This window comes from Argiope bruennichi, chromosome X1 (assembly GCF_947563725.1).
Source record: "Argiope bruennichi chromosome X1, qqArgBrue1.1, whole genome shotgun sequence".
NCBI lineage: Eukaryota > Metazoa > Arthropoda > Arachnida > Araneae > Araneidae > Argiope > Argiope bruennichi.
The window spans coordinates 40,075,837-40,364,194 of NC_079162.1; the positions used below are offsets into that span (position 1 = coordinate 40,075,837).

At 28.5% G+C, this 288,358-nt stretch overlaps 2 protein-coding genes across 5 annotated transcripts; one reads left to right on the forward strand and one right to left on the reverse strand.

The window, feature by feature from the left end:
* The first annotated feature begins 1,813 nt into the window (after window positions 1-1,813).
* LOC129958761 (islet cell autoantigen 1-like) lies at window positions 1,814-33,315 on the forward strand. Of its 2 annotated transcripts, none has more exons than XM_056071433.1 (11): window positions 1,814-2,004; window positions 11,454-11,639; window positions 18,988-19,060; window positions 19,258-19,381; window positions 21,550-21,748; window positions 24,118-24,342; window positions 25,794-25,894; window positions 26,243-26,529; window positions 28,640-28,912; window positions 29,437-29,516; window positions 30,849-33,315. In XM_056071433.1, exons 2-11 carry the CDS (start codon window positions 11,496-11,498, stop codon window positions 30,951-30,953), a joined length of 1,611 nt encoding a protein of 536 aa, XP_055927408.1. In that variant the 5' UTR covers window positions 1,814-2,004; window positions 11,454-11,495; the 3' UTR covers window positions 30,954-33,315. The 2 variants fall into 2 exon arrangements, with proteins under 2 accessions (XP_055927408.1, XP_055927407.1); XM_056071432.1 differs by having other exon boundaries at window positions 1,814-2,093; window positions 30,849-33,314.
* Window positions 33,316-33,697: 382 nt separating this feature from the next.
* LOC129958708 (sortilin-related receptor-like) lies at window positions 33,698-159,879 on the reverse strand. 3 transcript variants are annotated; one of them, XM_056071357.1, is made up of 14 exons: window positions 159,714-159,879; window positions 122,637-122,779; window positions 80,239-80,299; window positions 74,618-74,696; window positions 71,290-71,442; window positions 44,946-45,077; window positions 41,927-42,076; window positions 41,142-41,300; window positions 39,273-39,413; window positions 37,629-37,745; window positions 36,184-36,297; window positions 35,335-35,460; window positions 34,464-34,586; window positions 33,698-33,908 (listed from the first exon to the last, which is right to left on the reverse strand). In XM_056071357.1, the coding sequence occupies exons 3-14, from the start codon at window positions 80,281-80,283 to the stop codon at window positions 33,892-33,894; spliced, it is 1,356 nt and encodes a 451-aa protein (XP_055927332.1). In that variant the 5' UTR covers window positions 80,284-80,299; window positions 122,637-122,779; window positions 159,714-159,879; the 3' UTR covers window positions 33,698-33,891. The 3 variants fall into 3 exon arrangements, with proteins under 3 accessions (XP_055927332.1, XP_055927331.1, XP_055927333.1); XM_056071356.1 differs by lacking the exon at window positions 122,637-122,779; XM_056071358.1 differs by lacking the exons at window positions 122,637-122,779; window positions 159,714-159,879 and adding an exon at window positions 90,925-91,048.
* Between the last annotated feature and the right edge of the window lie 128,479 nt (window positions 159,880-288,358).

Consider the following 288,358-nt stretch of genomic DNA (forward strand, 5'->3'; position numbering starts at 1 on the left):
GATAGCAAAGTGAAAATTCACATATCTTTTACACCTGCAATAGTCTTTATGAGTTCCACCAGAACAAACTTAGTACAACTCATTATCATCTTTGTAATTTTCAAAGCCTAGGTTCTTGCAGCAATTAAACCATAAACCACTGTGGCAATATTTATGCTTTTCAAGATTCTAAAATATAGAACAGCTATTTGCCCCACTATTTTCACAAGCTTTTGCATCGCGGTTACTTGGTTTCGTCTATATCGTGGATTCGTTTTTGAATTAAATTCCACTTTTGAAAAATTGATAATAATTTTTTAAAAATAGTTTTTGATTTTCTCCATCTTTGAATCAGAGACATGGTTTATGACTGTCAGTTTGGGCTTTTTTTAATGATACAGTCAGAGCGCATTTAAAAAATAATACCAACCAATTCAAACAGTTTGTTTTTGTCAATTTATATTGAACTCAGTTTGAATTGGTTGGGTTCAGCAAATTTGCACACCAATTTTTGAATGTCCACTAAATAGGATTGCTTAAGTGAGTATTTAGTGAATTCATGTTTTCAGGAAATCGAGAAAACCGATTTTCCTTCTAAAGTGATTTTCCAAAAGAATAAAATGTTGAAATTTGTCTCGTGTAAGGCGGATTCAGGAGTTCCTAGTTCCCTGAGTTTTCGAACTCCCTCTAAAATAGCTTCAATAGCTGCTTTTAGTTTAGCCTAATTCCAAGATTGCTTATATTAGTACTTAGTGTATAATTTCGAGGCATATATAAAATAAACTAGATACTCATTTAGTAAAGGATTTTGGTACTGGGTAATCCTACGCACTTATTTCGATATAGGACAGTACTGCACACCAATTGTCATACTGCGCGGAATTACTTCACCTCATTCATCAAGTGCTGTTTCTATTAAATTTCGCTAAATTAGCTCACAAAATAGCATCCTGGATTGAAAAATTCTGGGTCTTGAAATCTTTGCAGATGGAAGCTGCTTTTATTTCTTAGAAGAAAACAAGTTTTATCTAGCCCGAAATTATAGGGAAAATGCCGATTGCTTTCAATTCCCGAGAATTCTCTAATTAAAACTAGAAATCATAAGCCAAGGAAGCTTATTCTAACACACATTCCTTTCATCATATAGGAAGGTGGTAAAAGAGCATTTCCAACGTTTTTTTTACAACCGAAAACAGCTGGGAGTGGAATTGCTATTCTCTCCCCTATGCTATGCAACAACTCCATCACAGAAGTTTTTATTTTAATTTTTCATTTCTGTAGTTTGAGTTACAGAAATGAAAGCACCTAACGGATATTCAGAGCACTCGCAATCTACCAAAGACTCTAAACACCCACTAGCATCTTTAAATAGAAATTTGAAGATCTTCGTTGAGGAAGCATTTTCCCAGTAGTTACAGTGCTAATGTGTATGTGTTTTGAAGAATACTTGTCATTCGTTGTTCGATATAGTCAGTATTATACATCATGAATAGTAGTAAAATAATTTCTTATCGTATCTACACGGGTTCAACAATATAAAAATATGCTTTTATGATGAACAAAGAGAAATAAAATTATTAGGCATAATGACTATTCCACTTGTTGAGTTATGGTCGCACGATAACTGAACAATACTTGATGGATACTGAACAATACTTATTTTCGAGATAAATAAAATTATATATTAAGTAAAATAAAGTATTCTCGCCTTTCACAGGTTTCCAAATTAAGGTTGTAAATTTCAATGGCTGTTTTATTCTCTAAGTTGTATTTTGATGACTGGTTTCTAAACTTAAGTTTTACTGATTTCTTTACTTCCGGTTTACTAGCAGAAGTACTGTTTATTATTTGTGTGTGTTCTGCGTTGTATTGATAATGCCGATGACATGTAATTAAAAGTTTTAGTATTAACTGAAAATGTAAACTGGAACTCCTGTTTAAAATCGTTATAAATTCGCAAAGAGGTCTCTGTCGGGTATATTACTATTAAATTAGACACATACATCTTCATGCATATGAAATTGAGTGAGTGATATATAATTCTGAAAGTTCTGTTATCGTAAACACCTTTTAAAAATAAAAAGGTGCTTAGAAGAACACGCTGAAAATAAAAAGTATGTTTTTTGTTCCCTTTTAAAGGATTGCATAAAATAAAATTTAACCGATTAAGACAAGATTGTTGAAATTTTGTTATCTCATTAATCCATCTACTGCAAGTAGTAAGATTTATGTTTTGGGGATATCTTGGGGTGTATTATAAATAATATAATGATTGCAGAATTTTAAATCTGTTGGATGTGTTCTTTAATGAGCGGCGTGTTAAAGTATAATTTATGATATTTAGTAACTTTTAATTTGATTCATGTTTATACCGCTTGTATTTGAAATTAATCTATGTGCAGCCTTTTTCATCTCTGCTTAATAATTTGAGATGTTACCTCTTGTTGTGTTTAATAAAGACTTATCCAGCATTTTCATAGTTTTAATGTTAATATAGTATTTAATTATATAATGATATTTAACATGATATTTTAGATTTTATACATGTATTCATGTGTTTAATATGCTTTACTATATATTGTTTTAAATAGCTTTTCAGCAACTTCTGCATTTAAAATACATTTGAATGCTGGCAAGGTGCCATGATTATAGTTATTATTTTTGTAATAAAATTATATAATTTTCAGAATTTATTAAATGGCAGTTTTGAATATTGACTTGATCATTGATGGAAAGGACAAAACATAAAAAAATGAGTCATGATTTTTTTGGAAAACAATTTTATATGTATGATAAACGACCTATGATTCTGGCATGGCAAGAAGTTCATAACAAAATTTATAATAACAAGGCTGTCATCCTTCTCTTCTGGAGCCTTACATGAATGAAAATGAAATGATGAAACCCTTAGAGCAATTTATATAGAGAAAATGATGAAACTTAATAGTAATTAGTTTTAATGATTTAAATTGTTAATGATAAAAGTATTTTGAACTCTATATAAATGTATTTGAAATAAAATATGTAACTTGACATATTGGAAGTTCTTATAGAAGTAATTTAGAATGACTAATATATCATTTTCATTATTGGTATACAAATAAATTAAAACTGAATATATGAGGGTCAGTCAAAGTTTTGTCCTCTTCTTGTATACTTACACACTTATTATGCAAGTTCTTATTACTACTGCAATAAGAACTAAAAAAAAAAAAAAATTGTAAGTGCGTTTAACTGTAAGAATTATATACTTTGGCAGTAATGTTTTATAAAAATACAGTTAAACGAAAATTCTTTTATTTAACTATGAAATAAAAGAAGTACTAAATAAGAATTGGAGGATTTTGTGCAGTTGAGCTGTGGTACACTGAATTTGTAATGACTAATTCTAATTATTTGCTTTAATTTAAGAAGTAGAATAAATTTTTCTGACCATATTTATGTATTTTTCTAAATATCAGGTCCATAAGGAAGAATTATTCAATGATGTTCTCACAATAAGTATGTTGAGCCTTTTTTTTTTTTTTTTTTAACAATTAAAAGTTTTATTTAGTCGGTTGATTTTTGCATTGATTTGATTTGAAGAAAGTATACAATTTTTACCCTAATTCAAAGTAATGTGGAATCTACTACTTTTCAAGGTCACTGTTATGAAACATATTTTTGTGCAGGAGATTTGACCTGCTATGCTATATGTATTCCTCAATTTTTTTTTTTTTTTTGTTAGAAGGCATATGTGCATTAAGAGTTTTGATCAAGGGCAATGGTAAAGTTGAATAACAATTCTCTGCAGTTATTTTCCTTCTACTGAAATTATTAAGTGCATTTTTGTCTATGGCATGGCTGAAAATTTTAAATATCTTATGAAATATTTGAAAATAATATGAATTGGGTTGTGAAACATTGAATTCAGAGACTAGCTAACTAAAAGAAGTTGTTGACCACCAAAGCTGGCTTTTGACACTGGTGCAGGAACCTGTTATTGTTAAAGGGTCCAAGCCAGAGTGCTACAAAAAATGTGTTTAACTATTCAAATTTAAATCAAGTGTTTTAATTCTGAACCACTACTAATTAACTATTTATTAAGTAATCTCAACATCAACATTGCATTTGTTTTACTTAATTTGAAGTCTGAAATAAAAATTATAATTTTTTTTATCATATATTTCTGAATTGTTTTCATTAATTAAATGCATCTATATTTTGTATTTCTTGATCATGAATAAATGAATTTTTAAAACCCTTGATTCACTGAAAAACTAAACTCTTATACAATGTATCTAATTAAAAAGAGCAATTAAAATTTTCCCGCTTTCTAAAAATATTCCAAATTTAAATTACCTTTATTTACATTTTTAGCACAAATCTTCATGGTATTTTTTGATATTTCAATGCCATTCATTGTCAGGAAAGTATTGTAATAACATAAAGCACTTTATTAAGATATATAATAAATTTTGTAAACAAATTTATTGGAATTATTATTTAAAAAATTAACAATATTACTGTATTGAAATTTTAAACTTTTATATATATATATATATATATATATATATATATATATATATATATATATATATATATATATATATATATATATATATATATATGTTTTATGTATTAAAACTGTAAAAGGTTAAGAATTAATCTAATTTTAGTGAATTTTTATTTTTCTTAATTCATATTTTTGGATAAACCAAATTTTATTGTAACTCTATCAGCTTTGAATAAGTTAGTGTAACTTGACTTATTTGAATTTCTCATATTATATTATAAAATTGTTTAATTATTTTAGATTGCATTTGCTACATTAATTATTTACTTATCAGAAAATGATTTGTTTGAATAGACTTTGTACTTTTAAGTGATTTATGATAACCCCTACTATTTTATTGACTGAATCTGTCTCTTGCAATCATTTGGCAAATAGTTTTACCTTCCCATATTATATCCTACATGTATTATTTGTTTTTATTTGGTAGTACAACAATATAAACCCTATGAATTTGTGGAACGTAATGATTAATTTAATAATAGAAGGTTTTTCAAGCATTTTTATGATTAAAAGTGATTTTCAGAGATTCTTAGTTTAAGTTATTGTGATAGTAATTAGTAGTAATAATAATTAGTGAATTTAATTGATTATGTCTTCCCTATGCTACTCAGAATTTAAATTAATGCTAATTTAGATTGAAAGTCTAAATATTGAATTAAAAAGTTTATTAAGAGGTAGGGAGAGTTGGGAGGTGCAGGATAGATTTCACAAAAACATGTTTAGACTTACCAAGTTTATAAAAATTTAACAGCATGTTCTTTAATTTATTTTTTAAAAAAATGCAAGAACAGCAAAATACATCAATTAGCTTTTATTTGCATAGTTAAAAATTGTAACATTTTTGTTCCACACCTTTCTTATTTGAGGGAGGTATGGAACTCATATAAGGGGGGGGATGGAACAAGATTTGAGAAAATTAAAAGTAATAAATATTGTATTTTGATATCCTTTTCATTCAGTGATTTATGGTTTTGGATATGCCAAATAAAAGTTGATTTTGAAATCTTCTTTTGAATCCTTCTTCTCTTGATATCTTCTTCTTTGGGGCTGCCATATCTTGAAAACTTTTATTTTCTTGTACAGTCATTTCCAATGATTGCAGTATGTTATTATTTAATATATTTTTTCTATTTGGAAGCTTTTTCTTCTATATTCATGAAATTTTTATATAAAAAAATATAACATTAGTAATTCATTTTTATTTACAGAGACAAAAGCTTTAATAAAGTACTTTCATAATTTAACTTTATTCTTTTCATTACTTAATATTTGTTATATTGCTTATTACTTTATTATATTTACAATGGAATTTCCCTTAACTGAAATTAAGTGGTAAACATGATTTTAGGTAGAAAAACATTTTTTTTTTTAATGTGAAATGATGTAGAAGGATCTACAGTATGTATTCAAACTTTATATGATACAGTTATCAACAAAAATAAAGAATAACAAAACATATTTAGAGACACTAGTGCTCTTAAGTAAATTTTTGAAAAAGAATGAAATTTTGTTTTATACTTTTGTTTTGGTTAAGCACCTTTTTATTGTTGTATATTATTGCTTTATGTTATATTAATAAATTTAAAATCATTTACTATTGCATTGTAACAACTAATTTTATTAAACAACATTAAGAAAAATTTAAAACTTTAATTGTCAGCATATTTAACTATTTAGAAAACATATTGAAATGTAATCAAGCATGTTCCATTTCTCCCTCTGCAGAATGTTCTTTTAAAATGCATATTACATAAAGCATGTTACATTGTTGAACTTAATTTGTCTATTAATTTATAAATACTATATCTTTGAGTTTATTATATATTTAAAATATTCTTATTTTATGAATAATAAGATTGAACAGGCAATCATTGATCAAATAAGAATTTATATTTACTTATAGGAATCAGGTTTTATGTTTTAAACAAAAATAACATTACAGATGGTGTAACAATTGCAATCAAGCAAGAGCTTAAAGCTGCTCTATCTAACAGAGAAACTAGAAATAGATCATAATCTTTTATTTAGACATAAATGCAGCTGTCCCATTTCTCCCAACTTTCCCCATCTTTTACAATTTAACAACTTTTTTAGTTCTTTGTATAAATTAGTCTGTTATATTCAGTACAGCTTCTAAAATTGGCCAGCATAACTTTTGCCATAGTTTTGAGGCTTGTAATATCATTTCTTGGGGATTTCATCTCTTTTGCAATAGCTTTTTAAAATCTTTTTGAAATAGAAATTGATTTTTTAAATAGATACATCAGTTTTATTTCTAAAGAATAATTTAATATTTAATACTAATCATTATTTCTTGATTAAGATATTTTCTTTTAAAACAAAATTTGAATATTGTTAAGTTTCTGTTTTTGACAAACAAAGGTATGGTTATTTATTTCTAGCATTGAATTTAATTTAAAATACCTCTGGCTGAAACTCATAAAATATTTAATATGGTTTTTTTTTTGCTTTATAAAATATTACATTAAATTTAAAAATAGATTTCCATTTATCTAATTTAGCATACACTGAGTAGACCTTGTAAAATGTACGTATTAATCCTGTAATATATATTTAATATTGCATGATAGTGCAGAATCTAAATGGGAAAATTATATCCATGTGACTACATTCTTTAAAAATCATGTTTAAGAAATATTAAAAATATTTTTGTGTTACAAATATTCTTAATAATTTGAAACAGCTGTACAAAACAATGGCATTTATGTAGGAGTATCTATTTCTACCTTAATCATTATAGGTGGACGAATAAACTTTATTCAAATTCAGTTTTAGCAATTTGGTTTGTGGCTAATTATGATAGTTATAATTAAATTAAATTTGAGAATGCTTTAATATGCTCAGAAAAAAATTTGTTGTCACTCAAATTATAACAGCTGATAGAAAGCCTAAGTACCATTTATAAGATCACTTTTAGAAGGGACATCAGGGTGGCCCGCTGCCCTGGAATCGTCAGGAATATCGGGAAAAACCAGGGAAAAGTAAAGGAATCCCAGGAGAAGTCAGGAAAATTTATTCTAAAACTGGAAATTTTTCATAAATCGCTAATTCTTATCGAAGATGATTATTCGCTGGTATTTTTCCTTAAGTTGAAGGAAACATCGTTAGCAGCTAATAAAAATCGATCATTTACTGACAGACAAAAATCAGTCATCCACGTTTCTGCGCATGTGCCATGCTGGGGAAGATTTATTTTTAAATTTTAGAGGGATCGAAATTTCGGGTATATACCATCGTCAGTGTTGTATTTGAGAAGTTCTTGCAATTCTGAAGAACAACTCGCGTGCATCTAGATTATAATGGATTCTGATTCAAATTCTGTTATCTGTTTTGTATCTATTAACCAATTTATTATTTGTCTTAATTTTGTTTTCTGTACATTTATCTAAAAAAATGTATTGCCTTACCCCTTTTCTTGCGATATTTTTTGTATTTCAGTGGTAATTTTGAAATATTATAATTCGTTAATTCATCGATTTTAGATCGAGTCACAGTTGAGGCTAGGTTTAGCATTAGCCATAACAGTTTAATCTCAGTAAAATTGGTTAACATTTGGAGCTACAATGGAAAAAAAATATTAGCTATCATATCTAATTGTATATATATGTATATATTCCCCGGAACTTTATGTTTGCTTTTTTTTTTTGGCGGAAAAAAAATAATTAGTGAAAATGTTTTTGTTTTCTATGCGAAAAGGAGCTTAACTAAAAACCAACCCTTATTATTGTTATGATTTAAAATTTTGAAAGGTCTCTTTTATTTCACAGGAAATACGTATATATATTTCCTATGTAAACACAGAATTTTTGAGCAGTTTCGTCTAGGAAGAGAGAGAGAAGACACTTTGAATTTTTAAACTTCGCTCTATTCCATCCCAGGAGGCATAATTTATGTACAAGTAGCGCTGATGAACTTACGTCCGTTCACAAGCGATACAAGAGAGAAAAGAGCTGACGATATATTTATCCCCATGATTATATACTGTGAGATTCTGATGAGGGATTTCTTTACACGTGTCGATTTTGGTAAGGGGATTAAAGAATGTGTTTAGATCAACAAATTTTTGTCCCTTCACTCGGAGTGTGGGAACTTGTCGATTTTAGCAATTTTACAGAGCTTCTGTTGCATTAATTAAATAAAAAAGTTGGGATTAGATCAGGAAATAAGAGAACATTTTAGAATCTGCTAATTTACTATGGGCTAAATTAAGATAAAAATTAATAAATTAATTAGGATTTAATTTAGATTTAGAGATATCATAGAGAGAGAGAGAGAGAGAGAAACTATCTCCCCCTCCCCCCGCTTTACTTCCTCGAACGTCAATCGATCGTACCACAAGTTACGGAATTATGAATTTTGAATATTAATATCCAGAACTATGTTAAACTGGTTGTAAAATATTGACCCATCATTATAATTCCGAAGCAATTTATCGGAATTAAATAATTATTTTATAATAATGGATTTTTTCCATTTCTCAGAGATCTTTTTGTTGAATTATGAATATTGCTAATCTTTTCTTGTTTTTTTTTTTTTACTTATTTTTAAACATTAAGAATACGAATCTGTTACTAAACTCTTCATACGAACGGATGTTTTGGTCAACATGGAATGGACGCTATTGCTAAGATTTTCTTTTAGTATTTTTTTTATTTTGTGTTTGTTTGAAATTCTCCATATATTTGACGAAATACTCTATAATTTTAAAATGAAAATGAGGACAAGAAATTAATTTGTTTGATACATTATAAGTACACATTTCTTTTGTGATTTTCTCAAAAATTAAAAAAAAAAATATTAGCATTATATTATATTTTTAAGTATTTTATTTATTATAAAGCATTATATTTTTTGATGTATATATGAAACCGATTGCCACAAAAATATACAAAATTCATTCATGCTATCTTTAAAAAAAAATTGTGCCTCTAAAACATTTTTCTTTTTATGCAATAAAAAAAGTTGTTGATAAGAATCAATACTCATGTTATGTCCTTTTTCTGTATGTTACGGGTTAAGCATTCAGACAGTATGCAGGTAATTATTATACTATAGTTGGTGGGCTAACAATTAATACAGTTTTGATATTATTGAATAATTTTTCTTATTTTGATGCAATTATTTCATTTTGTGTTTATAAATAAATTCGTTTTCCAGTTAGTAGAATTATTGCTGAATTCAAATTTGTGTGTTCATAAACAATATGGATAGGAGAGAACATACTGGTTGATTAAGAGTTGATCTAGATGGGCATGCACCTTCTAGTGTTGTTTAATATATTTGTAAAAAAAAAAAAAAAAAGCAAGTGTTTTTATAATAGCTTATTTGAAATTCAATAATTAAAAATGTTTTTTTCTCTTGAGCATTAAATTTTATTTTACATTGATTTTATTTAAAAGAGTAGAGCAATTTTTTACGTACAGTTAAAGAGCATAATGGACAACAAATAATAATAAAAAAAAAAGCAATGTCATTTTGAGAACATTAAATGTGTTGGAAAAAAAGTCAGGAAAATTTCTAAAAAAAACCTGGAAAAGTCAGGGAAATTCAAACAGAGGAAATGATGGTTTATTAATGAAAGTGAACATGCTTCACTCTCATTAATAAACTGTGTTCTTAAATTGCTAAATTACTTCAAAACTTCCATCAAATTCCATATAAGTCATGACTTGCAATTTTAAATTTTGTTTTTGTGATCAAATGTTGTGTCTCTGCATTTATATGCATAAAAAGAGAATTGACATGCATGTTTTAAATTGTATCCAAGTAGTCTTTAAAATGAAGTTTAGTTTTTTTTATTATCCTTTTAAATGGTTTTTTAAAAAGTCAAATAGTTGTAATTTGTTTGTTTGCATAATTTATAAAAATGAAGCTTTATATTTTATGTGTTGAGATCTGTTATCTTAAATGTTAAGGTGCTGCAAAACAGAAAGTATAATCAAAGTTAGCTCTAAGTGAGTGAATGTTTGGTGCAAATAATTAATGATTCAAATTTATTATTTATCATTCATTTATTTCCCCCCTGTTTATAAAAATGAAGTTGTTATGTAAGGAATATATCAATAACTTATAAATATGTTTTGCATTTCTTTTATATATTAAAAAATAGACATGGTTTTTACTGTATTTAAAAAATGTTGGATAATTTAGGATAATTTATATTTGTTTATTTTTACATTTTTAAATGCTTTTCAAGAGGGTTTTCAAGTTTCTGAGTAAACATAATTATGATTTGTATATAAAAGCAAAATCATTATTTCAATATTTTATTTGTCTGTACTGAAAAATACATGTTCCCTGGTTAAGAAAGTGTTTGATAAATTTTTCTTTTCTTTTTTTTTTTCTTTAATGTGATTTATGTTTGTAAAATAGGATTTTGTTAATTGATTTTTTAGTCACTTCATGTGAATTATATAGTTTTAAAACTTTATATACCTGTCTGTTCTCAATGACAATACTTTAAAATTTCTAAAATTTAGTTATCAGTTAATAGATTATCTAATTAAACCATGATTCCACATTAGAAGTTGATGCAATGAATTTTGGGAGAAAAAAATTGAATCCATAATCCTTATAATAATGAATTATAAACTAAAAAGTCAAAAATAATTATTTAAAAAAATTATAATTTTTAGTATTCTAATAAAAGCTATTTTAATCAATTTTATTGTTTATTCTGACCATTTGTATAACATTATATTATAATTCAATGGAATGTCTAGAAATGGTTAAGAATTAGCAGTGCATTTATAAAATATTTTGAATTAAATTCTATCTTAGTTTACATTCATATGTATAAAATGATAATTTTGATAAATTTGATAAATTTTTATAAAATGATAAATTTTGCCATTTCAATAAGATAATGACATGTTTCATTTATTTTTTTCCATTCTAGCTGTTTAAAAATATCTGTCGTTGTTAGTTATTTTATGAAAAAATGAATGACTTCAGAGAATCTTCTGCTCTTAATCGAATGCAAGAACGTTATTGGACAACAAAACAAGCTGTTTTCAAAAAATTGGGGAAAAAAGATGATGATTGCATAATAGCAAGTGATGCTGAATTAGATGCTAAACTAGAGGTAAATAAATTTTTTCAAGTTCAATTTAAGCAGTTCAGGTTGTGAAATTTTGCTATTTTCTATTGTGAAGTGAAATGAAAGAATTTATAAAGTTTTAATTGCTTTTACAGCTGAATTAGATTTTTATAAATTTGGACAAGCATGTTATATATTAGCCTTCAACATGTAGTGGCTAAAAGCATACATATTAACAAAAGGACACTTTTTTTTTATATTAATTGTACATTTGAATAGAAAATAAGATTTTATAAAGTTAGAATGGTTGAACATTTTGTAAGAAGTTGCCTACATATTGAAATATATATCAAGTTAAAATTTTCTTATGACAGTACTCAATTTTTCTGTAATATATAAACATAATATGGTAACATTAAATTGATTGCAATATTTTATTAAATACTGTGTTTATATAAGAGATATTTAACATTTTGATTTTTCAAAGAGATCTAGATTATCACAACATTGTTAGATATTTTTGATACTTGTATTGATAAGTGTAGATTTATCATTTAAGTGGATCTTTGAAAGTCACCGTCAGAATTGCCATTAGCTTCATATAATCAATTTATTATCTGCTGCTTGACAAAGTTTACTCTTCTCATAATTTCTTTAGTTCTGCAATTTGTAGTTAAAATGTGCTTTACATTTTTTCAAAAATACTTTGAATGTGAATCAGATTTATATTTTTAATGAGATTTTATTATAAATACAATCAACCAAATATTTTTCTTATTTTTTTACTTACTTTTATTGAAATTAGCTTATTTCATGTTTGTTAAGATGGAATTCTGTTATCAAGTTTTCCTTATATATACCGGATGTTTGCTTCTTAGGAAATTGAAGTTCCTAAGATTTTTTTTTTTTTTGATTGATCTATTGATTTTTCAGCATACCATTTTTAAAAACATTTCCTCTTTAAATATAAATTTGTTGCTAGTTCTGCTTTCAAATAATCATACCTTAAGTTTTTGTTTTTTACTCAATTTTATTATTCATTTAATGAATCTTACAGTTCATCACATTTCTAATATTTCAGATGAACTGAAATGAAAATTTTATGAATTTTTTTTCATTAAGAATTATATTTTTTAGAATGCTTATAATCAACATTTTTATCATTGTCTAATTTTGTAAATATAATTTCAGTAAACAGAATGAAAAATAAAGAATTTTCAGCTAGAAAATTACCATATATATTTATTACATTAATAACAAAAGTAATAAAGTGAATTGTTAATCAATCAAGTGATTAACAATTAGCAACAAGTTAAATGATTAACTCTTTAACATCCAAGCACTTTTCAAGTGGCACTCCCTTTAACATCCAGACTTTTTCAGCGTGTCTCTGAAAGACATGGACTCGTCCTAGCTGAGGGGCAGTTACCCCCCGCACTCTGAAGTAATAAAACTGTCGACGCTCTACCTTGAATAATTGCCTTGCGGTTTTCGGCAACGAGATTCATTTTCCATCAGCTTAAGAGTTTTATTCTAATGTATTTATATTTTTTAGTGTGAAGTGTTTCGCTCATCATCTTTGTGGGGTATTTTTTTTTACAAAAAATTTGAAATTTATTCTATAATTTAGAAAATAGGTTTCTTTTTTTGTAAGTTTTATGTTATTCTTACAAACTATTTAAATAAAAACTTGCTTTACTAGCAATTTCAAAAACATTTTTATGTTTCATTTAATTCTCAATAGGCTTTTACATTTTTTTTGTTGCCAAAATTAAATAATATGTCATATATTACCATGTAAATTTTTTTTACATAGTAATGTAAAACATACATTATATATATATCAATGCAATTAGTTCATTTTTTAACATAGTATAGATGTGAATGCTTTTCAGTGATTAACAAGATAATGTATTAAATCTTCATTTAATACCAAAATAAAAACATTCGTTGGATAAAAAAAATGTTATTGCTCTTTTTGAAAGATGTTTAGAAAATAATATGTTCTTTCAACATTCAGCTAAGATTTTTTTTATTGTCTTTAGCATTTTTTTTTTTCAGTATAAACGATTATCTTTATTGAATTTTTACATATAAAATATTATTTTGCATTTACGATAGTGATACTAAGAGAAAAGTTTTAGAACTTTAATTAAATTTTTAAAGAAGTTTTCACATTTTTTTTTCCCCAAAACCTTACGAATTCTTGCTTTTACATTAAATAATCGAAAAAGAATGTAGGGTAAATATAAATTCCAAAAATATCTTTATTTTGCCACTCATTTTTACTAATTTTTTAAAATATAACTATTAAAATTTTTTTCTAATCAAAGGAATATATTACGTCAAACCTTATATATCTCATCTATCGAATTGTTTCGATAGATGAGTTAACATATTTTTAAAACTTCATTTAATAATGAAATACAAACATTTATGAAATAAAATTCGGGGGAAAAATTACTCGGCGAAATATATTTCGAAAATACATTCCTTCAGTTTTCAGCCTGAACATTTTACTAAAACATTACATTCTTCATAAACTAAATATAAAGATTTAACACATTTAAAATTACATTAATCATAAATATTACTTTTTTAGTATGAACTGTCATGTTGAATTTTTCAAGCTGAATTTCTGATTTTAAAATGTTATGTGAAGTTTTCTATAGTATTGTTAAGACAAGATAAATTTTTAAACGAAAGCTTCATGTTAATTTTCCCCAAATTTACACACGAGGGAATCATTTGCAAATTTTTGATAATATGTACATTATATAACATTTTTTGACTCCTCATCTCTCTCTCTCTCTCGTTCATCTGACCGACGTTAGTTTCATCTCCTGCTTCTTTGCTTAGAATAAATGAGAGATAAGCTAAAGTATCATTTTTTGACCAACCATCATCAGATAGATCACTGTCACTTTCATCAGAATCAAGTAAAATTGCTTTAATTTCTTCTTCAGTGTGTTCACGATTTCTTTTACTCATAATGAAGAAATAATAAGCGTTTCAATAGAAAAATTACTCTGATAATCCAAACACCCGATTCACAGTACATAAAATAAAGAGTAGCAATTCACAACTGAAGAGAAATTTTCAGAATGGTATTCTAAAAAGGAACTCAGTATTTATATAACTCTTTGAAGAGGGCGATAAAAAATACTCTCAATCTTTTTTTTTTTTTTTTTTGTCTTTTAATTCTATTTTAAAAGCGGTAGTTTGTACACGGCCTCAGAATTTCCGACAGTCCTTTGATGAAAGAATAAGATGCCTGGAGTTTAAAACGACTTCCTTCCATAGTAACAACTGTCGCTACCCATTTTGTGAGAAAACTGCGATGTGAATAGGCCGCATTGACAATGCAATGGTTTGTCTTTATATCATTACAATAGTCTTACTACTGAAAAGGGCTTCTGATGCTTGTCCGAAAAATAAACAACGTGTCGGTATCCTTATATATCATTCATCGTTACCAGAGAGCTTCAGTGGAAAATTTCTTTTATAAATGGCCATAAAATCTTTCCAATTTTGAGCTAACAACACGTGAAAATAGAAACTAAAACCCTTTCAAAATACAAAATGTACGCCAACAACCTATTTACTGAATCCCTCCTCAACCCCTACCGCCCTAAGGCACAGGGGAAACTACTGTGAAAAAGTCGCGATTGTCGAAGATAACGAGGACCTCCTGGAGTGTTCAGTAGAGCAGCCTCTTTTAATACCCATCTCCCCTAAAACGGCTAGCAGCCGCCCCAAACCGCCCCACGTGGATATTATAGGGTAAATTCTCAAACCGCCCGAAACCGCCCCGCTGGAATCGAGAGGGTTAAAGAAGCATTATTCTTACTGGTATAAGATTGCATTCATTTCTATAGCTTGTTTAAATATTAGTTTTTGCTGGTTGCATAAATGAATTTTTTTCATATTTGTTGAGAATATTCATTATTTTTTAATATTAAAATATGTATCTTATAAATTTTCAAATTCGAAAGATATAATAGAAGTTGTCAAAAATTACTGTGATTGTACAAAGTTATCGAAGTTTGATAAATTTAATTTATGAAGGTAATATTCTCTTTTATCATATGCTTATATTTCAATTGTAATTATTTATTTTTAATGATATCTTATATAATTTCCTTTTCTTTGCTTGCTGGAATGAAAATATTAAAAAAGCAATTAATGGTAAACATAATTCATTATAAAATTTTTTAATTTCTATCGACATTTTTCAAAGTTTATACCCCCTGCTCCACCATGATAAAGTTGAAATAGTAAGAAATATTTTCCCAGTTAAAAAAAAGTTTTTTTTTTTTTTAAAAAATTAACTATTAAAAAGCTGCTTTAATTTTTTACTAATCGCATTTTTTTTTATAAATCATCAAAAATGTCAGAAATTATGGGATGAAGCAAGTTGTAACAAAACTTCGGGTTGGGTTAAGCTGTAACCTATTACAACTTGTAATCTATATTTTGATTTGTGTGTGATTCGTGTAGTTATACTTTATGCTTTAAATATTAACAAATGCCATCAAAATTAGATATATCCCTTTCACTTCAAAAGAGTTTAATAGAACCACAATTAATAAAAAAAATTCTAACTTACCCACCTGATAAAAAGAGTGATGGAAAACATATAATGATATAATTATTGAGAAATAAAAGCTAGAATAAAGAATAAGGGAAAAGTTTAAGAAATATCTGAATTTTCTCATTCAGATATAAAATATCTGAATGAGAAAATAAAAGGGAAAAAAGTGAAGATTTTGAACTGAAATACTGATTCTGATAAAGAAGAATGATTTTAAAAAAAATGAATGGAAAAACTAATAAAGAAAATTTTCAAAAAAAAAGGGGGGGGGGAAGACTTTTTTTAGTTTGTGAGTATGTGAATGGCAATTTTAACAATATATTATAATAAATTATAGTTACATCCATTATTAATTATAATGTAATCAATCAGATGATGATGACCCGTGATGAGCTGTTATTACTATTAAAGCTGCAAAAGAAAAACACTGTTTCCTTTCACTTTCTACATTAAAAAAGAAAAACAATATCCCACTGGAAATACATTCAACCTGATTTTATTCCATCTTGGGATTAAACTATTAAGTTGCCATCAGCAAAATGAGACAGCTAAAAACATTTTTTAAATAATTTTGCCAATCTAAAAATAAATAAATTCAAATGTTAATGCATTTTGAACAATTACCTCTACCCCTTTCCTTGTTGCATTGAAAGGGGGAGACGTTCAGCTCCATAGATTTAGTTTGTTCTTAATCCGCTTACTTGACGTTTCTTCGGAAAAATCGGGTTCCGAAAGAAGAACACTCCGCCGCCGAAACCACGACTTTACAAATAAGCCACCGAGCCCCACAATTCTGATGAAGAAGGATGAGTTCAATGATTAATTTGCAAAATGTGTGCGATAGAAAACACATATTTTGTAAACGAAGCATTGAACCCATTCTTCTTCAACGGAACTTTTATAATTTCCTTGTGTTAAATGTAATTCTGATGCAGACTGACCTTTATGTTGCTTGGTTAAATAATTTTCTCTTTATTTTACTGTATATCACTTGATACCATTTATTATTTTTATAGCAAGTAATAATAAATATCAAATATCTTATGTGCTTTGATTAATAAAATATTGCTATAAAGAGAAAATTTTAAATATTTTTTTTATCATTGCAACTTATGCCAAATCCTGAACTAGTTATAACAGCCAAAAGTTGGGCCACGGTGGCCTGGTGGTAAGGTCTCGGCTTCGGAACCGGAGGGTTTCAGGTTCGTGACCCGATTCCACCGAAGAACCGTCGTGTAAGGGGGTCTGTTGCACGTTAAATCCGTCATGACCAAACGTCCTCCCGCTGGTGTGGTGTGGTGTGGAGAAGGGGGGGTGCCAGCTCAGGTGTCATCCTCGTCATCTGACCGCGGTTCAAAATTACGAGGTCCGTCCCAAAACAGCCCTAGTGTTGCTTCAAATGGGACGCTAATATAACCAAATCAAAACCAAACAGCCAAAAGTTTTGAAAAAAAAATATTTCTGTTGCCGAGATCAACTAAATCGCAGGATATTTTTCTTAAGCGTATTACAAGGTTGCCACGCCACAGGAGAACCTGGAAAATCCTGAAAACACAGGGAATTTAAAAATCGTCTAAAAAAACCCGGAAAAATGTAGGAAAATTTGAAAAATTTCTTGAAAACTGAGAAAGTATAGGAGATTTCTTAGTTATTCTCCCCCCCCCCCATCTAAAGAAGGCCGGTGTCTAAAAATTGCAAGAATAAAAGGAATATATATATATATATATATCTAAATGGAATACAGAAAAAGACGACACATCAAATCCGAAAATATCAAATTTAATGTCCAAAAACAAACTGATTTCGAACTTTTTAGTTCAAGAACAATAATTTAAAGCTAAATTTTTATGGGTATTAAAATTTTTTGCGTCACGTTCGCTCTTTAAGGCATTCAGTGATATATCGGAAATATTTTCACTGAAAGGGAAATGTCTAAAAAAGGTATGTTAGGCCGTATCTTATTTGTTACGGATTAGGTGCATTAGCTCCATAAAACTGATAGCTGAAAAATTTGCGAAAGTTGATACCCAAATACTTGAATTGGCAAAAATAAATAAATAATAATAAAAAAAAATCTTGATTTGTAATATTTTTGTTAAGTATTCATTATATGATCTGTATTATGATAGCAAAAAGGTTTTGTGCTTTATTTCACCTGAGTCCTTAATTTTGTGTGACTTTCAATTAAAGAGCTTGAGAAGTAATATATCCCCTCCTTAATATATATATATTTTTTTTGCTAAATTCCGGATAATAAGAAAAAATAAAAAAAATTCCTTATGTAAATATAAACCTTCTTTTAATATGTTATTATTTCGAATAATATTAAATTGTTCTTTATAATCTTTCTTTCCTTCCTTTTTCCACTCCTTAAAATCGTATTCCTTTATAACTACCACGAGTTCTATTCACGCATTTCTTCTTGGGAACACTGAATATTTTTTCCAGATTTGAGTGGCAAGCCTGATATTAAGAATGAATAAGTAATTATAATCAAGGAATTGCAAATACATTTTAAAGTATAAACATTATTCCAATAATAGTTATAACTAGCCCCGGTCTTTCCTAACTGTTCAGTTTTTGCAATGCTGATAAATTATGTGATGTTTTGAATTGACATTTTCTACTATGTCAATTACTGTAATATTGTTATTAGTGATTTATATCTTCTATGCAACTTTACTTTCTAGAAAGTTATTAAGATACGTTATTATTATTGAGTAACATAAAGACATATGATGCTATTTTGGTGTAGAAATTCCACTCTGTTATGTTGAAATCTTCTTCGATTTTTTTTAGCTTTTCCAGACTATTGAGGAATCATTCTTGACTTTGATGAGAGTTTTAGAAAATTATCAGGACAAATTATGTGGTATGAATTCCTTTATTTTTTTCTTAGTATGCATGTTTAAATGAAATATGTAAATTTTGTAAGGAAGGGTAAATGATAGTATTTGAACATTTAAAAAGGGTGAAAAAGTTTGAGTTTTTAAATGCTCATTTGTATTGTTTTTTATCAAATTTGTTTAACAAAGTAAATTCTTTTACCCCCCCCCCCCTTTTGTTTAGGTTTAGCGCAAGAAGAAAATGCAATGGGCCGCTTTTTGAAAGAAAATGGCAGATATGATAAAACCCGTGCTGGCAAAGTTATGACTGGTGCTGGGAAAGCCCTAAGCTTCAGTGCACAACAAAAGTGAGATTTTTTAAAATCAAATAAGCTTGCTTTTTAAACTTTTATATGCCTTCTAATATTTTGAAAATTAGATTAAACTACATTTGCAGATTTTAAACTGTAAATTTATGGATTATAAGAAATGTCTATGATTTTTTTTTTTATAAAGCTAAGAACATTCTTTCCTTTTTTTTTACACAAATGTTCTTTAAAATTTAGTTAACATTTGAAATCTGCAAAAAACATTATTTTGCTACATTTTTTTTTTTTTTTGCAATGTTAGGGTATTCTTACCTTTATTTGGAAAGAAATCATGTTTAATAACATGATTTATGACATCTAAATATAATCTATACATTAAAATTTTGGTATATTGTTCATTGTTCTTTCAAACTTAAACTTCAAATGCAAATTCATGCACAGAATATATTTGTGTATTTGTGTATACATTTACAAGTCTCAAATTCAATCCAGTTATGCACATTCAGTTTTAATAATTAACTTTTGAGGATGTTTATCAAATTCTGTTATGAAAAATGTTTAATTTAATGATCTCTTTTGCATAATCTTTAATACTTCTGAAAACTCATATAAAAATTTGCTAAAGAAACTTTTGATATGAAAGACCTATAGAGATTAAATAAATACCACTTTCATTTATATTATGAAAGGTCTTATTATTGCAAAGATAACTCTTTTTAGCAGGAGTTATCAAAGGAGAAGGATGATCTGGAAAAATGAAACAAGGTCAATGATTAGCAAATCATGCTGGAGAAGAAATGTAAACAATATTTATATGAAGCAAGCAAATGACGTTGTGCATGGAGTCATCTTGAAGAAAATACACTCATGATGAAAAACCAGTTTATTTTAAATCTTAAAAACATAATTTCTTTTTTAATTAAAGCTGAAATAATTTTTAATATATTCAAGTCATGACTATTTGGAAGAAATGCAATGCACAAACTTCTCAGGTAAATTTTCAAAATAGAAAAAGGAAGCTTGCAATATTTTATCAACTCATGCAGAAGATTCCTCATTTCAAAAATGATTTTTACATAAATGTTCTTTAAAATTTAGTTAACATTTGAAATCAGCAAAAAACATTATTTTGCTGTATTATCTTTTTTAACGCGATATAAAACAGTTGCTTGAATGGAGTTTAAAATAGGTTTAAAGTTGCATTTATTAGACCCTGAAAGATCTGGGTAGAATCAAAATCCCATGCATCTCAGAAAGTTAAAATAGAAGCATTTTTGAGTTGAGTTGTTTTTGATAAGAATAATTAATTTATTTCATACTATATTATAAATTCATTTTCAATTCAATTTGTGCTTTGAAAATAAATTCTTCTCACCACTTAAATTGAGAATAAAAACATTTTAACACCTTTGAATTGTGCAGACTTTTAGGTTTTCCCACAACTCTCTGATTCTAATTATTGTAACTTTACATTTATAAACATTGATCTGCAGTATCTTGTGAAAATCGCAAGTCTTAAAAAGAAGGGACAAATCAACTGTCATATGCAAAAAGTCCACTTTCGAATACATAAAAGTATTGAACAGACTCCCATATTCTCTTTTTGTCTTTGATGTCATCATTTATAGTTCAGTTCCCAGTTATAATTAACCAGTATAATTTTAAAATCGTTGTTAAACTTCTGTATGACTTCTAAGATGTAATTGATTGAAAAATACTCATTATTTTTAATGTTTAATATAGCACACACACAGACATATATGTAAGTTCAAGTTCACAAAGTGATTGAAAATTACAATTTTTATCTATTAATGTAAGTGTTTATAAAATAGTAATGCAATTTTAAGGAAATTTCATTGTGAAACTAATATAATTTTAACTATATGAGTTGAAATTTTATAATATAATAATAATGTTAAGAATTCTTTAATGAAATTCCTTAAAATCGTTTGCATCATGATTATGAAATTGCAATTATTTATTCAGTCAAATATATAGATATAAAGTAATTGCTTTTTGATATTAGAAAACCTTTTGATTTAGTGTTAATAATAAATATCTAAAATGTATTATAAAATTATTAAAATATTTATATATTTTTCATAATTACTTGAATGGAAATGATTTGAATGTGTAAATTTAACTATCTTGCACTAGTTTTTCCTGCACTGATGGAAGATGTTTAATATCATAATAATATTTGTTAGATTATCTCTTCGGATACCTTTGGTTCGCCTTTACCATGAAGTTGAAACTTTCCAGTACCGAGCTATAGTAGATACTCTACAAACTGTAGAAAAGATGGAGAAAGCTCGTACTGCTTATCGTGGAGCTTTGATGTGGATGAAAGACGTATCCCAACAACTTGATCCTGATACATGTAAACAAATGGAAAAATTTAGAAAAGTAAATATAAATACCATTCTTTAAATCAATGGATGCCACTGCTACTAAATATTAATATCTTCCACTTTCATTTGCTGTGTTCCGTCTATTAAATGGCTCAACTGTGATGGTATTTTGATTTAATGGACTAAAATAGATTTGTTAATTATTATTGATTTAAAATATCGTAGAATCGTATCAAATACAATAATGTAAATCAGTTTAAAAATGACACAACAGTAGATATTTCATTAGTCATTATTGTTGTGAATTTTTTAAAACTGTATTTTATTTAAAGCAGAAAACAGCAGGCATATTAATAGAACTTTTAAGAAGTGTTCATATTAAGTCTTCCTTTCTTTAAAAAATTATAAAATAGCCTCTATTTTGTAACTTAGCTTATTGTTTTCATTTAACGAAGATTTGCATTTTATTTTTAGTTTTAAAGTAGTAGAGGGAATATTCGTTTCCATGAACTTAAAATTTAAAAATGGTTACCATTTTATTAAAGTTGGGACAATCCTTAAATAAATAGATTTTCAAATCAAATAACATCAAGAGCCTCTTTAAATTCAAATTTTATTAATGTAAAATTTGAAGTTGTGTAGGAATCAAGATTAATTATCAAAATCATTATATTTATAACTAGATCTTAGGCTGTGCGATATGCATCTATTTCCTGTCTTGTTAAATTTACATTATGATTAAAAAAATATTTCATTACTTATATGCAGGAATGGGTTTTTAAAAATTCAGTAGTATTCTTTTTGATCATTTTCCTTTTATTTGTATGTTTCTGGAATTATTTCTTTTATTATAATATTAAGTTCTTTTATTTCACTTTTATTTTGATGAATAGTAAAATTCTGTTTATAAAAATATGTAATCACCATGGCCTATTTTAAATTGTTGAAGTACTAGTATATGTATATACTAGCATAATTTATATATATACACACACACACATACTAGCTTTACTACCTATATGAATATATATATTATGTCAACATATTTTTTTAGCATTTGCAAAGCGGAAAGGAAAACATTTTAAAATTTTATAACTTTTATTTATTCCATCCCAGGAGGCATATTATGTACCAGAAGCGACGAGAAAACTGACGTCTGTTCACATCGCGATATGAGAGCAAAAGGGGCAGAAATTTTTCCCTTCGATTATTTTACTATGAGATTTTGATAAGGATTTTTTTTTATACGTGTCAATTTAGGATAGGGAAATTTAGGTATTTTTAAAATAATGTTCTAAGCATTAAGGATTTTTATCCCTTTACTCGGAGCGTGAAAAAATGCAAAAGTAAGCATTTTTATAGAGTGCGTGTTGAAAGTAATGATATAAAAAGTGGAATTGGATCAGGAAATAAGGGAACATTTTAGAATGAAATTAATATGGGTTAAATTAAGATAAATGTTTGGAAATTAAATTCGGATTTAAATTAGATTAAGAAATATCATTAAACACACGCACACCCATTCTTCAAACTTCTATTTATTTTATCACAAAGAGGCATGATTCATTAACGTGGAAGATAAATGAAATGCTTCTGTTTATATCGCAAAGCGGGTGAAGTTTTTCCCTTGGTGATTTTACTAAAAGATTCTTTTAGGAATTTCTTTGGCACATGTCGATTTAGGAAAAGGAAACTCAGGTATTTTTGAAGCTGTGTTGTAGAAGGTGGGATTTTTATCCCTTTGCTCACGATATGGAAAGCTAAAGTGTCATCAATTTCTTAGAGTGCCCTTTAGAATTGATTAAATTAAAAAGTGGGATTTGGATCAGGAAATAAGAGAAAATTTTAGAATAAGGTAACATGGGCTAATTTAAAAATTAAATTAGTCATATGAACAAAAATACGCAAGTCTCAAATTAAAATTCAGTTTTGTTCAAAGTAAGTAGTAAGCAAAATAAATAAATAAAAGGAACTGAATGAAAACGTATCTAAATGGACGATAGTTTAGCCTTAAAAAAACTCTAAAATTGCGTTGATTTTATTTGCTGTATAACTTGCATTATGTGGTTAAATAATTCAAAAGTGATAGCCTTGGGTCCCTGAAACGAATAGTACTATTCAACAGAATTACAATTTAAGCAAAACTTAAAAAAATTTCACATGCTAGTACTATTTTTATACGGATCTTTTGAATATAATTTTTAAAGACTTATAATTGAACTGTAATTCTTTGAACCAATGTGGGAAGTTCTCTTATTTTTAGATTTAGATAAATATATTTATTCCTGCTTTATTTTTATTGATATTGTTTTCTCACCAATTTCTCTTTTTTTTTTATAGCTGTTAATAATAGAAACAGTTTCTTTCTTCAAACTTTTATACAGTTCACTATGTGAATTTAAAATTTTGCATGCTTTTTTACAGGTTCAAAGCAATGTACGGAAAACCAAATCAAGATTTGATAAGCTAAAACTTGATACTTTACAGAAAGTTGATTTACTGTCATTTTCAAGGTGTAATTTATTTTCTCAAGCTCTAGCAACCTACCAAAATTCTCTGATGGCAATGTCGGAAAAGATGGCCAACACTATGATTTCTGTGGCTGAAACAACTAAAGGTTACCAACATTATGAATTTTCCTTATTAAAAGTAAGAGTAAACATTTTATATATGCATTAAATTGAAATATAAATTCTTTAAAAAAATGTGAGGCATATTACTGCATGAATGTTAATGCATCATGTGTCGTGAGATAGTACAGATAATATTGGGAATTGATTAAAGATGAGAAAAGAAGATGTTGGCTAGAGGCCCCAGGCTGGGAAAGGAGCTCAATTGTAAAAGAAAAGTTTTTGATTTTTGAAGATTGTATATGAATTGTGTATATAATGTTTGCAAATATATCATATAAATCAGTATTCTTATATAGTCATCAGCATTATATAAGGAATTTTTACTTCAAACAATCAGTACTAATGTGACATTTTAAAGATATCTTTAAAATTTTAGGATAAATGATCATGAGTTGGCTTATTTCATTCCTGGGGGGAAAAAATGCAAGAAATTGAAAAAAAATATATATAATATTAAACATATATTTTTAATGATCCTGTGTTTGTTTTATTCAATTTTGGAAAGGTTTTTTTTTCAGTGAAGCCTTACATGTAGATTTGAAAATTTTGCTTATGACAAAGCAAAAATAATATGCTTTGGAATATTATATTTTTTATATCATCTCTAGTTGTTGTTTTTAAATAAGATAATTGTGTCATATGTGGAAGAAAGATTTTAAAAATTAATGTAAATGTTGTTCTAATACATAATAAATATATCTAATTACAAATAATTTGTATTATTCATTTTTGAAGGAAAACTTTCCATAGTTCTAGCTATATTTTTCTGCTTTTAGGATTAAGAAATGTGTATAGAACTTTCAGAACCATGAACAGTACAGTCAAACCTCATTTAACGAGCAAAATAAAATGTATATATATTATTTAACGAGCGATGTTTCGTGAAACGAGTCATCAGGGGGCATTTTAACATTACAGGGAAAGTCCTGTATGTATGTCAGTTATTTGTGGGTTTATTGCTTGCTTTTTTTTTCCAAAATAAATGTCGAATGTGAAATATATGGTTATTTGTGTAAAAGGAAATATGTGATTCTTTGATAAGCCTTCATACTGTTATGTGAAGGAAAAATATTTTTAAAGCATATGTCTATACATACAAGCATATCCAAGTGCTGTCTACCGAAGAGCTTATAGGATTGCATTCTGTGGTACTGCAAGAAGTTGTGGAAGAGCTTTCATCAAGAGAAGAGAAGAAAACTGCTTGCAGGCTGCAAATTTATCACTTAGTGAGTGTTTATCAATATAAGATTCGAGAACAAATTATGCTCATTAAACGAAGGGTCTAAAGTAATTTGTGATTTGGTTAATCTAAGATCCAAAATTAGATTTGAATCGAATTTTCAGAAATGAGTAACAGTCGGATTTTTTTTTTTGAACAGTTGTGGTACCTAACGGTTACTGATAAATCAATTAAGAGATTTTTTCGTAGTGGAGATTCTTTTCTCTTATAATTTATTTTGGTTTTAGGAGCTTACTGAAACTAGCAAGAAACTGGCTGAGGAAACCTCTGATAAGAATGAGAATTTTGATGAAGAACAGTCTCTAGTTCCCAATGCAGATAAAGATGTGTAAGTGTATATGGTTTCTTTTAAAACAGAAAGTATTAAATTATTAATTATAATTCTTGGCGAGAAGTTTCAGAAAAAATGGAGTTTTTTAAAATAATGCCTTGCAAAATATGAATGAAAACTATTTAGAACAGTTGTAAAATGATTTTGTCTTTAAATAATAAGATATAAATAAAATGCTGCTTGAATTTAGAGTGATTCACAATTTATATAAATACAGATATTTTCTTTAGGTTAAGGTATCTTAGCATTTTTATTGTGAATTTTTAAAAATTTACTCTCTTTCTAAAGATCCATTTCTCTTTACCTTCATATTGATGTATTTCCTCTTCTTTTAATTTTTTCCAGTTTACTCTTTTTTGAATCAGAATATCATGATAATGACGACGAGAAAATTAAAACTACAAATGCTAATAAAATTAAGGACAGTTCCGGGACAGATCCTTCAAATGGCACTGCACATAAACGAAAACGTCAAACAAAGAAGCCCAACAAGAAAAATGAGGAATCAGTCGAATCTACTTTAATTAGTATAGACAATGAAGAAATGGTGAAAAAACTGGTTTTTGATGCACCCACTTCTAATGATAGCAATACACAGCCAACACAGCATTCTTATGTTGATAATTCTGAAAGTAAGTTTAAAATATTTTCTCTGCAATTTATAATATATTTGCGTGTTGATACGCTATTTATGTTATGTAAATTCCCATAATTTGCTGAATGTCATATGATTTTATTTTCTTAAATTTCTCCCTTTAATTTTCACTAGTTTTCTTGTGAAATAATTTCTGTTGACTTGCTAATCAATTCATATGTATGATAGTATGCAATTTATAAAGATTCATGAAGAATTAATACAAAATGCCATTAAAAGGTCGATTTAAATAACGACTAATTTTTTTTATTACATAAAATGTTTGAAATATTTTATCTATATTTTGTGAGTTCTTGCAAAACAAACTATACATCTAAAATGAGACTTGGAAATGTTAGTGAAAACAGCAAATCAAATATAAAAAATGCTGATTATTAATCTTGTTTATATTTATTTTACTTGTTTAAATTGGCGGAATGTGAAAATTTTAGAAAAGTGATAATTTAAAAGGCTAGGAAATCGATATATTATTAATTTTTATTTGTTAGTTACTATTTTTTAAAGAGTCTTACAGTGGAGCTTTCATTTCGAGCTCAATGTTTGCATTAATGATGGTTAATATTTTTTAAGAAACTCGATTTGGAAACTTATATAAAGCATTAATTATTTTCACTGTCTAATTTGTACTTTTTAAGGTTCACTATGTAATATTTTACAAGCAATAAAATGTGAATTTTGGCAATCTTCTCTGTTTCAATTGCAATTCAACAAAATGAAAAGTAAATGCTACAATTTTGCGAGCATTTTAACAACTGGTGAACGCTTCGCAAGTTTGGAGACTAGATCATACCGTAATCTTAATTCAAAGTAGTGATTGCAGTTGATGTAGAGTTAAAGGAAACTAAAACTATTCTTGTGAAATAGTTTTACTAACACTCTAGTTTTAAGTTAGGAAACTTAAATCTGGCATGTTTCCTTGTCAATAACTCATCTCAAATGAATTACTTTTTGACTGTGCAAAAAAATTGTTGGAAATATGTTAAACTTTCATTTATCATCATTACTAATCATGCATAATGCTGCTCACTTTGATTGGTCAACAGTTGTAATATTGACTTTGTAAAGAAGGGAAGAGAATCTTGAGTAATAAATCGCTTAATATATCTGAAGAGAATATAGGAATGCTAAGTAAGAAAATAAAATTCATTGCTCAGACTTGTATACTAACTTAAAAAATGGCATGTTCCTGTAATAAGGAATGTTTGGATATGCTAACGATTTTTGTTGTATGTAAAGTAATGCCGACCTATTTGTAGAAGAATGAACGTGTCATTTCTCGAATTTCCGACTTCTGTCTACATCATGTTTGCAGAGTGGTTTAACTTTTCCAAACTGCAGGATCCTTTACTCTACTGGTTTAGGTCGGGAGGATGTAATGTTTTGGTTTATTTGTATTTTAATCCTCCAGCTGCGTATCCCGCTTTTTCCGCGGGTTGGCAATCAGTCCATTTTATGTTCCATCCCGTGTTTTTCTCAGTTTAGAGTGTTTATTTTTACGATTAAAGATTTTTTTATAATATATTATTATCATGTAACATATAGTATCAGTTCACTTTCTTTGAAAAATATTTAAACTTATTTGCAAACTTCGCATCTCAATAGTGATTTTAAAGAATTATGCAGCCTGAGAGTTAATCATTTCTCAGTTTGGGTCAATGACTGTAATTGCTTCCCACAGTTCCATATTAGGCTGTATATCCATGTTTGAATAGACTCAATCGGTGTAGGTTATAAATAAATAAACTACAGGATTTTTATTTTCTTGGAAAGATGTTATATATGTGATGCAGAAATAGAGGTGGTTTTAATTTATTAGTAGTTTACTTACTTTCATATGTTTGAAAATTGTAACATTAATTAAAGTAATGATTACTAAAAGTTTTATGTTTAACATTAAACTGAGTTATTGTATTCGGAGAAATTTTAGTTTAATTTATTGGTAAAAATAATTTTTATTACATTATTTGATATCCGCTTTCCATTTTATTTCTGGGCATGTGAATTTAAATTTTTCAATCTGTTCAGAAATATCTGAAAATGTTTTAGGAACAGGAAATTTTCTTTCTTTTTTTGTTTATTTATTGTAGGCTCTTCTGATTTGTTAACTGGGAAACTGGATGATGATGCATACAAAAGTGACTTGGAGTTGTTGAATGAAATATTAGGTTCAAATTGTGATTCTTCAAATTCTAGTCTTTCTGATTCTCATTTCCAAAATGATCTCTCCTCGGGCTTACCAATGAATGAAGAAAGTGATCGAAATAACTTTTTTGCATCACTGCAAAATAATTCACAAACATCATATTTTCTTCCATCACAGTTACTAGACATGACTAAAGGATGTAATGCCTCTCAGATTGGTAAGATATTATTTCTATTAATTTAATTATATCCAGTGATATAAATGTTGCATAACTTATTTTTCAAGTAAAAATTTACCTTGTAATGTTTATAGTTTCTGTAATTTTTGATAATATTTTAAAGTGCTTTTACTATTTTATAATCTAAATAATTTATCTTTAAGGAGTATTATTAATGACATAAATTATCTATCCCCCCAAAAAGTTTGTAAGTTTCTTTTTATACTTCTTGAACCACTATAAATATTTCAGTCAGGCTTTGTTATAAAGCCTAAAATGAGAACTTTAATATAATGTTAAATACGGATTTTAGAACTTTGAGTACATTGAAGCACATATAAATTTTTTTTATTCTAATGCATTCTTATTTTAAGTACATTTTTAAATTAAAAAAAATTTTTGTTTTGTTTTGTTAAAAAGTATTTTTCTAGCATTAATCAACTTAGTTTTCAACTTTAGATGATTTCAAGTGCAAAATAATCTTTGTTATTCATGTGCAACAACGTTTTATCCCTTACTTTTAGATAATTTTGAATCGTCTTCAAGTTCGGTAACCAATTCCACCAAAGGTATTGAAAATAATTCTTCGGAGAGAAATAAGAAGGTAATTTATTTGATTATTATTATTTTTTTATTTTTATTTTAATGCATACTCTTATGCTTTAGTTGAAACTTTGGAATACATAAATTTTATAAGCATGAAATCAAGTATCTTATCATAGATTAATGGATGTGTAATTTATCCAATTTAATATATACTGTTTTTATGTTCATGTAAGAAGCAACTGTAATGAAGTTGATAAGAAAATAAACATGAATTTCATTACCGATTGAGCAACACATTTTTATATTATATGAAAGAGGAAATGGAAATAATTCTGAATTTTTTGCATATAATCGATATTATTAACTCTGCTTTGATTTATTTTCGTATTCACTATAATAAATCTTAGTTTGTTCATTTTTAAACTGAAAAATATTTCTGCAAAAATTACAAATTTTTTTAGTTCTCTTTTTGTTTCTCATCACATGTCAAAATTTACTATTAAGTGATGCATAATTATGGTAAGTTATTTATTCTCTTGTTTCGCATTTAGTGTATTCTTTAGTTTGGTAAACAGACTGCCCTATGCAATTGTGCCTCTTTGGTATATTGTATATGTTGATACATATACAATACAATTGACTTATTGTAATGTCCATTTGTTTTATTAAACTGTTGTCTAGAGAAGTGAAACCTTATTTCCCATTATTGCAAATGTAAATCTTGTACATTTTTCACTATGCTCTTGAATTTTGGTTTTTGAGTTTTTGGAATGATATAGTTATATTTTGTCATCTATTAAAATATTATATTTTTTATTTCTCCTTCCTATTTAGTAGAATATTGAACTAATAATGGCATCTTCAGCAATATATAAATATTAACCCTTATTCAAGACAAATTGTAGTTTTGCAGTTAATAGTTCTTTCTGCTATTTAGCATTATGACAAAACAATTTAACAATGTGCTTGCTTAAGCACCGTATTGTTTTCAGTCTCCAAAATGTTGATTTTGTTTAAAATGATGATTATGTGGTAACTATCTTCCAAATTCCAAATCTAAAATGAAAAATGTACATTAGAGCTCATTTCATCTTGTGTAAGTTTTTTTTCTTTTAAATTTAAATTTGAATTTTTTTTTACCAGCATGATTTGGTAAAGCTTTGATTTAAAATTATCTTTTTTTTTTTTTTTTTTTTTTTAAAGTTCTGCAAATAATTATTGTATTAATGTTAACTTTCTTTATTTTGGAAAATGCAAGCTTCTTTCCTTTAATAATTAAGAGTGAAAATCTGTATGAATTTATGTAATATATGAATAGGTTTAAATGAAATTAATATTGTTAATTGTATAATGGTAACTATACATTCTTTATCATTTTTGTTTTTACTAGGGAAAGCAAGACATGTCAAGCTGGTATAATTTATTTGCTGATTTAGATCCTTTGGCCAATCCAGATTTAATTGGTAAAAAACCAGTAGATGATATAAATTGTTAATTTAAATTTAGTTAACATTGTTCTATGTGTTATATGACAGAATATTCGCAATTATTTTTTTATGAAAGTGTAAATTTCTTGCTTTTGATGAAGGAAAAAAAAAAAAGAACTTTATTACTTAATTATGTACAGTGCAAATTGTAAATCTTATGTATACTATATTACATGGAGCAAGAATTTTTGTCAATGTTGTCTTTCTCTGTTTTTTGGCAGAGTAATTTATTCCAGTTTTTTTTTAATAGTTCTTAATATGATCTAGCTTTATTAGGTAAAAACCAGTGCATGATTTTTTTGTAAAACATACTGCTGTTACCTTATTAAAGTTTTTGTTCCTTTCTTTTTTTAAAAAACTAAATTTATGTATCTAAGTATCAAGTTTATTCCAGCATTACTATTTTCTACTTTTTATAAATACATTTTATGTCAAATTTTATTAATTAGACTTCATAAGTTTCTCAGAACTCTTGTATTGTAATAAAATCTGTAGAATACCTAATTCATAAAACAAATGTTTTATCCAATTTATAAGGTGTTCTTTGTCGAAACTTTTGCTGCAAAATGTAATAACGTTTACAAAAAAGTTTGGAAGATATATTGAAGAAATGTCTTTTTAAATGCATTTATTTATATGTTAGAGGTTGAAGGGGTGGCCTTTTCTGTGAATCTCGAAGCAATATCGAATATTTTAGATTTGCTTTGGATGGCTTTTTTAATGTTATTTTTTCATTTTAATAGGTTATTTCTTATTAATGAATTAAAATAGGTTTATGAATGCAGTAGAATCTAGTCAGATTTTAAATTAATGAATGTTCTAGTCATATTTGTAATAAACAGTGTTTATGAAAGGGTATTATTTTCTATTTTTATGAATTAATAATTTTTCACTAAAATATTTCTGATTAAGTCATTTTTTGAGTCATGCCAATATGAAATATCTTATTGTCACATTCCAATTCAGTAAAACAGTCTAGTCAATCTGAGTTGTTGTTGAATAATATTACTTTTATAAGATAATAAATTTACAGTTGTTGCCATGATTAATGTGATTTTCTGTGATGACTTAAGTTTTCCTTATTGTCAATATTACAGTATTTTTTGCATTTTATAATTTTTACATATTTGTTGCATTGGTTTTAATTTTCTATCGTGATTCAAATTAACCTTTGATCTACCTATATAATTAAGGATTATATATTATGATGTGAGAAGTAACTGATCTAATACTTTTATTTTTTTGCTCCATTTTAGTTGGCTGTTTAGTTCTAGCCAAAATGATTATTCTTATTTTATTTTTTTCTAAAAACGTACAGTAGAAAAGGATAGGATATTCCATTTTATGATTGTTGTGTACTTTATTGTTAAAAATTGTCTTTGATTATGGAATCGAAATAAGGTGATTACGAGTATATACGTCAAATTCAGAATAAATAAATTTACTTTTTATGGTAGTCGGGAAAAAAAGACAACATATTAGTTAAGAAAATTCATACCTTTAATTTGAAGAAATTAATTGAATAGAAAATGAATTTCAAGGAAGATTGAAAAGGAAGACATTTTTCTTTGTTATACAATATTTATTAATCAACCAAATAAATTTCTGCTTGTTTTGAGATGAGAAATTAATTTATGAAATTAGAATAATTATATTAAACAAGTTTTTGATAAGTAGTGAACATTGCAATTTCAAAAAAAAAGGAACAAAATTGTCTGTTTAATGTGATTATTGTAATGGTATTGCAATTTTATAATTGTTAGGATTTTTTCTTCCTATGATTGTATTCAATAACTGCACGGCGTTTGCGTTTTACAGTGACATATGTACTCATTTGACTCTGAATGCAAATATAAAATGCATTTATTTTTCAGCATAATGGTGATGGTACTTATTTTATGGTATTGGGTTTACAGTTTGGTATAGTTCGATCACTGTTATTTGGAATTATTTTTATTGTTGTGTATTTCAATTATTATTTTACATTTATTGGTTATTGTGCAACAGTTTATTCTTGTGTTTCATTTGTTTTAAATTTATCTTTATTTATCATAATCATAGCAGCTGTAAATGTCATTGATGACAAAAAAAATGAATTTGAAATCGATTTTTATTTTAATTGTAAACATTAGTGATTCAAGAATTTGTAGTACAAAATAATGTGGCATATGGAACTAAAATTCATTGGGATTATAACTTATACTAAAATTAGATGTGCATGTAAAAAAATTCTGTATAATTATTCACTGAAAAATTCGTCTGTTTAGCTTGATTCCGTTTTCTTGTTATTTCTTGCATAACAAATTTATAGTTTTTTTATTGCTGTTTCATTTTAGTCAACTTTAAATTCTATAAATGCTAATAAAAAAGTTTTTAATTGTACAATCAGTGTCGAAAATATCATTTTCATAATAAAGATATTTTTATTCTGCGTTTGACTTGAAAAAAAAATTCTGAAGCAACATCCATATTTGAGTGAAATATTTCTCTCTTTTTATTGTTAAAGTTTAAAACTTGATTATCTGTGTTTTTAGAGTTTAAATTGCGAAGAGCAGTAGAAATGGATATTCAGAATAGTTTAAGCTATTTTTTGAAGTTGATGTGTCTTTTTCAAAATAAAACTAGAAATTATAAGAGGCCCTAAATGAAATTTTTAATTTATTTTGAATGTTATAATATATATAAAAGATGGAAATATGTCCTGCGCAGTTTTGATATAAAATAATAATCAATCACCAGATTATGAATGTACTAATCTTTATTTGGCTATGTACAAGCTTCGTTGGATACCTTATACTTTAGTTATCCGTTTTTTTTTTCTATTATGACTTGACACCAACATAAACAAAATGATAAAATAAAAAACGTAAAAAATATATTCAAAATGAACATCACAAAATAAATTAAGGAGGAACATCGTCCAATGAAATTCTAAGGCAGTTGAAATTATGGCTTCTTGCAATCTGAAAAAAAATAGAAAAAGAAGTATGTTTTAAATTGAAGCATTTTCTAGCTAAATTAACCAGTATTTAATTCATTTTTAAAAGGCAATGTCTTCTTCATATTTTTGATAATTTATTTCTATTGAATAACATATAATGCTTTGAATACGATTTCATTAAAATAACTGCATTTACTAATATTACATATTATTATATAATACTAATTATTTAATAATCTTGAGAAAATTGAACTGAAAGTTTAAAAACTTCAATGATGTCCAGATTAGAGTTACACTTCCAGATACTTGAAACTCATTAAAATTTTTTCCTTTCATTTTGCACTAGAAACAAATATTCTTAAAATGTGTGCGTTTTTTATAATATTCTTCAAAGAAAATTGTTAGTTCTTGTTATATAATTGTTTTTGCTTTACAGACATTTTATGTTATGTTTTTTTAAATAATTCCACGAATATCTTTAAAGTAAAATCGCTAAAATTTTTACGCTTGTATAAATGTGTCGTTTATGCTTATTTCTGTTAATTTTGCAAATTTTGAAAATACATCAAACACTTACAGCAGACTTCGCAGTTTGTTTCGTCACTGTTATCTCCACAACCATCTAAACCACTGCAAAGTATAGCCGATGACCTGCATCGTTTGTTATCACACTGAAAACTGTCCCTAGGGCAATAATCACCTGCAAAGACATATATATTAAAAACAGGAATTACTTTTGACCAATCGTTAGATTATTTTCACTTAAATACTGAATTGATGAAACTGGAATGCAAGTTGTAGACGATGGATCTCACTAATGTATTTCAATCATTTTTTAAAAAATTTATTCTAACTTCCAGTATGATAATGTTCCATCCCCATTGCTTACAGATATCTTACATTGTAACACTTTTTAAACAACCAAATTTAGGTGCCATTAGAAATTATTTTATTGGAGGATTTAGAATTCTTCTTTGAGCTTTCATTCTCTTTCTTATTTCAACTTTTAATTAAATTACTACCAGTTGCTTTTATTCTTGTTGAAACTAACCTTTTAATTATATGTATATAATGATCAGCACACCAAGTGAATATACAATGCAACGAAGCTTCATGGTTCTCATTAGTGTTAATTAATGAGCGATTAAATATTCAGAAATATTACAGAATCTTCACAAAATATCTTAATTGAATAAGAAATGAGAAGAAGGAAGATAGACATAGTTTTGTAATATAAATATTTCAAAAGTAATGTGGAGAAACATTTTTTTTAAATATACAAAATTTGCTGTCATTGTATCAAAATGATATAAGATTTTACTTTTGGAGAAAAAACCTTAACTGTTGAGCAATACCTTTAGAAATGTTTGCTTGTTGCGGTTATTTTAGATAGAAGACGGATATAATATGGTATATATCGAAAAATATTGAGAAGGTATGAGATTTACCTCTTTCACAAACTTCGTCTAATTCGTCACTTCCATCTGCACAATCCTGCTCAGCATTGCAAAATGTGTATTGTGGAAGGCACTGGCCGTTCTTGCATCTAAATGCGTTTCTGTCACATGGAATACCTAAACGAACAAATTAATAAATTTAACTACACAAAATTGATTTATTGTTTAAGATGCTAGAGATTCTTAGAGTGGGTTTATTTACAAAATATGATATTTTGATTGCCATTTCATTAGGTAGAATATATTGTATAAATTCTAAATATGTTAAATTTTTATTATTATGTTTTTAAAATGAAGATTCTAAGTATTTATTTACGTTTAATTCACAGGAACGTTTTGTAATTTTAAAAGTATTTTTCTCAGTTTAATACTTTTACATATTATTGGCATAAAATTTATAAATCTTTAAATTCTGAACACTTGTTTTCATAACATCATTGAAAGGAATGGATAATGTTGAAATTTTACAACTGTTTTCTAAGAAGATATCAATGTGCAGTTATAGAATTGCACATAATTTTGAAGGAAGTTTAGAATTTTTTCCGTTATCCTAAAATATTTTCTACTGGTTTTAAAATTTAATTGTTAAAATTGCAACTTACAAAATGTAGATATTAATATTTTTTTATATTTTATGTGTGAAGTAAATTTAACTTTTTGTCATATTATTCAAAGTTTTATAACATTTAAAATGGAAAAGTACAGCTTTCTTTCTATTGAATTTGTAATGTTTTGGAAGGAATTTATAGAAACGAAAAACTTGAAGTTTATAAATACATTCGAAATTACTTTTCAACTACTTCCTTTATTCCTTAAAAGAAAATAAACGAATATAGTTACCTGTGTAGCATCTAGCTTCATCACTGCCATCTGGGCACTCCCACTGTCCATTGCACACAAGTGATTTAGATAAACATGTTCCATCGTCACATTGAAAAGCTTGTTTGGGGCAGTCTGTGAATTGAGAAAATTATTTTCGTGAGCATATTTTGTTCTTTCGTTCCTATGTCAAGTTGCTCTTATTTTTTAATTGGAGAACTAATTACATTTATTTATAATCGTGAACACAGATGCATCATCATAAAGCTTCTTTTAGACAGTTTGGAAATTGTTATTAATAAAATAGTAATCTTTGTTTTATTTAGTTGAATCCTGATATATATTATCAGTTATTTGAGAAGTTGTAGTTTCATTTTTGTCCGATAAAGGTAACAGTTATTCCTTTCTCTTTCAAAATGACACTAATTAAAGCAATGAGAAGTGGCAAAGGAATTAATATAATCGATAGTTTAAGACTATTGTGTAAGATATTTACGAAGTGCAAATATAAATTTGGCGATCTCGTAACTAGTAATTTATACCCATAGTTAATCAGTGAATGAATCTCACACACAAACTAATTACTTACAGATTTAATCAAATTGCATAATTTAAATGATAATTTGTCAAAACAGATCAGTACTAGACTTCCGATAATTTAAAATTATTTTTTGTATTCAATGTATTGAATGTCCACCTTTCAAAAGCATTGGATGTTAGGGAAAGCAGTCTAATAAAATTGTGATATTAATACAGTTATACATCGATTATATCGGTAAATACAGTTTAAAGAACATTTATCCTTACGTAACAGGAATTCGAAAATTTTCTACTCTTTAAAATAATTTTTAAGTTAATTAATATATTAAAAAATTCAACTGAGATCTTTATTCTGTGAAATAAACTTGTGTTTACATGGGAAATTGAGAAATTTCATAGTGATCTTTCTATAGACTTAACCGGCAAGCCTTGCAGAAACTATGGGGGTTTGGTACAGAATCTTGGTTTCAGGACCGGAAAGTCGAGGGTTAATGACCCAATCTCACTGCAGAATTGTCATGTATTTCGATCTGCTGCTTATTATATTTATTGTAGGTGATATGACCTGTTAGTGTGGAAATAATGCTGACTTGGGTGTTGTCAGACTACGTTCTTGAAGTACAAATCGGCCTTTCTGCTACTTCAAAATGTGATGTCATTATTAAACTTTATAATTCATTGCTAAACCTTTAACACGAGAAGCATATTATATCACTTGCTTGCTACACTTCTATATACTGCCATTTTCAGTTATTTTCAATTATTGAATAAATGGAAAACACTGAAGTACTCTCATAAATCTTAAATTGCGATTTATTCATCACAAGTTTGAGTTTTGTGAAAAGAGAGGAAAAGAAAAATTGAGTAAATTTGAAAGTTTTTTGCAATTGAAAAAAAAAAAAAAAAGTGCTGTACAAAATACTTACTGAAAGGTATACATTGATCTTCATCGCTGTTATCGGGGCAGTTTTTTTGATTGTCGCATACGAAGTACCAGGATATGCAGTAACCGCTTTGGCACTGAAAGGTATCTGGGTGACAACCTAGATGTATAGAAAATATCAAAATTTTGACTTAATATATTCTGTATTGTAAAATAACTTAGCAAATATTTATTGGCGATTTTCCCTATTTCAGAAAAGATTTGAAAAAAGAAAAGAATGTTGGAAGTTTTATCTTAATTTTGTATTTGATATTTCTATATTTAAAATCACGAATTTCCTGCTTAAGCTTTTTTTTATCCTTAATTTTCTTCCCAAGAGAGATAATCTCATTTTCAGTGCAGGAAAAGCTCGTTGGTTGAGTTTGAAATTTTATAATGCAGTATTGAACAACATTAATTGAATGACATGCTGCATGCTCATGTTATACAATTTTAAAAGTATTTTTCAATATTGCGGAATTGATCATAAGAAAATATGGATTTCTGTTGAATAAACTTAAGTGTTACTGTTTATTTGCGAATATGTGAAGTGCAACGACAGACTTCTGTGTAGGTTCCGGCCGCATAGGGAACGAGATGTCACGTATTGAAGACACAGGAAAATAATATAATTTTTCAGAACAGAATCGAAAATAATTGACCATCGCATATTCGAATATGTTTCATGCTAAAAGCATGTTAGGAAGTTAGCATCTAATTCGTTAATGCAGAAAATTAATGCAACTCCAAACACGACAGATGGTAACCATATACCATAAAAAATGTGAACATATTCTACAGATGTCTAATAACATGCCGAGCTTATTTAAACTGGTATGTGTAAGTTAAATTCTTGGAGTAAAATATGATGTTGAGGAATTCATAAAGAATGAGTTTATATGTTTCCCCGAAGCGAAAGTGTTAACCTGAAGTTTATGACTCGAATGATTTATTTTTCTGTAAGAGTTATGTTTTCAGTATATCTCTAAAGCTAGTCAGAATAGTTTAAAGAATCGCTTAAAATGTACTATGAGACAAAACAAGCCAAATTCGCTTTATGTAATGAGCAGAGGGTCAAAATAATTCTGTCTGTAGACTTAAATAAGGATATTTTTCTTTGCAGAGATGAAAGTTTCCAAGGTTTCATTACATTGTCATATAACAAACAAAACTATACATTTTATAAATCTATAAACTTCTAAAAAATTGCTTAGTTACTCAGTAAACGTGTATAACGGGTTAAAGTATATATTGCTTCTTTTAAAGTAATCGGAACTTCGACACGGAATATCTAAAACAACCATTACTTTGGCATTAGCTAAGACTAGAATATTGGCCTTTCGTTTATTTCTTTCATTGTTTTGAAGTAAGTAGTGAAAAAATTAAAAAAAAAATTTTGTTATTGGCCTTTTTCTACCATGGCACAGACTAATAAATGTGAAAATAATACTGTGTAAAGAAAGTCTGTACCTGATGTTCAAGTGTGGTAAATAAATAAAAGTATTTTTATTTTGCCTAATTATAAAATTATAAAAAAACGAGAAAAGTCTTCGCTGATTGTCCAGGGTCCTGAGTCTTTATACTGAAGCTTGTTAGGGCGAAGCATGCCAGAATGAGAAAACAAAGTTATCAAAAGATGATCAGTTACCTGTGTTACGGGCGCTGCAAGAATCATCCGGGGATATACAATCGCATGTTCCATTTCTGCAAATGCTGTATGGATCTCGAGCCTGGCAGTCATCCGAATGTTTACAGGGTTTACCGAGAGATGTTAACTGCAGAACAAAATCTGTATAAAGTAAAAAAAAAAAAAAAATGAGTAATCTAAAAACTATATTCGTATTTTAATGAAATGATTAATCTCTAAATGAGATTTTTTTTTTTTTTGCGGGATTCACATTGATTGAAAAAGAGGTTAATGTCCTGAAGTTAAAAGAGAGGAAAATGATACAAATAAATGCAAATTCACCGTGTCTATGAATAAAGAACGGTTCAAAATAAACTTCATACATTCTGAGTATGAAGATATAAAATAAGGAGCATATTAAATGTTGAAAATTAAGTTCTCTGCTTAAGTATGGATTACAGCAGATCCAAACTATTTCAAACAACATTAATTAGAAGATTTTGATAAGACTCGAAATCAAAATTTTCTAAAGACAAAAGCAAGATATTTGTTTATAGAAGCTGTAAAAACTTTATTACTTCTTGATAGCATGCTTCAATAATTTTTGAAACCTAATGAGTCATTCCTTTTTTTACTCAACCCGCTTCTTTCTTAATACTAATTTCTATTAGAAAATACTTTTTTTGTAAGGTGGAAATTTTTTATTTTCATCTTGGTAATTTTTAGAAATAAACATAGTTTTATTTTGAAAAAAGGATATCTTTGAGAAGAAGAGATTAATACTGTATGGTTTACTTTGTTATTCAAAACCATTTTGTATCATTTTATAAATTTTTTTTGTCTCCAACTTTTAGCCACGAAGTAATAAAAGTTGCTGATCGTAATCAATATCTAAGTCTGTTCTATGCAGGTCTTTTTCTTCATGAAGAAGCAGTTTTTAAGGTGTTTGATTATTTTAATGACTAGGGATCAAAGCAAGTATTAACTAAAATATATTAATTGATGGTCAGTTTCAAAGTGATTTCTTCGTATCTGAATGTGATTTCCCTTAACGACATTCTAAGGAATAAAATAAAAGCCATTTAGCGTTCAAATAATTACTTAGGTTATATATCATTCATTCATTTTAAAAATCTCAAACCTAGTTTTCTGCAAACCATCTAGTATGTGTAAGTTCATCCTTTTTATTTCCGGATATCCTCATTTTGATATAGAAGTGAAATTAAGAGCAAAGGAAAAAAAAAACAACCCATAATCAATTAAGTTAAATAATTCCGCTTCTTTTTTAGACTTATTGTAAATTATATGCCATCAGAAAACAAGTAGTTCTGATCTCACCTCTACCTTATTTGATATGATCGCAGTTAGTGCGTTCCTAAGCCATTGCGGTATGACCACTCGTTGCGAAGGTCGTTATGGTCAAGTAATTTTTGTATCGATGTAGAAAGGAAGCGCCAATTACAGAAGCCATGATCCTGACTTTAATCTCCTCTATAACCTCTAAAGTGTAATAATTTAAAATCTGGTCATGTGTCATTCATTTTCTTATCAATTTTCTGTTCCACAAGAGGTTAACTAGAGGTGGCTCCACTGGCAACTAAAGAAAACTAATAAAGCCAGCAAGTACAGTAGTAGATGTCATTCTTTCTTTCGATATCTGACTGAGTAAAACAATCAGCCTTAGTGTGACAAATGATATTCAAAGTAAGCTCATTTGCTTATAAATAAACAAACTTTGATTTATAGCACGCCATTTTGAAAGAATAAAAAGAATCGAACAGCTTGCTTCCGCATAAAAAGTTATCAAATACAGGTTGCAGTCTGTACGTCCAGACTGTTGTCTATAAAGTTAAACTCGCAAGTCGGTAATCTAAAAGACATGGTTTTTACCTTCTGGGTGTGGTTCTACTCTCTGACATCGTATTCCGTTCTTTGATACTTGATATCCTTCTCTGCATTCACAGTAAGCTTTTTTGCCAGCTCGAAGACAGAATGAATTTGGAGTTACTTGTTCACAGTCTTGGTGTTGTTTGCACTCGTTTCCTAAGTCTAAAAACAAAAAAGTATGCTTAGTCTTAAATTTAAAAGCTTGATGGAAGCTTCAAACATTTAATGAATCAATCAAAAGTAAAGAAAGCTATTCATCATGGCTTTATATGAAGCGATCGTTGGATTATATATCTTTTAAACACCCTACAATTCCCATATGTAGCGATACCTAGATTTTGCATTTTATTTGAGAATGCAAAATCACGATTCAAAATTCGCATTATTTATAAAATGGAAAAAAGTACTGACTGAAATCAAAACGGAAAAAGTGAATATTTTTTTCCATGAAGTGCATTAATTATCATCTAAATGACATGCTATTTTCCGTAACATTAAGAAATCTTTTTCTTTAATAATCTAAATAATCTTTTACTTTTTTTTTTATCACAAGCACAGCATAACCTGATCTACAATTCGTTTTCTTGAAATTTTTAGCCATATTTTTAGAAAAAGGCCTCTAGCTAGAGTTAAAAATTATCTTCACATAGGATAAAATGGATTTAAATATATGGATCAATAGCAATCTTTGGACATTCAAAAATCAGTATTAAAATGAAATAAACATATATAACTTAATTTTTTATTTGACTCACGAAACAAAAAAAGGCTATCACTTAAATACTTACGAGGTAAGCAAGCTCCATCTTCTGTAACTAAATATCCCAGAGGACATTTGCATTTTCCATAAATTCTAGGGATGATGTATTTACAGTAACTGTAACTACTAGCCATTTTACACTGTCGATCATTTAAGCAGTAATCTTCGACTTTAGCGGCTATAAAACAAATAAAATAAATAAATGAATCAGAAATACATTAAATTAATAATTCCTTCTTTGTGTATTTTTAAAATAATACATATACTATTATCTTAGCCAATTGGATAAACGCCAGGAAAAAAATAAGCTATAAAAGTTACCCAGTTTATAGTAGTCAGTCAAACATTTAAGTATACATAGTTACTAAATCCATATTATGCACTCAATTAGAATTTGTTTGTATAATATGTGTTTTAAGTATATTTTGTCGCTTAACCATTAGTTAAAGATGTAAAATTCAATATTAAAAATTTCCTTCTGAATAATTTCCGAATATACGGCTCTCAGACAGAGCTGAAATTTAAATCCTTGAATTGAATGACAAGCTCCTTGGTAACTTACTTGAGAATTTTCCTAGAGAACTTGATCAACATATGAATTTTCGAAGGGGGGGGGATAATTTTCTCCTTACGGCGATATAGATACTGTAGTTCCCCCCTCCTTATAGTTGAGAACTGTTGCTCCATTAACTGCTCTTCCTACAGAATTATCTGGTTTTGTTACGATTTCTTTGTATTTGAATCTCTCCGCATATTCAGTATATTTACTTCCCTTTCCTATTGTATTACCCATGCCTAATGACTATAGAATACTAAATAATGGAAAAAAATTATGGTCAGGCGAAAAAGACCACGCATCCTATGATCTAATCAAAGGAAAAAGTGAAAACTACCTTCTGTTTCTCAACTAAAATTTCCATTTTAAAAGATTAATTTAAGATTTCATCTACCCGAAATCTAAAAGTAAAATGGATATAACAATGCCACCATAATATATATCGAGGAGGTACGATTGAAGTTAGTATACAATTATCAGTACAGAACATCTTGTTATTCCATTTGACACTTCACATATGGGATTTGATGTGTATCAAATTGAACAATGTCTTAATGTAAAGATTTAATAATGAAGATTTTAATAATGAAGATTAGATTTAATAATGAACTCTCATTTATTAAATCTAAATTTATATTAAATTAATTCAATTGTTAGAGATATTAATACAGATTGCATGAAATAGATATATTTTGAATTTTGGTAATACAGTCAAACCTGTTTTTGTACGGTTTCTATCTACCGCACAAAAGAAATCACTAAAAAAATATTCCTAACTTTATAAATAACTATAACCAATAATTATTTACAACCTATTAAAGAAAATTTTTTTTTATGAGGTAAAGAGGGACCGCAGAAAAAAAAAAGTCTCACTTAGAAAATCAGTCGAAGATTTACGGGCTAATGAGAAAGTGCTTTCCAAATAAAATAAATAATTAAATTACTCATAGAGACATTTTTTTAAAAAATGTTAATTTCTCATTTTAAATGTGGAGAAATTTTTAAAATGCACATAATTCAAATGTCGTCTTAATCCAAAACGCGCATTTTCTTGTGATGAACTGACTCAAAATCACTCTCATCACTTGAAGATATTGGAGTTGATTTAGTTTTGGAATATATTACTTTATTTTATTTTGGAATATGTACATATTCATGTATACCCCATAATGTATACCATACACATTGTATTAGTGTACATATGTACACTGATAGAAAACATTACAACGGTGTTATATGCCAACACCAGTATATGAATTCCAACGGTGTTGAAATTCATATACTGCATAAAAAAATATAGCAAAATTAATCGCACAAAAATCGTATAAAAAGTACCGTACAAAAACAGGTTTGACTGTAAGCATTTATAAAAACGAAAGCAGGGAGATAACTTCAGAAGGAAAGTTTTTTTATACGATTCTTTTGCAACGAAGTCTAAATATGAAGTTTTTGATATCAGAAAAGTATTTTTAAGAAAACAGACTTTAAAATTTTAAAACAAAAAAAAAGTTTTTTGAAAGAATTTATTATTGACATTTATTAAATAAAGCGAATTTCTTAAACATTTTACGCTTGCAAAATCTTTTCAGGTACAAAATAAAAATATACATAAAAAAAAGAAATTTTTTAAAGGAAATATGCACAGGAGAAATTTTCATGGTCCCAAATACACAATGTAAATTAAAATTATTAAATAGTAAACGAAGAAAGATTTTATTTAATATATTTATTTCACAAACCTTGGAGAAATGTTTCAAATAAAGTTGATATTTCAGTAACTTTTTCTTATTAATTAAAAAAAAATCTGACAGATATATCAGACTTATGTTTTCTGTTTTTCGGATTGATTATCACAGTTTTAAATATCCCATGCAGAGAACGGTTTTTTAAAGCATGACAACGGGCCAAATGGGAGCGCATGCATGAACACTAGGAATCAAGAAATCGTTAACAGCGTGTACGATAATTATGTGAAAAAGATTTTTCAATATTATTATGTGAAAAAGTGTAAGAAAACTTTTTTTCATTTAGAAATATTTAATCTAAATTTTCCAAATAAATATACGTAGCTAAACATATTTTTATTTAATGATATATAATACTTCTGTGATATATATATATTTTTATATACCTACATATGTATACACTTGAGGTCGTTTTTAAAAAAGCATATATAAGTTTTTGGGTTTTTTTTTTCTAAAGAGATAAGGTCATGAATGAAATAAATTTACAATTCTCTAATAAAGAAGCTTACTTATGTTTACTCATTTTTTAATTTAAAAAATTTCAAACTGTAATGTATGGGAAAATGTACTGAATGCTCACTTCGAACTGAAGAATAAAGATCTGTTCATAGAAAATAGTCATGATATTTTACATCAATTATTTAATATTGGCACTAATTTTCTTTAAGCTTGATACATTGGAATTTTTACTTTGTAATTGATTTCTTGATTTTATCAATTTAGACAAGAGTTTCACATATACTTACGTGGTAGGCACTTATCCTTTCTTAAAGGCACAAAGTCTGGTTTACATTCACAGATACCATCAACACATATACTGTTCTTAACCTTCACTTGACACTGGCTATCCAGAATACATCCATAACCCAACAAGGATACTGACAAAAAAAAAAGCAAAGAAAGTCACATTTAGTTTTGTACTTAAAAAAACGCATCAACATACATAAATTAAAGAAAAATGCAAAATTATGAACATTATTAAATAAGTCTTTAGGAACATTTAATAATAATAAAAGTCATATTTAGTTTTATATAGATCATTAGCCGCTGAACCCATGATTGTGCTGCATTTATTCGTTGCACATGTAAACAAAACATATATAATTTCATATTATATAGTTTTCGAATTCTTATACCCAACTTCTTTAAATATTTTAGAACCATTAACCCTACTTAGAATAGTAATTAATTAATATTACAGATTTCGAATGACGGACACTCTTGACTCGCCCGTTTAGCGCATATTTTTTAGCTTAATATTTCAACCGAAAAAAGAGAATGGTTAATTGTCTAAATTAATTTTGAAAAATTGATTAAAATTTGAGAAACAGTCGTACAAAAATAAAATATATGTTACCAAAAAACTAATTTTTGAAATTTTAAGATGGTGTACTGTAAAAATAATTTTTGAGCAATAATATGTTCCAAAGTTATGGCGGAAAAACGTAAAATTATTCTATCCCTTTTTCCCCTATTTAGGAGATGTAATAATTTTTTTAATAGTGCAGTCTATGTTCCTATTAACAGAGAACATGTGCACCATTTTTCGTCCGATTCCGTTGAGGGGGTGTAAAATTGTATTAGTTTCAAGCAAAGAGACATTCAGTTTTATTAAACATAGATTCACTAAGAAATATGAACTGAACAAATTGATTCATTTAACTTTAATGAATTAGTAATTTTAGTTATGTTTAATTAGTTTTATCACTGCTATTTTGAGAAAAAAAAAATACCCATGGAAATCATGCTTAGTCTCATGAATTATATTTAGTAACTAACAAAAATGAATCGAACAAAAAATCTGCGTTACGAATGCAATTAGTCTGAGCAATTGCACCTTCAGAATATTCGCGCATAAATTTAGAATGCTAATATTTAATTAGTTTAGTTTATGTTTATTCCTCAATAGTTTTTTTTTGTTTTGTTTTTCATCTTCTTTATGCGAGCTTTTATCGCAACAGAACTTAACAGCATGCATCTGTTGTAAAAGATTTAAATATTTATTATTTAAGGTAATCAGAAAATATGTAAAAATAACGTTTAAATTCATGTAAAAATAAAAGTTTGACTGAGTAGATCGAAGGCGGTTCCAATCACCTAATAAATATGTTTAATTTTCATGTCTGTCAAGTGTGAAATGTATATATTTATAGTTCATTGAATTGTGGAAAACTGTTTAAGTCGGAATAGTTTCAGAAGTTTTTTTTTTATCGCATTTTATGAGTTCTGATATATACTTTTGGTAAAAGAACAAACTTAAAATATTACTTTTTTGATGAATTGGTTATGAATCGAGGATTTTTTGTAACTTATAAAATACACTTGAAAATTCACTAGAAAGTCTATATATATCTGAAGAAATGTAGTTAGATCTTATAAGCTTTGGAGGTCAAACAAAATATAAATGTGATTTATATGAATTTTCCAAATGAGCAATCAAGCGTTTGTTAATATCACTGAAATAAGAATTCCGGAATGATTTGAATACATTGCGGTTTTTTAATTCTAATTTTATCTCATGCTCAGGTGCATATGTAAGACATAGTTTTTTTTAAATATTTCTATGCTTATTTCAGTTTTCCATCTTCGTGTATAAATGGAAAAAAAAAAAATTAAAAATTTACCCAATCTCAAAAACTTTGTAGTTATTGATGATGGATACGTTTGAAATAGGAAAAATGCAACTAGAGCAGAATTTGAAATTTTAATTACATTCCAAAGTATATATAAAAAAAAAATCTTTTTCCAAGCTGTTAAACTAAGTTTTTAAAATTTGCCTTTTCTTTTGATAATTCAGCAATAACATTTTCATTATTCAAAAGATCAAATGCTAGATATCGCCCGAAACCAAGCAATTTTGAAATCAAAGACATTAAATTTTTTTTACAGATATTCTGCCTTCCGTTATGGTTGAGTATAGTTATGACAGTTAATCATCGCATGGCCATTAGTAATCTTTAAGGTAAAAAATATAAGCCTATTTAGAAAATAATATAGATAAGTGACAATTTTCATGATGTATTTATCATGAGTAAGAGTTATTAATTACTGTGTAAGAGTTATTTTCCCTCTATATGGCTTAATTTTGTATCACAAAGGTCGATAATTCACTTAATTTTACAATACATATCTCTGTTTTCTTTCAAAATCAGTTAGTGAGTATATAAGCAGAGCATGGTCGACAAGAGTAATCAAATGATTAAAAAAGAATTGGCACTAGAAGATATTTTATGGGAATAATGGGAAAAATTAGAATCATTGCAGACTTATCATTATTTGGGCGTGCTCTTAATCATCTGATTCCAATGTATGCTCAATTTTGTATGAGTTATTTCATATAGTTTCGTGGGAGCAATTAAAGATATTCAAATTATTGAAGATTTAAAACAGGTTGGATCAATCTTCCATGTTAGAAGTTGGAATATAACCGTATGGATTACAAAACAAACTTCAATCAGATAAGAACTTACTGAAAGAAGTATTGTATCGTGCATAATTAATATACAAAAAACAAGTGCGAAGTAACAAGAAATTTTTGTAAATGCTGTAGTTTTGGACGTTGATAGCAATTATATACACACAGTTTTATCATAGACGACCGAGACTGCAAACATTAATAGCTGACAATAGCGTTACGACGTTTTTTAAAAATATGCAAAATTTCTAGATGATTTTCGGGACGAAGTCAGTTTATGGATAATTAGATGCATTGCATATTAGGACTTTCAATTTTTGGGCCCCATTGTTTGGATTGTTCCTTTCTTTGTGGAATTAAGATTGTGTTTGTGCTTTTTACTGTCCAGTGGTGGTTTGTGCTTTTTACTGTCCAGTGGTGGTTTGTGCTTTTTACTGTCCAGTTTTACTGCAAAGGAAAAGAGAAGTATGCTATAGACGCCTCGATCAACAGTCTTAAAGAATGTTCCGAAGACAAAACAAGAGCTCATTAATATCACTATATAAAACAAAATATAATAAGGAAGGGGGCGGAGGGCAAAAATTAAATTACCCCTCGGACTCCATTTATTCTTGTTACGCCACTGAATTCTGAATTTCTCCAGAAAGATTTTGAGAGGAATACAGACTTATTATCTTTTCGTAAACAAAAATTTCTTAGAAAATAATTTAATAGAGAAACACTTAATATGAAAATCAATGTTGTTTTCCTCTGCAAATGATATCCCTGGGATCTCACTGGTTGAAAGCATGCTTTGAATCCTTCGATGATAACCTGCCTTTATTTGTATTTCTTCTTTTTATTGTTTATAATGACTAAGCGCTTAGTATTGTCATTTGCATTAAAAGGGGTTATGAATTAGCGTATCAAATTGATTTCCTGAAAAATGTCTAGTTTCCAACCTATATTTCTTTCCAGATTATAGAAAAATGCAAATTAATTTACGTAGAATTAGTCTGCAAAGCTAAATATATTTTATCCGCAATTCTAATGTTTTTTCCCACTCACAGAGGGCAGCTGTGATTAGACTGTGTGCTAATCTCTTAGACCACGCTTTGTCGTGATATCGCTATTGCTTGCCAGAAAAGATGAAAAACAGCGCTTTTAACAGCTGTACGATTATTCCCTTTAAATTTGTGCTTGTTCAGAGAGAGAGGCAGAAGTATTTATTTGTGATAGCGCAATTAAGTAATTTTGATAACTACAGAGTGAAGTTAATTATAAATATTTTTTTCCCTATAGATTTATCGCATCATAATCTCTAAATAATTTTGATCATTAGGATTTTTCATTAAATATTTCAATTCTCTAATATAGCTATTTATTTCAGGTCTCCTACACAATATCTCCGAGTATTAAAAAATCCTTACATATAATACCAATGAATGTATCATTTTCTCGTCCTATTAAAAATAATTTAAGTCTTAAATGTTCCTGCATTGACTATTCTGTTCCATTTAAATTCGCTATGAGTATTTTTATGATCCCTGCTCATAGTAACTCGAATTCGTCTGAAACTTTAAACAAATAAATTCAGTACAAAAGCCAAATTCCCACACTTCCAAAATGTTACTTCCTTATCTTCAACAAGAAAAACATTTTCTTTTTAAAAAAATATTTTTGTCATTAAATCTGCTATTCCTTTTCATCCAACCGAAAACTGTCGATACTTTGAGATCGTTTTAAAGATTTAAAAATAAAATATTTTGACTTTCTGATCATAGTTGTTAGTTCAATTTCCAGTTCTTATAAAATCAAATTTTATTTTAGATAATAGGTTTTTTTTTTTTTTTTTTGCTCTTAGTGGCGTAACGGGGCATAATATTTTTTCATCTCCAGTCGCTATTAATGGTTTAGTAAATACAGATGGAGGCCGGGTCATAGCAAAATTTTTTCGCCTTTTCATCATTTCAAAAAAATGATATAAATGCAATAAAGTTTCGTTCCGATGGCGTCCTTAAGACTGGCATTTGGAGCAACAATACTCCTTTTCCCCATTGTCGCTAGATCACTGTTTACACTTCATTGGGAAATTCGAGTATGAATACATAGTTCCTTGAACTATTACATTCATTGCATACTTCAGAAAGAAAAAGACCATTATTCATTGGGCTTTTTTTTTTTTTTAATGATCGGTAGAAACAGTTTCATAGAGACAACGAACTGGAATTTTGAAAAGGATCCTGACACTTAATTGGCATTATTCATACGCCCTCTTCCACAAACTATTCTCATTAATTCATAAATCGGTAGAACTGCGATCTGTCATATGATCTGACACTTTATGCGAATCACTTGAAACCACATATCATTCTACCATTAAACCTTTCTTGCATAATCAGCAATCGAAGAGAAACTATGATCTGCCGCAAGAATAACTTGAAGTGTCTGTCAAATCATAAGGCCGTTTTCTCCACTTGTCAAGCAAATAAAAGGTTAAAAGTTTGAAAAGTTATTGTGTTCTCTGAATAACATAACTAAAGACTTATGACCTTCACTTCTTGATAGGGCAAAAAAGAAGAATAAGGAATCATATATATATATATATATATATATATATATATATATATATATATATATATAATGAATAAGCAGACTTCATAGTTAATGGCAATTAGAATTTGTAATTTTTAAAATTGGTTAATGTCATTTTTTTATATTTTAGTAAATTGAATTACTAATGTAATACTAATTAGTCAAATATGAAATATTTAAATTATTCCACTGCTTTATTTGGAATGAACTTGAGCTTCGTTGTGAAACTAAAATCCCTTTTCTAAAACAAATTTTAAAAAAACCCATGGAGTTCATAAATGAATATTCCGACTAAGCAGAGCTATTAAAAGAAAATAAAACAAAGTATAACCTGTTATTCCCCGGAAAGTTCAAATAAGATTTGAAAATTTAAATTCAACTCAGTCATAAGTGTAATTACCTCCTAAAACACTAACGATATTAAGGAGATATGATAGCTCATTTCATACTTTTTTAGCATCTGTGCTGCGATGCTTTGAAAACCTACAGATACGCATGTCTTAAATTCGTCAATGTCAATTAATAGCGGCGGAAGAAACACCTTCTGTTTTATGTAGCCAGAAAAAAAAAATCGAATTTGGACATTCATGTATTTAAAATATTCTCACATATCTGCAGAAAACAATATGGGATGAATTATTGTACTGCTTTGACATCCTTCGTATTTCTGGACAGGCTCAGAAATACGCTCATTTATAACAGTGCTGAACAGCTTATAACAACTTATAACAGCTCAGAAAATAGGCTTAGCATTTATAACAGTGCTGAATTTTAACTTTCAACTGTTATTTTTGATTTTTAATGAACAACAAAGCTGTACTTCCCCCTCCCTCTTTTAACAAACCTCGAAAGTTGTGATATTCATTTATAAACAACCTGAATATGTCTTCATAAAAAAGAATTAAAAAACACTTATATGAAAAGTTTAAATTTTTATATGGGTTTTTTTATGAATTTAATGCTAAGCACAAAATATGCTGAACTGTTAGTAAAATTAATGACAATGATTTACACAGAGCAGAAAAATGTTTACATTTTCCCATTAATTGAGGGTTTTTTTTCTTTCTATTTTTTAAAAAGAAGATACACTAAAAAAAGAAGAAGGAAAAAAAAAAAAAAAAAAAGATACTCTATCTATTTTTATCCAAATACATTTATGCACAAAGTTGATTATTTTCGGGGAAATAATTTTGCATTTTTTTTTATGTGATCATTCCTTCCTATAAACTAACATTCGGGATCATTAGAAATATTGATATAAAATCTGTTCTAAGCTCACATTTTCAAAAAGGACTTCAAAACAGCATATCATTTTATGCTTATTACTATTGAAAAAATATTACAGAACTATTCATGCAGCATTAAGGAAAAATTCTCTGCTTATATAAGGTTGAAATCAAGAATGCTTTTCTTACTGAAGTACGAGAAAGATTAGAAAAAAAAAAATGAAAGATCAACGTTTTAAAATAAGCTGGGAAGTTACTATCTATCAAATAGCGCCATCTGTTGAAACATATGTGAGATAAAAGCCAACATTTCTTTAATTCTAGCTTGAATTTTTAAATTATTCCAAGAAAATAATTTCAAAAAAAGCATAAACATATGTTTGTTAAAAACTTAAATATTTTAATTTCTAAGCATTTTTGTATATTTTGTAACTTTATTTTAAATGAGTTTATCTAATGAATTACTATTAGTTTTAAAAATTTACTTCAACAATTAAAATTTCATACGTTATATAAATTGAGGTAATTTAGTTATAACATTGATAACATGATGCTTGGAATTTTCTTCTCTGTATATTAAACACTAATTCATACTCATTTTACTGAAAGAATTTATATTATTTACTATTTCATCCGTTGAAAAAGAAAACATTAAAAATTACAAAATAATTTTAAAATATACAATAGGAATTATGAAAAATTAAAAAAAAAATCCGATTTTAATTATAGGGCTTTTTGAAATTTCAATGTTAATCAGATAGTGTATATTTATTCTGATTTTACATCTCATTGAAAAAAAATAATAAAATTTTGATATTAAAACTTCTTCTGTATAAATAAACTCTATATGATGATGATTTGGAGATTAATAGCAAATTAAGTAAGTATTATTAGTAATTATTTTTTGTTTTTCAAACATAAATAGCAATTTGTATTCAGATAATAAAAAATGTTCTTTATTTAGTGTGCTGGGGTGGAAATATCATTCAAAAGAAATAACCTAAAAGACGTAATATTAAAATATTTTAGTAATATTTTTAAACTTTCAAAAAACCATTCATGAAATTTTTCTCATGAATGCCTCATCTGATAAAAGATTTTTAGTTTAAAAATTTCATCTTTTAGATTTTTTAACATTCTAATTATTTATTTCTTATATTCATAATAAAAAAAGGTTTAAACGAGAAACTTAATCCTTCAAGTAATAAAAATAATGAACCTGAAAATCGATAAATTTAGAATACGAAATAAAAAAAAAAATCTTAAAATCTATTGTAACATATCATTTCAAAAGAAAAGAAAAATATTAAAATCCATTTGTTATTTTGCAGATTTTTTTTCTTTATATACATAATATCACTATCTATTATTTTCATATAATCTTATCAGCAATCAGCAACCCATTTTTTAAAGTTAGAACATGGTTTCGTGAAATAAATTCAGACTCACTTAGTATTTTTTTTTTAGTTAGCCAACTGTTTAATATAACGTAATATTAAGTTGACGACGTTAACGTAAAATTGTATTACTAAAGTTTTGTAAAACTGCAGTTACTAAATTTTGTAAATATAGTATAATAGTTTAATTTCTATTTTTTTTCCGAGTGTATCATAAATCAAAGCAAAACTGCTTTTGAGATTCCTTTGTCGTGTAATTTAATTTGTTAACCGGGTAATTAACTTATATTCCATTCGATTTACATTGAAACATTTCGTCATAACCAGTTAACAGGTTAAAGGAGTATTAAAAGTATAATTGGATTATTATTTAAATCCTTGGCACATTACAACAGAAATGCCTCAAATTATATACATCTCCCTTCGAATACCTGATGAATGAAATTAAAACGATCAGATACCGCAGATTTTTTTATTCTTTCTCTCAGAATTGTCACGAATTCGAATTCGATGTGCTAACTGTTTTGTTTTTTGCGTAGAATCAAATAAGTCTCATTGAAAGATAATTATATTTTATTTAAAAATATAGTTTTAAAAAAATTATTTTCATGCTCTGATTATTATTTCATATTATGTGCTGAAATATTCAAATTTCATCAAAGGAAAAAAGATTTCTTGAATTAAATTTCATAATTCAAGTGCAGAATGAATATAATCAAATTGGATGAATAAATCCAAAGATAAAGTAACAAAACAAGTACATTGCTTAACTTTCTTTTTATTTATTTTATCTAGCTCTGCAATATGCCAAACGTTTTTGTCTTAAGTCTATAAAATTAAACACTCGAATCCTTTCAATGGTCTTTTTATTGGAAAAGCCACCGTAGGCGGATCATCATAAAGCAGGTCAGTATACAATTTTAAAAACATTTACTGTAGTTGAGCTCTTATTAAATATTTAATTATTTCTTGACAATGAAATATACTGTCACTAAAAAAATACTAAATTAGTAAATTTTTTTTCGAAATATATATTAGGGAAATAATTATCCCATTGTCAAATTCATATTGTATCTTCTTTCTCAAGAGTTGTTTGCAACTTTTCACATTTGAATTTACCACTGTTTAACAATGTCAAATCATTTAAATGTATTGTACTAGGGGAATTCGAAAAATAACTCCCATTTGCGTAGGTGCCAGAAATGTAATTTAATTTTTTTTCATATTGCGAAAGATATTCATATGTGCTTAATGAATACCTTTTGCACAAGTATTCATCAAGCACAGATGACTCTAATTAGAAGATAGTGTTGCAGTTAATCGTCTTCTATGCCAATTAAAAATAAACATGCACGAGGAATGAAATGCTTGTGTATGAGAAATCGGGAGCTGTGTTGCGGTACTAATTATGTATTGCTTACGCACTTCAGTGAATCATACAAAATAAACATCAAGATATGTTGAAGACCGAAGTCTTTTTTCACTTAATGTTTATACTTCATTAAGCTCATCTAAAAGATTTTGCAACAGTTCTATTGTAGTATTTTTGATAATTTTTTCAATAGCGTAGATTTAGCATCGAGTATTGCCATCCTTTCAGGTACATGAAACAGTGACTTTTGTTGAATTATTTCAATGATGACTACAAGCTCAGCGATGCTGTTGCCGTGTTTCTTTATTCCTTTAGCGGTAAATGTTTTAAAGAAACAATTTCAAACCTTGTAAAACGTTTGTTAAGTATTTCAGTTTGAATTGCGATAATGTCCAAGATTTATGATCTATAGTAGGTCTAAAATATATATTTAATAAAAGTTCTATATCTACGAGTGTCAGTTATTGATCACCACATTTTACTTACTTTCCATATTGATCTGGTATATTGATCATTTTCGCTTTTAAAATAATTCATTAGGATATTAAAATCTTTGTAATAGCAAAATTTATATCTTTTTTTCACGAACCGTTCCCAAAAATTCACGATTACGCTTCTAGTCGTTTAATCTTTATCGACATCAATAGGAGATTTCCATTTTTTTTATTATTTATTACAACCATTTCGGGAATTAACTTTTTTCTGGCTACCAATCGATGTATCAACTGCACTTGATTAATTATGGTATTAATTACATATAGCATAAGAAGAAAATTTATAATTATTATTTTATGGAACGGAACAGAAGCTTTTAACCAAATTCTTATATAAAAAGATGTCATATGGATGTCCAATAGCATGCTTGCAGCTTTCACTCCTTTGAATTAACCTGTTAAGAGAGTAATTAATTCATATTCAATTCGTTTTGCATTGAAATATTTCATCATACCTAATTAACAGGTTAATGTAAAATACACGCATCCATGTTCACAGAATTTTCATTTCTATTTGTAAGGAAGATAAAAGGTGGTATAAATGAATAAAAATCCTCGTTTCCTTGCATGAAATGTTCCATTTATTCCAGAACAAAAGATACTTCTTTGGAATTAATAGTAAAACGCTGATAGTTCTGTAGAGAAGGGTGGGCAAAGGAAGCCAAGCTTGACTCTCCGAAAGTCTGGAAGTGCTCCGTCTGTAAGCACACTCTCCTTTTCAAAGTTAAAAGTCGACGACAGTGGTTAGAATGGTAAAAAAAAAAAAATTCTTCTGTCCTAGCACCATTTATCTTTTATTTGTCACTGAACGCTAGAAAGTGGTAAAATATATATATACCACGAATATATTGTTGGGTATGAAGGTAGTCTGACTCTAATAAGAAATCTTGAAGGACTGCCAGAGAAGTCGTATAACAATACCAAGTTTTAAATCATTGGTATAGCTGTTTGCTTCAAATTTTTATATGCAATTAGTGGAAGTGAATGACAAGATCATGTTTTTTATTTGCATATGTGAAATGTCATGTTTATAAACAAATTTCCATGCAAGCACTTTAACTACAGTAATGTTTTTCGAAGGAAAAAATTACTATCGTTACGAGAATATCACGAGGCTTATTTATTTTGAATATTTTGCAGTATTTTCCCCCTGTTATCATTCTTATTTACTTCAAACTTAGATGTTGATGTTACTTTCAAAATAAATAGCTCTTGGAATTATTCTAAATTGTATTCAAACACCAGATTATTTACTACAGATATAAACCATGTATATAAACAAAATTCATAAACAGCAACAATAGGGGAAAAGTTCACATTTAACTTTTTCGAATGAAACTTGATTGTTTTATTTAAAATGACGTTCTTTTTCAGCGAAATATAATTGGATCATCTCTTTTTCCTAAACAATGAAAAGTTGTTTGAAATACTAAAGAACAAATAAATTTGATTCCTAATATATTTAAAAAGTAAAGTGGAGATAAAGATTTGATGGTTATTGATTGACTTCTATTTCGCTTATGGGTATTTCAACTATCAACATAGCCCTGATTTTTGAAATCCTTTGAATTCATATTTAGGAGCTTTAAGAATTTTTAGGTAAAAAGTTATACTTTAAACGAAAGTGGTAGATAGAATATATAACAATTCATCAATGAAGTGGAAAGATTAATATTGATTTTCTGAGCCTAGAAGATAATTGTAAACATTTTATTGCTGATGTGGCAAAGTTATTTCTTAATTTTCGAATTTCAATCGATAATTTTTAACTCTTCAATATTCAACTGAAATATTAACTTTTATTTGCAAAATTGATATAAAATTTTAAGGATATTAGTAATGAGGTAAAAGGATTAACATTTATTTTCAAAATTCAGGAGATAATTCTAAATTATTCGTTAATGAAAAGAAAATATCGGCTTTTACATTCGAAGTTTAAAAGACAATTTTAAAAATCTCGATATACTAAATATGAAAAGATTAGCATTTATTTTAAAAACTTAAGACATAATTTGAAAAGTTTTCATAATGTTAAATGAAAACTTACCCATCAGTTCTTTATATGAAAATCTGACAGAATTTGGAAAAAATTCAGTTTATAAAAGTGATATATTTATGCCAAGAAAATTTAGATTTTTCTTTGAAAACACCTAAGAAATGGCCCATCGTCATCATATAGATATTATATCAAAGAATTTCGGTTGAAATTATGGCATATCACACATAATTACTTCGGATTAAAAAATAAATTGTTTCAAATGATAAACTGAAAATAGCATCAAATAGTTGAAGAGGAATTGGACTTAAAAATGATCAGAGAATATTTGTTTTCAAATTATTTCACAGATCTTCAACTTTAGGCAAAACCAAAATTTTGGAAACATTGTGATTGCTAAGATTTATTTTCATGCGAATTTGAGAAGAAGATATAAATTAACTTTAAAGTGAATTTTATTATTCCAGATATTCAATTGAATGAAACTTTACAATATTAGTGGAAATAATTCTTTGGAAAAATATTTTCCGAGTTACTTCTTAGAAAATTAAGCGCACTTTCCCATAAAGAGTATTGAACTTTGTCGTTGAAATTTCAGACCTGAATTAATCTTAATTAAAAATAAATTCAAAGTTACAAATAATTTCACATTTTTTATTACAATACTTTATATTTAATGAAATACAATTCATTTCCGGATTCTTTGCCTTCATTTGTATAAATTTGTTTATTCACTTTTTGATGGCATAAAAATTGTTCCGCACAGAATTACATTTTAAAAAAGTATTTAATTAGAATGCTTTGATGGCGGTCTAAGAATCTAAAAACACAGCACAAATAATTTTTAACGAAAGCAATTTATTTTGAAAATTACAATTTGTATGGTCGTGTTTTAAGAAACACTCTAGATATAACATTAAATGACAAATTCTAATTATTTTTCTGAAAACCACATGGGAGCGATTCTTTAAAACTATTACAGAAGTATTATTTATTCTCCGCCCTTAAGACTAAACCATTTATTATCTCTGGCGCCAGCAGGGAGGGGCTTGGATAGGCAAATGCCTACCCTTGTCGGACGAATACCATAATGAAAGAGTACATTGCTTCTGATACTTCAAAAGAAATTTCGTTTGATCTTTGAACAAACAAAGCATTTAGTTTACAAACATTCGTTAAGCTACAGAACACAGATAGATAAAACAAAAAAAGTAATATCCGCATATTTCTTCAAAATATTTATTACAAAAAACCTAACGGAACAGAGCTAGACTGTAAAATGTCAAAATAAACACTCGAGCACAACTTTTTGCTTGCATCCTTCTTTTTTTTACTTTTTAGAGGATTAAAATAATGTGTCAAATATAATTTTGCTTTAGGATAAAGGAAAATGGCCCAAAATAATTTATATATTAATTATGGAATACAAGAAACGTCGTCAGGACACACAGGTTGTATGATATTTATATTTACGCCAATAATACCAAAATTGATTTTAAAAAAATATAGAAGACTTGCGCATTCATTGATTTCATGAAAAATTTCTCCAAAAAATTAACCAGAAATATATGAGTTACTGCTACCGCGCTGTTATTCGCATTTGCATCAAAGTCCTTTTTGCCTTTTTTGTCAGTATATATATCGTATAATTTAAAAATGTATTGGATGGCGATTAATTACTGCATTTTTAACTTGAATAAGAAAGATTAGTAAACTAATTTTAATTAAACAATTAATGTTTCTAATCATTATCATTTAATAAATTAAATTTAATATTAAATTTTAACAACATTTTACCTGTATTTCTTACATTGTTTGAAAAAAATGAAACGATTTTTGAAAAAAGTAAAATGTATTTGAAAAACATATTTTCGGTGAAATCTTTTGTTTCTCAGCTTTAACAATAATCAGTATTCCTAAACACTATTCAATTTTTTTTTTTTTTTTTGGATTCAAGTATCTATACAGAAAGCAATTAAAATAGTAATCAAAGTTTTAAAACAACAGTGAAATTTAGTTTAAAAAACAAACAAATAAATATATTCGTTTAGTAGTCTTTTTTTCCAGAATACATGGTAGCAGGATGTTGCATTATATTACTAAATGGAATGATTTTTGTAGTTCCCATTTATTTTTTTCCGTAAACTGTACCTTACGCTTGTAATAAAACATGAAAACAAAACTTTGCTGAATTTTCAGAAATTATTATGGAAGAAGATAATTAAATTCTATTAAGGCGCAAAATATTAAAAAAAGAAATTTTACCTGTATTTCTTACATTGTTTGAAAAAAATGAAACGATTTTTGAAAAAAGTAAAATGTATTTGAAAAACATATTTTCGGTGAAATCTTTTGTTTCTCAGCTTTAACAATAATCAGTATTCCTAAGCACTATTCAATTTTTTTTTTTTTTTTTGGATTCAAGTATCTATACAGAAAGTAATTAAAATAGTAATCAAAGTTTTAAAACAACAGTGAAATTTAGTTTAAAAAACAAACAAATAAATATATTCGTTTAGTAGTCTTTTTTTCCAGAATACATGGTAGCAGGATGTTGCATTATATTACTAAATGGAATGATTTTTGTAGTTCCCATTTATTTTTTTCCGTAAACTGTACCTTACGCTTGTAATAAAACATGAAAACAAAACTTTGCTGAATTTTCAGAAATTATTATGGAAGAAGATAATTAAATTCTATTAAGGCGCAAAATATTAAAAAAAGAAATTTTACCTGTATTTCTTACATTGTTTGAAAAAAATGAAACGATTTTTGAAAAAAGTAAAATGTATTTGAAAAACATATTTTCGGTGAAATCTTTTGTTTCTCAGCTTTAACAATAATCAGTATTCCTAAGCACTATTCAATTTTTTTTTTTTTTGGATTCAAGTATCTATACAGAAAGCAATTAAAATAGTAATCAAAGTTTTAAAACAACAGTGAAATTTAGTTTAAAAAACAAACAAATAAATATATTCGTTTAGTAGTCTTTTTTTCCAGAATACATGGTAGCAGGATGTTGCATTATATTACTAAATGGAATGATTTTTGTAGTTCCCATTTATTTTTTTCCGTAAACTGTACCTTACGCTTGTAATAAAACATGAAAACAAAACTTTGCTGAATTTTCAGAAATTATTATGGAAGAAGATAATTAAATTCTACTAAGGCTCAAAATATTAAAAAAAGAAATTATAAAGAGAAAAAACTCAAAATATTCGCAAAATTTTAATGTATTGAAAAGAAGATGAATAAAATAATGAATGTACAAAGAAACTTACTTTTGAATATTAGGGGTAGGTATTATGACGTTTATACATTTAAAATATCCATTATAATTATATATAACTACACTCTTGAAAATAATATTTTGTAATATCAAAAAATATAAAAATGAAAGAATTCAAATTTTAGAGGTTTAATAAAATAGATAGATATATGACAGTCGTAACTGTTCTATAGGATTAATAGCACTATTTTCCAAACTATGAAAATCTACGTCTTGCTAAAGTATCTCAGCGATGTGAATAAATAAGTAAATCAAGTGCAATAGTTTGAGGAAGAGGCAAGAAGAAAGTGCCAAGGTTTGAGGATAAATTATTTGGATTAAAATGTCGATCTCAATATTTAATAAAGTAAAAGGTCTTTCCTCAAAGGAAAATGGAGTTTCAAAATTTGTTTAAAATCAATTTTTTATTCCATAACTTTTAATGTGACTTTTAAACTTTTTGTATTTATAAGGTTGCTTTAAGTACGATTCAGAATTCAAAAATTTTTCGCTATGCTGCTCCTATTTCTTAAATATGCCATTTGAAATTTGTGAAGAAGGTGTATTGCAAAAATTATTTCATTCAAATCCGATAGAAGGGGATATACATTTTTTATATAATTTAAACCAGTTCTTCTACAAATATTTAAAACGTCTTTGAAGGAAAAATGAAAAAAAAATTATATATCTATATATAAATACGTTGTTGCTGAAATTAGTAGTAAAAAAAAAAAAACGTTTCAAATTTGAAAGAAACTTGGAATTCACTATGACAACTGAAATTTGCAGCTGGTAAATTCAGAATGATTAGATTTTCTGATACTTTAGAAATGGAACACCGCTTCTCTACTTTCTGAAAATCCAAGATAAAGTGAATGAAGAAAACTGAAATCGAAAGCGGAAATAAACTTAAGTACCAAACAGCTGAATCAGCAAAATAATTTATCTCTATATCATGAGACAAATATAAATATGCAGATAACAAAGATTAGTCCTTTTTTTGGCCAAATAAATTCAAAATAAAACTTTGAATTTAATAAAAATATTTGTTTGTTAAAGACATTCAAAATTAAAAGTTTTTTTTGTTCTACAAGAAGACGGAAATGAATAAATATGTTGTTGAAAATGAATTAGTTAAACTTATCAAGCAATTAAATATTTATCTATAAAATAAGTTTCATTTTAAAAACATTAAGTTACTATACACAGAAAATAAACTTTAATTTATCTTCAAATATTTTAATTTAAAATAATGAGTTATTTGATACTTTTTTAAAATAAAATTTTCAATTTTAGGGGTAATTTTGATGTTACTTTTAAAAACATTATAGAATGAAACGAAATACTTAGAAGGAAAAATATACAATCACAAAATATTATGCAAAGATATTTGTAATACATATTTTTGTTATATAATAAATATTAAAATTTCATAACTACATGATTGTTTATCTTTTATCGTTTGAAAATTATTTATTAAAGTAGGAATAAAAAGCTAATTTAATTTTCCATTTTTTTTGATTGGTGGACTGGACTACTAAGTATTATATTTTTCAAATTAAATTCGATATTTTGTTAACTCGAAACATTTTTTGCTTCTAACTACAAAATATTTGTTAGCTATATTTCCTTTCTAGTAAATTTGAATTTCGTCGGTAAAAAAGTTTTTATCATGAATACATTAAAATAATTAGCCGAGAGATGTTTTCAGTTTGGGAACACTGAACTTTATTTACAGTATCGCTAATAGCCGAACAAGATATAAACGTAAACAGGTTTGCGCAAAATATTTTGAGAAGATAGTCAAGTGATTTCATCAAAAGAAGCGGAATATATATTTGTACAACAAATTGGAAAATAAATAAGATAATCGAAAAAACATTAATTCATACTGCAATAATATTTTCTTTTCAACATCTTCCTTGGTTCAGAAAATAAGTGAAAACGATCTGTTTGAAGAACAATAGTTATTGCAACTAGCATTAAAAGGAATTTTAGTAAATAAAACATCTTTTACAGTGTACTGTTGCAACATAAAGATGAGTTACAATATACAGCAAGACCTCTACTATTTGCCACAGAATCCATTCATTCTAATCAAAAAAGGAAATGTTACTCTTGCACATTCATCTCTTATTTAAAAAAATTGAAAAGACTGCAGTCCACAAATATCTCTTCGGCCAACTGCTTCATGTATGCCCAGACAGGGACAAAAATGCAACAAATATTGTCTTCAGATTCGGGAAGTATGGAAGGCAACTTATAAGTTCAGACTTTCACCAATTTTTCGCATTTATACTGACGATTCCATTCTCATAATAGAATGGATGGACACTGTCAAAAAATTTCAATTTCTTTCCAAAAGAATATCATTAGTGTCATTTCTATAGTTATCTGCTCTTTAAGTTGTGTTTTTGGGCATTGCGATCTTTAGCTCTATAGCAAATATTGCACTTCTAACTTTATTCTATAGACTATCTTTTTTGCTGCAAATGTTGACGGACTTAAAATTATTATCAAACCAATTTTAAGCCTAAATATAGGCTAATGAATAGTATTAGAGTATTTCTTCACGACTTAGAATACAAATGAAGAGGATTTGATTTATTTATTAAAATGGTTGATTAACCCATTGCAAAACTTACAGGAAACTTGCCTTTAGGTAAGAAATTATATATATATAACCGCAAAATTGAGCATTTATATCTCAAGAACAAATAATCAAACATGCTGATATGATAGATTACAATTAAATTTAAAAGTGTTTCTGTTGTTAAAGTTATATGAATGCTTATTCTTTTCCTGTTTAGAATTTGCGATATTACTTTCGTAAGTTTATGTTTGTGTTTATTATGGCACTTAGACAAGTCCACTGTTACGAAAACAGCGATTTAAGCCGATAGGGGGGTGTCTCTTGTTTTAGTAGTGTCAACTAGGGCCAAGAGTACGATTTTGCTAGTCACGCCTGTCAGGACGCTGGTTCGTAAGTTTATAATTTTGAATTCTAATTCGATGTATTTTATTCATGTTTTTAAACATGATATAAATTAATAATAAAGAAAATAATCCAGAAATCATGTTAACAAGCCGATTTAGGAATTTATTACAGACAGAATTTGCCCATACAATTAATGGAAGTGAATAGGCAGAGAGAGGAACAGAGTCACAGAAAAAATTGACCAAAAGTAAAAGAAAAATAAAAAAGCGGTTATTTTACATTTACACTAGATAAGAATTGCAAAAGTCATCAAAACTGAAATGAAAATTTATTTCCAATATTTTTTGATAATTAATTTTTTCATTGCATTCTTATTTTTTTATGTATTACAGGAACAATTTGAAGCGTGATTAATTTATGTATATAGAGAATGACTAATATGAATAGCATCTATATCAATGAAAGAACACATGTACTATTAACAGTTAAACTAATTTAAGCTTTAATTTATGTACAATCTTTTAAATCGAAGCATGTTATAATTCGGAGAGATAAGTAATAAATATGACAAATACGAATGAATCAATCCGACTGTCTTTCATTCACTTTGCAATTTTTTCATGGATAATTTACTTTTTATTGTTATTAAATAACAATTTAATCGGAAAAAGTTTTTTGTTCAAACTTGCACACAGCATATCCTTTAAAAGATACATGTAAATAACCGGATACTCTGGTCAACTGTTAACATATCGATCGTATGTGCACTTCGATCATGAAAAATTAACATAACAAATCTGAGGCATTTTTACTTTTACTAGGAGTACTTTTCTTCATCTATTTAACAATTAAAGTGAATAAGATGATATGAGAAATTTCACGTGTTTTATCAGTTCCAATCATAGTTAGACCACAATAATAAAAGATAAGTTAATGCATTGTTATAATATATTTGGAGCATTTGATATTTAAAGGGAATCCTCCATTCCTTTCAATTATTTTCCAATATCAAAGATTTAAAGGAGCAATTAAAATAAATGAGGTTTTTCAATGATCCATTTCATGTATCTTATCTGCTTCCAAAATTCCTATTGTAATTTGACTTCACGATCATGAAAAGTTATTGCCGTAACATATTTGAAACATTTTTACTTAATATCAATGTTATTCTTTTTCAACATTTCTTTTCCAAACTATTTAGAGGAGCAATTAAGGGGATTGAGCGATTTCAAGCGTGTTAACAACTTCCGAAAGGATATTCGGATCTTGAAGCTAGTCAAGGTCAGGCCGTTTATCCGCTTTAACGAATTATTCAGTCGAATTCTGCTAATGTATTATAAATCCGTCTGCTTTAAATGTGAATGAGATACTAAAAATACTTCACTCATGAAAACAACTTTTTCTACGATAGGTGTTTTTATTTGTTTGTTTGTTTCCAGGCGATTAAAAGAAGAGCAAGGGACAAAAAAAAAAAGTATGTAAGGAAGTCACCTAGGTCAGGCACTCTAAAGAAGTAAACTAAGCGGAAAAATCATATTGAATGCTCTACAAAGCGCCGTTAATAGGGATACCCTAGGGAAAAAACGAGGTTTTGAAGCTTTTTTTATTACTCCGTTAAATCGCAGCTTTTTCTTTCTTTTTTCTTTTTGCAATAAAAGCAGTCGGGAAGTGATCGGAACGTACAACAAACACCTTTTTTTTCCATGACAGGTTTAAAAATTCGGCGATTTGGTTAAAGTTCGTGATAATTCGATTAATACTTAGGATTTTGTAGCAATCAATAAAGATCTTTTTCAATTTTGAAACGTTTAACGTCACTTTACATGGATTACCGATAAAACCTGAATTTTAATGCGTAGTTAAAGTCGCCATGCTTGTTGGAAGTACCATAAAATAGCGAAAAATCTTCGTTAGAAATTTTATAGTGATTTAAGTATAAGTGATAAATCTTGAGAATTCCTTTGTTTCAGAGATGCTTTATTTTAATGTTTTGCATTTATTTCTGAATTTGTATAGAAATGAAATTCTGGTTTTAAAATATTATTGTTCGAGTCCGTTGGTATTTTTTCCCACAAAATATAGAATTAGAAGATTGTATTTTTTTTTTCCCAATTGCTTCCGCATTTTTGAAATTACTCCGTTGTTTATTTGATTTTTTTAAAATGATTATCTCCTTTATGCAGTTCAGTGGCTTAAAAACAATCCATTAATTTTTTTATTTAATTTAGTTTTAAAGTGATGCACCACTTATTTTATACAATCGTAAAAAACGTTTAAGTGTATCGGATACAAATAGTTAATTAATGAACTTAAAAAAACTCCTGTTTTTTTTATGAAAGGCTAAATTTTTTTTTTTTTTTTGCTTGAAGTGATAAGACTGATATAAAATATTAACCACCTTCTTACTTACGGATTCGTGATGAATTGATTAATACTTCGGCTTTTGTTGCAGTCACTAAAGATTTCTTTTAATTTTCAAATGTTTATCGTCTCATTATGTGGATTACAGAGATCTGTATTTCAATGGATAAGCCTGTATACTTCTTGAACACCATGAGAATCGTTAGAGAGAGATTAGAATCGTGAGGGATTAATGTTTAAACTCCCTTTGTTTCTGATATGCTTAATTTTACGTTTTGAAATTCTTGAGAACTTAACTAAATTTCGACTTTCACACACACACAAAATTTGAAGTTTTATAGCTCGTTGGCAATTTTTTAATCAAATAACGGACAACAATTGTTTTCTGGTGTAAGGTTACTTTTAAAATTCCAAACTAGCATTGTGATTTATTTGGGAATCTTAAAATTTGACATTTTTTTTATGTGAATGGAATTTAAAAAACAATTTATGATGAACGATTTCATTGACATTTTAGGTTAACATATGATCTTATTTTGTCTTTTAAATATATCCAAATAATTTTAAACACACAAGAATTATATAACAAACTAAAAATTCAAATATTTTGGAAAATGAATGTCGATTTTTTTTTCTTTTGAAAATTAGGCAATTTTAAGTTTGGAATCAAAAGAATAGAGCGAAAAATTAGGAAATTCTGAACTGACTTTGAAGAAAATGGATTTTCCCTTTTTGTTATGAAAATAATTGGATTTAATTTTTTTTGTTATAAATGCAATGTTAATAATTTTTATATAATAAATTTTTTTTTAAATAACATCCATAAATAAATGAATTTCCTTTGCTTTGGTAATAAATTTGTTTTATTATTATTATTTTTACTAAAGAAAGCCAAAAATGAACATATTATAAAGTATTATCTCAAAATGATGGATATGGTATGGAGTTCGGAGGGGAGGGGGTGCCAGCTCAGGTGTCGTCCTCGTCATCTGACCACGCTTCAAAATTACAAGGTACGTCCCAAAATAGCCCTAGTTTTGCTTTAAAACAGGATGTTAATATAACTAAACTAAACTAAACTAAACTAAAAAACTCAAAATGATTGATTTCCTATCTTGAAGCTGTGGAAAAGGTATTTTGGGAGAGATTTCATAATTTTGAACAGCAGTCAGATAATAAGGTCTATACCCAAGACTACACTCAATTCTCTTAACTTCCAGCCTCAACAGCATGAGGGCATTTAGCCCATATCCGGTACTGGTATATGACAGGTCTTTGAAGTATCCGGATCTCGGACCACGAATTTTGCTATCCACCTCTGCAACCAGTATTAAACTCAGCAGATTTTGTGTTTACGAGGTCGACACCCAAATCGATACTATTCTCCAAACTTCAAGGCTTATCAGCGTGGGGATGTTTAACCTATACTGGATTCAACATGCATCAAATACTCATATATGGCAGATTTTCAAAGGAATCGGGTCTCGAATTCTGCTATTGACCAACATGGTTTGTGTATTAATTGTGAATCTATCAAATTTAGAGTGGATATTTCACCATTCATTATTATCTGTGCACCCGTCCGTGTGCGTGTTGACACGATAATGCAAAAACAAAACAGTCTAGATGGGTGATATTTGGCATATGGCCCAATCATTAAAATAGTAGATAATTGTGGGGTAAATCCATCATCAGGTTGCTTGTATATCAGCATATTTAATCGTAATTATGTGAACGGGATAAATAAAAATGCTCCAAAGTTATTAAATGAATTTTAGTAGGAATTTTTTCCAGAAAACTGTTAATTATAGTCAAATTTTAAGAAAGATCCACTTAAAGGTAAGACATCTATCTTCTGTCATATATACCTGAATACGATCATTGAAAAGCGCGACTGACTAGAAAAATGATATTTTGAATGTGATCTTGACATCGGAATCGACTGTCTGTATCAAATTTTGAACCAATCGGCCAAAGGAAAGAGATTTAAAATGATTACCTGTAACTTTTCACTATATGACAAATCTAAGCATAAAACATACTATATTGTAGAAATATGTAAGAAAGACAAGAGGAAAACATTCCCACTGATTTTGAAATTCAGTACTTTACTTTTACTTATATATGTTAGCACCTGGAAGACAGAACTTCGCGCTATAGGTTTATTATTATTTATTTATTTGTAAAATTGTGTTTTGTCGGAGGAATTATTTAGATACGGTAATGTTACTTGTACGACAAATTGATTGATTAACATAATAATTGCATTGTTGTTATTGGATGTTTGCTGAACATTCGTATTCGGATAATGTCATACAACGCCATCTCACAAAATTTTGAGGCACCAATATGTTATCCTCTTATGGCAACAATGCAAGTACCAGAAAAACTTAAGAGATGGTGCTATATGACATGAGCATGAAAGCAGGTAGGAAAAGGCTTTAATAGTTAGTTATAAAAAAAATGTCTTTTTTTGTGTAAAATCACATTTGTTCAGGAAAGACGCCTATATAGATTAACTTAAAAAACAAAACCTTATCTAAATATAAAATTTGATTCAAAACGTTAGAGCCGTTTATGAAATACAGGGAATAAATATTATATTATATAGTATATTCGTAGATAAAAGCACACTTTTCAGAGGGATATTTTAAATTCAAAAGAAGTTATTTATCCATAGGCTTATCAGATAAATCTCTTAATCTTTCACTGAAATCCATAAAATATGAGTATAAAATGCGCCTTTATAGCGAAAGAGAAAATAAGTACATTCTCTCATTAAATGTGATGATAAATCTCTTAAATGATAATTTCGGAATTATTAAAGCACATCTTTTTTATAAGAATTGAAGCAGAAGTGTTTTAATTGATATAATGCACACTAGAAAGTTGAAGAATTTGTTTTTTATTTATCTTAATAATACTTCACCTTTGTGTTGGAAAGAATTTTAGAATGATATCTATTGATTAGGATAAAAGGAATAATAACAAAATGGAAAGAAAATTAAATTCTGAGGAGTTCAAATTCAATTTTTACAAAACAACTGTATGTAGATGGTAATTAGAAAAGCCAAGTGGAAAGGTTGAAGTTTACAGACTGTGAATTACTTCGTAAACTTAAAAGAAACGAGAGACATTATTATTCTGAGTGAAAAGAATTATTTCTAGTGGAACTAAAACCATCGGAAAAAGTGAAGGCATTGCACCAGAGTTTTCACTCCTATTTTAGTCATTATTATCATTTCAATGTCTCTGACATAGCCTTTTCAGTATCTCGGTTTTGTTGTGTTTTATACTGTCGCACAGAAAATAATTACAAAGCTTGTTTTTTATTTCAAAATTCAAGGTATGTGAAAAAATTCAGCATGAATGGTAACTGAGGATTCTTTGCTTGGAAGATTTTAGACATGATTAATGGTACATCAAGTAAAACATGATAGTCAAAGAAAAAAAACAATCAAGTGAAAAAGGTTGGTAAAAGATGGTAGTGTCTTAATGCTCTGTCAATTTGTAGTTCTTATAAATAATAAAGAAATCATTTTTATTTAATTCGTAAATGATAATTGTTTCATTATAAATAATATATAATTTCATCAATTACACTTTTTTTACTACAAAAGCAATTAATATTTCAATGCATTTTTTATTTTAAAAAAATGGTTGCGTAAATCTACATAAATATATGTGAGGAATTTTAAAACAAAATGTAAAATATATTTCAAATTTACTTTTTAAATAAAATTGCTTTTTTAAACATTTCTGTGATAGGAAATTTCTTACTTCACGTAAGAAACGATGTTATATATATATAAACAATTATTTAATTGATAAATTATTAAACGATTACAAATTCATTTTTAAAAAGGAGTTGATACAAATATGTATCGCAATGCAATATACGGTTATTTACGTAAAAAAATAGAAGGTTTCATGAAGAAAAAAAAATTATTTACGATGATAATACTAGATCGAAAACACAACATATTAATTTTAGATATATAACGTTTTTAGATATTAAATAGTAGAAAGTTAATTAAAAGAATCGAAATAGGAGTTCTTTCAATTCTATTTAAATAACAGAATTTAGACAGCTGTTATGAGGAATCTAATCTATAAATTAAAATTTCAATAATTATTTTCTCTTTTCCGTATTGAAATAATTTATTTGATAAAGAAAAAAGAAGAAAAAATAAAAATACAATTATTATAGATTTTACGGATTAAAGGAATGAAATTATAAAACTCTGTTAAAACAATAATAGGTAATAAAGTAATGAACCCTATTAAAACTTAAGAACCGTATCGAGAATATAAACAAAAGATATGATCTTAAATGTCAGAAGTAGAAATTAAAAATAAAGCTTTGAATTTCACATAAAATAACTGGAATAAATTTCTCAATATCAATTCACGTAATGTTACAAAAAACATTATATATGGGACTGCGCATACCATCTAACGTCTGTGCTGAAATGCTACCTACTTTTTTACTTCCTATAAAAATACGAAATTGATTCCAAATAAAATTGTTGGGTATATTTTAATATGGGCATGAAATAATCTCATTACTAGCAGTAATAAATAAGCACTATGATTAAAATAACTCATAATTCAATAATATTTGACTCATTCAATAACTCATTTAATAATAGCTCACAATTCAAATAATATTTGAAGTCTTCTAAATATTTATTTAAGAACTCATTCACGGAATATCTTTGGAATTCAATTTTGTAATTCCCGGAACCGAATTCGATAGCATTTTAGTGCTCCGAATTTTAAAAGTTAAGATAATTTCGATGGAATTTGATGCTCTTTAAATGTTAGAATGCCAGTTTAACGTTCTATTTGCCATTCTCCTCAAGAAGATTTATGCAAAATTTGTAAAAAATTTATGTAAATTAACTTCCGTTTCTTACAAAAAGAGTTGAAGCAATTTAAATATATGTGACAAAACCTTCGAATTTAATTCGATTTCATTATCTAAAAACAAACAATGAATTTTTGCCATTTGTCTGTGGAAATCAAATAAGGCTTGTATGAACTCTGCGGAATGCATTTTTAACTGGATATTAAATACAGTATTTTTTTTATAGTTCCAGAAGCGGAAATTTCGGAAATTCGGAATAGAGAACAGGTTTCTAATAATTTATGTCTACCAGTAGGGTATATTCGATCTCATCTTCTTCCTTTAATTTTATATATTTCCTTTAGAAAAAAAACATCAACAATCAAAGACATACCTTCTTGAATTCAACTTAGATTTACATTTTTTAACCTGCGTTGTAGAGATTCTACTGTGACATAAGTATTAATATTTCGTATTTAATGAAACGAGCCAAATTAGTTATCATAATATTAATTAATTCGGATTAACAGTTTTTTAAACCATTTTCCAGTTTTTCCACGGTGATGCAACGTCACGCAAAATTATTCATGTGAATCTAATGATAATAGTTAAGATATGGCTAAATTAACTTTACTCCGAGCATACATTAAATGTTATTTATAACAGCCGCTTTACAGAAAAAACGAAAAATAATTGCTGAAAAAATTGAACTCAGGTTGTAAGGAAAGAAGGCTCATAATTGCATTCAATATCCTACTAAACGAAGAAAATATAGATTTATTTCAATATTGTTTAATTAAATCCGGATTCAGTTACAAAATTATAAATAGACGTTTGCATCGTTAATTCTAATTATTGCTGGACGCGGTGAGGCCAAACGTCAAAATAATTTTGATAATGAGCAGGAAATTGAATTTAAATTTGAGGCTCATATACACAGCAGATTTTTGGTGCAACAGTGACTCACATTTGCGACTCAGCCAGTTGGTCGTAGAAACTCTCAAGCTAAAATGTGCAAATATTAAACAGAACGATTGACAATTTGAAGCTCGTTAATCGATATAAATTAAAATTTCAAATATGATTAGTCGGAGAGGTTATAGCTAGTCTACTGAAAGATTTCATTTTCCATTTTGCTATTATTTGTTATTTACAGGGAATTTTTCAATTGATTACATTCATATTCGATTTTAATCTTACCTGGCAAACACATGGTGTTGTTGTATGAAACATGATATGGTTGACATGTGCACACTTTTGAGTTCCAATCGCAATGGCTATGAGGAATGTAGAGAAGGCACTCGAAGGATGATCTACATGGTTGAAATAGTTCTATATTATGGGGCAGCATATCTATAAAGAAAAAGAAGTATAATTAATAACCAATGGAAAATAACCCAACATGCTCTAAACCATGGGTTTTAGGTAGAATCAGTCTCGTTTTGAATTTATACTACGGTTATTTGGAGACAGACATTTAGTTCTGAACAGATAATGAGTACGGTACACCTCTCGTAACTGCCATTGCATACCAAAGAGAGGACGTTTGAAGCCGACCGACTTATATTTGGAGACAGACATTTAGTTCTGAACTGTAATCAGATGATGAGTACGGTACATCTCACATAACTGCCATTGCATACCAAACAGAGGACATTTGAAGCCGACCGACTTAACATGCCTTTGGTCTGGAACTAATATCGAGTCCTGAATCAGAGATTACCAACAGATTTTTCTAGTATTGAATCGACTGGTAGATCGTAATTTAAACAACTCAGTTTACATTTGTCTTATCAATTCATGAAAGCAGCTGCTTTTGTTATATTCTAATATGAAATGTATATTTTCTTCTAATAGCACAGCATTTGGGGAATCAAAGAAGACATAAAACAGGTTCTCATAGCTCATCTCGAACATCTATCCTGTCTTTTCTCTTCAATTTTAGATGTACTTTTTTTAAAAAAATTAATCAAAGATATACGAAGAATTTAGAACCAGTGAAAATTAACCTGCAATTTTGGTTAAACGAATTAAAGATCATATTTTATAAAAATCTGCCAGCGAAATATTTGGCTAGCGCTGATGTCTAGTAAAGAAGAGCGATACTGGTTTTGAAAGAAAATTTTCCCATTTCATTATCATGCCCCAGCTTAATTTGTAGAAACTATGGGTTGGTCCAATCCGCTTCTCAATGTCTTATTTATATTCAGAATAAATATCATATCATAAGCGAGAGAAATGATCCACTTATCACTTGGTCCATTTTTCTGCATGGTGGAAAGAATATGAGAAGAACTTGTATATTTCTAATTCATCGTTTTTATTAGAGAGCATTATCGGATACTGAAAGAAATCGAAATTTTCTTATTGTTTCGGACCCTAGTTTTTAAGATAAAATTCCTTTCCAAAGCAATAAAAAGAACTTGAATCTGCAATTATTGTTATATCTGGCATTTTTCCATTCGAATAAATAATTTTTTGAGTTAATTTATTAATTTTTAACCAAAATGAGACCTGTTAGATGAACAAAATGAGTGAGGTATTGCTGCGCAGCTTGAAAATGGATGCGCGGTATTATTTTGGTCAAAAAATGCTTTATCTAATTGGATATTTTATAAATTTTATAGATGCCTTGAAATTATACGCGACATATTTAAAAAAGGATTTTTTATAAGAGATCCCTATAATCAAAAAAAGGTCCAAACTGGCAATCATAAACCATGTCGCTAATTCAAAGGAGAAGAAAATTGAAAATACTTTAAAAATTTACTAGCAATTATTAAAAAACACAAATTAATAATAATCATAAAGACTCTATAATTTCGAAGAAACCAAATAACAAGGTAACAAAATCTTGGGAAAGTACAAAGACAAAAGAGGATAAAACATCTTTTTACCTTAGAATCCTGGGTAATTGTGCGTAATCTCGCAGATTTGCTCTTTAATATCAGAATCTTTGAAAACTGGCTATTGAATTTAGTTAACTTTGATGAGACTCGTAAAGACTCGTTATTGTTGGAGAGAAATCTAAGTCAATTTTTTGATGTTTTAAATTCATTATTTCAGTAATTTGTTCTTTGTTTTAATAAAATATGTGAATTTTAGATCAATTTGGATTAATATGTACATTTATGTTTATAGAGTTCATAATAAACAGTTCTTTTACTCATAATTCTCAAAATTTTAGATCAAAGGTACATGCGCGTAATTACCCACCACAGGTCGTAATATCGCTCAAATATATTTATTAGAAAATTGATTATTTGGGAAAAGATAAACCAGTTGAACAAAAAAGAACTGCTCTCACTTCACATTAAACCGTTGCACTTAATGAATATTAAAACTTGTTCAGCGAAAAATCATTAATAAATTCACTACTACGAAACTCTCTTAGGTGCGTGGAATTCCCCTATTCTTCCCTAATTGTTGCGCAAATGCCAGATGTTCGCCGTACTGCAGGTGCAACAAGGATCATTGTGGTAGCAAATAAAAAAATGAACTTCTATGCAATGGATGCAATTGGCTTTTAAAAGTCCTTGAACGATATACAATAATTTAAAAAAAAAATGATGGAATTATAATAACGGTGCAATAACTGTAAATACTTGTTTATTTAATCTAATTTTAGTATTTTATTTGACCTCTAATGTAATTTTAGTAGAATATTTGATTATTAAATTAAAACTCATTTCTATATAGTGAAATCAAACGCTACTATCTAGGAGTATTAAAATGATAAATAAACTAACGATTTTGTAAGATAATCTAAAGAATTTTTACGATGTTGCCTTAATTGACACGCAAAAATTTAAAAAATTGCTTTATATATATTTCTTCTTATTATTTATACAGGCACAAAATTCTCTCTTTAAATATCATTATGAATAGCTTAACACATATTAAAAACTTGTGAAGCTATTTTACACCGATTGATGCGAAAATAGAAGAGAAAGCAAAATCAATTAGTGAATTCACTATTGGAACCCAAATAAGAGACGATTTCGTTCATTTAACCAAAAATAAACCGACATTTTTAAAAACGGGTAATTTCAAATAATTAACTGAAATTCTATTTTGATGTCAATTTGTTAAACTGCCAAAATTTATCAAAGCATAAAAATAAATTAAAATAATAATAATAATAAAAAAACCTTAACAAAAATTATTGTTGAAGAGTATAGGTATGATTTAAGCTGATTTCAGAAATTGGTTTTCAAATTACTTGAAAGAAAATATTGTTTTTAAGATATTAAATCTGAATAAAAGTAACTCTCCGCCAGAAAAACTTATGAAATTAAATGATTATTGATAAATTTTAGAATAACTAATTCAATATCACTCGGCAGAACGAATATAAAGCTTTTTTGAATAATAAAGTTTTTTTGAAATTCTAAAAACCACGAAAGCAATTAGAAGAAAGGGTTCTTGACTGAATATGTGATACAGAAAATTGTGCACCACAAAGACCACTGGCACAAGATAAAAAGTTCTTTGAAATTAACAGAAATATGTAAAGTGTGTTACTCACCAAACCCTCTCATTACATGCGATGCTCTTCCCCTTTTCGGTAAGCCATAACTGCTTTGCAGGAGAAAGCATGATAGCACCTACAATAAAAACAAATGAATTCATTAAAAAGGGTAAATGAAATGTAAAATAATTTTAAACGAATAATTATCCTTTCAAAATAATAAATCTTTGTTCCGTTATTTCTTAAAGTAAAGGTGCTTAGAGAAAATACTTAATTTTAAATGTAAATAAACCTATATAACATTTGAATCGAATATATTAAGGAATACTTAAAGTTTCTTAGAGCTGCTAGACTTAGATCACTTTGATTATTCATACATGGGCATGTACGATTGTGAAATATAAATGTCCATGTTATTTATTTCTATTTTCATCCAAGTTAATAATAGTTTTTATTATTATTAGACTGAATAAATAACCCGGAAGAGCCCATTTCGATTTATAATTCCTTTTATGTGGAATTATAAATTCAAAGACTTAGTATGCCTATTGTGATTTTAATCCTGAAAGATTTTCATCTAGTCGTGAATTCGGTAATAAGAAGAGTATATATTTTAGTTGTTTTTGTAATAAGACAAAGAATAATTTAAAAATATTCTTACGGATATTTATTACGAATTAATTGCCTTTTTTCTTTACTATTTTTGAATTTTCAGAGCCATCCAATTTATACGTATAGCGTTTTTCTAGATTACGAAAAATGTAATTAACATATATTAATATAACCTTTCACGAAAAATTAATCGGCTGCTTTTGATTCTGTTATTTCCCACGATGTTTATTATTCTTTTCTTAAATCTTTCCGCACGTCCAGATAGTATAATTCACAGCTTTCTTTAGAGTCCTTTAACCTTTTAAATACAAATTGGTGTAAATGGAAACAACTTGGGGCCATGAAGTAGGCGTGTATTGTCACGACGGAGCTCAATTCAGAACAGCTCAATGCATATAAATCAAGAAATAGTTTGCTAATAACTCTGTAAGTACGTTTCTTTTCAAGTAATTAGTACCTGATTACTTATAAAGTAAGAAAGCTTTAAGTCTTATAAATGTTTCTTTTTGAGAAGAATCGAAGACTTTGAATGAATTTGCGTTATGATTGATTGATGGTTTTTCCGATTCTAGGATAACAACAGACTAATAGTGACAAAAAAAAGTTCTAATTTGCAATCAGTCATTACTAATTTTGCGTATCTCAAGCAATGGTATCATTAGTATGCCTTTCCTGTGACTATGACGTAATTCAAATTGATTTCATTACAAGGAAAAGGTGAGAACATTCTGGATTTTAAAAATAAAAATATTTCGTATACCGTGACTCGAATGATAAAAATATCCTATATTGAATATACTTAAAAGCGCATTTCAGTTATAAGCTCACTAACTACTTATATATCCTGAAAGTTTCATTTAGCACGACTTGTCAATTCACAATCATACATTTTTAATAACTGAAATTGAAGACCATGCGAACTCCCTAATGAAAATAGCTTTTAGAACGTTTGTTAATAACTGAGAATCATTACTTTTCTTTTGAATCAAAATAAATTGCAATGGTTCTATTCATACAGCTTCTGGAAACGAATCGATTATATAGGAAACAGATGTATGCACTGCCTCATAAGCATAATCTTTCATCTAAGATTTGAACTGAGACCCTAAGGCGCAAGAAAAGCTACACTGTCATCTATGCGAGCATTTGAAGCAAGTTCAAAGATTTCATCTTGGGTGGGCCGCAGCTTTACACTGGTGTCTGAACTTTCCCACAAACTTGTATGTTAGCCATGTAAGTACACGTAGAGACGGATTTAAATTTAAATGTCATGAAGTCTTCAAAACTAAACTAACAACTTAAATATATTCAAATTTTAAATATCTTTCAAGTTTTACTTCTCTCTGGCATTGCTGTTGAATTATATATCACATGAAGAATGACTTTTATACAATTCAGTTTAGTTTGAAACATGTCATTTAGTTTGTCGCATACAATAGTTTCCTGTTATTTTGAATAATAAGTTTGACCGCAATCACAAGTTCGACTATAGTATTTATTGACAAAATCAGTTAAAATAATTTTCATAAGAAAACTCAAGATTGTCAGAGTTCTTAACTATTTCCTTGTTTATCAAAATTATCGGAATTCTCAACTACATCCATGATTGTCAGGAAGTTATTAATTTTAAGATATTTCTGAAAAGAAATTTCTAATTTTCGCTTTGTAAGCCTTCAATTTGAAGTATGGATATTCCATATTGCCTTAACAATTATATTCAATCACTCCTTGAAAAAAAAAAGAATGAGCAATAATGATGTTTTATAATAATGCAATAATGAGCTCTGTATAACTCTACTTTTCAACTTTAATCCTCTTTTAGATATAACCAATTTTTAATTTTAAATGGTCGCAATGAATCTGGAGGATTTAAAATATATTTATAATATATTCATCCAGTTTTATAATTTTTCCTAAGTAATTATAGTAATTAGTCTTATGGATATTCTGTTAAATGAATATTCTGTAGAAACGATTCAAATTATAATGCATTAAAGACAATTTACAAATGTATGTAAATTATTTCTAATAGATGCAGATTACATGCGTATCGATAAGATATTGTGATTAAAGAAATATTGACATGTATTTAGATTTGACATTTAAAGAAAAAAAACTAAACTAAAATTTTCATTTTTTCTTTTTTGACACTTCAACAAATAACAGATGAACAATATATAAAAAAACACACTTTTAAGATTTTTCATGAAAGGTTTTTTAAACCCATGTACAGCTCCGACGACTACAAAATAAATACAAAATAATCTTGCATATATTAACTAGAGGAAACATTTCGCCTTATCGAATTGTTTTCCGTCTATAAACATTCTCGGAAATATATCACGTATGCTAACGAGTGAATTACCTGTATTGTTTTGGTCTTGTGTTTCAAGATGAATGATGGCAAGATTAAGTTGAACAACTAAAACAAACTTTCCGGCAGTGATTTACAAACTGTAAATATAACGCCCACACAAGCACATGAAATTCCCTGCTACCTTCCGGCATGTATTGAAGGTCGAGTGTTGTCACACTAACGCTAATATTCTAAACGGGAAGTTGAAAAACACTATTAAGTCGACGAACCTTCCACCAAACAATTTGCCATCCTATCTGTTTTTGTAGACGTCGGGGTCACATATCTGTTTCAGACCTGTGACCTTTTTTGTAACAGAGTGCTCAACATATTTGCCCCTGCTTAGTATCTCTGTTAATTACTACTTGAAGAACTCAACAGTCAAGTCACAACTCATATAATTACAAGAACTTCTGTGTGAAAGAAAACTGGGCGCTCTTAGTTTGAAACAATCGATCGCCAACCGATAAGACAGAATTCAGAATAAACAATGAAAATGGCAGCTGCTTTTTTTTTTGTTTGCACCGATAAAGACTACTTGCACCTATGCTTAATAAACGGCAGTCTAAAAAAAAAATCGTTTTTCAAAAGAGAATAAGCAACTGATCTGTTTTTAGTTACAGAGAATGAGTAATTTTTCAAATTCGAGCCATTTCCTGATGCATCGCTCCAGTTCTGTCATATTTAAGATAGGTGCAGCGAATGTATTAAATCGCCAATTAAAGTTATCGTTTGCACATCATTTTGAATAATTTATACGCCAGCAATGAAATTTGCAAAGTAAGCTTATATTATTGTTTTAATTTATTTACGGGTACTTATTTACCGATTGTTCCTGCTTATCAGAAAAGAGATTATGAAATAGAATGAATAAATTGCTGTGATAAGAAAATCATTTACAAACAAACTATTATGGAAGAAAATCAATTAGGTAATTTCTAATTAACAGGTTTCTCGCATAGCCTTTTCAAAAATATTATTATTGTGAATTATTCATATATATATTCGAAGAATCCAGATGACTTTCTTATTGCATTATTATTCTATTCTATCCGAACGTTTAAAATTCAAGAGATACCTATTTCTTTCAGCACTATCTCAGAAATTTTTTCATTTCCTTAACATCCCTTTTTAATTGCAAACTGAAAGCAAGGTTGATCATTTTAAACATGAAAGAAAGGGTCAATTTTTTCTGCTACTGATTTTCATGATGAAAAATTGATCGCTACTTAATCCCTATGGTATACTAACAGCTTCATACTTTATTGATTTTATCTTGTAGAACAATTAAAAAAAATAAAGGAACGGCAATACTCTTAAATACATCATAGGGAGGGCAGATTTAAATCGGGATTAATTTTGCATAAAGTAGCATGCATAGTAAGTAAGAATTTTAATTAATTATACACAAAGCGTAGGAAAACAATTGTGTGGGAGAAAAGTATCCCTTAAAAATATAGTTTTCATTCACATAGATTCAAAATAGTAATATTAACCTGTTAACTGGGTATGACGAAATATTTCAATGTGAGACGACCTTAATATAATTACCTGGTTAACAGGTAAAAATAAAAACATTGCATACAAAGGAGTTATTCGATGCCGATAAAACCTAACCTTTTCAGCTTACGACTTAACATTTTTGCCTATGTAAAATCTTTGCATATACCTTCATAGTAAGTTATTTGCATGTCCTAAATAGTGTGTATTTGAAATGTTGCCATTTCCGAATTTCGCATTTTATCATATTCTAAAATGTGAAATAATCGCTAGAGTGTTAGTTAGCTAGAGTTGTAAATAAGGAACCGCTAAATTCGAGTTTGAGCAAGCAATAATGGTCTAAAATCAAGTACTGTACGATTTTTATTCATCGCTTGAACAACTAATGAAAATTTTTCCATAATTCTTCCAAATTATGAATAAAAAATAATACTCATAAAATAAATTACAAGCTTGAAATTTACTGAGCAGTTTTCTGATTAGATGCATTCTAATTTTTTTTTTGAGGTGGTAACCAACATATAATTTAAGGTGATAAAAAGTGAAATAAACTCAAAATGTATACTTTGATTATTTTAAGTGAAATATTGCCATTTTTAGCACCAATTAAGATATTAGGGTTTGGTATTATGACAAAAATTCTAAGAAAGTTTCTAATAAAAAATAATTTTAGTACTCAATTTTTCTATTTCAGACTTAATTCGTCTTAAATTTTTTTAAAATAAATGTAAAAAAAAACCTTAATATTATTTTTTTTTTCCATTTAAGACTTAAATTATTTTAATTTTTTAAAAAGTAAAACGAATTTAAAGATCGTTCCTTACGGTTACGTTAGAAAACTTTCAGGATTAAATTACACAATATTAAAAGAAGCTTTTGTTCTCAAGTTTTATTAAATGACATAAGCCCTTCTGTAAGAGCTTTCGAAAGTTTGATTTTTTTAATAGCTATAATGAATTCTTTTAGTTCGTTTCCATATTGACGATTCATTTGAAAATACCTCTCTAAACACATCGGGATGAAAAAAAAAAACGCTTTTATTAAATTAAATTTAATTATCGAGCACCATCCTATTTATTTTAAGATATTTCATTCTTTAAAAAGTTAATTAAACAAGAAATTATTCAAGCTTATAATTCATCTAGTTCAAACGATTAGAAATCCGGAAATTTTCAGATATCAATAACAAAAAAGAAAAAAAAAATCTTACCCATGAGATGATTATCAAAGAAAGTGACGAGAAACATACTGTCATCTTCTTGATGTCTGATCTAAAAATAAAAGAGAAAATTTCGTTAAATGAAATAAAACGAAAAAAAAATTAAATTAAATTAAATCACTATCCAATTATTACGAATTGAAATGAAAATAATTATTGAAATGATATTTTTTTGAAAATGTTATCAAAACCTTTATATTCAAATGATATTTTGAATAAAGTATAATAGTAACTTTTCAATAAGGAATAGCATTTTTTTTTATCTGTCTCTAAATAGACATCCAATTTTTCTCCAGATTAAAGGTAATTCTTTTCAGAACAAAACATTTCTTGCTACATAAACAATTTATCTGAGATAAATAAAATTCCGCTAATTGCATATACTGTAATAATGTTGTGTTATTAAAAAATATTATAAGTTTAACAGCATTAAGCAGACGATAAAGTTTATTTATTTTTTAAATTATAATATTAAAAATCATTTTCAAAAGATATAACATAAACATGCTGAAATTATATATTATTCTTTAAAAATAAACTTGCTGATAAGTTTTCTTATCTTATAAATAACGGTCAGAGGAATTTAATTAATTTTAACAGGCACTGATAAGTATGGCTGATTTGTTATTTATGACTAGTTAACAGTTTACTTTATCAAAAATGAGATCCTAAAGAAATCAGCCAAAAACAGCTGAAGTTTTTTAATTAAATTTGTTATTTCATGTGATTGTAACTTATAAGCGAAAAGAAAATTTTCTAACCTAAGAATTAAAATAAACTCGCAAATCTGTTTTAATGTATTATTATTGGAATATTTAAAATGTTATAATTTAATTAGGGAAGAAATCAAATTTATCGGGAATGACTCATTTAAATGATTTTCAATTCTATTTTTCTTATTTATGAAGAATTTATGCATTTTAAGCACACTGAAAACATACAAAATTTAATGCTCAATGTATTTTGATTATAAAATTCATAGTTTCTTTAAAAAAACTATAGTATTTTTATACAATTTCTTTTATCAAAAGCAATTTTTTCAAGGCAAGTATCTTCTTACACTTTATTCAAAATAATATTTTTGCCACAAGGGTTTACTGAAACAATAAAAAATTTTAATGACCATCAAAATGAAAAATTATGTTTAAAGAAAAATTGTTACATTTCATATATTTTAAGTTACAATATTCAGTGTCAGCAAAACTTCGTTTACTTTGTTATGATAAAAATGATGTTTTTCATCTACTTTGTTAAATTTGATAAACACAAATACCTGCCTCTCAACATAATGTAAAAACTTGATCATTTAAATGTATTTCCCTTTAAGACTTTTATGAAAGGATGATACTATCTTATAAGTTGCATAAAGGATGAGCTTTAGTTCAACCTGAACCGTAAATAAAAACGGTTTGTTTTTGTTTAGAGCAACACACCTTCGTGTTTCAATCAATTACTTATTTTATCTTGTTGCCGACTTATCTCATGGGAAGAAAATATATAATGGGGTAATGTAATGGGTTAAACTGGTGCACAGTACATCAGTATAGCCCGATGAAATGATTTGCATATGAAAACGATGGCACCCAGCCAGCGAAAACGTCGTGAACCCGAAAGGTCATGAGTAACACTTCCGTCATGCCTGGGATGCAATACACGAAGAAAAATAAATCGAAAAAGCGATTCATTCATTCATTCAAGATTCATTCGGTACAAAAGTTCTGGGATTCTTTTTTCATTTTTTTTGTCACTGCTCCAGTTGTTGACGAGCGGAAAAGATTTATCGTAATTCATTGCCAAAGGATGCTTTCAAAAGAAAATCTGATTCTGATGTCTCAAGAAAGGATGGAACAGTTTGAGGAATGTACGATTGTTCTATCCGATAACTGGTGTCCAACTCTTTGTCAGAACTTTGCTCAATTTGTTGGTTTTTGAATGACAAGAATGACAAAAAGCTTTTCATGGATGATGATAATTTTTTCTAGATTTTGTGATGTATTTTTCCTTCAATATTGGAGGAAAATTTCCAAAATTATAACCTTTTTTAGCTTAAATAATTAATTTTAAGCAAATATGTTATGGTATATTCTATTTCCATTATTTTTATTTCAAGAGAATTACAAGTAGTTATTATTATTAATAATAACAGAAATGATAAATATGTTAATGATATGCCAGGAAAATGCTGAATTATGTAAATTTCAGTCTAAATAAAAATTATTTTGAGATAAATAAGTAAAAATGATCATTGATTGCTTTATATGTAATTTTAATTGATTTTTCGAGAGTAAAATTAGCAATTAACTATAGATAGTGTCCAGCTGTTTATCATGATTCTGTTCAATTTTCCGGTTTTGAAAGACACGAGTAACAAAAAGTTTTTCATAAATGGAGATATTTTACCCCAACATTTGCTATCTCTTCTTCAATATGAAAAAGTATCGTGGTTAGAGCATTTTTCTTCGAGTTTAACTAATTATGGGAGGTAAACAATTAAAAATATGGTTGAGTATTTTTCTTCTAATCACAATGCTTTTCCTACATAAAAGTTAATAATTTCTACTAATAATACATGCCAATTCAAAATGCGTATAAATTTGCGTTTTACAGCCATACCATTTGACCTTCAGATACCTAATTCGCCACATGTATACTTTGGAGGGTGGGAATGTGCACCTCGGAGAGATTCTTTCGAAATTTTATTTAGAATTTAATTAATTAAAAAATGAACTTTTTTTATACCATAACTTATGAAAATTTTATTGCAAAAAAAATTTTACATTTCAATTTTTCAAAAAAAAAAAAATTTACATTTCAATTTTTTTTTTTTTTTTAAATTTGGTTCAATTTTTTAAAAATGACTTTTTAATGGTACCAATTTAATAGTCGCACAAATTTTTCCAGAATTTCAACAATTTTTAATTTTTTTTTTCCAAATGCCGATATTGCTGTCCAGAAAATCAAAACGTTTTCATTGTTTCTCAAATATTTAATTTCGTGATTTTTTTTTCCATAGTTGAAAGCTAAAAAAAAAACATTCTGTTTAATATCCATATAGATTTTGTAATCTATATGGATTACAATTACTTTTTACTCAAAACATTAGCTTTATTTAGAAAATATAGAGCATAATGGCTTATTGAAAATTCTTATAAATTTCAAAAACTAAAGAAAATGTAGTATAATCTATAGCAGGAAGTATAATCTATATGAATTATACTTCTCATTTTTATTTGTTCTTGTAGACAAATAAAAAAGGGAAGTTTACAGTATCGTAAAATTTCGATGACAGATGAATCGGATTTTTATATCGCTATTATATTATCACTATCGCTGTGATGCCATGTGTCTGATTTGTATTAGAAAGGTTCATGTACACAATAAACAGAATTTAAGTAAGGCAATTAGAATAAAATGGCTTTAATGTTATATAATTTGGGGGAATCATGGAATGAAATTATACTTAAACGATTTATCTGAAATTAAATATAAACAATATTTCTGCAGAACCAGCTAGTCGTCCGAGGCGAATAGAAAACAATAATATTGACACAAGCAATAAATGGATAGTGATAAAATAACAAATTATAAAAAGGCGAAAATTTTCTTGTAATTTTCATTAAAAATTTTCTTTAGTTTTTGAAATTTATAAGAATTTGAAATAACACATTATGTTCTATATTTTCTAAATAAAGCTAATGTTTTGAGTCAAAAGTAATCTGATTTTTATAAATCATTAAAAGTAGTTAGATAAGAATGAATTTTCTACAGGATATGTTTCTACTCCCACGGACTATTTTGCTGCGTGTATCTTTTTGTAATTTAATTTTTTGTTAAACATAAATTATAACAGCTTTCATTATTTCTTTAAATGACTAAACGAAATCTATCTAATTAAAATAATAATCTTATTTTAAAAAATCTAAATTATCTATCTACAGAAATAATTTAAATTGCCTGACATTTACTAACTTGCAAAAGTTGTCAAACTGATTATGGTCTTCTCTTTCCATAGTTTTTATGGTAAATACAACAATAATTTATGTGGGAATTTATATATATACACCTGTTAGAGTTGGACCAGAGAAAACATATATTATGGCACACATTAAAAAATATTATAAATTTTTACCCATAAGAATTAATATAATGAAATATAAGGAAGACAAAATTCATTTTTATTTACTACAATCTGTTAAGAACCTTTAAATTTTTTTAACTAGCTTGCATACGACACATGAGTGCAATCTGTTTTCCGTTTGTATTATAATTGGGTAAATAAATGTCAGTGAAAACGAAAAAAAAAAAAAAAAAAAAAAAAAAAATAGAAATGTAACATAAATAATGTCAAGAAAGCTGAGGTTCAAATAAATATTCTTCATATTTAAAAACGAAAAGCAAATAGCCTTCACAATTAATTTGCATATGAAAAGAATATGTTTTCAAGTAACTATGTTATTTTAGGTTTGTATGAATAGACTTTTCATGACTGAAAGCACTTAACATTTTATAGCGGTGACATGAAAAAAAGCTGACTATTCATTTTACGATCTTTTACGTCTGTATAAGCAATAATTAAAACGAAAAATGAGTTGACACTAAGGTGAGAAGTGATAAAATTTCTTTTTCATTAACAAGAAGTTTGTTAAATGATAATCTGAAACACCAAAATGAACATCTGGAAATCGAGCCGAGCCCTAATTAAATAAGAAAAATAACGTTAAAACTCCCGTGATTTTTGAGATTAGACTTTTATAACTAATTTTATGAGAATTTTTAGATTATGGTGGAATTGAACTAAAATGAATTGAAAACAAGGCAATGGAAGCTCTATTTTCAAACTCCAATGAAATATTATGCTAGATAAATTACAAATATTATGTTTCCTCAAATTTTTGCTCCCCTTTCTCTCCTCCAAAAATGATTTATAATAATTTAGAATTTCGTGAAGCAAATCGGGAAGATAAAGTGGCCAGAAATTCCGGATCCGAAGAGAAAGTTCAGATTTTTCTCTCTTTATAACATATTTCATTAACTTTTATATTATTGCTTTATGACAATGTCGATTTCAATAATATATGGTTAATTAATATAATATTTAATTATTAATTAATATATTAATTTAAATTTTTACTTATACGCAACTAATTCATATCATTATCAAAGATTTTTGAAAAATAGATTCCGAAGAATTCTCTTTAATTTTAACGCTATATAAAATGTGGCGATTCTATTTTAGGGAATAGATGGCGGTTATGTTACGTAAATAATTGAAATATTGTATATTATTGATTTCAATTTCGTTAAGGTTCGTTTTCATTTTATCAATCACAAAATGACCAGACTTCCTGAATTAACCAAGATATACCTGTTTTTAACTATATGTATGGTAGTCAGAAACAACAGCAAACAGGATGTATCTATAACTCGAGTATTTATTATCATATTTCCACAAAACTGGTATCGATAAAAATGAATCTAGGGGGCATATTTGTTCAGATTAACAATCTAATTAATATCGTTAATTAATTGCATTTCGAAATATTTCCATTACAGAGGCTTTCTTCAAAAGTTCAATCCTGCGTGATTTTATCTTTATGTACTATATCAAAATTCATGAGATACGATCAATATTGTTTGTTAAAAATTGGTTAGATTTATTGTTTTTCTTCTAGCATTCAAAAGAATCCATTTTTTACTGTCACTATAGGATGCGTGGAAGCACGTATCCTGTCATTCACTGATGATGGTGTCGCTCGCAGTATAGTCAACATGAGTTATTACCAACAACAGATTAATAAAGTAAAGTCTTTCATTTCCCCCTGCATGACTTCATAAAATTCTTGGAATACTGAACCTAGCTTCCATATATGTTTGTTTTGATCGGCAACTGGAAAGAATCTTACCCAACGTTTTTTATCGAATTGTTGAAAAAATTGCACTATCTTCCCGAATACCACTGAGTTAAACAATAGCTCATCCTCTTAGTCGGAAAGAAAAGAATGTTTATAGAATGTCAAAAAGACTGAATGATATCCATTTCAAAAGCTAAAGAAAACAAGAAATGAAATATAGAAGTTCTTCTTGATTCTAAGGGACAGTTCTGTTAGATTTATTACTTTTTTTAAATGTCTTTTACATCACATTACTTAAATTTCTATTTTTCAATATAAAATAAAGTATAGTGTTTCAAATATTATACAAAAATGAATCTTAAACAGAAGCAGAAATTGATTAAATTGAATTATTCAATTTGATCTAATAAAACATTTTAGTTTTTGCTTGGAAAATTTCTTTAACTTGAAATTTATTGCCCCTAAACATATGCTGTATCTACTACTCATGCTATGTTACGTCGCAAACTTCTGATATGCTGCGTTATGAAAAAGTTTTCGTGGGGTGGACTTTTTCATTGTTTAAGCCTTTTTATCTAATCAAAAGTTTTATTTCTAAATTAAATATAATAAATCTCTAGCTACCTGGAAAGTTTACTAACTGAGTTGAATTTAAATCGAAGTTGAAGTAATAAGTAGTTTTTTAAATTGCCACCCAAAAAAGAATGAAGAGTTTGGTGTAGTTTCAAGTATGAGAGCCAGATTCAATCAATCTACACCGAGTATATGTTTAAAAAATTGAAACGCCCAGCATTCATTGAGATCTATTCAAAATAATCAGTGAGTGCACAGTAAGAGGAAAAAAAGTAAGAAGTATAACTTCACGTTAAATATATAAAATCATTTTTTAACATGTGTGATAATAATGGCCAATCAATAATGGTTAACCAATGTGTGATAATAATGGCCATGATTTAATTAATAACTTACAAAAGCGATGCTCAAAACTTCTGTGAAAAATATAAACCTTGTTAAAATTAATCCTGCACGTTATATATATCTGATTTTCGGTTATTCTATAAATTTATTAATTTATAATTTAAATCGAAGTTCCTTACTTGAAATTGATTGCAAATAAGCATCACTCCGGAGGAGAATAAAAAATATACACAAAAAAAAATACTAAGCCAAATTCTTACTTAACACAATTAACGTGTTATTACAGTAGCCAGTGTAAGGCCACCATCATCTATTTAAACACTTGTCCGGATAATACCTAGATTTACAGTGAAAAAATTTAACGCTTACAGCCAAAGACCTTTACAGAATATGAGAAGTAGGAGTCAATGTTAAGGTGCTGCAGCCGCCAAAAGTTAAAGAATCTTTCTGTACCTTTTTTTTTAAAGAGAGGCCGTAGACCATCAATCTCAACATAAACCTTGTTGGAAAATTGATGATCTGGTTGCCTCCCCACCTAGTAATTACGTGCCCGGCATAGAGAATACGTGAGGTAGAAGAAATGGCTTCATTATATAACCGAAATCGAAAAGCACCTCTAGTTTTAAGAAGAAAAACATCAACTGAGAACTTCGGGATGGTTATGTATAGAGGATAGTTACCGTGACAGCTGAGGGCGTCATGTCCCGGCATTTTTCTGGAAATTATATGGCTTCAGGTTAATTACTTTTGCTTAAACGGGAGGGTCGGTTTCACATTGTTTTAATGGATTTATCATGAATGTTTTGTAGAAAATTGAGGTGAATAAGTATGAATAAATGACATTAAATTTGTAGGTAATTTTCCCGGGAAAAATTTATGAATTTTTTTTTTCTGAAAAACGGTTTATTTGAAGCTTACCAGGAAAAAAGGTATGTAGAGAGAAATACTAAAATATCAGTCTGTATTTATGTATTAAACAAATGTTCTTGTTTAGTACAGTTAGTTTTCTTGTAGGTACAGTTAGTTTTCTTGTAGGGTGCGCCCCTATAAGGAGTGCAAAAATAAAAAATAAAAATGAAGATATGGAAGTGAAGTAAAAAATAAGAAAAAATTATAATTCCATTCGAAATAAGACCAAATAAATTTCGCTTATTCAAAAATAAATTATCACAATATTTATATTATTAATTTAATATTATACGAATGGTTTAAGTCTAAAATTTAACAAAAAGTTGCAAGGGGAGTATCATTAAAACTGAATAGAATTTGGATTTCAGTTCCTCAAAGATTAAGGACTGCAACGTTAAAACTACGAGTACGTAGATAATGTTTTATTCGATAATTCTAAAAATCTTTCTCAGAAAAAAACAGTAATTTCTATGGGAAACGCATTCTCGCCTGTTTTTTTTAAATAAAAATTATTTCTCATATAAAAATACTTTATACAATATTCATTTTGATAAAATCCCGTTAGTATTGTTATAGCGCGAGTTTATAGAATTAATTGTTTTACCACACGATAACGTTTATTTGCTTTCATAATTGCAGAATCGAAGCAAATACAACATGATCATAAAAATTGTTTCACATCATTTATTGGTTAATAAAGATGAATTTTTTTAATTATATAAGTCGTTTATAAAAGTAAACAGTCGCAACAGCTTTCCATACCAGGTTTTAATAATAAATTATTCGTTTTATTAAAGCCACTTTATGAGTTTGTTATGTTCGACGCATAAAAAAAAGGCAGATAAAATAATCACATATAAACAATTAAAACTTATTGAGAAGGAAGAATATAGAAGGTAGTAATCTTGTTTGTGAGCAGATTATTTACCAATGCGAGTTCTTAATGACTTAACAGAAAAAAAAAAAGATTCGCCTGTCTCTAAGCAGTCTTTTACTCTGTACCGACTCCAGTCTACTCTTTAGATAATTCAGTTGCAGTCCGCAAATGGCTCCATTGACTTCGTGTGAATGTTTTGAGAGGTGAACGGTGAAGCAGCGGTTAGTTTATTAGCGGAACTTTGAGGCATGGTCTATGCTTGAGGCTTGAATGATTTTGTAGATTCACAGGAGAAAAAAAATTTAATGGAGCGTGCGGTGATCTTCGCTGCATTGCACTTTGTAAAATACAAACTTGGAAAAACTCAAGTTTTCCAATTCCTTATTTATGCCCTCTCAAAGTGTGAACAAAGAAGAGTTCGCCATTTGATGATGATGGCATTTGTGGGTTCAGAAAACGACTTCCGCGGTACTACGATTTTATAAAAATTAGCGGATACAATTTTTTCCACGCAGGTTTTATAGTTGCTGTGCAGTGAGCTTGTATGCTGCATGGGTTGATCATAATTAAAGTGCCAATGGTAGGTTCAAAAATCATCTATAAGGAAAAATTACATGGCAAAAAGGTACTTGAATTCACTTTTTCTTTTGTTTACTGTCATTTGCTTCCTGTTCCCCACGCACGGAAATTTCCCCCGAAATTAAAAGTAGTTTCCTGAGAGATAATCATCTGATATTATAACCAAATTATTAAAGTGAGAATGAAGCTAAATACAACACATTAGATCATTGTTTATGTTGCATAGAATTTATATAAAATTTGCTGTAATCATTATTTAGCTGTGTGATTCAATCCTAATTATTTTATTAATTCTCCATCTTTAGTGCATATATCCATTTTATTTATATTAAGTCATTTTACAATATAAAATTATAAAATATAATATTTTATTATAATATTATTATCTTTCAAAATATAATATTATAAAGCACTTTTCTATAAAAATTTTAATTTAGACATCATATAAACTGTTCTTTGATGTGTCTTTTTATATTAGTTGCAATCTTGAAAAGGTGCAAATAACTAATGAATGGAAAAAGATTAACTGTAAAGCTACAATTAAAAATAAAGAAGAGATACATTACTCTAGATTAAGTATTCGCTTTTTTTTTAATTAAGGGAGGAAACTTTTACACATTTAACATGGCATTTATTTTTAATTCGCACCTACTGAAATATTCCGAGATGAATCACAAATCTCGGTCATTTTTTATTTACTATTTTTAAAGATAAATATTTAAAATAAAAGAATTCAAAGTATTTGGAACTTTTTTTATAATTAAAGACATTACAAATAGAATGAATGAAAATTTTGATGAGTAATACTTTGAAATTTTTTTTAACTAATTTCAATTAAAACTTGTTACATATTATATATAGTGGAGTAATATAAATATGAAAACGTTTATGTAAATTTAAATAAAGGCATAATTATTAAAGACATAATTATTTACAAATTACAAATGGAAAAAAAATAATATAAAAAGTATAGATGAATTATTAAAATAGCTTGAAAACTTCAATTGACAAATTAAAAAAAAATGCCTTAAAATATATATTTGGATTCTAAATTAAAATGGTTTGATTTATGATAAGATAAAATTAATATTAATAAGCCATTGTTATTATTAAATGATTATTTTTCAATAACCATTCATGATTTAATAATTTATAACTCTTTTATCTTCGCAATAGAATAAAACTGCAGTATGTGTTGAACTCAAATTTGTTCAAGTTTTATTCAAAATATAAAAAGAAAGTTTCATGCGAATTTATTTAATAATAAAATTAAATTTTAAAAAAAAAGTTATAGAAGGAAAAATATTAAATTCTGACAAGATTGTTTATAAATATATTTTTTGATTTCCGGCCCAAGTTAATATTAAAAGAAATAAATTCGCTACAGACAGAAGTCCACGCCCATCAAAGTTCATGATTCAGTCGAATGTTTTACTTTCACATCATTTTCATAAGTATCCCGTCCGGGATCTAAATTAAATTTCTTCCGCTTCACGCGAAGCAATCAAAAGTAGACGAAATAAAGAAACAAACCAAACATACCGTATTGGTTAGAATTGGACGACCATGCGTTTACTTTGGAGCATCATCACAATTACATGCTCACTGCATCCACCTATAATTGTGCTCTTCAAGAGACCCAGAGCAACTCACACAACAATATCTGGAGACCACAGTTAACTTGTGAGATTTGAATGAGATCGTCAACTAAGTACCTGACGTCATTACAGACAAGGAAAGGCTGAATGCTACGTGAAAAAAAATTCTTTTCCCGTAAAACTCCTTATAGATTTTAAATGATAATTGAGGAGGAAGGAAAAGTTATTATCTTCATAAACAATTGAAACGCGATTTGTTTTAAGGAATGAGCTTTGATGTGTGCACGCGAACGTTGGAGAGGTAGATATTGTCGTTTTAAAGAACGAAATACACATGAGAAAAAAAATGCCTACCGTAAACAGTAAAAAATAAAATGTTAAAAATAGAGTTGAAAGAAGAAGGAAGACCTTGAAGTCGTATTTGAGTAATAAAATGCTTATAGTTTTGCTTCCTTCAAGGTTGAAACGGAAGAGGAGCACAGTGAAAGGATTAAAAAAAAAATCGTGTTTATATTGCAGAAAAAATTATATCTTATTAAGCAAGGTTTGTCAAGGATTAGTTAAAAAAAATATTTAATAGTATTAAGATTAGAATATTATCTATTACAATATTTTATGAGATTTAAACTAAGTGTAAAAAATGATTAGGCTTTATTCAGTATCATTTAAGATATTTAACACATGGTGCGTAAAATATAATGCTTCCAATTACAGTATAGAAAATAAAAATAAAATTCCTGGTTGCCAGTTGTGAAGTATAGAAATAAATATAAATGCAAAATTTCTGGTAAGGTCAAACATCAAATTTATCAGTATCAAGTTCAAAAAGGTTACATCTAACAAAAATTTGAGACCTTTCAATTTCAAATATGCATATTAAAAACTTCTCTTGTTTCTGCTTTAGGCCAGATAAGTGCGAAATTTATAACTCATTCCTTTCTTCTAACACATATGATCTAGGTAGAACAAGAAGTATAGAATTTAGATTATTTCAAATGCGGAAAAAGTATTGATATAAATAGTTTAACCAAAAATATACATAATGCGTTTACGTATTCCTGCCATTTTTAACAAAATAATCTTAAAAGGATTTTAAAATACTGGCCTGCTATGTATGTGCCAAAGACAATGCATGATTGCTTTTTTACTTCCTCTTATACGAAGTACAGAGACATAATCAAAAAATACATTTTTTGATAATGTCTGTTTGTCTGTGACAAAGATAAATTCAAAGACGCTAAAATTGGTATATAATATGAACACCAAATCTGTCAATTTCTATCAAATTTTGAGCAAAATCTATTCAGAAGTCTGTCTATCCGATTGTTCGAATATAAGTTAACACGATAATTAAAAAACAAAGAGACATAGACGAATAAAATTCAGTATACAGATTTAACATCTATAGTGCAGACATCTATCAGACTTTGAACTGAATCCAACAAGGGGTAGAACGTCCGCCAGTCAGTATTTTCAGAAGCATATAAACGCGATAATTCAAAAATGCAATGATTTAAATAAGTTTTGATATGTGATTTTGTGACTGTAAGTATAGATCAATGTTAAATTTTGGTTTAAATTGGTGGGGAAAAAATGCGCCCAAAGCAAAAATTCACTTTTATTTGAGAACATGCGAGAAAGGTTTTGGGAGACCACTGCTTCTGGTTTAAACAAGTTTCCTGATTCAATATTTAAAGTCACACTATTTTAACATGCGCGTTTCACATGGTTCAATTTTGTTACACTGTTTTAGGATATATTTTTCAGTTTTTATATTTGATGGAGATAACAGTTTAAATGCATTAGAAAGTTCCTAAGTGTGTTGTCTTTATAAAATTCATTTTTGGTATATCTCAGCCACAACTGTTTGATATTTGAAAGCTGGAACGGGACATTTTTAAACGAACTGTCCTCTGTTGCTTCCTAATTGGTTGAGAACAATTGGAAATCTGAACTTCACTATGACACCTCACGTGCTGTTTCTCAAACGGATGTTCGATTGTATTTCACCCATGATTTTCTCAGCATTTTCTGCCGACAAATGACAGTTGGTGAGACAATAATTGCCTAAGAACACTTCCCAACTCCCATATAATAAATAAGTGCACTTGCCATAGCATGCTCGGTTGCTTTTCAATTTGAAGAAGAATTAGTGGTCTATCTTTTCGATAAACAATCTTCAACTGATATCCAGAACAAACAGTATATGGTTTCAGAGGTTAAATCGATAAGCTCAATGACAAGGGTATTGTAAATCAATGATTTCAATAGATGCGTGTGGTAAATTCTAAAGAAGGTCTGATTTCCTGCCCCTTTCCGAAGGCTCAAACCCCACAAATGTTTCTGGTTAAAGCAATTGTTTTCTAATTGCTCAAATGAAGTATGCTCTGGGAGAAGTCTGTCACACGAGGTCCATAACATCAACTTAGACTTCCTACCTTTTGTTTTTCTTCAATTGTGGATAAGAAAATAACGATTCGATTCTTGATATCTAACTTTTTAATAAAGATATTAGAAAATTATTTTGTAAGTAAAATATTACTGTTGGGAAAAGTATAAAACAGTTTTCAACCGTTAACACCCTTATAAAGATGCAAATGATTTATTCTCTTTTATGATGCTCCACCGTTTTGGAAAGTGTAAAATTAATCTCATATCATATCTTTTTAAAAATTAAAAACAAAATGAAACTAAGGAATCGAATTCTGAAATTGTATGTTTTCTAACAAATAAATTCTTAAGTATATTTTGCTTGTACTGAAAAATCCTTTAATACATAATTTACTTAAGAAGATAATAGAATTAGCTTCATGCTGCTACGATGCACTTCTTGACACTGAAATTATAGTTTAGGTAGTTGATTTTTAATTACTTGAAATTCTAGTGTTCTGCATTGCGCAACCACTAAAAAAGCCCTCTATATATTAGATGTTACAGTAAATCACTACGCAAAATTCAATTTTTATTGATTTAAAAAATGCTTCACGATCGGTCTTGAAAAGCGAAATGCTGCAATATCATAAAATGCTATTAACCATAAAATTCTATAAATTTGATTTTTTTAAACGTGAAAATTTTATTTTAAAACAAAATTTTTTAAAAATGTTTTGACTTGCCATTTATAATCTTCCATTTCCCGCCTATTTATGCTTTAAATGTCAGTAATTTCTTAATACTATTACTTTATTTTTATTAACAATTATTCTCTATCACATAATATTAAAATTATTACAGAGTGAAAAAGAATTTTTTACGAATACAAACAGATAAATTTTTGTAAATTTACTTTTTTCTGTTCTTTATGACATATTTAAAGGATATATCTAAAAAAATAGAAGCCTACATTCCGGAAACTCTGGGATTAATAGAAAAAAAAATGTTAATTTATTTTTAAAGTAACTTCAACTGTATTCAAATATTTGACCGAATTTTCTTTTTACAAGTTAGCATTTTATTTCCACCATGTACATAAAATGCTTACTTTATTAAGCACGTTTAATTATAGCAAAGAAACGTGCCAAGATGCTGGAATTTAAAATCTTCAAGAGAACCGATACGAATTCTTTTCTTTTCTCTTCTCTTTTTTTCCCCACCCATAAAATCAAATCAAGCAAAAAAGAAGAGACACATATTGCATAAAAATTAAACATGAAATGTAGGTAAAACGGATGTACATGGGTTACAAGGTCATCTATTCCTGAAGAAACGGACTTTTACGAAGCTGAACTGTAAATTAAGTTACGAAACATTTAAAGCATTGAAAATGAACACATTTAAGTGTCGCAAGCGTCGTGGTGTGACTAGATCAATTCGTGACTTACATTCAAGCACAATAAAAATAACCGTGGAAATTCGGCTCACGGATTTGAATTCCAGCATTCTTTGGTAAGGTTGACCCCTGATACGGACCATTTTTACTATGCGTGAAGATACTTTTTTTAAAATTTCATTTACGGAACTAAATATATTCACGTAAGATAAAATATTGGTGTAAAAATAGTGATGTGAATGAGATATTCATTTTTTTGATTTGTCATAAGGCTGAAAGAGGGTGATTTAGATAAGATATTTATACAAATGAGTCGTCACAAATCAAATAAATGAAGTTCAAATCAATGTATCCACGTTCAGACCACCATAGAAAGAGAGAGAGAGAGAAAACAGAAGTGGCAAGAGTACCGAAAATCGATATTGGAGATTTCGGAACATGGGGAACTGAAAAAGATTTTTCTTTTTTGAAAAACTTGTACTCTTATTTATTACTAATCTGATATTTGTTGATTATGACGAGATAGTATTATCTATAGCAGTTCTGAGCGGTCCATACTTAATAATTACTATGCATCATGACTTGTCTAAATTATTTTATGATTAAAAATGCATCATTACATAATTTGGCATGTAATGTGCTGTGTTCTCCAATACTCCACACCATGTATTTTTCCTCTTTTTATACGAAAAAAAAAGCATGTTACTTAGATTTTAGTGTTCTTTTAAAGACTATAGATTTTTTTACAATGATCTCTGAATAAGGATATTTTAATTCTAATTTGTTTTTTTAATCATTATTATTAAGTTGTTAATAATACTCAGAGAGTGAGTCAAATAAGAAGACTTTTTTTCAGAAACTGATTAGGTCACAGACATTTTTTTTAAATCTTTTTATTATTTTTGTCTATAATCTCGTTATTCTTTTAAGTTAAATATCTATTTTACTATATAAATTTGATTTTAATTTAACACAGCCTATATAAGTGAGAAATTAACGCAGTAAAAATAGCTAGCCAAATGTGTCCCATCATCATTCAAAAGAATACGTATTTACTTGCTTTAAAAATTTTAAATAAACTTTAGAAGATAAACTCTAGCTTTAAATGAGAACTTTTCGTCTTTTCTCATTTTATATAAGGTGATTTAAGATGATTGCTATCATCCCTAGTTTACAAAGCATGCATAATACGATTATCATATTTGAAACTTGCATTCTAGAACAATAATAAAGCTTCAGATTCGCAGTGAATTTTCTTCTGCCTGTCAAGACTGTCTACAGACTAAAGTTTATGTTAGCGGAATTCCAACCTGAGAATCACTCACGTGGCGCACCATACACATCTTAAAGATGTGGATTACATGTGATCAATGCGGAAATCTTCAGAAGAGGAGACATTTCAAATATTTTCTGCTTATCTTTAGAAAGATGAAGATTGAAATACACGAGGAAAATATTTCTGGAAACTATTGTTCCTTTCGGTATTCATGAAGATTGCGCAAAGTTTCATGCTAAGTGAAATCAACACGGATAATGGCGCATACAAAAACAATAAAGATTAGCAAAATTATTTCTACCATGTTGAGATATGTATTGACAAATTCAAATGCAATTATTTTGATGTTTTCGTTTTATTAAGACGATTTTATTTTATTATATGCTATTTTATGTTATTTAGTCATCAGGATATTAGACGACGAATGTATTTAGTCGCAGGTTATTTACCGAAATGATTTCAGGGCTCTTGTCAGTTATCTAATATGGGTATTTATGATTTTTCTATTTTTATAATTGAACCTGAATTAATAGTTTTGATAATCATAATTATCTAATTAATATTTTTAAAATTAACAGCTTAGTTATGTAATAATAGTAATATCTATGTAATAAATTATAATTACTTATTCAATATCTAATCATACAAAACTGAAGAAAATTGAGAACGATTTCGATTTGATGAACAAATTTAGTGAATTTGGTTACCAAAGTGTTCAAAGTATTCATACAATTAAGTTCGAAAACATTTCAAAAGTTTTAATATAAAATTATTTATATAACTATCAAATTAATATTACAATTTAAATTATTATGATATAACAAGGTTTTTAGACTTTGTATTTTTATGTATTTACATATCGGTTAAATGTTAAAAACTCCTTTTAATAAACTCGTTCATTATTAAAAACATTCTGTAAATACTGTCATAAATTAAAGAAATAATCTCAACACATCATTATTTTATGATAAAATTCAATGGATTTACATCGACGAAATTTAACGAACATACTAATAGTTGTTACACTAATAAACATATTCTTTCAGACTAAGTATAATAATGAATTGACTTCGAAAAAAAGAAATTCCTTAAAGAACTGAAATATCTCAAGAATATTTCAAGTTTAGGTATTGAATATGCAAATTTTTTATATGCTTTATTATGTACGCAAGTAAATTTTGAAGAAGATTTAAATTTGTGAAGGTAATTTTCTGTTTCAATTAAAACTATTTCCCAAAAAATTATATTTTACGAACGCGAGGATGAGAAAAAGCAGACTTGAACTCCTATCGCTATTTGGTTTATTTTTTCCTTTTATTGAACATTGAAATTAACAATTATTATAGATTAGAATAAATAAAAAAAGAGAAAGTGATGTTAATGCCATAAAACGAAAGGTCTTTGGTCCAAAAGTGATTCGTTTTAAGAATGATAATTTATATGTTTAGCACTACATTCCATTTCCATAGTTTGGTGGATTAAGTAATATTGACTGCAACCAAGGTAAAATAATCAAAACCGAAAGCGTCTTAATGCGTTAATGAACTCAAAGGAATGTCTTCAACCATTTGGAATCATAAAATGTTAACGATAGTTGTTGCCAATGAAACAGCTCAAAAAATTCCACTCATGACCACCATACAATCATAAAAAAAATTTAAGCAGAGCTACTTTTATTGACATAAAAAAATATTAATCCGGATATTTACAATGGCAGTTACTGTCTGTTTAACACTTTAAAACAAGCGAATAACTAACACATTCGGGACATGATTTACTCTACCGCTGATCCGAAAATTGCCTTCATATTCGGATTACAGCAATTCTCCTTTATTCCAAATAAAGTCGAGCCCTTATCTTGAGCTCAAGGCAAATTGAAGCAGGACTAAGACCCACAGTAAATTTATGAATTAACTAGTTTTTCCGATCGTCGGCCTTACTGGTCTTACAGCCTATTTAACGTTGTTCTAGTAAATCAAACGAATTACGAAGGATAAAAATTTGATTGGCTGTTAGCGAACATTTATGTGTTCAGGAGCATCCTGTTAGATAGATTCTAAATGAACGAAGAAGTAGTAAATGTTCGCAAAGAGAATGATTCACTGAACTTACTTTTATTGCTTTTAGAATATATTCAATGACTCGTGCCGATGTTCATTAAAGTAAACCTGGCGGGAATAATGAAACAAGTTACGAAGATTAGCAGTACAGAAACTCAAGCAAAAGGAATAAAATAACAAACTGAAACCCCCTCTTATTAGATGGCATCCATTGAACACGGAAGATGTCTGATTCTAAAAGAATGGTCCAGTCAGCACGCATTTTTCAACTACTGGTAAGGAACAATAAATTTTAATAAGATGAAGCATAAAAATTTGTATTACGTAATAGATGTCATAGTTAGTTAAAATTATTAGCTGAAGATAATGAAAGTGAATTGTTAGTTTAATCAAACCATTCGTTAATTTTGGAATGCAAATCTATAAAAGCATTGATTGAGCCTAATGAAAAATTGCATAACTTCTGACAACTAAGTAATAAAGAGTGAAAAAAATTTATAACCAGTTTGCGATATCATTTATTACTATTCGGCAGTAATTTTCAATTTTACAAAAAGATATATTTATATAAGCAGAAATACTTTATAAGAAACGAAATTATTGAGTCCTTAGTCTACTTTCGAAAATGAGATAATAAAGCATTTTTATATTTTTTTTTAGAATATAATTTACTTTTAATGCCTTTTTTAAAATATCTATTTCAAAAATTTATGAAAATTTAGTAGCCACACTTTTTTGGAGGGTTTATTTGTAGCATTCACGAAAATATAAGTATTTGGCTAAAAATAAAAACACTTAAAATTCGAAATTTATTGTAGAAAAATCAGGGTTTTTAATGGAGTAAAATCCAATGGTAATTTTGCTATTAATTTTTTTTAACTCTAAAGCTACAACAATCGTTCAAACAACCACTTTTCAATGATGTAAAAATGTGTACACGAATTTTATAAAGATTTGGTGTTAAATATGACTGCACCTTCCATAAACTGCAAAAAAAAACAAAAAAACTTTAGTTTAAAAAAATTTTTAAAAAATGTGAAGGACATATTTTATTTATCACGTTTAGTAGTTGAGAGTTAATAATTATCGATTGTTGATATCTACAGAACTTCTCAAATCTTCTCAGGATATAGCAAACCATTTTGAAATTGTTCTCTATTTTGTACTTATATTTTTATGTTTTTCAAAAAAAAATATCAAAAATATCCAAACAGAACCTTATTTCAGAAAGTTTGTGTCTTGATTCCACTGGGTAATGGAATTTTATCTCAATTCTAGAAAGAACATAGAAAAACGGCAATGCGACAGTCTTATCAAACGAACGCTGATTATTAGCGTTCTTGAAAACTCTACATTTGATAAAGAAACTATTCTAAACGGCATTCCTTGGGTTGTTTTATCGTCTACCGTAAGACCCGAAACAACAGAACCGACAGAAACATCTTTTAGGAAAAGAAAATTTATGTTATAGGAACTTCTTTGACAGTTGTAGTTCAAGTTCAACTGATATTGCTTAACAGGCAGGAATTACTTTAAGCAATAGACTGAATAGCAATTGAATACTCTTTAGCGGCATGATTGGTCCAGACATAACATTTTGCCAGCACATGGGATAAATATGTTATGTCTAGAGTTCCCAATTCTTACTTTATCAGAAGTTTGGGACTTGTTATGAAATATTAAGATAATTCCACTCCTGCTGGAATATGTTTAATTTGTTTAATGCAAGTATAGTCAAAGAATTCGCTTTGTTAAAATAATGCGTTTATTTGAAATCAATCGATTAATTTATTTGATTAGCGTCCAATGTGAAATTTCAGTTTGTATTTTGTAAATATAAGTCGCTGCCTTACAGCATGTGATCAGATATTCAATAAAAAAGTTTAATTCGAACGTAAAATGTTTTATCCCTTGGCAATTTTTCAGACAATAGAAATTACAAACGGAAAAAAAAACCCGAACGGTTTCATTTTGTCTTTGATATTTTACAATTAAAAATCATTTCGCAAATATTAAAATAAGTGATGCAGAACAAAGAGTAGTAATATAATAATGGTGTTGCATGTACGAACAACATTACCACATGCTTTTGCAAATATAATGCTTAGGATCTTTTTATCAAGTGCGGAAAAATCCCCATTAGTTTTGTTTTCAGAGTCACGAAATTGACATTAACAATCATTTCTATTTTAATTGTTATTGAGCAAAATAAATTTTAATAACTTTTCTCGAGGAGAGATTATTACTTAAACTAAAATTAACAGATTTTTTTTCCCGGGACGTTTTATATACTGTGGCGGGGAAATATCAAATCTTGATAGAAAGTCGAAAATCCCAATCAACTTTGGATGATAAAGAAATTCTGATCATTTTTACATCTGCCTTAATGTTGATGTATCCCTCCCCACATTAATAAAATCCAAAGGAATTGTATATTATATATTAGTAAAATTATCCGAAGGAAAAGGTATGAAATTGGAATAATTCGATGAAAATGGCGCTATTGAATTCTGTGCAGATAATAAAATTTGGAAGAAGAGTTCTTTAAAAGTAAATTTTTAAAATGAATTTAAATTTACCTTATTTTAAAAATTCAATTTGAACTATTCACAGAAATTTACGAAACAAGACTGTTCAGTATATTTTACACAAAATTGGAAGAACTCCGGGATGTCTAAACAAAGTCTAAAATTAGGATTGTTCGAATTTGTCAAGAATGTCTGATAGCCTTTACAGGCAAAACGAGGGCTGAAGTTTTAGCTGATCTAAAATAAGATATAAATTTATTATTGGCCCTTGTTCTTGAAATCACAGATTCTCTGAAGAAATATTTTAACCTACAAGTCAATTTTGTACTACATTTTCTAACTGTAACCTCAGTGAAAGGGGGGTAAAAAAAGGTAGCAGAAAATAATAACTTGCAAGTTCAACGATTATTTGAAATTGCTCAAAATGGGGTGTTTTGTATGTTTTGTTGAGGTATTTCTCATACATTTGAAAAAAAAACACGCACCTTCAAATATTGACGGTCAAATTACGCCACAAATACAAAACACATCCTAAACATTATATGATTACCTTCGGAAAAGTTGCGTTTTCATTTGTGTTTTTGAAACTGAGTTCTGAATGAAAGCTCCCTATGCTGTGAAAGCATTAAGCATTGCGCGTGCTAAAGAGGAATGATTCAAGGTTAATGATGCGTAGAGTTATATACTATATAAAGTTATCGTTCGGTCGACATTGTTAAGTGCGACCAACAGATGAGTGACCTGGGAGCGGCGTGACCATTGCCGGTCGAACTGGGAAGAAGGTTAAAAGACAGGAAATCTATCTCTCTTCAACATTGAAATAGACAAGCGCAGTAGCCGCAGAAATCACGCAGTTTTTGACTTTCAGCGCTGCAGGTATTTAAAGATTTTGTTTCAGTAAGAGATAAACAAAAAATAAAGAAAAGAGAAGATGGATGGTAGGCCGGCTTGCTCTGTCTTCTCGTTTTGAATTGGAATATATAAGATGGAAATATCTCGTAAATCTCCTAATTCGCTTGAAGACACATTACGTGCGTTAAAGACCTTTAGTGATTAATTTAATTAAATAAAAAAGGATTACGACGAATAGTTGAGAAACAGGTTCGCTGTTCATAATGGTCATATCTCCATAAACGCATATGCAAATGTTTTTAAAATTTGTCACCGAGATAAGGCTTTGTGTCACATTCAACAAAAAATTTAATTGAATTTATATTTACATATAATTACATCACTACCACTTTTATCTTTTTCAATTAAATTTATGCGATTTAATAATTAGTTAATCAAATTATTTAACAGATACAATTTTAATTGAAGAAGGAAAAAATGTTAATAAAATTTCATTTAAACAATTGTTTTTTAATTAAATAGTTTTTTATTTTCTTTATTCTTGATTTTATTATTATCCTTTTAATGCATATTTTACACTCATTTATATGAATATACAAAATATTTGCTAAAAAGTAAAATTTTCAATAGTGTGGGATAAATTATTTGAGGCGATTTAAAAATTTCGAATGTTTGAAGATATTTTTGATAGTAGATCTTTAACATTTAAATTAATAATCACTACTTTAATATTGTATCTCATAAAAAACGCATAAATATGATTATTCTTGGTAATTCCTTTCATAAGTCCTGTTTATCACATTGTAGTCTGGATGTTGGCAAGGATTCATTATTTATATATGCTTGTTCCCAATTAATTTAAAAACAAATATAACTAAAAAACCGATTTAACTCTAAAATTTACTAAATCTGACGAGTTTGATGTCATGAAGTAAATAGATTTCCTAATAATCATTACCATTTTGAAGATAATATTTCTATTGTTTGAGAATTTCTTCTTTTCTGCATAATTCACCTGCTTTGCCACTTATCATACCAAGGAAAAGACTATTTTACAAAAAAAAACATTTATGTAACCCAAATAAATATCCTATGGTCCTTAATACAAATATTTTGTAATTATGAAGCTTTAAATATTCCACTCCAAAATTTGCATTCAAATTTATTTTGAGAAAATGCTTAGTATTTTAGTTATGGTGAACGGAAACTGGATTAGATTGGTCATAAAAGGGAATTTTCTGACGAATATAAAAAATAATAATCATGTCTCATTAAGTATATAAAATAAATACTTATGAAATAAGCTTTTAACTAAATTTTCGATTTAAGCATATTCTAAACTGAAGTTATAACCTCAAAATAGTGACAAAAATAAAATATATTTGCTTGCATTCGTCTCAGAAAGAAAAAAAAGCATAATATTCGAACAGTTAATAGAATTTAGGAATTACAATAAAATTATGAAAAGGAAATTTAAAATATCGATTTTTAGTTTTCTTCACCTTTTCGTCCTTTTACATCAAAAACTCTAACGTTAATCTTTACTTTCTTTATGTCTTTTTTTATAGAGCTGCACATCTGCACGATGTTTTGCGTACATTTATAATCTTTACTCTCAAGTTCATGGTGAATTCCAAAAACAATCATCAATCAAATATAAAATATCTCTAAAGCCTATCTCTTTTATTATTTACTTTCAAACACTTATTGAAGTATAATCCAACTCACTGAAATAACATATATTAAATATGCCAAAAATTTACATTGTTTTAATAGATTATAATTTCAGTTATGCGTTTAGTGCGATAAAAATGTTAGAAAAATTTGAAGTAAGCACCATTTGATTCTACATGTTCTTAAGGCAATGGGTTAAAAATAAATGATTTTATTTTAATAACGAATAAATAGTTCAATTTTTTAAAGCTAAACTAATGTTGTACAGGGTGTATAATTATAATCATATAGAGTAACATTACATTTGAACAAAAAAAAAATCTAAAATTCTCGAAGCAATTTTTAACAGTAATAAAGTGAGCAAGTCGTTTGAGATTAACTGAAGCAATAAGAAAAGAGGATGACAACTTTAAATGGATCCAAATTAATTAATGAAACTGGCCTTATAATAGGAAATACGCACAAGCGCAGAATATTATGAAGAAGAAAAGCATAAAATAGAGAATTTTTCTGAAAAAAATTATCAACTTCACATTTGGCACTAGGGACGTTGCAGCTAGTCTCAAATTATTACATATTGTCACTTTAATAATGTCAGTAGTTATGGTAACTTGTTTTCTAATTATCCACTGCTGATCACCGCTTCAGAGTTTCTGATATTTTAGCGAACATCAGTTATTGGTGCACATAGAGATATATTTTATACTAAACTGAACCGGCAACGCTCTGCACTTCTGCAATTGACTTATTTTTCATTTCTGTCAAACATTTCGAGATAAAATCATTAATTTTGAATATCACCTCTAGGAACGATCCATCTCAAATGATAGCTCATGGCATTTCTATTATAGATAGCGTTACTTCTAGAATTTTAACTTTTTTCATACTGAAGAAGTTTCGCTCTCTGATATAATGACTTAGAATATCTTATAGAGAATATAAATTTTTCTTACTTGAAATATTTTTTACTTTAATGGTACATATATATTCTTAAAGACATTATTTATTCTTTTTTTTGGCGAAAATATATTCAGTCCTTCAATTACAATCCAAACCGGCCACTCCCGCAGTGCCTCTTTTGTCTGCTCTGACACGCTACAATTTAAAAATTAGAACCTCTTTTTTCAGCTGTAAGAGTTCATCTATCATAGCTGTGACTAGCCTAATCCTCATCAAGAAAAGCATAAAGCCATCAAAATTGCATCATGAGTAAGTGAACCGTCCATTATTTAATTAACCGCTTCCGATCCTGTCATCTCCTTTTCAATATTCCAACCCTTTCAATTCGAAATCGCTTGAGGTATAGATTGAAACACCTGTTTCGTAGACCGGATGATCATTACAAAGAGGGAAACATGAATCGGAGTGAAGTACCACGTGAATCTACTAATAAAATCGCGAAACTAAAGTCTACGCACGAGCGCTCAAAACGATATGACGGGTCACGGTGGAAACCAGGAAATTTACCTACGTTTTTTGAACTAATTACCTGCGGCAATTTGATTATTCAGCAAATGGCATCATGGTAACTTCTTCGTATCGGACTGAGATACTTTTTTTATAGCTCTGAAGTATAACGTTTCGATTATACTTCATTCATTTTTTATTTGTTGGAAGGGGGGAACATATTACAATAATCTTCATAATTTGAATGGTCGGTTGGGTTGGTGACATACATATAGAAATGTTTTATGCATCAAGGCGCCAATTATATAAATTGAGCAAAAGATTGGATTTATATTGTAGCTTTATTTCTTGGTAGACGCATTACTTTATCGATGGATTATGTTTATTGTTTTTAGTGGTACAAAGTAATTACCAAACGAATAAGATTTTACAGAATGATCATATACCCCATGAATATATAAGATCGCAATTAAGTAAGTAAGACATATTAAGCTTAACTTTTGTAAGCACTTATTATGAATTTTTTATTCCACCCCCCTTAAACTCTAGAACAAATTTTTTGCAACATGAATTGCAACATCCACCGTGGAGATCAGGGAATTTACCAATGCATTTTGAACTAATCATCTACGAAAGTCTGATTATTCGACAAGTGATATCCCGATAGTTTTTTCATCATGAAAATGGGATACTTTTCATTCCTTTGAGCATTAGATTTTCTGTTATGTTTCATTCATTTTTTTATGTGTTAGAACGAAAGAAATATTTCATTAATCGTGATAATTTGAATGGTTGGTTGGGTTAGTGGTACATAAGAATTTCAAATTACTGCACATCAGGTTGCTAATTATATAAACTAGTTATATGTCAGACAGTTATACGAATGTACAAAATAGCATGAAGATACTCGGTAGAAAATTTGCCAGTGTTGTTTTGAACTAATTGTTTCAAGAAACGGTATCTCAGTAACTTAATTACCGCAGTGGAATATTTTTTTCATAACTGTGAACTGTAGCGTTTGTTTTATTTTTTATCTTTGAAAGAGAAAAACACTAAAATAATGTTGACTATTTGAATGGTCGGTTGATGACATATACGTAGATATGTCAAGGCATTGTACATCAAAATGCTAAATATATAAATTGTTCTCTAATAGAAACGTTTCTTCCCAAAGTAAATGTCGGAAATACATCATCCCATTTAATTAATATTTTTTTGTTTTCGCCATTGTTAGGCAGCGTATTCATCACTTTCAGTAAATAAGGAATGTTTCAAGAGAATCCTCTAGCGGAGAAAAATGCAGTAAAATTAGACACGACATCAATTACAATTTGAGAATCTATTTTGTTGAACAATGGGAAATTGCGTAGAGTGGTTGAAGTCATTTTATGAAGGTTTTCTAACTTAACAATACTTTCTGAAACTTCAGAAAACCGTTTCCATTTATAATTCGAATATTATTTTTGAACGATATTTTTTAGCTGTTATTGCAGTCCCTAATAAAGGAATAATATGAATTATTTTTGAAAGGAAATTTTCGATTCATGTACAAGTTTTTTTAATTAGAAATTTTGGAGAATAGTGCATTTTTTAATATTCATTTTTTTCCTCACAAAATACTGACAAATTTTTCAACTGATTTTAAAATAAATCTAAAATAATCTATTTAAATTGAATTCACCACCATAATCATCATCATTATTATTTGCCGAGCAAAATAGGAAATCATCTCAAATCTTTATTTTCGAATTTATTGTTGCATTTATTGTAGTATATTATAATTGTTTCGAAGTTGCGGCAAAGGATATTTGCATAGTTGTAGAAGCCTCTATATATTCATTAAATATGGCAGTTCAAAGTCGTTTCGGATTACACTTCGTAAAATAATTTTTAATTCAATCAATATTTTCAAAATAATAAATAAAGACTTATTAGATTCATTGCTAAGCGTTTATAAATTTAAAAAAATCAATCACCCAAAAAATAAATCTTCATGATAAAAGATAAGTCCTAAACATATTCTCGTCAATCATTTTTAACGTAAGTCAACTGTTTTAGATTTATTACACGTTCTATGAAATATTACTATAAGTGTCATTATACCATTAATAATATATCATCATCGTTCTTAGTATAATTGATAATTCTTGATAATTGACAGGCAACTACTTAACCTACACGAACGCGCATAATAAGACATAAATTACAAACCTCGTTTCATTTATAGCTATTTAATTTTTTATATATAGTTATTATTTTAATAATTATTATATATAATTATTAATAAGCATAATTTTAATAATTAATGAAACAATTACCAATTTTCGAAATCTTTTAACCTGACTGAAGTTAGATTTTAAATTAAAATATTCGCTTTCATCGATTTGCATATAATGGAGCTCCCGAATAAGCAGGCAGTTATGAATATCAGTTTTACATATATATTAATAGTATATTATAATAAAGCTATTGATATTAATAAGAACAAATAGGAATTATACTTATTATAACTTTAATTATTTAACATAAACTTAATTATATATTTAGAAATCGGCTAAATTTTTGAGAACGTTTTATTTCAATTTTTTTTTCATGCATTAATTTTTTGATGTTCAGAAAAGATTTTTAACTTCGGATGAATCAAGTGGGCAGCAGAATTTTAATAAACTGAAGAAAGCTTTTTGGCATTTTAAAAATTTGTGTATCTGATAGGAATTGAATAATAGAATCACGTTGTTGTTATATACAAAATAAAGATCGAAATAGAAACACGTATAAACTGTATGAGCATGCTTGTCTTAAGGAAGTTACTAGTGAAAAGAGGAATAGTAACCATTTGCTGTTATAAGAAAACTCTGGATGGAAATGCAGCATTGTGATTAATTGGAGTAATAGAATATAGAAAAAATTCTGAAAACTATTTCTGATAAATTTCTGAATTTTGAACTGCTACATTATATTCCCTGGCTCTGACGAAGGATATCATACGAGTCTATTTTGAAAAGTTTGGGAGACTTTAACATAGTTGTTAACAACCTTGTTATTTCTTCTTCTTTTCGTTTTTTTCTCCCCTTACAACTTGTACTTATGCTTGAAATCAAAGTTCAGCTTCCAACAAGTCAGATAGTAAGTCTTATGTGATAAGAAAAAAGGAAATCGAATCTAGCATTAAAAGAATCAGCATTTAAAAAAATGATTCATCATATTCAAAGTATTCTCATATTTATCATATTCTCACGATTCAAATTAGTGGGTTCTTTTAGAAAAAAATATTTTGGATATCACGAATAATGCAGTTGAATAACATGACCAATACATTCTTGCAAAATAAAGATGAGGTATAATTGTCCCAGGAATAAGCAACTAAAAATAAAAATTGCAGACGTTTTGCATATCTAACGAATGAATTCGTTTTTCTTGAAGAGTATTTCTCTTTTGCTCATTAGTATGCAATAGATTTTCTTTCCTGCGATCTTCTTATAAACAGAATCTGTTTATTGCTTATTTAATTGCTCACTTATAATAATTAATCACACTTTGCATGACAAGCATAATCATATTGATCCATAAGACTATCAAAACAGTAGCAAATTGAAATTTTAATTCGCCTGAGCTTTAAGGTTGCGAAGTAGGGGGTCCTTATATTGGCAGTTTCACTGGCATCTGATTCTTTAATATCATAATTTATCAAAGTCTTATTTGCCTTTTATCCCACCGTGTTATTGGTGGGATTTCCAGTTGGGAGGCTTATATTTTTTTATATATTTATATCCATGGTTTCTTGTTACTTTATTCAAACTGTATTGTTTTGGAGCAGAAGCTCAATTATAGTTTTGTGTATGCATATGTAGAAGATGAAGGTTTCTAAATGAAATAATCAAGAATTCTAGGTTGTTTCTATTTCCATTTTTTAATCTTTTCAGTAAAGAATTGTCAATGTTTCCACATTTCCATTGAATTTAATTTTTCACCCATGCCTATTATCGGTTGAAGGGGGAAAATACGAGTTTGGTCGACTATAAGAGCACAGAGAAAAAGGGAGAAAAACCACTCAAAATTTCCTGGAAGAAACCTAGATGGAATGCATTAGTATGTCTAATCTGCTGAATCAATATCTTTCAGTAGAGGAGCTGATAATTATTTCGGAAACAACAGAAAGCTCTGAGATAAACAAGACAAGTAAGAAAAACAAGGAGGATTTCTTTAAGCATTGAACAGCTCTGCAGAAAGAACATTCACTACATAATAAAATACATAAGAAAGAAATCTAAATAAAATTTTTATTTTTATTCATTCTTGTAAAGTGTTCCTTTTTTCTAATTTAATAGCAATTATTGAAATAACCAAGACTATTTATAAAATGTACAAACAATATATGAAATTTAATTTCACTCCAGATTTAAATTTTTTTTTCTAATTCTACATAAATAGATATAAGGATTGTAAGGAAACAAAAAATATTTTTAGTTAGAATTAATTAAAGCATTAATGGTTAAATAATATTTACTTAATTCTTTTCATTCTAATTAAAAAAGTATAGCAAGTTAACAGTTTTTTCCGTCAATAATTAAATTATATAAAATTAAATGAAGAAAAAAGTAAAGAATCTGGTGTAATAAATATAAATTACTTCGCATTGCAGGGTAATGAATGCTTTAACATGGATGCAATGCAAATAATTTCAAAAAATAACACATATACAAACAATGAAAAATCACTGAAAACGTCCAATGGATATCTTAGTAATAAATACACTACACAATTACATAGATAGAAGAGTTACGAACTTAGATAACAGTCATTTCAAGGCTTTTGAAGATGTGCCAGACAGTTTCTTCCCCAGGGATTAATTTTTTTTCCTTTAAGAAAGAATTTTGATTCTATTACAAAAATGAAATAAATCAGGAAGTTTATTTTCCCTTAGAATGCAAGTGCTCATGTGTTATCAACGAAAAAGAGAACAGACTCGCTTTTACGTGGAAAACATTAACATTCAATGTCGTAAAGGATTGATAATGGACAATTTCCAAGAAAAAATTCAATCCTCTGTGGAAAAAACCTTTCATAAGTATGCATTTTCCAAGAAAATATTTAACATTTAAAAAAAAGGTAAAGAGCTTAACAATACAGCTCAATTGCTCAGTAAATGCCTTGTATTCATTGACAGACTATGCAAATAGCTTCCAGAACAGTAAAAAAGTTACCAAACATTTATGATCTCATCATATTTAAGTAGAACCGATCGTTATATGCATGAAAGAATCCAAGATGTTTTCAAGTAAGTGAATCAGACATGTTTCTAGTTGACGTGATTAAAAAAGAATCACCAGTATTAAGAACATCGATACTTTTCTGGTAAAATTTCTAGAATACACATCTTTCCGTTGTAAATCATAGCAAAGATGATTTCGTTTTAATTTGCTAGTTTATTTCAATGATTTTTCTTACGCTGATTATTACTATCTTGAAATCTAATGATTGTATCATAATAAAAATAATTCTATACCGAACAGCCAAAGTTTCTTAAAAACTCTGATATTAAATTTGATATTGAGTTATTGTAGTTATGATTTTGATTATTCAATTGAATGTCATGCCTCCATGTTTGGAGTTTTAGAGGAATTTCCATCTGAAAAAAGTTCAGAGGCATCTTTGTTTCTCAATTGAAGCAAATGAATAAGAATTAATGAAGAAATATTAACATATGAAAGTTGTCATATCTTCTTTCACATATTCCAAACTTTTGTTTAGATATTATAGCTTACTTCTATTCAATAATTTTTTCAGTAGTTTATATCTCTATACACGGAAGTTATATAGTGTGGAAAATTCGGACTATCCCAGGTTAGAATCTACCTGCATAAATGAATCATTTAAACTTCACTCTGTTTCCTGTAATTCTGTAGAAGATAGTGAAAAGATCGATATAATATTCGGAATAATCTGTTACTAAAATATAAAGCCCCTATGCTGTGTGGGCTGAAGTTTAAAGAACTGGCATTGTCTCAAATAGTGTATTCATCAACTGACTGCTGTTCAAATCACGAAGTCCATTCTCAAAACCGCTTGTCAAGTTCTGAAGTGGAACAATGAATCATTTTTGAGAAATGTTGAATTTAATCTTTCATAATTTTTATTTTTAGTTTGTAAAGACAATCTCACAAGGTTTAATTATCTTGGGTTTTCTCATCCAGAGTCCATCGTGGTTATTTACCTTAAGAGCAAAAAAAAAAAAAAAAAAAAACATTTAAAGAAAAAGTTTCGCCTTGTTAAATTTGAAAGATCATTTGATTACTTTAGATGTTATTTAAAGAATAAAAATGCAAATGTTTGCATAGATTCAATCTTTCGGTGCACAGTTATGTGATTTATTAAATATTTATGCCTGATGACTTATGCCACAGTTCTTCTAATTGCTTTCCTAAATTGTTGCACATCAGGCGGCTTATTGACATTAATTGCGCACAAACAAAACTATCAGCATGCGTGAGCAAGCAAATGCACTTTATAATAATTATCGTTGATGCATTTAAATTCAGAAATCACAGAACCGTTGTAACTTCCAGTTGCTTCATTTTTTACTTCTTTTAACTTGTAACTTGATGGTGAAAATACAACTGTTATTGAAGATATATAATTTAAAAGATTTTCAACAGTGCGTTACGTCTTTAGCGTGCCATACTTTCACAATTCGCAAATCTTCTATTCATTTCTAATTTATTTGACATCCTTTATCGAGGTACATAATTGAGTTTGACAAGACATCTTAAAAGAAGAGGTGGCTTTTTATCTTTTTTTTTGTGTGTTGTTGATCGAACAGGCTATGCACCTTTTTTTATTACCATGCTTATTTAAATGGTGTACAACAAAGACAACGGAAGCATTTCAACATGTCCGGAAGGACTAAGAGTAAATGACAGAAAAAAATAAACTGCTTCGATAATTATGGAGTTTTTAAACTGTTATTTTTTGCACTTTGCAGTCTTTCACAAGTTCAAGCAAAAATGCCATTGAGTTTCCAAAATTAAACAATTTTTATCTTAAAATGCTTTGGAATGATCATGTTTGTTCATTACGATATTCGTCACGATACAGATTGTGCGTTATTATAAGTGATTATTTTTGCTAGTTAAAAAATGCATATTTAACAAAGGGTTTGTAATTGTATTTCATTTACTGAAATTAGTTCTGTTCCTATTTTTTAGTCTATAAGAAAGTTTTAGAGAAATAATTTTCAGAAGACTAATCGCTAAAGTCTAAATAAGCAGGAAAATCTAGTACATGCAGTGTACTATCATAATCATATAAATTTCAAAAAAAGATAAAAGGAAGAAATAGCCATATGAATGTTGTTACTCACTCTGCTTTAAAACGACCTAACTTACGAAGAAATCTAAATAAAAAATGCATAGTAACTTAAGAAGTTGTAAATTGACAGACTAAAATTAGAAGATTTGAAATTCTATGAGTTCAAAAGTCATGTACATGCATTTTTCATTTAAAACATTCTAACTAATCTTAATTAGGATCAGATTTTTCTTTTTGAACGAAGTATAACAATTTTAATTTGAACAAAATTGCAGAAACCAAAATCTTACTTTATAAGTGGTAATTATACTCTTTTAAATACTTGTAGAAAAACTCAAAAATATTTACAAACTATAAATTATAGCAAAAATACGACTAAAAGAACTTATTTATTTAAAATTTATGGCATTTTTTGTTCCGCGTCTCTTTGTTTATATATACAAGCAAAGGAAAGACTTTGTTTATGCATGCAAACAAAGCAAAGAAAGCAGATGTTGCTACATTTAAAGTAAACGTTGTTTCATCTCAAATTGGACGAAAGACGGTGGAAGCCACTGAGTTTCAAATAAATGTTTAATATAAGATATAATATCTTATCTAGGCGTAAAAACCAAAAACTTGTGAAATAATTGGTAATTGCAGTATTTTCTTTTCTAATAATGTTTTTTAATGTAGCATTCATAAGTTCTCAGTTACTTCAAAAATATAACGGAAAGAAATCATTTATAAAATTAAAATGGTATTCTTTGTTCTATGGTTTCTTGTTTTATGCATGCAAACAAAGCAAAGAAAGCAGATGTTGCTACATTTAAAGTAAACGTTGTTTCATCTCAAATTGGACGAAAGGCAAACGTCTCGTCTATTGTCATCAGGTCACGAGGTGACGATCTTGGAGGCGACTACTTTGGACATGAATGTTTCAAGTCACTAGAAACATAGAATAGAGAGCAGGTCATTTGAAATGAGAGAATTAAAACAAAGGAAAACTCTTTTGTATACTGATTATGTCATGTAATGGTAAAACGAACCATTTCGTTAAGAAGGCTTATCAGTGTTATATTTAGAAACGCATGAGGAGAAGCGGAAGGCATATTATACAAGAAATGTTTCATTAAATTATGTATAAAGCTTTTAAAGTAAGGTCAACATTTTAAGGCCAAATTACTTTTTAACTATAATATGCAATAGAACAGTGCACGTACTAAGAAATTCCTTCTAAGGTCAATCTTTCAGTTCTGATGTTAATTATAAATTATATTTAATCTTAGTTTGATTGTAAAATATAATCTATGTATTATTTAATAGTGATATTTTACCTAGTTTTTGATTTATATTAGATACATTTTTGAAAGCTTATGTCTACAGATTCGTCTGACACAGTTTAGAATATTTTAAAACTAGTTTCATGATAATTTTATGTTGAAAGTTACGAGTCAAACTTTTATTAACATTATTTTCTCCAAATAATGTGGCTATGCATATAATTATTGTACAATGTAATTATATATTACTGTATAATATAATTATATATATAAATATTTGATGTGGTTATTATGAAATATTTAATTTCTACATAAGTTATTTCCACATAATACTTTAAAACATATACAAGGATAGAGTTCACAATTTATTTAAAAATTTTCATATGATTATTAATTTATTCATTTATAATCAATTTATCCATTATAAATGCGCTTTTGTATGCGAATTTGTTTTCAAAAATGCTATAATCTTTATTCAAAACAAGCGTTACATGCCATTAAATTTTAATTGAATAATTTATCTTTAAAAAGCTTGAAACCTTATACTGACATCTTTCAAATTTCGTGAATTTTTTTTTTAGATAAATCGATATTTGTTGTTATTTTGAAAATACAATGAATAAAGCTTCAAATCAAATTATCCGAAATTCTCCTTAAACCGAGTATAAAAGAAATTTGGCTTTCTGTACAACCACATTTTTTTGATATATTTGTTTCTATTATCACATTTTCTATTTGTACATTCATTAAAACTGAAAATTTCATAACATAAAACACTAATATTGCACTGATATTGATACTGACATCCTCTCCCCTTTTTGATTTACATGCCGTCATCTCTGTTATTACATAATTTTTAGAATATCTTACACTGCTGCAAACTTGAAATACATACTGAAACAAATTTTACATATAAAAACTTTAATTAAAAATAGCATTTAATTTTTTTGTGTAAAACCAGATACTATCAGCTTTACGTTTTGGTAAATAAATCAGTGAAAACTCTTGAACTAACAGTTCTACCTAAAGGTAGTAGATCTTGAAGAAGAAAAGAAAATTCCTATAATAGGTCATAATTATTTAATTTTTTTTGGAATGGATATTTAATATTTTTTCTCCATGAAAGAAAAATAAAGGATTATGTTAATGAATTAAAGTATAAAATAAAGTATTAGAGCAGAGAATGAAAATAAATACCAGAAAAAATCTTACAAAATAAAAATCTAATTATTATATTGTTTACAAGAATTTCTGTACTTTTTTTTTTACTTTCTTACATATTTATAATTAAAGATAAAATTGAGTTGTTTTTTTAGGAGCAGGAGACTAAAAAGATTACATTAACGGAATTGTACTATCTGAAATCAATTTAACCATTCGGTCACGGTGCAAGAAGTTCCAAAGCGATTTTTCATGTATACCAAAGCCAAAATTGATATACAATAAGGTTTGCTGAACTTCAAAATCTGTTTCCTCATTTACCAAATCAAATACTTTTGAATTCCTTCCTGTTTTGAACACTATTGAAAATGTTGATGATGTTCAAATAAATGCAAATTACTCATTATACTATTCTACGTGTTTAATTCTTCATGCTGCTTCAGTTCTAATAAACAAAGAGTAAGCGAAGCTCGAAATTGCTATACGTTCTTGTTCATACAAAACATCTGCTATCGGAAACCCATTGCATTTAGAAATCTCTCTTAGCACAAACAATTTGTATTTTTTATTATTGCCACCTGCGTAAAGAATTTAATCTTCAGTTCTTGTAAACAGAGAAATCTATCAAATATGGTGTCGGCTGAAAATCTGATTTTTACAAAATCACTGATTTAGAATCCTTTCTGAGTAGTTATGTTAATTTTAATTTACGCAGTTTCAGGATAGCTTTTTATCTTATTTTAGTAATGAACAGGTTATAATTAATTTTTCTCGTTTAGCTCAATAATTTCTAAGAGCTAAAACGTGATAATGGATTTTTCGTGCACCAATAAGATCAAAGTAATTTGGATTATAGATAACACTTTTCATTTTTTTCGCATAATTTCACAGAATTACATTACAAAGAATAAGATTCTGATTTTTTTAAATTGTAGAATGTATAGAAGCCACCTTTTTAAGGTTAATCTGAAATGTTTTATTTTATTTTTGAAGGTTGCAAAAAAAAAAAAAAAAAAAAAAAATACAGAGCTTAAAAAAAATATTTAAAATTTGCTGCAACATTTTTCATAAGAATAGGATAGTAACTGTTTTGACAAATTAATCTTGTAGAGAATTACTAAAATCACTTGTAAATAAATAAGTTTCCTACGTTCTCATTAAAAATAATGTTTTGTGCGTGAAACAGAATTAGCGAGATCGTAATTAGTTTTAAACTTTGTACATAGATAATTAGACCATACATAAAAAAAGTAAAAAATTACCAAACATACAAATATCATTACTTCAAATGCAATATTTGTATGTATGAAATGAATATAAAATATAAACATTTATTCATTTAAAATATATTTCCTTGCAGGATGATTGTTAATTTGTAGAAAATATATTGTTGGCCATATATTGTAGATATGTTTCTAATAAATAAATATATTTATACTTTAGCAACATATCAGTAATTAAAACAGAGGTTAAAACATCAAAGATTTTTATCTCTTTACATTTAAATATTGAAAAATCAAGAAAACAGTTATTTAGATAAATATCTTCCATTTTCTTTAACGAGTCATTAATATGATGACATCGCATTCAAGTTACCATGAAATGGAATTAATTCATGTTATCATAATTGCATACCAAGCGTAACAACGCGTCTCACCTAACAATATTTCATTAACGCTTAGTTATGACATGGCGTACTTTGAAATCTGCAAGATGCAATATGGATTCTAAAAATTAAATTGATGTTTTTCCCATTAGCATCAATTCACCGCGAATATACTTTCTATTAATTTTAGGAGTTGTTATTATTAGAAACTTATTCCTAAATACTAGATGCATTAAAATTCTAAACTGTCTCTCATTGTTGTGTTGAATAATACATCAACCTTTCTTTTTTTCCGCTTCAGCTTTAATATGTATTAATATTCAGGATCAAAATCCTGAAACATCATTTCTCATCACAAAAATAAAACTATTCATTAAAAATCTAAGCCGAGCACTTTGTCAGTAGATATCAGCCCGAGCCATTTTCTAAAACTCTTTAATGTCCTTCTAGATAAAAATGCAAATGTGCCAAAATGTTCCAAATAAATTACAAACAGCCCTAACTGACCTAGTCACCCCCCAAGGTGTTCCTGCCAAATATAATTCATATGACGCCTATAAATGCTAGAAGAATAATTGATCCGAAACTCGGAGAGGCATCCAATTTCGAGGAAAATATGCATCAACTTATCCCTTAATTTACACTGTCGGATCCTTCAACTTGCAACTTTAACCTCCCATGACTCTTTAAGTGGGTTTTTCATGCCTTTCTTTTGGCCTTAAGGCAGGAATCAATTCGAATGATACAGTCGGGGGATTGTACTGAATAAAATTAACTGGCACCAATTTTCATGTCAAATAGAAAGTATGAAGAAGCAGAAAAAATTTGCTTTGACAAAATAGAAGAATTTAAATTAGAATCATAAAACGATCGGAAGGACCCGGAAGTCTCCTAATTTGTCATTGTAAAAGGTATAATTCCTCGTCTAGTTTTGCTTTTTTACATAAACTAGAATGAATTACTATAAATTAAGCATTTAACTCGGTTTTCCAATTGAATTAGATAAGATCTATTGAAGATGGTGGGAAAAATTTGATTGATTTGTGATTGATTGACATTCGTGGCGCGAATTCAATGAAAGTTTGAACTTAACATATTGTAACTTATTGATGACCATGTCATACGAAATTTTTATTAAAAGAATTATTGTTAACAACAATCATAAAATTAATTAAATAGAAGCAATTCTTTGAATACTTTAAAACGAATTTTCAGTAATGTTCTAAAAAGACCTGACGTGAAAAATAACATTAAATTAGTTATCATATAAGTTTTACAAGATTAAATTTGATGCTTATTTTATTAAATTTTAAATCATGTCTGAAGAAATTTTAGCGTTACTTCACAGAGCGTAAAATTTTTTCTTCTATATTAAAACGACCAGCCTGTTTTAAGAAGGATTTGTATTTCTTTTTACTTACTGAGTTCCAAATATATTCTCGGAATTTTGCATTCATATTAAATTTATAAAAATATTCTGGCAAAATTGTTTTGTCATCCTTTTATAAAACTTTTTAATTAGTATCCTATAACTTTGGAGGTAATTATACAAACAAACAATTTTAATTGGTTCCTTGGAAATTTTATTGAACTCATCAGACAATAATCTTAAAATCTCAGTGATTGAGAATTATTTTTATAGAGAAATGAAACTACAAAGTAAATTAATACTGCAACAATTCAGAATATCACAATATAGAAATGTTTTTTAAATATATATTCTTAGTTAGTTTTTGTAAACAAAATTACTCATAATAATTTTTTAAATATAAAAAATAATTTCTTAATAATTGTTTCTATTTTATAAATCACTATTGCTTTTTAAATACTTTTTTGAAATTAATAACCAACTGAAAATTAATATTGAAATCGAGTTTCATAGATTTTAAATATATAACTGAATATTATTTTGTAATTTCGATTAATACAGTATTGAACGAAGCTGACTTTAAAGAACAATGACGGACCTTGCATATTTAAAAAATAATTCTTCTTCTGATAAAACTTTTCCTACAATACTCTTTTTCATGTACAGAGAAGAAATTAAGATTATTTCATCTGTCTAGAGTGTTCTTTTTTTATTGTCAGAAGAGGGTTTTAGAAAATGCTGCATAAGTCTGTAAGAATACTTCTTGAAGTTTTGGAAGCGAGTATTTGAAAAATTAACTCTGTACTGTTCTACATTAATTTAATAAAAATTGTAATTTTAAACACACACACACACATTTTTTTTTTTACAAAACTTGACTAAATCCTTTTTAGATTCTTATATTTGGCAGCAGTTAAGGATAAACCTATTCGCCTAGATTTATTTTTTGAATTCCAAATGAATGATGTATTTTTTGATCTGCATTAAATTTTTTGAACTCTATTGTGGGTGGTTCTGGAACTCTTATTGATGAGATACACATAAAGAGGAAATTTTTCTTTATAACTGAAATATGATTTCATAAACTATTTTTGTTAAGAGTTGTTCATACGTTTATTATTCGGTTATATTCCCTAAATTATATTTGAATATTGGAATTAAAGAAAAACCAGAATTTAAAATGAACATCAATATTTTTTTTTACAAAGTTAGACTTTCTTTTGAAGTTCTTGCAGTTAACAGCAGATAAGTAACATCCCACTCGTCTGGCTTTTTCTGTTAGACAAATGATGTGCTGTTCTTCAACCCCAACACAAAGAAAGATATATCGCACGAGAAAATGTTTCATAATCTCAAGAAATATTTCTCCCTACAAGTTTCGTTGACCAGTAATTCCTTTTAAAAATGATATCAAAGAACAGTGTTTATTTAAATGGGACGCTTAATTCGTTAGAAAACTTGAACAAGCTCTTCTTAAAATCCCCATCTTAATCACCCCATTCGTCTGTTTTCTTTCCCCATTTTTTTCCAACCAGAAAACTGTTGCGTTCTTGACCAGTATGAGGATTTTTGAACTCATCTTTAGATGGTTCTTGAACTCGTAATAGACATACATCATAAGAGAGAATATTTCATAATACTTTTCCCTACAAGTTTTGGTGACGAGTATTTCAAGAGCACCCCGTTTGTCTGGACAGTTCGATGAGGAGAGGTGAAGAAGCCAAAACATGCGCAACACGAAAGATTTAAGGTCGAAACTCAGCCGAAGCATTGACCTATGAAAGGGACGATCCATAGATTGAGGAAAGTCTCCGTATCGCACGAGACGAAGGTCATTTGTAGCAGGAAAAGAAAAAGAAGATGAAGATAGAGTTGATGGCCAAAGTTACGTCACAAGTTTCGAGTAATTTGTACAGTCATCCAGGGAAGATTGTTTTGGGAGAAAAGCTGTGCTTCCTGCAGCAAACAATTTAGTTTCGTTTTAGGATAAGTTTTCTGTGTGATGTTGTTTGGAGAATTAGCAAAAGAAACAATGCAATTTTGCATATATGACACGTTCTTATATTTCATACGAATGATTCTGTATTGCAGATATTTCAGATGATACTAAATATTGAGGAATGTATTTTTTGCGAAGGATTGCTGCCCTTTCTTATGCAGATACAGATTACTTTAAGTAAAAGATAAGACTGCAGCATAAATAGAAAACCACTAGGTACTCGAAACAATACGGCACGAGAAACACTATTTTTATAAATATTCGAAAGGTTTCTTTTCTAATGCTAACTATTGCATCTATGAAAACTTCATAGTTCTTGAGAATTATAAATAGGATCTTTTTGAAAAGTTTAATTTTGAAAAATTTTCTCTGTATTTTACGATCTTAAAGAAAATGAAAATAATTACAATCGGAATTGAAATATTTCTTTTAGATAGATGTACTGAAAAATTTTATGAAATAAACAATTTAAAAAATCCAAATATGTTTAGTATATATTTGGTTTATTATTATTTGGTTAAAAGAGAAATTCATGAAAATAAGTATTGACTATACCTGCATTTTTACTGAAACTGCAATTTACAAAAGTGACTCTTTATTACTACTCAATTCAATTCTATATAAATGTTATCTCTTGCTATTATATAATATATCTCTTTATTTAAAAATATTTCTTAGATATAGGTAAAATGAAATAAGCAAAATTTAGATAATGGCAATCTTTTTTTATATAAGTAATAAAATAGACATTTATTAATCCTTTTAGGTACAAAGCCTTTTATATATATTTCAAATTTTTAATTCAGTTAAGAACTTTAAAAAAATTTGAGAATGCTATCAAATCTATGTGATCAAATATGGAATCGAATTTTTTTTTCTATATTTGATCAGATTTCATTTTTTATCACAAAAAATAAGTAATACACTGATAGCCCTTTTGAAATGGCATTATTTCAAAAAAAGAGAGGATACTTTTTTAATACTGAAGTAATATTAGTATGGATATTTCATGTATAGAATTTAAACAAGGATGGATTAAGATGTCCATAATGACACTGACGATTGATGACTTCAAACTGAATAGACATCGGTTCATTCATTAATCATGAACTGAAACAATGGTACTCGAAGATCCTTTTGAAAGATATACTAGTTCTCAAATTTGCAACCGTTAAAAGGGAAGATTGTATTTGCAAGAAATAAAGATTCATAGCTTTCATAAATGATAAATAACTTATCGATTCTTGTCATAAATCCAACCACAAATCATCCATAAGCGCATTACAGCCTTAATTTATTTTAAAGTTTTTCCCCAACAGACCCTTCGTTCCAGCAAGAATACATTCCTTTCATTTTTAACGAATTCCATTTCTTCAAAAAGTGCAAATATTTTCATCCTTTTAAAATTACTGTCAATCCGACATTAACTTCAGAAGGCTTTTCCATTTAGTTGGATTTTTGATTTTCTGACATCCCGACTTAAAAAGAAGTCAAAAGTAATTACATCCGCTAAGGACAGAAGAATCCTCTGAAGCAGAGAGAAACTTATTTATATACATTTTTACGATTTCTGTTTTGTCCCTTGCATACATGTGTCACGCTCTGAAAAGTGAAGAACATGGCGAAGATCACTAGGTGCGGGCCGAATCCGCAAACCACAAAAGTGTGCAAAAGACAGAATCCGGTACTAACGATAATCTCGCGTTTGGTATTCCTCACGGTGGTTGCCTATGGCTGATTTAACAAATTTTAAAGGGTGATGGAAAGAAGGTTTTATCTGAATGTCATTCTATTTCGTTTCCGTTCAAGCGAAAAAGTGTGTAAAGAATTGCGACAGAAGATAGCCTGGAGGATAAATGGCTCAGTACCGTGCAAAACCAAGACAGAAAAAGGGAGAGTTTTTCAATCTTCTAAAATGTATGATTTTCTGTAATTACAGTCTTTTTAGAGCTATATATGTGTTTTACAGATCATTAACTTGCATTCATAGATTACACTATAAATCAATAAGTGACGAATTTACTACTTGGTTTGCAATGGTTTAATGCCATAAAGTGAAAATTTATGTACAATCGGTGAGGTTAGTGTCTACTAAAGAAACATAACTTTATTCGTCTAAGTGTTATTGCTTTGCAATAGGAAAGTTTGCAATTCAAGAAGTGTGTAAATTTCTTCTTCTTCTTCTTTTATGTCGTTATTCGCTTAGTGAAACTCACGTTGCCAATCTTTTATGGTTTATATTGATCAATAATTGCGATATCTTCTATTCTAAGGAATTCTTATAGTAAACTAAAGAACAAACAAATAAACATTTCTTACATTTCATGAAAAATCTTCAATGATATTTTGGAAATGAAGAATGCAATAAGCAAACAATTTGAAATTTTCCGCATTTTATATTCAAAATACATTTCTTGTCTAAATTTTATATAAATATTAGATAGATTTAAAAACATTTATCAAATGCTGAACAATAATATTACAGCATATCATTGTTCATCATTCGTTATAAATATTTAAATTTTTGTATAATCGAGTATTTATAATTGAAAATAACTATTGCTTGGACATCATTAATGTATTGCATGAGGCAATTGAGTATTTTTCTCTCGTTTTCTTTTTTGAAATAAAAAAGAAATGTTTGGGACGTCTAAGGAATAAAATATACATGAAAAACTAATAATACTAGTGCTAATTTATTAAGAGGCAATTCATAAAGGAGACTTGAGATAGAATGAATTTTGAAAAATGTAAATGAATGTATTTTGTAAAAGTAAATTGTGCACCAGAAAGGAAATTTTATAATTATTTCGTCACTTTATTTGGAAATGATCTATTGATTATTTAATATCATTTGATAAAGTGATATAGTTTATCTAATCCTGCAAGGAATAATTATATGCTAAGTAACTTTTAAATTTTTCTGCTAAAAAGAATTATTATGCTAGTAAGAACAGGATTTTTCACTCGTTTCTTAATGTCCTGTAGGATTAAAATTGTAAAAACTATTTTGCATTTTCGATGACATACACTATTTTAATATTTTTAGAACTTAATTATCAATTAATCCTAATTAAATTAATCAGCTAATACTTTCATATTTTGGCACGCCCGACAGTGATAAGAGAGAAAAAAAAAGAGATTAAAAAGTAGAAAATAAAAATAAATTCTACTATTTAGTACAATAACAAAAAATAATTTTAAAAACTTTTTTAACTAAATTTATTTTTCATGACCAAGTTATTATTCCGGGAGCAAATATTTATTTACATTCATATGAATAAGGCTTTTGTCGACAAAAAAAACCTACAATGCAATTCTAGAATAATAAGAATAAATAAATCTCGGAAGGTTATCGACAAACCTGAAAGATTTATCTCTTTACCTTTGAGGAATATAGTCGAATCTTCCACCTTTAATGATGAGTTTAAGGAGTTTGGTTCAAACTGTCTTCAGCGTCACTTTCTAGTGCATCTCACTATGCAAAGTTCATGCAAACATCAATAATTTCGGAAATATGATTTTTTTCTGAAATATTATAAAAATATTTGACGAAATTTGCAGTAGATTGTCATTGAGATAGTTGTATTGTTTTTTAAATTTCAGATTTGGAAATATTACTGGTTTATGGAATAATATAAACTTGAAATGGGCATTACTTACGTTGCTCCCTCCTCATTTCCTTAGGCCCCCTCTTTTATGGTTTTGGAGTAAGGGATAATATAAATTATTCACTTACCTTTAAAATATCAGAGTCTCTACGAGACATTTGAAGAAATAAATGACGTAATAGCTAATAGTTATTCGAAAGGAGAAAATAATATTGATAGCTTTTGATTGTATAATATGAAGTTTTTGTTTGTTTATTTATTTGTTTTAATTCAAATATCAAAATTCTTTAAAACTTAAGACACTTATTCTGCCTTGAACGGGTGCTTTTATTTAAAAATATTTTAAGATATAGCGATATCAAATCCATATTTTGAGAAAAAGTAGTGTTCAAAGATAATTCGAATTTTAATTTAATTAATTTTATTTAATAATTCACCTTTTTCCTCTTATTTTAGATGTTGTGCATAAGATAACGAGCTTTAATTGCATGGGGAGTCAAGAATTTAAGTTAATATCGATTTTAAATCGAATTTGTTCAATTAAGAATTGTCCATATTTCAGATATATTAATTAAAAAATATATTTAGATTCCATTATTCAAGATTCATGGTCAGTTATTAGATGGAAAGTAAGAAATACGCGAGTGGGTTCTAAACGAGTGAATGCAAAGGAGAAAGAAATCACATTCGCGTTTTCCGGGATAAATTTAAGCGGAATGCATTATTCTGCCTAATTTACTCAATCAATAAAGCATTCTGGTAAATAGGGAAAAATGGGACCCTAGCAGGTAGTCAAAACAAATTAAGAAAAACGGAGCAAAAATTGTTGTAATCAACTTAATTTAACACTGAAATAGCTAAGACTAAAAAAGATTTATGGCACGGATATGCATTATATCTAATGTAAAGTTCGGAGATATGCAAAGAAGGAACTTTTTTTCTTCTTACATACATGCTTTGTTAAAGAAAAGTTTTGAAAGTCAACAGGTTGTCAGATCGTAAAATTAATTCGAGCGAATATTCTTCTTAATCAATGTTTCGGCATAGTGTTAAATCTTTGAATTAAGCAACATTGGGTTGAAGGCGAAACCACTTTATAATGTGTAATCGCATTTATTTTTTACACTATTCTTTTCTTAAGTTTCTTTTTGGTTAAACGAGTTGCAGAATTTTTTTCTTCTTATTTATTACCTGCAATCGTTTTTTTTCATAAAAAAAAAATATTATTTTTCAATGGAAGAAATTATACTAGTTTGCTTTTCCGGAAACTTCTTACTTAAAGGTTATATCACATCGTATTCAAATACAGGCATATCTGTTTAGAATAGAAAATTTAAATATAATTGATGAAATTTGTTTTCCGAAAAGTAGCTATTTTTAGTACATAGCCACAACTTTCATGAAGTAAATTGACCCTAAACATTATTAACTGCTCTATAGTTCATTTTTAGATGACTCTCACCCAAAACAACCCAAGTACTGTTAAGCACGGAATGTTTTCGGTTGTAAAAGGTCATTACGCAACCATGTGAATCTCGCATAAGTACAGTTAAAAATGGAAATGAACTTTCTCTCTTAAACACACGACTTAGCGTGTCCGAAACTATCGTCTACATAGTTGTAACTCTCACAGACTGTTAAACATTTGAATACTCCAGTGACTCTACGTAATCATGTACCTAATTGGTTGCTTCACCGAGCGTATGATCCTTTGTAAGAAAAGACGTAACTCTTACTAATATGATTTATCTAATCAATTGTTTTGATGTTATCTAATGAAGTAATTTTGATTATTTCGTTGTTTGACAAATGGCTATCACGGATTAAAGCAGATGATGACACTACTCACGTGCATTTAAGTCCTGCTGTTTTATCAAAAGAGGAACTGCAGTCACACAACTGCGATTCTGAATGAAAATAAAAAAATGAATACCTTTCAGATACATGAATGATTTTTTCGAATTCTTCAATTTTAAATATGTTTTATTTGAAGGACAAAGGATACATTTTATTTCGTTGCTAAATCGTAGAAAAATTAGTTAAGTTCAGAAAGTATTTAATTTTATTTCTAATCAATATAAGAGGGTAAGAGCTTAAAAGTGCGGGATATTTGTATGGCCTAACATATCATTAATATAAACTTTTTATGTTTAGATTTTAAATTACTATTCTTTATGTATTATTCTTTGATTTAAACGTAGTTTATTTAATGGATCTTTATTTGTTATGTATTATTAATTGATTTTAAACGCAACGGAACTCGGAATTTTTTTTATTTTATTAATAAATCTAAACAAAGGCATTTGAATATAAAATCATTTAAATTTTCCTTTTGATTAGATCAAACATACATGCACTTAAAAGTGCAAAGGATTTAGGAGAATGTTGGCTGATACAAGATTAATACAAATGTACTTTTTTTTTTAAATATGAATCTTATACTATTATATGCAAAATTACTTATAAATGTACAACATTACGTGTAATTTTCAAAAGCGCACGGTGTGACAAACAGACATAATTTGTAATTTTCTAACTTAATATCTATTAAAATACAAAAAATAAAGAAGTATTAATATTTTTAATTTACAATATTAATCTTTAAAATTTATGTTAATATTAAATGACAGTATCATTTATAAAAAGAAACAAGTTAATAATTATCCCATAGTCTGAAAAAAAATCGAGAATTTAAAAAACGTTCATCAGCAGCAGAACCCTCTTAAATTAAGCAAATATTTATATTTTAAATTAAAAAAAAAACCATAATAACGTTTTTAATTAAGAGTGCGTGACGGGAAGAATGTTAAATAAATAAATAAAATAATCTGAAATTATAGATACATATTTCGCTATTTACATTTTGTAATTATATATAGTTATCAATGAGAATTTTTCAAATTTTAAAATGAGTTAAAACCCTAATGATTTTTTTAGAATAAAAAAATATTTCTCAGAAGCTACATTCTCTTTTTAATAGAATGTTATTAAAAATACAGCAGGAAATGAATTTGCATTAGTTTTATTTGATGAAATCACTTAATTTATTACTTTGATGAAACTGACCGGATAATTATGAAATGAATAATCTTATTCGGTGAATATTGATATCACGTATTGAATGAGGTGATTTAAGCTATCTATATCTATCTACTATTATTTGTACACTCTATAGCTTTAATTAAAATGCAAGCTAATGTGTAAAGTAGATAATATGGAGGATTTCCTTTTCGAAAAACATAAATATTTAAACGAAGCAGGCTTTATTATGATCGATTATAGCTGTATCAGAATTACAAATTCAATATCTTTAAGTAAATAAAGCTATTTCATTTACAGTTGTATATTTTATGCAGTTTTATTTAAAAGGAATCTGAAATCTAATGATTATGGCCTTTCATTATTGAGTCAATTTTGGGTAATAAAATTATGCTTCAAAAAAAATGTTTTTTAACATAGAAATTTCGAACGTAAACAAGAGAAACATTATTTAAAAAAATCAGGACTCAACAAAATAATTGCATTTGTTTTTAGTTTAATGAGGAGTTCGAGATTAAAACTATTTTTTCATAGAAAACGGTTTTATTAGATCAATCTGACGCAATTTAAGTCATCGTTAACTAAAGAAACATTTTCTTTACTGTCTTTTTCTAGGGGATGAATGCAAGCACATTCATAAAAATGATGAATCGTCCATTCAATACCACAAATGAAACATAAGAATTGTTTTTAATAACAGAGGTGATATTTTTATTGTTTGTAATATCCAAAACTATCACTGGGAACTTACTGACTTTTGAATGGCACTTCAATAAGTGTATCTAATTAGGCCAAGAACAATCCAGCACTTGTCACCTCGATGGACTTTTCAAAAACATAATATCACCAAATGAAACCAACACGACAAATTACAAGTAACGGTACCTTAACGTTAATGACACTTCCGGACAAAAATACAATAGTGTCCTATAGTGCAATAGAGACTCTGAAATGCGTTATTAAAACAGTTCGGCCCCTAAGTCGTAAATGCCTGATGGTTATCTCTAAATGACTTTCCATCCGCAAAGTCTGCAATTAACGCCATCGTCAAAGTTAATCCTTCAAGGTCTTGATCATGATTCTACCTAAAAGGTTATTGTTAAGAGCAAAACATGGATTCCATTGGTCATTTAAGCTGGAGGACAATAACAATGGCCTTAATAACAGCTTGTCAATGACTTGTTGACAGTGCTTCAATTAGATAGCGGATTCAAAGAAGGGGGAAAATCGAGTCAAACTAACTGTTCCATTAAATGGGTAGTTCAATGATTGTAGAGATAAATGTTCTGCATTTTTTATTGTTCTGAAGAGGTTGAATAAATATTTCGAGCTGCTATTTTGACTTGATTAAATAATTTTTTCAAACTTTAAGACCATGTAGCACAATATGCATTAAATGCAAATGAGTTTTCATTTGCATTTAATGCATTATGCCCTGAAGTGTAAATGTAATAGATGAGATGTTAGAACATTAATGAGTACTTGTCATTGGGAATAATCTACAAGATAATCCATTATAATCGGAACTGATTATCGAAGATCTGCTTCATTTTTATATTTATTGAAAATAATTAATGAAGTGCCTTCATTGTTGGCATTTCAAATAAACAAACCATATCCACGAATATTTGGAAAACAAAAGTTTCAATTCAATTTCAGAAATATTGTCTGCAAACACATCATCGATGTGAATCTAAAGAATACGTAAGATTTTAAAACGTTTGGAATCCATGTTTGGGATTTATTTGGTCAGAGGACTGCAATCGAAATGATGTAATAATTTCTCAAGACAAGAAAAAAAAATGCAACGTCATTTTCAACGCAGTTTTTACGATAAAATAGAAAGTCTATTAAAAAGAATTTTTTCTCTCTTATCGTCTTACGCAATTAAAAGAGCAATAAAAAAAAATAAGCAATGGCTTATTTCTTTTATTAAAATTATTCCTTTGACAAAGGATGCAAAGTCAAAAGAACTAAAGCAACTGTTTCGTAAATTGGGAAACATACGCATTAATTATTATCAAGAATAATGTTGAAATGTCACGCATTTATAAAAAAAATAATAAATAGGAAGAACATGTTAAAGATAGTATCAGATGTTACACTTGAAAGTCGTCAAAGAATAGCAAGCAAGACAAAATAAATTGCTCTTTTCCGATGCTAAACAATAGAATGGCCAAGGTTATATTCTTTAATTTAAGTTCTTTCTAATTTTAAGTAGAAAAAATAAGATAAATTGGTTATTCCACTGCTAAAATCCTTTTTTGCGGTTTGCGTGGCAGGTAAGAAGAAATTAAAATCAAAACACTTGCCAGTTAATTTACCCATGTCAAATTTTTACTATAGAAAATCAGTTATCAGATTTCTAAACATTAGCAGATATAACTTGACGTGCCTTCCATAAACTTTTTTAGATTTCTTCTTATTATTAAAATGAGGATCAACGTATTTCAACAAATATATTCAAACAAACACGTCCGCTTTTTTTTATTAATGTTATTCCTGTCACATCTGTTCGCTTCCCAGAAAAAACAATTTATTTAGAAAACCACCCAAGCGTGTTATGTGTGTGTTTAAAACACTCAACTGTGCATCACAAACGTAGCATCTTTTCCCTGTATTTATTGCACGGAAGCCTTTGATTTTAATGAATAAATGAAGAACATTGAGAAAACAATCTTTTATCAGATTTTGCTTCAAGGCTGTCTCACAACCTTGTACGTCCTTGAATCGAAATCCGTTATTTTCTTTTACAATAACGCACGTGCTTAAACGAATCTCCATTTGTTAAGTCTTGGGACAGTAAATGAATTTCACATCTCAATGAATTCGACGTTAAATTGCTCCTCGAGCGAGTGCAGCTGAGATTTGCTGCATGTTTAGTTTGTAAGATGTACATGAAAAATTAACAGCTTCAAAGTTCTGTACAGTTAATATTTTATTATGCTATGCGTATGATTTTACAATATCTTTTTCTGGCATTCATAAGTGTGTAAAAAATGTTCTATAATTTAGTGATACTTAAAAATTTACACAAGACAATATTTTATTCCTCACATAATCAGTACTTGAGATGTGTAGTCTGCTTCAAACGTTAACATTAATTATAAATATATATATATATGCTACTTACTGCCTGTAGTAACATATATACATACTATTAGTTCAAATTATTAACACGTTTTACTTTTCATTGCTTGATAAGGTTCTGAATTCCTTAAGAATAAAGATTTTAGTTAAATTATATATACTGTTCATGAATTCACAGTAAAAATATGTCTTCACATATATTTTAAATATATGTCTTCACATATATTTTAAATATGAGTATTGTGGAGTCATTTCAAATTGTCAGAAAGCTTGGAGTAGTAAATACATAAAAATAAAATGTTAAACAGATAGATAAGTATAGAAAGAGGCATTTGCTATATTTAATATTTTAACTTTTGCATATTATAATTACGTATATAGAGAAAATGTCTTCTCTCTAAATGAAGGAATTCAGTTTGCAATTGTGAAAATTGCTTCAAAAAATAAAGCAAAATAATAAATAAAAATAATAAAATAAGCAACAAAGTCCTTCATTGAATTTTGTTGTGTACTATTTAGTAAATAACGTGTACTAATTATAATTTTAACTTCGTTATATATAACATAATTATTTAATAAGTTTAAATTTACCTTTAGGTTGCTTTTTATTTTGCCTTTATTTGTAGTAATATTGCATCACAATCTTTTATTTAATACGAAACAGATATAATTTAACGAGAGCTTTTATATTTCAGCAAGTGGAGATAAAATTTCTTTTTCAAGAGCTTTCCATTATACGCGGGGTTGAAAGCCAATTGCAAAACTTTAAAAAAACTGAAGAAACTCCTCGATGCGGTCTTCACAGGTGCCTCAACGAAAAATAAAATAAAGTTAACAAATGAATGGAGACAAGATGTGCTACAAAAGAAAATTCAGAAAGGTGCCGGCTTGAGCTCCTTTTTTCTTTTTTCTTTTTTTTCCGAGTAGCTTTCGGGTTTTTATATTCACTCGTTTCCCTTCTATCATTATTATTTATTTTTCTCTCTTTTTTCCCCGTCTACACTGCTGTCGGCCACCGCATCGTTTTACGTTGATAGAAAAGCGCATTGGATTTACAAGATGTCCATTCAACTGAAGAGGATGTCAAAAATGTGTAGGTCAAGATCAGGAATGCTTTTGCCGGGATATACTCGAAAGGTCATGATTATTTAGGGTTTTTTGATATGAGGTTATGACGTTTTTTATTAGCACCCTATGGCTGTGATATTTTATGAACTCGAAAGAGCCATATTTCAGCATTATGCGCTCAAAACATAGAGCAGTGAAAACTCTATTGAACCAGAAGATGTTTTCTAAAGCTGTGAATTGATTGCTGGTCATTAAGCCAACTGATTTTAATTAAAATCCGAATACCACAAAGGATTAATGTATCTCTTATTCCGGATGGCTCAGCTAAACACAGTTGGCTCATTGCTGTTCGGTATTCTTATTATGTATTAACAACGCAGTAAGAAATACGGATGTATAACGTGAACATTTGTTTGCAGTAAGATATGCATCGTATTCAGCTAGAACCGATTAGAAAGCTTTTTTGTCGTTTTTATCGTTCATTTGCAATTTAAGCAGAAGCTATTAAGATGTTGTACGAGCGTAGGTGGAATCATGCTACAGGCACTGGTATCATGATAAAAATATTTCAACTTGTATCTTTTTTGTTTTTAAAATTGCCACCCGTTTAAAAACTCGTTCTTCTCTGTTTTGTGACCATCAGACGTTATGTTGTGACATTTTGACCGTAAAATTCCAGTTTTACGGGATAATTGCGATTTAACAAGGCAAGAGCGATGCACTTCATTGTCCTTCGATTGGTTTTGTTCATGAATAAATGCATATTTCTTCAATTAAATTTCTTTCTATGTTAGTGAATGAATGCTGTTGAATGTCAAGGGAACAAAATATCTTTACCATTTTGGACTGAAATTGTTCAATTTAATTTTTGTTATTTAATTCCAATGAGTTCAATGACAGTTTAAAACAAGTGAGACCTATAGTTTTAAACTCGAGAAATTTTACAAGCTTTTATTCGGGAAATAACACTTAATAAATTTTAATCCAAACTTTTCGAAATTCTTTCAAATGAATATTTCAATACGAAGTATTTTTTTTAAATATAAAAAAGGTTTGATAATATAAGGAATTTTTTTAACATATGAACTGAAAAAACTAAGAAAATAATTTGATATGAAGTATTTCATAAAAATAATTCTTGCATAAATCCTTTTATTTTTACATATAATTGCTTTTTTTAATTACTCATCATCCTTAAATTTCATCAGCTTATTTAATATTATATCATTTGCTTATTTAATCATTGACTTATTTAATTAAGTTTATGATTTGTTTTATAAATGCATAAAAAATTACTTTTTTTTATACATGCATAAAAAAAATTTTTTTTATAAATGCATAAAAAATTCTTTTGTTTTATACATGCATAAAAAATTATTTTGTTTTATAAATGCATAAAAAATTATTTTGTTTTATAAATGCATAAAAAATTATTTTGTTTTATGAATACATTAAGTTTTTTTTTAAATGCATAAAAAAAACATATATCTTGATTTGAAAATAGAAATAAAACCAAGATTTTAGGAGCTGAAACTGATTTTTGCTTTTAATTTAACAAAATTGTATTTTCTTATTTAGGCAACCGTCAAAGAATAATTATGAACTCTCTTTTAGCAATTCTGTACTGAAATTTTGTAAAACGTGTTTGCGAAATCATCCATAATTATTTAATTTTTCAACCATTAAAATAAGCCTTTATTATTAATTTTTTCAGTGCATTTGTGAAGAGTGTATGTAAAATAAAAGATATAAATATTTCTAATAATAAGAAGAAAAGTTTACTTCATTTGTATTTTATATATATTGTCTATATCATTAAAAATATCATCATTATCTTTTAAAATTTTTATTAACAATTTGCATTTAACTAACAAAGCATAAAAGCCTAAGTAACTAATCTATAATAATTTGTTATATATCATTGTAGCTAGTCTTTATCTTTATGAAGAAATATTACCATCCATAAGTTTTCTAGAGAATTTTTTGTGTTTCAAAACTAGTACTCAAGTATTTTAATAAATATTTAGCAAACGCATATGTAAATGATAAAGGACATCTACAAGAATCTATAAAATGATCACAGATCTGATTATACTCTGCTAACAAATTTAGAATCCCCTGAAAGAAATTTCGATTTACAGTCTAGAAAATTCACGATAAAAAAAGAAAAACTCGATATTAAAAATACGAGATAATATAAATTGAAATATTTTAAAAGATTTTAATTTAAAAAAAGTTTGGACAACAATATTTCAATGCATTTTTTTTTTCATTTTGAACTTTAAATGGTAATTAAAAAACAAATTCGTCTCTTAAAAATAATGATGCATTTTCTGGACATAATATTTTTTCAAATAGGAATGCCCGATAAATGTATTTAACTATAATACCAGAAAGCAAGCTGTTTCAGTTTTAACGGTGACCATGGTTATGATTCAAAATCACTCTGAAGCATCAATGTGATTATTTGAACAATGACATTATCTAAGTGTTAATGTTCCAAGCTATTGCCTGCAGCTTTGAAAAGAATAGAAGATGCAGTTCGATTTTGAAAGCAGTTTTCCTTGCAAGGTTACCATGAATCGGTTTCTGACAACAGATTCCTCTACACGCAACATCCTTTAACTCGCATCCTAACACCCAAGGGCAACTGGACGCACGATAGGTACCAAAACCATTGAAAAAGTATTTCGTAGTGAATAGAATACGATAGGGAAGCAGGTTGTAGCAAAAGGAGCTTTGGCCATTAAAAATCTTTCCCCGCCCATTCACCGCTAATGCTTCAACCCTTAAATTGCATCTGGTCGATTTGATAAGATCGGCGAGCACTACAGAAAACTGAATGACGGAAATCGTACAGAGACAATCAATTTGCAGAATGCCAACGATAATCGATCGGTTTCGTTTTGTCGAGGAAGGAACCTTAAGCGAACCGTTTCTTTTCTCTTCTGGATTATTAGTGGCTTCTTTATGGAATTTTCTGAATAGTATATATAAAGGTCACATAAGAAACTTGTTAAGCAAATTCTAAAATGCTTCAGTGGAGATTTCTGGTTTATAACATATATTGTTTGAAGCTTAGTAAAATGGGTGCATTGCAATAAAGATGCGTAAAAGTTTTAAATTCTAGAAAACGTTTGACAATTGATTGATATGGTTGATTTTGTGGACATTATAAACAAAGTTAAATGATGAGGGTCGTACTATCGATTATCAATAATCAATGGGTTTTATTTTGTTCTGGAAGGAACCCTATTATTTATTTTCTTTTCGGGTTTATTTATAGTTTTTTTTAATAGAACCTTTTTAATAGGTTGCTTTTCAAACGTCACGAAAAAAATCCATAAATATTTAATTTCTTGAAATTCTTTTGCGTCTGATTGATTTAATAAGTTTTACAAGTACTGCTAAATGACAGGAACTAGGAAAATCAATTTTCAGTTTTCCAACACTAAGCTATCGTGTTTATTGTACCAAGGAAGGGAGAGTAGGAGTATAGTTTCTATTAGATTCATATTTAATATAGTTTTATATATATAATTTTTTAAACAATTTACTCGATTCTTTTTCTTTTAATCTATTTGTATTAAAATATATATTAAACAATGCGTAATAAGATGCGTTTTAAGAGCTTTTCCATTCGTACCAAAGTTAAATTTAAAAAAGTGTTGTTTTCTTTTATATACAATAATGAACAAGTTTAATCAATTTTAACCCGATTCATAATGATAAGCTTAGTTTATGAAAGTACGTGTTATTTCAAAGCTTAGAAATTTATAATGAGAGCTTTTTTACTCGTATCAATATAATAAGATTATAAATAATAATAAATATAAAAAGCATTTTTTTTTTACTTTCTTTGTTATCAGCATTAGAAAGATTTATGTTGCTACGGGTTTCACAATCTTAAGGACCAGTAAAGAAAAATCAATAATTACTTCATGTATTTTTCTCTTACTTTTACTATTAATTTTTAATATTTTGAAGAATTCCATCAACTGCCATTTGACAAAATGGCAAGGAAACACGATTGCGAAACTGTTTCATTTGTAGATTTCTCGGTAAAACACTTTAATATTTGAAACAAGTTGCATAATTTATTAATTCTGCAAGTTTTGTTATTAAAGTACCAATAGAATTTATTTATGAATTTCTGAAGAAAAATAATTCGCTTCACATCGAAGCCGCATGACTAACGAAACTGCACTCCCCATGCATCTATTTGAATGTTATTGTAGGTAACAGCGCGATTTCACATCTTTTTCCTTCTGTAAAGTGGATAATAGATATACTACTTTGATCTTAGCCAAAAAGATATAGAGAAGTGATTGGAAGCGGCGTAGAAGACAGCAAAAGAAAACTGATGTTGCACATTTGACTTGTTTTGCGAGGACATGATGTCCATGATTTTACGAAGAAAGAAAATAATTCAATAATGCATGCAGTAAGTTCGAGCACGAGATGGGGGATAAAAGGAAACAGCATTATACTGGACATTATCCTGGAATTTTTGCAAGTTCAAGCATGTCTCTAATTTGTAACTGAGCAGATTGTTCGTGAGCTGTTATTTTTTTAAACTGTCCATTTTACTGTTCATATATAAATAACAAGTAAGTACATTTGTACTTTTCAAAACAAAAATTCTGAAATAATAAGAATATTAACGCTTGATATGGGACTGTTTCTCACTTTGTATGAGATTTACTCAATTTTTTTTCCTTACATTAAACGGAACATTATTAGTATCAGGGACTTTTTTCCTTACATTAAACTGGACATTATTAGAATCAGCGACTTTTTTCCTTACATTAAACGGAACATTATTAGTATCAGCGACTTTTTTCCTTACATTAAACGGAACATTATTAGTATCAGCGACTTTTTTTCCTTACATTAAACGGAACATTATTAGTATCAGCGACTTTTTTCCTTACATTAAACGGAACATTATTAGTATCAGCAACAAATAAAAATATGTGGAAAGATGCTCATTTCTTCTCTAGAAATTGCCATCAATGGAATTATTGTTATTATTAAGCTCAACAGTTAGTCGTTTTTTTTGTGTGATTTTTGAGCAAAAAACTTCAGACAAATTCATAAGTAGCGGAATTTTAAAAACATAACACCAGTACCTTTTGATATATATTCTGATTTAATAAATACGAAATACTTTTCAAGCGAAGCAGTTTAGCAATGCTATAAAAAAAGCAATTAATGAATCAGCCTACATGTTTTTCTGACATTTTATACCATCCATTAATCGGCGAATATTTTCCTTCGGTGGGTTAAAAGCCCCCCGCAGCGACATGCATTAAACAGTAGAGATGGGGAGAAGAGAGAAGATGCGTTTTTTAAAGCACTTTTTTAGGGAGGAGCTATGAAGAACGAACCTGACCTTAACATCTTTGACTTCCTTTTTGCAGCCCCTTTCCCTATAAATGATTTAAGCGCCTCACGGATCTTTTTGATGGAGTGCTTCCAACACAATAAGGAAAAGAATAATACAGATGGAGTAGTTTTTATGAAATATTTATTGATATGCTACGCCATTTGTAAAAAAAATAATAAAGAATTTTTAAATTCATTTTTTACTTAAAAGAAGATATCAGTTATATCATATAAATAGTGTGAATCTGTCGACATAAGACTGGGCAATAAAAGTAAAATAAAATTTAGTATTATTTATTCGTCGTATTTCCAGTTTATGGTTCGTAAAGTGGCATGCAGCAATCAAATGGCATAAATATTATCTTTTTATATATATAAGCTTATATAGAAAAATACGATAGTATTTATATACATGCTACGATGATTAAGAAATAAAAAAATTTTCATTCTTCACTTAAATGAAGTTACCTTAATCTTGTTATATAAAAGAGATGTGTCGTATAAATGACTTAAATTTAAATTTAGAGCACTAGATCTAAAGTTTATCGCACTTGTGCGATTTGGTTGCAATATATGAAATGATAATTCATGACATAATATTCTTCTATTTGCAGTTAACGAGAAATAAAGGCTTTAATTTTGCAAACTCAATCCTTAATCCTCTCCAACCTAAATTGTTAGAAAATAATAATAAGCAACTTAGAAATAAATACTTCATATTTAAAAAAAATATTTATTTCAAGCAGATGAATTAATTTAAATTATTCGTTCAATATTCATTTATATTCAGACCCCGTTCCTACTTTGAAACATGTAAGTACGATCTGAGCGCAAATGATAGCTATTGATTATTAAAACCAGATTACTCTGGTTGAGTCATGCCAAATGGTATTACTGGGTCTAAAAGGGTTAATAGTTCTGTAAATCAATTAGTTAAGTTTATAAAGAGAATAGTGATGTGCAATATGAGGGGGAAATGAATATGCTCAACCACAAACATGTTTTATTTTTCCACAAACTTTTCCGCTTAAAATTAATAAGCAGGACTCGTTAAAATACGCCTGGAGCAACTGTAACTAAGTATTGTAAAAACAAACGTCTTCGTACACGCAATGCGATTAACTTGGCATTATTTTTATAAAACATTTTGATAAAGCATTAAAGACATCTAAAAGAAAGAAATTAAACTTCAGATACTGATAAAATCATTTCTTCTATTAAATGTTTCATTAAAAATGAGAAGTTTGCCAATTATTTTTGAAACATTATTACTTTGATGTGCGTGACTTTTTCTTATAGTTGAAATGATTCCCATCTTATATTTACAGAAATCAATGAATTATTTAGGTATAGCTTTATTTAATTTAAAAAACTAGATGTAATATTTTTAAACAGATAATGTGCAAAAGTTGTTTTAGACACCGGACCCGTAAGACCATGCACACGAATGCAACGAATGTTGAAGAAATTATATAAAAAATTAATTTTGAGTTTAAATTATTGATCCAAACTAAAGAACTAAAAATTTCTTTTATTGAAATTTCTTTGTTAAAAGTTTTCTTACTTCACATCAAAAACGAATAAAGTGATTGTCTTATTAATTAATATTTACAAACAATTAAATTTATTTCAATTTAACTTACGAAAGGCAAGGGCAAGAAATATACTGCTCAGTACTGGTTAAATACAATTCTTATAAAACTAATTTTCAATCAACCAACTTCCTGAATATACATAAAAATAATAAGAATCCTTAATATACATAAAAAAATAAAAATAATTACAATTTTTTAATATAACGAATATTAAAAAAATTGTCTTTCTTACACTTTGAGCTATTCTACCACTATTTTTCAAAAATTATCTTTCTTTTATCTGTCTTAAAGTAAAGACTTAACCATGCATAAAACTAATCTTAAGTCCATAACTGTACTGAAGATAACCTTTCTTAACATTTGTGAAAAAATTTGCTGTAGTACTAGTACAAATATTAATAACTTATGGAGAAATTAACTACCGGTGACTTTTAAAAATCGTCTGTTTCCACTGTTGTTCTAATCTTAACTAAAAAAAGATGATAAAAGATGATAGATTTTAGACGATAAAAGGATTGTGTATATTTATTATAATATGAACATTTTATACATGAAAGGATTTTAATCCTGAGCAACTTCGGGTGTATCAAATTGTAAAAGATAAAACATAAAGGAGAAATTAAACCTCTTAGATCAGAGATGTTTATACAAATAAATTGCGTTTGCATAATTACAAGTAATTAAATTTTTAAAAAATTACTATGCAAAAACTGCATGTAAAATCAAATGCTTCTTGAAATTTTAATGAAAAAATAAAGTAATAAGAAAGTTAATTAATAATAAAAAATTAATAATAATGTTATACACGCTTTTGAATAAATATTGAATTAAAAGTGAATTTCTAATTTCATATTGACGTTTTAAATAATAAGATTTCAAAGAAAATATTTTTAAGAAAATGTGTCTTTAGACACGATGTTAATTTCATATTTCTTATATATCTGGTTTTTCACCGACCTAAGTAACACTGTAGAAAGAGAAGAAAATTAAAGCATATGAAATTTGACTTTTTTTTTTTTTTTACAAAAGAAAGATATTTTGTAGTAAATAATTAATTGATGGGATCAGTCATTATAATTTAAGAAATTATGTTCGAACTGAAACTCACTTTCGTAATTTTGCATTAAATTCTAGTAAAAAAATGAAAAAAAATCTGGGCAATAATTTTATTTCTTATATTTTGAAAAGCGTGGATTTATATAACAGAGCATAAAAAAATGTTTTGCAAGTCAAACTCTAAGGAAGCAGTGAGAAAAAACGCATCACAACCTAGTGAAGCAGCCATTTGCCTTTTTATTGTCGTAATTTTTCTAGAGAAATAAAATAATTTTTTTCTGAATCTAAAAACAAGTTGTTCTTGAAGTACAAAGTCGGTGAGAAGAAACTTTCAGGAAGGGCATTCTTCCACGGCCCACTAAACTGTTGTAAAAATTTTAAAAATGTTCTTCGTTTTCCATCTAATAGATGAGTAACAGGTTATTTTTTAAAACTTACCATAAAAATTTTTCTAGGTTATCACTAGGAAATATAGAGTGCTTTTAATTATCTAATATTTAATTATACACAATTTAAAATCAGATAAATGTTTTGCGCACTGCAATATCAAAAGTCGAACTTTACCAGTGATTTTCAAATTTGAGTTATGTTTGAATTATATTATTAACTATTTAAGAAAGGAAGTTTTATCTACCATCTCCAATGACTTGAAATGTTATTTTACGAGCAAAATAAAATACCAATTTTATATTAGGATTTTTTTTAAATTCGAAAATTTTGAAATTAAAAGTGCATACCAACATTATTAATATTATTATCTGTAATCGCATGAGGATTCTGATATCTGAAGTATCCTAAAATAATTCTTTTACCGAAATAATTAAAAAATATTGATTATTTAAAAAAGCTATATTATATGTATTTTTTTTCTCATAAATTATCATATTTTTCATGAATATTTTCTCTCGAAACCAGACTAGTTAAAAATTTATATTAAAGAGATGTTCATTTCAAGATTGCCAAAAGATTTAATCCTCTGCAAAAGTGGTGCAATAAAGTAGGAATGGATTAATTGAACTATAAATAATATCATAACACGGTGTTGATAAATTGCTAAAACAAATTGCTGAAGCCCATAGACATTTCCGTATTACATTCTTCACACACTTAACAAGTACTTATGTCTGAATTTTTCCCACATGTCGTGACTTCAAAAATAAATTAACACAACTCACGCTCTATTTTATGAACCAGTAATCTTAATAATTTGCTACAATCAAGATGCGCCAGCAATAAATAGGAAAATGTTTTCTGATCATCTGATTGCGCTAGTGCAATGTAGATATTCATCACGCCTACGCTTATAATGTGAATGAAAGGATATCTGCATTATACTATCTACTATACAGTAATGTTTACGAAACAATATGGTAGGTTACATGCCATCTGCTGCTTCTAATCTAAAAATGTATTATGGAACAGCAGGAATAGATGTAATTTAAATGAAGCAGTTAGAAATTAAGAGTCTACTGAGATGCATCTACAACTCATTATAGACGTAGTAGGTCGTAAAATAAATAACGAAATGAAAGCGGAAACAGCTTATTTCAGGAATTTACTGATGCACTTTTTTTGCCATGGGAATGGCTACGCTAAGGTGTTCGGAAAACGTAAACGAAAGGTTCAGAAAAAAGATATGATGTATTGAAACAAATGGGGCTAAAAGGGGGCTTTTTAAGACACACGCTAAAGTGTACAACGAACCATAACATAACATCCGGATACTTATTTTTTGGGTTAAACAATAATATGTTTTGGTAAAGAGACTGAAAATTACAGACATTGTACCGCAATAACAAATTTCGTAGTATGGAAGTGTTTAACTCTTGTAACGATGTGTATTTAGAAGCAGTGATGAGTCTTGAAACGACAAACATTTCCACAATTTGAATCAGCGACACTTTTTTTCTCTTCACACTTAGATTCGCTTAGTTTTTTCAACGGTTCATGCATCTGCAAAATGTAGTAACTTGTTCTTTTTCAAGCGTGAAAGCGTGTGAGGTTTTACACAAGTTTTGCCCATTGCTCATCAAAAATTAGAAACTTTCGTTGGAATAGGAAGGAAATTCGCACGCTAAGTCACCTGTTTCTCAACAATTTTTTATTTTTAATTTTAAAATTATGGTTGATTTTTTGTTTTTGTTTTGTTTTTACGTTTTCGTTAGTGTCGCATACCGATTCTCTTATCTGCATCAACTATCAGACAACGACGGATCGAAACTACTACCAGAAAGCTTTGGCTTTTCAAACAAAAACTGGCATTTGGAACTTTTTGTAAATTAATTAGTTCTTTTTTTCAAAACAGGAAGAAAGTATTAAGTAGTTTAGATTAATTACTAAGTGAAATTGAAACTTGATACAAGCTATATAATTACTTTCGTGTAGAATTTTCTTTTAACTAAGATAAAATGTTACATCTAAAAGTTTTTTTAAGGTTGTGATTACTATATTAAGATAATTTTTTATAATTTAATTTAGATTTTGAACCTAGAAATGTATTTCTACTTTTGATTAAATGACTGAATAAATTAAATGACTGAAAATGATTTCTACGAGTTAAAGACATACGAATCAAAAGTTATTCGTAATAATAATTTCGCATCACAAAAATTGACTGGATTATAGATGAATATGTTCAAATTCCTTGTTCAACTTCTTAAAATGCTTTATCGACCAATTTCTAGTCCAACAGGAATAAATAAACCATCATATTGATATACTGGTTGTTACCTAGCAAAATTAATCCTAATTAATCAGTTTTAATTTGCATAATCAGAGCATCTGCTTTTAAAATTTCCACTGCAATCTAAGATCTCTTCTTTTATTTTTGTAAGAGTAATTAACTTCTTTATTCTTAAACGACTATAACTTGCATTCAAAAATTTTTCTTTTCTTTTTGCATTTCTCTTCTACATAATTATCAGATATAAAATAACATGAATTAGGAAATGAAACGTAAAGAACATTTGTTGCATTAAAAAGGATGTAGACAAAAAAAACCCCACTATTTATTGTAATGAAATAGATATTTTAATTAGGTCTTTCCCTTGGAAATATTAATCCGAATTATTTTTTTTCATTTTTAATATTTTAGTATTACTCATGCATTAGAATGACTATAATTAAATGCATATTGAACAATTTTTAACTTTTGAAAATGTTCCAACAACAGACACTGAGTACTTATGCAACTAAAAAGAAGCATAAGCAAATGGTTTTCATACCTGTTTCACATTAGAACTTGTATGCTACACATTCAAGGAAGCAAAAAAAGATAAACGTGACATAAAAAAGGAAATATCTGTTGTACATTTGTCTTTGAGGGAATTAGAAGAGCTATTTCAAAAGGGGAAGTCGAAATCATACTGTGGATCGTCCTTATTATATCGTCTGCAACTGCAAGATTTTGTAGAAATTTATATATAATTTTGTACTTTTCAAGCCTTAAAAACATTATTTTTGAGAAACCATAAAAAACGAATGTGTGCAATTGACAAGGGATTGGTGTTCCGATACCCTTTCGTCACGAACGTTGGGAACTACAACATTACTAGTAAAAGATGGAGAACGAACGAATTTTAGACTCGGTTCCGATTCTTAAGAATAATGTTCATTGCCTTTTTGCTCTTTAAATTGTCGGTTTCTACCCCAACAAAATATACTGAAATGCTCTTCGACTGAAAAAAAAATCATAAAAATAAAAATAATGATAAAAAAAGTCCAAATGCCCAGGAAACACTATCACATCTTTACACTTGACTGATTTCAGCCTCTGCCGATAGGAGTAAGGTTCAAAAAATCGTTTTCTTCTTTTTCCTTCTTCAGTTTTGTATATGCTCTCAGTTAAGTCCTATTAGTGTGCAGTATGAATACTTTACCGATGAACAAAAGCACCAATCACGTTTAAGATCAAAGGATTTGATATGCGCCAAAGTAATGGCTAGTGAACCCACCGTTTGAACTTTTTGCCGTCTCTTTAACCTTTATAAGTTTATTTAAATACGGTTTCGAAGCTATTCTCTCTTTCTCTGTTGCAGCCCATAGTGAATATTAATTTATATGCTCTCGAAAATCACGACACATTCGCTCTTAATCTTCATGGTCACTTGCACCAGAAAAAAGCTTTTACTTGTTTCACTTTCTTGACTACTGATGTATTACGTTCAAGTGTAAATTCAATCGCAAAGGAAATCACTCTTTTGTAGCTTCGTAACGGAAGAAAGAAATTTTTGATGAATCTTTCATCACAGCGAACAATGAATTTTCAAACGGAATGTTTTCACGATTGACGTGCTATCTTCATAGAATGTACCTTATTTATTATGCGTCAATTGTTAGATTACAGTTCATGCATAGCGTAATTGTTGATCGAAATCCCGTTGCATATATTGCGGTAAAACGGATTCATTTTTTATTTTTGATGATAGAAAGTATGCAATTTCTTTTGTGCATTCTTGCAAAATAGAAATACACTGTTTTTGATTAATATGCTAATGAATTTAAAAATAAATATCAAGTAATTTTTACTGAACTGATAAAAAGAAATAGAAAACTTGATAAGAGGAAACGTATATAAAATAAACAATCAAAAGAGCTATTTTGACATCGCTAGCGTAGTTAGTACTTATTTGCAATATTATTTACTTGGATATAAAAATAATATTCAAAGATTACTTTTTAAGCATTGTATTTTTAACTAATGCAGCCTTCTAGTCCCAAGCATATGAACTTTTATTATATTCTATTATCTAGAAATAAAAATTAGGAAATGGTAGCATTTAATTCTTTGAGAATACAATTTATTTAACCCATATCATTCTTACACAGAAATTTTATCGTAATTTTAGATATTACATGCAACAGAAAGCTTCGATTAGAAGTTACAGCCCCTTAAATTTTGAATATATTTTTTACATAATTTAAAACGATGGAGCAAATCCAGTAAAAATATAATTGTAATGTGGGTTTTTATTGATGTATTCTATATATTATTACATTCAAATCTCTCTAAACAAATAAATAAATAAAAATACTTTCTGTTACTTTTAATAATATTTTCTTATCATATATAATTTCGAGACTTTAGAATGAAAATCATAGACTAGCGGAAATTTTCAATTTTGCACTAATGCCAGAAAAAAATTTACTTGCGTAGGCCTTTCTTTTTACTTCTATGCGGATAAAAAAAGAGCACAAGATATTTCATTTTTTTTTGTTGAAATACTATATCATAAGATAATGGAAAAAAAATCCAAATAATTCGCTAGGTTGACCTACAAGCATAGCCCAGAGCCAATTCTTGTGAAATCATGATTTGCTATAACAAGATTTTAAACTCTTCTATCAAGAAGACGGATAAAGAACGTTGTTACGCAATTTGTCCAACAAGGGCAATTGATGAAATATAGATCGGTGTTGTAAAAAAAAAAAAAAAAAAAAGCAGAAAATATTAAGTTGCACCCTCTTCCGGGTTATGGTGAAATTTTTGCTGTAAGGAGACACTGTCAGTTCCTGCTAAATGACTTTTTATGAACCGCGGATGGCCGCAAGAGTTAGTGTTGCACTCTGCATCAAGAAGTCACTCCGTATACTTCCCAGGCGGTCTTTTCTTGGAGGTCTTGCTTGAAATTGCAGCTTTCACTTCTCTTTATTTTCCTAATGTTCGTGTGATGTCCAGCGGAGAACTCAAGTTGGTGAGATGGTCCAGACAATGGGATTTAATTCTTTCAAGACACGAGTCTTCATCATTTCCTGCGGCGCAAATTACAGTTTCGGTTTTGTGACTTTTACTGCTTTGTAAGAAAGTACGAGTCGAATAAATAGATAGAGGTGTTTCTGGTTAACCAATGCAAACTTTTGATCTTGAAATAAAATTCATTCTGATCGAATGGTAGAAAGGGTTACAGTTCATCCTGTTTTGCCAAAGGGAGGCAATGTTTTCAAAACATTTTCATTTAATTATAAATTGAACCAGCTAGGGGGGGGGGGTTTACGAAATCAAAAGTAGAGGTCAATTTTAGGATCTTCAAGAAGTAGATGCAAGATTTTTTTTTCATGTACTATTATGTATGTAGTTAAATATGCAATAAATTTAAAACATTTGGTTCTGTTTATATCATGATTAAATCTCCTTTACCTTTTCAAAAAATAAAAAAAATTATTAGAAAATTTAAATGACTAAAGACTGGAATTATGTAGCAAAATATTGTCTCCTATCAAACTGCATATTGATTAAATATTAATAAATTATTATCCTTACAAAATCTCAATAACAATAAAAAGTGTTAACAGTGACTATTAAACTAGAATGAAGCAAAATATTTTACAACCAAAATTTTCTTAAACAAATTGTATTAATATGATAATTATTGTCATTTTTCATGATTTATCCGTTTAAAATGAATATTGCTGCCAAATATCGCCAAATCTTTTTGCGTTCGATACATAATACATTCAATTCCTATCTCATTATTTATGTACCCGAAAATAGAAATAAAAATAGTTTTGTAAATCTAATACAGATTTTGCAAAACTATTTTCACTTTAAAAATATTAAAAAAAATAATGTTAAATATTTAAATTTTTTAGTGAAACAGATTTTTTTCATTATTTTCTTCTTGATTTGAATTGAAAATATTTTTTAAACAATTTTTAGGAAATTCATTCATTTAAAGTTTAAAATGAGTTAAGTATGCTGGGATGAGTGAAAATTTCATATTCATGAAATTAAACAATAATTTTAACTTTCATTATTACCATTAGAAAGATTAGCTTCTGTTTAAGTTTTCTGAATTAAAATAATTCGTTAAATAAAGGATTACCATTAATTTTATAATTTTATTTTTGCACCTTTACTTTGATGCAGAATCGGTCTAGGGAAGAAGAAAAAAGTTTTTACTTCGTTAAAATAACAAATTTAATTCGTATTTTTAATTTCTACCTTTAGGCAATATCTATAGTTTGTTATTTGTGCTATAATCTTCATATTCTTTTGAATACCGTCGGAAAAAATAGTCATATTACGAAGATGTCAAAGGTATTTTTAAGTACCGTCTGTATATAAAAGGTTAATGAACTTCGCTTACGCCTTTTCCTCACATCATTTAATATAAGTACGCAGAAAGATTTCAAGCCTAGCTCTGGAGCATTTTGAAACACTTAATAAGTGCTAATAATTAATTTCACAAATATAAGTTTTTTTGAAATTTATGCAACATTGTCAAGTACACATTAATTTTATGCGATTATGGAAAATCTTATTAATACCATCCAAGTTCGAGCAATATAAATTAATAGCAACGTAGGAATCATCTATGCACGAGTTTGACAAATGATGCGTTTTAATTGCAAATGCTCATTACATAAAAATTAACGGCTTAATTTCTATTAATGCAATATGCAGTCTGAAAAAAGTCATTTTCGAATGCAACCCTGACCTTCAAAGTCAAATTTAATTGTCGATAAGACATCTATATACAAAATAGCAAAATAGTTAATGAATTTTTTAATAAAAGCCAGGAAAACCATTAAAAAGTAGAAGATGCGCAACCTTGAGACCTAATGATCCATAAACAATTGATTAAGCGTCGCTGTGTGCTCTTCTTCTAATGAATTCGTCACCAAAACGTCAACGCTTCAGGAATTAGGAAGTACATAATCACAATTCAGTATCTTAGAAAAACGATGGAGGCTTGAGTTCATGGGAGCGCGACAACAGTTTTAATTTTTCGAAGAGTAACCCACTATTTCCTCATGCTCCATATTCTCCTTGGCGGTAGTAAAAGAGAACTATTACCATTTGTAACCTCAGTTCAACCTCCGAGACAAATTTTCCCCAGACTGTTATGATAATTTCATATTTCTCTTCTCTATGTAAAAATGATCGTCGAAGTGTGAAGATCTTGAAAAAGAGGTTTGAGCTTCGGTGTTTTGAGGTTGCGCGTCTGCAGAATGGAAGAGAGCAATAATTATAACTCAATTATTACACGGATGGTGGTTTATAATAAAGAAAACTGTTTTATGTATCGATGCTCATTCAGAGACGAAACGAGAATGGGGAAATAAGTTTAATTTGTCAAAAATATTTAAAAATAAAGAAAACTCTCATACTTTGGTGTTACAATGTGGAAAGGCGTTCATCTGTATACGAACTGTTATGGTGGATATTAGCTTTAAATTATCACCTTTTTTTAACGGAAATAAGTAGTAAAATCTTCTATTTTTTTTCTTCTGTTTCTTCGGAAGGGAATTAAAAGCCCATTTTATCAACGTTTGCACAAACCAGCAAAGCAAAATAATTTTCAAATACGTCCAGTTGGAATTGAATGTTTACTTTGTTAAGTAAATGTAGCCCCTACTTTAAGTTATTAATTATCATTTTAAATATTCTATCACTTCTGTCATCATTCGTGGAACTAGCTGCAAATCCTGAAGATTTATATATATTTTTTCCTAATATTTAAAGATTTTTATGTCTTCTAAATAAGAAAGACTTGGAAACTTTTCATTTGAGTATTATTAAATGGTTTGAAATTATTTGAAAGTCTTGATAATATTCTGTATTCTTTTATTTTGTGCATGCAAGAATACATTAAAACTTATCAAGGCATAAATAATCAATAAATTTTAAGAATAATTATTAATACTGATAAATAATTACGGATGAAAATCCTATTCCATCTGTTGTATTTGAAAGAGAAAATTTTAATATCATTCAGTGAACGACTTTACAAAATTATCTCCTTTTATTCCTATTTTATACAACATATAAATCAAGACTACAATATATTTCATATTGTTGATAAGGATTCAACTTTCAGTTTCTTTTAATAATATGCAATACACATCCAAGAAACAATAAAAGGATTAAATTATAATACAAATTCTGTCAACCACAATTTGTTGATTTAATCAAGGGAAAACTTATTTTGAGGATTATTGTTTTAAATAAACTAATAATTTGAAAATGCGAAGAATTGTCCATGAAAAAAAATTACCATCACAAGGAATTATTATATTAATTTAAATATGATATATTCTTTTTATTATATATATACATTTACAAGGAATTATTATTATATTAATTTAAATATCAAAATATCACTTTAATTAGCTTAATCTATAATTATTAAAGATAAATACTGTAGCAAAGATAAATTAAAATGAATTAAAAAATTAAATTTAAAATTAAAATGAATTTAAAAAATCCTCATAAAATAGGATCTTTTTTCTCAAAACAGAATAGTTTTATGGAAAATCAGGTTGTCGCGATGCACTAAAAATATTTTTATAAAACTAATTCTCTTTCTCAGTTAACATATACTTCATTTCAATCTAATTAAGAGCTCATTATCAGCAGGATTTAATCAAACACACACAAATTTTAGTTTTCACAAAAACCAACCAGCATATTATAATTGTGATTTTAAAAGACGAATTGTAGCTAAGTTTGAGAACAGTATCTATGTAATTTCAAAATGCTCGCTCATTATTTTTAAGAACATTAGGACAAATGACTCCTTCAATAAACTGGGCATTAGTATTAAGCCGTATAACTCTTAACAGTTAAGATCTCAATGACTCTACTGTATAGCATCACTTTTTTTAAAACCTTAACAAAGCCTTAGTAATTTTCTCAGCCATGATAGTTGATAAAGCAGTCACTTAACGCTTCAATACCGCTAAAAGATGTTCTGCAGCACCCAGTCAGTTCGGTTGCCCTTTAGTGTTCACTAAATCATTAAGGAAACAATGTTTCGAGATAACTTGTCAAAACAATCGCGGATGCTTGCGCAGTGCAGATGACACTACCCCTAGTGACATATTTCAGATCCTATCTCAAAAACCAACGCGGAAGTGAACAGGTAGTCGTATATTTCGTCGCAATCTCTGCGGAAATGTTAAAATAAGCGTCAATTACTTGCAATGTAGCTGCAAGTGAGACAGCTTTCGAGTTTGGTAAATTTCAATTTCTATTGAGCTTAGAATGGTAATTCGATCATTTAGTTTCGTTCAAACACCGAAGGGATGATAAAGTGAAAGAATAGCAAATTTCAATTTCTAGAGTTCAGAATGGTAATTCGATCGTTTAGTTTCAGCAAGCATTGAAGACATGATAAAGTGGAAGGCAAAACTAGAAAGTGCAATGCTCGTTCTCTTCGAGTTTATCTTAAGTTTCAAACGGAAACAACGTTGTTTATGCCTTTTTTTTTAAAACAATAGCGATTGCGTCCCCTAAATAATAAATCCGATTGTGACTGAATTGAATTAAACAAAGGAAGGTGTATCGTATGAAATACAGGAAAAATCAAGCGCAACAATGGATTTATTTTATCAATAATAACATAGTAATTTTTAGCTTTATTTACAAAAATAATATGCGGTTTAAAATACATTAATGAGCAATAGCCTCCCATATTTTAATTTTGTATAAATTAACATCACGTAGCTGTTTTAAGTGAATTTTAACAATAATTATAGAATTTTTTAAAGTATAAAGCATTTATTTTTTAGAAATAGAGTTCAAATGTAACTCGCCTAATAAATTAAATAATAATTAAAATTACAAACAAGGCATACCATATTTTTACTCTTTGCAAGAAATATTTCTGTGCAAAATCCGAAACAAAGCTCAACAATTGCCTTTAATTTAACAACATAACGCATTTAATAAATTTTTTAATAAATATTACAATAGCATATCAAATTGCTAAAGTAGAATTTAGTTTATTTCCTAAAATCTGATTCAGTTTTAATTGCTGGCTATGAAAGTTGTGGAAGTTTTATAAATCATTTCATTGCAAAGTATGCATTTGCCCTTTCTAATATGAATGTTACCTCTGTTTTTTTTTTTCAAAAATAGAATAACGGAAATTTATCAATTGTATTATTGAAAAATAATGGTATTCAAATATGAAATGCCTGAAAAATCATTCTGTAAGTTTTAATTTAGTCGTAATGATAACATTGAGGGAATTCAAAACTAATTTTCAGGAAACAACATAAATGTTTTTTTAGAAACACGAGCTTCCGCGGAATTTTAATAAGAAAATTTTCTTATATGATAAACAAAGCATAATTCACAACGCATTCAATCATACCTATTTTCTTTCAAACAAATTAAACAAATAACCAGGAAATTGGATATGGATATGATTACTTTCAATGCTAAATGTACCGACATTTGAAGCCTATATTAATTGAAAGTGCTATTGGAAAACAGTCATTTGATAAGGAACGGGAGGTTTAATGTTATATCTTCTGTGAGTTTGGAAATGGTAAATACTGCAATAAATACGAAATAACGAATAGTGGAAAAGAAATTTACATAGAATACACTCAGCATGAGTTTTGAGTTATATTAATGTCTCGAATTCAAGTAAGAAGGTTATTTTCAAGTAACACGAAGATGAGTCTCGCAATTTTGAACCGCATTCAAAGGACGGAGTTTGCACCCTCTCCGAGCGAGATGACGTTTAGCCCTTGGTGGCAGGTTTAGCATGCATCAAGCTAATACACATATGGCCGATGTTTGCTGAAATCGGGAATGGAAGCTATAATCTTTCGGTCCTAACGCCGAGACTTTACCTAGCGGCTGCTGCATTCTCAATTAGAACAATTTACTGTTTTATAAAGTTATAGCGGATTTATATCCAGTAAGATAAATCATAACAATGATAATAATTAAAGTTCTTGTAATTGGAATGTTGCTGGTAAGTATACTAAGACAAAGATCCATTTTTAGAATTCATTTTATAGATGTAAAAGAATAATTCTCAGCATAAAACAGAAAAGAAAATTCTATAGCATATAATAGGTTTATTATACAAAAATATGATTTTTCTAACTATTGCTAATGCTAATTATCTCAAAGTTTGTTTTATTACACCATGGCATGCATTGTTTGGTGAGTTTCCAAAATTCGTTAAATTATTTTTGACCAAAGAAAGATTACAGTAACCAGTTTTACTTCACCGCTGACTACTTTTGAATTTAAGAAAATTTCTAAATAACCATTAAATTCAGCTACCGTTAATTATGCTTAGTGACTGATGTCTTTAATCATTCTTAAAAGAAACTTTAATTTGTGTTTGAGATGCAGATGATAAGCTGAACTGTATCCTGTTATAGATAAAACTGCAGCTCGTATACCTTTTTCCAAATTTCTATTACACAGTAAAATGATAACGTTAGTGTTTTCAGAAGCACAGAATCAAGAATAAATCCCTCGGCATTCTGATTCTGCAAGAAAGTTGTTCTTTGAGAGCAATCTTTATTTTAAGAATTTTTTTTAATTACAGAGCATTGATCTAATCTTGAAAAACTTGACAATTATAGAGCATTGATCTAATCTTGCAAAATTTGAGCTACATAAATTGTTTCGCCTTTTATAACTTCTATTTTTGAAGAACATATTATTCAAGTGGTATTAACCTCTGCACGTTCATTTTAGAAAAACAAGTGCTATTTTTTCTCAAACAAATTAGTAAATAAATTAGCCGAAAATACTACTTAATATTTGTTTATGTCTTTGACCGCAGATCTTCAGGGAACGAAATTTAAAATTCAGGTTTGAAAATAAACATTTTATTAAATAACTACGAAAAAAACTCCGAAAATTCTTTGATTAGTTGTAATGGAGAACAATTTTCTACCTTCCACACGTTGTTCAAAAGATGGATTGTGTATATATTCTAAAAGTTATTTTAAATAATTCGTTTCACTAACAACTTGTTATAAAGATGATGGAAAATATATTGATTGATAGCATTGCTTGAAGGAGTGGTTGTGCTAAATGGTTGACGAAATTGAAAATTTTTCTTCGGTCATGGTTTAAACCGGCTTCAAACCGATATATGCTGAAAGGAAATGCATTACAATGGTGATTTTTCTTCGTAACCGTTTTTCAATCTTTGCAGTGTTGAAGACTCGTTGATTTCAAAACAATAAATCAGAAACTAGCATTAGAATGACTAGGAGTATTCGATTTCTATCCTATACGAATGGATCAGTTTTAAATGAATTTTGATGTTTTTTATAAGATTTTCGTCTTTATTTAAATATATGTCTTTATTTATATATATTTTATACTACGATTATCAACATTTTCAAAAAGCAATCATACAAAATCATCATAATCAACTTCATTTGTAAACGAGAAACGAGAAATTTTCCTTTTAAAACCATGCATACCAATAAATATCCCCAATTCACTTATTAATCGTAATCAATTTTTTTCAATGCTTGCTTTTATATAAAATATCAAACCTAAGATAATAAAATATCTTCATGTAGAAAAGTAATATTATCACGGAAGTTTTTTTTTAATTTATATTATTAACAATTTAAATTCTACGAACAGTGGCCACACTTCTACCAAGTCAAATGTCGCCGACAATGTTTATAAAGAATAAATTTTAAAAAAATTTAAGTAATTTCAGGAAATAATTCAACATGCTCGAACATACACATAACGATAACATCAAATACATGTTGTGTGAGAGGACACTAACAGTTGTTAGGGATAGCACACATATGTTGTGTGAACGGCCATTAAAATGTTAGAAACATTTACATATTTGCGCGACGTTAAAAGTCGTTATTCATTGTTAACACGTTTTCTGCCATGCTTCATGCCGGTAATTCAGGCAACTATTTAATAAGCTGCATATTCCTTTGCTCTTTCTTAATTGTAGTAGAGAAGAGAATATAGAATTAGATAGCAGACGTGAATCATAGACGATTCATGTGGTTAGCAACGCGTTAAAAAAAGGAAACAAACTAAAAATGGGCCTGTTCCACTCGCCTCAAATTCTACACTGAATGAGAATTTTTACTGTCACTTGAATATGGGTGTCACTGCAATCAAAATGTCAAACAAACCTATCGCCGATTGAAACATCATCAGTGATGTTGTTGAGGCTCCTTCACTGCATATCTCGAATAGGACAAACATATTGGACGATTATCACTCTTTTAACCATGCTGCCAATCAATGAATAATGTATTATGCCTATAAAGTTTGTTTCTTGAATTCAGGCTTAAAATATCCAACTTCAAAGCATTTTCTGAACAGTATAAAAACATAATATGGTAATCACGATATAATACAATACTGAATAATGAACGTTATTCAATAAATAGAGATGTTACTAAAAATTAATAATAAAAGATGCGAGCGATAGTATTAAATAGACTATGACTGCAAATAATGTTACCGATTTCAACACAGTGCTTTCCACTTGCTTTTATTGTTTCAAGTTTTTCCTTTTCATTTTATCTGTTTTTCTTCCTTACTGATTATATTTTGCTCACCTTAGAGGTATCGCGTATTACAGAGTTGAAACTCAGTGCACTAGATTAAAAGAATGTTGTTTTCAACCTTAAGGTACTTCACTCATGAAAGCGGATGCAAGCACAGTTTATTACTTGGGTCGTTCCATTCTATTGATTAATATTTAAGATAGCGACTATCAATTCCCTTCAAGGTATCATTTCTTTCTATATGTCTTGCTTATTTCAATTCAAAGAACTTTTTCGAGTTGCCTTCGGTGCTAAAATGTATTTTTAAGCGTTTAGAAGCTTACTTCCCTTAGTAATTTGCGTTCTTCGTCATTTTATAAGAGGTACTCTTCTGAAATTTTCCAAAAATTAGAATACAGACAAATAAAAGTAAAAACAGCATGCGTTAAAAATTATTTGGATAAAATGTATTTCGTAATAAATTGCTATTTTAGTTTTGACACATTATTAATTCAATTTGAGAGTGGGAACAATTATTTGTATTCATTCACAGAATTCTTTGTTATTAAAAATATTTTGAGCTTTGCATAGTATTTTGCTTTGTTAAAAAAATTTCCTTACGCGTATATTTACAATTACAGATTTTACCTAATGCATAAGGAACAAGTGGCGTTTCAGAAGACTAATTATGGTAAAAAAATGTATTGTTCTTAAACAGACGTTAATCTAAAGAAACATTAGAATATCTAAAGAAATGTTCGGTGAAAAATAATTTTTTTCTCAAAAGATCAGATCTTTCCATAAAATCTAAGTTGTCGTATAGTAGAAACTCGCATAGCAATATCAAAAACTTTCAAATGCTAGAAATTTTTTTATCGGTGCAAAACATCTGGAAGGGAACGAATTCTGAAATTGCTTTATATGCGTGACTGAGGAAAAGTGCTCGATTTAGCTGCTTAGATATAATAAGAAACATGTGAAGCATAAGGTAAGGAATATCAGATTTATAAACCTTGATGATGAAAGCTTTTAAAATGTATGCAGTTTTTTTGATATATAAGAAAATTTCAGCAGGTAAAAAAATGTTTTACAAATCGAATTATTTCGTTTGTTCAAATACACTCAATTTATTTAATTCTTTGGTTATATACATATTTCCTAAACTGTTTCATAGTTATATATCATTCATATTTTCAAAAAAAATTATTTTTTTATATTTATACGCGAAGAAATTCGTTTACAAAGAACTAGATTCTTACATAGTATTAATATAAAATAAAGTATAAAGGAGAAATCACATATCATGAAATCATTCTCTATGTAAAATAGATCATACCCCATTATGATATTCAATATCATTGAATCTTCATCACTGACTGTTATAACCGCCACTAGGAATACCCGTGAACCAGGTGCTTCTTATTAGACTGCAAAATTCCTAGTGTAGACATCCCGATTTGCCATAAGCAATTTTTTGTTGTGAAACCAAATGTATTGTACAGCTATGGTGTCCAAGTATAAAATGCAAATGCAAAAATTGAAAATGTCAACTCAATTGTATGCTCTTTAGGCTAAAACTGACGTTCAATTGAGACAACTTTTTACGTATGGAGGCCAAACAAAAATATAAGTTGTTCTGAAAGCAGCAATGGGGGGGGGGGGTTGTAAGTAATATGCGATTAATTATATACAATTAATTATAAGAATCTAAAAAAAATTCACAGAGAATATTTTAAGTATTCACATAAAAAAAAATCATTTATCAAATATTCGTGCTTTATTATATACTAATTATTTAAACTTGTTAATTCTAGATGACAATGACTTAATGAATCCTAGAATTTAAATACAAAAGCCCTATGCTTTAAAGACAAGCTATACGTTTTATTTCATAATAAAGAAAATGTAAGGTACCAAAATTATGATTTAATGTATTTCATTCGGACTCTAAGAAATCTCAGTAAATACGCATTTCAGATCATGAAACGTGTAAATTATCGTATAACAGCGCGAAAAGTATTATATTATTGCAATGCGCGCATAATGGAAGCTTAACCGTCAAAAGCTATAGTTTATCCTCGGATGGAGAAATATATAACATGCACTATTTTAATATAATTATAGCTACAGAGTGAAAAATTTTTGATTTAGTTATATACTATTATCCACCATTAAAGCGTTGTTTATTATCAGTTGTGGTAATTCTGATCGAGTATGGGAACTTCGATTTCCTGTAAAAGTCGATCGCTAATTCAAAATTCAATGGAAGGCGGTAATCTTGTAATTACCTATGTTAAAGTTATCGCGGTTCAAATAGCCTGAAGTAAGTGTTGATGACTTAAAGCGTGGGGTGTGAACTAGAAATGTTGACCTTGAGAGAAAGAAGTTTTCAACAAATCGAAAGCTTAGCGGTTAATCGACAAAGTAAACTTCAGTTGTATTTTAAAGTGGCGCGAATTATCAATATTATCTCCTTTTTGAGGTTATCGTGATACATTTTTGTACTAAATTAAAAAGAGAATTTTTAAGAATATAGGAAATAATTTTGGCAGTTTTTAAAAAAATATAGTACTTAATTTTGGACATAATTTTCATAAACTGGAATTAATGTTCAGTTGTATAATAAAAGAAGACAGGCAAGGAAAATCTTTATTTGAAAGTTAAGACTAAACGTACGAAGTTCCTCGTAATATCTTGTAAAATGTCTATTATTTTATAAACTAAAATTATTATGCTATGAATAATTATATCAATATTCTTGTTTTTTAAAATAAAAATTCGGTATGCTATTTTGTAAAATGTCTGCCATTTCAGTCATTGTTTAATAGCTATGCATATACAAAGGATAAAATGTAACAGTTATTTATCTTTATCGCTGCTGTTGGATATTTTTACATTTGATTAAAATAATTTTTCAATAACTTGAAAAAAACTTTCATAAATTATTGAAAATATGTATGATTTCATTTTGATTCACTTATAAGAGTTACTGCCACTTTATTCTTCTGAATCTTGAAAAATCTAATCCAATTCAGGATTAAAATACGTTACAGTTAGTTAAAGAAATCTTTTTAATTATTATGCACGAAATTTCTCTTTAAGTAGATTATTAAACTATATATTACTGGATAGCAACGAACAAACTAGAAAAATCAGGGGTGATGGACTCTAAGTCTACAGCCGACGATAAAAATTAAAAATGAACTAGAATAATTCCTTTAAATTATCTAACAAAGTACCGGAAAATCGTAAAATACATTTTATTACATAATTGTACAATTTTTACAAAACATTCGCAAATCAGAAAATGTATCGTAAAACTATAAATCTCCCACTTCAAACTAGGGTCAATATTCTCCTGAAAAGTCTACGACATCTCATTTACGACGCTACACAAACAGAGATAATCAAATGTATCTTTTTCGGAAGAATATACAGAGTAATAGTAAACATTCCAATAAAATACAGTTGCTCGTGCAGTTTTGAAGTTAAATTTCTCTACCTTTAATGACTGGGAAATATAAACGCGTCGGTAAAAGTAGAGTCCAATCTTCCACTGTATTGTCGCGGAAGTAATAAAAATCCTTTGACTCTGAGCATTGAACCATCAAGAACAGATCCGAATTGGGTATCTTTTAAAAGTGTAGGTAAAAGCTCTGTATTCTGTAGTCATTGAAGGTGAATGCCACCTACTGACAGAGAATACCATGCTCTGATCAGCACATGCTTACAAGTAATTATTGAACGCACAGCCATATTAGAATTTTATTCGCTTCGCAATTAACTTATGGGAAATATTTTGATGACCTTGATGGTGTGGCTCGTTAGAACGAAGAAAGTAAAAAGCTTTCCAGTGGAAGCCCGCAAATTTGTTCGAAGAAAGCAGAGAGCGCGTTAGTTGCGCTTTAACGGTTGCTCGGAATAATGCCTTGCGTGGGAAATTTAACTTTCCGGAATACTTTCGAATAGGAGAACTGCTTTACGTCAGATAAACTTTTTAATAAAGAGGAAACTGCTTTACATCAGATAAATTTTTTAATAAAGAGAAAACTGCTTTAGTCAGATACACTTTTTAATAAAGAGAAAACTGCTTTAGTCAGATAAACCTTTTAATAAAGAGAAAACTGCTTTATGTCAGATAAACTTTTTAATAAAGAGAAAACTGCTTTACGTCAAATAAACTGTTTAATCAAGAAACTATTGAAAATGAATACAGAATTACGAAAGAAACTAAGGAAAAGTGATTTTTAACTTTTCGACTCTGTAAAGACATGAAATAAAATTATTTAATTACAAATTCCAATAATAATTATTATATTATTCAATAAATATTATTAAATAATATTTATTGATTAAAAAATCATAAAAATTAAATAATAAAAATAATCAATTGATAAAAAATAATCAGTCATAAAAATTAAACGGTAAAAAATATTTCATGAAATATTTCTTTTTATTATTAGATCTTGATTTTTTAAAGAAAGAAATTATATAATTTTTAAGATTGAAAATTCCACTGAACAAAAATGTCGTACAAGCCATTTAATGATGATACTGGTCCATAAAAATTTAGAATCATAAGAGAAATCAGTGAGATTATTTTTAAATATTCCGCTACTTATTAAAATAATAATTTACCAATTAAAAATTTAAGTTAGTAAAAATATCTATTAATGTAATATGTCTGGAAATTGCTCCTTTTTCAAAAAATAATATAATATATGATTACATGTTTCGCTAAAAAGAAATTCGTTATACCAGACAAATACTTTAATGGCAAAATTATTCCTAATAAATATGTAGTCAGGCTGAAAATTTATTTAAAGTGAATTTTAAACATTCCACTGCATATTAAATTATAATTTTAAAATAAGATTTTCAATAATGAAAAATAATATCTGAATAAATATTTCTCTGAATTAAAATTTTTGCCTCTCAATTCGGAAATTAGGTGCAGAAAAAGTTCGTTCAGAAAATGTTTTATATCAGATAAATCTCTTAATAACTCACTTATTCCGAATTGATTAAAAATTTCACGGAAACTCGAACGAGAATGATTTTTATGCGCTCAAAAATATTGATATGAACGAATAAAAAGAATTTTCAGAGCAATATTATGTATTCGCTTGATGTGAATATTTTAAGTTTCCGTTATTAAAGTATTTTAATAGTGAAAAGTTATCTAATGTAAAAAAAAGCTTCTGTTGTCGAAAATATTCAATTATACAAAGAGAATTTCAATCTTCAAAAATAATTAATATTCATCCTTTAAAAATAATTAACTATTAATGATTTAAATATTGAAAAATATTTTTGCATGAAATACTTCCTTTGTAAATTCACCGAGTAAATATTCTAGAGTCAAATTTATCCAAATCAGTTCGGAATCCCGAAAAAAGTTGAAAACAATTTTAATGTTTTATGGATATCTAAATTCTTTTCAAATAAGCTATTCGAATTCAATTCAGTGAATAAAAAACATAAGTGAAGTATATATTTAAATATACGACCATCCCAAAAGGTATTAAATAAGGATTAAAGTAATTTAAATAAATTTTAAATGATTAATACTTAATTTATAAAATGATTATTTTAAATAAAACATTCTTTCCATTTCGGAATTTTTTTAGACAACTTAAAATATGAAATATCGCAAATTATTCCGAGTATTTTAATTTCCTAATAGTTAGGTGCAATTATTAGGATAAATATTGTACAGTATATAAAAATTTTGAATGACAAAAATGTTTCAAGCAAATTAAAAGTCTCAAATACAATTGGGCGAGTTTAATTTTTAAATATTTGATCGCTTAACACTATTAAATATTGATAATATTGCTTCTTCCCTAAAAAAAGAATTACAATATGACAAGAATTTAGATAAAGGAACAATCAGGTTGATGAAATTTTTGAAACATTTGGGGTATATTTGGAAGAGAAATATATTGAATTTCAGCGGCTTAAATCTATTCTGGAATAAAATACATTTTTTTCATGTCATCGAATGAATTAAAATATCTTTCTAAAAGAAGAAAACTGTTTTAAACAAAAAAAAAAATTTTTTTTTTAATTGTTCGCTTTTTTAGAAAGTACGTGAAGTATTCTAGAGACTTTTGCTCTCAAATGTAACCTTGATTTTCAACAACTCAGTTAATGAGCTGAATCAACTCTTTCGTTCTCCTCTCTCTACTTTTTGGAGAAAAGTCTATCAATGTTTAATTGACGAAATTCTACCCGCACGCAAAATATTGGAGCTATTTTTTAGATTTTCAATTGCTTTTGAATCGAATTGAACTGCACGAAATATAGAATTGAATTTAATGAAATAAAATTTCTTTTCACAGTTGACTAGTTTTTCATTTGAGAAAAAGCAAGAAAACAATCTTATTGTGATTTCAAGAGGAAGTTTCAAATAAAGTTGCAATAAATTATTTTTTTATAAATAAATATTTTTTAATAATCGAACAAAACAGCAAAAAAAAAGCATTTCTATTAATAATGGGCGAACTATTTGAAGTGAAAAAAAAAGATACTGATTATTGAGAATTTCGAACAACACAATAGGATAAAAACTTTGTCACCTTTCTTTTTAAAAATCTGTTTCTTTAAACTTTCAAATCGTAACAGGTTCTTTAAGACTTTTTGAGTTTCTCTGATTATAACTGATTCTTTATCTATTTATTTCATCTAAAAAGTCCGTAACTATTATTTAATTTTAGAGATGTAGTTTGTAAAAATCGTTGATTTAAATTAATTTTTAATCCAAAAATTAAAATTTTAAACATTTGTAATTATTATAAAATATTTCGGATGAAAAATATTTATATCAATTATTTAAAATTAAGAGAAATGATTTAAAAAGGAGCTAAAATTTTATTATCGAATTTTTCAAACTTATCTAAATTTTTTTAAATTGTTCTTATAAATTAATTTCAATTAAAGAAAATTGATTTTTACATATTCGTGCGAAGCAACTAATAAATTATTTGAAGTCAGAAACAATAATACTGATCGTTGAAAAAGTTTATTTAACGATCAAGTTTCTATTTAAATCTTTCTTAAAAAAAAAAAAAAAAAAAAAAAACTTTATCTTCCTGAAGTTGAAACTTAAAAAAATAAAACTATTTAAAAATTTAACTTCAAACTATGGAGAAAACAAACTATGATTTCCTAAGTAAGTCAGAATTTACTTACACTTCTTCTTCTCTTAAGTTATAAAACTGTCTGGAAAAAATGATAACTCTAAAAAGATATTATACCAAACCGTTTTGATCTCGGACTAAATCAGAAATGATTCTCTGAATAAAGATAATTCTTTAAACCACATAATATAAGGAAGAACTTATCAATCAAATAAAGTGAAAGAGCACTTACGGAAATAACTCTTGTCCGGTTAAGAGCTATTGATAGTATCCAAAGCAGGGATTCTGCCGGTGGTGATGCGGACGATGGTGTGAGGAGAAACAGTTCTTAATTCAGCGGAGGAGCAGTTGAGAGCGGTTGGTGGATGAATGCTTGACATATAGTTGAATGCCGTCCGCGTTCTCCTAAGGAAGAGCTAGACGTCCATGTTTCTGACGTCACTACTTTAGACATAAGGTCGAGGGTTCTGGGGTTTCATGCGATTCGTTAGCTCTAGCGATGCGTGCAAGCTTTGGGCAATAACTGATCTGTTATTGGAAAGCGATGGGGTCGGAAAACAGTGTGGGGTAAAAATGTTTATTTTCATGTAATATTGGGTTCTGTTTCCGAGTTCTTTGTTTATCAAGGTGTGCTCCACTTGAGGTAAATTTTTCGCCCGTAGTAATTAATAAAGAAATGTAATCAAAACCTTTGGAATTAATTTATCAGCTTAGTGGGTTATTGTAGTAGGGAGTAAAAATACCTAGGTCGTTTGTGCTGTTGATAAATTTAATTAATAACATTAATAACACAGCAGGAGGGGATTCAGATTTGTTTCAGTATGCTTTTCATTTATTTTTCAACGAAGAAGTGTTACAATAGTTTAATTGTTTCTGCTTATAAAATCAAAGCGATGGTAAATAATCAAATGACAGCGCTTGTTAATTTTTGCTAAGCAAATTTTTGAATGTCTCACAACATTTATAATAAGCTTTGCGTATCAAGGTCAGTTGTATTAAATGCAGGAAGATTAAGTTAGCTGTTAATTTTAAAAAGAAATTCAATTTAACGAACTTGATAAAATTCGATTCATCAGTTTTGTTCTGAATGTTTTTAAATTCAGAAAAAACCAACTTCATTTAATTGAAAAGATTCAAGAGTGATACTGTTTTACTCTTATACTGTCTTACTCTCTCTCTGTTTTACTAAAAATTTAACGAATTCAATTCTAATTTGTGGCATTTCTGATATAAAAAGATATTGCTGACGTAGAATTCGCGATCTTACGAAATAATTAGAAATTTTAGGAATTATATTCTTAGAAAACTAAATAAAAATTCTTTAAAAATATTTTTAATAATATAACGTTTTTCTGTTAAATTTTAATATTTTTTCACTACTTTCCCTTATTTATTCCAACATAATATTAAATTGTTATGCATCGATAAATGTAGAACTAAATTTACAGTTATGATGAAATATTAGTAAATTTTAAAAATTTCATTACATTTTTTTTATCGAACATTAACTTTTTATGATTTGATTTAATATATTACTTTAAGAGTTTTATTTTATTAATCTTAAGAATATTTATAGATTTATTTTTCCTTTATCGAAAAAATTTCAAGCTTAGTCTTTACTCATTTCATATGAACGTGGCATATCTTATTTACTTACTTGGCATATATATATATATTTAATTTTTTCTTATTTCAATATATTTTTTATCAAAATAATTTAAGCTGAAAACTTTCATTGCTTTTCTTTCAAAATGGTATGAAAGCGGACTTTTAGAACGAAAGAAAAGTTTTGACTTGTATTTCTGCTTTTTAAAAATTGGAGTATCTGCATGCCATTTTTTAAGTTTCTTCAATAAAAAAATACATTTTGAAATTTAATGTTCTTGCGAGACTTTTTCGAACCTGAATAGTGTCTAAATATTTCGATCACGCACTGTACTTATTGAAATTTGTATTAAGTTGTAAAAATAGTAAACTTATGCATCATTCATTCTTTTCAAAAGTAAGCTCAGAAGATAAATTTTTCAATGATATTAATGAAGAAATTAAACTCGATTTAAATGACATCTAATGGTTATTTGAATCGATTATAGTATCTGAATCATACTGTAATCGATATGAACGTTAAAATACAATATTTTTGTTAGAGCTCCATATTATTAACTACCTTTGAAGTCATATATTTAAATCTATATATTTAAACTAAGTGTATGTAATAATTATACCCCGAAATGTGTAGCTGCATTTGTTTTACCTTTTTTAAGTGAAAAAATGCCTGTTTACAATGCAGGTGAGCTCGGAATCGAAATAAAGCTTCTCTAGACTCGTATGCTTTCTTATTTTAAATATAATTATTTTAGAAATATAGAAATTTTTAATATAGTGATTAAAAATCTTCATTACTTGATCCGTCCTTTTTTTTATTTTTTAAGAATTCAAAAGTTCGTAATCATTACTTTTTTGATAATAATTAATATCGACTAATTTCAATAATTTATTCCTTGTTTTGTTGAGAATTATTAATCATTTATTTATATAATTTAAGTGAATCCGTTATAAATTACTGTTTTCCACGATAATGAGATTTTTAAAAAAAGAGATTTCTGAGCAAAATTTTTTTTCAAATCTAAAATAATTTATCTCTGAATAAAAGAGTTATAAATGAAATCTCCGAATAAAAGTTTTAAAAGGGAAAAATACATCGAAAAGTCTTACACAAAAAATTTAGAGAAATCTAGATTTTTGACATCTTGCTATTTTGGAGTAATTGGTCTGACTGGAAAATAAAACATGGATCTAGAATACAAATTACGGGAATTGTTTGATTTAAAACGCAGGAGAAAGTTATACATAAAAGAGGGCATTAAGCACTTTAAGAAAAAAAAAAGCTTTGAGCGTAAAAAAACGTCAGGTTATCGTTTTCTTTTGTAAATTATTATTTCAATTATTTCATATGCATACATATAATTTTTAATACCTTTCAATGCTTTTAATTTTATGAAAAAAAAATTCGCAAGAAAAAAAAAACATCGTATTTCATATTTATAATTATCCGAAACTTTTTAAGTACAATTCAAACTAAATATTACATAACTAAGTTCAATGCTGAAGCTACGGTGACTTCACCTTTAGAAGCAACACGTAATTACTTGGGGAAAGACCTCGTCATTTTGAACCGTAGTTACTTGACGAGGATGATATATGAGCCGGTTCCCCACTACCCTAGAAGGGCGACCCTGTTCGACCTTCGACATCAGATTAAACATACACCAACCACATAAACACCTCGACGGATATTGAATGGAATGGAATTTTGAAACCAATGACCTAAGGTACTGAAGCCAAGACTGCCACAAGATCTCTGCAATCTGTCTTATTATCAAGAAAAGGTACCAGAAAGTCCTACGAAAATTAAAGTAGTTTCGGAACAGAAAATGCAAACTTTAACCGTAGTCAGAAAACGAGAATGGCTCCCCGAGCATATTTCCCTCTCTGTTTACAAACGTTTAGCCATACCAGCGGAAGATGTTTGATTTCCAAAGTCAGTGCCAACGCGTAACAAGTGTTCAAACACAGCGAATCTAGAGTGGAATCGAGTTTCGATTCTAGAACATCAGGTACCAAATTTCCGGATTTTTAATCAGAAATTTTCTACATACTGGGTGAGAAGTATTTTCAGGAGAAGACGTCAAAAATCAGAAATGTTTCTGATAATCCGGAATACTTTGCCATTTATATTAATGACAGCATGAGCTAACATAATGAATTTAATAATATTTAGAAATAATACAGTAGGTAATTAGAATTGCTCAATAAACTAGAATATTTTGTGTTGAATAAAAATTGGAATATTTATTTAGTAATTTTTTTTAATTTCATCATATAAAAAAAATTGAATAAACTATTTACTCAAAAGCAAAAAAAAAAAAAAAAAAAAAAAAAAAATGGTATTTTTATCTAGTTAAATAGAGATAACGATAAGAAAAATAATGTTTTAGCTAATCCGGAAAATCTAGTCCTGAATAAAGTAAAGAAAGAAAGAACAGCTGCATATTTATCTTCCAATTGTCTTTCTAAATAATTTTAAGCGGTCCAAGTGAATTTCGACCTTTATAAGAATGGTAAATATTTTGCATCACTTTTAAAATAGAAAAATATTGAATAATTGATCAGAAATTGCCCTTTTTTTCAATTACAGAAGAAAAAACTAGATCGACAAACAAATTCTTGATTGAAGTGCAGGCAAAATAATTTTGGAGAGCACAAAGTTGGAAATAAATGGTGATACATGGAATAAAATATGCGTTTCAAATTTTGGAATTTAACTATTGAGAAAAGAACAGGCCAAAAACCAAAATTAAAAAAAAAAAAACAATTTCTGAATCATGGAAGAAATGTGAGTTATTAATTTATTCCCCATTTAGAATGCAAGATTCAAAGTTAGAAATAAATAACGATCCTTAAAAAAATTTAACTGTGCAATTTCAATTAAATTTTTTTAAATCTAGATATGGCAGAACTGAAAAGCGTATAATTACGCAAAAAAAAAAGCAAAATTTTTAATTCTGAATCCTTAACTTGAAAAAATAGCAAATCCCTCCCCCTTGAAGTTTTCTCAACTTTGCAGATGAGTGACCTAGGGATATTAAAATACTGATTGCGAACATCGTTACTTCAGTTGACATTTGCCTCGCTGTCATCAGCCGCTGAAATTGCTATATTCTTTATGACCTGTTCGCAACAGGAGCTTGACCTACACCAGCTCTATTCGTAAAAAAAAGAAGCATTTTTTACCATTTTCATGTAATTTTTCGTAACTTTATTGCAGAAATAGACCATTTTCGCACAATACTTGAAGAAAGTTCGTCTGAACAAAGGAGGGGGAAAAAACTGAAGTCTCAATTCACTTGTCATTTTCGTAATTGATTTTTGTTAGAAATTTCTTTTAAAAAAAACGATTGCAGTTTTTAAATATTAGCTTTTAATTGTTGAAAGAACGTTTTATGTTTGGTTCTGTAAGTTACTGGCAGTTGTCTTACTGTTTATTATAGGCAAACAATGAAAGGAAGTGACTGAATTTCAACTAAAATGTTATTTTTTTAAAAAAAATTCATTCAATTAAGCCGCAATTAATGATTTTTCTGTGCTCATTATTTTTCTTTTGGTCCAAGTTTCACACTTTATAACAAAATGTGTTTATAATTTTTAATTCAATTGCTTTATTCTATTATTTCGAAACAAATTTGATATATTAACTAAAATACGGAGTAAAAATACTTATGCCTTAAATAGTTTTTGAAACATCTAAGTTTATCGATTTGCTTTTTATTAGAAGTATAGTTTTGCATGGAAATGTTACGGGAAAAATTGGATCAAGAGATCTTTTAACTTGCATAATTTTTAAAAGAAAATTATATTTAAATTCGAAAAAAATGCATATAAAAAGTATTAAATATAAAGATAACATTATCTTGAGTGTGCGCGTATTAAAATTAACCTTTAAAGATCCAGAAATACAGAAGATATGATATCCACAATAATTCGGCCAGAATTACATCTGAAGTTTTATTGTTAGCCTAACATACATAGATAATAACAATTTTATGTAATAGAAATTTGGAAAGAAAATACAAAAATAAAAAGTTTTGAAGGAACAATTTTCTAAAATATTAATTGACTATTAAGTCTTAAACTTATGGTTGCGTTGCCAAATATTTTTTCGTATACTTGCAGAGAATTGTATAGCGAAAAACTATTTTTGTATTTTGTTCCATTTAATCCAAAATTTAAAGCCTATCTACAATTTTAAAGACTATAAACAAGACGCACGCATCAAGCTCATTGCATCTTTGAACTTATTGAGACACCGCTTTCAAACGTTACAGATCTGTTGACTCACTGGATCGAAATTTTGACACAGATTTTGATTAATAAAAACTGCATGCTGATTTTCACCTATTTCGCATATTGTGATTTTGTATTAATATTCACATGCACATTATTCACATGAATATAGATATAATTCGATTAGTTGTGTGATTGGTATTGTATCATCTGATTGATTCAACGTTTCCTGAACTATACTCATGAATCTAAATAAGATTTCATACAATATCTAGAGATAGCAAAATCTGCAACAATTTGACCTGACTTTTTATTATTTAATTTTAATTAATTATAATAATTTTAAGTATCTTAAATTTTATTATTTTTCGATGTTTCGATTTTTTTTATATATTTATTTATTGCTTGTATACATTCGTAATCGAAAAAAATATTTTCCGGGCTATAATGGTGTTGAAGAAACTTCTTATTTTGAAAAAAAAAATGTGTGGGTTAAAGAAAAAAGCTATGGGTTAGATAAATAATAAAATAATAGAATACTATATCGTTTTAAAATAAATATATATGTCTAAGATATGTAATTACAAGAGCACCTACAGATAAAGGCAAAAGAATTCGAAAAAAGTATCCAGAAGAAAAGTTTTTGTCTTTATTATCGAATACCTACGAGTGCGAGCTCAACTACCGTATTACGTGACATTATTTTTAAAACCTCAAACGTATTCCTTAATTTGTTCACGCGCTGCCTGCTAACTACTATGGCAATTTCTCACAGTGTTATGTGATCTCTAAACAGCGTTAAGAGCTTTTATTATAATGAAGGCGGTTAGAAGATAAGTTGTCGTTCTAAATAGATGAAGCATTGATAACGTCCAGATTTTCAACGGCGACGTAAAGATGTCACTTCAGCCAGTGATTAAATGTAACGATCTGCTGCAATAGCATTGACGTTTCTTATTTTGGCGAGTAAAGCACTCTAATGATGCTCTAAGCGGCATGTGTTTTTTTTTCGTTGGTGAGAGGGGGCAATTATCACCCATTTCGAGTACTTAAATCTTTGTCCTAATGTTAAACCATGAAACTTGTCAATGAGAATGGAAAATAAGAATTTAGATTTCCTCTCTTCTTATTTTTTTTAGTTGAAATATCCTGTGATGCTGAAGTCAGTTTATTTTTTTATATGTTTATTAACTTATTTTTACTGTTTATTTTTTAATATTTGCATTCGAGTCATTTATTATGTAGCGTATTACACTATTTTTAGTATCTTTTAAAAGTAATCACAATATCACGCTTAATTTTGATATGTGAGGCAACGCTTCGAATTTGATATGTCCTTTGATATTCATCAGCGAATTCTTAACAAGAAAAATTAAGAAAGTTCGCATAACCCATGTGTTTTAACGATTAACTTAAACGATTCTCTGTCATGCGTGGTTTTATTATTTTCTCATCGATATTGTACAACAGCGGTTTCTTTTTCCATTAAAGATTGCAAAGTATTTTATATATTAAAGCAGGCATAATCTGTTTAAGCCTCTTACTTAGTTACTTTAATCTGTTATAATGTATTAATAATTCTTATGTTTTATGCATTAATAATTAAATACATTTATAATTCGTCATCGTAGCTCTCTCTATGACGACTGGCTCTTGAGATATCTGTATCTTACTATTGTGTTTAAGTTACTTGATATGTAGTAATATTAACGCATAATAACATGTTAAAGTAACTAAATATTAGAAATCTAAGTTTTCAAAAGATCACGCTGTATTTGATTACGAGTGGTTTCTTGCGAGGTTTTTTTGCATCCATTTTATTGCTTTTTAGGAAAAGATTTGCAATAAAATGTTTTACTTGTGGATACGTTGTTTTGGTGATGGAGGTTTAATATTCATTGACTAACAGCTTGTTTATACTTGAAAATGAATTATGTGATTACAATTCAATGAAAGGATTCTTTCAATGCCTTTTTTCATCGGCAAATTCCTAACAAGGAAAATTGAAAAATTTCATAAAACGCATATGCGTGTTACATCTTAATCGATTCTCTTTCATGTGAGATTTTATTATTCTCTTTTCCATTAAAAATGAAGTTGTATTTTATGCAAGACCTTTGAAACCTAGGATCCTACTTAGGAGTTAGTTGCTTTAATATGTTACTACGAACTAATGTTGCTACAAATAAAGTTACTGATATACCACAATGAAATATCCCAATAGCCTGTCATGGTAAAAGGGGCCAAGAAGATGAATTAAGTATAATTAATTCACTTTTTAAGAGTTTAGTATCAATAATTATGGAATATAATATAAGTGATATTCGCTTTTTCTATGTCATTACATGTTTATTAAAAAAATGCATGATGCAAATGAAGAAACGATTACTACCATTGCATTTATAGTCGAAATACATTGACAAATATAATTAAAATACAGTAGGACATCTTTTATTTATTAACTTCGGTTTAAATTATTACCTGCTTTACACTAATTAAGTAGGAATGTCTAAAATTTGCAAGTAATCATTTAATTTTGTAAGTGATCACCTTCTAATAATTAAATTTATCGTTTTGAAGAACTTAGAGGGAAACAATATTTATGTTCGCTTTACTATTGTCCAAAATAATTTAAAGTAGATGGTTTTATTGTCTAATTTTATTTTGTTATTTATATGTTGATTAAAATGAATAACTTATTGGAATATTTATGCTGATGAACTTAAATAATTCTTTACAGTCTTATATTATTATTTTAATATGTTAATAATTTTATACGCTTTTTTGAAATGTTTTATTAGACGTAATATACTTTTAAAATAAGATATAACATTTTTATATTATTTTTATTATATTTTTTGCTGAAACAGTAACAATATACAGTAACAATCACATCTGTAAAAATTTTATGATACAATTTTAATCCACATCTTATGTCTATGTTCAGGTCGATTTCATTATGAAAATCCCTTACCTGTATTTCGATTTCTATTCAACTTCAGGATTAAAATGCGGTAGAGCTTAAGTACAGTTTTCAGTAGTTAGAATGGCAAGTTTTCCCTTTCAACTTCCTGCTCAACAAATTTTACAACAGTAACTATGCGGATTTTTTTCAGACTACTTAGCGAGGGCATCTCTGAAAATATAAAAGAGTAAGTCATCGGTTTCCTTTGACATTAAAATAATAATAAAAAAAACATACGTTAATACCACAGGACTAAAGAAGAAAACCATTAAATGAGGTACAATTTGTCTCAGTGGAAAGAAGATTATGATGCTCCGTAGATAAATATACTTCAGAGTGATTCTCCTTTTTTCTTTAATATCTTAGTACATTTTTTAATACTACAGAAAATGGTAGTAAAACCAAATGAAAAAAAATTAATAATCAAAATTTCAGGAAATTAAATTTGAAATCATATAATGAGTTGGAAAAGGAAGTCCCTCATTAGATTGACGATACTGACATTATAACGGCAGCAATTTATACAACAAGCCTTAGGATAAAATTAAAATTTTTGATTCTTACCACATCTGAACTTTTACTTATTACATTTTATTGAAATGTTTTTAATGGTTCTAAATCAGATTCCAAGTTTTTTTATAAATAAATCTTGAATATAAAAATGAATAAAAATGCATATTTAAAAAATAGTCGCCAATATAATGACAGTTGATTAATTACAAAGTTGAATAATTTCAACTAATATTCATTAGCTAATCGAAAAACTGAAAGATAATCAATAATATTCTGGATAATCAATAGGTTTAAAAGAACAGCATAATAATTCTTGGTTAGTCAGTAGCTTAAATGGACAAAATGACATTTATCAGCTAACCATTAAGTTGTAGAGAGTAAAATAAAAATTGTAGTGCGATCGATAGATTTGATTGGATAAGATTACTAGCAAATCAGTGTATTAAAATAAAGAATGATGCATTAATTGGTTAAACAGTCCCCAAAATATAATATCAGAAATCTTCCTTGAAGCCATTTATCATTCCATGAGATAAACAATGCTCCTGTTTTTGGAACTTTACCTGAACTCTAAGCGTAAACATATTAGGAAATACAGTTAATCTTCTTCTCGCTTTTGAGATTATTATATTCAATTCTTTAAACAAGCCCACATGACATCCTTAAGATAAATAAATGTAAAGTACAAAAACCAGAAAACAGATGCTGAAACACAGCCAACGCTTTTCGAGATAAATCTATTTAAAGTTAGGTTTCCCCGTTTTTTAGAAATTATCATCAGATATGCTAGAGTTCGATTCTTTGTCTACTTGTTTATTTTTATTTGCATGCCTGTTGAAAATGAATTTCATGGAAGTCAAACACCCTTTTTTATGATTAAGTAGAAGATACCTGGTTTTTCATTTAGATCACGAATCCTATGTTTTTAGAGTATAGAGGTGATCCTGTCATTACTAAATGGAAGGTTTGTATTATATAATTTGCATTTAGGAGCATTTTTTTGCATTTTTTTTTCATTATTACAATACTTTCTCCTTGTATAATTCGTATATCAGAAAGTAAATAGTCTAAGTGAATATCAATTTATTTTTGGATGTGCAATTCATCATAACTATTAAAGTATCATTATATTTACGGCGTAGATTAGATTTTGGTTTTAAATGCATAATTTTTCGGTAATGGATACAAGAAAGAAAAAATAAAAGGAAAACAGAAGCTGTTATGAAAATAATGCTTAACCACGTAAGACAAAAATCTTATTTAATCATTCTATTACAACAGATATGCAAGAATTGTATAAAAATGGAGATGCTTTATTTGACAATTGTTTTGAAATCATATCAACAGCAACTAACTTTTGCAATACTTCTTCGATGCTTACTTACAAAAATAATAATAAAACGTAAAAATACGCAAAAATAATAATGAAAATGCTTGAAAATAACTCCGATGAAATTTAATTTATTCTTTAAAACTCTTATAAAATATTTTCTGTGCTTTTACACTTTTAAATTACTCATAATGAAATCTATTCACGCTGCATCATACGGCGTAGCAGCAGCATCACTCTGCCTGCCATCACCTATCGTTTTTTTTTTTTTTTTTTTTTTTTCCTCCCTTGAAAGGAGTTCGTCGGATTTCAAATTGGCGCAGGTCGTTTGAGAGACGTTACGTGACTGCTTGGATTACGGATGTTAATCTTAAATTAACATCCATCCTTCTTACTCTATACAGTGTTGCTCTAAATTATTAGAATGCCAATGAAAATTTTACATTTTTTTTGTTACAGAAATTAAATTTATTTATATATATATATCGATATATTATTTTTATTGAAGTTTCAAATAACGTAATTTTATCACATGATATTTCAAAATAAGAAAATTTCCATACAACTCTAAATTAAGTATTCAAAATTATGCGAACAATCAAAATCTTACAACGAAAAAGGAGCATAATTTTTAAACACGAAAATATCAGTAATTACTATTTTATTGAATCTTTCTTTGGCTTCAATCACCTCTTTCAGTTCTTTTCGTTGTTGTCAATCAATTTCTACTTTGGGTGTTTCAGCATCACTCATTTTTATTTGTCTAAAAAAGAGATTTTTATTTTCTGCTCTTTAAAATGCAATTTGTAATTAAAAATCAATCATATTTTTGATGGAATTAAGATCTGGGATTTGTGAGGACTATTCCAGTACTTACGCCTTTCTTTCTTTTTTTTTTTTTTTTTGTAAAATAATATGCGGCTGTCTTTGATATATATTTTGGGTCGTTATCTGGTTGAAAGATATACTGCTGACTCATACACACATTTTTGGCGTATTTCTTTTAAATTTGACTTAGAATATCGAAATACATACCTCCAATTCTTTTGCCGTCCATCATACATTCTTCAATACTAATAAAAGAAAAACACTCCCATATCAATATATTTCCACCTCCATGTTTTATTACCTACTAGCTGTACTCGGCACGATGTTGCCGAAGAAGAAATAATTTTGGAAATATCGTTTGGAATTTGAAATAGCTATCTTGATTAATTAAGAATGATATTTATTTTCTTGTCGGCAATGAATAAATTTAATGATATATGAAGGAGAAGTATACATAATATTTATTTTATCTTTTTGACTTATTATCCAAGTATACTTTAGGTTAGACAGTATTTTTTCGTTTTTCCGTCTTCAGCAAAAACAAATTTCGCTGCTGTCCGACTCGTGAACATAAAACATACAACTGGCCATGCAAAAAACATGGATTTTCTAGGCTCAAAGCAATAAGTTAGCAAAGTTTTATCGCAGTTGGATTAACAGTACAGCAACACATAAAATACAAAAAAAAATTCATATATTAGATATAATATAATAATTGTACCATGCCTATAACCTTCGCGCAAGTGCAAGCAATAAAGTTGCAAACCTTTATCGCAATCGGATGAACGGTACGGCAGCGCATAAAATACAAAAAAAAAAAAAAAAAAAAAAAAAAAATATTTTTATACATTAGACAAGATATTCATCTATTTAAGCGCCTCACTTGATCGCCCATACACTGTTTTAAGTTTTTTCATTCAAAAAGCTCGTATTTGCTTTCGTCTGAAGTTAAAAATGCTAAGATTATAATTTCATCGTAAGATGCCTTTTTTAATAGGGATGTACGGCTTATTTCTACAAATGCAACTGATCAACTCTTGATCTGAGAACAAATTGTTAGAGCTAATGTATTCATTCAATATCATCTTTTACAATTTCTCTTGATGATATATCATTCTTTTAATATTCCACTCCGCGTTTTATCTTAAGTTTTCATATGTCACCTCATTCTTTCTAACGTCAATGATGCGCTAGCAAAGATAAATAGAAAGTGTCAAACTTTTGAGCGTTATTGTTGGCTTAACTGCTTCATAGACCAAAAATAATTTGCAAAATATATTAATATATTAAATTTCTTTAACCAAAATAAAAAAATTACCAAGAAAAATAAAATAATTAAATATAACTTTCTTCATCTGTCATTCGAATAATTATGAAGAGCTTAAATACACTATGTAAAAATAATCTTTTTTTTAAATAAACAGATAATTTAAGAAATAAATAATAGTTATATACTTTTATGTACAGTGAAAGAAGGCAATAAGAGAGTATAACAAAAAAGCAAATCATCAAGTTTTTAAAACTTTATGAACAAAATAAAATTTTTAATAATTCTTCTAAAAATTATGAACAACAAAATTAAAATTTATTATTCACTTTAAATTCAATCAAATATTTTCATTTCTTAGGGTGAATGGTATAAATAGCTACAAAACTATCGAATTATGGATAAAATTTGCCATTAGGCTAGGTTTTCAGCATACAACAATGGGGTAACTTTGTAGACTCATACGAGCTAATAATAATTTCCTTCGGGATTTTTACATTCTCATAAAATCATGAAAAACATTCATTCCCGTTTCTCCCGAAACAAATCATTTATAATTTATTATATCATTCAACCCACCAATTAATTTTGAAGGGGATAAAATCTTTTCACATAATTAAATTTCACACTTATAAAATTACTGAAAAAGTCTATTCGATCACAAAAGTAAAGTTAATTGAAATATACTTGTGTTTTGCTTATAAAGAAGTCAAAGTATTTACCCATTGTTTAAATCCTATCTGAATAGTAAAATTAGCGAAAAATTTAATTTAATCTGGTATATAAAACAACTGGCATACTTGCATTCAAATTTTAGAAAGATAAAACATTTCTGCACTATTGAATATATCATTTACTGTAAACTTTTTTTTAAAAATTCATTTCAAAGATACCTTCCTTCGTTCTGAGAACATCAGTATAATTTTTTTTTTCAAATAGCTATTGAATCAATGGGAGAAAAAGCACAATTAGCCTAAAAAATAATAAGAAGAAGATAGGTCAAGTCGAAGACTTCTTTTGAATGAGTCTTTTTGGTTTTGACTTCAACAGGTGTAGGAATTTTATGAAAGTCAGAAGGCAACATTCACTGGATGATGCTCGGATGACTGCTCACTCATGCGAAATACATTAGTAAAATCTCATGATATAGAGCAAAAAGGTAAAAGACTAAGGAACAGAAAAGAGAAACTCCCTGTATATGCATGGGATACTACTGGTTATATACCCTTCATGCATCAGTATCAACAAAATTGGTTATGTTCTACAATCATTCGGAAGAAATAAGTCTAAGTAAAACAAAATTCGTCCTAACCACGAATGTTTTTAAAAATGTGTTTTGTTCCACTTGACAAATTAGAATATCCCATTGTCAATGAAGTGCTCTTTCTTAATTTGAGGCAACAAATCATTGATGATTTCGTTTATTTGGTCAGATGATGTGCCACTGATCATTGATTAAATATGCCACTCTAATTGTATGAGAAAATTGAGTTCAATTGAGAAAAAAAATTGAGTGCAGTTGATGACCGAAATGGAAATTTTTGTTTAGCGCTAAAATCTGTTATGGAAACAATGAATTTATTATGAAATACATACATAAGAATAATTACACTTGCATATGGATACGATTTCACGAGATCTAATTTGTTAAACTGAAGTTTATTTTAACAAATATTCTGATTTTCAAACTGAAAGAGAGGTCTTTTAAAATTGATACAAAATTTTGAACAAATCACGAATGACTCCCGAGACTGCTTCTAACTCTTTAAACTCCTATAGCATATTAAGAAGGAAATACGGCATACCATGGAATTTCTAGACTAATTGCGATCTAATCCTCTCCAGATTTTCTGATTTAAATAAATATGAAGCTTATATCTTTACTCAATAAATCAAATAATTTAAAGTGTCAAATATTTCATAATGATCCTTTTATTATAACACTGAATAAGTGTAGCAATGAGGACCTTCAAATTTTCCAGCATTGATAACATATCTGAAAAGAATAAATAAATTGTTCCTTATGTCGCTGCGAAAAAGTATAAATTTATGTTTATTAATTTAATTGCTGCATATACAATAATCAATTCTACTGTTTAGTTATCTAATCATGGATTGAGATTTGAGGTTCTATGACTTTTTATCTTTCTTTTGCACTTCCTGAACAATGTTTTGAAAATATTGAACATTGAGTCAGAAGCTAAAGCAAAATTACTCGTAATGGCTGGGTTTAGCGAAAACAGGATAAAGACATTAACGATAAGCCACAATCTTATAGATAACCCATCGTTTTGGAGGGGGGGGATGGATTAATAAATTTTAGTGGCGCAAAGGCATGTGTGGCTAAATTGTGCCTAAAAGAGACTAAAATTTGCTCATATTTGTGGAAAAAAATTATCAATAGATTCATTTCACTTTTCAAAATACAAGGAGTAGGAAATGTGAAGTCATATGCTATGGGCACCATTACACTTTGCTACAACACTGGGAGGAAGTTATAAAAAATTAAATCTACAGGTTCAATGCCTGGACCATTAAATAACCAGATAACTAATTCCGCTGTAAACGCTAACTTTCAAATACACATTGGAGAAGCCTTACTATCCACCCCTAGAGAACACAAAGTTGTGTCTGTTATGATTTGTAAATATAGGAGATGCGCTCTTGATGACATAATTGGATCATTTAAATTATATTTTTACGATTTCGAAATTTCTCGATTAAATAATATCCCATATCAAATTGAAAAAAAATATATTTATGTGCAGAAAATATAGCTACTCATTCAATTTTTTAGTAAGGTGTGCATCCAAAATTAACCAACTACATTAATTAAGGATCTCTGTAATCTGTAATGAATTCAATTTTTCTTCAATGCCTTTGAATATTCAATAAAATTCAGTAAAAATAATTCTTAATTAATCAATTCGATTCTACTTTTCTTCTTTGCCTTCAATTTTTCTTCGATGCCTTTGAATATTCAATAAAATTTAATAAAAGTATTCTCTTAATTCTTAATTGTGATTAATGCAATGTACATGAGAGAAAAATTAGGGGCGTTGATCAAGAAAATCCTGCATCCATTACTTCAGGAGGTATAAATACTTAAATATTTTTGGAAATCTTTGAAGACTATTACAGCCATTTGTGTTAACCCTTTATTTAATGAATTATGTTGCCATCAATTTTTCAACTTCATTTTTGCACTAGTAGTTAAGTTTTCTTGCAGAATAATCCCAGGGAACCCAAGAAAAATATTTTAATTAATAGAAATATCTTAATTAATTTAATTATTAATTAAATATTTTTAATTCCTACTTTTAGCTTATATTAACTTCTTGCTATTTGGGTTACTTTCTCCTTGTTCTTTAGAATACCATCAGCAAAAATTGTCATATTACGAAGATATAAACCAGATTTAAATGGTACTTTTAAGTACCGTCAGTAAATAAAGGGTTTATTCTTAATACTGAAGACGTAATTAATTGCATCGATCCTGAAATCCTTTGCCCTGCTGAGTAATAAACATGTTTTTACCTTTCCTTTGAACTCGTTAAGGGAAGAATTTTCTTCTTTATTATAGGTCTGTCTGAGTGCCTGTGCAATGGAAAGATTATAATATCAAGCTGTCAAGATTTCTGATAAGTTTATGATTGCGTTGAACGGGGAAACAATACGGAAATACAGGCCACTAGTATCTAGATACTAGTAAAAGCGGAAGAAAGGGAAAACAATTGAAATTAATGACAGATTTATAAGCCTGGATGTGAAATTCCAACTTCTAAGCGAGCTACGTGTTAAAGTAACAGAAACTTTTTTCAACACAGTTTCAAAGTAAAATTGCTATGCATGTGCTAACATTCTAAAGAATTTTATTAAGAAAAATAAACCAATTTCTGCCATGCCATTTTTACTTTTTGAAACAATAAAATTGAAGAAAAACCAAATTTTTCTGAAAGTTGGCGCTGACTTACTAATTTTTATTCTTCCCCGACTATCCTATTTCTCTTTCGAAGCCCAGAGTAATCGAATAGGTGATGCAGTTTTTGTTTATCTCAAAAATTATTAAATGGAAAAATTTTCAAATTTCCACTGCCCATTGTGCAGTCCGTCAAAAATAAATCCGATCGCTGGCCGTCACTCAGGAACTAATTATTTCATATTAAAACCGCAACTTTGTTTTTTTAGAAAGACAGACTCTAAAATTATTCTTATTTTCTGCAGGGATCATTTTTATATTAAAATTCGATTATCTGGATTTTTTACTTTCGCATACCCGAAGTATAAAGAAACTATTCTAATATTCAAAAAATTCTAACTCGAGATTTTGACGAATCTCCTCTCTGAATTCGAAAAACTCGTTTTTGACATTATATTTGTCTGTCTGTGAACACGATAACTAAAAGACGCTTTCAGCTAGACGGATGCAATTTGGTATATTGCCTTTTTAGCAAATTTGTGGTTTCTATCTAATTTCGTGTGAAATTCATCCTGAGAATATCTGTCTGCCCGACTATTAGTTAACATGATATTTACTAAACGAAGAGAGTTAGATGGGTACACAAACTAGATACACAAATTTAGCCTTTAAAATGTAAATAGGTAGATGCTGGTCTGTACTTCCATAAATATGAAAACGCAATGCTTAAATATATGGATTTTTTTGTGTGATTTTGAGACAACAATTGTAGTTCTATGTCAAATTTTGGATTCAATCAGTTGGAAAGAGCGAATATAAACACAAATTTGAATTTCTGGTGTTATTAACCAGCATGCCAAGAATTAATCGCCAAGGATCAATATTTCGTGATTATTGTCCGCGAATGCCATGTAAAACATTGACGAAAATGCACAATTTTCTATGGCAAGAGGAGAAGTTACAATACCTTCACTAGGGAGAATGCGAGAAAGTTTTGGGGAGACTACTTCTGTTGGTTCAAATTGAAGCATCCAATTTGGAGTTTGACTTCTTCAGATTAATCGCCAAGGATCAATATTTCGTAATTATTGTCCGCGAATGCCATGTAAAACATTGACGAAAATGCACAATTTTCTATGGCAAGAGGAGAAGTTACAATACCTTCACTAGGGAGAATGCGAGAAAGTTTTGGGGAGACTACTTCTGTTGGTTCAAATGGAAGCATCCAATTTGGAGTTTGACTTCTTCAGATTAAATTTGCTCGAATAATTTAACACCTCTCCATTTCAAAGATACATTTATTAAATTATGAGCAATTGAAATTTAAGCTTACTGAGGTTAAATGAAGCTTCCGGGTTATTTTTTCCGATATATGACATGATATAATAGATTGATTATCCATTATTAATTATATAGAATTTCTATCAAAGTGCAACATAACAAACAAAAAAACTATGCATTTTTTCAAATTTAAAGTAAAATTCGAAAATTTTAAAACAACATTAAATTTATACCTTATTAAATAGAAGTATAAAAATTTCTGACATCACTTTTCGAGGTTGTCATTACAATTAAAGATATTGCTTTAAATAACAATTGAAATTGAATAAAATATAAAGTATATTTTTAGGTATAATTATTGGACTAATAATTGGGTAATAATTGAGGATTAATAAAATTAATCAATGTCTTCTTTTCAAAATAATTTTTATTCGCATCGCAGGGAAGGAATGCACAATCGATTCAACAAATGAATTCGCCTAGCTTTCATTTAAATGAAATTGTTTTTATGTATAACATGTCAAAAGGAATGGAAGCTGGTTAGAACAGCAGAAAGTTGTAGGAAATCCGTGATTTTTAAAATAAAACATTTTGGTTACAAAAAGGAATTGCAAATTTTCGTATTGTGAAAATTTCATTACGAAAATCATATTACAGAGATAAGGAAGTTTTCATAATCAACTAACTATCACCTTTTTTAACTAGTTTAAAAATAATTCAGATAAAATATTTTTTTATTTTGTATGAATTATTTAAATTTTTACAGAATAGTCAACAGTTTTTTTTAAAAAATATGTACGATATATTAATAAAGATATAACGAAATATCGAAACATGTGGTCTTTGTAAATTTGGTTTAATATCTCGAGAACAAAAAGGTGAACTTTAAATGGGTATATTCAAGGTTTCTTCATGGAAATGCTAATGAAAATAATGAGTTTTTGGCAACATTAAATTTTCTACTTAATATTTTCCATATATGAGCATAAAGATAAGAATATAAAATTCTGAATTCACATGTCGACAGATATTTTGGATCATTTCAGAGCACATCTATAAAAGATCCAGGGTTAAATCAACTAATGAAATGTAAAAACAAATAAAAATTATAAAAATGATTTATTTTCTACAATTTTGAGCCCTGAGACAATATCTAGACCTATTTTGTCCATATTCGTTTGTTTTGCATCAAGTTATGCAAAATTTCCAATTCAGAGGGTTCTCGTGGTCAGAAACCATTTAAAAGGAGAAAAAAATGAGGATTGTCACTGCACGGGCTCTTATCAATAATATAATATAAAGGTTCCTTTCGTTGATAAGATTTATATATACTTAAAGCAAATACGTAAATCGCGTATACTGATCGATTTTCACATTTACAGATTGCGAGAATTGTAAGATAATTGTAATAAAAATTGTTCGAATATTTTTTTTGACGAACTGTATACAGCCTTGAATTTGGAAATAAATTTGGAATTTATATCTTTAATCATAGGTCCAGCTTATTTTATTCACTATTTTTCTAATATCAAAACAAATTTAAATGTATCATTTCACGTGCTGCAGCAATCACAAGAGAAAGGCTATAGCATTTGTTATCCGACGTCCATCTGAATTACATCGAATTGTGACGAACCGTCCTTGTTCCATCTTCAAAATGAATTATACATTCCATTATTAAATCGGCAAAACTCAACTTATCATCAAAACTCAACTTATTAACTCTATTTAAAGTTACAAAAGACAAATCTCTCACCTACCTTCAGAATTCTTCAAGCTCTTACGGCGGGCAAACGAATGAAACTAACATATTCACCCGAGAATTTCCCAAAGCCCTTTGCTCTCAAGCACAAGATATTGCATTCCCAGTCATCCAAACCAATCAACTTCTCCGAAAACCACCTTTTAAAAAATGGAATAATGCAAATCATTCAAAAAGCAACACATAACAAAGTACCAGATTTTGACTCGATATATAACGTAATAATAAAAGAAGAATTTTTCTGACCTACTCCAGATTGTCTACAATAGGTGTCTTTAAATGCAACTTTTTCTTACTTCATTAAAAAAAGATTTATAGTGAAGTTTTATAAGAACGGCCAAAGAACAAAGCCATCATCAGCTCGTGTCGCCTAATTTTTCTTCTTCTTCTCTCCATTGGCAAAACTCTTGGAAAAAATCCTCTTAGAGAGAATAAATTCAGCTTCTTAAAATAAACAATCTGTTTCATCCAAAATAATTTGGCTTCAGGAACGGAAAGTCTATAGCTCACGAAATATAACAATTCATTGACGTAATTCACAATTTTAAACAGCAAAAGGAGCTCATTATGGTTATCTCCTGAAATATTCAATTCACTTTGGGTTAACCTGCAATTTTCTTCCATCCGTAATAACCTCAATGAATATAATTTCAATTCTAAAACAACAGAAGTCTAAAGATATCCTAAACAATTTAGAAGTCTTTCTTCAAACAGCACAAAGCTTTGCCTCTTGGCCACAGCAAAATGGCTGTTCACAGAGTTTACCTTCTGCGTCATTCTTTTGAAACCGTGTAACTAACGAAATCCTTTTACAAAAAAAAAAAAAAAAAAAAAAAAAAAATGATCACCCAACATTTACCTCCAGACATTTGCAGAAGATTTGGTCTTCCTTGTAGTTGAATCAATGGGGGCTAAATTCAAATCAATTGCTCAATAAGCCTTTTCAATCTTGAATCGCTGGACGAGTAAACATTACCTTCAAATTTCTAAAGATAAATCCTGCAATATTCTGATTAGCAAGTTAAACTACAGGCCTCCAGTTAAATGGAGCAATGTGACTATCACATGCCAACATTCAAAATGTATCGGTATTATTATGGACAATAAATTCCATAGGGACCCTTATCTCCTCAGCATCAAAACCAAAGTGACACTTTTGAGTTAACAACCCAGAATAAGTGCCATCTTTACAGCACCGTAGTTGTAAAGCCATTGTCACTGTATTTCGTGTAGCATCCTCTTGGGCCTGCCCCCCTTCTCATCTAGGCAGTCACGAATCCCTACCTCAATAAAAAAAGAAAATTCCTTCTCGACGTTTCTGGCATATTCCTCACAATCTCCACTCTACTGCAATACTCTAAATCATTGAAGAAATTATCTCACTCCACATTAAAATGCAAGCAGAAGTAGTCCATGCTTGAACAATTCATTTTAATTTTCTAAGTCAATTCAAGAATTCAACATTCCCACCAAAGGATTTTGAGACCAAATACTCCCACTTGAAAATCTGCTCCTCAGGCTTGTATCTCGAAGACAGGATCTCCTTAAAATCGGAATTACAATCTTTAAAACTTCCAACCATCTTCCCAGATGAGTCCGAAATTGAGGAACAAACTGACTTTGTATTTTCCGTCTTCTAAAATAAATAATTCATTTATCAATGGCCCGATATATTGATCGAAAAGAGCAATTGAACGTCTTTCAGGCTGAGCTTCTAACATTAAAGAAGGTGAAAATGGGTAAGAAAAGGCGACAATAAGGTTAAAATATGGAACAATAGCGAATACGCCTAAAGGGGACTTTCTCATCATCTTCCTCAATACCCAAAGCGGAAAAAATATAAATTATTCTATTTAACCTCCTCTCTATTCAGTTAGGATGGACAAAAACACACGATGGCAAAGAGACAATAGATTTCTCAATCAAGCTGGCCATATCTACATATATCTCTGTGTAATGTTCAGTTCCAAGAAGCGTCATTGAAAGCACACTCAAAAAATATTGTCTATAGCTTGGGCAAGAAGAATGGGACAACGGCTCAACTGGAAGAAATGTTCACCAAATCATACGTAAACTATTCCTTAATAAAGCACTATCGAACAGATAAGACATAAGCTTTGCAATCGATCACAGCCTATTCCTCTCATACTTCAAACAGTTCCACATCAAAAATTCTGACCACTATGGCTACCTCATAGCGGCTAGCCTCTTAAGAAGATCCACTTCATTTTACTACTAGCCTCTCTCTGACCACGTCTTTTCATGTTAGCAAACCTACAAGTTATCTCGAACCAATCTGGTGGAACCGAAAGATCAAAAACAAAATTCCTAACTTCAAAACAAGAAAGTTTTGTTAGGTTCCCCTCATATCCAAGCCCAGAACAATTTGCTTCATCGATAAGCCCAGTCGAGTCCTCCTACAAACAAATTAAATTTAACATCAAATAGCATGAACACATTTTCTTAATCAAACGCATTCTTTTTTAGGTAATTGTAATGCATTGCTTTGGTATTGGCATATTGTGTATTGAATGTAACTTTAAACATGTCTTTTTCAATAAATCTTTCCACGTATACCCATTAAACTGGCAGGTAATCCTAGAAATTCCGATTCTGAGGGTATTCAGTGGTAAAAGGAAAGAAAGAATCAATTGTATCTAAATATTTGGAGTCTTGAGTTCAGGGATGATTTTTCCGCTTCTTCCTCTATTTTTAAATCCATAGTAACTACTATTTACTTTGTAAAATTCAAAACAAATTGATATCATTGGTAAATCGACGTTCTTCCGATTTGTGCTTCGATACTCTTCATCGATAGAGTGACAAACATATACCCTGCGGTAATGATTAAACTAAAAGAATCTCTTTACATTTGTTATATCAGCGTTGTATAGTCAAAGTGGAAAGCTAAACAGAGTTTTTGTGAATGAATTTCACTGGACCTTTAATCATGTTTAGAGAATTTCGGGGACTCTAAGAGGGATGTCTCGCCGTCTGCTCTTGTAGTCTAAACAAAGTTAATACTATTTGAAGGATGGTAGAATTAGCAGTGGTAAAAAAAATCTAATTTCCTATATTGATTTGGTTAAAGCGAAGCGAAGGAAATTACTTATATTAACAGCCACATGATGTGTGATTACGTATTTTAAGAAATTTGGTCAGCTTATTTGTTCAATAAACGAAGAATAAAACCAATTCATGGATGTTTTGTAATGGTCTTAAACAAAATTAATTTAATGGTCTTAAACAAAATTAATTTAATGGTCTTAAACAAAATTAATTTAATTTTTTTACTTCGCTTCAAAGATTTGTAATATTTTTTGTTACGATACTATAAAAGTTCTTTGACTTTTTATTTTAATAGATGTAGGCATATTATATAAATGTATAAATTGTAACTTTACTTATGAATTCGGTTACTAGCGCCAAATTCACCAGATTTTTTAAATTCCTTTTGACCATCATTGGGTTTTTTTTTTTTTTTGTTTTTTTTTTTTTTTTTTTTTTTTTTTCATTGGCCGATTGTGGAAAAGGGAGGTAAAAGGGGAAAAGATAAATAAAATAAACTATTTACACAATAAAAATATTTATTTCTTAAAAATGTTTAATAAAAAGCAGTCAGAAATAATATATTATGCAGTTACTTTTATTATTAGTCTTTCAGGATGCATGGATAATTGATTGTCACCATATTCTATTCATTTTAAAAATGGAGGAGATAATTCGTCAGAAAGAACTTTTTAAGGATTAAATATGGCTTATCTTATTTACATCTGAACTATTGACTGCTGATAAAAGAAAAATCGAGGAAAATGAGGCGATAATTCGAGGCGTTTTTTTTCCATTAGTAGAAAGACAAATTAAACAGCATAAAAGAGCCTCAAAATATATGGTTATAAATGTAACAATTTTATTCTTATACTCCTATGAGAATATTCACTTCTAATAGCAGATAATAATTTAACTTTCTTTGGAGATTCATTTGAATCAGAGGTCAACCGTAAGAAAATAGTATTTTTTTGCAATTCCTTGAGCGTTCTTAAGGGACTCGATAAGAATCTACTTTTATAACTATACAGGATTATTTTATAAGACATTTTATATAAGATATTACTAAAACGCCGGTGCTATTCGATGCGTCAAACCTTGATTCAACCATTTGAGCCAATGTTTGAGTAATGATTCCTCAGTTCCAGAAGCAAGTATTTCTGGTGAATGATCTGGTGTAGTGAATATTTGATCCACTTAAACTTGATTTAACGTTTGACCAATTGAATGGATTAGTTGATGGTGGAAGAACTTGCAATCGCAGCTGCCGCATAGTTGGTATAGTCTTATTCTAATTTGTAATTCAAGAAATTATTTTTTACCTGATTAACGGCAGCCAAATTACTCGTACAGTGTGTACTTATTATACATTACAGAAACGAAAGGCTAGCTATGTATGTTATAGAATTTCTCTGGCTCGGATGTGTAAGACCAATCACTACTGGCACATCTTCTATTGCGAATGTTTGATGTCTCGCATTTAGGGTAGTAAATGAAAATACCGCAACAATATATTTCAACTACCAAGCCTCAATGTTGGAAGGTGTTTGTAGCATTTTGTAACAAAGGAATTTGGAACGCTCAGTTAAGTTATAAAATGAAGAAATATTTTCAAATTTTTGCTTCTTGAACGGAAAAAGTACTTTAAATTCGATAATTATGGGAGAGAAAGACGCGATATTAAAAATGGAATGCATTAAGGTATAGCCTTATAAATTATTATTTAAAAAGTTCTTCAGTTTATTTTATAATTGAGTTTATCAGAAGAATTTTTCATGAAAAATGTAAAATAGGCTAGCATGCTCTAAAAAGACAGTTTTAGATATACTCAACTTCTTTTCTTAGTTAAATGGATTCCTATACATATGGAAAATAACTTTCCATAAAAGACGAATTATTTAGTTATAAGGACGCAATATTCCGTCTTAATCAATAAGTTGTCATTAATTTCCGTCTTAATCATAAGTTGATGTAGGCTTAGCATTAGAAAATAATTGCTTCAAATAATACAATGGCCTTTCCAATTATATTTTTCAGAATCTGATATCTGAATTTTTTATTTTAATTACTAAAAAATTATTAAATCTCAAAATTTATTAGGTCCTTTTGAACAGTATGCAAATGTCGACTGGAAACCATTCAAAAAGCATTGTTGCTCACTTTTGGATGATCAGTACTTACACTGCTTAAACAATACAATTTCAATTTTCAATTTTTTAATCAATAATCTATCAGTGATGATTTAAAGCAATATCTGCCTGATAATAAAAATAAACTCAATTTCCTTTAATTGAAAGAGAAGTTATATACTGAAATGGAAAAATTTGATTACCTTCACTCTACACTGCACCTTTTTTTTGTTTTTCAACAGATGTTGTATCAATCTATATAAATAAATGCAGGAAAAATAATATAAACAATTAGATTTAATTTAATTTTTAATTAAAAATATTAATTGCATAATTAAAAATTATTTAGACAAAACCTTTTCATCAAATCAAAAATTTAACTTGCAAAAATTTCTTTAATTAACCATTAAATTTTTCAAAATAATTTGGAAAAAAAAGGCAAAATATTGGTGTTACAAATATGTAACACCATGCATTACAAACTTAAAAAAATAATAAATATGCATTTCTGACTTTTCAATGCATGCTCCAATAACATTTTTTTTTGCATTTATATAATTGAAATAACAATTTTTGCTTCACACTGAATTCCACGAATTTCATTTTTAAATTAGCAAGTTCTAAAGCCTTCGTATAAAAATATAACATTCATAAATAATTTATTTATTTCTATCAATAGAAATGCCTTCCATTCCTATTGATAGAAATTCTATGAGCATCAAATTTAAATATTTGATGCTTATAGAATTATTCAAAATATAGTTATATATATATATATATATATATATATATATATATATATATATATATATATATATATATATATATATATATATATTTGATCGAATGTCTAGTTTTGCGCACATTTAGAAATATAAACACTTAAGTATTATTATACAATACGAACAAAAGATATTCACTTTTAGTAAACAATGATTGATAAATATATAAGCTTACAAAAATGTTCCAGCTACTTTTAATACTCTTATGTATCATAATAATAGCAAATTTTGGTCAATTTTTAAACCTATTGTATCTCAAATCGAGGGAATTTAATTGAAAAATAATCCATCAATAATTTCTTCAGGATGATAGATAATGTTATATCGCCAATCGGCAGATGGAACGGAAACATCTGCTGCAAACCAGTTGTGGAATTCTAATCATTTGTAACATAAATAAGAATTTTGAAACTAGCTTCATTTTCATCGAATTTCATTTCTTCCGTCGATACGGTCTATGAATTGATTTACTTAATCCTTCACATATATTAACATTCAGGAACGAAAATGATCCATGTCAAATGACGATGCTAAAAGTGAGCATAAAGAAATTGGAAACTCCATATCGTAATAGATATTTGAAGCTTCTGGTTTATTCTCACATCACTATATCAATTTCAATTACTAACACTAAGGTAGCTTTCTTAATTATATTACTTTTTCTTCATGCTTACATGTTCTATGAAATTACTCATTTAATGAGGCGTCCTATTTAATGCGATTTGAAATTTTATGATATGGTTTTATGTGAAACCTGAAAAAAGCAGAAAAGCAGAAGAGTCTTAAGTTTATTAATCTTATAAATAAAAAATGGCATCAACTGTAAGCCAAGCGGATATCAGACTGCCTAGAGGCATAAATTCACTTCTTACTCTATTTTTTTCCGAATTTAAGCTTTCTTTTTGAATAGATTTAAAGATTTATTTTGGTATAAGAAGTCAAGAAAAATTTACCTTCATACTTTTCTCTTCATTAAATTGTATGGACATGAACTGTAAATGGTTTAATCATAAAAAAAAAGTTTCATTTTTTTAATGAAATAATGAAAGTCATAATGAAATCTAAAAATATAAAATAATCGGTTGTTCAACTCACTCAGAAATATAGAAAAGAATAAAATAAAATTTAAAAAAGCGATAAGCATAAAACAGAGATAAGTATGTATTAATTTAAGCAATAGTTGTATATATACAAAGATTTTTTGTTATAGCTAGGGCCTGAAATGGCGATTGTATGAGACGACCATTTCATTTAGCAATTGAATACACAAATTATTTTAAGAATATTTTTGAAAGCAACTCTGATTTTTTTCTTCTTCCTGATTTCTGATGTTTAGTCTTTTCTGTTCTGAATCGCTAAATTACTTTTTAAAACTTGAAGCCATTTGATTTATTATGCGAAAGCTTTTTTTTTTTTTCTGAATTTTACTTCTTTATGATACTAAGAAACTCTTTCTAGATGAATATAGGATTCTTCATAAAAATTGCCAAGAAACTCTTTCCAGATGAATATAGATTTTTTATGAAAATTGCGAAGAAACTCTTTCTAGATGAATATAGACCCTTTATGAAAATTGCGAAGAAACTCTTTCTAGATGAATGTAGATTCTTTATGAAAATTGCCAAGAATCTATTTCTAGATGAATATAGATTCTTTATGAAAATTGCCAAGAATTTATTTCTATATGAATATAGATTCTTTATGAAAATTGCTAAGAAACACTTTCTATATGAATATAGATTCTTCATAAAAATTGCCAAGCAGCTGGATCTTCTTTTCGAGATTTAGTCGCTAATTCGGAATTCTTTTAAGAATAGGCACTGACAGTAAAATACGGAATTTCATCTCGAATATTTAAAGCCGGATTAATGCCTATTATATAAGAGATAGAATTAAAAATATAAGCCATCGATGAACACGAAAAATTCAACCAAAGCGGCAAGTTGAAAACTCATGCAATGGCTCTAAGCGAAAACCAATAACTGGAAATTGCATAGTGTTGATACTGACTACTTCTTCTACCCATTTTTGTGTTGTGTGTGACCGTTTTGTGTAAATGTATTAATATTTTAATTTTTTGAATAATTCTGTAATTTGTATTTTTTTACTTTCTTATACACGAAGTAGAAAATGTTGTAATCGTCAAAAAAAATCGAGGTTTTGACTAACTTCCACATTTCAGACATCTCCGAAGGCGAAAAACATATTTTTGGAATTATGTCTACCTGCGAACACGATTACTCAAAAACGCTTTGAGCTAGAACGAATATTTGGCATATAGATGTAACTCCAAATTTGTAGATTTCTATTTAATTTTGAACGAAATTTATTGAGGCGAAGTCTATCTATCCAGTTGTTTGCATGTAAATTAACACTCTAATAAGAAAAATGAAGCTCACTAGATGGATGAAATTTGGTGCACAGATTTACTATCCGAATTGTAGATATCTATTATATTTGAAGCCAAATTTGTCAAGAGGGTGACTGCCTGTCGGTATGAACTTTCAGAAGCAAGTCAAAGCAATGGCTTAAAAATGCAATGACATAAATTTATGAAATTTGGTATAGAATTTTAAAGACATAGGACTAATCATAATAGTAATTCTGTATCAGATGTTGGTTTCAGTATGTCGGAAAAATGGTATCCAAAATACATAGTCGGTTTTCTGATATTTTTGCATTCACCGTATCCCATTGATAAATCACCAAAAATAGTCGTCAAAGATCGAATTTTATTAAACTCTTTCGTAACTGTTGTTCGTTAATGGAATACGGTTACTGATACTCAAGTACGTTTATTACAGTGTATGAGAAAATTTCAAGGAAATCACTTCCGCTATTTAATACATGAAAACTCTTAGAAGAAAGATCGCGATTCGTTTACAGCTGGGGCAAAAGATTTTTATTTTTACATTTCTTTGTGTAAAAACTAATAGGAAGCAAAAATTTATATATCATTTACAAAGTAGATAGCAACGAAGAGTGATCGTATTCTTTATTCATCAAATAATTAGTCTCTTTTCTTTGTTTTCAGTACCTGACGACATCCCTGCTTAATTAGAACCTTTTATTTGTATAAATGTTTAGTCCCTCGGTGGTCTGGTGGTAAGGTCTCGGCTTTGGAAGCGGGGGGTTTCAGGTTTGAGACCCGATGGCACCAAAGAACTGTCGTGTAAGCTGGTTCGGTGCATGTTAAACGTCCTGGACAAATGTCCGCCAGCTGATGTGGCGTGGTGTGGAGAGGAGGGTGCCAGTTCAGGTGTCTTCCTCGTCATCTGACCGCGGCTCCAAATTAAGAGTTCCGTCCCAAAATAGCCCTAGTGTTGCTTTAAAACGGGACGTTAATATAACTAAACTAAACTAAAACTTGTATAAATGTTTTATTTGTTTAGCAGTGGTGAACATTTTCTAAACTGTGCAGATTTTGTATCCTGCATTTCGATTTTTATTGATTTTTACGTAGCACTGTTCATATCATGTTAATTTCAGGTTTCTCAGTGCTGAAGACTTTCTATTGTCACTTACGCATTTGTTAGATGCTGAAGAAAGCATTCGTTGGACAGCAACTCTTTGGATAAGAAGGACATTCTGTGAACAAAAAAAAGAATATGGAAGACTTAGTTCTGAAAAAATTTTAGACACAATTTTAGAGAAAACTGCAAAGAAGAAAATACTTCAGGATATTCTTGACAATCTCTTCTCATATCCATACAAAAGAGAAAAGAATATCAACAATGATATTAAACATTGAATTTCGAAAAGTTAACACTTTAATTGTGATATTCCGGTCTTCACCTGTACCAACAGGCTTGATTTAAAGCATTCATAGCCCTATAAAAAACAACTAGGGGTTACAACAATAATAAATTTGAACAATATTAATTTCTAAATATGGGAACACAATTGCCATATAAGTTGCCAATTTTTTTATTAATTCAAATTATTTAAAATAAAGACAAATTCAAAACTCTTTGATTGCATTTCTAAGTTCGAAGATATTTTTAATTTAATATATTGTGTTAAAGTAACATAAAACAGCTCTAGAAATATAGCCATTATATTATTTAAAAGTGTATAATCAAAATTATATTATTCAAAAGAGTAAGTTTAAGTAATTAATAAAAGTGTATAAGTGTATAAAGTATTTAATCCTATCTAAATAAAAATTTTAAGTTTAAAACTATCGTGGGTAAAAAAGAATGTAAAATATCTTGCATAATAATTTATTTTAATTATCAGAAAATTATCTTCGTTTATAAAAATAAATATTATTTTAATTTTTGATGAGCATGAAATTGAAAATTTTAACATATCTTATTTTTTTTTTGTTAACATTTCTTATTCAAAATTTTAACATATCTTATTTTTTTATTAACATGTCTTATTCACCAAATTAATAACTGTGTTGCTGTTTCTCCTCTACTTAATATCAATGTTATCAATACAGAGAGCAACATAATTTTCAATCAACTACCAATCTCAACTTTGAAAGGAATTAGACATTGGCTTATTTATTTTAAGCCTTTCTTGAAAGTTACTCTAAAAATTTGAACAAATCTTTTTTTTTAAATTTTAATTTCAAAATTTTGTGAATGATGAATGCTTTTAAAGATATGTCCGTTATTACGGATCCAATCAGCATAGTTCTCACATTTAGATTTCTTGTTTGATTTTTTCTTACTTATCAGACATATATAAATCACTCAAGAAAAAAAAATCAAACAAGAAATCTAGACTTGAGAACTAAAATTAATAAATGCTTTTAGTGTTAATAAAATGAAAAAAAAAATCAGATTTTTGTTCCATAAGTTGTTTTAAGAATTTGTTCTTCCATTTCTAATTCTTAAATTTTCTTTACTTTTGTATTTAATAATCTAATAGTTAATGACCAAATTTTTCCTTCCTTCATAATTTTTTTCCAAGAAAATTTTTTACAACAACTAATGACCTATTTCAGAAAAGTGTTAAATGTATAAATTGTTCCCTGACGAAGATCAAATAAAGTGAATGTGTAGAAACATTAAAATAAAGACGAAAGTGTTAATTAACATAAAACTTACATTTTGTTATTAACAGAAATTGTCGAGTAATTCCAATATTCGATCTACTCTTGCAGGTGTTTATCTACTACAAAGTGACAAAAAAACAACTTATATTTCGGAGCATTTAAGTGATTTAAACGCTGTCTTTTAACCGTTAAAAAATACTTTACCCTCAATTTCCCGGCCTTTTGCTCTTCCCAGTAGCAACTGCATTAGTTAAGCAATGTTCTGGATCATTAAATTTCGCGTCATGGTTGTTGTCCTTAACGGTTTACCATGCTTCCTCCCCCTCAATACAATTCACTCCGAAGAATAGATAAATTCCACAGATATTCTAACCATAAAAAAAGGCAAGGAAACGGAAATTAGTTCAAGTGTACTATGTGAGTTTTACAACGTTCAGTTGCTTAGAGTTTGTAAAATCGCCCAGATGAGGTTTCTTTATAAACTATTTAAATCTGTGTTTTCTATTGCAATAATTTTCTTTAGGTTTCTACAGGAATAATTTAATTTCTATTACAATTTCTGTAATAAACGATACATTGCTTGCATTCAATATGCGAACGAAAGCCTGTGTGTACGTGCGTGCGTATGTTAACGCTTCTTCTCCCTATTTCAGTCATTCTAAGGGAATACATGAAAAATAATTTTAAAAGTATTAGGTTTCAGTTTAAATTTCAGTACAAGCAAATAATGTTTATATGAGCATATTAAAATTTTAAGATTCCTGTGCGCATCATTGCTGGAGGAAAAGTGATGTATAATCATTGCAAATTTATGACGATGTATAATTGCCATGTGACTTTGAAGTCACAATTGCTGCTAAATCAATCATTTAAAAATCTGCTAATAATTACTTAAATTATTTTCCCTAAAAATTGTTAAGCTTCATTTAAAAATAAATTAATGTTATTGATCATTTGAATTGTTTAATTTTTAAACAATTTTAATAATTGTATAAGCGAGTATAACAAAAAAAAATTGAAAAATTAGTTTTAAACTTAAGTTTTTATTTTCAGAAATGAATGATACGATTCATTTATGATCTATAATTGATGAACATATGATTTTAAGTATCGAAATCATGCAAGAAAGACCGAGGCTAGTTGACGAGCGATGCAAGATAAAGAATGATTTAATTTATGCTCATATTACTCTAATTTTACCACCTTATGGACACTGCAAGGATTCACATTGCTAAACACTAAGAAGAACAAAGACACTCTCGCCATTTCTTTGTTTATCAGATGATGTTCGTGTATTTTGATTAACGGGTTGCAATTTTCAAGGTGGGCAACGCAAGATCTCACTTAATTGCAGAGAAAATATTTGATTATTCCTTTTTATACGTGACTACTTCGGACAATACACCCTTTTATAATCACTACTTATTTATATCTTATTCTTGTTAATCCTACCAAAAAGGTTCAAAGTCTTTTAATGTTTCCAATCACAGCAAGATGATCGGGGTAAGTTGACGACCTCGTTATCTTGCCACATGTGCTTCTTATTGTTTTCTGTTTGACGTTTATATGCATTTATTACTTCTTTTGTACGATTTTCTTAATCACCATGATCCACAGACTGCTTCGAACCATACTGTAAGTCGCATTTATATACAGATTATATTTTAGTAATTTCATCTTTGGAGGATATGCTAGTTTTATAGGAAACATAAGGCACAATAAATGCATTAAAAAAGCAACAAAAATCAAGAGGTTCGGAATGCAAAAAAAAAAAAAAAAAAGTTATTTATTAAGAAAGGGGACTTTGTTTCCTTGCAGTCATGACAGAAGCTGAAACTTCCTGAGGAAGCAGAGTGTATTCCTGCATCTTGCGAGATCTATGTTGATCCATCATCAGGAAACTAGCATAGAATGCTGCAAAAGCTACACATTGAGGCACAATGGATGCTCAAACTTAAGAAGAGAATTTCTGTTCAATTTTTTATTTAAAAAACACACCACTTTTGAGACATTAATTTACAACGAGCTTAAGTTTTAATCACAATAACCATTTCATTATATACTATTCCAGAATATATGCTCAAGAAGGTATAATTAGTGTACTATCTTATATCTTCTAAGAGTAAAAATATGTTCAACTTTTGTCGGGATTGCCAACTTGCACCGGGGTCAAAATTATCTTGCTCGAATAACGGACAATTTGATATTTTGGTAGTATTTTAAATAGCAAAATAATATTAAAAGATTAAAAATTATCTAAAAAATAAAAACTACAAGGAGGGTCAAAACAAGATTTAATATAAGATACTAATATACTTCTAATAATATATGCAAAGAAAAACAATTTATTTCAAAAACTGAATTTATTAAAAAAGATCAACTATTAATTTCGTCATCTTGCTCTCTTATGTAAAACATCTCTTCTTACAAAACATGTTTTATAAATTAAAAACCAAAACATGTTTTATAAATAAAGAAATTTTTTTGAAATTTTACACTTATTTTATATTCTATAAATGATTTTTTCAAATAAAATCGCACTTTTATTTGATTGTAAATGAAATTTAAAACAAACAGCTGAAAACTCAATATTAAAATTACACATTTTCTGCCCCCAAAGTATGGTAATCAATTGTTTTACTTATAAACATTACTTAAAACTTATCTACTTATAAAACTTATTTACTTATAATATTTATTTATAAAACTTATTTACTTATAATACTTTTACTTATGTAACTATGCACAATCTTTTATTACTTTTAAAACCGATTTCAATTTCCAATTACTCTTATTTGAAATTTCAAATCCCTGACCGCCAAGGTAATATACTCAAAGTCAATTATTGCTCAACGATGGTCAATACTGCTTGTTGATTAATGTCTTTCAAAACTGCTTTGAGGGTTTTGAAGTAAAGTTTTCATCAATCTAATATGCAAGTTCGAACAGAAGAACAATGCGGAAGCATCACAGTCATTGACCAAAAATTAAATCACCTAGTTCCTCCTTTAGAGTCTGAAATACATTCTAATGAATATCAGAATGCCTTATTCTTGACAGCGATACTGATAAGAACCACGAATGAAACAACCGTATTTGTTAATGTTTTTGGGTGACTTGATTCCTTATTCGGTTGAATGTTAAACAAGTTCATGGACAGATTTTATATCCGATTGTTGAGCTTTTGACAAAGTTGATTAATTGCCCAACTCATTTATTTAGAATTCAAAGGCAGTAAATATTTTTAAACTTCTTTTTGTGTTTTATTAATTCGATTAGTTTTGAGACATCAGAATAAATTCCTGTTAGTCATACTTTACAGATGCAGATTAAGTATTGTCGATATCTTTATTATCTAAGCCTTATAGTTGGTAATTACAATGTATTTAAAACTGCAATAAATATTTATGAACTAAAATTTATTTCTTATTGAAATTAAAGGCCATATTTCAGCCTATAAACATATTAAGAATAGGTTAAATACTGTCATTTAAATCTTTATTAGCATTGCTGTGATTAATTATATTGAAATGTAACTTATAATTTAAAATTGATTTTTCGCTCTATATATAAGCAGTCATATCAGTATGTAAACATTATATTCAAAATATGTAACCCCCGGAGGGGGGCCTCGAAAAAAGGATGAGATACTTCCAGTATGGTGGTTGGATCTCGCCTCCCTTGAGGGTAGGTACACAAAAAGGTGGGGGATCTGGCTTCTCTCATTGACGACGTACGTACTTCCTTCGGGAAGAGTTGTACCGTGGCCGGTGGTGACCCTTAAGATTCAACCACGGTTCCCGCCAGTGTTGCTGTTGCGGCGAGTCCGGTCATTCAGTTTTTTTATCCGTGTGCCATCGGGTGGGTCGGAGAGTCAGTGATATGACTATTCAAAATATATAAGATAACCCTTAAAATATGCATATTCGCGTCATTTCTTTTTATCTTAAATTATTTTTGAATAATTCAGTATCCAATTAACAAAATTTTTTACTTATTGCATTTTAACACTCGAGGTAGAAATGCCTTTAATGAAATTTTTATCAAGCAATTATAGATTTTTAAATAACTGATTTCATATAAAAAGAAAAATAAAATTTTTGTAGTAATTATTTCTATATTCCTTACGTTCATTTATACAGCTATGATTGCAAAATAATAATAAATTCGATCAGTGTATTAAGCAAAATGCATTTTTGGCTATCACTAATAATTGAAAAAGCTACTATCATTAGCAAATGCATGCATGAAAATTCTTTTAAACAATTTCTATAAATTTATAATTTTATCAATGCGACAAGATAATACTAATGATAAAAGGAAGCAATCGGTGTGAAGTTTCCGGTGTTTCTAATGACACATTCAATAAAACGTTTTATCAACAAGCATGCACTTTCAGCTGCTGGCTATTATTATAACAAAGAACAGTTTGTTTTTTTTCTCAAACCATGCAAACATGAAGAAATGATAAATAACAAAGTATGACAACCTAATCAAAATGTGCGTGTGAAGCTTACTGATTTACGCACTGTCGAACTGGAAAGAAATCAGATTTTCCTACAATGTTACTATTTTCGTTACAAAATATTCGTATTCATATCTTGCTGTTGCGACAATGACAAATTTTAGATAGGTTTTTCAGTATGGGTGACAAATTTTCAACTTCTTTTTTAATTTACATATGAATGCTTCCTATCTTTATTCTTTATGCATGGTTCAGTTACAAAAAGAAAAAAGCCAGATTTTCCTCCATTATTTCTACTTTTATAACGAAATATTCTTCATTCAAATCTTGCTTTTTATTGAATACAAAATATTTTTTGTGCGGATGAAAAGTCAAATATTTAAAAAATCACATATGAACAATTAAAAAAGTCATACGATTTGTTAATCCTTTTCACCATTTAATATACTTTTAATTGTTTACTAATTAATCTGTGACATTTTTCTGCTATTTATTAAGCCATACGATTAATTAATAGTTTTCACCACTTAGTATATTTTTAATTGTTTACTAATATATCTATGACATTTTTCTGTCTGCATAAATCAGTAATATGGAGGGAAAAAAAAGAATTTTAACACTCTTCTTATTTTTATTTCAAAATTTTCTTCATACAAATCTTCCTATTGAAAGATGACAAGTTTAAGAATTATTTAAGTATAGATGAAACGCTTTAAATTGTTTTAATTTAAAACTGTGTTGCTAATAATAATCATTGATTATTTTATTTATTTATTACAATGCATTAAGTTTAATAGTTAAATGACAGATTGCTATTACATCGCTTTTATAATTACTATTTTCTATTCGTTCAACGTCTATATTTTTTCTTCTTTACTTTAAGTCTATCATGGCATACTTTCCAATTTTCTAACAAAAACGGATTCTTTTGAATTGATTCTTTTAAAAAATTATAAGTTAAATGAAGACAAAATTGAATTTTTCAGCTTTCAATCTGTGAAAATAAATAGAGAATTTGTTTTCAATTGCTGAATTATACCAATTAATTAAAAAAATTTAGTAACTTATAAAGTCTTATCAGACTGAATTCTCTTAGATTTGTAAATTGAAAATTCATATAATTTTCTCCTGAGTTCAATATTTTGATTAATTTATTTAATGAATATAATCTAGTGGAGTAGTTCATTTTACAACTTACTATTTTTTTAGTTTTAACTGAAAGGGGAAAAAGTAATTCCCTTTTAAAAGGGAAATTTTCAGAAGATAAACTATCATTGAATATAAATTATCAATCGCGCTTTTTTGGACTTTGATTTCCCAGTCTGATTCTTAAACTTAATTGGTTAATCCACTAATTTAAAGTGAACTGTTTTTGACGAGTATTCTCGTCATGGAATTAGTACAGCATTTTGCGTTATGACGAGTTTATTCGTCAGGAATAATAAGTAATTTAGAGTAAATTACAGTTTTGGGGTAATTTAGAGTATTAATAAATAAGATACATTTTTTCCGAAGCGATTAAAACAGTTAAGCAATGGCATCAATTCAAACGCATATCATTTAAACGTCAAACGTAACTACGCATATCATTTAAAACAAATTAATGCGAGTTCTTTTCATTCGGCATGGTACATGTCAGTAATCCTGAATTCACTCAATTTTTGTGATAACATTTCACTTTTATTTTATAACTTATTTAATTCCTTATTTCTTCTATTTCCTATATTTAATAATATGATTAAAAATTAAGTTCAAAGTTCACGAAAGCCCACTGGCTAAATATGAAATGCTTTATGAAAAATTTTATGCAAATATTATAGGAATTATAAAAAATATCTTTTCACAGAAGTATCCTATTTTAGGAATTAAAATTACATGGTCGTATTATGAAGAATAAAAAGTAAATACTTTTCATGGAATTAATTGTTTTATCCCTACAATCTGTAATTTAGACCAAAAAATTTGTGTATCTGGTACATTTGGATAGTGGCGCGATTTGATTGATGGAGTTTACTAACACAAAAAAAGTTCTCTAAAAGACAAAATCTATAAGATATGAAGGGTTTTAGAAAATAACTCAGAAAAAAAATTTGAATTTTATTTATTAAATTACAAGAAACGGGATGGAAAAGATTCAATTTCGAATAGTAAGTTACATATATATTTTGCAAACTTGAACTAAAAATACATAAAATCCTGATTAGTCCCAGTTGCGTTTATTTCATCAAGATATGGGAATATTAAAGACGATTTAAAAATATTTAAAATCTTCATCCTTTGTTTTAATTTCAATTTGTAAATTTTCCAATTTGACTTTACTCTAATATGTCCTAAAATTAAGACAATATGAAAGTCAACTTTGAGCTAAATACCTTTAAAACATTAAAAAAATTATTGATGATAATCCATTTTTTAAATACTTTCGGATAAAAATATCAGCCTTTATTTATTTATAAAGTCAAAATTATTTTATTGATTTAGATTTTTATCAAAAAAACCCAGAAGTTTACTTTCATTTGTTAAAGTTTATTTTGCAATGAAAAAAGGCATTTAAAAGAAAAGAGAAACTACATTGAACATGAAAGAAATAATACGATTTAAATTTATAAAAAAGAAAATCCTTTTCGTTTAAAAGAAGTGCAATTTTCAGAGATAAAGTTCAAATATTTATGAATAAACTTCACGGGTAAAGATAACAAATTTGCAGAACAACCGTACACTTCTATCTTATTAAAAAGAAACCCTTCGCTGCTATTTCTAAAGCATATATTTCAGCTTCTAAAGCATAGATTTTCAAATACATGTTACTCAGTGTAAAAATAAGCAATTCTGCACAAAAAGGCGACTAAATGAATGCGTAATACGTATGTTCAGAATCAGATCATCGATAAAAAATCTGAAGAATCTAGATTAAAACTGATATAAAAATAAATAAAAGAAGAAACGAAAAGAAATCTTGAATCCGGATGCACCTTGAATTCATGTACCCAATTGACCTCTAATCAGAAGGTCGTGATCTGAAATGGGTTCAAATACATTTCGAATACCATAAAGCATTTTACACGTTTCCTTAGTACCTCGATAGGAAAAATTTGAAAATATCTGTAGATATAGGAAATCTTGTGAAGAAATTAAAACACCACCATGAAGAAGGTTTAAAAGTAATACATTTATCAAGACTTTTATTAATCTAAATTATGTTAATGATATATTACATGTATAGTATCTATTCTTGCTTTGAAGACAAAAATCGAGAAGCAGTTTTCATAGAATATCTAAGAAACATCTAAGAAATCTTAGTTGGTGGTCTTTATCGTGAAGAAAAATAAAAGCATGTTAAATGTTCGGTATGATCCTAAACGCCATTGTTAAAGATGCTAGAAAGAAACAAAGGGTGCGTTTTGATTAATCATAAAAAAATTCTTATAATTTGCTTTCTAGGTTTAATTTGTTAATATCTTTCTATGTGAATAGTTGTAATTTCTGCATTTCTTTGTATTTTGATAACTTTATTCTTTTTATGCCTCAAACCTTTGTTTTTTACTGTAACAAGAATTCGTAGCGTTTCTTTAAGAACATCAAGATACAGTGAAGAAAATCTTTTATATTCTCTGTTCTTTTGATTGTTTGTATGATAATAGTGGTTAGAAGAGTTTTCTATAGATTTTCTATAGTTTTCTATAGATAGATTTTAATAAGTGAACTCCATTTTTTTATTGAGTCGTAATAAACAATAAAATTTTAATAATGAACAAAGAAATTATTATAATATAATTATATTGTTTTTGAAACTTAGTTTTAAAAGCATCTACAAGCACTAAGTATTAATCAAGCAATTTCTATTTTGAAATGGTAATTTGACAAATCCCTTAACATGATTATAACAATTTATATTTACTTTATAATTTATATTATATTTTTGATTAACATAATTTATATTTACTTTATAATTTATATTGTGTTTTTGATTAAAATAATTTATATTTACTTTGAATGAAAGCCTTTTTATGACATTTACAGCATTATTTGGATTTGAAAAGAAGCAAGAAAATTTGATTTTTTTTTTTTTTTTTTTTTTTTGAAATAAGTAGTATAATTGACATATCGGCTTTGTTAAGTTGATTGTCTTTAACTATGCAAGAACTGAATATTTCGCATAATTTTAAATATAAAGAGAAAATCTAAATTCTTACAGACCTGGTACATCAAATACAGTTGCTCAAAAAAGTATTCAAACTCATATATTAAGCAAAACAGAAACTATCTATAGACTGATTCCTATAAACTCAGATGTTTTTGATTTGTATGATAGATAAACTTAATACTAATATTCGGAGAGTTTCATTTTTCCAAATGATAGCACTCATAATTAAATAATATTTTAATTATATTTTATTTTTATAAAGTATTATTGAATGAATAATTTTAATTTATATATAAATGTCCGATTTTGAATCCATAAAAAGCGTATTTTGGAATGATATCTATAATTTCACTCCGCATTTTGACAAAGAGGTATCACTTGAGCCAGCAATTCATTCAACACAAACCTGACATTGTGAAATAGCAACATAAGCTTCACTAAAAATTTGAAACCTCACCTTAAATACAACTTAAAGCATAAAATGTTATTTGTCTGAATAATTTACCTTTGTTAATCCTCAAAAAATGCAAGCAAATCACTTTAAATTCGCATTATACGTATATAAAAAACTCTTTTTGGAACTAATAAAATATTTCTTTTAGAATTAATAATTTAATAACTCCACAGTGGAAATTTCGACTTCATAAACTCTACAATGCAAAGGACGGCATTTTTACATCATGTATATTTTTGCCTTTTTTGAAATTAATTTTGAGTAATTTATTAATTAATAGCTAATTTACTTATTAGATTTTTGATTATTAATAATTTATATATTTTAGTTAAATTAAAATTTTATGAATTATTTATTAAAATTAATTAAATCAATTTTCTTGCGTTTTATTACCCTCAATTATATAGACTTATATAACTGCAGTTTAAAAATAAATTGTGCAAAGTTTTTTGTTAAGTAAAGTTAAGTTTTAAAGCGGTTAAAATTCAAAAAGTGTGCCATTTTTTGAATTTTTTAAAATTTTTTAAAGGTATATTGTGCGCTTAAAGTGCATAAAAATCACTATACAAAAGTGAGGAAAAGACTACACTTTGCATCCCTTGAGAACTCTAAATTGTGGAGAAACTTCCTATTTTGGAACAGGAAGATAAAATTTCTAAATTCTTACAGCGAGATTCTTAAATTAAACATAAAAACACACTTTCTTCTTAAGAAACCCGCTGTTTAACCTCAAACATTTTGATAAAATCCTAATTTAGTTTCCAAACATTTGACTTCAACTACGCGTGCCCATATCCGGACGTAGCCAACCAAATTATGCAAAATAATCGATCCGACCCGAATTGAACAACCCTTTGTGCACACTCGTGGTTTTTTTTTAAACTGAAGACTACTAGAAGCACTTCATCCAGTAGCATCCAAATCACGCCTTGAGAAAAACGCTTCTAAATAAAATCTACATAGCAAGCAGATTTCTCCTAAAGATCTCATTTTCCATACTACACAGCAATGATAACAATAAAATATGACCAGGTCTGGCTTGGTAAAAAATTATCTCCCCCGAGAAAAATTAATGGAGTTCGGAAAGATACAATTTAACCTTTTTTTTTTTTTTACTTTTCTCTTTTCATGTGCAATGTTTTAGTTCATAAACTTTTATACGCTTGTAGTCTCAACTCTAAATAAAGAAAAGTATTTGTCCGATTTATCGTTGTCACGGTTTCGCTAAGTTCTATGCACGCATTGTGATAAAAGTTTGCTATCTTCATTATGTAAAAGACTACAGCCAAACCCTGACACTTCCGTGATGACCAGACGCCAAGGTCCAGTACCTTTTGATGTACTGTTGCTCTTTTAAATCAGTTATTTCGCCAATAAATCAACCATACTATTAAAGCTTTCTCTAAGAACTCAATATAATTTCGCATAGTTTAAATCTTGTTGCCTTTCTTTAACACAAAAACCGCAAACGAGATTCTTTACAGGTCACTAACCTGAGTATTCTACCTTCTGTGGCCCCTTGAAATAATTCTCATCTAATGTCACTTCAAATTGCGACACTATAGTGTTAGACCGCAAGTAATGATAATAATCTGTTATTTTTGCCTATCACCCGGTTTGTTTTGAAATTCTCTCCATTTCGCCATTATCTCCCTCAGTAAGGATAGTGCTGCCGGTAAATTTTTATCAATTTGCTCCAAGCAATTTTTTGATGGATAGCAGCTTGATGGAATTTAATAGTTAAATTGTGTTTTGAAGAAATATGTAAGTTAAAGAAAGCCATTATTTTTCTATGTTATGATATTTATTTGCCATTAAAATTTGATTCAGCTCGTAATTTATCATTCAGTTTGAAAGAAATTAGTTTGGTAGTTACTAAGAACTTCTTTATCATTCGATTTAAAATCAGATTTTAACCCGTTTTTTAGAGATTATTGTTATATAAATAAATAAATAAGTATCCAATTATATAACATTAAGATAAGAAGAAAACGAAATTTTTGGAAGATATTATGACTTTCGAAAGGCATAAAATAATTTTGATATGAAACTACTTTGCAATTTAAAACGGAATTATCATTATAGAAGCTGAAATAAAATAATGAGGAAGGATTGAAGTGGTAATCAGTTATATAATCGTCCACTGCGGTCTGTTACACTAGCCAGAGATACCCCCCCCCCTCCTCATTTGGTCTGCGTCATTATCAGAAAATCAAATACCAACTTTTTCGGCTTCAAGAGAAACAACCAGGCTTTTTTAATATGTAAATTGATTGACTTATCGATAGGTAAATAAAGTTAAGCATGAATAAAAATTAGTTATGGAATCCTAAATTTCTCAATCTGTTTACAATTTTTTGCTGGGTTGTAGCAAAAGTCAATGAGCTCAGTACTGAAATTTTTATTATTTTATATTTATGGTGAATCGTTATATTCTCACTCTAAAGTCAGTTAGAAGTTATTGCTAAATTTTCTTTTAACGCTTTGTTTTAATTTTTGTAATGCATCCTTTTCTGTTAATGGATAACTGTTTTAATTCGATTTTATTGAATTATTTTGATTTGATTGAAATTATTTTGATTTTATCGATCACTTTGATTTGAGAGTTCATGAATATTATGTATAGAGAAGATCATTTTGATTTGAATGTTCGCGAACATTGTGTATAGAGAAGATCATTTTGATTTGAATGTTCGCGAATATTATGTATAGAGAAGATGATTTTGATTTGAATGTTCATGAACATTATGTATAGAGAAGCACCCACTGCTAGGAAATAAAAGGTAACAGAGACAAAATCGAATGACATTTAATCAAATTGAGATGTTAACTAGATAATAGCCCATTTAGATGGGCACAGTATACTCAGATCTTATATATAGATCTAGTAGCGAATAAAAATATGCTGAAAATTAAATATCGCAATTTTAAATTTCATTTGTCATATCTTTAATGTTTTTTATATTTTTCATTTCATTTTAAAATGATAGTTTGAGTTTCACTTTGCATATTAAATGCCGAGTAATTAAATTATTTAGTGTTTGATTCGGTATTGAAATTTAAACATTTTTATTTGTCATATACAAAATCGACAATTAAATTAGTTTTTCTTTGATATATAAATCAATGACTTGATAATCTTATGTTTGTTTATTCAACTTCGAAGAAATGCGGATTTTTTTTTTTTTTATGAATTTTAATAAAATATATATTCAAGATATATATAATTCAAAGTGTTTTTTTTAAATCAAAGAACTAAACTGAAAATATATAACTAAATACTGTTTATGATTTTAATGAGCAAAATCTAACATATTTAGAAGTCGCTTTCAGCGTGAAACCTGTTTTTATTTAATTTATGTAAATGTATTGTGAAATAAAGAATTTTTCTAAAAAGTTACTACTTGAATAATGAATTTAATATTTACAGTAATCGGATATACTTGATTTTCACTTATTTTTTGCTAATTAAGTGTTAATTAGTGCCAGTTAGTTGAAAGAATAATGCTTTTTATACTTTTATTATTCATTGTTTTTGTAAAAAGTTCATTAATAAATTTTCTGACAAATACATAGAATTTTTTAATTTCGAACTTCATTGAGTTGGCAGAATAATTATTAGAAAAGTTCTGTAATAGATTAAAAATTTAAAGAATGAAATAATAATTATTTATCAAAATTAGTTCTGACTACATAATTCTTGTTCATAATTAATTTCTTTCATTAAGAATAGTTCGCAGTATTGCAATGCTCAACAAAACGAAGTGAATTCGTCCACGTCTTTAAAAATTAAAGCTATTAACTCTTTCTTCGCAAAGCGAAGGAATTGCCATATCAAAGAGTTTCTTATGGCTTAAGAAATGAAGATAGACATTGCATCAAATTTTATGAAAAAATAAGCTAAGCAAGCAGATATTCGAATAAAAAAATGAATTAGGAATTTTATATAAATTTGAAAAATTTAGCTTTTGACTGTTTCGGCAGAAATACCAATTGGGTAGAAACTATCATTGCTAGACATTTCTCACGGTTTAAGGCATGAAGCTAAGTGCATCAAACGCCCTGAAAAATAAAGCAATTTTAAACTTTAAATTGTTACCATTGCATCGGAAGCTGAGTTTCCAATCGACTTTAACTCATCTTCTAGAACTGAAAACACAGCAATCATTGAGCATGTTCATCTTTTATCTGTCATTTTTAACATTTACAAGGGAAACACGTTGTTTGTAACTGGATGATAAGTGACTAGATGCAGGCGCATGAGCATGCCAAGAACAATGACCACCGTAATAAGGGTCCTTAAGTAGACGGTAATAATAGGTATTGGTAGTAAATTGCCACTAACCCCCTCCACCCTATCGGATCTTGCTTCTTTCAACGAGCTGCTCGTGGAAGCTGTCCAAAGGGTCAAGAACGTTTTCAGACTACTTTTTTAGGATTAGCAAAGGCGTCACAATTTAGTCATTACTAGCCGAAAAAAATTATCTACATTGTAATTTAGGAGCTGGAATCACAAATTGTCTCGATCACTAGGTACAAACACATTAAACTCAATACATTAACGTTGCTTGCAAAAAAAAGACCTAAAAAGAGATTAAAACTCTAAAGTGATGGTACTTGAGTTCTTCTTTGTGCACTTCTTTCCAGTTTCTAGATGTGTTAACTTGCAGAGTAAAATTTAAAGCATTTTATTTGTCGTGATTGCTTTCTACAAACACATTAAGCATATAACAAGTTGTTTGAATAAAAGATGTAAAAGAAATTAAAATCTTGGATATTCTATCACATTCGATTCAGAGTAGCTCAAAGATCTTAATATAAGAAGACTTTATTGATACTCGGCTGGTGCGATTCATTTCTTTAACGGAACAATAATAATAATAATAAAAGAGTAAACGCTAAAACAATAGGGAAAAAAAGTAAAAAACTTTTTTAAAAAATTAAAAATTTGGAAGAAAATATGAAAATAAAAAGGCCGATAAGAATGTAGGCCGAAAAAGGCCGAGCGTAAAATGTCACTTATTATTAAGAGATGACATATAAGGAACATCACAGATATTTGAATATAATACTGAGAAACTATTTAAGGATATAAAATTAATTGAAAAAGGAGATACTGTTAAAATTCAAATGAAAATTTATGTACAATGTAATGAAACCTTTGGGTTAAGACAAAATATATAAAATTTTAACCATTTTGCTTCATTAAACTACTATTGAATAAAAAAGATTCCTTATTAAATTTAAGATAAAAATGACCTTTACTAATAAGTAGGACACATCTGTGTTTAATTTATTTGTTACAATTTTCTGCTTCAAATGTAACAAATAAATTCTTGTAAAAATTCCACCTCTTCTCCTGCTGAAAAGGCCAACAGAGTGGAGGGAATCAAAATTTTCAATCTGAATCTCTGCATTTGAAAACCAGTACGAGTGGTCTTTCCAAACTTTTCTCGCATAATCTCTACTAAAAGTGTTATTCCCATTCTCCTCGTATAAAATTGTTGATGCCTTGCATGGTATTGCGGCTATGCAATACCCTGAAATATAGATCTTTGGTATGAATCTACTATACAATTTTGATAATAATTTTTGACGATTAATTCCTAGCATGCGGTTAATACACAAATAACTGAAAATCTAACTTGCATTTTGACCGTCATTTCTTCCCCCCCCCCCACACCGATTAAAACTAAAATTAGACAGAGGTAAAGTTGTAGTCACAAGATGAGAAATCAAATTTCATTTATTGAAGTTATAACATTTTAGAGTTATTGCTTTTAAATGCACGCGAATGTATCGACCAACAGATAGGCCACGGTGGCCTGGTGGTAAGGTCTCGGCTTGTGAGCCGTAGGATTTCAGTTCGAAACCCGATTCCACAGAAGAACCGTCGTGTAATTGGGTCAGTTGCACGTTAAATCCGTCAGACCAAACGTCCTCCCGCTGGTGTGGTGTGGAGAGAGGGGTGCTAGCTCAGGTTTCATCCTCGTCATCTGACCGTGTTTCAAAATCAAGAGGTCCGTCCCAAAATAGCCCTAGTGTTGCTTTACAATGGGACGTTAATATAACTAACTAACGAACGAACGAACGAAAAACAGATGGCCAAATCTTTTTGGTTCAAAATTCTAAAAAAATTCTAACGCTTTAGATGTTAAACGGGTACACCAAATTTTATTTATTTAGCTCTTTATGTTTTGTAGCTGTCATGTTCATTTGTTCTCGGACAGCCGGATCTCCACTGAATTGATTTCGCTGAAACTTTGATGAAAATCTATCAAATCTGAAATGTGGTGTAATGTCTACATAACACATTTCATCCCTCCAGCTCAAAACTTGTTAATATGCAAACAGATATAATTCCAAAAACGTGTTTTCCGGACTCAAGGAGGTTTGAAACGTGGAAATTCGTCAAAATCTTGAGTTCGAATTTTTCGAAGATTATAGTACTTTATCTACTTCGTATACGAGAAGATCAAAATTGTAAGAAAATAATATTTTCCTACCCACGAAAAATTATTAAACATCAAAAGACACCAACAAATAAGCATTTTTTGGCAGAATCTCCTTCGGAATTCTATTGCTAAAAAAATACTTTCTGAAAAATTGACTTCTTTGGAAATCTCCTAATAAAAAAGTTAACAAATGGTTCATAGATAAGTAAAGATACTAGCAAGTAAAAACTTCTTTGATGAAAACCTATCAGTTTAATATTTAAGCAGGTATTATAATCCGCCGATTACAGTTCTGAGTTAGATTTGAGTATAAGTTTATAGCTCAATATAGGATGCTGGCTCAAACACTGTCCGCTCATTTATCCATAACCATTACATCCAATCAAATAAATCCCTTGTGAAACCTTAAAAAAAATGGGGAGATGGTCTAACTAATAAAAAGAAACTATCAAAAAAATCTTTTTTTTTTCAAATAACATGATAAGAATTATTAATATTTTCAACTGACGCATATTAGAAACCAATCATTGATATGAAAATTTATCTTTAATATCACTGTTAAAGAAATAAAGAAGCCTTAATTTGAAAGAAATGGTAATTTCAAATAGACTAATTTAAAAGAAATGATTAAATGAAAGAAATAATTGATTTTCCAGATCACAAACCTTCGTCTTTTAACCCGTTAGCCGGGTAATTAACTTATATTCAATTCGTTTTGCATTAAAATATTTCGTCATACCCAGTTAGCAGGTTAAAGGGAGATATAGTAGTTGCAGGAGTATCCCTTCATTTTCTTACAACCGTTTGGGCCCAAATTTTAACTCAATCGCATCACAGGAAAACATCCCATTGATCTACCGCAATCTACATTTCAGTCACAAAATGGCATACCAATATCTAAGTTCCTAAGTATTTTTCAGTTATCGTATTTATATTAATAAACAGATCCAAAATTTACATATCTATCTTTTTGATGAACAATTATTACCAAATTTCTAACTCTCTGCTTTTTTACTCTCTCGTATACGAAATACAGAGAAAAAATTGTTATCATCAAAAAATTCTAACTCGAAATGTTGACGAATCTCTATATTTTAATACCTCCCTGAGTTCAGAAAACACATTTTTGGCATTATATTTGTCTGCCTGTGTCTGTGTACTCAAAATTTCTTTGATGAAATTTGGTATATGGACTTAAGACAAAAATTTTTTGATTTCATCAAATTTTGAACGAAATCCATTCAGTGGAAGTTTTTTCTGTCTGGCTATCCGTACAAGTGAAATCAATGACTAGAAAATATAAAAAGCCGGATGCATACAATTTGGGATAAATAATACACACTTTTTCAAATTTTTAACCAAATCTGTCAAAGGGTTGACAGTCTGTCTACACGTATTTTCGCAAATGCAGTGGCTTAAATCAAGAAATTCAATATGTGATCTCCTGGTTATAACTGTAGTTCAGTCAGTATCAAATTTTGGTTTCAGTAGATCGGGGAAAAGGCATCCAAAATACGAATTCGTACTATAGTTACAGTGTACAAAAATTATCAGATTCACGCGAAAAATATTTCGTAAATTAATGTTTACCAATACCATGCAAGGCATTCGCGGCCTTACCCAAGGCCCACGATTTAAAGGGGGGATATGACCTTTATTGGAGAATAAAGCGAAAACTTTTCAGAAAGGCCATTCCCACTGGTTGAATTATTCTTTTCACAGACAAATATATTTGTAATTCCAAAAATGTATTTTTGGCTCAGATAAATCTAAAAAGTGAAGATTTATCAAAATCTCGATATCTAAATTTTTGGAGACCGAAAAACTTTCTCTTAAATAAATGAAAAGTGAAAAGGAATGCTTTTTTTGTTCAAAAATATATTGGCGTCAATACAAATAATGTACTAGTGTTTCCGACGTGGTTGTAGAACAAAATGATGTCCTTTAAAATATTTTTTTTTCTGTTTGGAATATTATTATTGACAGCTATATTAAAACACTCCACAGAAACAATGTGGCACAGCGCTCCGCTTTTTCTTGGAGCACTTCTGAAGATATCATTTATGGCACTTTGACATTACTAGGATGAACGAGTATATTATCCAAGAAAGGTTTAGTTTAGTTTAGTTATATTAACGTCCCGTTTTAAAGCAACACTAGGGCTATTTTGGGACTGAACTCTTCATTTTAAACCGCGGTCAGATGACGAGGAAGACACCTGAACTGGCAAACCCTCTCCAAATTTTCACACCACACCAGTGGGAGGGTGTTTGGCCCTGGCGGATTTAACGTTCACCAGACCCGCTTACACGACATTCTTCGGTGGAATCGGGTCTCGAACCTGAAACCCTCCGGTTCCGAAGCCGAGACCTTACCACCAGGCCACCGCGACCCATCTGGGAAAGGAGTCAGTTCATGACCGAGTGATCATATCAAATGCGTCGCTTTAATTTATTTCTGGAATCCATAGTGCGAGAGAAAAGAGCTTAATCTAACAACAGAGCGAAAGACAACCCACCGTTGGACATTAGCTGAGATATTTAGTTTCCTTTTTCATGTGATGTAAATTACCTAAATTTTCCCTGTTGTTTAAAACTTATATTTTGGAAAAGAATTAGTCATAAATTCCGTTTGAAAAAAATGATGAATTTCAAATCTTAACATCTAGGATGAAAAACTTCTTCATTCTTCAAAACCACTTTTAGTTTTATGAATGAACATTGACTTATTTAAAAGACTTATTTTGACTTATTTTGAAATAATAGTAGCACTTACAAAGATGTAAAAAAGACAATCAATATAGTCAGGTTATGATTCATACTTAAACACTCTCTTTCGCAATTTATTGATAAATTATAAGATAATGTTGTTCCTGTTGATAATGTAATTTTAAGCTGAAACTGTATAGTTAATATTGACGTGAAGGCAGTGTTCATTTGAATTAAAATTATCTTTACATTTTGTCAGAAAATACAGATTAAAGACTTTATTAAATAATGGAGTTATCAAAAATTATTTAAATTTTTTTTTAATTTATTACAAAAAAAAGATCGAAAATATAGCTGTATTACTCCATAAATCAGCTATTTTACTTCAAATGAATAAAAAAAACCTTCGCGAGAATAACATTGAAAAAGACATTCCAGAGCATAATATCTAGACTTTGAATCTAATGCGAAATCTCTAACAATAATGCATGGACCGGAGACTCTCAGTGGTTTGTCAAATAATTCTAACACTAATAACAGTTTTTTGAACAGAAAACCATCTGTATGTCATTATCTGGTCAACCGAACACGACACGTCAAAAAATATCATTTGATCATATACTTTCGGCAGTAAAAAAATTACGATGAAATTTACTGGTGTGGAAAAACTGGTCCAAAAACGGTCCGCCAAACATAGAAAGATAGGAAATGTGTTCTTCTGCGGTTGCGTTAAAAATATGCCGAAATGTTTATAAGTATTGGCTGTTGAGCATAGCTTAAAGCAAATTGCTTCTCTAGGATCGCTTTTCATCGTGTGTTACATATATTTAATATTTAATTTTGAAGTATTTTAAATAATTATGCTTCACATTTCTAGAAGAAACGGGATGACAGAGATATTGAAATTGAAAGCGATTTGCATTTCATATAGCGATAGCACTATGAAATAAAAAGGAGTTAGATAGAATTCTACTTTAAATGGTGTAAATCTTAATTTACCTTGTAAAATTTATTTTAAGGTAAATTAACAATTCAGATATCACAATTTCACTGAATTTGTCCATCATATCAAAATCACGTTCAGTCTTTTTCTTTTGAATATCGTAAGGTAACGAAACAAAAAATATGATTAATAAATAAATAAGCTAATTACAATATGACGCGGTAATGTTATTATTATCATTTTTAAAGATGAGTGAAAAATAAATATACAAATTTGTTAAGTACCAAGAACAGTCAAGGATATGTTGGCGAAAAACTATTGCAAATAACTATTTCATTTCAGTTACCATTAAGAATAACTGGCAATATACTGATGATGAGTAGATTTTCTAACAAAGCATTTTTTTATGCAGATTCCGTTTATTCTTAAATGTTTAATATCATTTAATTCATGTTCAATGGTTCAAATATTATATATAACGGTAACGTACGTGGCACGAAATTCCTCTTATTGCCTACTATCGAATGGCAACAGACAATTGTAAACAAACCGTCATACGAATGGGTTAGACTCTTTTTTGAACGTTTCTACAGTTGCATTTAATTCAAGTTTCGTTTAGTTAACTAATGGAGCTACAAAATATTATTAGAAATTCCAAAGAGAATTCGCATGCTTTACCGACTTGCCATGTCACCAAAAGCTCCATTCAATCAAAGAGGGAAAAGGAAAAAGAATCAAAATTTTAAAAATAGGCACCTAACAAAGTTTAATCAAGCGTTAAAATAGACTTATCCATCGCTAGATGAATAATCTCAATGACTTGGAAAAATATTGGAAATATATGGAAATTGATATTCATATCTTCCTGAACTATTTATTATCTCACAAAAAGGTTCTTTGCATTATCTTAAAAATTAAAAGTTACCTTTTTTTTTTTTTCGTTGCATATACACATTTTAATTTGCACCCACAGTAATTTATTTCATTCTAAATTGATTTAATTAAATTTATGTTTTCAAATCATATAAAATAACAAGGCGAAATTTTAAAAAGATGCATTTCATATTAATCATTACACAGCTTAAAAAGACAATAATCTGGGTGAACATTTTGTTCGCCAAAAGAGGTGAATTTAAAATATAACTTTAATGTTTTATATAATCAATCATAAGTCTTAGTAAAACCCATAAGTTGATCTCTCTGATAAATTTTAACTTTGCCATAAAAGAAAAAGTAGTATAAAAAGATCAGCGAAGATGATCCTTCTAGTGGAACAATTCATTTTATTCATATAACATTTTAAAAATCAGATTTTGTGGCAGTAATTATGTTGTGTCATTTAGTTTTTGGTGAATTTCTAAAACTAAAGTCGAACATTAAAGATTAAATATGCGACTTCGTTTTAAATAAATAAAAATCATTTAAGCTGAAGCCATAATGGAGCAAATTCACGTCATGATCACAAACTTATATAACCCACAAGCAGCAGTAACAAATCTATGATTCAAACTCCCATATAGAATTTTTTTTCATCTTGTTCTATTTATGCTGAGAAACTCTCACTGAATTCAGTTACTAAGGTATCACATCTGTAAGGTTCACATAAGGATGAATATACTCCATTAAATAATCTGTATATTTCCAACATATCTTCAGAAAAGTATTTTTTTCATATTTGCAACTTCTAATTAAAAATTTAGAATTTCAGAAGAATTAACAGACAAGTAAAAGTATACATAAATATAATATCATATAAAGAATACAACGCTATAACGGCTTCTCAATTCAAACGTTTATAGTTTTTTTCATCTAATCACTTACATTATATACAAGTTGTTGCCAATGATGCAAAAGCAGTTGAAACATTACTTGTTTTATTGATGATTTGGACTAAGAGTAGCATATATAAAAAAGAAATAATAAGCAGAAAAAATTAATAAATCATATATGGGAGTACATATATAAGAAATAAAATATATCAAAGGAGGTAGAAAAAAATAATTAAAAAGTAATAATAATACTGAGCAAAACAAATTTATTATAAGAATAAATATTCTAGACTATAGTATAGAAGTGACATCATTTATATTTCAAAGTGTGAGCTAATTCTGAAAAAAAATTAAGAAAAAGGACTTTGTATTAACAACTGAAATCAAAATGACTGACCAGTCATTCGCTAAAATGCCTAAGTTTTTTTTTTTTTTAAGTTTTTTCGGCCATCCTCTACTTGCATGCACAGAAAAATAACATATTTCGAATTTCACTTAAATAGCAGTCTATATTTAAGGGATAGATATCTTACTGATATGTTGATGAAGTTCTTAAAATATTCACCAAAAACACCATAACCAGTAAGAAATCGTGATTTTAAAAAAGCATATGAACAATTTTTGTGCAAGTTTTTTGTTGAAGAACCATTCTGTCTTATGCCAGCACACAACTATGATAACATATGTAATTTGCCATTTCTTAACATACATTTAAAAAAATATTTTTGGAAAAGACTTGGTACTTTTTCGGAGATGGACATCTTCACGAATCGGAACTCTTACCAGCGGTAGGCGTTGCCATGATTTAGACTCATTTTCGTCCGCCAGAAACAATTAATTGCGCTTTCATGACAGAAACATGTTGTGCTAACATGAATTTTGAAAACAGACTCTGAAGTCAAGATATTGAAGGAATGTTTAATATGTTTTATCATCATATAATAGTGTCACGATTCTCGGTATCCTAAGAATCTACTGACCTTGACTAGGAATCGAACCCTTGACCTTGAACTAACACAATCCCTACACCATATCAGAGGGCTTACATACACAATGTGGTAACTATCAATTAAGTAGCCGTTAGAGGTATCAATTCTAGAGATGATATCATACACATGAGACTAAGCAAAATTTAAAAATATTTTCAATATGCATTAGTAAGCAGCTTGTTATGTATATATTTTGCCATACTAATAGAATATTAAAAACATATTATGGTTAATACAATACATATTATGGTTACAAAACAATGATCTTACAACAAAATAATGCAGCAAATAAGTATTTTCCAAGCTCACGTGACAAAAATGAATGAGTACTTTGAAAGATAAATAAACGGTGGGTACACAACTCCTCTCACGTTATTTTTGAACTGGAGTAAAAAAAAATAAATCGAACCGTAATCAAACACTAAAGTTGCGTGTGAAATTCAGTTCGGTTGTGCCAACTGTAGTAATTCTACACTTAACTGAAAAAAAGTACCCGTGTAGATACTACTGTAATACATGGGGGTTACTAATTTATAGAAACGCAATTCGCCAAGACTTGTAATGACGCAGCGTTTAAAAACACATTAGTTCCATCTCAATCCGCTATAAGAAGCAATCTTTAAATTACGTTCACCACGTATAGATGCACCAAAAGGAAGGGGCTATTCTGACCATGGTCTGATGAGCGACCTTGAATCCGGAACTTGCTGGTGTACCCTTGGATGGTTAGCTGAGGCACGGGGCTGTAATAGAAAATAACCATATCCGACCAAACTCCAGAAAGCACCCGTCAAAATTAATAAAAGGTTCGAACTAAAGAGGTGGGAGAAGAAAAAGAATCTTAAAAAAATAAACAAAAAAAAAACGTGAGAAAAAAAAGTTTGGTTATTCTGAAATGTTGAGAAGTCGTTTTTCTGTACACGCTTCAGTGCGGTAACCTTTTCCGTGTTCTTCATTTCATTTCCTCTCAGAAAGAGAGAGAGAATCTTAGAAAAAAATGAAGGAAATAAAGGTTACACAACGAATCAAACTGGATGATCTAATGATAGCTGTCAACTCTCATCGTACTCAAACCTTGATTTATTGAAGAGTCAATTATATCGCTCTTAAGGTGGAATCCAAATTGTGGCCAATATAGTAGTAAGTTAATCGAGATGTCAATAGCCGTAGGTGTCTAGATGAGAGGATAAAGTAGATTAAGTAATAAAATTCTAAAAAATTGCCAGTTAAAGACGGATTTCATTAGTTGGTTGATATTCGTTTTGAAAATATTTGATGTCCGATTTTTTTTTATCTATTTTTTATTGGGAAGATTCAAAGAGTAATAATAAGTAGAAATCTGCTTGAACTTATATCAGAAAGTGAAATTCTAGAGAAAAATCAGGACAATAATTTTTCATCTCATTGATTGTAAGCATATATTTAATTCAAATGAATAACAAAACTAGTAATAATACATTTAAATAAATGAAAAATAATTTATGTTATTACAGATAGATTTTATTCTTTGGTGGATCAACCCAAGCACCCAGAATTTACTTATGTTGTATGCATAGCCTTTTATCTTTTACAATCCATCCGAAATATTTCTTTTCTTTTTATTCAAACAAGTGTATTACTTAAAATGAATAAAACATGGAAAATTTATTCAATAGCTTTTATTAGAAAAAATTAAGAATTTTTACTCTTATTTCACATTTAATCCTTTCTTCCAAATTTAGTAATACATAATATCCTTTAAAGAATATGCCTCAATACAAAAGTTATTCATATAATAGCATAAACTGTAATTCAGTTTTAAAGGTCAATCGATTCTGTAAAATACATATAAAACGAATCTGAAGGCTGTTCATAAAATAAGAAAAATTTTGGAATTCTAAATCAAAAAAATATTCAAGAAGTATTTCCTAAAAACATGCATAATACAATGTTATTAATCTTATTTTTAAACTTTTTGAAACATTGTTTAGAATTTAATTTAAACAGAAATTAAAGGTAGTTCATTTTTTCAGTACATTAATTGTTGTCTTAATAGTTTCCGAGTAATTAGCAATTTGTAAAAATGAAATGAATATGCTTCAAATAAATTAGTATTTTTTAAGAATAATTTCTTTTTGAACTCTCTTTCACTCTACTTCTTATCCGTTGTCCTTAGTAAATGAACGTTATCATTTCAATAAGAAGCAATGCCAGCACTTCAATATATTCTATAGATAACTTTTAAAAATGAAAGCTTCCAATATGCGCAATAATATTACAGATTGTTTAAACGTGTTCAATAGATTAAGGGTTAAATCTGGTCATTTGCATTTTTCGGATGACTTTATCAGCACTTTATAAGTACGGGAGGGGAAAAAAAAATTGGAAGAAATCACACATAATGTGTGAAGCACGGCTTCCTAATCTACTCGCTCGGGGGAAAGGCACAGATAATGTTGTGAACAAAAGCTGCTGTTGAATGTAGAAAGGAAAAAACCGCTACGTTTCTTTCAAACATTATTTCTCTTTTCTCCTCTTCAATGCCATTTTATTCGAAACGTGAAATTTTAAGCGATGATAGCAGTTCGAGAAACGTTTTCCTGAACAAATCGACCATTACGATGAACGAAAAAAAGAGTGTGAATCCCACATTAGGTGCCAGATAGTTTTGCTGTCTCTCACATTGCAAGAAACATTCCTTTGCCGGCCATGACCGCAGTTTGAAGTAGATAGCAGACACAATGGAATATATCGGATTTGATAGAAGCAGATAGTTTCGTTTGTTGGCTGATTTTCCAAACGCAGGTGCATTTTGGTCAATAACAAAAGAGTCGGTTTATAAATATTGCAAAAGATTTTTTATTCGTGTTGATTTTTCTTTTTTCGACGGTTTCGAGAATTTCTGTAAAAGTTGATATTCAGTTTTAAACTGTTTGAATGTTGAACTTCCAGGTTTTATTTCGAATAGTTTATTTTTTATGCCCATATTCGAATGTGATCAAAGAAGTAGGAAAAAAAACGGGGAAGATTCATTTAAAAGGTTTTCTTCTGTAACCCATAATATAAAAGTAGATGTATGCTTCGTGCCAGTCCATCTATTATATTATACTAGTAGAGTTGCCAAACTTAACGTTTGGGATATAATAAAAGCGGATCTTTTGAGTGATTCAAATGGATCGCAAAAGTAATTTTGCTACCCTTCAGTTGATTTTCGGTTAGGAATTTTTTAGAAAACTACCACTACTGAAATAGACGAGAAAATCTGGGAATATGTTCGAAGTAATTTAACAAAATTTATCTATAATTTTATTGTTATGCATTTGCATTGATTAGTTATTCTGAGCATAAGTATTTTATTCGAAATACTTCGTAATTATGTAGAATTACTTGAAAATTTTACCCTTAAAACAAAAGTGATAAAAGAATTAATTTTAAAATACGCGGTCATTTAATCCAGCTATTTTCACGGTTTTTTTATAGAAAGTTAGGCATGAGCAAGACACTTTCTCGGTACTCTTTCTTCTTTCGACTTGATTTTTTTCTAGAGATGAGATCTCTGCATATAATAAATTTAAGGCAGATCTATTTAAAACTGTAATAAATTTATTTTTAGATTGACAAGTCAGTGTGAAGAACAAAATCTCCTGAATAAAGCTAGGAACTTTTTAGGAAGCTAAAGGCATTTCTAGGTAATGATAGATATATTTATTACGTTACGAAGCAATTCATGGAATTCCATGGAACACTGCAAAAATCATTAAACATTTCTCATGGCGAAAAGTCAATAGAATTATATAGTTGTTTCAGTAAGTTAACTTTTATTTCTCTGCTGAATACTTTTCTTTAGAAGAAATATTTGTATATATGTGTGTATGAAAAATTTGTATATATGTGTGTATGAAATTTATAAATACTCAATTTAAAATATATCTTTCCTATTTGAGATTCTTTCAACAGCTAGGTTATTGAAAATATTATCCATTAAATTTTAAAATAATAAAAAATTGATTGACATTTTGTGTGCAATATTCTAAAATCAAAGAAAACTGTATCGTTGAAAGTTAAGTTTAGTTATTAACATCTGATTTATTTTGACAACGTTAAGTTATTCTATTTTAGAAAATAATTTCATATTATAGCAATATTAAAAATTGTTTTTAAACCAATTAATCGGGTTTCAATATTTCCCAGCATTTTGTATTTATTATTCATCTCAGAACCATTGACAATGAGTTCATATTTTCTTCCTGCCATTTTGGGCAGCAAAACACGAACCCTGGTCATGTGAAAACAAAAGGGTTTTACTTCCTTATTCTTGAGGGGGGGATGAAGTAAGCTTCCGATTTCCAAGTGAGCTTTTCTAATACTTCTCCTTAATCAATCTTATTGTAAAGAAAAAGAAAAATGACCAGTTGAGAGACAGAAGCCTCTCCAAATCACTTTACCCATACTTAGAGTCGATCGGTTCGAGTTGTTTACTTTTCGGCACCAAATTCATCGTGGGAAAAAGATGAAATATATATCTGGAGACAATAAACTGCATTTATTGTTTTTTAAATGATTGATCAGTATTGTTCATTTCTGATTTTAGTAGACATTCCTACTAAAAAATGGGTTCCCATCTCCTAAATTCAATTAATGCTCGAATCACGTTTCCTCAAATAAAAATAAGGATTGGGTTTGCTATATGCATGCTTAGAAAATTGAGTGACTGTATTATAATTTTATTTATGTAGTTTATTTTGCAAATATCATAAAATGAGGATTTTTTTTCCTGCGAAACGTCGTGGGTAATTTTGGATTGATGTTATTGATATTATGAACTGTGAATTTTAATGGAAAGTTTGAATCTCTGATCTTTACTGATTTCAGTAATTATTTAGAAATTATAAGAACCAATCACAAATTAAATGAGATGGCTTGTCTCTAAAGATTCGACTTAATTACTCTGACAGCCTTTTTGATGATTTATAGGTGTCACATCAATTAAAAAGTGTAATTATTAATTCCACCTGTTTGTTCACATTTAGTTGTAGCTTTTGTGCGTAGGTACTGATTTTATTCTTTAGAATTATTAAAACAGAGTGATAGATTTATGAATTCGACGAATTTTTAGAAGGGAGAAACATTTTTGTCAATTAATTCTATATCGCTAGAACTGTTTCGTCTGAATTCCCCAAGAAATCTCATTTAAATATTAAATTTTACCAAAAAATGAGCATCACTCAAGAGGTACAAGACTTAAACCGAAAATGAAAATTATTGACTTTAAAATCATAATGAAGTAAAAATTTCTTATAAACATACTTATTTCATTCTAAAATATTCTTTGTTTAATTCATATATATCCTGTTTTGTATTTGGCATTCGACTTTCTGAAGACAGTCCGTATTTGATAAACAGTAAATTGTCATGATAAATTTCCAAAAGGAATCGCCATGTCAACGTATAGCGGATAGCAGTAGATATTGAATTATCAAAAATTTCTCCAGAAAGTGGAAAGAAACAATTTTTAAAAATTTTTAATTAATCTTTTACTTATCTTTTTTAAGCTTTCGGGAAATTCTTATATATTACGCAAAATAATTTGTAGACTATCTTTTAATAACCAGATCCATTCTGTTCCACTGAAACAAGTATTTATTTTTCTTATAAAGAACTTATGACTGAGTATTAAGAGGTTCCGAACCTAGCTCAGTTGTCAAGAACTACTTTATTCCCCTCTGTCGACATACCATCCCATCAAAGTAGTCTCCTTGCTCTTACGTTCTTACCACTCCTGGAAAATGTCTTGGAAATCCACTTCGAAACGTGTCAAGCACTTCTGCAATTGACATTGTATCTCTCATTACCTTCCAATGGTCTTCAGCTTTTAAAGCCTCTGTGGCACTAATTCAACTGCACACATTTTAAGCATGTGTGAAGTTTAAAAGACGCAAGCTTTTGGTGCGTGATTCATGGCAAAGCATGCGTGCCATGAGCTGTGCAAACTATTAGGCATTGTACGGCTCATGGAAGCTACGTTGTGGAATTACAGAAATTTTGCATCTGATGCAGCAATAGATTTGAAGAATTTCACTTATATTTCACGTTCTTTCTTGTGCATTTGGGCATCACAAAAGTGGTAATGCTCAGCATCACAAAAACACAATTGCATCAATGCATACAGTCTAATGGCGCGCCGATTTTCTTGTGATTGTGTGCACAGCTTCTGAGTTGCAATTAGTTAGCGTCTCACAAAACTAGTGTCGAAACTTTTTAATACAACCTCATACACTAAATTATAATAATCTGATCCATCATCATCAACATTTTAAAAAAATATTGAAAAGGGAACAAATTAAGAGTATTTTAAAATTGTTTCTAATCTTAAAAGAAATTAGAATTGTCCTTACTTTGTGTTATTCTATTATTGATTAATACATATAAAAGTAGAATATATTTGTTATTTTTAATTATATCAGGTTTTGCTCATTATTTTAATCAAAGGGCAATGCACAATGCTATAATGAGTTGATCGAAAATAATAAGAAATCGTGTACGTTTTATATATCTTTCCTTTCGTAGAGTAAATCATATTCAAGTAAGCATCGATTTCATTTTTCTGAATTGGTTAAATACTGCATTGATGGCCATTGAATTTATTGCATTATATTAACAAATGTAGTATCGACTCTGTGATTGACATTGATTTTTGAACATGAAATATTTTCGAGTTTATTGAATAAATTCGTGAATAATAATATCCTTAAACATCATATCATTTAAACGCTCTTGAAGCCTCTTTATTCATTAATTAATTCTGAAACTTTATCGTTTCTTTAGCACCTATGACTATGTTAACTATGAAAGGGAAAATAAGAATATTTAAATTAATCATTAAAAACTCGCAATTTAATGAAGAGAATATTCATATTATAAAAATTACAACGCAAACTGCAGTTCTACCGAGTTGGTATCGAAATGAACCTCTCCGGACCCTCCTTTTCCTAATCTGTTCTTTTTTCTAATTAACAAAGGTTTTAACCCTTTAAGGGACACAAGTGTTTTCTTTCAAAATTTACATTTTACACTATAATTAGAGAAAAGAAGCTCATTTATGACTAAAAAAGGTATTTTTTAACTTTGTTGTTGTGGTTGTTGCTTATAATAGGGGTGGTAACATATTTACCACCGCCCAATACAAGCAATGACATTTTACTGATTTATTCAATAGAAAAAAATATGAAATGCAAATAATTTCACAAATAAATATGCATTTTTGTAAAACTATTTATTATTAGTTATTTCAATATTTAAAATACATTAACTACACATGAAATAAGTGGTAAAAAAACCAAATACAATGTAAAATACCAAATGTATTATTTTTAATTATTCTGGTGAAACAACATTAAACAAGGAGCTGCGCACAAGAGAACATTATAAGTTGAACATGACACTTTTGTCCGTTTCTGGTTAGTTTTGGTGCTACAATATTTGCAAGATATTTTAAGATATTTACCACAAATCTTAATATATTACCATATATTTAGATGTTTGTAAGATATTTATTTACTGCCTTAAAAAGGGTTAAGACCCAAAAAAAATTTCTTTATTTTTCTAAATAAATTTATGCACATTGGCGCAATTTTCTTGAATTTTAAGTCTTTAAACGCCGCGGAACAGCATTCTCTTTAAAACAATTTTGAAACTGCTTCAACTCCTAGAAACCGTTATTCTGTGTTAACTTAGGATGCGGAAACGTGAATATTTAAATTAATGGTTGTGAAGCTGACACAAGTCAGTAAAGAAAATTATTCACAGTACACCAACCACAATGTGAAATACAGTTATCCCAAGTTTGTATCGAAATGAACTTCACTGGACTAACCTTTTCCATCTTGTTGCTGTTACTTTGGTGTAGCTATTAAAAATAAAAGGATAGTGTTCCAGTCATGTTCGTGACTACTCCTAGAAAGGGGCAAAGGTCACTTTTGTTTTTATTCAAGTCGCACTTTTTTTTTCTTCCCTTCGTAAACGTGTGATAAATAATCTTGAGATGATGAACTACAATCATACATTAAAGTGATTTCTTTTTCATTCCGAAACGGGAAAACTGAAATGCTAATCTTGGATTTATAATTTGTGGTTTTCAATTAGCTTCCCTGAAATAATTTTATACACTCTGGTTGAACTCATTGTTAAGCTCTGTAATCATCGTTTTAAATGCCAGAGTCGTGAAATGACGGAGAAAGAAATGCTAGAGTCGTGAAATTCGACAGTAAAGCATAACATAATCATTTACTCTTAAAAATTATCTTAACTTTTCAAAATAATTGATAGCGGCATAATTTAAGTAAGCGGCTTTCTTTATTAATATTAGCCTCTTTCCAAGACCTCCCAGAAAGACAACTAAAATATTAAATTTCGTGCATAATCGAGTGATAGATAATTCTTATGCGTCTAATGTTTGCTTCCTTAACTATTCTAATGCATTAGTTAAGGTCCTCACCTTTCAAAAGGCCCAACCTGACCTGACCCTTGCCAAAAAATATTACAACCCAATTGAAATCGGCATTGCATTTCTAAATTTTAGATCTTTCCATAATTCGATAATTATTCCCAAAAAGCATTCAAAATATTCAAAATTTTACAAATAATTACAACATTACTAAAAAATTATTCTAGAAAGCATTTTATTGACAAGTTTTAGTTTAGTTATATTAACGTCCCGTTTTTAAAGCAACACTAGGGCTATTTGGAGACGGACCTCGTAATTTTAAGCCATGGCCAGATGACAAGGTCGACACCTGAGCTGGCATCCCCCTCTCCAAACTTCCACGCCACACCAGCGGGAGGACGTCTGGCCCCGCTGGATTTGGCGTGCACCAGGCCCGCTTCCACGACGGTTCTTCGGGGGAATCGGGTTTCGAACCTAAACCCTCCGGTTTCGAAGGCGAAACCTTACGACCACCGCGGCCCCATGTCATAGACGAATTGAATAAAATAGAATTTGAGTGGTATGGATACTTTATTCAGAGGTTGTATCGAGAGGATTGGTCTACTTTTAAAAATCTTAAATACAATGTTCATATGAATAAAATTTATAACAATCGCGTAATATAATGGCGTCTTAGATTTATTACAAAAGTTTTGTTGCTCTTCCTTGAAATTATTTACCTCAGAAAAAAATAAGATGAAGCACGCGAACGAGGTATTAATCATTTCTAAATGATAAGGCAGGACAAAATACATTCTCAAAAAAAACAAAAAGTGGAATATCATGCAGTGAAACAGAAATTAAAAATGTAGTTTGGGAATCAAACTCAAAATATTCAGATATGTGGCCCATGAAACTAAAAGAACAAAATTTCAACGAAGTTAATGACGAAGTATCAATAAAAATGATGGAAATTCGGATAAAATGTGTTGACCTAGACAACTGATTGGCATCCTGTGGTACAAAACGTTGAAAACCATCCTAACCTAGTTTATTAGTGTAATGATAAAAAAAAAAAAAAAATCCTTTAAAATCGTGGCGGAGGGTTTCATTCGTTTGAATATCAGAAGATATGAAGTTTACTTACCCATTGAAGGTCTTATTTAGAAAACATTGTCTCGTTTTCAGGTTTTCGAAAAAAATATATATATTAATTTGCCTTGCATTGCATTCACTGGATAGAATCTCGACATGATAAGAATCCAACAGACCCACTCAGGTGATATGTTGTTTTATGGTTCGCTAGAGATTGATTGAAATTTATTTACTATTTATTACAGAAGAAAAGGTCGTTAAAGAATACCATTTGGTTTTATGGACATAACTTGGTGTACTACGCTATGAAATAAATATTTTACCCAAGTTGTAAAGGATATTTAATCGGCAACATTTTCTTTATCAATATAATTTCTGAAAAACATTTATAAAAAAAATCCAATTGTTTACGTAATAAGAAAGAAATAAATGTAGGTTTAATAAAGCAAATTTAAAAATTCCTTCAACTTATAAAATTACAAATATATTTATCATGTCATTCTACACGAGTTCACGTCTTATATTTGGCTTCTTATTCCCTCAAAAAATTTAAGATAACAAAAAAAGCTCATTTAATATCTTGGTCATCAGGCTTATGTTTACTTTGTTGTAATGTCATCGTCATCACTCAATCTGCCATTCTTACGGAAATCGAAGAATCAGATGTGAGAAGAAATTCAATAGACTGTGACCTCTTCGAAAACACTATTGTTTTAGATTTTTCTCTTTGCTTACAGCACTTTAATTTTTTGTAAACTTTTCTTTTTTAGGTTCTTCTATTTTAAAGAAGCTTCCGAACTTTATTTCTATTGGGAGAAATCAAAATCTGAGACGAAGATTTGGGCAACATAATTCTCATGCCTCTATAATAAATCTCCATACCGGATGAATTTAAAACAGAATTTATCACAGACATTTGGTAGACCAACGGATGAGGATCTCACCACAGAAAAAAGACATACAAAACTTGATTTGGTTTATAAAATATTAAAATACACTTATAAAATAAATATAAAAAAATAAATATAAAATACATCGTGATACTCCTCACTCCCCTTCCCCTCCTAACACCATCATCTGCACACAACAAAGGCATTTATTTATACAAATATGCGAAAGGTCGAATACAAAATACAATTCTACTGTTTGAAGAATCAGTTTGAATTTTTTTTCGTAATATACAACTCTAAATGCATCCTAGGAAACAATACTGGTAAATAAAATATGCAAGCATACCTCAAAAAAATCTTCTTTAAGTATATTACAGCAAATACAAATTGTAGCCACAAGTTATTCGTTTGTATTCTTCATATTATTTTTTTAGTATTTGTTTATTCATGCTATCAAAATGTTGAAATAATTTTTACGTATTAGATTAAAGGCCCGGAACATGGAAGCATGGCCACATGGAAGCTATTTTGGTATGAACATCATAATTTTGAGCAGAGGAGAGTTAGACGGACGCAAACTAGCTAGACATACCTCTCCAAACTTCCACACCACTCTAAAGCTCTAGTTTTGCTGGCTAAACATATTTATATATCATTTAAAAGGTAATATTTTTGTGTTGTAACTTTATCTAGACAACTCATTTGACAGCGTGTGTTTTACGACTGAAAGACTAACTATTTTAAAAATTGAAAAAATCAATCGGAACTTTAATATTGCTATTACTAATACTTATGCAGTAAAATATTCAAAGTTGGTACTCATTTTATATATATTTTTAAACTCTACAAATATTTTTCTAGTTATTTTTTGGATTGAATGTGGATTTTTTTGGATAGAATAATATATGTAAAAATAAAAAAAATGTCTCATTTCACTCCACTTTTTAACTTGAAATAACTTGACAGAGATGCGTACAGTAGAATGTCAAAGACATTTGAGATCATTTAAAACGACAAATATGCCTGTTCTCTGCAAGAAAAGAAGAACGACTTGAAATTTTTCAGAACAAAAATCCTGAAGTTACTACACTAATTTACTGAAACCGCAATTTGAGTAATTATGGAGTTATTTTTAGTAATAGACAATACGATATTATATTATATTGTATAGGGAGGGAGAGGGAAAACGTATGACGACTTTTGAAACAGTAGAATCGCTTCGAAAATATATATAAAAAAGCATTTTATTGTAATTTTGAAATGTTTTTAAAAATGGATGAAAATATACATAATAAAAATAATAATTTAAAAAAGCTTCTGGATTGTTCAATTCCATGTCCATTTTTATAGTATTTCTGGTGAAAGGTTAATGCTATCATCAAGTATCAAACTGCAAAATAGAAACACAAAATTAGCGGCTGGACTTTACAACTTCCTAATAGGAAAGTTAGGGATGCAATATGATGAGGACTAGATGACTTGATATTTTTAAAGTATAGTAAAGCATATAGAGACGAACGACCAAATTGAGAAAGTTAGGGTAATTATACTTTGAAAGGTGCTGATGAAAAGAATTTATTACATATATTTTTGGAAGGTCTTTAAATTCCTGGTTTCATCAAAATCTCCAAGTCAATTTTTTTGGTGACTAAAATACTCTCTGTGTACATTTTACATCAGAGAGTATAAATATTTCTATATTTGATTCTAAATGTTGTCTAGCAAATCTGCTCATTATTATTACATATATTAAGTCTAGGAAATCTGCTCAATCTGTTGTCTCAAATCTGTTGTCTAGCAAATCTCAAATCTGTTTTCTAGCAAATCTGCTCATTATTATTACATATATTAAGTCTAGGAAATCTGCTCAATCTGTTGTCTCAAATCTGTTGTCTAGCAAATCTCAAATCTGTTTTCTAGCAAATCTGCTCATTATTATTACATATATGCTCATTATTATTACATATATGCTCATTATTATTACATATATTAAGAATTTATTACATATATTTTGGAAGGTCTTTAAATTCCTGGTTTCATCAAAATCTCCAAATCAATTTTTTTTGGTGACTACAATACTCTCTCTGTACATTGTACATCAGAGAGTATAAATATTTCTATATTTGATTCTAAATGTTGTCTAGCAAATCTGCTCATTATTATTACATATATGCTCATTATTATTACATATATGCTCATTATTATTACATATATTAAGAATTTATTACATATATTTTTAGAAGGTCTTTAAATTCCTGGTTTCATCAAAATCTCCAAATCAATTTTTTTGGTGACTACAATACTCTCTCTGTACATTGTACATCAGAGAGTATAAATATTTCTATATTTGATTCTAAATGTTGTCTAGCAAATCTGCTCATTATTAACTGCATTCTTGCATTTTGAATTTTAATCCTGGGGGAAACATGCCATAGAGCAACTCAGATGAACAATGTATGCATTTGACAAACATATAATGCTCATTATCATGCTCATTAATGCTCATTTATGCTAATCATTAAGGACGTTTATAAATATCTAATTTAACGAGTCTGTAAAATTTTTCACTCTGAAGTTTAAATGTTTTAAATATTTTTTATTTCTATCTAATTCTTAACTTTATTTTACGTTAAAAAATTTATATAAAGTTTATGATGTAAAACTTTTATAGTGAAGTTAAGCTCTTTATTACACGACGCTTTGCTCTGTTCTGGACTCATTTCAGATAATTTCAGTGCTAAAAGTATCTTAGTATCTTTTTAAAGTAGTATGTACTAGATAGTGAGTAGCCTAAACTGTAAGAGAAAATATTTTAAGAATATAAATTTAGAACATTTGCAGTCATGAATCATTCAAAACTAATATTCATAAATCTATATATTGGCTATTCTAATCCGAATTAAATTAGAATCCGAAATTAAATGTTACAACAAACAATACATCATCTATAACATTCATCAAATTCAAACATTCAACTATAATTATAAACGAAGCAAAAAAAAGCTACACATTACTTTGCGAATTTCTCTAAAAAGAAAGGAAAACCCTGAAAAATATCTTAATTTTCCACCTTTTTGCAATAAAATTATCTAAAATATCACCCAATAATATAATCATATTTTTTTTCAGTTTATGTTCCAAGATAAAAAAAAAGGGGGGGGGAGCAAGAAAGGAGAAATATCTATTTAAGCTTATTTAAAGAAGAATATTGCAATAATTATCATTACACTTTATTAAATTATTTTTAAAAGTTTGAATTTTAAAAAAATTAAAATATTTTTAATTGTGTTAATATCTGAAATTAGAAGGATAATATATCGAAATTATCACAAAATCTCATTAAAATGTATGCCAATATTCTTAAAGTAATTTATCAGAATCTAAATCAAGATTCAATAGTGTCTCGTTCTCATTAATTTATCGTTTTGAACGAACAATAGAACGACGTGTTTTGTTCGTTCTTCAAAAATATGCGTTTCTTTTGAAATGGACATATTTTAAGATTTGTTCGAGATGAGTTTAAAGTCAAAATTGTCTGCTTAAACTTTTTCTATTGCATTTATAATTCATCCATAATTATAATAAAAAAGCAGTCGGTATTAAATTTGAATTGAACTTAAAAATAGTTGAAGCTAACGTTTTCATTTAAATTCATGTTGATGTGGTGGAAGTTTTCGAAGTGCATGCTGTTTCAGGTACCATCTGTCATTTAATCGTGGTTTTCGTAATTACGATGGCCTTCCTCACATAGCTAATGTGTAACTTCAACAATTAACGCAGGTGTTATTGTATTATTTGAATTTTTTAATAATAATATTTATAATGAAATATTTAGGTGTAAAATATTTTACAATAGGCTAATTTATCAGCAGAAGTCTAATAAGTTAAATTATTGAAGTTTACCAGTATTTTTTAGTTCAATTCTTCGTCTAGCTTAATTAAATCTTTCTGTAGAAGAAATATTTCACTATCAATTTTGGACTCTCTCTTGGCGATTCCATTCTCCAGAGTTAAATTGAGTCAAAAAATAGAAGAGCAATTTCCTAGCTCTAAAGATCTTAACAAATTGACGCATTTCCATCTCTGGAACACGTGTTGATTTTATCCGGTTTGAAACAGTTAAGCGTTAAAGAACTTGAGTAATATAAATTATAAAAGAAAAAAGAAAAATTTAATTGCGTGCTGAATGCAAATAAAATTAATGATACAAACATTACACTGCATAAGAATTGCAAAATTAAAAAGTGCTTCTGCATTCTGAAAATTTCAAACAAAACTTTTTGTTTGGTTTTGCATGTAGCCCAAAGAGAAAATTATACCCATTGCATTATGCACCAATTATTAAAATTAAGAATGAAAACCAAAAGCGTTCTGTCCTTGGATTTCTCGTGTTTCTACAACGTGCCTATAGCGGAGAGGGTCGAACATGGATTTTGTTTATTCGGTCTTACTAATTTGATGCAAAATTTGATTTTACGATATTAGCGCAAAAACAGCATGTGAAATTTAATAAGACTAGCTGGTTTCGTTGTTGAGTTATACTCTTATTAAAGCGTACAAGTGGTTTTCTATTTGAAGCAATTTACTCGAAATTTATTATTGATCGATAATTTTGATATAAAGATAGCACAGCAAATTTCTTCAGACTGTCTCGTTCCATTATTGAGTTACCGGTTTTACATTCACACAGATGGAAAGCATATATTCGGATATAATTCCAAAAATGTGTTTTTCGAACTTAAATAGGCCTACAACACACACACACTTGCCATAGCGTACTCAACAATCTCTTAAAATTTTGACCATGAATTATGGTTCATTCTGATAAGAGTATACGAAGAAATATATATATCTATAGTTTTCAACTAATTTCATCTTCGCATTTTAATAAATCTCCGAGTTTTATATCTACAGGAGTGTGAAAAACCCATTTGTGGAATTTTGTGTGTTTGTTGCATCGATAACTTAAACATGCAACAAACTGCCTGAATGAAGGGTAGTTTAAAGTTTTCACACTAAATTTGTTGATTTCTATCGTTTCAGAAAAAACTCCATAAATGGGAAAATCCATCTTTCTTTAGAAATGTATTCATACGTGTCAACACGTTGACCATCAAAAAGACGTTTTAGTTTTAATTTAGTTATAGTACAGTTCCTTTTTAAAACAACACTAAAGTTGTTTGGGGACGGACCTCGTAATTTTGAATCGTTGTTACATAAAGCAGACGATACCTGGTATATCTTTTCTCCAAAATTCCGCATCACACAAAGGGGATGACATCTGGCCCACATAGTCAAATTTAACGTGTACTGAGTCCTCATAAACAACGGATCTTTAATGGTCTTGTAATTATACCTGTAGATATTTAACAAATTTTGAATCCAGTCAGCCAAAAGAAGAGATTCGAAATGCATAGTTGATTCTCTTCGGCATAACATGAAATGGTACTTAAAACGAGCCATATAGCGTACGAGTAAGAACATTCCGCTGGTTTGTTCTCATTTGCTCAGTTTATTCACGTGAGTAAACATGGAATGCATTTTTCTTTAAATAGTGAAATATTGCGTATCAATTCCCAAAGAAATCTTTATACTATATGACACAAAATCTCTTTTTTTTTCTGTTCATTTTACATTTTTTGTATTTTTTAAATCCTATTCTTATGTTTAATTTAATCTATTCTTCTCTCATTCTTTAAAAAAATGAAGTTCAAGGTTCAATTTTATTTTTTCTGTATTCCTTACACTCATTTATAAAGAACTAGATGATATAGCTTTCATTTCTCGGGATTAAAATCCTTTCTTGCATAAAATTTTTGGCGTAGAAAGTACTTTCATATAGAATATTAACATATACGATCCCCTTTCAATATATATGTGTGAAAACAAAAATTAAACAGCCTTAACGTTACCTATATTACATTACCTATACTAGAGTATTTATAAATTTCCTAATTCCATCTACCTTAAATTTTCTAAAAAAATATTAACAATTGAAAAAAATTGCACAAAAATGAAAACTGGTATTATAAAAAGTGTAAAATTTTTTATTTTATATTTTTTTCGGCAAGATTTACATCGAAGTTTCCAAGGAGAAAAAGAATACAAAATATTGGTTAATATCTCATAGCCTGGTGCCGCTATGGTCGGCCAATATCTCTCATTTTCTCGCAAGAGCTTTATTTTTCTTGCCTCGGCTTGAGCGATTGACTTATGCCTAATTTTTGATATTATTGAATCACTACTTTGAAACAAAGACCTGATAAAAAGATAAACAGTAAAAAGAAATAGGAATTTAAGAAGTAGTGGTAAAGTTAATACTAATTTTAATGTGTTTACATTTTTTTAATTAATAACAATTAATAGAAATATTGTACAGAAATGAAATTGATATCATTGAAATGGTAAAATTTTGAATTTTATGATAATTTAAAATATTTCCTCTGAAAGAATTTTCCCATTAAGTTATTGTGGAAAAAGGGCGAAATTTTTGTTAATTTCTAATAGACTGAATATTTAATTAATTTTTGAGCTTTCAAAAGGTGATAGTACTCTTTTTCTTATCTTAAACAATAAGAGTACAAAATTTGATTAAATTCTATCCAGTCGTTAATAAGGAGATGTGGAATATACATATATACACATACAGAGCCACAACGACTTTCTTTCATATTAGGATTATTCCGGTAGCATTGAAAAACATGTACATGAGAATCATGCTGTATTGTGAGGTTAATATATTAAACTAAATCAAATGTAACATAGCTGCACACGAATATAGAAAAACTACAACATGGAAAAAAGCTTCTGACTTTGTATAATGTCAGATACCTCAACAAATAAGAAATGGATAAAAAGAACCATGAAATCATAGGAAAGAAGACATTGAATACAAATAATTTCATTCAAAACAACTATTAGCTTTACTCTTATTGAAAACATTTAATGACAGTTAGGTTAAAAAAAAAAATGTTTTGGAAAGCAAGGTAGAAAGTTAAAAAAAAAAAACGCGGAAACAAGGTGGAAATATTTTGAATATATTTTATACATATATACGCAATTATTATTTATATGATCAGAAATGATTTATTTCATTCATTTTCAATGAAGTTTATAAAACAATGCCTTGATCTTTTCGATTTTCAGATAGTTAAAAAAATTTTGATATTAATCCTTCTGGCGCCACGAGATGGTAGAAAGTTCTAGTGTTATGTCGCGAAAGATATTTTTTTTAGAAATTATACCCTGTTTATAATTTTTTTTTTTTTTTTACATTTTTTAGTTCAATACGAAGTTTATAAAGGTAATTTTGACATATTTTTTCCCTTCAAAAAGGTTTTATAATATTTTGATATATTTTGAAAAATTATTGATCCTTCGATACAAAAAATCTGGCACAATAACGCAAAATACGTTTTTCAGCAATTGCATTCTGTTTATTACTTTCCCGGATTTTCTCTTTGAATGGAGTTCAGTTCACTCTCACATAACACTCGTCATATGCAGCACCAAGATTATTTTGAAATTCAGTGCATACATTCTAGATAGAAGTTGCAACGTTGATATATCAATCTGCGTTAGATCTTAGATGGTTGTGCAGTTACGTTTCTCGTATTATTTTAATCCTAGTTCTTTTTCTCTAACCTCAATATTTCCACTTCATTAACTCATGAATGTTAAAATATTTTATCATTTCTTCATGTCTCATGTTCCCAGATCTCAGAAAAGCTCGACCTACTAAATGATTACTCCGATTTTAGATATTTAAATGAGATTCTCATTATTTCAGATGTATTTATAAAACTAAGATATAATTTTTCTCTTTCCTCATTTTGTCATTTAGCCTCCAGTCTCATACTTCTGATATTGATATAAATATTAGTAAACTTCAATTCAATAGTCTGATTTTTTGTTATTTAGTGAAGCGGATCTGTTTTCAAAACAAATATGGGTCAAGCTTATTATTGGACAAATTTGTTATAGTTTGGTTTTATCAATTGTTTCAACTTGTACTAGGAAGATAATGATTATTTGTAATAAACTGATTATTATATTTTTAATAAAAAATTTATTACAAATAATCATTTGTTAAAAAAACTTGACAGTTTAATACCGCAAAAATCCACATCCTTTTTGAAGGAATTCATCAGTTCATCGTTTTGAACTTTCGAAATTTTGGCATATGTTCAGCAATTCTGAAGCTATTTACCTAACACTATCTAAATCTTTAAGCTTCCATTTGCAGATAGGAAAAAGAAAGTTCTTTATAAGTTTGGAAGATCAATAATGGTTTAAAGAATAATTAAACAATAGTAGATAAAAAGTCCAGAGTCAAATTCTTAATATTTCTTTTATGAGTTGTCTTCAATTTGCGATTCCCGTTATATTCTTCAGATGATTTTGTTTATATCTAGTAATTAAAATTAGTTCTCCTAAAACTTTGAGATCACAAATTGAGATGTCTCTCAAAGTTAGAATTTTAATTATCATGAGCTTAGCTCTCCAGTCTTTTTTTCAACACTAATTTTGGCATTTTGCGGTCTAAACTCTTCTTTAACAGTTTTCACAAATCTTTCCATTGCACATGTCAAAAATTGTCAAAATTTCAATATTCAAATGTTTTTTCCCATTTTAATTCTTATGATAAATAAGACGCATTTTTACCAAACTTCTTTTTATTGAATCTCTTTAATAATGGTACAAAGTTTCATTTTGGATACAAATATAAAATTTGAAAGAAAAATTGGTATAAGAATATATCTTTACTCAGGATAGAGTAAGTAAGTCAGTAGTCAGAGTAAGTAAGTCAGGATAAAGTAACTTAAGAGCTGACGTAGTTTCTTTGATTGATGTTATCAATTATCCGAAGTGATGACATCAATCACTTCGGATAATCATGCAAAGAAAAAGCAATTGTAAGAATACCGTCAAGATTATGAATTTTAGGCAAATATTGTCTGGAATTCTTGATCATTCTAATCCATTCATCCACTCTCTTAAAACAGAATATTTCCAAATTAAATGTCTTAAAGCAACGTTTATTATCTCGTCAAGCCATATTAGATGAAAAGAAAAAATGCTTGATTTTTCTTGACAAGACCACACCTGAAGGACAGCAAGGTCCAACTTGCATTTACAATCCTGTATAAAATTTCGAAGACATCATTATTGCTTTTAATTCTCTAAATAAATGCGTGAATTAAAGCAAAAAGAAAGATTTTAGATGATATAGTTAAATAAAATAGGTAGAAATAAAAGCTAAATATCATTGCAATGCTTTTTTTTTTGCCACTTTCAACGAAACATAACATCAGTATGCAAGTCATATTTTTTTGAGGTCAAATTTCAATTTACCAAAGGACTGGTTTTGAGACCCAATCGTACGACCGTCATATGGGAGGCCGCCATCATTCAAACCGATATTATGCTTCGTTTACAGCGTCGGAGTGTTATCCTCTTGTAAGCCATTTGAAAATGCATTAAAAGATTCAAGGGCACATTTCACGTCACACGATCATCTCAAAGTCTCAAGGGTGGGAATCTTCATCGGCTGTTCTTCTGCTTATATTATCTCTTTAAAAGAATTAAATAAGAAATGCTAATCAGATTACTGTTCCACTTCTCCACTTACTCGCATAATTCCTTAATACAAAATGCTTGTAGTACAGAGTAGAAAATATACGATTTCTATATATTCCTTTAATCCAGATCCAAATTTTGTAACTATCTACAATTTTTGAATCAAGATCGCATGCCAAATTTCATTTGTATAATCTATTATGGTTTTTAGTCATCATGATCACATACAAAGGGATGGACAGACCGACAGGAAATCAATTGACGGAAATGATTCAAATTTTTAAAAAATCAATTATATCTCTGTATTAAAGTTATGTTCACATGCACATGAAAGGGCAGATTTCTCTTCGTCTGAATTTGTTAGAGATCTGTGGTCTCTAATTAAATATCGCAAACTAAATTTCTTCCTTTAATTCGTTCAATTTTTGTTTTCAAAGATATATAGGAAGATACATCAGACACAAGGTGGTTTAAAGCGTGATGATTGATCAAAAGCTCGGGGTCGAATTTTTGACGATTACAATATTTTCTCCTTGCATCCTCGGTATATGAGAAAATAAAACAATTCAAGAACTTTCGGAATCCACGATAAACAATTGATCTCTTTGTATTTAATGATATCATTCTGTAATCTTTGGATATTCAAGTGAAAGCACTACGGTTTTTCAATTTGTTTAGAATTACATATCTCTCAGTAATAAATGCTAAAAGAACAGAAGTTTCGTAGCTTTTTTCAATTAGAAACTCCATTTATGGAAAAAAAATTCATAACCTTATATTATATATATATACATAAAAAAAAGAAAAAGTAGTATTAATTTACCATAAGAAATTTAATTACACAGATTTATGAGCTTTGAAATTTTAGAACTAAGATTATTCGTCGAGATTCTACGATAATGACCCCAAAATTTCAAACCACCCTCGTTTAAAAGTTATAACTCTTTTCCCATGCTATCTTGGCAGCATGGTAGCTTGAGTAATTTTGATTGGATTAGAATCTGCGAAGGCTATGGTTCAAGGAGGGTGAAAATGTCAGCAGAATGTATAAATGGAATAGGCAGCTGAAAGGGAGTAAAAATGGGGATGACTTGAAATCCTCATTTCAGCATAACTTCCATGTAATTGAAGATATAAAGATCATGTAAATTAGATGAATTATTACACCATAATGAGCAACTTTAGTATTAAATGTTGCTTAGATATCAGGGCCTGAGAAGTGACTTTAAACCGCTAACGTCGATTGAGTTTTAACCTGTTCTTGTGGCCCGTTATTGGAAAGCTATCATCTATTACATTTTCTTCCACACTTTTTAATGCTAATCTCTAATCACTCTCTCTTAAGCTCTAATCTCTATGAATTTAGGGTAGAGAAAATGGCGATGGAAGTGAAAATGTATGTTTTTATAGTTATAAAAATGATTTTTTTTCTCATTTTTACGTATTAATTTTGAAAAATCTAAAAATCGCACTCTCTAACAATGCCTTCAGCATCCCCAAATTATTGTAACTCCACTTAAAGATCCACGGCTTAGAAAAAACCTTAAAAAATATAGTTGCAAATGTCTAACGAAATAAAATTAAATATATACATTCCATTATTCATCGGTGGATTCTTTATGGTTACAAAAATAAAAAAAAAAATACAAATAAGAAGATTCCACAAAGAAGTTCAAAATTCTACAAATTGTACTTAATGAGTCAAAAATATTTTATTATATGAAATTTGCTACTGTAGAAACCCAGCTTTAAATTTTTTTTGTGTGTGTATGTGTGGGAAATACTAACTCAGTTCCCTGAAATATTCCTCAGATGTTAATGAGAATTCTCTTACTTTGTTGCTTCACCGAAAATGAAAGAGTTAATAGCATCAAGGCAATGATATTCTTACTACATCAAAAATAAAGCTGAGAGAGCTTTCTTTTCTGATTTTTCACTTATTATAGTTGAATGTCTTGAAATAATGAGCTCGTCTACCATCCTGAACTGGCTTATCAGCAAAAAAGAGAAAAGATAACCGCCGAAACACGTCAAGTAACCACTGTACGAACTTGAACTTTTTCCAGCATTGACTGTGGGTGGTAAACGACTAACTCATTTGTTTTCAATTTTTGCTTTCTTCTTCGATACTTTCTACTTGACTTCCAGTCTAAAATGCGGAATTTCCTAGCGTGCACATGATACTTGGAATTTATTTTCTTGTATTTCAATTTCAAAGTCTATACAAATTGATGATACTTTTATTGTATTGAAAACAATTCTTATAAAATCATACTGAAGCTATTATGATAAAAAAAATAATTTTTAATGAAAGTAAAAAGTAGAATGCACTTTTGTTGGAATATTTTCTTTTGGAAATAAATACCGTGAATAAAGACAATACGCGAAGTTACAATACTTCTATTCATGATATTGTGCGACAGTATCTTGAGTAGAAGCGTCCAAGTTTTAAATTAATAAATATATATCTTGTAGCTAATACAAATGTATAGACAATAAGAACATATTTAGTGTTTTTAAATTCTTTAATTCAATAAACACCTCGAAATTCGACTCATTTGACAAAATCGATGCAATTGAATGCATTCTTTTCAAAATTTGGCAGTATATCCTTTGCAAATCACTTTATATTTACTGGGGTTTGTTTAGGATTAGTTTAGTTTATATACTTCTACTAAAGAAGCAAGTAGTACTTAAGACTGTAGGGTGTGTTTTCATTCAGACACATTGTACTTGATAGAGTTAAGTAACGTGAAACGAGACACATCACTCTGCATGGAACATATCTAATTATTTTTGTTCGCGTTATAGTTTCAAAATACAATAACCTCAAATATATTCGTATTTTTTAAAATCGTTTTAGAAAGGGCGATTAGATTCATATAATACTGCAAAAGAATCTCAAAGTTTTTTGACAAATATAAATACCTAACCGCTTATAAAGCAACGTGGTATTAAATTTAAATGATATTTTTAATATATTTTTGAATTTTTTGAATAATTCAGTTTAAAGCAATTTATTGGCCAATCAGTTGTATATTGGTTAAAATTTGAACTCGTATTTGAATAATAAAAAAAGTGTTACAAAACTCCTAATACTTTAAAAAACATTTGTGCGAATTATTCACATGGAGAAATGTTTCGTTATTACCTCAAAAGATAGTCTATAGTTGGTAATTGTTCTCAGTTGTAAATATTGTAATTTTTTGGCAGTTTTACCATATTTTTGTGTTATTGACAATTTATCCATTCACGTAATTGGATTATGAAGATATTGCAATTCAATCAATATAATCCTTGCCGAAAGAAATATATTCATCAACCAGCCGGAGTGGTCTCTTGAAATTTTCTCACAAACTCTCTTATAATGTTCTTAAACCCCCTGGGGGGACCTCGAAAAGAGGATGAGATGCTTCCTTTATGGTGGTTGGATCTCGCCACCCTGGAGGATACACAAAAAGGTGGGGGATCTGGCTCCTCCCATCGATGACGGGCCGTACTTCCTTCGCGAAGGGTTGTACCGTGGCCGGTGATGGCCCTTAGGACTCAACCACAGTTCCCGCCAGTGTTGCTGTTGCGGCGGTCCGGTCATTCAGTTTTTTTTATCCGTGTGCCTTCGGGTGGATCGGAGAGTCAGTGATATGACTAAAGCTCTTATCCCCCCCACATGAAATTTTAATCTTGGATAAAGCTGCGAATGTCTTTCATGGTATTGGCTAACATTACTTAAGAAATACAAACCTTTGGTGGGAATCTAACATTTTTATTGAATTTATAGTGCGAGCATGTATGTTGGATGCCTTTTTTTCCTGCCGATTATAACGAAAATTTGACGCGAAATTACAGCTGTAAATTACAAGATCATACATCAAATTTCCTCAATTTAAGTTATTCTGTTTAAGAGTTTTTGCGTTTATGTTCAAGCGAAAGCACAGACCAGCAGATTGCCAGTCTACGGACAGATTTGGCTCGAAATTTGATACAAATCTGCATTTTAGACGTTAAACCTGTTTACCACATTTTATCTATGCAGCTGTTTAAATTTTGGAGTTAACAAATTCTCTTGTACTCGAATAGCTAGACAGACTTCAGCCAAATGTATTTCTTTTAAAATTTGATAGAGATCTACAAATTTGATCTTAATTCTATATACAAAATTTCATCCACCTAGCTCGGAGCGTTTTGTAGCTATAACGCCGTAGACAAACATAACGCCAAAAATGTGTTTTTCGAACTCAGAAAGGTCCAAAACATGTAGATTCATTAATTCTAAAATAAAATCTAGTTCGAATATTTTGACAATTGCAATACTTTCTTTATACTTCATATACTTGAAAGTAAAGATAGTAACATGAATTATATTTAATTGTTTAAATCCCACTACAAATTAAAAGAATTTAAATTAACATAAATTTATGGATATTTTTAAAAACAAATTTAAATTTTTATTTTAACCAGATATTAAGGTTTCAAATTATTTTTTGTAGAAATTTTTAAGTTTCATTCTTAAAGGTTTTATTTTACTACACATAAAAAAATGTCATTCTTAAAGGTTTTATTTTACTACACATAAAAAAATGTTCTGTGAAATAAAAGAAATTTTAATAGAATGAAATAACAAGGATGAAACTTCAAAAATTGCACTAACTGATATTTTGCAAAGCTGAATTAAAATTTAAATCAATAAAACCATTTGAAGTGCTCGAATAATTGAACTTTCTAAGCAATCAGTTAAATAAATTATTATGAGTGTGTGTTTAAAACCGGCATTATTTATTTTTCTGCGTAGATTTATCATCATCGCATTTCTCTTATCTATATGATAACATAATGGATCATCCAGATATGTGTTCCATGTTTATGAAAAATTCTTTTTCCAAGTTAGGAATTCATCATTTTAAATGAAACTTCTTGCATATAAAACTAACTATACATGATTAATTATTTTAAATAAAATCTAGATCTAGACAAAACAGTTTACATCCGCCATAAAATTAATATATTTTAGTTTGCGGCCAAATTAGTTAAAGTTAAATATAAAAATAGGAATAACCTATCATGTCTTGTATTTAGGGCAAACTAATTTGACTATTCAAGGTCGAATTATTTGCTTGAAAACTTCTTACGAAGAATTGATATCGATTATTTATGTTATTTATTTATATTTATTATTTATTTATATCGATTGCTGTTTATTTCAGACACAGCATTATTTCCTTAAAATTTCTAAACATAACTATATATAAACTTAAAAAAAAAACTTCTTTCATACAAGAGCAAAATATCTTTTATGCTCCAAAAACCTCATATTAGGGCCATTTCTTTGTAGGTATAGCAGGAAATGAGAATATTATAAATATGCAGGTAATTTAATGTATTTAACTAATACAGCTACTTACAAAAAGAATAAAAATATGCTTAGAAAATAATCAAAAAAGATGTAAAATGAACGGTAGCTCTGAAAACAACTGTAACTGACTTCATTCTAACAAACACCTGAAGTCTTTCAAACAAATTTCTGGTGGGGGGGGGGGGGCTTCTGGAGTTCTTTCGAGCTGTTTGTGCATTTTATCAAATAAAATTCTTAAAAATCAAAAGCTGTTTTATAAAAAAATAGATTTTGCAATTCATTCTATTCCCAGACTCAAGTTAAAAATTAAATATTTAGTCCGTAAATATGCTAAAGTGTTTAATAACTAATAATTATCATTGTGCAAACAAATTGTGACGGTCATTAGGTTTGATTTATCTTAATTTTTAATGGAACACTTTACTAACCGCAAACTTTAAAAATATATTCTGACCGAACAAGTTTGGACTATCATAATAAATAAAATTTTTGGACTATATGATCAACAAGAAGCTCCAAAATTATACATTAGAAATAAGTTACAATAAAAGCTATCAATAATTAGATCGCACGATTGTAATGATTTTCATAAAGTTACTGTGGAACGCAAAATTAGCAATTTGGAATTTCCCTCAAAACTTTTGAACCATATCAATCTAACATCATTACAAAAAAAAAATGCCTGGTTGTCTTTATTAACCTTGTAAACGGTAGAGAAAATGAGTAATAAATTGAAAAATATAAAAGAAATTAAAGAATAGCTTTCTTTTTTTTATTCCAAACTGTCCATTACATAAAATAGCCTTATATTTATGAAATTAAAGTCATCTGCCTCTATTTTTCGTATTCTTCAATCAATATCTTATATTTATAGATAGATTATCTATACCTTCAAAACTAATAAAACAAAAAGATATTGCGTTCATTTTTTTTTCTTTAATAAGTAATTTAGCTATACTTTTCTAATGTTTTATATCGTTTCCAGTTTCTAAAATATTTATCAGATGCTTAAAATTGTGAGTGTCACAAATTCTCATTTCTGGTTAAAATTATTGCTTTAAAAATCAGTACGTTTAAAATCTGTATAAAAACGTTAACGTTTTCATTAAACGTAACGTATAACGTATGAAACATAAATGTTTTATGCATTTACGTTTTTCAAATACCAAACTCATTCATGATTTTACTTGACTTAAGGAACTTATTGTAACATTCCTGCCGTTGCAAGTCATTATTCGGATTTCGAGTGTACTTTTGCAAACAACATCCGAGTGTTTGTAACTTACTATGCATAACTAAACTAACTCCAATCAGTTAGCACGACAGATTATATATAATGCAATAATTAGTTTTGGGGAAATGCTACATTATATATTTTTGCAAAATCAGCTGTAACTCTATATTATATATATATATAAATATGAGATGGTTTCCCGTTGGATTGTTGTGTACAATTAGTACCCATTACTTGAGTACTTGTAATTCAAAAGAAATTATGCTGCTGCATAAGCTTATCGCGAATTTATAAATGCGTAAAGTTTCTGTATGAATTTCAGAAACAATTTCCAACTCAACTTCTGTTTTACAAATATTCTCAATATGTCATAACGATTATTATTGATGTCAATGTAGACTATTTTGTTTGAAGTAAATTAGATTGACATTTGTAGCAATAGGAAAATGTCTGAGTATTTGTGTTTTCAGCACAGGACTTTAAATTCACATTTTCAGGCATATGGAATTAAGACCCCTTATAATTACAAATATATTATTTAGAAAAAATTGTATTCAATATTTGGCGTACATCGCTTACAAATGTAATTTTTTTTTTCTGTAACCATTAAACTTAAAAATAAAATCTTATAAAGCTTAATAATCAATCTTAAGATTTAAGTTTACGCATCGGCTATTCACATTTTAAGAGTACATAGTTAAATTTACACCGATTTTTAAAAAATTGGAGCTGTCCTGAAAACTTAGAAGCTGTTGAAATCTTCCCGAAAGTACTTAGGCTTTCTAGAGTAGATATTTCTATATATAGCTTCTGCTGCCGTAGTTAAATAAGTTTGCGTCATAGCTTTCACGATTTCTTAATGATTTTAAGTCATATTTTAAAACTCAAAATGCTATATCTATAATTCGGTTTAAAAAAATCAACTTTTTCCTGCTAGCATCTCAAAGTCGTACAGCTTTTAAACCTAATTGAATAAATTGAATGACCGTTGGAGATTCTCTTAAAAGTACTTTACTCACAAGAATCAAAAATAGTTTTACAGTTTCTTCTGCAGTAATTACAACTAGATGTCGCTGTAGCACGAACTCTAACCATCTATCCTAATAAGCATTCGTTTCTACCAAAATATTTACTCTTGTAAGGTAACCATAACATTATGTTCACACAAAGCTACAATTAAACAATGCCTCATTAAGGATGAGGTATTGCCCATTTACAGAAATTTAAAAGCGGAAACGTACGAGCTTACGGTTGAGAAATAGCAACACGGAATTGAAAGAACTCGCTTATCCTAGTTAGTATTCCTGAAGAGTCCCTCTGTGGTAAAAGTAATGCTTGTCATCAGAGACTCTCGGAGCACGGACCAAATCAATCGTCATCAAACAATCATGACGAAGATAAGAATATGATTCCATGATGCTCTTCAAATCGCTTGGTCCGATAAGAAAAATTTGATCGTCGATTTATCTAGTTTGTTATTACGAACCATACTAATGACGAACCGGTTTATTAGCAAGCACCTTGCACTTCCTTGATGAATGAGAATTAAATGCAGTGTTTCACCCATTCGTTGCCTTCTAGGGAACATATCGAATTATTTGCAATATGCTTACTGAAATATGGTCATTTTTCTTCATTTGTTATCTATCCACTATATGTAACAGCGCTTATTAGTGCATATTCATGCCACTTACAATTACTTTACATAGAAAATAATGAAAAATATATGCAATGTCGAAAGAAAAGAAGGATAATTTTCACTTGAATAACATCTTTTGAGAATATTTAATAGATGGGCAGAAAGCGTGGTCTACAGAGACAAATTTGTTTCTCTCGGGTCCTCTTCGAATAGGGCGTTCTGTACGTGACGAAGCCAAAACTAAAATACAATAGAAAACTATCTGGGAGCTCTCATGCACTTTGGAAATAAGAAACCTTATCATTTGAAAAATGAAACTAAAAAAAGATTTCATCAGTTTTAATGAAGCTGAAGAAAAACCAAAAGGATTTCTGAGGCTCAAAAAAGTGTTATATTTGAAATTAAATAGCATAGAAAATAATTATGATATATTACTATTATCCATATGCAATTTATTTATTTTATGACAAAACATTCTTAGCTCCAGTACATATTTGCTCAAGGCTTCAATCCATTACATACTTAGGTTAATTGTATCAATGCTTTGTTGTGCTTCCCAAATATGCCCTCCATGATTCTGCGTACAGGGACACGAAGTAACATTAGAGATATCTCATGCATAGGTTTTTTTTGTTTGTTTGTTTGTTAAGCCAAGATGTTCTTAAAGGATCTAGTATTACCATGGGTCAGTGAAGCTCGCCCAACATGCACTTCAGTTAGAAAAATACTATATATCCTTATATAGTAAATTTCTCATGTTCGTTCCTGATAATAAAGAAAATCCTTGATTATAAGTGCAAAAGTAAGCAGTTATAGTAGAGATATCTCGTAATAACCACTTTATAGACATGCAGTTCAGGGACCGTGGCATTTATCCGGCCCATATTTTTGCATATTTCGCGAATTTTTTAAATTAAATTAAAATAATTTAGCAACTTTGATAATTATAATTACTTACCTGATAATTACAATATTAATAATATCAATAGTATAACAGAAATATATATGTGGTAACTATTACAATTTGTCTTATGCCTAATTCTATGTAAATGAAAGAAAATGTGTGCAATTCTAATTTAAAGGCTATATTAAGTGAAATTAGAATACCTGAATTTTAAAAATATTCGGCAACCATTTGTGAAAACATTACAAATATTATGATTATTAAATTAAAGTAGTAATCAGATAAAAAACATGGCTACCATTTAAACAAGATCGATATATTTTTGCATTTATGTTTGTACGTATTGACAGACTGACATATCAGCAAAGTTAGATAACTCTGGCGGATTCTTGTATCACGAAGGGAATGGCTGTGAGATCATTCACAATTTCTGTTTTAACTTTCAGTTAACTCGTATTTTCTATACTAGAATAAATGCGAGAACATAGGAAGAGTTATAAAGCAGAAGAAACAATATATCTAGCAAAGAATATTTAAAGTAAATGCCAGATGATTTTTTATAATCAAAATGATAGCTTACATAAAGAATGTTAAGATCAGCACTTAATGGATTTTTATCGACAAAAATCTTTACATGCCTTATTTATTGACTACCAAGAAAAAATTTGCCTCTGAGCAATCGGCAAAAAGAAAATTAAACTTAAATGTCTATAAAAGAGTGCAAATATAAACATAAAGAGTTGCATCGTATAGTTGATCTCAATTAGATAAATTTCATTCAGTGATGCTACGGCTTTATCCTCGGAAATAACGACAAAGAGATTTAATTGTAGGTATGAGAACAATACACCAAGAGGATCGAAATCAAACAGGGGATGCTGACTCGGATATCATTTGATTATGAATCGAAATTAAGCTGCTTATCCTAAAATACCATTTGTGAAGCCTCAAAACGAGAAGTTAATATAACAAATTAATTCGCTGATGTTAAGAACGAGATATCTCGATATACTTTTTTTTTCAATGTATTATTGTAAACACAATTCTAAGTTCATACATGTAACATATCCATGTTGAGATTTAGGAGATTTTATTTTTTTAAAAATATTTTAATGTTTTTTTCATTTCTTATATCTGCATGTACAAGATAACTTAATATCTCTAGCAGAGAACGGATCGAAGTAATATATTAAATAATATATTTTTTATTATATATAAGGTATTTAAGAGACACCTTTCTAACCACCTTAACCTTTTTTCTATAATCCTAAATTAGAAGGAATTCTGAAAAAAAAATAAGGCCATCTCCATTTTTGAAACACATCTTTTTCTGAAAATCAATATTGAGATCATTCTTTCAATTTTATTAATATATTTCAAATATGAATATCAAATATTTACACTCAAAAATTTATTGCGCAATATTCGTCTTAAACACAGAAATTATCGCACAATTGCTAGTACCCATAATTAAACACAGGAAGCTTTCTTATATAAAATACTGAGGATATCAAAAAATCAATGTCAAGAATTCAAGAAGAAATAAAAAATGATCAATCTTCGAAAAATATTACTTTGGATTTTATCATAATCCTCAATATTTTTCACATCAACGTTAAGATAATCTTTTCAATTTTGTTCAAGTATCTCTTGTCTGAATTAATATCAAATTGTTCACGTAAGAATGCATATAATATAGTACGATATTAATCAAAAATGAATAAGCTGCCATGAAGTTTAAGTAGTGAGAAGACGAAAGAAATATATATTTTTTTTTAACTTTAAGAATACTAGAAATAACGAAAAATCCTATTTTCTGGATCAAAGGAAGTATCAAAGAGATTCGAGGGAAACAAAAAGAAAGGTAAAAGATTTAATTGCTGAAAATAATGTCTTCACGATTTCTGAAAAGCAAAAAGAAAAATATACAGAAGGCATTTTCTTTATTTACCCATGTTACATACATCACGAAAATCCAGAAAACAATATCTGTGAGGCCTGCAATTATCTTTGTGCTTATAAATGAAATGAATTTTAGTTGACATAGACATCGATAATCGATAGTATGAACGATAGTAGTATCGATAGAATGAACGTCAAACTACATTGTTTCAGCATATGCATTTATCAAAATCAATCGAAATTTTTAATGCATTAAATATGACAATAAGACTTATATTTGCAGTAAAAAGTGTACTGCAGAAAACGGACAAATAACTTGCTACTGAAATAATTATTCAAGTTGATCTTGAAAACGAAATTATTCATCCATAAACCTCAGGAGCAAAATTAAAATCAGGAGCAAGATTAAATAAACAAGGATCCAAAAATTGTCCTGAAAACATTTTTTTAAATGTTTTATTATTAAAATTTTGGACTAGGAGTGTATACTTCTATTTAAAAATTGTTAAAAATTAAATTTAAATTTTAAATTTAAAATTAATTTAAAAGGAAGTTTATAGCAAAACACACTAACTTTAAAAACTTACGAGAAAATTGTTTTACATAGTTTTTTATCCAATATATGCAATAGTTGCAAATTATAAAAGTTCATATTTTCGGCTTTGATAATGCAAAGTTCAGCATTTTGAAAAGATAGATAGATTTTTAAAAAACTTCTTCAAAACAAATTATTTCATAATTGAAACAATATTCATTAATTCATCAAAAATTCATAAAAAAAAAGACATTTAGGTTTTGCTTTTTGTTGTTGCATTTAAATTTGAAATTCTGTACGTTATAATTATTTCAATTTAAAAAATTCATTAAAATGCATCATTTAGAAAAATGGACTAAAAATATAAAATAATTTCTCCTAAAATCCACAATCAGAAATTTTCAGGACTATCTATATGAGACTAGGAGAAATTTTATACTTTTCAATCTGTCTTGCTTTACATAGTATATTAATTTTTTATTCAAATATTTATTTTCTGCTTTTTGGTTTTCCGTGTGTGTAAAATTTTTCAATTGATTTTAAATTAACTTCCAGATGAGCTACATCCGATGACAAAATTTATACCGAATAGACAGAAAAGCGAATTAATATTGCACTGACGTCCAGTTCAGAACTATATTTAAATCTTTACTTCACCGGGAAGTTCCATATTGTTAGATTAATTTAAAATTGATTGCAAAGCTTGAACTGAACAGACGAATCAACACACAAGAAAGCTAGTTAATAAAAACGTGTTAAAATTGAGTAAATTAAACTTGAATTAAGAAAAAACTTGGACTATAATGTAATTTAACCTTTAAAAATATATCCCATATCTTTCGTATGATGCTTTGTTTTAATTGTGTAGGGTTTTTTTCACGCCTTTCCGCTTTGTTATAAAGATTTGTTTGATTTAATTGACCAAATTAAAGTGATCCGATTTAGTATTTAAGCTATTTCGTTCCATAACATGCCTATAACGTTCATGAAAGGTTTAATTTCAAATTGATATTTCCAAAAATTAAAAGTTGCTCAAACAATAAATAAAAATACATAAATAACATAATTCTTCATTGATTGTTCTTGCTTAATACAATATTATAAAACACTGGATTTTTCATTTAAAGTAATTCGAATTATTTTGTGACAATGGTATTTCTTTTTGATATTCGTGACATCTATTTGCCGTATAGAAGGGAATCTAGAGTTAATGTCAATGTTTATCCAAGAACTTGTGCGCGCTAGAAATAAAAGCGCATATGGCAACGGGAATTTCATAAAGCAATAATAAATGTCATAAAGTCAAACAAAAAATTTTCATAAAGTCAATACCGATACGAAACCAAAATCAATTTTAGAATGGTATCCATCGTTTCTAACAAGCAAGATCTATTTAATGAGCTATTGCTTATGTTCCAAGTAATGTCGATGTCCTTACAAATTTACAGAAGAACCATGATAATCTTAATAAGATAGAAAAATATTGCTCATCAGAAATCCATGAATATTTGTCAAAAAGTCAAAACATCACTTTCTATGAATTCTAATCTTATAACTATTTGTATAAACACAGCGATGTTTCTTAAACCCACTACCTTCAATACAGAAAATAGCATAAAATCTAGATTCTTTCCTACGTCTATTCTTTGTTCTTTTGGAAAAGTCTTAGGGAAATACATAATTACATAAATAATGGGAGACAGCATTTTCTTACTGGCTTTGCCCGCGACATAATAAATGCTTTACATTTGAACTTGGACCTCAGTATTTTTTTAATTTGTAATAAGTCCAAAGCTGAAAGCAGACCTACCTGGAGCAACTCTTTGTTCATCAGGAATTTACGCTTTCACGAATCCTTTGTTTGATTTTTCAATAATTTACAGTTCCTTTAGCACTTGATAGCTACTTTCGTACTAATATTGATAGATAGAGATTAGAAGCAACAAAGATGACGCTTTTCAAAATGAGATAAAAGTATGCTAATGTATCTAAAAGTATTTTCTCCATAGTACCAAAACTAACCCTTTGAGAAGTTCTACAGTAATATGATAAAGAAACAGTAATATGATAAATAATAGCGATGACTTCATTGAAAGTTTTTGGAAAGTGGGCATGTATCTTTGTGGAATTTTATTGTCATAAATAACGGGACTTATTGTTAAGGACACTTAAAGCAGAAGCACTTGAAGCATTCATTAAAGCCTTTTAAATGTGGTTCCCAGAATCAATTTTAATCCTTTCACGAGAAAAAAAACTCATAACGCTGGATGAAATATTCATCCATGCCAATTCATTTTTCCACCTATAAATATGAACAATTAAGTTTGTCATTTTATTCTAGTGACTTATAAATGGATGTTTTCGTTTATTTTAGAGAAATATTACCTGCTATTTATATGATGCTTCTAAAAGAAGTTTTGGTAACGATTAATAATTTCCAGTAATTGATCCACCACCAGGTAAATGCGTATAGTTTTTACATTATTTTTATTGACAACATTATTATCCGATATTTTGCAGTCTCCATAGGAAATTTTCCTCTTCCATCAGTTTAAATCTTTGATTTATCCATCTTCCGTTTCAGTTATTTTTTTTTCCTTCTTTTTAGCCATTAATATGCTGATTTCTTTTCTTCTAATCTTATATTCTTAATACAGGTGATTAACATCTGATAAGCAGTTTATTTTTCAACTAGAATTTAGAGGTTTTATGGTATAATCGAAACTGAGCTATAATCGAACATCGGAACTTTCCCACGAAACGGTTTTTTTTTTTTTTAATACGATTCGTATTTTGAAAAAATAGTACTTGGAATATAGGTTTATACTTAAATTTCAATATTCATTAAAATTATAACAGTTTTTATAGTTTATTTTAAATATTGCTGTCAGGATTGTATTTTTTTATATAAAAGAAAACTAAATAGTATGATTAATTTTCTAATAAAAGCATCGGTTTTGCCTTTTGTATACGAGTTTTATGAAAATTTTCCTTATCCCATTACACTTAGCTTTTTTGGCTAAATAAAGGAAATACCAGATTTTAAACAACAAAAATAATATTTGATTCTAGAGGAAAGGGGAATTTCATTGCCTTTATCTTAAGGCCAATATTAGCAAAATCTATTTAGTTTCGTCTATGGAAATGAAAACATTCTTTTTCTCTAACAAATAAATATTTTCAACAGCCAATTTCAGTAGCAGCTATTCACCTTATGGTTTGTTTGTTTTTTACTTAGTTTTATTCCATTGCTTGGTATATGCACTGTAAGCAATTTTATATACACAGAAAAAATGTAATTCTTTTAAAATTTATGCTGGTAAATAAGCATATTTTAAATCTGACAGAGCGATTAAGGCAAAAGAGAATATTGAAAATATAAGACGGGTATGTAATACTAGGCCAAACTCGAGGTTTTTCACCCATTTTATATAAAAGCTTTTATACGATTAAATTATGGAAAAATATATGCTTATTAGTCTCTGCCATTTGCTCATGTTATGTTAATATACTGTCAAACACTTAATAAATTCTAGAAACTACTCCATTTCATATTTTTGCTGTAAATTTAAAAAATTCAAGGTATTAAAAATATTTCTCAAAATAAATTTTCAGATGTATATGACTGATCAAAGTTAATTTGATTAGAATTAACTTATTACTTAACTAAAAACAATAGTTAACGGATTTGAAATAAAATCTATTAAGTAATTAACTTGAAATTTAAAATCTTGAAAGAATTTCAACTTTCAGTTCATCGTTATACTGTAAAGCGTAGTTTAAAAAAATGTCTAGCTGCGATCTTCTCTCGAAACATAGAGATTAATCAGAAAAGCATTTTGTAATAGAATCACGCATCTGTCAGTACATTTTGACATATAAGCGCCACAAGAAACATCATAATTAACTGCTTGAGTGCACCGGAAATGTAGCTGCAGGCTCATTTCCAATTTTGCCCTAGGTAGTATCCACTCGCATGTATTGTACAATCACTATCACCCAATCCCCCGAAAGTCCATCTCTATCAGCCTGTGACGATACGTTACATTCTTTCCACTAGAATACTCCAACTGACCTGACTTGCAATCCACGTAATTAATAATGGACCCAGCACAAAAAAAAACCTAAAATGTTATTGGTATTTTTTACAGTAGGAGCATTGTTTTTATAACTAGCGGCAGAAGGGTACAAAGAAAAAGTCCTTTAATTAGACCTAGCGAAAAAGCTGTTTTCTATACACCTGTAAACAATACCACTGTTCATATCCTTGAAGAATTAATGGGTTTATTAAGCGGATCAGTGTTAGCCATGCAGCTAGCGCGTTCTTTTTAATATCGCTATCATTTCGGGAATTAGAAATCGGAAACGAAACTGAATTGTAGACCCGGAAATAGCACATTCCTTTTTATATTTCCCCGTTTAGGGATACCTTAAATCACGTTTATCTTATCTTTATCTTCAAACCAATAATGTTTTTACTTTTTGATAGCTCTACTAGAGATTGTCTGATTAGATAGGCAGTCCAAAATTTTGTAAAAATCCGAGTTCATGGAATTTTGATCATTGTAGGACTCTTGAAGGAGATGGTGTGCTCTGGGATATTTTTATTGTTATTAGACACGACTTCATCACTTAAAGTAAGAAAAAGCAGACTGGCAAGTAGATCAGCCTGCCACCTTTAGATCATTTACTTCCTTCTTATCCCCCCCCCCGTTCTTAAGACGTATACACATCATTCCTTGAAGACGCCGGAGTTTCTTCTTCTTTCTTTTTTTAAGATTATTTTGTATAAAAAGAAAAAAAGCTCAGTCGGAAGATCTTGTTAAAATCTCGTTTTGCACATAATGCAGCCTCGATTTCCATTCATGGCTCTTTTTAATATTATTTCAAGCTTTGAATGCTTTTTCAAACATGCTTGTTAAGCCTACGCCTGTTTTAGTTTTGCCGCTTTTGTCTGTTTTCCCCTCCTTTTCAGAAAAGAAAAAAAGAAAAGAAAAACATAACAAAAGTGTTATGTTATAAAACAAACTTCGTTTGAGAACTTGAGTCCTAAAACGTTGAATTATGGATAGTCGTGGTCTGACTGAAAGAGAATTCGAAGAATTAATCTTTAAATTAATTCTTCGAATTAACTTTAATCTAAGAATTAGCTTACATTCATCGATTTTTTTTGGCATATAAATTTAATATTTCTTTGCGCGATTGTTTTTTATTAAACGCTTTATCAGTATATCTTGAGATTGAACAAGAAAAGTTAATTTTGGTTTGTTACAAACTATTAATAGTTATTGTAAACTGTTTAAAAGGCAAATATTTATTTCACTCCTTTCCTTTGTTATTAGAGTGTAATTGGATAAAATAATTCGTATACTGAACTTTACAGCATTACATTGAATTAAAGAGGCGGAAACCACTGAACATCAACATAGAGACAACTTTTTTCTAATATTTTATCATTCTTCGTTCTTAATGGAAGAATACTCCATAAATTATGACGATGAATAGAAATTAAGAAATAAATTTTGATTCACCATAAGGTTCATAACGAAAATAATCTTTATAGCCCTTCTTTGAATAGACTCAGTAAATATTGCAAACTATTATTTTCTAAATGACTTGAATAATCTCCAAAATTTAAATCCAAAAAAATCTTTGGAAGCGTAAATATTCCCTTACAAAGGTGTTTTTAGTTCTGAATGATAAATTTAATAAGAAATCTGCAAAAATGAGAATTTAAATACATGTTAGGATTAGCTTAGCGGATATAGGAATTATTCCAGACAAGAGCTATTGTTACTCATTTGAGACTAAATAAGTCTAAAGTGAATCAAAATACATATATGATTCACTCTTCATGAAAGTATACACAATGTACGGAGTCGTATGCAAAGTGAAAATCTTCTTAGAGGCTAATGACACTTGAAAGGAACGTCCCTACCTCTTATTTAATTTTCTTAAATCTTTCTAACTAAAATATATGCTGCTAATAAATATATTTTACGAAGGATTTGATTTTCTTTCGGGGTTGAAGAAATATTTATTTTGTCTCATGGTAGTTATTTTTGTCATGAAGTTGTAAATTGTGTACGAAAATGAGCACGAAATGTGTTTACTAAGTTCGAGTGCAATTTCAAATAATTGTAAGTATTTGTGACAGAAAGAATTCCTAAGCCTTATTCATTTTTTTAATTAGATCATTCCCCTTGAGGAATGGCAACATATTGATCGAAATAAAAAATGTTTATTCAAACTTAATCACAGGAAATCAAAAGTATATAAAGCACATTGCTTCACGGTAAAACTCATATTTGTTAGCAGCAATTCTGCAAATCATTTGAAGCTAATTATTTTTTTTCAAGTCATTAGTTAAATTACGCATTAATTAAAGATAACTGTTTGGGAAAGGCTGATGATACATGCTATAGAATTGACTTCCGCAAAAAAAATCAGCTGCTTTGTCATTATTTCACTTACTTTCATTAGAAATTCGGAACAAAATGCTAAATACAAGAACAATGGCATAAATATAATTCCAGTCAAACCATTTTAATATTTGGACTTCATTTTTTTTTACCAGATTCTGTCCTTTATCATTTAAATTTAGTAAACTCTAGGTGTAACACAACTTTCAAAAAAAGTATCTCTTATGACCTTGAGCCAGAACCTCTTCATCTATCCATGATGAAGAGGTTTTCCATGTTTTGAACCTTAAATAAACATTTACGTGAGTTCTTATTATCAGAATATTTTTATACCCAAATTATGAAACAGAATCCGAATTCGAGCAAACAAAATTTTTTTTAAATTAAAAAGACAGCGGTTTCATTAACCCCTAAGAAAAGACTGTTTTCATGTAAGACAAACAATACAAAGAAAGTGAAGCGCAGCGAACCGTTCGTAATGTAAGTTTTGTTGATTTTGAAGTTTAAGGAAGTTTAAGATAAAATTCCTGCCTTGAAACAGATAATGTTCCTTTGGGTTTTGTTCTTATTTTGAAAATGCTATTGTTTTTTTTTAAATTTTGCTATCCATTTACTCAGAAGTCAAAGTTTACAACTTCTGAAGTACAGAATTAATTTCGAAATAGTTAATGAGATGAACAATAGAAATAAAACTGCAAAGTGACTTTGGAAACAGTTTTGACACCCGCTCACAAAGTTTAAATAGATCTAAGCGAACAAAGACCAGATTTCATCAGAAGTGATGTTTTTCTTCGTGCGCAACAAATAATAAAAATGAAAAATTTTTAAATATGCTTTTACTAATAAACTGATAAGAGGAAAAAAAATTAAGAAAACTATGGAGTTAATAAAAATTCCTAAAATCAAGAAGCGCTGATTTTATTTACATGTAGAATACATTTCTAATTATTAAAGATGGCTTTGGAGTTATGAACGCCAAAATTTTGATTTTAAAAATTCACACTTTACAATACATCAATAAGGGCAAGTTCTTTAGAACTTAGCTTTCAATCTTCAATTTATTTCATATTTCGTTATTATAAATGTTGTTAGACTTCATATCATTATCGTTATAAAGCATCAGCTTTTCATATAAAATTCAAATTTAATTAAAAACTGATTGACCGATACTCAAGTTTTGAAAATATTAAAAAATATTTTTATGGAGGAAACAAATATATAAAATTTCAAAGTTCTAATATATTAGAAAGTGAATGGAAAAATCGATTACGAAAATCTGTCTTTACAAATATGAAATTGACAGATAAATTAAAGTAATTAAAAGCGTGCAAAGGTAAGAAATATTTCAGGAAAAAAAATTATTTACGAATTTTCTCATTTCGTTGAATAGGAAATTGTGTTATTTTCCAATAGTGGAAAGCAGAAGAATAAAAAGATTCCAAAGAATATAAATTTGAAAAAATGTCGGTTTTTATACGTTTTGATAAATTTTTCAAAAAAAAAAAAAGTGAGAATATTGGTGCCACAATATATCGAAAACGCAATACAAGATTATCTCTCGTATGTTAGATTTTCCATCATTAAAAAACTTTGAAAAAATTTTACTCGTATTCTCAAAACTGCAGCAAAAGCAACAGAATTACTTCATAAAAATATCAGTTAATAAAAATTTGATTAATGCAACGAGCCGATATTATTTATTTTATTGCTACCAGTATTATTAAAATTTTTTTATACATTTCAAATACGATTAAAATGAATTTAGATTCGCTTCTATTCTTCACTGAATCTGAAAAAATATCTGAGTACTATATGGAATGAAGACTTACCGAAAGAAGCTTTAAAGTTATTTGTTTTGACGATACTAAATGGGGTTTCTAAAGTTCAATTGATATAGCTTTGTGCATCAGTCTAAAACAATGTTTCTTTATGTCCTTGTGTATAACTGTCATGTAACATTTTGCTCTGCAACTGAAATTAGCCAGTTTTTAATGTGAAGTTCTAGGTCATAAAGTATGAGAATAATAGGTCATAGGAAAAAAAATGTAAACTTTGAGAAATTATTATTAGCGATGGGCGTTTCGGTTAAATTCAGAAAAGGAAATGAGCATTCGTTGAAAATGGTAGGAAAAAAAACATTACAAATTATTGATTGAATTAACGAATTTAAGCTGCTTTTTGCATGGAATTCACAATTTTACTGGTTTTTACTATAGTTGGTTTTGTTATTAAAATTCTTCACTGGCTAACTAGAAATAAAACGCTTGAGAAACTCCATATATACGCTCCTATTTTTATCTTCTTGTCGTAAATCATGTTATTAGAAATCCTAGAACAAAGCATTTTGACTAATAAAATTCAAATTATGTCCAATGCCACGATTTTTTTTCGCTCAAATACGAAATAAAAATTTCTGTAGAGTCTAGTAGATAATATTTATAGCAAATATGTTTTTGATATTTGCTGACACTTAAAAAAAAACTATATTTTCTATGAAACAGAAATTAGCTGTAGACTGTCTCTCTATCTGAGAAAACAAAATTTCGATTTATATATTTATTTTTTTCCTTCTCAGAAACGGTTGTTCAACTTTTTTGCAACAATACACATTTTCCGAAACTACGCCTATTTTCGGAAAATTTAAACCGATTTCTTTAGAGAATTTTTTTACGTTTGTTCTGAGAAATGGCTTTGGTGGTAATAAATGGCTGACAAAGAAGCGTTTAGAAATTAACAGTAACGGTTCTCGGAATTATTTTAAACCTCTCAACGCTTCTTCACCAGCAATTTATAACAACTGAAACATCGTTTACAAATTAAAACGATTGCAGGAGTGATTTTAGTAAGTAGGTACTACTTTCGGTATTTCCATTTAGCCGGTTCATTCCGATGCCAGTATACATTTATTTTCCTTCAGCTCTAAGAAAATCATTTGAAATGATCCAGAGCAAAAAGGAATCATCGATTTCAATGCTGCCAACAATCTATAAAATACCTTTTCTAATGATAGCTCTGAAGGAGGAGGAGGAAAATATATATGTTCATGGCATAGCTTAGCATTTCCGTCATGCGATAGCAGAAACTTGTTTCATAACTATAAAGATGAGTTTATTTCCGTTTCCTTTTATTTATTTTTTTTCAACTGTTCCTTAAAGAATGGTCGAATTCCGCAATATCCTGAATGAAAATTGCAGAAATATTTTTTGATTGTACGAGAGCAATTTTCCCATTAAAGTTCATGTGGATAAGCAACGTATGCTTCAGTTTTATTTGGTATTAGCCAATATCACGTTGTAACGATTAAGTAACATTGATTGGCTTTGGTAAATATTTTCCCGATATAAGATTAATGGAGAAATGAAGGAGAAAACCCTACAGTTCAACCTAGAAATTCCAGCGGAGTATCCTTTGTTATAAAGGTTATACTTTAAAAGAAGTATTTTAAGAATTGCAATTTGTCGATTGTTCGAGGTTTACAACGTCTAGTTTATCGACCTGGCTAAGAAAACAGTGTATAAAAGAAGTTTTATCAATTTTATGCTTACTATTATTTTTCTTTAATTTCTAATTATTAATTCATTATAGCCGAAATAAAGCTATGAGATTTTTTGAATTCCAGTTCATATTGTAGAGTGTAGATTAGGAATCTCAAACACTATGATGGAATAAGACAAATAAGTTTAAAAATCGAACACATTTTCCTTTATTTTGATTTTATTTTGTAAGTAACGAAATAAAAATAATAGGAAAAGTATTTTATTTTTCTTATCTGTATCTGCCAATGGATTTAATAACAATTATATTTCAGTAATCAGATTCTCTTTGTAATAAAAGTTGGGGGGGGTAAGTATTTATGGTTAATTTAAAAAAATTAATTATTTGAAATTAATTTTTAACATTTGAAATCTGAGCTATTTAAACGACACAATCTGATATTCTTAATTTTTGCATGTCACTGCTTCACGGCATATGAATAAAACGTTAAGACAAATGCTCGCTGTCAAAGTCTTCATAGAATATTAAATAAAAGTTCCATATTCTAGATAATTTTTTTTTCCAAAAGCGGGACAAGTCTAGAGCATTTTTCATAGTGGGTAAATAGATAAAAAATACTTTTGTGTTGCTCTGGGTAATGATGAACATTTGATTATTTCTTTTAAAACTAGCTATTGGTCCTATAAAACTTAAATTCCTTAAAAAATTTTCAAATCTAAAAATTTTAAAGGGAAACAATGTTTTCAGGTTTGGAAGCGTTGGAAAATGAGTTTAAAAACTTTTTAATCAGACATTTTAGTTATTGTTGAATGCTTGTCAGACTTCGGTAATCTGAATTTGGCATACTTCTTGTACTACAAGTTCCTTCTAATGAATTCACATAGATGTTTCCGAAAATGGATATCAATATGTGCAAAAAAAATATTAAGAAATTTAAATTTAATTTCACAATTTTTAATCTTGCATAATCATTTTCTATAACAATCCCAGCTCTAATAATTATTTGTTAAAAAATAATATAAGCTGGAAAAGTTAAATAATTTAATATTTAAAAAATTGGGGGAAATGTGAAACTTTTTGCAAAAATAGTGAAAGAAAAAATTACAAATTCTTAATATTTAAAATTATTTCTTCCACCCTGATGAAGTGATTAAAATTTTTCATTCATTATTCATTTGCAACCAGATCATTTTAACATCTAGAAAAATGCAAGTGTAATAATAGTGCCATTAATGACAGCTGTTGATTATTAAACGCAGATTACCCCAATGATACATTTGGCATCACAAAGCCAAAAAACAGTTTAAATGATGAGAAATCTTTTAATAAATAAATACCTTGAACGTAGAGAACTGAATTTCTATTGTTCAATATCCGTTGTGTTCAACATTTTCATGTCACCCCAAGTCTCTAAAAGGGTATCAATGTCTTGTTTATAATTCGAAGCTTTCTTTCTTCAATTCGAAGTTAAGTTTAAGTTATTCGAAATTAGATACTGATTTTTCTTGCAATTAGAGTAAAAATTCAAGTAAACGAAACGCATTTAGTACAAAATGTAAAATTATCTTTAAATAGAAAATAAAACTAGGTCTTAAAGCTTAGTCTCGCCTTCCGAAATTGTTGAAATAAATTTTAAGTGGCAATACTGTATCCAAAAGTTATGAAGACCAATTTCTTTCTCAAGTAATAAAACAAGATTCAAAATTACTAAACATTTTAAACTCTTACCCAGCATTTTATATTTATTAATGATTAAAATTTGTTTCTCTCATGAGCCATATTTAAATAAAATTCCTCCTTTGTTGTCAATTTAAAAAATAATCTCAAATTTTTATTTTCATTTTCTTTTGTTTTAATACATCACTTATCTTTGCTTGAATACATCACAACGACTGATTCTGATCAACTTAGTTCAAAGAACACAAAAATAATCTGCTATTTTTATCAGTTATGTCAATATTTAAATCTTGTTTCTGAAAATATCATTGCAAATTTTCATTGCGAATTAATGCAATGCAAGTTTTGATACTAGGACATCTGCTTTTCATTTAATAAGATGTCCTGGCAGCTGATTCTGAATCTGTTATACGACTGGTCTCATAATATGTGCGTCAAGTTTGTTGGATGTATATTTATTTAAAAAAGAAACAGTAAAAAAAGAAAACAATTTCTGGTTTTTACTGTTGATATGATTACACCTGTTTCCTTTTATAATTTCAGAAACTCATTCTGACCATTGTTACCCATCATCGGTAGTTCAAACAATTTCAACAAAATCCATCATAATTGTGGGGATACTATACATTCAAAATTACTTCTTTGAAAATCACTGGACGTTTAAAACTGAATTTTAGAAAATCACTGGTAATAGTTTTAATATTCAAATTATTATTCCTTACCATGAAAATGGCTCTTAGATTTATTCTAATCATCAAATAGGATCCTCATACCTGGTTACTTTTGTTTAATCTACCTTATCAAAAATCAGTAATGTTTGTTTTCATAGCATAATTTTTTGGTAAGGTTCAAAATCCTCAATTAGAATTGTTAAATTAATAAATAACAATCCTTTTCACATAATCTGAGTAGAAAATTGGGATAATCATCCCTAGAAAATCTTTGTAAGCCCATAACTATTTTCAAAACATCTTGAATATTCCTAAGTAATTTAAATAAATTATACCACGATATAAAGCTCCAATTTAAAGTATATAACAAGCCATTTTATAGTAAATTTTATTGAAACAATCAATTTCTGTAGAAAAAATAGAACCAAAATTACACGAAGAAATAAGCAAGAACCTTCAAGTTGCTGTTGTATCAGGTAAATTCTGGCTTTCCAATATACGTAATGTCTAACATAAAAATATCAATTTGAGCTCGTGTCGTTTAAAACTAATTCACATTCTAGACAAGTTTGTTTCAAATAAAATCTTCGTTTCATAATTCATGCTTCTTTCTCATTTACTTTGTTATATTTCAGAGAAAATACTTGAAATAGCTTTTTCTCAAGCCATTATCTCAAAACTCTAGCATTTTCGGATATAATCTACGTGTTTTCAACATTAAAAATAAAAGTTGTTGTTGACAAAAACTGTTGTTAGAATAAATTTTTCTATTTTTCAGCAAGTCATTATACAGTAAGTAAAAAGAGACCGATGCATATTTGTGATTTTTCTCTCAAATTTTACATCTTTAACTCTCTTCATAAGGCCGATAGTAGATATTTAGTTTTAAAAAGTAAACAAAATTAAACTATGTATTTTTGCTGTTTACTTTTTCAGGGTTCAATATTTTTGGATTTTTAAAATGTCTGGTTCCTAAATAAGCTAAAAGTTTGATTCTTTTTTACTCTTGAATTTATTTTATTTTTATATCTTTTTGAATCAAACGTGAATCCTTAATGAGAAAGATCAATGTCCTTTGGAATTTTCCCAAAGATATTTGTTGCTTGCTTTGGTATATTTGGATCCGCGTTTTGCAAACATTTCTCCTGTTTTATTTTATCACACACAGACAACTGTACTGAAGTTCCACCATGTTTATGTGTTGAGTGTTCGTTGACTGTTTAGAGTCAAACGTCCTCACATGGTTGTGGAGTGAAAATTTTGTGAATCGAGAGTCTGCAAAGAGTTTGGCCTCATTCTAAAACTGCAAATCAAAGAGGGCTCATCGAAGAAATATCTATCGCATAACATTAAAATCAGACTTATTTTATAAGGTCCTTTCTCAGACAATTCAATTTTCACGTTTCTTGATTTCGATTATTAAAAAAAAAAATACTTGCAGAATTGTAAGAAAATTTTCAGAAATAAAAAATTAACTTTTACAATCACATTTTCAGAGTCTCAGCAGTTCAAAACTACAAATTCATCCGTGGAAAATGACATTTTCGAGACGAAAAATTTGAAGCATTAGTCTATTAACACAAAATTACAAAAGTGAATGCAAAAAAAATAAATATAAAATGCTTTTAGCATGAAATTTTCAATTCTTAATGTGGACCTTATTAAAATTGCTAAGAATTTGGAAATTCATTCTAAAAAGTTGGCGTTTAGCATATGATGTCATTTCGTAGCTGTACAAAAATGCAGCAGATTAATCATCCGATTGTAATAATTTTAGATAACAATCACTAATCGAAGTCATTAAGATACCATTATTCTTACCTTAATGCATCTATCTAGTATATTTATAATAGCTTGTGGTTTTAACCCTTTGCACTCAGGTGGTGCCTCTCAGGCATCATTATGATGTTTTATTTATTTTTCAATTTTGATTTTTAAAATTGCCTACAGAATGGCGAAAAAGATGTAAATTAATTTTTCAGGGAAATTCAACTTAAAACAATTAAATATGTTTATTTTTCGGAACAATAAGCAAGCCCTTGTGTTAAGTGAATAATTATGCATCGGATTACTTTTCCCGAGGGTTAATATTAAAAAGTTATACTTTTTTCAGGACTCCGTACGTTTGAATCGTCGTCAGATGACGAAAACCCCACTTGGACCAACACAATCATATCCAAACTTCTCCGGCAAGATCAACGGGGAAATATTTGATCTTCAGTGACAGAATTAACGTACACCGTGCGCACATACATGGTAGATCTCGATGAAATCGATTTTTAGTCTGGTACTCTCTGTTTTCAAAGAGGGAATTTTGAAACCAAGTTATTTCCGTTCTGCTTACCAATCAACATGGTTGGAATATTTTTTATCGTAACAGAACTTCCAGCCTTAAGATTAATATCAAGTCCCTAAAATTGGCATTTTTGTTTTAATTTTGAAGCATTATTTACCAACTAGAGAGTGAGCAGGGCTCTCATGATATTGAAGAACTGCTCTACGAATTCAAGTTCGTGATGCATCAAAAGTCGAACAATCAAGAAAACTTTTCATGGAGCATTATCATATGACCTCACTGTTAATGATACTTGGCATCATTATAATCCATCTGCTTGGATTGGAGATATGAGACCAACTTGGCGACTTTCGGTTTATGAGACCAGTTCCATTTGTACTAAATAATAACTTTAAACTCGTCACTGGCAGGGACACTGGGTTGCATTCACACTTTAGACTTAAAACACATAAAATATAATTATTTTACTAAAAAATTATAAAGATTTTTACGGAGATGGCAACTACTAATTTTGGTTGCTAATCAAAGTAAGTGCGCTGTCTTTAAATGAATTGAATTGCCACAAAAGCGACCAGCAAGGCATTATAAGCTTCTAAAAGGAGTCTAAAGTTTAAACACATTCATTGGCTTACTACAAAATTTTTATCATCAGAGCTGTGTTCATTGATTAAAACCATTTAATAATACAGCCAAAAAACGATTAACGTTTCAGAATGTATTGTTTTCACTGCCTTCCCCGTGACTCATTCATCTCTTCAACAAAACAAACTCTTTCTAGAGAAAATATCAATAAGATATTAAATGGGAAATATCTAGAGTTTCAGCCATCGTCATATCTCCCATATCCACATACTAGCTACAGTTATACTATCCTTTTAAAACAATTATAACTTCATTTGTGCTCATACAACTCATAATGCTACAATTAAGAGTGCACCAACAAGCGGGTCTAATATTCTACATTTATAGAAACGTTTTTTTTAGTTTGAAGAGGATATTTATGGAATACGCAGTAGTATCAAATTGCCCGCTATTAAATAAGCAATTTAATTTAATTAACATCTTTTTTTGAAACTCCAGGATGTTGTTTAAGAGATAATTTCGTCCTTTTGAACTTTGGCCTAACGAGCCTAATTTCTGGGTATTGAACACAATCCAGCAGTTTGAATCATCCTATTAGTATGGTTTCTAAATCTGGAGAAAGGGTGTTGGCTCGGGTGCCGTTTTTGTCATATGACTAAGCTTCAAACTAGGAGGTCCGTCCAAAATAGACCTCGTGTATTTTCAATGCTCTAAAATCTAATTAAACTTTATTCGACAGAAAATACATATATACTGCCTGTTCCAGGATTTCAAGGTTAAAACTGTCTGACGATTTAATTCTGTTAAAGGATGGTAAGTAATATAATGAGTGCGTTTCTGGAATTCTTTGTCAGTCCTTGACTTTGATTTCCGTCTCGTTAGACATTTTCTTTCATCTCACCCCTATTTTAGCGGAATAAACGCTTCCTGGCAAAAGCTCAGAGGGTTTCCGTATCTGAAAACTGATAGTATTTATATTATTTTAAATTCTTATATTTAAAATAAGCCTTAAGGCAAAGCAAAAGGCATGGTATTTAGAAAAAAAAATTTCAACTGCGAGCAGAAAGTTCAAATTTAAGATTAAAAAAAAAACGAATTGGCAGAAATAATAAAAATAAAACAAATTCAAAGATAGAAATATTCTCTGCATGGATTACATACGAATTCTGAGGAATTCATTTATATTACGAAAGAAGCTCTTATTTTTTTGAATTCTAACTGGATAAAGCATGGGCTTACAGATCAAAGTTTGAATTTGGTTTAGGACATGAACTTGAAGTTTCATTGGTATTGCATCTACTTGTTTCGTTTGAATAGAAAATTACTGTTATTGAAGAGCACAGTATTTTAACTATATAAGAAAAGCTTTATTTTACTCTGGGATTGTTTTTATATAATAGCTTAAATTTTGATGTTTATTTTAGTTCAAACAAAGTGACCGATACAAAGAGCTATGATCACTTAAGATTATTATGAGTTTTAGTTATTACCAAACTATTAGTTTTGCCTAGCATTTCAAATAAAACATGTTTCTGGAAACACAAACATAGTTAAATATTATTTTCTGGAAGGCGCAGCATAAAAAGATAGAGCTACAATATTGTTTTAGAATTTCGCTTATTTCAATAGGGTTTTCAAAATACATTTGTTTATTTTAGAGGTACCTTAATAATACCTCCTTGTATGACGTTTGAAATTTGAGATAAAAACAAGATTATAAATCCTGTTTTGTTACGCATTTTGAAAACATTAACAGAGTTTAAAATCTCATCGGTTCCTTTTTCTTTTTTTTTTTAATCATTTGCGATTTTGTTTAACTCTATATTGTGTTTCAATCGAATATTTAAAACATCAATTTTCTTGCAGAATTATATTTTATGATTGTGATCAAAACGTTTTGTATTTCAGGTAGAATAAATAGTTTGAAGACATTAGTAACATTTCTATCGATGAGATTAATAACAATAGACTATTATAATTATTTATGCAAAAATTCAAAATTTAATTCTGAGAAATTATTTCTTTTAATCATTTTTGCTAATAGGAGAAACACAAAAAAAAACCATCTTTAAACTGACCGAGAATGAAGAAAAATGTTTCAATAAAAGAGTTGAAACATTTTTCTTAATTTGCGCTTTCTTGGTTAAATATTGGTAAAATAAATAAAAAATTCATTTAAAAAGTATGAAATTTTTCAAGTCAAAATAATTTAACTGTCTTTTATTTTTTTAAATTGCCGATTCGGTCCGGATCTGCTTATTACATAAAAATGTTTAGTTATCAATTTTAAAAACTTGTTTGGGATAAAAAAAAACACCAAAATAATTATCTAAATTCTCTATTAGTTCTGTGACATGCGATTATCAAATAAACATATCCGGCATTGTGCCTAAAAATGAGGTAATGAGTTCATGGTTTCTAAGCCTTTAAAAAGGATACTACGATAATTTGCTATGAAAACTGTAATCTTTATCTGTATGACATATGCCAATGCAAAACCTTGTGGCTTACAATACAAAGTAGGCTATTATCTACATTTTTACATGATATTGATTTAGAACAGCTGGAAATGGAGAAAACAATTACGTAATAAGTTCGATGATTTAGAATATATTATGATTATTAAATGTAAATAACCTAGAGATGAACGGCATACTATTCAAATACATTAAAAAGAAGTTGGAAATCTAAAAATCAGCTCATTATTAGTGTTATTATTTATTTTTGCATGGAATTCATAGTTATTTTGTGCCGCTTCAGTCCAAAGAAACAGCCAATCAAGTTTTGTTGAGAGAAAAAAAAGCAGCTATAATTTGTATCCAAATCTATTATCATACGACTGTTTTATATTAAAATCAATCACTTGTTACTGTGTTAGTATTTTTACTGCAAGAGTCTCATTATAAAAATACAAAAGATCATTTCGCGACGATTATCATAATAAGATAATGAAAATGACACTTCTGTCGAAATTCACCTTTCCAAATTTCCACGGAACACTAACAGCTGGCAATAATTTTTTAAAGTTTGATCACATTTTTCAATTGATATCACAATAAGAATATACCCTCGAAAATACTTAACAGGCTTTAAAAATGTGATATTAATTCCTTAATGATGTTGGATAAAAATACTGATATGTCGCTTCATTTTGAAGAAATTTTAGAGACATGTTTTCGTTTCCTCAAAATTTTCATATTATTTGCACATAAATTTTAATCGATAAATTTATGAATCAGTTTCTTTTACTCATAACATTATACTGCTTGAATTACCATATTTGTACATTAATTATCATATTTGTTGCAATATTATAACGTGTACGTTTTGATTAACAATTAGATAGAAAAGAAACTTACACTATAAAGTTGATGAAACCGAAAATTCAAGAAATAGATATATTAGGAAATTTATTAATTTAAATAGTTTTTAATTTGAATTCATCAGCAATTCGAATTTTTCCTGATTTCTTGAATTTCCTATCAACATAATGTTAAAATATCTTCTATAATTCAGATTGATTTTGATTAAATTGAAATCCAAACAAAAAATATAGCAAAATGTTTTTACTTGGAATTGCTTTTTTGAATCAGGCCCGTCCTTGCCTTGTGTCTTCAGTGATTGTAAAAAAATTTTTTTAAGGCCCGTAGCCCTTTAACCAGAATATCCATTATTACGAAATACTTTGTATGTAGTCGAGTTTACATATATATTCTGGGTGAAGGGTTAATTCACGAGGAGAACTCGAAGAATTTACTATTATAAAGTATTTTATAAAATAAGCAATTAAAAAATCAATTTTCTTTAAAGACCATATTAGGTCAGTAATAGTGTTCATTTTTCAGTTTTAATGTACAATTACTGCATTCAAAATGCTGCATGTTGTTTATTAAAATCGACTGTTTATTAAAATTATTGATTGAAGTTATAAAAAATTTCCTCTCAGCAAGCAGGAAAGCAAAGATAGATTTCTTTACATCTAAGCTACTATGTGGCAACATAAATTGATGTTAGAAACAGTCAAAATTAGGGCTTGAAAATCACTTTTCAGCCCCTAACTTCTAAGATATTGCAGATGTCGAAAAACTTTAAAGGCAAAAATTATCCATCTTAATGAGGCGCTAATTTATCTAATTGGATATATTTTTCTATTTTCAATATTAAGAAAGTTTTAGCGAAATGAAAATTTCACCCCCCGCACCATTTCCACCCCCTTTGAGCTAGATGGGCCATTCACGAACTCGTCTGAGATTTTTACATTTTTAACAACATATCCCAAGCCAGCTAAAATCCAAACAAAATTACTCTAGTTATCCTGCTCATAAGATAACATGGGCAAAGCGCTACACGCTTATTATATATATACTCACACATATATATTGAACGAAGGGTGGTTTTGGATTCTAGGGACCATGATCGGTAAATAACTTGAAATTTTCCCGAAGTCTTGTCATGAGAACCACAACAATAGATAGTCTTTCTATATAAATCTAACCAAAATTGTAATTGGAGTTGTTTATTAAAATCATTTATTTATTTATTATTTTTTATATTATTTATAATAAACTGTTCAACTTTAAACTTTTCTGTCATTTTTAGTTTAAAGATTATCATTGTCTTCTGCATTACTCATTTTTATACCTATTTTTTTTTTGTTCGAAATTTCTGAGAAGCCAAATTTATTGTGGCGCTCTGAATTTTGAATCGACCAAAATCTGCTTCAATGCATGGTATCAAAATGGCACAGACGGATTTTGTTTCTAATAACTTCAAATATACAAAATAATCTGTAATACAGAATTTCTGTAATATACCATGAACAGCCTTTCTCGTGACACAGAAATCCACCTCCATTTTATTAGACAGGTAGAAGCTTTCACTCCAGATAACATTTTGAAATAAATTGTATTCTTCATCGCGTATCACGAATCGTTTCCTTCCTATCAGTACCATGCTGTGTGAATTTTTTTCTGTTCATGAAAATAATTGACTTCCAAAGCTTTGGGTTCTGTATGACATGTTCTTTAGAACATTTTAATTGGTTTATTTATACATTTTTTTTCATTTTTGATAAAGGTGGGGCATTTTGACGGGCAACAGATTTCAAACCTATTGTTGTAGAAGAGTCTTCCTGCCGTTATCGCACGTGATACAGGCTGTGTGTGTTCTCTTCAACAAAGTCGAAGACCCTTTGCGGATTTTTAAGGCAAAAGCGAATTGAAAAATACTATTTTACTGAGAAAAGTAATTTACATCCTGTTCCCTCTCTCTCTTTTTTTTCCTACCTCAAATTTGGATTCTTTGGAATGAAAGGGAAATTAATCACTGTTGACTGATTGCTAGACATCTTCCATGAAAATATTAAAAATGGAATTCTCTTTTCGATATAAAATCACAATACCATATTTCCTCCTAACAATGCGAAACATGAATTACTTTTGAATTTTTTTATGGCAAAAAATACCATTGTTGTTGTATTGAACTGAAATATTACGCAGTAACCCGTATAGTTATGTATCATTTCACGATATCTTTAAGATAAGTTGTTACTTTATAAAAATAGACCAAGATTACATTTTTTTAAATGATAATGCACTTAATTTACACACTAATTTAAAATAAAATATGTTAAAGTGACATAATAAAAGCACAAAAATATTCTAAAGTCACAGTGCTTGCCAATTATTCCCTTTAGTGGGGAAAAATGGTTATTTCTAATGATGACTCTAATCCTACTTAGCCTATCCTATTTAGCCGCCATACGAGACAAGAAAACATAAAAGGGAGGAGGGAAAAGGGTTATTCAAAAATACCTGAAGCAGAAGTCGGATTGATCTCCCATATATATGAGAGGAACACGCCCACATTCGAGTTTGACTTGGAAGGAAAACTCCAAATACATCGAGAAATTGTTTGTTAAATCTGCACATCGATTTAACAGTTTTTGAATAATGCTGAATAAGATAAAAAGATAATAAAGTGAATAATGCAGTGAATAATAAGATAATAAAGTGAATAATGCAGTGAATAATAAGATAATAAAGTGAATAATGCAGTGAATAAGTGAATAATGCAGTGAATAAGTGAATAATAAGATAATAAAGTGAATAATGCAGTGAATAAGTGAATAATAAGATAATAAAGTGAATAATGCAGTGAATAATAAGATAATAAAGTGAATAATGCAGTGAATAAGTGAATAATAAGATAATAAAGTGAATAAGGCAAGCATAAAGAAAGGTTAATAACCATAACCTTATTTAGTCGATTGATGTTTCTCACCCATTTTTAACTCATTAAGTCACTAACGTGCATTTTAAATTCGCATAAGAAAACATATATAATGTTTATAAAAATTGAAAATAGACTATATGCTATCTCTTTAAAGCTCTAAGAAGATCATAGAATGACTAAAAGTTAAGATTTTCAGCAAAGTGAAATATGTCATTGAAAATGCACTGGAATTATAATTGAAATTTCATATCTTTCGAATTAGATTGGGTTTTGTCTATGTTTGGCTTCTTGAATCTTAAGTCATGATCCCATGCGCGGTCGTGCAAAACATTGAGATCCTAAAGAGTTTCATACATTTTTCTTTTTTATAGACTCTATATATGCAAACAACAGTTAAAAGATATTAAAAAAATGGTTTGAAATGCTTTTATAAAATGCATTATAAAAAATCCCTAAAAATAGGGGTTAAGATAGAAGTTTAAATAACCAGGTTTGCATGAGTCTTTCTTATTTATATTTAATTGCTTTTCTGCTGTTACACTAGACAAAACGCAACACATCTTGCGAAATCCATATTATTAACCAGTTAGAAATTTATTTTACTCGCATGTTTTGAGTTGTCAGATATGTTAACCAAGAGTGGTAGTTTATTTTACTTTTATTATAGACCATAAATTTAATAGGATTCTACCTCAACATAGCCCAAAGTGGCTTTTGTGCCATAAACCTTTAGAGAAATCAATCTAGCATGATTTTTTTTCGTTTAATGAAAAGTGATGTAGTTATAGTAACTTTCAAAATTAGAACTATATCAATTTTTCACTTCACTGACTTTCGTTTCTTTTTTTTTTTTTCGTTTTCCCTGAAAAGCAGGAAGTCTCATACCACTTCACCATTTTATTAAAATAAGCGTAAGTTTCACTGAAATGTACTGGACCTTCATTCTAGAACATTGATTACACTGAAACGTCAGAAAAAATAGAAATTTGTACCATGAAATTAATAATTTTTATAGATAAAAGTTTAATAGTTGGTAGATGATATTTTAACACTTCTTTCAATGAAAAACATCTTGTGCGTTTTAATGGTGTGGGGGAGAATTAGAGTTGTAACTAATACCGCACTATGAAGTGATGAATTTCTACATAAATTTCGACTTTGCTAATTAATACTGAATAACTTAATTATAACAAATTTTTGAAGGGTTATTGATAAGTTTCAAATAAGGTTTTTTCTTAAGCAGTAATAACTAAATAATAATTAATTTTTACAAGAAGTTCACTTTCAAAATAAATGTTCAGTTGTTTCTCACTCTCATTTGTAAAGGTTTACACAATCTCGCAGGATTAAGAAAAAAATTATGAAGTGTCAGGTGGAAATACATATGTAAGGAAATTTTAATAATAATTGTATACAGCAAAAATCTTAATGTACAGTATTTTGTCAATTAATTTTTATTTATCACTAATCATCCTTCAATCAATTTATTTTCAAATTTTGAACCAACGAAAAAATTTCTCAGAAGAAAGATATTTTAAACCCCGTTTTTAGCATCTCTAGATTGCGCTTTTCGACAGCCTTTCCTTTCCCCAAACTATGTAGTAAAAAAAAAAGAAAAAAAATGCGCACTCTTACTGCGCATTCGCAGTGGATGGAAATCAGAACATGTGGGAATCAGTCCTTTTGCAGAAGTTTTCTTTCTCTTCAGGCACAAACAAAACCCCACGATTTTCACTTGCATTTCTAATGAAATGTAAAAGCGCTAAAAGGCAAATTGCGATAGGTTTTCAAACTAAAAAATCGCAAAAGTAAATAAATTCGGGATGAAATATACGCATCACAAAATTCAAGGTTATGCAGATCATCAATCACTCTTTTTACCATTACCATAGCTAAAGACTTTTAAAGGAAATTAGCTAATAGCTGCCATGCCCCTTTCAATCAATTGCCAATGAAACCTGGTAAACCACTTTTTTTTCAATTAAAAAATGCATTTCTTACCAATTAAAAATGTAGAAGTTATTTATACTCGAACAGTCAATAGTTGATTATTCTCCAAATGAAAAGTACGGCACATTTTGGAATTTAGGATTCATTTTTATTTACATTATCTTAATATTTAAAAATTTAATCATCAATTCCAATTATGATATCCCACACAGAATTGAAAAGAATTTCAAACGCTTCTATAAGAACTAAAGCAAATTATTGTTTAATTGAAAATAAAAGACGCGGATGAAAGCAAATCTGAAATAATGACTTGCATCGATAGAAAATCCTCAAATTACTGGATGTAGTAGAAAATGACTAAGCACTAGTCTTCACTGAAAACAATTTAAATAGTAAAGTCTTAAAACGTGACACATTTCTAAACCTTTGATTTTGCTGATCTGTGATTGGAGAAATAGTTTAAAATTTTGACGCACGGAAGATGGTTTGAAGGATGAATGTTCACTAGAGTAAGAATTTAATAATGATGAATTTATTTTTTGGTATTGATTACTTCTATACTAACATTGTATCACAAATATCTAAAAAATGGCATAAAAATAAAAAAAAATATTAAGAATAGGTGCATTGAATACATCTAATTTTTCAGAAACACAAAAAGCACCTTTTTTTTTTGTCGAGATGGGATTTTTTAATCGAATTTTTACTCTTCTTTTACGGTCTTGCTAATGTTTTGAAATTTTCTACACTTGTGTGTTCTCGATGACTATATTATTTTAATATTTCCAAAATTTATTTCTATATAAATAACTGAATTTAGTTAAACTTTTCATTTCATACAAATGAACATACTAATTTCATATTAAAGAACGAAAAAAATTATATTAGCAATTAAAATTATATTACTAATATAATATAAAAGATTATATTATATTAGCAATGATGAATTTCAAATTAACGGTAAAAAAGTAAAAAATAATTAAAACAAAAAAATTCTAGCTTTTAGAACATTAATAAAAATGCGCGTTAAAAAGTTTTTTTATATGCATGGGAGATAGTTTCATACAAAATTCTTTCTTCAAAATAATATGAAAAAGTACTTAGTGTAAAAATTAATTTATTGATTTATTGAAATTAATCTGATGAATTTATTGAATTAAATATTATTTTTGAGCTGAATATCAGAAGAGGGAAATTTGACTAAAAATTTTATTTAAAATGAATTTTTTTTTTTTATTAGAAAGTAGGAGGGCAAAATACGAATAAAAACTAAAAAGCAGGAAGAAAATAGTAAGGACATTTTGTCAATGAGTATTTTAACACTTCTCGATTCAATAAGCACTTTATCGAGCAAACTTTGTTTATATTTCTACTCTTCACTCAGCTTTATCATCAAAGGCAAGTATATATTTTTAAAAAATGAAATGTGTTTCAGATATCTTCAAATTTTTAAAGCTGGTCTTCTAAAGACAGATGGTATATTTTATATACGATTAAAATCTCTATTTACTTAGAACATATCCATCTTACTTAATTTCGTATATTCCATGTTTTTAAAGTTGAATTTTGAAATTGGTTATTCACTCGCAAATAGTTTACAATTCATGGTTCACAATGACAGTAGAATAGTCACAATATTTAATTTTATTAGTAGTCAATAGTAGTAGTCACAACATTTAATTTTAGAGCTTTTTATTATTAATTAATATAATAATTCTGCCAAAGAAAATTATTGAGATGGGGTCCTCTAGAAATTAAATTTTTAGATTCCATAATATTTGTAACCAAAGAACTATTAGCGCAGAAATAAATAGAAATTATTTTTTGAAAATCAAATAATATTGTAAAGAAATTAAGACAAATGTAATCATAAGATTGGGTATTCATTAAAATCTATGATTTCTATACCTAAAACGCCAACGTGAGTAGCACAGAAATCATTACTTATCGATGACTGGCAGCAGTCAAATGTAGACAAATGCCACATGAACATTTTAGACTGTTTCATTGGACGTTTTTACGACTACACTTAATCCAATGCTTCTCTTAACTAATTAATGGAGGTGCAAAATATTACTAGAAACGCTCGGAAGAGAACTCGCCGAAACCTCCTTTCAGTCAGAGGAAAGAAGAGGCAAACGAAATCAAGGTGATAGAAGTAGGCGTCAAACAGAAGGTCCAATCTATCATGAAAAGAGGCTTTTAACATGTTTTCTGCCGCATAACTCGTCTACGGTTCACACCTTCTATCTAATTATATCTTACCGTCAATATAATTGTATTATTTCTTCTCTATTTTAATTAAGAAATAGCAAAGAAGAGGTCATTAATTAAATAGATGGTCCGAATGTGAAGCGTCAATCATGGCAATGAACGTATTAAACGCCACCAGATGGCATCGCTATGACTTACAAATTGAAATTGATGTTCATATCTTCCAAAATTGCTATCCTAAAAAAATGAGTTTTGCGTTATCTGAAAATTCAGAAATTACATTTTAAAGATATCAGTTTCATTTCTGTAAAGGAATTTTCTTCGTTTTTAAATTATATTTTTTTAAAAATTAATTTAATGCACAACCTACAACAATGTTTTTAATGTTGATATGAAACTAACTCATCAATCAACACATTCGATCGAGTGCATTTGGCAGTGTTAAAACTAACATAAAAAGAATATTTTTAGAGCATTAACTCAACGAAGGTAGAATTTTCATTTCCGCTCTTTTTGTAGTATGCACAATTTTTAATTTGCACAAGCAATAATTTCTAATATACTGATGCAATTACATTTATGCTTTCCAGTTTTATCAAATAACAAATATAAATTTTATAAAGTATTCAACATTAATAATTATTATTCAATGTTAAAAAGTATTCAATATTATAAGTATTCACCAAAAAAGTGGGAGAACAAGCTGATCTTCTAAAGACAGATGGTATATTTTATGTACGATTAAAATCTATTTACTTAGAGTATATCTATCAGAGCCTCACGCTTTTACAGTTTTATAGTAAGATCCCTATTTCAGATTTTTTTTAAAAAATTAAGATTATAAAAAGAACTTTAAAATTTATTCTTGGAATAGGAACATTATTAACACAACTTAGAATATTAAATATGTAGATTCCGTATAAATTAGAATGGGCATTCTTATAAATCTCGAACATTTGTAGATCATTTACTTCTTGATGAAATTTTATATAGCTGTTGAAGATACGAACTTAAAAACGACTGATTCGTTTGTTTAAGATGTGGCAACATTTGATAAGACTTATGTGTTACAAGTCTTTTTTTTAAGTCACAATGAATATCAGAAGGGAAAAAAAAAGACTAAAAACTAGAAGAAAAAAAGTTTTATCAGTGCATTAAAAAGAAGAAAAAAATGTTTGACCTTCAGAATTTTTTTCTGAGTCTGGAGATGGAAAAAAAATAGTAAAAGCATGAGATGTAGAAAACAATAGGAAAAGACTATCAAGCTACAATGAATTTCATGAGAAAAATCTCAAACATTCATTATAATGAAATTAAAATACATTCTAAATGTGATTTCAATTTCAATTTACTGAAAGCTTTTTTATTTCATGTTCTTACTTTCGTTTTGATCCCAGATTTTTCATTAAAAAAACAACTTTTCCTTTTTCATACACAGATAAAACTATTTTTATTGATATTTATTATTATTTCCGAATAACGAAATTATTTTTTATATCTGTATTGTGATTATTTACGAAAGTTTCTGTCGAAATCTTGGATTTAAAAATTTACTTAAATATTCATTTTAAACATTATTTGCACAATTAAATAGCATTCATTTCTTTATTTGTATTATAAAAATTTCTGCTTTATGCTATTACACATTTTTGAGTAAAATGTGAAAAATCTATTCGCCTTTGTCTAAAAAGAGCACAACAAGCCCAACATTACATATATTAAATATACATGGTTTTCTACCTTCATTATTTATTAAGATACATGACATTTTACATTTTATTTTCTTTGAAATGTTATTTCAAAATTACTGAGGCAGTTGATTTCCCTTAAAATTTATATAAATCTTTGACATTTCGAATATATTCTCACACGCAGAACATTTGAAAACTTAGCATTAACGATAAATAATGGAAAAAAATTTTATAAGAATAAATGTAATGCATGATATCTTGAGCAGATTTTTATGTCCTCTTCTGGAGATTACAATCCAAGCAATATTTCATACACTGATCTTCTGTTAACCATCATATAAATAAAACGATTGCAGTTTATTACGAGATTTTCTAAAAAGATCTGAAGCCTCTTTTATATATATATATATATATATATATATATATAAATATATTTAAGATTATGTTTTGTGTCACTAAAATGAAAAAGTTGCATCTTCAATCCTTTAAATAAAATATATTATAAATAAGCTATATTCTTAAATAAAAACTGCCCTCGAATACTTGAATAGAATGATTTGCCGCTTTTCAGTGCTAGCTGTATTTAGTTTTATTGCTATGGCCTTTCCTGTGCGTAAACGGAACAAGAAAGAAAAAAATACTTAGGTCTAGTCTAAAATGGGCAATCTGTCAGTGGATGATTTAGCTTGTGGTTCAACTAATGTCAAATCGCTGCTGGATGCCTTTCGCTCCGTTCAACAGATGGGAGAACTGTCGCTCGGTAGAAGGGAGTCATGCATTTAAAGTATTTGCACATTTTGGATTTATTACACTAATATTTAACTGAACACTGAATATTTAGAAAAAAAAGTGTCAGATTTTATATCACCAGTTCTTAGTAAACAACTATGCACTAAGCGCTTTAATATTAAGACATTGCCAATTTGCTGACGTATTCCGCATCAAAAATCTCCATTTGTCATTAAGTCTATGACTATTTAAATGCTTAATTTAACAAAGATATTAAACAAATGAAAGTAAAAGTAATGCGCCATACATATTATTTCTAGTAAGGACAGATTGAGCCACAATATATATATAGTACTCTCTAAATTTCCATAAAGAGATTACTAAATATAATAAAAGAGATGGAGATGTAAATCATTTAGTTTCGCTTTTAAATAACAAAGATGCATCAGCATTATTTGAAAAATGTAATATCTTGTGTTTCTTGGTGATCGCTGTTTCCATCACACTATTGATTGCTATTTTCATCATTTTCTCTAATCAGGACCTGCCATTTTCATTTGCTTTTTAATTTCCAGGATTTGCATGAAGTCCAATATCATTAAGCTCGCCAAATTCATTAAAAATAACAACCGAAAGCGTTCAACAAAAGTAGTAATATATTATTTAAATAAGAAAATGATACTGATTCCGTTTCTTGACTTCAAAATATTAAGGACAAGAACTTGAGCTGCACGGTGACTGATTTATCGACCGAAATGACATTGATATCAATAGCAAAAAAATTGAGTTATTTTATAAAACATAGAATAAAGCAGAAAAAGTAATGGTTAATGGCCCTATCTCTTTTATGCAAAGTGAAAAGAATTGATCTGCCAAAGAATAGTAATACTTAATAGCCTTATGAGTCTTTAATTGACAGAACTTGGCACAAAAATGGCAAATATAGAGATGTACAACAAGCAAACATACAAAAAGGAAGAAAGCGATTGTAGAGAAATATATAAAGAAACAAACTACAAAAGAAATTGTAAAGAATTGCATATCATTCACCAGCTGTGTCAGTTTTAATAATGTTAAGAAGTAATCCTACGATATCCAACAGATAAGCATGCTAATGAGAAATTTTACCCTCCTTAAAGACACCATGAACATGGGCGTTTCTGATCAAACTAAAGAGAATTTAATGTGGGATCTTGATAACGTAGGAGATTAATGACGATAAAAATTTAATTGCATACCGATCGAACACCCATACATCTATTAATTGGTATTCAAGCAGCGAAATAAGATATCGCTTGTGATATTGACTTATTATGTAGTTTTTAAGTGATCATGTGTAAGCATTGATTAGTATCAAAATGAGATTATTGCGTGTTTGGAATTTTGTGAAAAGTTAAACTGTGGAACTTGTGAACTTTTGTATAAATAAACATTTGCATTCATAGTCTGCATAAGTACAGGGTGTTCATTAATTATTGTCGGGGTTTCCGTACCTCATAACTTTCGAATAAAAAATATTACGCAAAAACCGATTACGTATTCGTAAATTACAACTCAAAGAATTTTATTAATGATATTAAAGTGTAAAGCTTGCACAATTTGCACTTTGTAGGCATTCAGCTGAAGGCGATTATGTATTAGTAAATTCGCTGAACAAATTTTGACTTTTGATAATCGTGTGGGTTCTCCGAGCCCCATATTCTACAGTTATGTTTATTCACTTTTTCTGACACATGAAAAGTGGATTCGTCACTGAAGAACCATTTCCGAAGGTAATTTTCATCATCCTCAATTCGAGTCAAAATTTGTTCAGAGAATTTACGAATACATAATCGCCTTCAGCTGAATACCTACAAAGTGCAAATTGTGCAAGCTTTATATCATGCTTTATATCATTGTATCAGTGCTTTAATATCATTAATAAAATTCTTTGCGTTGTAATTTACGAATACGTAATCGGTTTTTGCGTAACATTTTTTTATTCGAAAGTTATGAGGTACGGAAACCCCGACAATAATTAATGAACACACTATATTATTCTACCAAGATGGTGAAAGCAACTCCTTAAAGTAGAGATATTTCTTTTGTTGTTAAAAATTAAATATTTTTAAGTATACTAGAATATTTTACTGATGTATGTTGGAAAGTTTGTTACTTTCTCAAACAAAATAAGTTGCGTATGAAAACGACGTGCACAAAAATAAAAAAAAATGATAATTAAATCATATAATTTATTGGAATTTATATTAGTATTATTTGCTATCTACCTCATCAAATATTTTTTATTTCTTTCAAATGAATGTGAGATGCGTTGTTAAAAAGTATTTGACTGAGCCTAATTATCTAACAAATAATTTCGTGTTATCTTAAAAAGATGGTAAAATACGAGAAAGAAGTTGTAGCAATACAACTCGACGTTGACGGGGATACATAAATCATCTGCCTTATACACGAGAGCTATGTATTATTATGAATGATGGAAATTTTTTCTGTCTCGCAAATTGTAACTCATAAGGCCATATCTTTAATCGACCTTGAGGAAGATTCCTTTGTATACCATGTTGCTAATTATCATTTAACTTCTTTATAAATAGTTTCTTTCGAACTGAAACAAAATTTTAAGGTCAAAGAGGTATGTTGATTTAGTTGACTTATTTTCTTTTTTTCATGCTACGCGATTAAGTTTGTAAACATTTAATTCTTTCTTCTTCCTCTTTTTGAAGCTAGTTTCTCAGGAGCATATGCATTAATTTACTGAAGCTCATAACAAATTCAGATATCTTTCAAAAACTAAAGTAAATTCAATAGATGCCTGCGGCTTTGGGCTCTTTGTACCAATCTGAAAAAATATCTTGGATTGACTTCAATTTTAAATGAAATGCCGCGTTTTATTTTAGCATTAAAATGCTTACGAAAAAATAAAGCCAAACTTAATCCTTAAAATTATCTTTAATTCCAACTGCGCATACAATACAATCAATTCAAATCAATTGTTTTGCAAGCTTTAGTAATTATCATTTCCTTGTTAGAAGATTTTTAAAGCCGAGTTTTCTATTCATTTTGAGAAATTAATGAAATTGCCTAAATAAGCCTGAAAAGGATTCAAACGCGAAAAGGCTTTTGAACAATTTTTATTTACATTGCCTATAATTATGATCTAATAAACAGGTCTTTATATGGACAAGTATATTGGCTTGTTTTTTTGTTTGTTTTTTTTAATTTTATTTTTGTTTGTTTGTTTTCCGAATATTGATTAATTGTTTGTTTCAATTGAAACGCTTCTTTTACTTGTAATTAAAGTTTTATAATGGTATTTTGACCACGGAAGGTCACGGGTAATTAAGAGGGTGAGTGTACTTTTAAGTACCAAGCTTGCGTGAATTTTTCAAAAAAAGGTTTTTAACTTGATAAAGATGTTTTGAAAACAAATGTAATCTATTAAACTAAAAATAGATACTAAAAGAGATTAAAATAAACGAAGCTACTAAAATCAGTTTTCTTTAGTTTTACTTGATCAGTCTTATTTAGGAATGTGTGTTTATTTTGATAGATATAAAAAAAACACATTTTTTGTCTTCAAGTTCAAATATTATTTTATTCGAAAGTAAAAATTTAATAGAAATTTGTAAGAAAAGTTTTTATGTTTATTATTATCAGCCAAATTCAAATCATTAAAACAAAATGAAATTAATTCACTTTAACTATATACTACTTAAAAGATTGTATTTGGCAGTAAAAATTTGAAACATTATTAAAAATCGTGTTTTCAAGAGACTTTCTGTAGAGGTATCTACTTTTTTGTGTACATGCTCAAAGACATCATAAATATTTGACTAATCAAAAGAATGGAAATCAAAAAAATGGAAAATTGAATTTGATTAATTTGCCATGAGAAACTTTAAAAATTACACTGCTTCATTAAATTATAATGAAAAAAATGAATAAAATCTCATTAAGATGATGACAAAAGAATCCATTTCTGTATATATTTAGTCAGACATTACAATATTTAAAAAAAAAGGATTAAAATAAACAACAAAAAAATCATTGAAATGTACCATAAATTTGGAAATCTAATTGCATTATTAGTAAAAACCCTAAAAAATAGGTCGTGAACTTCAGAGCAAGTTTCTTAAAAGAATTCGGTATTATTCTACCGGATTCCTTTGAAGAAACCATTTCTGAAATTACTAATCGATGCAAGAATTCATATTTTATATAGACAGCATAAATATCTGAAACATTAAAATTATTTTTTAAAAAAAATAAAAAATAAAAAATTATCGCACTGTGAACTATTCGGATTAGTATACCACAGAATGGCGAAATCTAGCTTTTGTAAGATAAAACCCAAACTAAAAAGATAAAAAGTGCATCATTCCGTAACTATGCAAACCTTTAGAAAAAAAATTCCAGATTCCTGAAATACACTAAGCAAAATAAAAGTCACAAGTAACTGTTAATTACAGATTATTAACTTAATTAACAGTTTGCATGTATGAGTATCTCTTAATTGATTTTTAGTTAACCTCCTCTCACACATTTGCCTTCGCACTGAAACGAAACTTTGAGGTCAGGGAAACATTTTGAATTAATGATCCTTTTCTAATTATATTTTTTGTGGCTCATCTTCCTAAACAAGACAGACAAGTGCTCTAATTTACCCACGCACTATGAGGCAAAACTGCTATAAGGAAGAGTTAATTGAAACTAGGAAATCGCTCAACATCTTTTAAGCTTGGGTGACCTTTAAACTGTGGCAGTCATTCATGATGTAGGTACCTCTGCATAGTTTACGTCGGAAAGTGAAAATTTCGCACTTGAAATTCTTAACCTCGGTGTTCCAGACAGCCGTGGTTACGGTTAAGGAAGTCATTTTTAACCCATAGGGGGTAATGGGAGAATCAATTGGTTATGCAACCAATTCAAAGCATTGGCCTCAGCATGCGCGAAGTTCGGCTGTTTCGCATTTCTTTTATTGTTGATTCCAGATGTAACGGAAAATACCGCTAAACATCAAATGTCCATAAATTTTATCCAGAATTGCCTTATATTTAGTTGCGATTTGATTAAAAAGTATGTTTTCTGTTTCATGAACTAATATTTTTTAAATTAAAAGTTAGCTAAAGGAAAAACTTCATGCTATCAGGAAAAAAGAAAAGGAAAACAATTTTGTTATTTTTTAAACTTTATTTTAAACTCTTCCTACGTGTGTGAGGGCCGCGGTGGACGGATGGTAAGGTCTCGGCTTCGGAACCGGACAGTTTCAGGTTCGAGACCCGATTCCACCAAAGAAAACTGTCGTGTAAGCGGTTCTGGTGCACGTCAAATTCGTAGGGGCCAAACGTCCTCCCGCTGGTGTGGTGTGGAAAGGGGGGGCGCCAGCTCAGGTATCGTCCTCGTCATCTGGCCGCGGTTCAAAATTCAAAATTACGTCCCAAAATAGCCCTAGTGTTGCTTTAAAACGGGACGTTAATATAACTAAACTCCTACGTCTGTGAAGTCTATTCTGTAAAATTGAACAAATATCCTTAATTTTAAAATACAGTAATTGTTTGGAAAAATGCGGAGTTAGAATTTTTTCTGAAATTTTATATAGTTATTGATGTATCTAAAAATGTGCGCATTAGATCAGTTCCTAATTGTGTTAACAACGCTCAAACTGAAGGTCGAAATTTCGTGGAAATGTCCAAATAAGAGCAAGCAATGATTGTAGCAAATTTCACGAATAAAAATATTTTTTGTAAAAAACATCTGTCAGAAAGTTCCATTAAGTATTTAATATAGGAGGTATTAAAATGCTAATTTCTGAAATGGAAAGCTGTCTAATTGGAAAAAGTGATTTAAAATATTTTTGTAATAATGGGCTTATATGTGCAAGTTTTTAAATTCGAGGAAAGCCATTGAAAATTTATATTTCAAAAAACTTAATTAAACAATGAGATGGCATCTTTTACTGTGCTGATCTTTAATAATTTTTTAACCAATCGAAAGGCATGGAATCTTTTTAACGATCTTACTATTTATTGAGAATCATGTTAACTATAAAATTTGCCAAAAATTCTCCAAAAACTCTACAAAAGTAGGAGCAGATTTGATTGCTTAAGCACATGATTGACATTATGTTATAGCCTGCAAGTTTACAAAATTAGCGAAAGTCATGGAAAGTTGTTATTTTCAGTAAATTTAGTGAAGCAGTAACATGTCTACACGCTCTTCCGACCACATTGCAACTTTAATATACGCACGAAATATTACACGTGCGAGACTTTCACACTCTATTAATTGCCTAGCGTTACATTGTCCGTTACGTGATTCTAAAAGAAAGTGCGAGCTTCACTGTTGTCTGAACTCGTGAAAAACAGACATATTATTTAATGCATCAATAAATTATAACTAGCATTCAGAATAATACTCACCGAATTGTTCTTTGAATTCGGAAGAATTATATCTCATTTTAAAGCTATATAAGGGTTATTTAGAGAGGAATCTCATAATTCAAATCTTAGTCAGATTGCGAGGACATTATTAGACCTACAGCCGCATTCTCTAAACTTGCATTTTATGAAAGCGTATGACCACAACCATTTAACATTCACAAGACCAACATATACAAAGTATATTTCGAGGAATCGGTTCTCGAATCCGATTCTTCAATCCCAAAGTAAAGTCCATAAAACCACTGCAGACCTGACTGTTCTTTTAGTAATCCAAAATAGCAATATAAGCCCGTCAAGAAGATGGAGGATTGCTGTTGTGACCGTTTTACTTGTTCCTTTCCCTCTTCGGCCAAAAAAAATTACCGATTACCCAACTTTGGAAGACTATAGAAAAATGGTTGTGTTACGATACCCAATAAGTCAGCAAGTTTTAAATTGGAACAAAATAAATTTCAATATAATTATTATAGTCACTGAATGATCTTTATTATAATTATTAACATTATAATTACCATTTTTTCCCCCAATTTTTCCAGTCTGAATTTCAAGCATTTGTAAAAACTCAATATTATCCTCAAATCGAAATATTGATAAGACATTTATAAGAAAACAAGTGACTTTTTTTTTTTTTTTGCTGCCGAGTTATTTCACTCGACAAGCATTTTCTCTGGAATTCCGTTGCTAAAATTTCCAACTACACTTCTACTAGTTTCAAATTACTTCAGCTCTGAATGCTGACTTCCGAATTATTTGTGCCAATCAAAAGCTATCATGCAATATTTTGTCAAGCAGTGAATTGCAATAAACCGTATATTTTTTTTAGCTAAACACTTAGCAAATTTCAAAAACTTGCTTCATTTTCAAACTTAACTTTTGCTGGCCAGTTATTGTTCTTCTACAGCATCCAACTACTGGGTTTTAGTAAAGATCATTAACCTTACTTTCCCATTATTTTTTATCCTTTAATATCTCCATGGAATTACTCATTAACTAAAAAGATATTTTTTCACAACAAATCAGAAAAGTTGATTGCATAAATAACTATTTTTTATTTACAATTATGCTATTTCATTTATTTGCCTAGCCTAGCAAATGAATTTCACTTTCACTCTTTTGAACACAAACGTTGGTTACAAAAACTTTTAATCATTGGTGAAAATACTATTACAACAAGTATTTACAAACTAACTCAGAGAAAATATTTATCGTTGCCATTCATCACAGCTAGCTGCATTCCTAGTAAGAACAATAGAATTCCAACTTCACATCTTCTATCACATCTACGTAAAGTGAAATCGCTTATCAGGAAGTGTTGACAAAATACATACCTGCTTTTGAATTAAGTGATGAAATGCGGTCTTTCCAGTCCCAAAATAATTATATACCGAATAGAATGTAATATCGAGAACAATTACTTTTATTGCGTGGCTAAGCTAATCCAAATGACTTTATAATTAATTTTTGTGCGACTTAAAGAAAAACATTGGCATATGCACTAGATTTTTTGCAAAGTGTAAAAGGCAATTATTTTGGATACAAAAAGAAATAGAAGCTTTTTAAACGAAAAAACAGGCAATTTTAAACAAAAATGATGAATATTCTGCTCTTATTTAAATAGCTATCAAATTCTGTTTGCAATAATTAACATATGTTAAGAGAAAACAGTATCCCATGTGCCTTCATAAATAAGTCATTGCATTTTAAACTGCTTAATGTTGAATTTGTTCACCGGTCAATTTTCTCCCTTAAATGTTTAGTTTACTTCATTATTGATGAGCTTATGATTTTGAAGCCTTGGGATCTGATATTTATATATTCCCTCTATTGACAATTTCCTGACATCGGACAAATTTTCTAGAATATAGGGGTTTTTTTAACCCTTTTCTTTTCTGCTTGCACTTCAAGATTTTTTACTTGTAGTTATGGCTCACTGACACCTAATTGAAATGTTGTTTTTCTTTCAAGATTAAACTACTGCATAGATTCAACATCATTTTATTTTTATATAAAGCGTGATTCAGAAGTTTGAAGAAATCAAAAAATGTCAGACGAAGTATGATAAAAAAAAATTCATAGAAAGTTCAAATAAAATCAGATGATTCTTAACATGAAATCAAAATTAATTGGTGGGATAGATTATGATTATCTAGAATTCGGAGTTATGCGTTACACAGTCAGCGGCATTGGTCCGAATTAAGATTTACATATGTTCGGTGTGTCGTCCATTTTAGAGAAACCTGGTTATCAAACATGGAATTATAAATCTTCACGACAGTAAGCAGCATTTCTGTTAACTCATGTACTGCCATACCATCAGAAACGATAATTGTTTTTCTCGAATGAAGGAGGGCACATTAAGCATTTGTAAGTCGTTTCACCACCGATGTATGTATTCCAATGTGTCATTCCGACAACTTCAGAACCATTAGGCGATTTAAATTGCAATCTATGCATGCATAAAATTATAGTTTCACGATTTAAATACTATAAATACTCATAAAATACTATAGCAATTCCATCCTATCTCTTATCGATTGCACGTCATGGTGAATAAAAATGAATATGCTACCAATCGGTAAGAATCCTAATTTAAAAAAGATAAATGAACTCAAATTTTGAAAAAGCAGGTCAAATCCTGTAAGATGACATTTTCATCAGGATATCTGGATTTAAAGTCCAGATACAAAAGACGAAATATTGGCAAAATGTAAAATCGAGATGTGTCCGAAAATTTTAATAATGAATACCACAAATACTGTTCTAACCATGATATGTCAAATTTGCCAAAAACTCGTCAACTTCCTCAAAATTCGAATGAGTCTACAATAATTTGTATCAATGTTCTAATTCGAGAGAAATTCCTTCTATTGTTTTTGTATGGACAGGGCAGTTGCATAAAATTCGAAGAACCTTTCCAAACTACATTTTAGCAACAAACAGTTCAAAAACGATCTTGCTCTTTCTGTCAAAGAAATCGAGAATTTCCCTGTTTATATTTCTCATATAAGTATATATATATGCTTTTCTTTACTTATGACATCGAAAAGAGATTGTTTTAATATATAATGTTCTTGGCTTGAAAAAGTGTGTAAAATACCAAAAACAGATATTTCATATTTTATACAGAAATACAAAGCATCCTGTAGAAAGCGTTAATTTCCTGCAATGCCTGTAAGACACTCAGGAAGACTCGAAAAATTTCTCAAACCTCAAGAATCAGATAGGAAAACTAAATCAATTCACTTAATTTTACATATCAATATAAAGGTGGAAACGCCATGCATGTGTATTGATTCTATCAGAAAAATAAATCTACGAATGTAGAGACACCAGTTTCATAAAAGGGACTTAAACGTTCATGGATTTAATGTTTAAGGCATTCATTTTGATTGCGATTTAAAATTGGCAGGGATTCTAAAACATTCACATTTTTAAGCCACATTATAAATTTAGTTCTATAGGGCCTAATATATTTATTTCCTTTTGAATTATACCATTTAAAGCAATGGCAAATTATCTCATTGAATATTTTCAACATCTCAAACATTTTATTTGTTTCCTTTTTAATAAATTTTTCAGCCCTGGAGGTGGTTATTTTAAAATTTTATAAAGCTGTGCATTCGCGATGATGACATACAATTTTAACATTTTCAAAGCATAAATATCAGTTAATCGATCTCGCAAGGATGCCATCTGGTACAAAATTTGAGAAAAAAGAATGATTTCAAATTCCGTAATATTTATACTGAATTATAAACTAAAGACAAAAAAAAAATGGAAAATTAAAATAAAAGATATTTTTAGTGCACTGATCGATGTGTTTCTTACAACCAGTTTGTAATTAATTTTTTCTTTTCTTTCTATTGTCCATGATGTGTTGAACAATGCACATATATTAAAGAAGATGCTCGAAGTAATTAAGTGTTCAACCACATTGAATGCTAAATAATTTTATACAGCTTTGTGAGCAAACATGTGGTTTTTTTAAAAGTATTCTACTGTACTAATTTATCGATGTTCAACCATTCTAATTGTCCGTTTCATGCACTAACTGCCTATCTGTACTCAAGCATGAACTCCAAGTCAGAATATCGCCATACAATTTTATCTTAATTTTGCAACTTTTTCCCTTTTGAATAAAAAATATGGCTTGTGTTGCCCAATTTACTTTATCCAAACAATGCCATATAGTATGACGTCATTTTCTGAATTTTTCAACTATATATTCCAATGCACAATCCATATAGAGCCACTCACCCATTATATAGCTGTTAAATGGTTGACGGGAACGCATTTACATCCACACCTTAGAATACCTACAGAGTACAGTCACATTGATAAAAAAAAAATCTATTACATTCAAACAATATATAATGCAAAGCATAATAGGATACAGTGAATAATAAAATATTTCAAGTCATAGATACGAGAGAAACTGCCCGCTTCTCAAAAAAGCCAGCAATGAGAGTGCTCCCAGAAAGATAAATATAAACTATTCTTCATGTTTCAGAGAAATACAAATTTAAAAATAAATTTCTATTATTTTAGACAACTTATCCAGTAAAAAAGTTTTTGCTAAGAGCTTTTAACTGTATAGACTAATGGACAGCTGCTGGAGAGAGAAAAATATTTTTTTAAGAAAACAATGAAAAACAAAATGATATGCATCACTGACTCCCACAGAGGCATGTGTTGAATTGAATCATAATTTTGAATTGAGTAATCTGAAAAGACAGACAGGCAGGCAAGGGGCCATGGTTAGTAATAATTAACATTTGAGTAAAGATTAAGACTTTGGGGACATAAGACTCCCTCATACGCACCACATTCTCAGAATTATTCAAAATAAATTCCAGTTAGATACAGTATTTTCAAAGCAGCGATTTTTAAGAAACGAATGCGATACTGATATGCTCGAAACTTTTCCATATTTGGTAACAGTTTTAGCGAAATGGCTGGTCAACTCATTCCTCGGATTACCAGAACTATTCATACTTGGGTGAGACTGACCAGTTCACTGGACCTGAGAATGTTTTCTTTTACATCTAAAATAAATCCTAATTTTAAAAAAAAATTGAAGACACTCGATTATCGAACCATCAGTTGAAGACAAACTACAAGAATTTTTTTTGTTCGCCAAGGTCCAGCACGCATCAAAATTTATTGTTGGAAGTTCGGCCTGGCAGATGGAGTTATAAAAAAACGAATCTAAAAAAAATTACAAAACAATGAGATCTTTTGCGATTGATGAAGCCAAATCAAGATTTTTACTTTTGGAGACTCGTATATTCCAATGTAAAACCGATTTGTTTTGTATGTACTATATTTAAAATTTCATTGGAATCCTCTAGAATTAAATTAGCCATATAAAATATCACGCCTAAACTACAAATCTTCTAAATAGCAATGATTTTATCAACGAGCTGCGCATATAACAAGAAACAACACGAAATAACTCAAAATTAAAGAACCATAATAAAACCTACCTTTTTGAATAAATTTTAAAAAGTTTTTAAAGCACTATTTTATAAACGTATTAAAATGTAGAACATTTTCATTTCATCAAAGCTCTTGGTCAAAGTTGAAAAGAGCAACAGGCTTACAGATATACTTCAAGTGAATCTTTGAATCTTAATTTTAATCATATTCACAATATAATTCAATTTCTAATTAATATCTAAGATTTTTCTCTTTAATTATATTCATTGCTACTTGATTTTCTCAAATTATTTTCAAAGATTCGCATATATACGATCTAAATTTAACATTCGTGTTTTTGGTTTTAGTACTCCTCTAATAAAAGAGTGCTTTTAAAACAGTTATTTTATGCTCCTTTTATTTTTTTAGTTTTAATATATTTCATAATTCACCATAAGTATTATAGAATTTTAAAATCCATTGCTTCTCAAATTCACTATTAGGTGATTTCACTGATATGGAATAAAAGTTTGATTTGATTAAGGTGCAGAATCAAAATTTCATCAGATTAAATATTATCTGATAATTAAGCTCTGGAAACTATAAAATACCGTTTTGTCGTCGACAACACACAGTTGTATAAAATTTCAAAACTCTACAGCATCATGAAGTAAATAAAAAATAGATCATAAATTTCTAACTTTTTAAATGGGAAATAAGAGCATAAAAATCATGCACCATTCTCAGACAAATGTAATTATATAAGAATTATCAGCATACAAATAAAGCTCAATTATACAATCACCAGAAATGCCAGTCAATATGATCAATCGCTGATTTTACCATTTAAGAGTCGAAAAAAGGACAACCGAAATCCTTGTTTAATGTGTCGAAATTTATTTTTTCTTTATTAGTAAGAACTCAATATTCAATATTTGAGCTCGTTAATTTTTTTTTCAATTCATTATTACGAGATTCGGCCTCAGTAGATATTTGTGTAGCTCTATTACTTAACTCCATAAAGTAAAGCAAATCGGGACTTTATAACTCAATAGCATTCCGTGGTTAAGCGATAGACGAACTAACAAAAAACGTTAAAGTCGGGATTTAACTTTGCATACAAATGCATATGAATTTCACTTAATTTGGAGTTTGACTTTGTGTTTTATGGCACAAAAGCTATCTTTGGCTACAATTTGGAAAGAATGCAGCTTTCAAAGATGCAAACTAATATATATTAGAATAAAAGTTTAACAGAGAGCAGAATATTTTGATAGCAATGGCTTCTTAAAATCTAAATCGTGAAAAATTTCTTTACAGAAAATTTTGCCTTTTATCATCATTTATTGCCTTGTAGTTAAAATAAGCTCTTTCAAATTCGGAGCACTTTTTCAGTTGAGTACAGACTTTCTAACAAGCTTATCGTTGTCAGTTGCCTTTCTGGCGGAAATGGAACTCTATCCGGGCTTTTTTTTTTATTTTTATGTAAGGCCCGGATAGAATTTATGGATCTGAAGTATCGGCTTCTATAGTTAAGGTTTGGTCATTCATCTTTATAATGTCATCGATTGTCAATTCTTTGAGACACTATTCTAAGAAATCATTGACACAATTACTATTAACTTCCAGATGTAATTACATGAGGCGATTGATAACTTTTTCATGAGTGACTTTATTATTTTCTAGTGTTGTTTTCTGATCATTTTCTTCATGGTCAAATTATCTGTACATTTCTTTGGTTTGCATTTGTTCCTGAATTTTGCAGTTCTATATAGTCTGAATTGGGAAAAATTCGTGATATCGGAAAATCAGGAATAGCATAAGTTTAAGCAATAATTTAATTATAACAATTCTTAGATTACGATGGCATAATACAGTTTCAATTTCTAAGCTTCAGGATTTTAGGCGAAAGATTCTATTTCATTAATAGCCTGCATCAGATCCGGATACACATGTAATCCGATATCGAGGGTCAAACGTCTTTCTGACTCCCGTGTCATTTATATCATAAGAAAAGGGTTTGATAAAAGAAGACCTGCAGCGATAGTCCTTAGCAGCAAAACGAAGCATTAATTTTATTTTATTAATGAAATTTTATTTACAAACTGTAATTCGCAATTTAACTAGATAATAGAGTTGATATTCATAAGTAAATATATATTTTTTTAGTGAAAATTTTTTTGGAATAGCGAAGTTCATGGATAAAGAAACCCGCATATTTATGATGCACAAACTGTTTTTAAATATACCCGGAAATAAAAGCAGTACGACTGAAAAAGAAAATTGTCGTGATCTTGACTGTTGAATAGAAATATATATATATATATAAAATTAAAACTTGGGAAATTGTTTTAAATTTATCGAAACAATCAGTTATGTTTTTCCCCGTGTTATCAAAAATTATCTGAACTTGACCCAAACTACATAATTGGCCAAAGCCATTGTTCTTAGAATTTCAATGGCTGCTTTTGTATCTATTGTCCAACATGCGCATTCTCACTATTGAAAAGACAGTTTTTAAAACATAAATGAATGTTTCAATTATTTCATAAGCTCTGACAGTCTATTAATTGAAACCAAAATAGCTTTTTTTTAAATATTTATAAGCATCAACTATAAACAAATGTCAGCGAATTATTTGGAACGATTTTCAAATAATTCAACTTTATAGCAATAATGATGAAAGAATGTTCAATCCATTTTGTTAACTTCTCTTATATCTCGGACATTCTCTTGCTTTTTATAAGATCATCCGAATCAGTAGTGGGGGGGGGGGGTAGCTTCCTTCTGTCGATAACCGCTCCCCCCCCCCTTTAGGAGAGAAACGAGGATTTCTTCGGCAAAAATCTTCGCTGTTTCAGAACGATTGTGGAGAGCTGGGCATTTGCAAATTTGATTATAAAAGATTATCTTTAAATTAATATGTTGTAAATAATAGTACATGAAAAGAACGAATAAAATATCCAAGTAACGGTTTAAGTTCGCAAAATTATTATTATAGCGCAATGTTAATAAGATGTTTCATTTTGCTTATAATATTTTTCGTTCGGTTAAGAACTGAATGCGATGGATATCGACGATGTTAATACATTGCATACGGGTCACGAGATTTGTCGTTTTTAGCAGACTGAGCGTTGTGGCCAGGTCACGAGATATCTTTTCATGTTTTTTCGGCTAAATCGATACATAAACAACCAGAGGCAAATATTTAACATATTAAGAATCGCAAAGAACTTTGTAAGACATACGCTTGGAACAGCACGTTTTTGGCAAACTTGTACGTTCTAAAATCATCATAACTTTATTTATGAAGCAATAACAGGCGAGAACGGAAAACGAGAAAACTAGTGAGCGATCCGCAACAGATGGAACTCGAAACACGAGAAAATTCGTGGTTTACCATACATCACACTCTAAAGCATTATTCAAGTCTGAAATAAATAATAGTTAAAATGTAAAAAAAATCTTATATAATAAATACATGCATAAAATATATAGTAATATTTAAGAATACTTTATGTAAATATAATACCAAATGCAAATTAAAAATATGCATATATGCATCCTATTGCTTACGAAGCATGCTTCTAGAGCGTTCAAAAATGTGCGAGCCCTGAGAGCGCGTTGAACACCGCACGCAAGTCCGCAGATTCAGACATCTGATTGAAATGCTGTTATTCGGCTTATAATTTGCATCATATTTGCCAGAATAACCGACAAGGTGGCAAGTGTCGCTATTTTTTAAAACCAAATCATTGTTTTTTTTAGGTAGGATATCATCAAGATTTCTGAAAACTTAAGCTTTTATTTTCATCCACCTATTTCAATCCCCTAATTAAATTTTTATTAGGCTTATTTCATTGTGATAATTCTTTGATTGAAATCTGATTAATGGCTAAAGTAAATTTCATAAAACATCTTAAATTTAATATTAATTACACTATTTTTCAATATGCATGCCAAGAACAGTTGCTTTGCTATTTCAAATTCTGTGAATTCAGTATGAATCACTGGAGTAAGTAAATTGTGTAACTATATATCATGTTTATTTAACAGTAAAATGTATATTTTGCAATTTATTAAGCTACAATTACTTCATTAATGAAATATTACCGACTGCAAATGACGACAAAAGATAAATGTGTGACACTAACTTTTTAGCTGCACTAAAAAAAAAGTTTATTCAAATATGCATTAAATTCAAATAAATTAGTACCTAAATTTTTCAGATTCAATGTTCAATATTATATGTAATTGGGGTATGTATTTTTTTCCCTTCTTTCAATTATTCTTAACTAAAATTTCGAGTGCTTCTAAATTTTTAATAGATTTTTGATGAAGGTGTCTTAATAAAACGATGTTTAAAGTAGTTATTCATAAAATATTCATATACAACTTATTAACCCATTGGTATACGAATTTGCTTTTACTCAACTTCCTAATTAGATGATATCTTATTTAGGACAATTGTTTTTTCCTATAATAATATAAGAACATTTGAGGTAATGATGAGTTTTTAAGGAAATTTTTTGCATTTTAAATTACTATACATTTTTAGTTAACTGGAGATTTAAAATTAAAAATTTAGTAATTCGATGCATGAGTCAAATATGATATTTTATGCGAAGAGGTTAATATAAACCAATGCAGCCAAGTGAGGGGGATGGGGGAACCTCATTTTTAGCTAAATATTAGCTTGCTATAGCTTCAAGAGAAAAAAAAAAGCACTTAACAATAAGAACACGTATTTAAAAATGAAGATAGGGAAATTCATATTTAAGATCCAATCGTTTTTTAATAAAATTCATTGGCTTTTCGAGTCTAAATATACACATATAAGTATATGGTGAATCTAATGTTTAAGTAGATCATTTTTCACATGTGCATTTTTCATATTTTGCTAAGCATTACATAAAAAAAGGGGTT

Bases quoted from the DNA above. Each gene is read 5' to 3' on its own strand.
- LOC129958761 (XM_056071433.1), top strand. From the start codon at position 11,496: ATGAATGACTTCAGAGAATCTTCTGCTCTTAATCGAATGCAAGAACGT. The intron at 21,749-24,117 runs GTAAATATAAAT...GCTTTTTTACAG, and splicing joins AAATGGAAAAATTTAGAAAA to GTTCAAAGCAATGTACGGAA. The intron at 25,895-26,242 runs GTAAGTGTATAT...AATTTTTTCCAG, and splicing joins CCCAATGCAGATAAAGATGT to TTTACTCTTTTTTGAATCAG.
- LOC129958708 (XM_056071356.1), bottom strand. From the start codon at position 80,283: ATGACAGTATGTTTCTCGTCACTTTCTTTGATAATCATCTCATGG. The intron at 45,078-71,289 runs GTAAGATTAAAA...TTTTTTTGTCAG, and splicing joins CAACACCATGTGTTTGCCAG to TATCCTTGTTGGGTTATGGA. The intron at 37,746-39,272 runs GTAACTGATCAT...CTATACATCTAG, and splicing joins TTGCAGCGCCCGTAACACAG to GTTGTCACCCAGATACCTTT.